General features: G+C 42.6%; 1 protein-coding gene across 7 annotated transcripts; it reads right to left on the bottom strand.

Annotated features, from left to right (window-relative positions):
* Positions 1 to 89,647: 89,647 nt before the first annotated feature.
* Positions 89,648 to 257,751, bottom strand: ZNF704 (zinc finger protein 704). Of its 7 annotated transcripts, none has more exons than XM_043507685.1 (12): positions 257,028 to 257,602; positions 206,102 to 206,349; positions 138,938 to 139,041; positions 133,441 to 133,673; positions 130,974 to 131,074; positions 129,441 to 129,705; positions 124,860 to 124,964; positions 109,639 to 109,736; positions 106,871 to 107,648; positions 102,217 to 102,815; positions 100,854 to 100,912; positions 89,648 to 91,074 (listed from the first exon to the last, which is right to left on the bottom strand). In XM_043507685.1, exons 1-9 carry the CDS (start codon positions 257,295 to 257,297, stop codon positions 107,537 to 107,539), a joined length of 1,536 nt encoding a protein of 511 aa, XP_043363620.1. In that variant the 5' UTR covers positions 257,298 to 257,602; the 3' UTR covers positions 89,648 to 91,074; positions 100,854 to 100,912; positions 102,217 to 102,815; positions 106,871 to 107,536. The 7 variants fall into 7 exon arrangements, with proteins under 7 accessions (XP_043363620.1, XP_043363619.1, XP_043363618.1 ...); XM_043507684.1 differs by having other exon boundaries at positions 100,854 to 100,899; positions 102,217 to 102,349; XM_043507683.1 differs by having other exon boundaries at positions 100,854 to 102,349; positions 257,028 to 257,751.
* Between the last annotated feature and the right edge of the window lie 4,609 nt (positions 257,752 to 262,360).

The following is a 262,360-nucleotide window of genomic DNA, read 5'->3' as shown; positions in this document are numbered from 1 at the left end:
GGAAGGAAGGTTTTATTAATCTTCGAGCTTCCAGTTACAAGAGGCAAACCATGAGGTTCTCCTGGGCCACTACGAATTCAATCTGTGGGGCTCCCTGCCCAAGTTTGAGGACTTCATCCAGGAGCATGATAGGAAGCAGTTCAAGGCACTAGTGGAGGAAGGGGCAGCGGCCACTAGGGTGTCCCTGCGGGCAGCCTCATATTCAGCAGACACGGCTCCATGATCAATGGCCTCCAAAGTATCCATGAGACGGGCGTCATGGCTCTTGCTCTCTGGGCTGTCCCAGTGAGGCGCAGTCTTCCATGCTGGATCTCCCGTTTGATGGGAAAGCTCCGTTTGTGGAGGAAACGGATACAAGGCTGCATGGTATGAAAGACTCCCACATGACCCTCCAGACTCTAGGCCTCTATGTCCCGGTTCCGGCAAAATCTAAGTTCAAGCCACAGCAGACTCCCACTTAGGCTGCTCTCCTGAAGTACGAAGATGCCCATAAGAAGCAATGGTACTATAAGAGACTCCCTCAGAGGCACTCTCAGCCTAACCCCCAGCCTGTGTCCTCTAAGGGCAAGCAGGCAGGAAAAAGGCACTTTCAACGGGACCCTCGGGGGCACCCCACCAGTCCTCATCAGAGATCCATCCCCAATAAATCTTCCCTTCTCCAACCGGTTGTGTGCTTTCCTCCCGGAATGGTCGCAGCTAACCTCGGATCGATGGGTCCTCAACACCATCTCCCACGGTTACACCTTCCAGTTTACTTCCTCCACATCCAACCACCTCCCGCCCATGTCCCTCTTGGCAGACCCCTCTCACGAAGCTCTGCTCAAGTAGGAGGTGGAGCAGCTCCTAGGACTAGGAGTGGTGGAGGCGGTGCCCGAGGAGTTCATGGGCAAGGGATATTACTCCCGTTATTTCCTTATCCTGAAGGCCAAGGGGAGACTCAGGCCCATCCTGGCCCTCTGAGGTCTGAACCAGTACATTGTGAAGCTCAAGTTCTGCATGGTCTCCCTGGCCTCCATTATCCTTTCCCTGGATCCCAGGGACTAGTATGCTGTCCTCGATCTACAGGATGCATACTTCCACATCCACATATTCGAGGGGCACAGGCGCTTCCTCCATTTCATGGTGGGACAGAATCATTACCAATTCACGGTCCTTCCATTTGGTTTCTCCACTGCCCCCAGGGTGTTTATAAATGTTGGTGGTAGCGACCTACCTCAGACGGCAGGGGGTCCAGATATTTCCCTATCTGGACGATTGGCTGGTCAAGGGCACCTCCTGGTCGCAGGTGAGGGATCATGTGATGCTCCTCCTGTCCACGTGCACTGCCTTGGGCCTGTTGGTAAACAACACCAAGTCCACGTTAGTCCTGGTCCAACGCATAGAGTTTATCGGGGCGCTCCTGGACGCAGTGTCGGCCAGGGCCTTTCTCTCGCCAGACAGATTCGAGACCCTGAAATGTCTCATCGACTCGGTCACAAGGTTCCTGATGACAACAGCCAGCATTTGCCTGCAACTCTTGGGTCACATGTCGGCATGCACGTACATGGTGGGTCACGCCAGACTCAGGATGAGGCCCCTCCAGCTCTGGTTGGCCTCAAAGCTCTCCCAGGCCACGGACAGGATGGACAAGGTCCTCACCGTGCCGGACTCTGTGATCACCTTCCTACGGTGGTGGTCTGCCCCAAGCAACATGCTCCAAGGACTCCCGTTCAGGGATAGGGCCCCGTCATTGGAGCTGGTGTCTGATGCGTCGGACCTGGCTTGGGGGTCCCATGTGGGGAACTTTCAGACCCAAGGCCAGTGGTAGGCTCAAGACCTGACCCTACATATAAACATCAAGGAGCTCAGGGCAGTGCGGCTGACGTGCATGGCCTTCCACTCACACCTGGAGGGCAAGGTAGTCAGGGTCCTCACGGACAACACTATCTTGATGTTCTATATCAACAGGCAAGGCGGGGCCTGATCCTCTGCCCTCTGCCACGAAGCCCTCAGGTTGTGGGACTTCTGCATAGCCCACGACATCCACCTGAAGGCCTTCCACCTATCGGGTGCCTGGAACGAGAGGGCAGATCGCTTGAGCAGGGACTTTTCCTCGCAACACGAGTGCTCCCTCCACCCGGAAGTGGCCCATTGGCTCTTCTGAAGGTGGGGAACTCCCCAGGTGGACCTATTCATGACTCGGCAGAACCAGCGATGCCCCCGGTTCTGCTCCAGGGGGGCCTAGAGAGGGGCGCTATCAGATGCCTTTCTCCTGTCCTGGTCAGACTGGCTTCTCTACGCCTTTCCCCTGTTCCCTCTAATCAGCAGGGTCTTGGAGAAGATAAAAACGGACAAGGTCTGGGTCCTTCTGATTGCCCCAGCGTGGGCCAGGCAGCATTGGTACGGGACCCTCACGGGCCTGGTGGTAGCTTCACCATGGCCGTTGCTGCTCCTCCCAGACCTGCTCTCTCTCAGGACCAGGGCCGCCGCCTCCATCCCAACCTAGCGGTGCTTCCTTTCACAGCATGGCTGCTCAGTGGTTAGGCAGAGAGGAAAGGACATGCTCAGAATCGGTTCAGCATGTTCTCCTCGAAAGTAGACGGCCCTCCACTCACCACGCTTATTTGGTGAAGTGATCCCGGTTCTCTAGGTGGGCAGTGGACCAGGGTGTCTTGATTATCCTTGATTACCTTCTCCAGGGCCTGGTGCCCTCATCAGTCAAGGTGCACCTGGCAGCCATATTGGCCTTCCATCCACCGGTACAAAGGCACACGGTATTTTCCCATGCTATGACTGGCCGGTTCCTTAAGGGTCTGGACAGTCTTTTTTCCATATTCTAGACCCCCTGGTCCCGCAGTGGGACCTAAACCTGATGTTGGCTCATCTCACGGGGCCCCCCATTTGAACCACTGGCCATGTGCTCCTGGTCTCGCCTCTCATGGAAGGTGGCCTTCTGGATTGCAATCACGTTGCTCAGGCGAGTCTTGGAGCTCAGGGCCTTGACCTCCGAGCCACCATACACTGTCTTTCATAAGGACACGGTCCAGCTCCGCCCACACCCCGTGTTCCTCCTGAAGGTGGTCTCCGCCTACCACATGTGTCAGGACACTTTTCTACTTGTCCTCTGCCCCAAGCCTCATGCGTCCAGTGAGGAGCGCTGTCTCCACACACTTGATGTGTGGTGGGCTCTGGCTTTCTACCTCGAGCGGACCAAGCCGTTCAGAAAGTCCTCGCAACTGTTTGTCGCCTTAGCTGAGCACGCGAGGGGTCTGCCGATTTCCACACAGTGGCTTTCCAATCAGATCACTTCGTGCATCCGCTCCAGTTATAAGCTGGCGGGTGTCCCCCCACCACCCATTGTGAAAGCACACTCGACTCGGGCGCAGGTCTCGGCAGCTGCCTTCGTGGCCCACATCCCCATCCAGGACATTTGTAGAGCCGCCACATGGTCTTGGGTTCACACGTTCACTTCGCACTATGCGATCATCTCCCTAATCAGGGATGATGCTGGGTTCGGCAGGGCTGTCCTCCGTCTTGGGAACTTGTGAACTCCTACCCACCTCCAACAGATATAGCTTGGAATCACCTGTTGTGGAATACATTTGAGCAATCATTTGAAGAAGAAGAAAAGACAGTTACCTTTTCCGTAAGTGGTGTTCTTCGAGATGTTGCTCATGTCTATTCCACATCCCGCCCCCCTTCTCCTCTGTCGGAGTTGGCTGGCAAGAAGGAACTGAGGGTGTGGGGAGCGTGCAGCTCCCCTTATACCGTGCCAGACAGGCGCCACTCCAGGAGTTGTGTGGGGAGCTCCCCCGCACGGGTACTGCTAGGGGAAAAATTTCCAGCACCGGTGCATGTGGCGAGCAAGCATACCTATTGTGGAATAGACATGAGCAACACATTTCGAAGAACCACCAATTACGGAAAAGGTAACTGTTTGTCTTTTTCTTAGGCTTTCAAGAAGGTTGCTACAATGAACTTCAGAAATTTAGTATAGTTTTATAGGTATTGATACATTTGTTTTTGGTAGAGAGTGTTTGTGTGTCAAGAACATTCATTTAAACAATTACTTTTTAAAACTCTCTCTTCATATAATTAAAAATTAAATGGAAAATCCATTACTGTTTAAATTCAGGAAGCATGTTTGTCTCTTCAAATGATATGTGAAATGTGATAAATGAAGGATGGGGGGGAGCTCCCTTTTATGGACACCCAGCTAGCCAGTTAGCTATAAAGTCCCTCTTGGTAGCTGTTCTCTACTTGCTTTACCTGTAAAGGGTTAAAGTGCAGGTAAAAGGAAGGGAGTGGGCACCTGACCAAAAGAGCCAATGGGAAGGCTAGAACGTATTAAAATTCGGGGGGGTGGGGAAGCTTTCCTTTTGTGTCCTGCTGTTGTTCTTCAGGAAAGAGGGGAACAGGGTGCAGTTATGCTGTGAGAAGCTGAAGGCCAGATATGAAAATCATTACATCATATCTAGAACTACTTACTTAATAACCCCAATATGTAAGTAGATCAGGAATCTTTTTAGAAAGACACGATTAGGTTTATTTCTGTTTGTTTGTTATTGGATTGTGGACTCCTCTGTGCTAATCCCAAATGCTTTTTGTTTTGCGTGTAACCTTTAAGCTGGACCTCAAGAAGGTTATTCTTTATATTTACATTTTGTAAATGGGTTTTTTTAAATCTAGCAAAAGCCTAAGTACCAGATGTATTTTCTTTCTTTTTGTTTTTAATAAAATTTACCTTTTTTAAGAACAGGATTGGATTTTTGGAGTCCTAAGAAGTTTGTGCATATGTTTAGCTGTTACCCCCAGCTAATTAATTTCCTTTGTTTTCTTTCTCCATTCTACCCCAGAGGGGGGTAAAAGGGCTTGAGGGCACCCCACAGGAAGGAATTCCCAAGTGTGGCTTTCTGGGTTCCTAGGGGTTTTGCATTTGGGTGGTGGCAGCATCTACTCATCCAAGGTCAGAGAGAAGCTGTAACCTTGGGAGTTTAATCCAAGCCTGGAGTGGCTAGTATTAATTTTTAGAATCCTTGCGGGCCCCCACCTTCTGCACTCGGAGTGCCAGAGTGGGGAATCAGCCTTGACTGCTCATGACAGAGCCTGCCATCTTGGTTAGGACAGGAGTGATGACTGCATGGGACTACCTTTGCAATTGCACAAATGCCACTCCTTGAAGTGGCCAAATGGGTTGCTTTTTAATTAATTTGAAGTCAGCTTCACAAGGGCTGAGCATGCTGCCTCCACTCAGTGTTCTTAGCCCATCTCCCCAGGTTCCAAGTGATTCTGATAGGATCTAGTTTCATTTGTTAAGTAGAAATGCAGAATACTGTTCTTGAAGAGCAGTATGCTTTATTTAGGTGCATCAGGACATGCTCTTTTTTACAATGGGAATTTAAGAAACTAATTGTTAGTGTCAGTTTCATTTTTAAAATTATTAGGTTAGCTCACTTTCAGTAACTGCTTCCCTAAATAGAGCTCATTTAGCAGGTGACTTGTACGCTGTTAGAATATTGGAGAACTCTTTCCCTCTTTCTCTCTGCAAGCTATGTTCTGTTTCCACTTGAGATTTCAGACTATTCAGGTCATAGGACATAGTACTAACATGTCCATGCATGCGACGGATTTCATCTTCTTTTTCAGAAATCTAGGTAATTTGAAAAGAAAGACATTAGCATTTAATTCTGTATAATACAATTTAAGGCCTAGTAAGGCACCTTGCCCTAAAACTTTATTCTCAGATGAAATTTGATTTACAACAATACATAAACTGAACTAGTGTAAATGTTACTGGTTCCTAAAGTTACCTCAATTAAGCCATAACATTTAACCCTACTTGTGTCAAACTTTGAGTACTCTTTCCTTTAAAGCTGCTGAAAAGGACACATCTATAATAGATCCCTTATTTTGTATATTGGCCTTTTGGTTTACATGCTTATGTAAATAGGATATAGAGTAAGACAACACTCCAATGGCAAGTAGAAGAGAACAACACAATAAAAGGTATGCACAGAACTAGACAATAAAAGGTATCACTGCCCAGATTCTTCCTTGAATTTGATCTTTTTATTGAATGAGGTAAAAGGGCATGGAATGTATGTGAGATGTGAAAACTAGAGCCTTACATATCAATAAATCTGTGAACCATAAATCCCGTTAGAAGCAGACTTTCTTCCTTGGATTTCTTGCACTTTTTCCTAAGTATCTCAAAGCTGGAGAAAAAAGACTGGACTAGACTAACCATTGGTCTGATTTGATAATGGCAATTACTGTTGGTACGCTGCATAGTATACGTGTTGTGGCAGACTGACAACCCAGCAACCATAAGGGCTAATGTTACCTTTATAAATCTGATTTTTGGCTTTGGTTAGTGGCTTGGTTCAAACAAAAACAGGTGTCCTGTTATCACAAGGAACAACTAACCTTATTTAAACTTTATAGACAGTCTTCAAAACATTTCAGGTACATCCCTGATAAGTGTGACACACTGCCCTTGCCAGGTTGCATGTCTCTACTGCAAAGCATGGAGGCACTAGAGCTTCTCAACTAAACAATTGTTTTCCCCATGTTAAATTTTTCAGCAGTGTTTCCCCAACCTCATTCAGAAAAGCATTTGGGCTGGTTTGGCTGAAATTTTCCCCAAAAAATTCAGCTTCAGTAGACACCATCGGAAAACCTACAATGTTAGTTTGGTGAAATTATGAGCAACGGAAAACAGGGTCTTATGCATCTGATGAAATGGGCTGTAGCTCATGAAAGCTTATGCTCAAATAAATTTGTTAATCTCAAAGGTGCCACAAGTACTCCTTTTCTTTTTGCAAATACAGACTAACACGGCTGCTACTCTGAAAAGGGTCTTATGGAAAGTTCTGGGCTATCTTGTAACTACAGGTGTTGCTACCTGCATTGCTTACAATAAGAGGCCATGGACTCAATAGTCCAGATTTACACCAGCGTAAATAAAAAATGCTTCACGGTTATTTCACTAACCTTGACGTAAGCCTGGAAAAGAGAATTTGGGCTGTCTGTAACTAAGCGTGGTTTTAAATTGCCACTTTATATTTTTCTATAGCATCATTATGAAGAAGGGTGACCCACTTGTAGGGTAATATTCCTACCACTTCTTTTTTTTAAGAAGCATGAATTTATTTACCTGTTTATGTAACTGAGAAATATGTTCTACTAAATGAATTTTTTCTGTTTGCAGTTTCGAATTTTCCAGTTGAGCTCTTGACCATCTCATTTCTAAATCTTTTTGCTGGCTCTGAAGTGACTGTCCATTTAGATTTACAGATTTCCTTTCTTGCTGGAGACGTAGTACCTATTGGTACAATAAATGGACTTACTTTGCATTTAAATTTCCAAAGCATTGTAGAAGCACTAACAAACTGATATTTAATTTCCTGTGGCTTCAGATTGCTCAGCAATCTAATTTAAAGATGGCAGTCACCCTCTTTCTGTAGGAGGGTAGAGGCAATCTTAATATTTTTCATTCAGAATAATATAATGACCAGTTACAATCAATGCAAGAATTTACAACTTATGTGGTAGAAAGTCAACAGCCAGTAAAAATGCATTACCCACTCGTTATTGCCATATACCAAAAACTTTCCCTGAAAGAATCTTCTCGAGGTCTTCCAGGGAATTTTTGCCTGTCTTAAAGTGTAAATGCAGTGGGGCAATGTTCATTTGTTTTTACAGGCCTAAGAACATTGTCTATGTCAGGGGGTCTCAACCTTTTTCTTTCTGAGGCCCCCCCAACATGCTATTAAAAACTCCGTGGCCCACCTGTGCCACAACTAATTTTCTGCATATAAAAGCTAGGCATTAGGGGGTAGTAAGCAGGGCAATTGCCTGGGGCCTCATGCCACAGGAAGCTAAGTTTCTCAGACTTTGTCTTCAGTCCCAGGTGGAAGGGCTCAGGGCCATGGGCTTCAGCCCCATGCGGTGGGACTTCAGCTTTCTGCCCTGGGCCCTAGCAAGTCTAACACTGGCCCTGCTTGGTGGCCCCCCTGAAACCTGCTCCCAGCCCCCCAGGGGTCCCCTGACCCCTGGTTGAGAACCACTGGTCGATGCTCAACAAATACGCTTCCTTTTTTAGGGAGATGGGAGAGCTATCTTGTACTGTCCAGTCACCTTTGCATTACCTAGGGGTTTTTTTAATTCAGATTTATAAAATAAGTTATTTGAAAGTGCTGGATAGACAACAGAATTGTCAGAAGTTAGACATAGTGCCTTATTTAATTTCCCCACAAAAATTGAGAGTTTTATATGATGTCTTCGTGTTTCTGTGCTGTTTTGTGAATGTCTTTTTTTATTTATTTTATTTTTTTTCCATGTGTGGGAGAAATTATACCTTTGACTTTACCTGCAATTCAAATGATTTTCAAAATGACTGTCTTAGAATTGTACACAAATGTCTAATTCCTACATTAGTATGATTACATGTGCAAATAAAGATGTTTGCATGTACCGTGAGTTCTGATTTGTATCCAATTGCAGTGACTGAAGACAACAGCATACTAATTTGTGCAGGCGCAATTATGAAAATCAACTCCATAATACTCAAACTGAGCTGATCGTGGAAATATTTATATTAATGAGCATGCACATATGATTAGATTAATCTAGAGTTAGTCAAATAACTGAAGACAGACTTGTAAATATTTTTGAGTATATATTGCTCTTATTTGACTTAACTTGAGAATGTTGCTGCTATTCATGAAAATATTTGTCTTGGTTTCTCATTTGTATCAAGATTGTTACAATCACTCATAGCAAATACTAGTGAATAGCTCAAGAGACAGTTTTTGGGTTAAACTTTCAGGGGACAAGTAGCAGGTTGTTTTGCAAATTATTCAATGAATACTTTTGAGTGCCAAATTAATTCACAGAGCTCAGAATGGCAAACCAAAAAATACCTGACTTGATGAAATTTTTGGTTTGAATACTGTTTTGGAACAGTTCTCTGAAACAGTTGGGCTGTAGTATTTTTCGTAGTCCATATGGTCATATATTTTTTTCTTAGTACAGTTGCACTAATTTCATATGCTATAATTGCAAATTAAATTTTGTATTTCTTTAACTTGTACAACTTCCTTTCATACCAAAGGATCCCAAAGTATTTACAGAATGTGCATGTAGATTATCTATTTTGGAAGACTAAGGGACTGAGTCAGCTTTGTTGGAATTTTAACTTTTGTGCTTGGGAGTCTAGATATTTCCAATGTGAGCTCTATACAACTCCACCATCCATTCTAACATTATACAAGAGCTATTTTAATGCAACGTAACCTTAAACTGGCAACCTGTTACCAATTACATAGGTCAGGTTTTGATTTTTTTTTTAGTTCAGAATTTTCGTTGAAAATATTAATCAGAAATCTAACAAGGTAGGAAATCTTTTACTTGAACTCCAGCTCTTTAAAGGTGTTCAGATGCCATTGGATTAGGATTGTATTTAGTGCAATTAATTTGAAAAACTCAAAACAAATATGTAATACCTGCTCTTGTGCAGTAAGAACCTTCTGTCTTTCATCCTACAATAGTCTCTTCAGGTAACTGAGCTCCATCTCAAGTTCTCGTTCTTTCTCCTTTTCACAGGCTAACTCAGAAATCCTCCTTGTATGGCAGGTGCTTTCGTCCTCTCTCAGCTGCTTCTCCTGTAGCAAATCATGCACAAGTCTTTTATACCTAGTCTATCTTGGAGGACTTTTGCAGAAGTTAGAACTTACTCTCACAAAACCTATTTTTACAGATCTGCTTGCAGATGATGATGCTTGAAAACGCCATGAAAATATTTTGCATGAACACAAATGGAGGACATTTCTGGAGAGTTTGGCCTTTTTACATTCAAGATAGTATGAGTAACATCTTATTAACATTTGTTAATGTTGAGGACACTTTGCTTTGAAGCAGAGCTGAATCTTGAAAGGGGCCAAATGTAGGCCTACCTGAACATAAGTAACTGGCCTCATTTCTTAGTGGGCATGATTGGGAAGGTGCATGGAAGATTAAGTTGTAAATAGCGATGTAACAAGCAGTATGCTGGAGTCAGGATGCTGTGCTAGCTCAGATTGCCAGAAACACCCAGTGCTTGAAACAAGAAAAGGAGTACTTGTGGCACCTTAGAGACTAACAAATTTATTAGAGCATAAGCTTTCGTGAGCTACAGCGAGCTGTAGCTCACGAAAGCTTATGCTCTAATAAATTTGTTAGTCTCTAAGGTGCCACAAGTACTCCTTTTCTTTTTGCGAATACAGACTAACACGGCTGCTACTCTGAAACCTGTCATTATGCTTGAAACAATGGACAAGAGAAACCTGCCATGTAAAGATCAGGTTATATATGAACAGAGCATGCTGTACAGGGATTGGTTCACACAAAGTAACCAAGCCAATCCCAAAATGTGTGGTGCAATTTACAATAAATGCAATGTGTAAATGTATATAAAGGAAGAGGTTTTCTGTGTAAGTTTCGATGTGTGATACACCCTATATCTACCCTGTACGCTTGAGTCTGATTAACTCAGCATAGCTTTGCTGTATGCCAAATTAAAATAGCTGAGTGAGGAGATCTGGAGTTGAACTGAGTTGTGGTTTTTTGTTTTTTGTTTTTTGTTTGTTTTTTTTTTTTTTTTTTTGGGAAGCCAAGTGGAAAGCGGTCTTGGGGGGAATCTCAACGTAGCAGTACTGTGACTCAGATTCATTTGTCTGGAGCGTACAGGTACGCTCGTACGTCAGGTAACGTATAGCTGATTATATGTGTAACTTTATTATCAAGGATTGTAGCCCACCAGTTTAGCAATGGTGTTGGAAGGGTTTAAATTTGAGGAGGTTTCCAGGGCACTGGAAATTAGATCTAAAGGAGGATCCTTTGGACTCCATAGGGAAGTGATAGGGGGAGATTAGAACCAGATGGAAAAGAGACTCCAGTAAATAGTATTAGACAAAAAATGTAAGAAAGAGACATAAACCATATTGTTCTCGACTAAAGAGAAATTCAAGGGAATAGAGGGACATACTGTGAGTACCTATGTAACAATGCTTGGTACAGTACTGAAAAGGTCTGTTTGAATGCCACTGAAATTTTAAAGAATAAAACCCCTGGAGAGAACAGTAATTGTAGCTAAAGAATGAGTGCAAAAAACAAAGGTAAGATCAGAGCTGCGGAGAAAAATCTGCTGAGAAATGTCACTCTGGGAGATAAATGAATTAAGGAAAGAGAGTTAGGAGTTAAATGGTTCACTTATGCAGAATGTTAAAAACTTTACAGAGTTCTGAAGGGATTAAGTAGGTTGGTGTAATAAAAGGATGTAATATTAAATGAGGAGGAAAAAATACTTGTTTGATAAAGCCTGGTTATGGCAGTACAACTTAGTGCAGTCTTGCTTGGTGGAACCCTGGTAGTCAAACAAATGAGGTAAACCTTATGAGAGGAGACACAAGGAGCTTGGCTTGTTTAGCCTGACAAAAAGAAGGCTGAGAGAAGATATGACTGCTCTCTAGACATACATCAAAGGGATAAATACCAGGGAAGGAGAATAATTATTTAAGTTATATGCCAATGTTACCACAAGAATAAATGGATATAAACTGGCCATCAACAAGTTTAGGCTTGAAATTAAATGAATGTTTCTTACCATCAGAGGAATGAAGTCCTAGAACAGTCTTCCAAGGGGTCCAGTGAGAGCAAAAATATCTAACTGGCTTCAAGACTGAGCTTTATAAGTTTATGGAGGGGGTGATATGATGAGATTGCCTACAGTGGCCCATCTTCGATTACTAGTAGCAAATATCCCCAGTGGATGGAGATGGGGCATTATATAGGGAGGGCTCTGAGTTACTACAGAGAATTATCTCCCAGCTGTCTGGCTGGTGAGTTTTGCAACATGTTCAAAGGTCTAAAGAATTTTCCCACAGGTCAGATTGGCAGAGACCATGGAGGAGAGGTTGCTTTCCTCTGCACCATGGGGCACAGGTCATTTTCTGGTTTAAACTAGAGTAATTGGCAGATTCTCTGTAACTTTAAGGTCTTTAAATCATAATATGAGGACTTCAATAATTCAGTCAGAGGTTATAGGTCTATTACAGGAGGAAGTGGGTGAAGTTCTGGAAAGAGAATCCAAGATGTTTTTAGTAACATATGTATAGCAATGTGTTCATTGCAACACACAAATTTTTAAGTTGAGTGTGTCAGAAAGTCAGGGACTACAAAAAAAGGTAGATCTCATTAAGGAAATGCCCAATTCAGCTCTCAATAAAAGTCCAGCTTTCTGCCCAGTTCAGAGATATGAACCTTGGCAATAACCTTGGTATGATGGGATAACATGATTTTGTTAATTGATCTTTAAATATTCATGGTAAATAGGCCTAATGGACTGTGATGGGATGTTAGATGGAGCGGGATCTGAGTTCTGTTTAACTGCAGTGTAATGTAAATGTTAGGAAAAACCTATGTGATGTGTTGTAAATGGAGGAAGAATAATTAAATAGAATAAAGAATATATTAAAACTAATCAATTATATAAAAGATTGAAATGCCCTAGATTTGAAACAAATTCAGCTAACAGCTTAGCATTAAATCTATTAAAGAAATGTTGTTCAATGATCAGTTTATGAATGTGCCAAGTGTTGTTGAATTTCACCAATCTGCAGTCACTGGGGTTTGGTCAAAATTATTTAAAAACTATTGAAAGGACATTATGGACCAAAAGTAAACTTTTAAAATGCATAAGCCTGCCAAGGTGGGGCAACAATGAAACTAGAGGGAGTTTGACATGGAAGCTGGTCTGATTGGGATTGGTATGTTGCTCTGAAACCAAGCTGGCAGAGATGATGTGGGAACCAAACAGTTCAACAGAAGCCACCAACAGATGTACTACAGCCATTACATGAGCAAGTGTTTCAGCCAGAATTAGCATCTGAAGTATTGTATTTTGAAAATCAACAAAGCAAAGAATTTATTGATAAGTTTTACAACATGGTATATATTAAATAGTTAAAATGTTTTTTAATATACAAGATAGGAAATTATCATGAAAGGTAAAAATCAAAACCAATTACATGCTGTATATGGGTTACGCTATGTGAAGTAGTAAAGACCTTAAGTGACAAGAGGCAACCTTCTTTGTTCTATATCACCACAGAAAAGTTAAAAATTTCATACAAGAGAAGTACAGGTTAAGAAAACTAGCAAGAGCCCAATACCATGAAGTTTGGGGGTGGATGAAACATTGGTCACAGCATTTCCAGTGAAAGTATTTTGGAAAGCACTACAACTATGGTGTGTAAGAAGTTTTTCCCTTCTCAAGTACTGCGGCAAGACAATGCAAGGTCTGGATGGTCCCAGAATTGTACTGCTGTTTGCACATGGGGGACACTTTTATATGTGCAGGTGCAACATCTTACAGACATAGTTGCTGCCATGTGGGTTCACTTTGGAAGAAACAGCCTCCAAATTGTACAGTATGGCTGACACACAGGGATGTTGGTAAAGTAAAAACTGCCTATGCTGGTGATGACCAGTATTGTGTGATGGCTGAAGAAGCTCCCCACCTGGTATGGACCCAGAGAATGTTATTTTAATTGGTCTATACTCTGTTTCACATCTAAATTTCCTGTGGTGATAAATGGAAAGATTTTGTATATATTGTACCAGTTTTTTATAATGTAATTAAAATAAAAGCAATGTTAAAATTACCAAAGAATACTTTAAAGACAGAGAAAGTTTATTATGTGGGATTACACCCTGGAGAGTCTGCTGGAGAATGTGGGATTGCACCCCTGGTTTGTACTTTGAGCCTAATATTAATGGTGGGTCAAATGATCACTACGACTGTGGTCTTGCAGATGTGTTGCTGGTTGGTAAACTTGAAAAAGCAAAAAGATTGGAATAAGTTATGAATGAAACAAATACTAACATAAAAACCAAGAAAATAAAAGGAGTGGAAAGGTAGGCCTGGTTTGACATAAGTAACTGGCCTCATTTCTTAGTGGGCATGATTGGGAAGGTGAATGGAAGGTTACATAGTAAATAGGGGCTTGACAGGGTGTATGCTGGAGTCAGAATGTCTGTGCTAGCTAAGATAAGGAGGAAGCACCCTGGTGCTTGGGACAATGGATGAGATAAACCCAAATGTGAAGATCAGGTTATACATGAAGAGTGCATGGATAGAGCATGCTATACAGCACGTGGTTCTCAATCTATTTACCATTTACCAAAAAAAATACTATTTACCGGAGGTGCCCGGAGCATCATAAGTGCTCAGTCTCTGTGCGGTCAACACCACTGAGAGCGATCTAGCAGGTGACCATGGTTTTTTGTTTTTGGTTGTTTGGTTTTTTTTGGTCTGCTCTCATTGAGGTGATGAAGCTGGCAGTTTTTTAACTGGCTTCTTAGATTTTGGAGACCTCAGTGATGAAGGGACTGGGGACCTTTGTTAGGAAAGTCTTCTTGTCTCGGGTTGGAGGCTGGTCTCAACGATTTTTCCAATAATATAAGTTTCAGCCTCCAGTCCCTATCTCTTCGTGCCCTAGCTTTTAATTAAGAACAATGGGCACATTTTGGGGGAACATGAGATTCTCCTGAACACACTGTGTGTGTCCATCAGACTGGGATCGCCTCTCTACAGGTCGAACATCTTTTTAAAACCCAGCAAATCAGGCATTCTGAAATAAACTTACTATGGGGAAAGCTAAGGAAAAAAGGTGTTTTGTTTTTTTTTAAACAGGCAAAGCTAAACTGAAGCCTTAATTATCTAAGAACACTAAACTTTCTAACTATCTAAGACTTATCTAACCAATGAAAGGTTTTCAGCGGGACTACTGAGCTCCGTCTCAGGCCGGGGGTGGTTGAGAAGGAACTGAGGGCTCCCAGTTGCGCATGCTATACTTCAAGTGCCAACAGCTGCAAAACTCTGAGCGAAGGTGCAGGGATGCACCATCACCTGGAGTGGAGCACCCACAGGGGGCCACATCTCATAGAACCTCAGTTACTGCACAAGCTGAGTAACTTTCCCTTCTCAATCTATTTACCATTTTGGGCTGCATCCAATACTACCTATATGGCCCTGAGGATTTCACATGGGCCGCAGCTCTGTGCTGATTGGGCTGCAGGTTGAGAACCACTGCTGTACACGGATTGGTTCCTACAAAGGAACCAAGCCAATCCCAAAACTTGTGATGCAATGTAATGTGTAAATGTATACAAAGGAAGAGGTTTTCTGAGTAACTTTAGATGTGTGGTATGCACTATATCCACCCCCTACACTTCAGTCTGATCAATTCTGTAGTTTTGCTGTATGCCACCTAAAGATTCCTAAGTAAGGAAATCTGGAGTCAAACTGAGTTTTGGGGAATCCTAGCGGAAAGAGGTCTTGCAGGGATTCCCAATACCCTGTCCCAAGTGAGGCTGCTATGCACAACTTTAGTACTAGTGAGCATAGTACAGAGTAGCACAATGTGTAGTTGTAGTGGGAAAATCCATCTGCAGTGTAGCAACTCCAGGAAGGACCGTTTGTTAATTAGGTCCAGCAGATTTAAAAGCCACAAGATGTACAAAGATTTTTTTTTTAAATTTTTTTTAAAAACCGTTCTTAAAACTGTAAGGATAGTCATTGTCTTCTACTTACTGTTGAATAGCTTTCTTCTAGTGTATGTGTAATGTGCCTCAGGTAGCATGTGACCAGGATGCATCACGAATTTGGTGCACTGGTTGGATCTTTAGTTTCCCCGGCTTGGGCCAGGTACTGACATGGAGTGCAATATGAATGCTGATCCATGCCCCCGTGGCCTTATTTAAAACAAACTATAAAATAAAAAACAACAACAACTTACTCTATCCAGCTGCCTGGTGGCTTCCAAAACTTGAGACTGTAAGAGGCCATTTTTACTTTTGTCAGATATCCCCAGTCTTCTGCCATTTTGTTACGTAAATATTTATCCTCATCAACAGAAAGTTCTTTTTCTTTGAGCTGCTGTCATCGTTTTTCAGCTTCCTCACTAAATAAAAATAGTTCCAACTTTAGCCCCAAATCCAATATTGCTGATGCCATTTTATAAGAAGCAATCTTCCTGTAGTATTTTTAGTGACTTTAAAGTTGGATCTAGATGGCAGTGATCCCATTTTCTGTGGGAAAGGATAGGCAGTTTGCGGTTCATAGACTTTTCCTCTGTTTGTAGGACTACGATTTTTGTAAGACTAACTTGTGCCTCATGGGTTGATTCGATGCTTTGGTAATGTTTGTAAAAAGCCCAGCTTGTTTTTCTAATCCATTTATACTGATTCCTGAGCTGCCCTGCCTCTTGTGCTGCTGTTCTCAGACCTGCTGGGTCCAATTCTAAGCTTGATTAAAAGATTAGATTTAAAAAAAAACCCAAACCACCAGCTTTTACTTTCTCAATTTGAACTAGTCTGATGGTGGTCAAGAATTGCCATGATGGAATGTCTCTGGCCGTTTAATAAGATAATATACCATCCGAAATAAATAAATTATATCGGCGCACCACCCTCATGAATCCCTCTAGCCAAAGCATAGATTGATAGATTCATAGATACTAAGGTCAGAAGGGACCATTCAGATCATCTAGTCCGACCTCCTGCACAGCGCAGGCCACAGAATCTCACCCACCCACTCCTATGAAAAACCTCACCCATGTCTAAGCTATTGAAGTCCTTAAATCATGGTTCAAAGACTTCAAGGAGCAGAGAAGCCTCCCTCAAGTCAACCATGCCCCATGCTTCAGAGGAAGGCGAAAAACCTCCAGGGCCTCTCCAATCTGCCCTGGAGGAAAATTCAGGAAAATATGGCAATCAGCTAAACCCTGAGCATATGGGCAAGATTCACCAGCCAGATACCCAGGAAAGAATTTTCTATAGTAACTCAGATCCCATCCATCTAATATCCCATCTCAGGGGATTTGGCCTATTTACCCTGAATATTTAAAGATCAATTACTTACCAAAATCCCATTATCCCATAATACCATCTCCTCCATAAACTTATCAAGTAGAATCTTAAAGCCAGATAGATCTTTTGCCCCCACTGCTTCCCTTGGAAGGCTATTCCAAAACTTCACTCCTCTGATGGTTAAAAACCTTCATCTGATTTCAAGTCTAAACTTCCTGCTGGCCAGTTTATACCCATTTGTTCTTGTGTCCACATTGGTGCTGAGCTGAAATAATTCCTCTCCCTCTCCTGTATTTATTCCTCTGATATATTTATAGAGAGCAATCATATCTCCCCTCAACCTTCTTTTAGTTAGGCTAAACAAGCCAAGCTCCTTAAGTCTCCTTTCATAAGACAAGTTTTCCATTCCTCGGATCATCCTAGTAGCCCTTCTCTGTACCTGCTCCAGTTTGGATTCATCCTTTTTAAACACGGGAGACCAGAACTGCACACAGTATTCTAGGTGAGGTCTCACCAGTGCCTTGTATAACGCTACTAAAACCTCCTTATCCCTACTGGAAATGCCTCTCCTGATGCATCCCAAAACTGCATTAGCTTTTTTCACAGCCATATCACATTGGCAGCTCAGTCATCCTATGATCAACCAATACTCCAAGGTCCTTCTCCTCTTCCGTTACTTCTAATAGATGCGTCACCAACTTATAACTAAAATTCTTGTTATTAATCCCTAAATGCATAACCTTACACTTCTCACTATTAAATTTCATCCTATTACTATTACTCCAGTTTACAAGGTAATCCAGATCCTCCTGTATAATATCCCGATCCTTCTCTGAATTGGCAATACCTCCCAGCTTTGTATCATCTGCAAACTTTATTAGCACACTCCCACTTTTTGTGCCAAGGTCAGTAATAAAAAGATTAAATAAGACTGGTCCCAAAACCGATCCCTGAGGAACTCCACTGGTAACCTCCCTCCAACCTGACAGTTCGCCTTTCAGTAGGACCCGTTGCAGTCTCCCCTTTAACCAATTCCTTATCCACCTTTTGATGTTCATATTGATCCCCATCTTCTCCAATATAACTAATAATTCCCCATGTGCCACGGTATCAAATGCCTTACTGAAATCTAGGTAAATTAGATCCACTGCATTTCCTTTATCTAAAAAGTCTGTTACTTTTTCAAAAAAGGAGATTAGGTTGGTTTGGCACGATCTACCTTTTGTAAAACCATGTTGTATTTTGTCCCATTTACCATTGACTTCAATGTCCTTAACTACTTTCTCCTTCAAAATTTTTTTCAGGACCTTGCATACTACAGATGTCAAACTAACTGGCCTGTAGTTACCCGGATCACTTTTTTTTCCTTTCTTAAAAATAGGAACTATATTAACAATTCTCCAATCATTCGGTACTATTCCTGAGTTTACAGATTCATTAAAAATTCTTGCTAATGGGCTTGCAATTTCAGGTGCCAATTCCTTTAATATTCTTGGATGAAGATTATCTGGGCCCCCCGATTTAGTCCCATTAAGCTGTTTCAGTTTCGCTTCTACCTCAGATACGGTAATATCTACCTCCATATCCTCCTTCCCATTTGTCATGCTACCATTATCCCCAAGATCCTCTTTAGCCTTATTAAAGACTGAGGCAAAGTATTTGTTTAGATATTGGGCCATGCCTAGATTATCTTTAACCTCCACTCCATCCTCAGTGTTAAGCAGCCCCACTTCTCCTTCTTAGTTTTCTTCTTATTTATATGGCTATAGAACCTTTTACTATTGGGTTTTAATTCCCTTTGCAAGGTCCAACTCTACTCGACTTTTAGCCTGTCTCACTTTATCCCTACATGTTCTGACCTCAATAAGGTAGCTTTCCTTGCTGATCCCTCCCATCTTCCACTCCCTGTATGCTTTCTGCTTCTTCTTAATCACCTCTCTAAGATGCTTGCTCATCCAGCTTGGTCTACAACTCCTTCCTATGAATTTTTTCCCCTTTCTTGGGATACAGGCTTCCGATAGCTTCAGCAGTTTTGATTTAAAGTAATCCCAGGCCTCCTCTACCTTTAGATCCATAAGTTCTTCAGTCCAATCCACTTCCCTAACTAATTTCCTTAATTTTTGAAAGTCAGCCCTTTTGAAATCAAAAACCCTAGTTGCAGATTTATTTTTGTTAATCCTTCCGTTCAGTTTGAACTGAATTAGCTCATGATCACTTGAGCCAAGATTGTCCCCTACAACCATTTCTTCTATGAGGTCCTCGCTACTCACCAAAATTAAATCTAAAATGGCATCCCCTCTAGTCGGTTCAGCAACTACTTGATGAAGGAATCCATCAGTTATCGCATCTAGGAAAATCTGAGCCCTATTATTGTTACTAGCACTGGTCCTCCAGTCTATATCTGGGAAGTTAAAGTCTCCCATGATCATGCAGTTTCCATTAGTATTTACTTTATTAAAGACATTAAAAAGGGCTCTATCCATATCCAAATTAGATCCCAGAGGTCTATAGCACACCCCAAGCACTATCGTAGGAGAGGCTTTACTAGTTTTCTTCCCCAATGTAATTTTTGCCCAGACGGACTCTGTCTTATCCATTGCATCGCTTCTTATTTCTTTACATTCTACCTCATCATTGATATACAATGCTACTCCACCCCCTTTACCTTTGTTTCTGTCTTTCCTAAAGAGCACATACCCTTCAATACCTGTAGTCCAGTCATGACTACTATTCCACCATGTTTCTGTTATCCCTATAATATCTGGTTTCACTTCCTGCACTAGTAGCTCTAGTTCCTCCATTTTGTTACCTAGACTCCTCGCATTGGCATCTTGGAGTTGTACAACAGAATAAGAGCAAGTGACACCAAGATTCTTAATCGGATTCACTCCAAACAAGCCAACACATGAGGACACAATAGAGAAGAGTGAGCTTCCACCAACTTCTTTGTATCTCCTAAGGGTGAAATTGAGAAGAAGCACTAACAGATTTCTGTGCTCTCCAGTAGACAAACCTCAGTCTTCCCAGGGTTGAAGACAACAAACAGGGCCCGTATTCTCTGGATATGGCCACTATACAGACGGTCATAACATAAGCCCCATGTATCAGGCAGTTAATCTCTGTGTGGTGGAAGCCTAGCTCTTCTGGGACTAGGCCAGGGAGACACATGGATAGTCTCTATCTCACGCCTCAGATATACCTCATGTGCCCATATTGCCCAAACCACCACCATAATTCACAACTCCATCATTGTCTCAATGTAAAGAATAGGCAACTTTCCTCACATTCCTATGAAGTCAATGTGGGGAAGCTTAAATTGTTCTGGCTGATGCTATGCCTGGATAAACGCAGGTTTTTATTGACACTATTATAAAATTGTCTTGAATGCCAAATTCACTTTTATTTAAAATGCCCCCAAATATAACATGCTCTCCATATGTTCCATTATGTCAGTTTTACTGGCACCAAGGGTCCTGTTGCCACTGGAAATTGCAGATGCTCAGCACCTCCAAAGAATGTCCCCCTTCCCCTCCAAATTAGCTACTGAAATAAGTAAATCACAAGCTCTGATGTAGAATTGCAGATGTCCCTACCGAAGTTCTTTAGCAAAATGCTGCTGCATGGACTGGGAACTAGTAAAGTATTTCTCCTCAAGCTGGTGGAGCAACGCCTGCACTCTTACACTTTCTGATCTATTTTCCACAAGCTTTGCTTCTGTATTCTGGTGTTGCTGAATCTGCTGGTGGAGCTGAACATAACAATGTAGAGATTAAAGACACCATGAGCATCTAAAACTGCCTTTTCCAATTTTTTTCCCTTTAACGTAATGTTGGAAGCACAGGCACTATTTCTGGGAAGCAAAAGGGGCTCTCTGAATAATTCTGTTAGCTCCAGCTGTGAGCATCCTGTAGGCCACAGATTCTGTGGATCATGGACAGATCATCCTTTTCTTTTAATCATTACATGCAAGAGGATTACAAAACACTTTTCTATACTAACATGGGGGTCATGGTATGGTGAAGGCAGAGAACCACTGCTCTAGGGTTTACTAGACAATTTTCATTTCTCCAATGGGGATAATACTTAACTGTTCTAGTTCACAGGGTATTGTGAGGCTTGTATTCATCAAAGTACTTTGAGATACCCTTATGGAAATCACACTAAGTGCAAAAGCAGTATTCCCTACTTGAGACGTGTTCTAGATAGGGTACCGAATGCCCGACAGAAATGGGGCCTCTGCTAGCGTAAATGTTTGCTCTCCACTGCTGTGTGCTGACCGTGAGCTCTCTGTTGTAGTTGTAAAGTCTGAGCATCTTGAAGAACCATGATATCTCCTCCTTATCTTAGTATTGGGATAGAGAACAGTTTAGGTTTCCCATTCTTCCTCTTCCTCCTGCTCTACAGAAGCTTCCAGTGGAGATTTTCAGAGGCCTAAGGGAGTTGGGGTACCCAAATCCCATTTTCTCTGTTTCATTTGAACCAGGCGGTATATTTACCTGTGTTTTTTCCTAAGCTAAATTCATCTCCAGAGAAGCAGCGTCTCCATACCTTAAATGTCAGGCAAAGGCTAGCCTTTTATCTGGACAGGACTAAACCATTTTGTGTTTGTGTTTGTCATATGTGGACCATATGAAGGGTCAAATGGTCTCTTCACAGATGATCTCCAAATGGATAACATCCTGCATCAAGACAGTATATGAAATAGCCTCAGCTATGCCCCCTCTGCAGGTGCAAGCTCATTTAAGAGTTTTGATAAATCTGTGTACCTAAAGGAGTGTCTCTGTATTTCACATGGTGTTCAGAAGCAACATATTATCCAATTTTTTCTCAAACATATATTTAAATTGAGTGCTGTTTTAGAACCACCAACTTCTTTGTATCTCCTAAGGGTGAAACTGAGAAGAAGCACTGACAGATTTCTGTGCTCTCTAGACAGACAGACGGTCAATTTTAACTCTCTGGCATAAGCTTTATACGGGTAGGTATCTATGGACTTCAGTAAGGCTGCAGGTATTTACAACAAAACTGAATTTGATGAAATAACTCATTTTTAATCTCTCTTTTCCTATTTATCTGGTTGCTAGGATTGTGGCTGAGAAAGGATTGTATATTCCCAGACCCACACTTCCCCTGTATAAGAATAGTATTCAGTCAAAAACTAGAGCCATCTGTATGTGTGGGGTGGGTTGTTACATTTTGTGTGTTCTCTGCTACTGAGAAGCCAGAAATAATAGTTTAGTTTCCTCCCACACTTGAATATAGACTAAATATTATCCTGAGTTTAAATTGATGCTGATCAGAACTTCTTGAACTTTGACAGAATAGGTAAAAAATTCAAAAACATTTCTCTCAGCTCTTGTCTAACTATATGAAAAACTTTTTTTGCAGCAGAAAACCAAAATAAGTAATATGGGGAATTGTGCCACAATGGATTTTTCCCAAACAATATTCCCTAAAAATGTAATGACACATATACTCATGTAATTCCTTAGTAACAGCATTTTGTGTCATGTCCTATGAAATGAAATGCAGTATTGTGATATTCCAAACTGCAGGTAGCAATCCATAAGTGAACTGTGGCAAAGTGAAGCCAACAGCCAGCTTGCATGGGACAGCCAAAATGAGGTGTTCTAAAGTGCTTTCAGTTCACTAATAAACAATGTTTGAAAAAAGTGTGGCAGGACACTTAAGTTTGCAATACAAAAAATGTTCAAAAAATCTTTTCAATAAGAATTGGAATAATCCTTTTGCAAAGACTTTTGTTAATTGTTTTTCCTTTTCTCCCCCATCCTGGCTCCCAACCATCTCTATCCTTCATGGTTGGTGGTTGGCAGCAGCTAACAGACCACTTTCCCCATTTAGCTATTCACCTGAAGTCTAGCTAAATTACAGCAAGTCATTGGATTTTGTGTTCTGGACTGTCAATGACAGACCTGCAATTCAGCAGGAAGAGAGTAGAGGCCTGTTTTAATTTGGCAGACAAAGACATAACAAGATCCAATGGCTGAAAGCTGAAGCTTAAATTCAGACTAGAAACAAGGCGTAATCTTTTACAAGGAGGGTAATTAGCCACTGGAACAACCTAGCGATGTAGTGGATTCTCCATCACATGAAGACATAAATCAAGGTTGGATATCTTTCTAAAAGGTATGGTCTAGCTGAATCAGAAATTATATGGAAAACCCTTGGTGAAATTCTATCACCTGAATTATGCAAGAGGCCAGACTAGAATCTGACTTGAAAATCTATGAATTTCTGAATGTTGGTGTAGTGTATGTGGCTATTCGTTTCCCATGACTTCACTTGAAGGGTGAATAGTATTATTTTTTTAAATGTAAACTGACCCAATTTCAAAGGGTTGAGAGAAATGTCTTTCAGGGAATTGTCAATAAATATTCTGGATTGTTACTCCATGTTGTGACTTTTATATTGGCAGATCTGTATAGTGTGGGAGTAGAGGTAGCGACTCATTTTCTACAGCTGCAGAATCTGATGCAGAAGTATGCTTCAAAATCTAAACATTTTAACAAAAAAAATGAACAGATCCTCCACATGAACCACTGCAGGAGTCTGCAAACAGGCAGCATAAAAGCGGTGAGCTGTCTCACTTGTATTAATGTGATGTTAACACTTAAGCCTAACAATGACCATTTAAAACTCCCATATAAATTAGCCCTAACTTAAATAATCAAGGTAATCTAGACTAAGTGACTAATCCATTTCTAATGTGGCTCTTTAGCGAGCTATTGTGTCTATGTGGCCAAACTTTCCTTTATTTTGTTTGTTTGTGTATTAGTACAGAGTCCCTGCTCTCATGGGTTACTCTCTGCATCCAAAGATTCCTAAATAACTGCTAGATAAAGGAGACCTTATTTCATTCGAGATTCTTCACTCTAATTTTTAGAATTCTTGAATAAAATCCAGTCTGTCTGACCTGAATCCTGATTAACCAGAAGCAGACCTATACTGTGAAGTTTGTTGACTTCAGCATATGGACCCTGATTCAAATCCCTTATACGCATACTTAAAATTAAGCATGTGGTTTAAGGGCTTTGCTGAATCGTGGCCATAAAGACTAAAAATCAGGGGAGCTGATGGACCCAGTCTGCACATCTTGGATTATGCTAAATTGTTGACTAGCTCAGCAGGATTTAGTGCACAGAGACTTAGACTTAGATGCTGAAATTCTGATTGTCTGTCTATTATCTGGAGAACTGTCCAGCAGGCTTTGAAGTCCTCCTGAGATGATGCTTATGATAATCTCAACTCCCGATTGTCAAAGGTTTGGGTGTTCCTTGACACTTTCAAGTGTACACTAAGACTTTGATATTTGGGAGAAATATTCTGATAGTGAGAAATTTAGATCTAATTATAGTGTGTGGATATCTTCGAAAGAGAATGGTGAAAGCTTGCCCTCCTACAAGTACTTTCAAACTAGGCCAGATGGGGTGGGGGGACCGTCCTGCAGGAGTGGATTGGATGATTTAACAGATATTCCCCATTTCTAATGTCTAAATATCTGAGAGTCTGATGTATAAATTTAATTATGAAAAGGGGTATTTAGCTAGGATTACTTACTTGGTTTTCCAAATGATGGAGATTATGCTCTTTTTCTTTCATGGAATTCATGGCCCTGTGTAGCTCTTGCTGGACTCCTAGTAGTTCTGCTCCTTTGTGTGAAATGTCCTGAATGACAATCTCAGCAAGTTTCTTCAGCTTTATAACACCCTACAATAATAATATCTTTTCTCTAGTATTTGCATCTGTGTGAAATCGCCAGTCTTTCAGATGCTAGTTCCATAAACTAAAATCAGTATCCTTTCAGTCTGCACACTGAGTTCTGAAACTGCTTAGTAGGATGCTCAAGTGACTAGTGGTTAAAAAAACAGAAGATTACCTAACGTTTCGATCTAGAATGGGCCTGTTTTACTTTGACATACTATAGACCAGGGGTTCTCAAACTGGGGGTTGGGACCCCTTGGGGGGGTCACGAGGTTATTACATGGGGGGTCATGAGTTGTCAGCCCCCACCCAAAACCCTGCTTTGCCTCCAGAATTTATAATGGTGTTAAATGTATTAAAAAGTGTTTTTTTTTTATAAGGGGGGTTGCACTCAGAGGCTTGCTATGTGTACAAAAGTTTGAGAACCACTGTTATAGCCTGTGTTAAATAATAATTTAACCAGCAACACCATTACTTTTTTTAAAAAACATAGTCACTATTAAGACTGTAATGAATTATTTCTCTTATGCATGGAATGAACTCTCAAACTGCCACTCTTCTTATTGAAATCCCTCCTAAAAATCCTCTTTCATATTACCTAAAAGAAGAGAGCAAAACTTAATCAGACTGGCCAGGAATGAATATGGAACCAACAAGATATGCATGTGCCAAAACCAAGTAACCATGAGATTCTATTCCTTATCCTTCACCCCTTTCTCCAAAGGGCTTGTCAGCAGTGAGAACATGTACCCATTGCAGACAACATATGTCCGCAAAGGGTTGATCTTAGCTGGTGCTCAACACACTTAACTGGAAGTAGTTAAAATCTCCAGTTACTAAATAAAAGTAATCAGCATGATGAAATGGAAATAGCTGCTGCTTTTAACTATGGTGTCTGAAAATGGTGCTAATCGTGGGCTAATTGTCGGTATCTGTGGTTACAACATTTTCCACACCAGTTCAATTGCACCTGTTACCAGCAACAGATAGATCTCCTGGTATAGCCAAAGCAATATTGTGTGTTATGCTCACTAGCTGTCATGTGTTTGATTAGATGCCTTGCCTTTTTCCTTCTGTACACATCTAGCACAATTTTGGTTTCTGTGAAAGCTTTTTCTATGACAGACTACTTTCAAATATCCCAAAATAACCCTCTGGTATTTCCACTTCATCCTATTTTACTATTTTATTTTATTTAATATACTTATACATAACTTGTCCAGGATAGGTATGTATTTTTCTCTAGGATGAGCTATTGGATAAGTACCACACATGGGAATCATCCTTTACTACCTGATAGAGTTTGCAGATGTTTATGTATGGCTTGATTTTCTGCATCAAAAAACTTGGTGCTGTTCTCTTTCTTTCCAAGTTCCAGCTGAGCAGTATTTATTTCTGACTGTAATTTCTACAAATAGGAATAATTAAGAATAAGAATTTTTATGTACTCATGTTTACTAATTTACTAATTTTGAGGGTGCTGAAAGGGTTCTGTATTTATACTAGGAAAAATAGGCAAGGGTTAAAAACTGAGAAACAAAGCAAGGAAAAAGGCCCTAGGCTGTGCAAAATAGGCAAGTATTAAATAAATAATTACAATTAAAGACTCCACCCTTATTGGATCCATTCTTTACTCCCACACTAACAAAGAACTCCTGTAGTGCAGGAGCGGGTAAACGTGTTGTGTTTGAGGGAAGTTTGTGTGTTCCCTGCTATTGGGTTTATTATACTCTATAGTATAAAAAACAGGGTCCCATTTAATTGCCCACAAACTCAACAAAACTGAAGCTAACAAGAAACTTAAATCACTTAACCACACACAGTCAGTAGCTGGCCACAATACCAATCAGCCTTCCTGTTTTGTAATGAAAACAAGTCTCTACAAATGCCAGCTTTCTTTCGGGAAAATATAGAAATACCTACGCTATATATGTAGCTGTATGTGTCCCTATACCTACTAATCTCTTGTCAAATCACTGATGTCACTTCTGCCTGTAAAATGCTTCATAAAGAAAAATCCATCCGTTCACATAAGGAAGTCCTTCAGTAAATTTCTTCCAGAAGCTGGGATAGACCATAACAGCGAGATCCTCCAGTGATGATGATTTCATTGCACCAGTCCATTATATTGTTAAAATTTGAAAAGAGTATCTGGTGCCTTTCATAGTGCACAACCTCTGCAAATTGAAGTTGCAGTCATTAGGGCCTCAGTCCCACAAAGAACCCGTGACTTCACTGGGACAATTCAGGGGCATTAGGAGCTGTCTGTGTGGCTCCCTTTGATGGAGTGGAGATTGAAACTTATGGTTACTGGGATGCTTTGTTCAATTTTCTCCAGGAACTTGATCTTAGTGTCAGATAATACTGCTTTGCAATTGGTAGGGAAAACAGAAGACAATGGTTATTGCTCCTTGGTTTTCATACAGTAAATCTGTAAGTGTAATTTGTCTTTCTTTTGGATTTGGTGGTAAACAGATGAATGTCTAATGACAAGCCAAAAGGCTTGTCATTAAAAAAAAGCCAAAGGCTATTGATGAGCCAGTGCATATTTTAAATGGTTTACATCTTGGATCGTGTGGAACAGAAGGACACATAACACAGACTTTAACCTAAGCATTTTAGTTCTGTTCTCAGTTGCACTTGAAAAGCAATGGAATTGCATGGGGGTATCGGAGGCCAGAACTTGGTTTTGTAGATAAATTCCCACTTGTCACTGTAAGGAAATGGGGATCAAAACAAGCCCTCTATAAATACTCATACTAAACCACTAAAATCTTTTTGCAGTCTTGTTTAAGGGCCCGATGCCCTGAATCCTGATCCTTTTCTCTCTCATTAGCTTCAATGGGAGCTGGAGTCCGCGTAGGTTGCCAGCACCTTGTAGGATCAAATTCTAAGTGGAATATAGAAGATGGGGGGGGGGGCAATGGGAGGCTTCTGCAACCATTATCCTCTATTGAAAATTGTATTTCTCACTAATAGCCAACAAACTAAATGGGAAAAATCCATGTGGCATTTGTAATATTTTTTTCTCTTCTGGTTAGAACCAGAAAGGTATCATAGCTGGTTAAGGAGAAATACCCGAATGATATTTTTTTTATACGTAGCTGGAAGCATGAAACGTTCCTTTAATATTATCTTCAAGTTGAACTGTTCTTCACACAGCTGTAGCAAGTTGCTTAGGGCAAGTCTAAGCTTAAAAAGCTGCAGCAGCATGGTTGCACTGGTGCAGCTGTGCCACTGCAGTGTTTCAGTGAAGACGCTGCTATGCCAATGGGAGAGCTTCTCCTGTCAGAGTAGTAATCCACCTTCTCAAGAGGCATGGATTGTTGACAGGAAAAGCCCTCCCATCAACACAGTGTTGTCTACACCAGGAATTAGGTTGGTATAACAAGTTGCTGCAGGGTGTGGGTTTTTCACACTCCTGAGTGATGTAGTTATACTAATATAAGTGTATACTATATATATACTAATATAAGTAGTGTAGACCTGGTCTTAGAATCATACAGCACCCAGGCCTTCCCCTCTAAGTATGTTAACTGACAAATCTTTGATTCCAAGGGTTTAATTATCTACTATGTCTCTTACTCTCTAGTAGTGAAAAACCAAGAATTGTTAAAGACTTGTTCACGGTTACTGATATAATCAGAACCTACTCAGTATGCGGCTGTTGACCTTCTCAAGCCTTGTGACAGTAAATTATATCCCAATGGAAAAATTACAAGGGAAAGAATGAATGATGCACATGTAGATTGCTTCACTTCGTGTTTCATGTGAGCAAGCAGATTCCTTCACCTAGAAAATCCTTCTGACAAGTAGATGAACGTTAAGGTACTTTGTGGGCTGGCACAGTTTTACTCCCTTTGTTTTTCTCATACTTTATTTATGAGCTGCCAAGCTCTTGCGAGGGAAAAACCAGTGGCTTTTTCTCTTAATATTAATGCCGTATTCATTATTGGAGGAAATCAGTTTGATTAACTAATTGGGGTACTCAGCAACTTCTAGTTATGATACTACACAATGCACTATAAACTTAAATATCACTGTCTCCCTTTTCCTGTTCAGGTTATAAAGAAGCATGTTTATCAATAAAGACAAAGGTCAACAGTGTTACTAAATTCAGACTGGGTCTCCATCCTGCAAATATTTATGCAGATGCAGTCCTATTGATTAATCCATGCATAAAGTTCAGCATATGAAGCAAAAGTGTACTTTTCATAGGGGAAAGGACTGATGATGTCAGTGCTACTGTGCTCTAAGAGCTCATGATAATGACAGTTCAAGTTTCAGTTCCAGTTTTTGTTGTAGTTAAATTCAGTAGGGTAAGTTAAATCTAAACCCATTGGTGCAGTAGAGTACTTGTGTCAGCTGGTATTTCCTGTTGAATGTCTTGCCCCAACCTCAAAGAAAAATGACAATGTTCATAAAATGAAACCGATGCATTTCAAAATAGGAGATTTAAAGGATTTTTGAAGCACTGTACTTTTTTTAATAAAACTTGTGATGTATCATTTTAGCAAAATGAAGAGATAACAGGAGTGGGGTCTTTGCTCCTCTGGAAGCAGTCCTTAAGGCTCAGCTCCCCAAAAGGCCTTTGGCATTGCAATGCTGAGGGTGGTGGAGCTAACTTTTAGGTGCCTAGAAAATCACAAGAATAGACTGCAATCCACAAAGCCTGGTTAGGCAGCTCACCTCCCCATGCAGTGAATGGGGTCCTTAGAATGAGATCAACAGCTCGCACACTGGCCGGGGAACTGCTCAAGCTAGCCAAAGGAAGACGGGGATGGATTAATCTTTTGTGGGCTCCATTGCCTGGATCATGCTCCACCCTGCTCCACCTGTGCCTTGCCCCAGGACCCTTCCCCCTAGGCTCCACCCTGAGGCCAGGGTCCCACTCAGCTCTTCTCCCACCCTATCCCCACCCCGACACAGCCTGCTACTCACACAGGAGGGAGGGGGTGAAGAGCAAGCAGGAGCCAAGCAATGGGCAGGGTCTTGGAGGGAAGAGGTGCCATTGTAAATCTGGTACTGAAAGGAGACACCGGCCACAGGGATATGTGCTAAGCTTGCCCCCTCTCTCAGACAGTGGCCCAAGTCCAAGGCCACACAGAGCTTTGTAGGGTCCCCCACCCTTTCCCAAGCATGCAAAAACACTGAGGGGAGGCCCTGGGGAGGGATAGAAGGGTTTCAGAGCAAGCCTGCCCTGCAGAGGCAGCTCCTGCTCCAGGTGTTATAATGCCACTCAGGTTTGGCCCAGACACCCCTTCATCATGATGGGGGGGGGGGGTGGCGGGGTGGCTGGGCCAAACTTGATTGGCACTACAACCCTGTACATCACGTCACAATGCCACTCACTTTGGGGCCTCTCTCAAATGTGGATCTTAGGGCAAACTGCTTTTTTGCGTGCCTTCTTCCCTGCCCTTCCCAGGTGATCCTAAGTCCAGGCTGCAGGCAGGCACCTCTCTCTGCTAGTGACTCATGAATTGAAACCCACTGCCTGGAGTTAGGTGCCTACACACCTAAGCAGTTTCTTGCGGGAATTAGTTCAGCATCTGCCTCACACCACAGAAAGTAGCAGTGGTGGTATCAGTAGGTGCTGTCACCCATTTTATCACTCTTAACCCAGTGATTAGCATACTCATCTGGGATGTGGGAGACCCAGGTTTGATTCCCCACTCTCTGCCAGAGGAGGAAGAAAGGATTTTAACAGGGTCTCCCTCCTCTCCCTCTAGCAAAGAGGTGGTAATTGCCTGGAATGTGAGAGACCCGGTTCAAGTGCCCTAACCACTAGGCTGCAAGTGACAAGGTAGGCAGTGTCCCTATCTCTTCCTCAGGTGACCATTTTGAATGAGACCTGATCTAGTAAACAGCCTCTGAGCGTTCCTACTGGATTGGGCCCTGCACACAAGTTAGGTGGCTGAAGCCTGTCTTCCCCGCTGTGTGAAAAGCTCTGGGGCTTAACTGAGGAGCTAGATACTTAGAACAAGGCAGCAACCAAGGGAACTGTTACGCCTGGTCTACACTACAGTGTTAGGTCAATGAAAGGCAGCTTATGTCAACCTAACTATGTAAGTGTCTACGCTAAAAGTTTGCTCCCGCCAACATAACTGCCCCGCTCCACTGAGTTAATAACTCCTCCTCCATGTGAGACATAGAATCAATGTTAGTTAGGTCAATGTAGTGTCAGTGTAGACACTTTGTTGCTTACATCGACTGTTACTGGCTTTCAGAAGCCATCCCACAATGTCGCCTGCTGACAGTACAATCGGTACAAGCGCTGCCCGTGAGGACACGCACCACTGACACAAAGAGCAAAGTGTAGACACTCACAAACGATTACTGTGGCAGCTGTATGCTGATGTAAGTTAGGTCGACTATATTTTGTAGTGTAGACATGCACTTAGACTGAACACTTAGGCACGGAGTGAGTTGAGGCACCTACAGGGTTTGGTGGGAGTTTTGTGGATGGCAGCAGAGCCAAAATTAGGCCTTAATTACTTAAGCCTGAGACTCAGGTGCCTAAATACCTTGGTGGATCCTGACCCAAGTGCTCACAGTAGGGAATCCATAAATTTGGCCAATTTGCACCTTTGATCTCCCTACCAGTTTTCTCAAATGTAGAATAGGCATAATACATACATTGACAGCTGTCTTGAGACTTAATTGATGTTTGTAAAGTGCTTTGAGACCGTGCAAAGGAAGGCTCTGTACATGGACCAAGTAGTATAATAAAAACTGCTACTGTAAAGACGTTAAATGATGCAGTGTGGTGGTGCCTGAGGTGATCCAAATCCTTTGGTGGGTTACAAGTGAAACAGTAGTAGTCTCCTGCTAGGTCCTCATTTATATTATAAATTCGTGTTCACCATACAGTTCGGCACAATTGGCAGAAATGATGGAGCAAGATGCAGGTCTGGAATATCAGGAGTGTAAGACAAGGTTAGAAGTCAGGAGCTCCCGAGTTCTAACCAGGTCTCTGGCATGGGCTCACTGTATGGCCCTCAGAAAGTCACTTAATCTCTTGTCATCTGTAAAGTGGGGCTAGTTATACTTACAATCATCTACCTCACTGGGTGGTTGTTGTGAAGATTAACTAGCATCTGCTACCTCTCTGTGAAGGTAAAGTGTTGTAGCACTGGCAAATAAGGAGCAGAGATGATGTCGTAGTCCTGCATGCGGAAGTTTGCACAGTACCTACCTGCACTATGCCTGGCTCAAATCTATTCTTTTCCATTTTTCACTTTCATGATATTCATTCACACATTTTAAAAACAGAAACAAAACAAAAGCCCTCTGTGTTTTGAAAACAAATCCCCAAAAGTCTCTAACACTTTGGCATCAAGTCCTTTATTTGTTTACTTTAGTGGTGGTTCCATGTTCTACTTCTCTCCATTCTTTTCCTAAGACCTCTAAACTGCCTTTTCTGTTTTCTTCAGACTCAATATTATTTTTCACATTACTTTTCAGTCTGAGAAAAATCTCATACCATTGCAACTTGTTGTTTCTATAGGTAATTACAACTACATCAGTACTGTAGTGGAAGCTATTCTAATCTCTCAGGATCTTTTTTCTAAATAGGCTTAAGTGAACATTGAAAGAGCCATCCATGACAGGTTCATGGAAGTTTCTTATTAAATATGGATTTTCCTACCTTCATGTAGTCTGATTATTTTTATAAGAAGCTGAAAGAGAGATTCTGCCATTGAAAGTTATGGACAGTTCTTGTCAATGTCAGCATCAGCAGTTTACTTTAAATTCGTATACTGTTCCCTGTTTATTTTCATACTCTCTTCATCTAATTTCCAGGGAAGATGAGCTGCATGCAAGTATGAAGTTGATGCTTCAGACTAAAAAGCAAACTAACTGATGCTGTTTTTCAAAGACAAAAGACAACTTGATGCCTCTAGCCAGGTGTCATCAACGCTGATGAGCCATCACCTATCAAGTGACCATTTTTGTAAAGGAAATGGGGGAGGAACAAACAGATCAGCATCTTAGCAAACAACAGCATAAAACCTTTCCCCCACCAGCCTCCATGTCTCCTTGCTCTCAGCTGGAAAATCTTTATCTAGGGGTCACTCTCAGGAAAATGCATTTCAAATGGTGACTTAACTATAAAAGTGAGGGGCAAAACAACCACAAGTTCTCTCTCCCTATCCATCTCTCTTTTTCCAGCTAAGATGACACACCAAAGAAAGAAAGAAAGAAAGAAAGAAAGAAAGAAAGAAAGAAAGAAAGAAAGAAAGAAAGAAAGAAAGAAAGAAAGAAAGAAGCAGCATATAGACTTTGGGAACGGATCCTGGCCTGAGGGTTTGGTTAGCAATGTACTGAAAATATGTGGTAAGGGACTTCACCTTGAACTAAGTCTAATTTATTAAGTTTAGAAAGTGTTTTATCTTTATTTTTCTTGTAACCATTTCTGAGTTTAATGCTTCATTACTTGCACTCTCTTAAAATCTGTATCTTTATTGTTAAATCACTCTGACTTAACCAGGAGATCTTCAATGATCTGAAACTCAAAAAAGGGTCCTACAAAAAGTGGAAACCAGGTCCAGTTACAACGGATGAATATAAACAAAATGCTTCACATGTGCAGGAACACAATGAGATCAAACTAGCTAGAGACATAAAAGGTAACAAGAAAACATTCTACAAATACATTAGAAGCAAGAATGGAAAATCTGTCTTATGAAAGGAGACTCAAAAAGCTTGGCTTATTTAGCCTAACCAAAAGAAGGCTGAGGGGAGATATGATTGCTCTCTATAAATATATCAGAGGCATAAATACCAGGGAGGGAGAGGAATTATTTAAGCTCAGGACCAATGTGGACACAAGAACAAATGGATATGGCCATCAGGAAGTTTAGACTTGAAATTAGACGAAGATTTCTAACTATCAGAGGAGTGAAGTTCTGGAACAGACTTCCAAGGGAAGCAGTGGGGGCAAAAGACATATCTGCCTTCAAGACTAAGCTTGATAAGTTTATTGAGGGGATGGTATGATGGGATAGCCTAATTTTGGCAATTGATTGATCTTTGACTTTTAGTGGTAAATATGCCCAATGGCCTGTGATGGGATATTAGATGGGGTGGGATCTGAGTTACTACAGATAATTCTTTCCTGGGTGTCTGGCTGGTCAGTCTTGCCCACATGCTCAGGGTTTAGCTGATCGCTATATTTGGGGTCAGGAAGGAATTTTCCTCCAGGGCAGATTGGCAGAGGCCCTGAGGGTTCTTCGCCTTCCTTTACAGCATGGAGCACGGGTCACTTGCTGGAAGATTCTCTGCACCTTGAAATCTTTAAACGATGATTTGAGGACTTCAATAGCTCAGACATAGATTAGGGGTTTCTTACAGGAGTGGATAGGCAAGATTCTGTGGCCTGAGTTGTGCAGGAGGTCAGACTAGACGACCATAATGGTCCCTTCTGACCTTAAAATCTATGATTCTATGAAAAGGAAGACCAAGGACAGGTAGGTCCATTACTCAATGAGGGGAGAAAAACAATAACAGAAAATGTGGAAATGATTTTTTTTTTCAGTTTTCACAAAAAAGGTTAGTAGCGATTGGACATCTTACAGAGTGAATGCCAGTGAAAATGAGGTAGGATCAGACCCTAAAATAGGGAAAGAACAAGTTTAAAAATTACTTAGACAAGTTAGAGGTCTTCAAGTCAGCAGGGCCTGATGAATACATCCTAGAATACTCATGGAGCTAACTGAGGAGATATCTGAGCCTTTAGCGATTATCTTTGAAAAGTCATGGAAGATGAGAGAGTGTGACTTTGCACTCCATATTTTTATAAAAATATGTTTATAAGTGTGAATATGATGTAACTGAAATATGCTTTATGCAAAAGGTCTCTTGTAAGGTATCATTACAAAACTTATAATATGAGTGTGGTCATCCTATTTGTCCGAATGTATCATTTTTGTATCTGAAACTAGGAATATGAAATATAACTCTGAGGTCCTATTGTAATTATGCAAAGTGTAGGCCATTAATGATGGTTTGGAATCTTGATGGTCCCCATTAACCAGGACAAATGGTTGTAAATGGCTCTGTTTACTTGTAAGATTTCCTGTATACGTGTGTGCCAGCAAGTGGGTAATGAAGTCTCAGAGGACATGTGATCATGTCACCTGAACTGGAATCTATCTTTAACCTGGTGCTTTTCCATTTGGGGGGAGGGACTCAGAGAGAGACAAAGGATTCCCACCTTGTGCCAAAGCTATTAAAGGGAGTGGAACAGAACAAAGGGGGCTGCAGTCATGAGAAATCCTCTAGTTACCACATGAGCTGAAACTAACAAGAACTGAAACAGGGGAAAGGATTGGGCCCAGACTAAGAAGGAGTCTCATCTGTGAAAGAAGCTTATTGGAACATCTCTGAGGATGAGATTTACCTGTATTCAGTTTCTTGATGTATTAGGCTTAGACTTGCATGTTTTTGCTTTATTTTACTTGGTGACTTACTTTGTTCTGTCTGTTATTACTTGAAACCACTTAAATCCTACGTTTTATACTTAATAAAATCACTTTTGTTTATAATTAACCCAGAGTAAGTGATTAATACCTGAGGGAGCAAACAGCTGCTCATATCTCTCTATCAGTGTTATAGGGAGCAGACAGTTTATGAGTTTACCCTGTATAAACTCTATACAGAGTAAAATAGATTTATTTGGGGTTTGGATCCCATTGGGAGCTGGGTGTCTGGGTGCTGGAGACAGGAATACCTGCTGAGTGGTTTTCAGTTAAAGCCTGCAGGTTTGGGGACATGGTTCAGACCCTGGATCTGTGTTGCAGCAGGCTTGCATGTCTGGCTCAACAAGACAGGGTTCTGGAGTCCCAAGCTGGCAGGGAAAACTGGCTCTGAGGTAGTTTCAGTACATCTGGTGACAGTCCCAAGAGGGTCTCTGTGACCGAACCCATCACAGAGAGATTCCAGAGAATTGGAATAGGGCAAATATAGTGCCCATCTTTAAAAACGGGCAAAAGGACAATCTGGGGAATTACAGACCAGTCAGCTTAATTTCAGTATCTGGAAAGATAATGGAGCAAATAATTAAGCAATCAATTTCCAAACACCTAGAAGATAATAAAATGATAAGTAGCAGTCAGAATGGATTCGTCAAGAACAAATCATGTCAAACCAACCTAATACTTTCTTTGACAGGGTAACAAGCCTTGTGGAGAGCGGGAAAGCAGTAGATGTGGTATATCTTGACTTTAGGAAGGCTTTTGATACTGTCTCATGTGACCTTCTCATAAACAAACTAGGGAAATACAATCTAGATGGAGCTACTATAAAATGGGTGCAAAACTGGTTGGAAAACTGTTCCCAGAGAGTAGTTATCTGTGGTTCACAATCAAGCTGGAAGGGTATATTGAGTGACATCCTGCAGGGATCAGTTCTGGGTCCGGGTCTGTTCAGTATCTTCATCAATGATTTAGATAATGGCATAGAGAGTTCACTTACAAAATTTGTGGCTGATATCAAGCTAGGAAGGTTTACAAATGCTTTGGAGGATAGTATTTAAATTCAAAAAGATCTGAATGACTGGAGAAATGATCTGAAGTAAATAGTAAATGAAGTAAATGAAATTCAATAAGGACAAATGCAAAGTACTCCACTTAGGAAGGAACAATCAGTTGCACACATACAAAATGGAAAATGATTGCCAGGAAGGAGTACTGTGGAAAGGAGTCTGGGGGTCAGAGTGGATCACAAGCTAAATATGAGTCAAAACGCTGCTGCAAAAAAAGCGAACATCATTCTGGGACATATCAGCAGGAGTATTTTAAGTGAGACACGAGAAGTAATTCTTCCACTCCACTCCGCGCTGATCAGGCCTCAATTGGAATATTGTGTCCAGTTCTGGGTGCCACATTTCAGGAAAGATTTGGACAAATTGGAGAAAGTCCAGAGAAGAGCAACAAAAATGATTAAAGGTCTAGAAAACATGAACTATGAGGGAAGATTGAAAAAATTGGGTTTGTTTAGTCTGAAGAAGAGAAGACTGAGAGGGGACATAAGTTTTCAAGTACATAAAAGGTTGTTACAACAGGGAAGGAGGTAAATTGCTCTTGTTAACCTCTGAGGATAGGACAAGAAGCAATTGGCTTCAATTGCAGCAAGGGCAGTTTAGGTTGTACATTAGGAGAAACTTCCTAATAGGGCAGTCAAGTGATTAAAAAAATTAATCTTGATTAATCGCTCTGTTAAACAATAATAGAATACCATTTATTTAAATATTTTTGGATGTTTTCTACATTTTCAAATATATTGATTTTAATTACAACACAGAATACAAAGTGTACAGTGCTCACTTTTCAGAGTAGCAGCCGTGTTAGTCTGTATTCGCAAAAAGACAAGGATGCAACCGATGAAGTGAGCTGTAGCTCACAAAAGCTTATGCTCAAATAAATTTGTTAGTCTCTAAGGTGCCACAAGTACTCCTTTTCTTTTAGTGCTCACTTTATATTTATTTTTGCTTACAAGTATTTGCACAGTAAAAATACAAAAGAAATAGTATTTTTCAACTCACTTAATGCAAGTACTGTAGTGCAATCTCGTTATCATGAAAGCTGAACTTACAAATATAGAATTATGTACAAAAAAACCAGTATTCAAAAATTGAACAATGTAAAATTTTAGAGCTTGCAGGTCCACTCAGTAATCCTCTTTGTTCAGCCAATGGCTCAGACAAACAGGTTTGTTTAGATTTGCAGGAGATAATGTTGCCCACTTCTTGTTTACAATGTCACCTGAAAGTGAGAACAGGTGTTCTCATGGCACTATTGTAGCCGGCATCGCAAGATATTTACATACCAGATGTGTTAAAGATTCATATGTCCCCTTCATGCTTCAACCACCTTTCCAGGGGACATGCATCCATGCTGATGATGAGTTCTGCTCGAAAACCATCCAAAGCAGTGCGGACCGACGCATGTTCATTTTCATCATCTGAGTCAGATGCCACCAGCGGAAGGTTGATTTTCTTTTTTGGTTTGGGTTCTGTAGTTTCTGCATCGGAGCGTTGCTCTTTTAAGACTTCTGAAAGCATGCTCCCTACCTTGTCCTTCTCAGATTTTGGAAGGCACTTCAGATTCTTAAATCTTGGGAGAGTGCTATAGTTATCTTTACAAATCTCATATTGTTACTTTCCTTGTGTTTTGTCAAATCTGCAGAGAAAGTGTTCTTAAAATGAACAACAACATGTGCTGGGTCATCTGAGACTGCCATAACATGAAATATATGGCAGAATGCAGATAAAACCAAGCACAGGATGTACAATTCTACCCCCAAAGAATTCAGTCACAAATTTAATTAATGCATTATTTTTTTAACAAGCCTCATCAGCATGGAAGCATGTGCTCTGGAATGGTGGCTGAAGCATAAAGGGGCATATGAATGTTTAGCATATCTGGCATGTAAATACTTTGCAATGCTGGCTACAAAAGTGCCATGCAAATGCCTGTTCTCACTTCCTGGTGACATTGTAAATAAAAAAAGGACAGCTTTATCTCCTGTAAATGTAAACAAACTTGTTTGTCTTAGCGATTGGCTGAACAAGAAGTAGGACTGAGTGGACTTGTAGGCTCTGAAGTTTAAATTGTTTTGTTTTTGAGTGCAGTTATGTAAACAAATAATAATCTACATTTGTAAGTTGCACTTTTAGGACAAAGATTTCACTACAGTACTTGTATGAGATGAGTTGAAAAATACTATTTCTTCTGTTTATCATTTTTATAGTGCAAATATTTGTAATCAAAATATATACTTTGATTTCAATTACAACACCGAATACAAGATATATATGAAAATGTAGAAAAACCTCCAAAATATTTAATATATTTCAATGGTTTGTTTAACCGTGTGATTAAAACAGCGATTAATCACGATTAATTTTTTTTGAGATAATTGCCTGAGTTAACTGCTATTAATCAACAGCCCTACTTCCTAACTGTCAGGGTGGTTCAGCACTGGAATAAATTGCCTAAGGAGGTTGTGGAATCTCCATCACTGGAGATTTTTAAGAGCAGGTTAGACTAACACCTGTCATGGATGGTCTAGATAATACTTAGTCCTACCATGAGTGCAAGGGACTGGACTAGGTGACATCTCAAGGTCCCTTCCAGTCATACAATTCTATGAAATAAACCTGTTTTATTCTTTAATTAAAACTAATCCAGTCTTGTCAATTGTTGGGGTAATTTAATTTAAGGTAGCAGTCCGTTGTATGTTAATCCCCTTAGAGGGACAATACACCTAATATAGCTAGACTATCTAGGAGTGGGCTGGACAGTGCAAACCACACATTTTTTGGGGGGAAATCCAGGACTTGGAGTGTGTTTTGGGGTCACCTTGCAGGTAGTAATCAAGGCTGCTGAAAGCCAGAGTGAGACTGGTGTTTGCTGACAGGTTGCTGGGGTCAGAGCTGTTGGATCAGGGCTCTGGCTATACACGGACACCCAGAGTATGACCTGCATGCTGGTAGGCTGTTTGTGAGGAACCCAGATTGGAAGCTACAGCAGCAAAGCATTGTGATGCACCTCAGGTTGCACGGCAGAGATGACACAGCTCCTCACTGGTCTGGATTGTACTCCAGAATGTCATAGATGGTATCAACTTTCAGATTCAGAGTGAACAGGGGCATGGTTAAAAAGCTCACTGGAAAGAGTTCACCGGCAGAGAGGACATTGTAGTAGAAAGAGAGAGCCTAAGACATAGGGCCTGGTATAAGAGGCCTGCTGTAAAGCCTAAGGCCTGAACTAAAGTCACAGCCCCTGCTGATATAAAACAAAGTTAGCAAGAGTCAGACTATGACAAAAAATCTGGCCCTGTTACAAAACATGCCTACTTGCAAATTCACCGAACTTGGCAAGAACAGGGCTGGTATTGCAACAACATAAACACTCCTAAGAAGTGCTAGGCTGTCATAAATATAAAGGGAAGGGTAAACACCTTTAAATCCCTCCTGGCCAGAGGAAAAACCCTTTCACCTGTAAAGGGTTAAGAAGCTAAAATAATCTCGCTGGCACCTGTCCAAAATGACCAATGAGGAGACAAGATACTTTCAAAGCTGGAGGAGGGGGAACAAATGGTTCTCTCTGTCTGTGTGATGTTTTTGCTGGGACCAGAGCAGGAATGCAGGTCAGAACTCCTGTAAAGAGTTAGTAAGCAATCTAGTTAGATATGCGTCAGATTCTGTTTTGTTTAAATGGCTGATAAAATAAGTTGTGCTGAATGGAATATAGATTCCTGTTTTTGTGTCTTTTTGTACTTAAGGTTTTGCCTACAGGGATTCTCTGTTTTGAATCTGTTTACCCTGTAAGCTATTTACCATCCTGATTTTTACAGAGGTGATTCTTTTACTTTTTCTTCAATTAAAATTCTCTTTTAAGAACCTGATTGCTTTTTCATTGTTCTTAAGATCCAAGGGTTTGGGTCTGTGTTCACCTATGCAAATTGGTGAGGATTTTTATCAAGCCTTCCCCAGGAAAGGGGGTGTAGTACTTGGGGGGATATTTTGGTAGGGGGGAGACATTGCCAAGTGGGCACTTTCTCTGTTCTTTGTGTAACACTTTGGTGGTGGCAGCATTTAACCTAAGCTGGTAAGAATAAGCTTAGAGGGTCTTTCATGCAGGTCCCCAAATCTGTACCCTAGAGTTCAGAGTGGGGAAGGCACAGGACATTTGTGTACACACATTGCAGGAGGATTGTTCCAGAACACCCCAATACCAAGTTATGGTATAAACACACTCCCAGAAGATGGTACAGGGACACACTGACCTGTCCTAAAGATAAGGTCAGGATGATAATATAATGGATAGTGATGTTTTGAGTGAACTAAAGTGTACAGGGTAAAGGGTGATAACTAATCACATCAGGGGCAATATGTAACTTGCTTGTATCAGTGTATAAAAGAGGGGTCAGAGGGGGTGTCTCTCTCTGGCCGAGGGGGAGCAGAAAGCCCATTCTCATGGGCATACATGTGTAAGCAATCAGGATGAGCTCTACCTTGACCTCTGGTGGTGAGTTGTGGTGGGTTGTGGAAAAGAACTTCAGGGGCTGATCTCATTTGCATAGGCACACCCACCCTGCCTAGGTGGTCACTTTGGCTGCTGTGGGATCCCCAGTTTCTCTCTTATTGGGGCAGGAAAAATAAAGTGATATTTTCCTGATTATGTGAATCAAGGACAGTGGAACTGTACTTGGCTTTTTGTTCTGATGGACGGACTTACCATCAACTAAGTAGCACTCACTAGGCAAGGGACATGGGTTCCAAAACTCAGTGAATAGAGAGAGGTTGGGGATGGGTGTTTGTACCTTGGGGTATGGGCCCTTTCTGAGGGCCTTAAATGCTAACTGTACCTTCTCCTTTCATAGAATATCAGGGTTGGAAGGGACCTCAGGAGGTCATCTAGTCCAACCCCCTGCTCAATCCCCAACTAAATCTTCCCCAGCCCAGACCCCTCTCCTGCATCCTAAGCCCCTCATCCCTGGCCTTATCCCAGAGCCCACACTCCCAGTTGGAGCCCTCATTGCCTCCTGCCCCAGCCTGGTGAAAGTGAGTGAAGATGACCAATTCCCAACTAAATCTTTCTTTACTGTGTAATAGCAGAGCTAATTTTGATTCTACTAGGATTCTGGTTACAGATTGCAGAGCTGAATTCACTTTGGGCCCATGGTGCACCAGCACTCGGGCTCCCCTACTGTGAGCTGAAATCACTGAGTACTATGTTAGGTAGTAGGGGGCCTGAAGATATACTGGTGAGCAGCTCACAGGCTGGCTACCGGAGAGGAGCAGCTGGCAGAGTGGAGCGGCTGGTGGTGAAGGCTGCAGCAGAAACCCATGGAGAGGCGAGGCAGTTAGCCATTGGAGTACGTAAGGTGCCCCTTTCCCCCCGCCCCATTTCCCCACAGGCTGTGGGTGGGGGTTTAAAACTCTGCAGATGAACTTTTGGACTCTGGACTCACCAAGGACAGAGACTTTTGGATTGCTGGACTTTTGGGTTGTTGGGACTTTGGGGGACTTTTGGGTTGCTGGACTTTGGGGTTGTTGGGACTTTGGGGGACTTTTGGGTTGCTGGACTCAAGAACCAAAGGGAAAGGACATGACCAAATTTGCGTGGGGTGGGTTTTGCTCATGGGTTGTGTTATGAATCCTGTTGGTGGTGTTTCCCCAACATAATGCCACATTGTTCCTCTCTGTTATTAAAAGGCTTTTGCTACACTAAGACTCTGTGCTTGCGAGAGGGGAAGTATTGCGTCTTAGAGGCACCCCAGGGGTGGTGGTATATATTTGTCCCAGGTCACTGGGTTGGGGCTCGAGCCGATTTTGCATTGTGTTATTGGAACAGAACCCCCAGATACTGAACCCGGCCCTTGTTGCTGCCAACTCTGACCGGCAGAAGTGTTACACATGTATTGAATGTACCTGTAGCATTTAAAGGGCACTAATACTGTCCTTTGTAGGTAATAAACCTAGCCAAGTGCCTTTGCCACTGACCCCACTCTGTGGTCTTCTTGGGCAATTCCATCAAAGTCTGCTGTATGGGCTATCTGGCCAGAGCTAATGCAGCACGCAGAGAGAAAACACACACACAGCCAACAGCTGACAAAAGACGCTAGGCTGTTGAGCGGGAACATAGCGGTTGCCAACTTTCTGATCTCACAACATCAAACACCCCTGCCCCGAGGCCCTGCTCCTTTCTGAGGCCCCGCCCCCGCTCACTCCATTCCTCCTCTGTCTGTCGTTCGCTCTCCCTCACCCTCACACACTTGCAGGGGGTTGGGGTGCAGGGGGAGATGAGGGCTCCGGCTGGGAGTGTGGGCTCTGGGATAAGGCCAGGGATGAGGGGCTTGGGATGCACGAGAGGGCTCTGGGTTGGGGCTGAGGGTTGGGTGCGGGGGTGGGGGTTATGGGCTCTGGCCTGGAGGTGTGAGCTACATGTGGGGCCAGAAATGAGGGGCTCAGGGTGTAGGAGAGGGGTAGGGGATGGGGATTTGGACTCTGGCTGGGGGTATGGTTTCTGGGGTGGGGCTGGGGCTGCGAGGTTTGGGGTGCAGGAGGGGGCTCTGGGCTGGGGATGAGAGGTTTGCAGTGCGGGAGGGATGTGGGCTCCAGCTTGGGGTGTGGGCTCTGGTGTGGGGCTGGGGATGAGTGGCTTAGGGTGCAAGAGCAGCCCCAGATTGGGGCTGAGGGGTTCAGAGTGTGGGAGGGGGTCTGGGGTGGGGCCGGGGATGGGGTGCAGGAGGGAGCTCTGGGCTGGGGCTGAGGGGTTTGGAGTGCAGGCTCTGGCTGGGGGTATGGGCTCTGGGGTGGGGTCAGCAATGAGGGCTTTGGGGTGCAGGTGGGAGCTCTGGGCTGGGGCAGGGCATTGGGGTGCAGGAGGGGATGAGAGTTCTGGCTGTGGCGGTGGGTTGGGGATGAGGGACTTGGGGTGCAGGAGGGGGCTTAGGGCTGGGGCAAGGTGTTATGGTATGTGGGGGGTGCAGGCTCCAGGAGGGAGTTTGGGTGTGGAAAGGGACTCTGGGTTGGGGCAGGGGTGGAGGTGCGGAGTCCTGGCATTCCCACGGCTCCCAGGGAGTGGCCATCAGGTCCCTGCACCCCTAGGCGTATGGGCGGCCAGGGAGGCTCCGCATGCTGCCATTGCTCATGCAGGTGCTGCCCCTGCAGTTCCCATTGGTCACTGTTCCCAGCCAATGGGAGCTGCAGAGTTGTCACTGGGGTGGAGGAAGTGCGCAGAGCTTCCCTGGCCGCCCATGCACCTAGGGGCCACAGGGACCCAGCAGCCGCTTCTGGGAGCCGCATGAAGCCAGGACAGGCAGGGAGTCTGCTTTAGCCCCTCCCCTCGCTGCGCTGCCTACTGGAGCAGCCAGGGTGCCTTTTCGACCTGGTGTTCCGGTCAAAAACCAGACGCCTGGCAACCCTAGCTCAGGTACCACAATAACAGAGGATCTGGGCTTAGGTATTTTTCAGCAAGTTCCTGAATCCTGCACTGGTCCTTTATATATCTGCATATGAAGACAAGGACAAAAGCCACTCCTTAGGTGCTCAAGAAATGTCTGCCCCTATTTAAATGCCACTGATGAAGGTATGGGAACTAATGTACCCAAGTTACAGCTGTTTAGGTGCTAGGTGATTCTAAGTTTTTAGCTGTAGTTGATACAGCTCTTGTGTGAGTAGCACATGTAGGCCATACTCATCATTATATGGCTTCTGATTCCTCCCCCTTTTCTGTTCTCTGTGGATGTCCTATACAGCATCTTGAATATTACAGACTTCAGAGTCAATATACAAGATTGTCCCCTGACTGGTAACAACACGCTTACATTTTGAAGTATAAACAAGACCTCTCTGTTCCATTCCTAAATCATGCCAAAGCATTACACAAGTCAGAGCCATTGTCAAAACATAGTTAGGGGCCCATTTGCACTGCAAAATGGAACCATGCTGTAACAAGGTTTCTTAATGGAGTGAGTTGCTATAAGGGCTGTCCATGAATTATGTAACGTGTAAGGAGGCAGTTGAGCCCTTAATTCTGCATGTTTGTTTCAGTTTTACGAAGTATTCCAAGGGGTGGATTGGTCTTGAAAAATCACCAAAAAATGTGGTACATAATTTATGGACAATCCCTAAATTTTTCCCCTTTGCACTTCAGAGGCACGGATGGAGTGAATTTTCCTAGTGTTTGGTGTAAGGGAGAGGATATTCAGGGTGTGCGCACTAGTGAGTATCTTTATTTTCAAATTCTTTAAAGACTAGAACTTTTGTAACCAGAACTGTAGGAGCAATAACTACAAACAGTTCCAGAGTAAATAAGGCCTGTTAAGCTGGAGAGATGCAAAATGTGTGACTTGAGGTGACTCTACTGCCTGGTCAAACTGGTTGTGTGTGTGGGAGCTAGCTAGGGAATGTACATTTAAAAGGAAATGGGGGGAGAGCTTGAGAGAGCAAGAGGCCAGCAGGAATGAAGAAGCAGATTAGTGTGCTGCATTTGGGTTGTATTTAAAAAGGAGATTTACTCTGAGTGAGAATTAAAGAAATCTAGACAACATAAGAAAACGACCTTCATCTTCTGCAACACTTTTTCTGCTTGCATGCTAATTTTTGGTTGAATACTCGTAGCCTTTTTAGCCTGCTCTCTTGTTTACAATGTATGGTTAAGGAACAATTTGCTCAGATGGGCAAAAGATCAGACTAGTACAGTTTTATTATTTGCAACATTCATTTGGTAACTGGGAGCATATTAGTGGAGGTTTCTCATTTGTTGCTAAAATTACTACATTCAGAATAAAGAAAAGGAGTACTTGTGGCACCTTAGAGACTAACAAATTTATTTGAGCATAAGCTTTTGTGAGCTACAGCTCACTTCATCGGATGCATGCAGATCAGATGAAGTGAGCTGTAGCTCACGAAAGCTTATGTTCAAATAAATTTGTTAGTCTCTAAGATGCCACAAGTACTCCTTTTCTTTTTGTGGATACAGACTAACACGGCTGCTACTCTGAAACCTACATTCAGAATATGTATTGTAATTCTAGTGTGCCAGCCACTGGCCTAGTACTACAAAAACACACACAGAGACAGTCCCTGCCCCCGAGAGCTCACAAGCTAGATTTTAGATAACATACAACAAAAGTGTGGCCAACTCCCAGGAGTTTTATTGCAGGTCTCGTTATAGCTGGTATTTTTTTTTCTTCTTAAAGCTGCAGCTGCTAGAATCAACCGATTTCATGAGACTCTCACCTTTCATTAAAAAAACAAACAAAAAAATTCTAGCTCTCACAATTTCAGACAAAGCTTGAAAATATGACCTGAGGTCACCCTGAAGGCTCACAGCAGAAGGCAAATTAAAAAGAACCCAATCCTGTGGCCTAAAAATCATGAGGTTTTTTTTTTTTAAAAAGTCGTTTGGGGTTGGCCATACTGCAAGAAGTGAATAAACAAATGGGTGTGGAGGGAGGGAGTCATGGAGGACAAGCTAATGCGGAGACAGGTTGTTTATATAAATTAGTAGTCATAGTGATCTTGGTCGCAGGTGGTTGCTTGTTTGACTAGTGCCAGATGATAGTGACTTGAAAGCATTATTTTTCATGGTTACTGGAACTCCTGTTTGAGAATGTTTATCCCAACATTTTATACATTCGGCATTAGCTACTCTGATAAATTCTTGAACGTAAAAATATAAAAACTGCAGATTGTGTTTTAAAGTTCTACTTGCAAACTTCTTTTCCTTTTTTGTGTGTCACATCTTCTGCCATTTAGTGTGTGTCCACTCCTGTGCCATCTACAGTATTGCTAACCAGAAGCATTCAAAATGAGTCAAGCTCTTGAAAATTATGAGAATATTTTTTTAAATCTCATGATTTTTTTAGCCAAACTTTTTATTGAGCCTTTGAGACACATTTTCAGCTTTCCTCCAAAAAAATGAGCACTAGAAACTTTCTTTAAAACAAACAAGCAAACAAACAAAACCCACCTGAGATTCTGTGAGTTGCTAACACTAGTAAATTCTCTGATCCTAAATATTTTTCACCATCTTAAGAAACTTTGAAAGCAGACTTTGTCAAAGCTAGTCACAGTATTCCTTTATATGTATTTCTTACTTTAGCATTATATGTACCATTTCAAATAAATTCACAATGCTAAGTTAGGCCAGACAATATTGTCACACAACTGAGGAAAGTATTAAACAGATATCTAATTTACTGACTTGCTTCTATTAACCTATAAGGACATACGTAACTGTGCACACATTTAAGTCAATTGATTAAGTACACACGTGGCTTTACTTAAGGTTTGCCAGGATCGGGGCAAAAAAATTACTAAAAAATTACTCTGATATGGGGATGTATCTGAAATGATGCTAAAGGCAGGTCTACATTTAAAATGCTGCATTGGCACAGCTGTAGCGCTTAAGTGACAACGCCCCCATCTGCCTAGTTAATCTACCTCCCTGAGAGGCGGTAGCTATGTTGATGGAAGAAGGTCTCCCGTCGACATAGCGCTGTCTACATGGGATTTAGGTTGATACAACTATGTCACCCAGGGGGTGTTGATTTTTCACAACCCAGACCGACATCATTACATCATACAGATTGTAGATCTGTAGTATAGAGTTGGCCTCGGAAATTGAGAGTGTTAATGGGACAATGACAGGATGTTATTCCTCATAATTCATCCACCTTAATAGTTATCCCAAGTGTCTCGCCTCAAGGATTACAATAATTGATTTTTTAAAACTGATTTTTGGTGAAGTGCTAAACCTAAAAAGCAAATCTCCCACTTCACTGCCCATTCAGTGAGAGATGCAGACCATCTGTGCACACATTGGTTTGTTCACAACATGATGGATTTGTTCTTTGAAATGTGCAGTTGCAGCAAAGATTTTTTTTTTAAAAGTCGCTGGAATTTAAGGTAGGAGCTGCTGCATGAGATAACAAAGTGGATTTATTTGATGGCTGAGCAATCTTGACAAAGATAGAACAGAACCTCTAAATAGTGTGGATAGCAAATCTGAATTTAGAATCCAGGCAAGTGTTGTATCAAGGACTAGAAAACTATTTGACCTCTGCTAAATGATCTCTGCTAAGTCACCACTACTGTCAAACCCAAGTGTTTAAAAATCCTGAGAATGGCTTCACCATGAGATTTTTTTTTTAAAAATGGGTGTGGGGAGAAGAGATTATTTGACTTCTGGGTTCTGAGCCTTTATGGTGCACTCAGGTCAGATTTTCAATCTCGTCTCCACAACCATGAAGCTAGAAAGTTGCCTTTGTTTATGAAAGCTGAGATTCTGATGTAATCACTTCTCTCCTTGAATGGAAGCTTCAAGTAAAACATCTAGTATTGTGAGAGATGGCAACATTGTCATATAAATCTGTTCCAGCTGAGGTGTTCTTATCTCCAGAGCTAAACTTGGTCCTCTTATTTTTCTTGGAGGGGCTGGGTCAGAGGGAACTAATCTTGGCTTGGAGGCCTTGGCTACATTGTGCTATTACCCCAGTTTCAGCTTTTAGTAGCATGCCTACCCATAATGGTTCACTCTGAACCACCTATTCAGCACTGGGGCCTACTTTTGTGGCACGCATGTAAGGACTACAGAGGCACAGCCTGTTCCCCATATCCCACAAAGGGAAATGAGATTGTGGGAGGCCTTGACAGACCCTCTGCACCTGGGTTTCTTTCACACTTGTGCAAAATGTCCAGGTTGAAAAGTAAAGGGAGGGAAAATACATTTTAAAATGGTTTGCCTTCCCTCATCTGCCACACGTACCCTGTCTGAGATTCCTAATTTCCCTTAAATCATTGCTAGGAGCTAAAGCTCTACAACGGAGCACAGAGTACAGTGCCCTGTTTTAAACCATTGCAGACATACACTTTATTTGCAAGGAGGAAATTCACCCCTATGGAGAAGGGCCAGCAAAAGATCTATGCACCTCCTGAGTCCTTCAGAGACTGTGTTTTGAGGCTTAAAGTGGCACTCAGGAGGTGCATTAGAGCTCTGGTATATAGAGGTGTATTTTCCCTCTTCATGTGATCTTAAATAGTGTGTTTTAAAAAGAGCCTTGTAGGTGCATCAGCACTTCCTGTGGTATAGCCCCCCCTCTAATTTTAACAAATACTTTATTCAGAATGTGTATGGCCTCCCTTGTGTAGGTAAAAAGGTGCAGGAAGGAGGACCTGCTAAAACAGCTGCATGGCTTTTGTTCTGCCACATCGATTCTGCAGATCCAGGAGTGGGAGTGGTTGGGGATCATTGCATTAGCAGGGGAAAACCCTGCAGCAATCTGCACCCATCCCCACCCCCATATCTGCCCTCCTCCCACTGGCTGGCCTCCTGGGCATGCAGATCCCCTCGAGGGTGTAGCAAAGCCAAAAAAAGGGAAGCTTCTGGTGCCCAGAGCAAATAACATGCCAGTTTTCAAGGGAAATGTGCCAAGTAGAACAGCTGTTTCCTGACTTCTCCTCCCTCTCTGGTGAGCAATCAGGTGCAGCTGCCAACTCTGTGGGTGCTCCAGGTCTGGAGCACCCACAGAAAAAAAAATAGTGAGTGCTCAGCACCACCAGCCACCCGCCAGACAGCTGTTTGGTGGGCTCCACCAATCAGCTCTTCCCCCTCCCTCCTAGTGGCATCTGTCCACCATAGATCAGCTGTTCAGCGGTGGGCAGGAAGCGCTGGGAGGGAAGGGGAGAAGCGGGGTGGGAAGAGGTGGAGCGAAGGCGGGACGCTTGTGGGGAAGGGGTGGGCTGGGGGCAGAGCCTTGGGGCCTGGGGTGGAGCAGGGTGTGGTCTTAGGGCGGAGCAGGGGTAGAGCACCCCCAGAAAAAGCTGAAAGTCTGCTCCTGTAGTGGAGGCAAACACTTCAGGCTTTTGCTCTCTGTATGGTTCTCTTTGATTTTTTTTTCTCCCCTCTCAATATGCAGCAAAAGGGAGCAAATGAGCCTCCAGAAACTATTTTTCCTGCAAGACTCCAATTACAATAAATTCCAGACAAGAGCGCATTTTTCTTTAAAAACAAGGACCTTAACAAGTGTACAGTAACACTATTCCCTTCTTACAATAAGGACCTTGTGTCTAAGCTGACTGCTATTTCTTCTGCTAGTCTAATTAAATGTTCAGCCAAATACAAACCCCAAGAAATAATTTTATTTTTCAGCCATTTTTTGATAATTTCTCTTTAGTTATCGCATGTAAACACCTGATTCCTTAGTCTAGATTCTTAGGCAAGGACTGATCCTTGTAACCTTTATGCATCTAAAACACCCATTGAAATCAATTGGGTGAACATGGAATGCAAGATCAGGTCCATGCTCTTGATTTAAACCAGCTTAATTATTCTTCATTTGTGGTTCTGTGTTATTTTGCCCAATCAAACCTTGGCTATGTCTACACTTAAAACGTTACAATTGCACTGATGTAGTGCTTCATTGCAGACACTACCTACACTGATGGGAGGGGTTCTCTCATAGATTCATAGATACTAAGGTCAGAAGGGACCATTCTGATCATCTAGTCTGACCTCCTGCACAGTGCAGGCCACAGAATCTCACCCACCCACTCCTATGAAAAACCTCACCCATGTCTGAGCTATTGAAGTCCTTAAATCATGGTTTAAAGACTTCAAGGAGCAGAGAAGCCTCCCTCAAGTCAACCATGCCCCATGCTACAGAGGAAGGTGAAAAACCTCCAGGGCCTCTTCAATCTGCCCTGGAGGAAAATTCCTTCCCGACCCCAAATATGGCAATCAGCTAAACCCTGAGCATATGGGCAAGATTCACCAGCCACATACTACAGAAAATTCTTTCCTGGGTAACTCAGATCCCATCCATCTAATATCCCATCTCAGGGGATTTGGCCTATTTACCCTGAATATTTAAAGATCAATTACTTACCAAGATCCCATTATCCCATCATACCATCTCCTCCATAAACTTATCAAGTAGAATCTTAAAACCAGATAGATCTTTTGCCCCCACTGCTTCCCTTGGAAGGCTATTCCAAAACTTCACTCCTCTGATGGTTAAAAACCTTTGTCTGATTTAAAGTCTAAACTTCCTGGTGGCCAGTTTATACCCATTTGTTCTTGTGTCCACATTGGTGCTGAGCTGAAATAATTCCTCTCCCTCTCCTGTATTTATCCCTCTGATATATTTATAGAGAGCAATCATATCTCCCCTCAACCTTCTTTTAGTTAGGCTAAACAAGCCAAGCTCCTTAAGTCTCCTTTCATAAGACAAGTTTTCCATTCCTCGGATCATCCTAGTAGCCCTTCTCTGTACCTGCTCCAGTTTGAATTCATCCTTTTTAAACATGGGAGACCAGAACTGCACACAGTATTCTAGGTGAGGTCTCACCAGTGCCTTGTATAACGGTACTAAAACCTCCTTATCCCTATTGGAAATGCCTCTCCTGATGCATCCCAAAACCGCATTAGCTTTTTTCACAGCCATATCACTTTGGCAGCTCATAGTCATCCTATGATCAACCAATACTCCAAGGTCTCATCACTAGGTAATTCATCACCTTGAAGAGGTGGTAAGTAGATCAACAGAAGAATTCTTCTGTTAACCTAGCACTGTCTACAGCAATGTTATGTTGGCTTAACTCTGTCTCTAAGGGGTGTGAATTTTTATGTCAATGTAACTTTTCAGTGTAGACCAGCCCCTCATATTGTGTAAGATGAATAGATAGTTTTCTTAGATCCCTGGTTCATTTGATTTCAGAATCCTGTTAGGGAGTAGGGAGAAGTGATATGGTCATTCATTTCATATTATAGGTTGTGTCTACACTACAAACATATGTCAACTCAAGTTACGTTGGCATGCAGCCACCGCAGTTAGCATGTTGCTTGTGCGCATGTATACTTGGCTCCTTGTGTTGAGGAACTCCAGGAGTACTTGGATTGATGCAGAGTGTGGTGCACCATGTGTAGGCATCCCACTGTGCAACTCACCACTGTCCCCAGTGCACAGTCCTTTGGGAAGTTTTGGCAATGCATGATGGGTACAAGCAAGGACTTTCTTTCACAATTGGCAGATTACCATTGGGAATGTGGAAATGCCAGGGGTGAAAGTAGGCCGGTATGGCATACCGGTAAGAAGCCAGTACCGGTCTGTACGCAGCCAACATTAAAGCGTCGTCCCTTTTGCTCCTCTCTGGGCCGCTGATGCCGGGGGGAAAGAGGGGAGGCACCCTGGGCCCTTTAAATCGCTACTGGAGCCCTGGGTGGCATGGGCCAGGCAGAATGGATGCCCTCCCCTTCTGACTGAGGTACTGCCCCTTCTGGGGGCCTAGAGCTGTGCCCCTATACCGGTAAGTGTTTAATATTCCTTTCACCCCTGGGAAATGCTAATAGTAAGCTCAACAGCACTACATTCTTACTTCTTCTTGGGATTGCTTGTGCATGGTGCCAAAGCACCTGCCATGATGAGCGTAGCCATTCTGAGGTTGGGGAAACGAAGAGGGAAGTTCTCAGTTGCATGATTCTAGTAGTATAGGGCAATTGGACTGAATAGTGGCACCCTTTTCCACAGGAAGTGGGGATTTTAGCTGACATCTCACACCCGAGGGTAACAGAAGCAGAGGGAGCACAGCTGCTGTTGGTGTCCTGAGCCGCCCAGGCCTATATGCATGGGCAGCCGGTATAATAGGCCAGGGCGTTGCCGCTGACCTGCCAGCAGACAACTGGGGCCCACCCCTTCCCCGACGCAGAGAGCCAGCAGCCGGCTGACTGAGGAGGCTTGGCCGGGGGCTGGGGCCGGCGGCTTGAAGGGGGGGAGGTGGGAGGAACCGGTGCTCCAGGAGGCTGCGAGCTCGGCCTGGCGCTGGGGCCGGCCCGACTCTGGCGGTGCTGGGGCTGGCCTGGCGCTCGAGTAGGACCAGCTGTTTGGCCCACTGCTGGGGCCAGCCCTGCGCTTGGGGGGTGGGAGAGGGTGGTGACTTGGCCTGGCACTCGGGGGGGGGGGGCAGCTGGCTTGGCCCGGCGCTGGGGCTGGTCCGGGGCTCAGGAGGGGGGGGGCAATAGCTCGGCCCAGTGCTGGGGCTGGCCTGGCGCTGGGGCCAGCAGGTGCGGGCTCCTCCGGTCGGAGGGGGGGCCTTCAGGGCTTTTTGTTTTGGGGGGAGTTCGGGGCTCCAGGGTGTGGGGGGCAGAGTCTTGGGTGGAAGGGGCGGGGCTGGCAGGCTAGCCTCCCCAAAGCAGGGGTTCACCAGCCACCCATGCCCATATGCTGCTCATCTGTGTACTGCAATGGTGCCTGCTGAAGTAACTGCTGAGTGGTGTGGGAAAGTGTCGTACTGTGGAGGAATAAATAAGGCAGCCCTCCCTAGAAACTTTTGGCACAGGATTGCAGACTACCTGACATGCAGCTCTTTGTAAAAGTGGCACATCTATGGCTCAGCAGTGGATCGACTGTTGGTATCCCTGGCCTTCGAGTATGCCTGCCGCAGGTCCTCAGCTTTCATTTGGCACTGCTGCTGGTCCCTTTCATACCCTTTCTCCTGCATCCCCTGAGCAATCTGCTCATACATGTCTTGTCAACATTTCTACAGCTGGTTCGTAGCTGTGCCAGCACAGCCTCTTCTCCCCATAAGCACAGGAGATCCAATATCTCCTGTTTACCTCATGCAGGAGTGTGTCTGGAGCGTGTTGCTGACATGATCAGCTGGCAAGTTGCACTCAACAATGGAGAGCTGCTAGATGTGCTCACCCTGCCAGGCAACCAGGAAAAGGAATTTAAAAAGTTTGCAGGGCTTTAAAACTGGGGGTGGGAAGGGCCTCCACTCTCTGTGACCCCTGGGCAGTGGAGTTCACTATGGTGACCAGAACAGGAGCATTGTGGGACAGCTGCTGGAGGACAGTGACGGTTGACATAAGTAATGCAGTGTCTACAGAGGCACTGTATTCACCTAAGTGCATCGACTTTGGCTCTACGCTGCTTGGGATGGTGGTGTTACTATGTTGGCATAACCGGGAGCTTCCAGCAGTGGGAGACCAATTTAAGTGTAGAGACATGCATAGCTAGGTCAATGTAAGCTGCCTTGCATCAACCTAACTTTGTAGTGTAGACCAAGCCGTAGTTTCCAAACAGGCAACTGAACTTTGTATCCAAGACAAAAATTCAATCTGACACAGAGGTTGTCATGGACTCTGCTGTACTCCATCCCCAGTGGTGAGAAAGTCCTTTCCCTATAGAATCTAGTCTCTTCTCAAACTAAGATAAGAACATACCCGTGAGATCTGCAGGAGTCAAATGTATCCTCTCAAATAAGGGGACTCACACACACATTCCAAACAAGGAAGAATCATCCATGGAGCATGACACAAAAGGAATCCTCTTCGTGTCCTACAGTAAATGAAATGAGTCAACTATGTTTTTTTTCTAGCAGGAGAATTAAGTACAGTTCCCCCAAGTGAATGCTGCAACATTCTGTAATTCTTTATCAGGTGCAATATGGTATTCTGTCAGGGAAAATAAATAGCTTTTTAAATAATAAAAATTGTTTTTTAAAGGATATAGAAATGATGTCTCGAGTTCCAGTAGGTAGACTTCTTTCTGTAGATTCTTTATGTACTCTGCCTCAATTGAACTCAGCGTGTCCATTGCTCTGCAGAGAGAGAAAGAAAAGCAAAAGTGAGGGTTTTTTTACCAACAGGAGGGCATATTCCAATATACTCTAGAGCAGGGATAGGCAACCTGCGGTCCACACGCGGCCAGTCAGGGTAATCTGCTGGCGGGCTGCGAGACGGTTTGTTTACATTGACCATCTGCAGGCATGGCCCCCCGCAGCTCCCAGTGGCTGCGGTTCGCCGTTTTCGGCCAATGGGAGCTGCGGGAAGTGGCCGCCGCTGGTGGGCCACAAGTTGCCCACCACTGCTCTAGAGGCTATACCCACAGTGGCATCTGTTTGTCACTGCTCCTTTGAAAATCAACCTTATCCCCTATGAAAGTAACTATCTCATTTATGGAAGCTGGCAAATAAACCTGTTACAAAAAACAGGAGGAAGATGAGGTGTCTAATCTTCTGCTTTTATGCTACTGGTTCCTCTTACCAAGTAATGGGCCTTCAGATGGCAATACAATCAACATCAAAAACTCCTTTGTGCCTATGTTTTGTTGTGGTTTAGTTTTTTAATAATTCTTGAGCACTAGATGGAACAGATCTTACCTTTTAGTTTCAGCAAATCCATAGTCTATTTTATCTTATCCTTAATACACAAGTTTGCAGTGGTTGGGACAGAAAAACTTGTGATGGGATCTGTATGAAAGTCCATATTTTCTGTCTTTAGTTCTGACTTTAATATATATAATATATAGCAGAGCTTCTATACTGACTGCAACTTCCAGCCTTAGTTAACTTTTTTATGACACTTCAATATTTATAGCATAAATCAAACATGTACTTCTGAGATCCATCTTTACTGATTTATTTTCAAATAAACATTTTCCCACCTTAGATTTAAAAAAAAAATTAAAACTCCCACTTCCTCCACTATTCAAATTCAAGAGCTGATTGGAACCAGCATGCAGGCTGAGGATGGTGTTTCCTCTTAGGATATGTCTAATTAAAAACTTGTGGCTAGCCTTTGCCAACTGATTGGGCTCTCACCTCGGCAGGGACTAGAGCCTGGGACATCTTCACCACAATTAAACAGCTCCGAGAGCTCAAGCCCTGTGAGCCTGAGTCAGCAGGCATGGGCCAGTCAAGGGTGTCTAATTGCAGTGTAGACATAAGGGCCAATTCAAGTTTATCTCCATCCTTCAGCAACGTGGAGTTCTCACACTTCTCAGATGGCAGTTTGCAGACAGCAGGAGCTCAACCAATCGATGACATAGATGGGAGGGAGGAGGGATTGGTTTGAAGAAAATAAAATCCATGATATATGTTAAGCTGCTTCCTCTGCTTGGTTTTTGTAGGTTTCTTATTTCATGCCTTTCAAAAGCTATGACAGAGTCATGTGCCACATCTGGCGTTAATAGTTTGAATACTGTGCTAAGTATTCAATGCTATTTGCAAGTTGTGACCTCCAGGACAGGGTGCTCTCAGCTGTGCTCATTCTTCTGAATTACTCCACTCTGGTCTCATCTTCTTGCCCTCCTCCTCTTCCTCCCCCCGCCCACAAGGGTTGTTCTGGCAGCTGTCTCTCAACCTCTTGGGACTTCTCTGCCTACCATTTCACACTATTGATGGCCCCTGTGTCTATCCAGCCACCACATCTGCAGCTTGAACAACGAGCCTCCACTTTACAGCTGCACGATAGCACTACAAGTACAGCCTGGGGGTGGGACTGGGGGAAGGTGACTTAATGTATCTTTTCTGCCCTCCTTCCTCTTGGATTCTGGGCTGCTGTGGGGGCCAGGATAGGTACGAGCATGTGTTTTAGCAGCCCCTGAGCTACTCTTATTTACAGCAGGGCTGCAAAGCTGCCCAGAAATCCCTGTAACATTCAGCACTATGCACACACACCCCTGCATACTCCTTACACTGCAACAGGAGGGCATTTATGACAGCCCTGCATAGCTGCCAACATAGGGAAATTCTCCATAAGACAGTTGTGGCCCCTTTATGGCCCTGAAGCCTCCATAATCTGGCCCTAAAACTTTATTTGCTAAATAGCTGAGGGCCCTAGACTCCAGTCCTCTTGAGTGAAAGGGGATACAAACATGCAGCTGCAGGTATGGAAGAGTGTAAAAGTTCCTAGCAGAGTCAGGCAAGCAAGGAATGGAAGAGACTGGAGTGCTGCAGAGTAGTGGGAAGGCTTTGTGTACATGGCTCCCCCACACTTCACAGGGCCTAAACTCCTTCCTTGTGAGGGGATATTCAACAGGAGCTTCTGCCAGAGCTTCTCAGGCCCCCTCTTGCATGTTTCTCCAGGGGAGAGAGTGAAGTAGTCCAATAGAGCATTAAAAATATTCTGGGCTCATTTTGTTAAATCCACTGTATTATTAAAAATGAAAGAATATTAAAAACTATTTGGCATTATGCTTATGTTAGACACTGAAAAGGAACGAATCCATCTCTATTGTTTCTAGCCAGTTTTAGTATTTATACACTATCACAATGTTCTGATGGCTGGGCTGCAAACACCGCAGAGAATGGATTAGCTTAAAGAAACACTATATCCCTTGGATTTTAAATCACGGAAACATTTCTACTGCTCTGAAGTATTGTAAAGTGATACAAAAGTGAAATCTGAGGTCTTTAAATAAAGCTCTTCTCTTTTATCCCCCTTTTAAGGCATGGAAAGGTGTTAGCAATGTTAACTGTAATAATCCAAGTTATCCAGAAACAGTGAATTTCAAGTTTCAGAGTAGCAGCCGTGTTAGTCTGTATTCGCAAAAAAATGCATCTGATGAAGTGAGCTGTAGCTCACGAAAGCTTATGCTCTAATAAATTTGTTAGTCTCTAAGGTGCCACAAGTACTCCTTTTCTTTTTAGTGAATTTCAAGCTTCCTTAAAAAGAAAAATTCTAGTTTTGTGATCATAGGCTATGGGGAGAAGTGATTCATTTAAAAAACATAAACGCCTCACAACCCTGGGTACCCCTGCGGAGTCTCTCACACATCTGTAGACAAACACATCATCAGTGCTCACAATGCAATATCATTTTCCTTATGATTCTGCTGCATGACATATGATTTCCTCTCCTACGCTTTCTTCTACTGGATTTCCTATGGCTGGAAATTAAAGATACCAGATGGGTGAGGCAATATCTTTTATTTCAGTGGTTTTCAAACTAGGGTACGCGTACCCCTAGGGGTACACAAGCTCTCATCAGGGGCTACGTGAGAAAAATCCTGTAATGACGGACAATGCACTTTATTTAGTAAGACTTGGCAATCTAATCATAGGTATATTATGACTCTATCTCAGCTGGGCGTATGTGGTAGACTACATTATTTGGAAAGTGGTATGCAGCCTAAAACATTTGAAAACTACTGTTTTATTGGACCAACTTCTGTTGGTAAGAGAGACAAACTTTCTAGCTTGCACAGAGCTCTTGTTCAGGTCTGGGAAACGTACTCAGAGCATCACAGCTAAATACAAGGTAAAACCGATTGTTTAGCATACGGAGTTAACACATATTCATATCAAGGGACCATCCAAGGTGAAATGGCCCATTAAGACCTTTCCAGTCATAGGGCGGAAAGGGGGAAAAAATGGCTGGAAATCTCATTCTGAGCAAAGATGGAGTTTATCAAAAGAGTCTAAGGGTATGTCTTCACTACCAATGTTAAAGTGCTGCCAGGCTGTGTAGTCATGGCACCAGCACTGGGATCACTGTAAAACAGTGCTAGGCAGCATTGTGAAAAAAAATAAAAAAGCACTGTAAAAAAAACACCCCCACGAGGGGAGTAGCTAACAGCACTGGGAGCACAGCTACCAGCGCTGGTGCACTGTCTACACTGCCACTTTACAGGGCTGAAACTTTCTCACTCATGGTGTGAAAAAACACACACCTGAGCAAGAAAGTTTCAGCGCTGTAAAGTGGCAGTGTAAACAAGGCCTAAGAGAGTTAGGACACGTCTACACTTGCCATTTCAAGTGGAAAAAGTCCTTTTTTTGCACAAAAACCATGGGAGCATCTACATTTACCAATGACTTTTTGCGGTGAAATTCAGAAGTTTCACTGCAAAAAGAAAACCACATCCATAAGAGGCGTACAGCTCTTATTGGTGATTCTTCTGTGGTGATGTGCAAGTGAAGACACGTTCTTTGTGTTTATACAGCTTTTAGCCTCCTGAGGATATCCCATAGTGTCTAGGTATATAGCATATAGTTCTGTGGTGACCTAAAATCCTATTTTCAATGTCTCCGACTCAAGAAATATTCCAACACACCTCTCAACAGCATACTAACCCACAGAGACCTTCCTACCAACACTACAAAAAGAAGGATTCTGGGTGGACTCCTCCTGAAGGTCAAAACAACAGACTGGACTTCTACATAGAGTGCTTCCGCCGACGTGCACTGACTGAAATTGTGGAAAAGCAGCATCGCTTGCCCCATAACCTCAGCCATGCAGAACACAATGCCATCCACAGCCTCAGAAACAACTCTGACATCTCAATCAAAAGGGCTGACAAAGGAGGTGTTGTCATCATAAATAGGTTGGAATATGAACAAGAGACTGCTAGGCAGCTCTCCAATACCACATTCTACAAGTCATTACCCTCTGATCCCACTGAGGGTTACCCAAAGAAACTACACCATCTGCTCAAGAAACTCCCTGAAAAAGCTCAAGAACAAATCTGCATAGACACACACCAAGAACCGCGAGCAGGGGTATTCTATCTGCTACCCAAGATCCATAAACCTGGAAATCCTGGATGCCCCATCATCTCAGGCATTGGCACCCTGACAGCAGGATTGTCTGGCTATGTAGACTCCCTCCTCTGGCCCTGGGCAAACATTGGAGTGACTCAGCCAGGTCATTACCCTTTTAAGTTTCATCTCTTGTTACAGTGTGTATGGTAACACCCATTGTTTCATGTTCTCAGTGTATATAAAATCTCCCCACTGTATTTTCCACTACATGCATCCGATGAAGTGAGCTGTAGCTCACGAAAGCTTATGCTCAAATAAATTTGTTAGTCTCTAAGGTGCCACAGGTACTCCTTTTCTTAGTGCCTAGGTGAGCACTCTAGCCAGCAGCTCTGCTGCTCTGATGCCAGATAAACAGACATCCATCCCTCCCCCTGTAAAGCCCTGGGAACTTTGAAACTCCCCTTCCTGTTTTCTTGGCAAGTGCTCACTTATCTGGCCAGGTGACAATTCCTGCTCCCGATCCGCTGCTTGGAGCAATGCTGAGCTACTGGAGCTGATCAGTGTCTGGGGAGAGGAGGCTGTGCAGGCACCCAAGATGCCCCGCGATCACCCCCCTCCCTTCCAAAAAGACTCATCTTCAAACTGGAGGGAGCTGAACTGTGGGATAGCTGCCCTAGAGCCCTGCGAAGTGCTGCTAATGTAAACACTCTCTGACGCATAAGGAATTAATTGAGTACACAAACCAATGCTTTACTTTCACCGGTTCCCTATCACAGGTGAAACTTATAGTGCAAAAACTCTGCAAGTGTAGACATACCCTTAAGAACCAAACTCCCACTGACTTTTCCTTCAGCATATTTAAAAGTCTTACCCCCACTCTCATCTTAAAAAACCCCAAAACATTTCTTCCATGAGCCTAATCTCACCTATTCTCTTCCATCAAGGAGGGTTAGGCCAGGCAGGTCTACAAAAACACTGCAGAGGCACCCTGTAACACTTCAGTGAAGATGCTACTACGCCAATGGGAGGAGCTCTTCCTGTCGGCATAGTTAATCCACTTCCATGAGAGGCAGTAGCTATTGCATGGAAGAAGCTCTCCTGCCAGCATAGTGCTGTCTACATTGGGGGTTAGGTTGGTATAACTGCATTGTTCAGGGGGGATGTGAGTGACATAATTATACCAATGTTAGTTTATAGTGTAGACCTGGCCTTAGAAAAATAAGTAGGGAGGGAAAAAAAGCTTAACATCCTTCCTTTGGCTCTGATCCAGCAAAGCACTTAAGCAAGTGAATAGTCCTACTGAATCAACTGGAATTAATCATATTTAAAATTAAGCATATGCTTAAATGCCTTGTTAAATCAGGGCCAGAGTGTTCAGCGTGTTGCAAAAATCAAACTGTTAGTCTGTAACTTGTTTCCTAATTTGTATACCACCTCCTTCTCCTATACATTGTCTTAGACTGTAAGTTCTTTGAGACAAAGACTCTGTGACATTTGTCTACACTACAAGGCACTTAGCACACTTTTGAGACTATACAAATAACTTTTCTGTTAAACAAGGAACACCAAGAGGATTCTAATCTTCACATATACCAGGAAAGCAATTTTAAAAGGTAGTTTAATTTGGGGGGAAGAGTTGCTAGTAGCTTTATAGTAAGCAAATGATCTGACAAATCTATACAAGTAAAGAGCCAATTGGGCTCCAGCAGTAGTAATGTGCATATATAGTCAGACTATAATACAGTGCTCAATATCTTTTTGAAACAAAGTCACAGAAATCCATAAGGGATGTTATACTGCTGTTTTACTCACTTGAAACTAGATGCCAGGTTATGTGTGTGAGTCATTTTTGAAGCAGAGAATTTCTTTGACTTTTCTGGAATTAGAAATGACACAGTACACTCAGTTATGCACACACTAGGAATATATCATTGATGTGGATAATTAATTGACATGATCTTTAAAATTCAAAGGTCTGATGCACACTTTCAATTTTCCTAATGTTTAGATACATCTTGAAGTGTTAAATTCAGCTCACCTTGTTTATGGGTCTAATTCTACTGATTTCAATATCGTGATAGGATTATGCACATGAACAAAGTGAGCAGAATTGGGCTAACATTGTCTCTCCTCCCCCTGTGGGGTTTTTTGGTCTTATATTTGACTATGCTGTGTTATATTAAAAGAATATGCATCTTTAAGTTTCTAAACTCTTTTTTTTACTTTGATGACAGTTTTGACTCACTCTGTTGACTCTCTGTCACAGATGTTCAGAAATAAGATTATCTTTAATTGTGATTAATACCAAGCACTAAATGTTTTGCATGAAATTCACATATTTTATTAAAAAAAGAGACACAGTTTGAGGTGGCTTTGTATACCAATTCGCATTTAGAGATTAAAATATCCTAAAAATCAAGCAGCCTAAATATTTCTAATGCACACTCCAATTCACATACATAGTAAAGTGAAACGTTAAGTAGTCATGCTTGAGTTTCCACTTTTGGAAGTTTGTCCAATGAAGTAAAATCCTGCCACTCAATGGGGTGACATGGATTTTGTTTTAGCACATCACAACCCAATTTTCCCACAGGATTATGTTTTTCAAGCTTCAGAACTGATTCCAGAGCTGGTCCCACAAACACTGCTGGTGATGCATGGAATCTCCCTGAGGAAATCAATATAATGTTGGAAATAACAAGACAGATGGCAGCCTTAGGTTGAGTGATCCACGTCTTGAAGTTAATGAATTTAAGGGCAAGTTACGGCTGTCCTTAGTCCTTACTGGGTCAAAACTCCCTGCGTGGGGAAGGATTTCAGGATTTGATCCTCAGGGCTGAATTTGGATTGTGCAGGATGAATGTCTCTGATGAATTGGGCCATCAGTCAATAAAGTGCTTTGAGATCCTTCCAGATGAAAGGTGCAATATAAATATAGGTAATTATTGTCATTCCTCCTTCCTCCCTTCCCCCACACTCTGTCCTGCTTCTTTCCTAACAACATAGATTCTAGCTGTCTGGGGATTCAGGTCTGATTCAGTTGGAGGCATTTTTATTCTATGCCACAGCTCATTTTTGTCTCAAAATAAAGTAAAATGACCCTCTGGTCTCCTTTAAAACTTGTCTCCATCAGAGTAGGATCTTCATTACAATCTAGTCCCAAGGGCAATCCTCTCCCAGATCCCCCCCAGCACTGACAGCACACTGGTCATTCACACACAGCAGACAGCATTTGCTGGGCTTCAGGACTTACCAGGCTGCATCTCCTACATGTATTGTTCAGAAGAAGGAACAGCGCAGAAGGGTAACAGCCTAAATGCCTTGGGAGGTTGGAAACTCTTGCTGTCTCTGCCCAGCCCTGTTTGCCAGCCTTGCTGCTGCTATAGAAACCATTTACCAGCGCAAACTCCTTTCTGCAGAGAGGGCTGGTGCTGCACTACACTGGCCACTGGGGGCTCAGTTTACTCGATCTAAAGGGCCCTAGGATTTTTGAAGGGTGTAGGAGGCTGCTGTGATGGATTGGGGCAGAAAAAATATTATTGTTCCCCTTTAACTGGGAATGCAATTGATCAGATGGGACAGTAAAATAGAATTACTAAGAAAATTAAAAATAGGAAGATTGTGGAGAAAATCAGCCACCAAAGGAGTATCCAAACTCCTACATCATACAGTTTTATGCTTTTCCATCTGTGGGTGTCTTTGAGTGGGGAAGCTACGTGGTAAACTAGCTAAAGCTTGGCAGACTGATGAGGCTACTGCAGTATTGCCAGCCCCAAGTATTCAAAAATAATCAGAAACCCCAAAATCACAGATTTGGCTTTAAACTCATGACAGTTTAAAAACCTGTTGGGGGTCTTTTCATTTGCCTCCTGGTTTTTGAGTCTTTAGGGTTGTCTGCAGCCATGAAATCCCTTTAGCATGGGTCCAGCACTTCCCCCAGTCGTTGTTCCTCAGGTGTTTCCCGGAGTCCTCTTATGTGAGGAGTGAAGAACAACAGATGATGTCACTCCCTGCCTTATATAGCTTTAACATATGGTGGGAACCCTTTGTTTCAAAACTTGGTACCCAGACTGGTTTGAGGAAAAATACTGACATTCCAAGCTGGAGTCCAGCATCATGTGACCTGATCACATGTCCTTGTAGAGTCATAGCAGCCATTACTTATAAGCTGTCTGTAGGGTTCTCAGGAAGGCTCAGCAGTTGGGAGATAAGCTTCTCCTAAGGCCTATTGTTTTCCCTAATGGCTCATTGCCCTGAATAGGCCCTTCACCACCAGCTGTCTAGGCTGGAAGCATCTTGTCAAGTGGGCATTACCCAGTTGCAACTACATTTGAAGTACAGATGCATAGTCAGTGTTTATAACGTCAGATAAAAAATGATACATGCATACAAATAGGATAATCATATTCAGCAAATCATAACTTTTCCAATGACGCCTTACATGACCCGTCTTGCATAAAATACATCATAATTATGCTATAATATCATAATAATATCACTATGAAGAATATGGGGTGTAGTATCACATACAGGACTCCAGTGTCTGGGGCTTTTAAGAAAAAACACCAAATATTGCAATCATGAGAGCTGGCAACATGGTTACTGATACTGTCACGTTTATTTAGCTCTCCCACTGTATTATAGGCAGAGCTGATAGTGTTGCCTGTTCTTAAGGTTGCCTATCACTTCCCATGATGAGACTCTCTTTTCACAGCTGCTTAGAACTTTGCCAGATTTAACCATTCAGACTGAAATTTCCTGTACTGTATGTCTGACTGGACTTTTGGGGAAAGTTTTAGCAAAAATGGTTCTGCTATTTCTGAGCATGAGATTAGGGAAAAATAATTTTTTTTCTCCTTCATGTTAAAAGAAGTTACACAACCATTTCACTGGGGAGAAACTCTGGTGCCTCCATGGTTTGGCATGTGCTTGAGATGGGATGACATTTGTGCCAAGGATGTGCCTTTTGCTGTTCCCAGGGAAAAAACTATTGAAATTTGACCAATTTATAAATTTCTGAAAAATCTCGGTTTTCACATGCTCAGCAAAAACTTGTTATAGAATTTGGCAGATAAATTCTCTGAAGATTCCATCTGCACTGAGCATGCTCCATCCCAGAGCTGTAGGGGCTAAGCAGGACTTTCTCTGCAGTATCTACTCCTGGCTGTTGTGGCACCAAACACAGGAATTGAGAGCAGGGAGACTGTCTCCTCTGTACTCTCAATGTTCCCCTTGCTGGTGCCCAGGAAGCAAGGAGTGAGGGTGCCTTCTAACTCAAATGCGAAGGTGAAGAAGCAGATTTGAAGGAGTGTTGTAGAGTATAATGGGCCAAGGAACCTGGAGGAGGGTGGGAACTGGGACTGGGGGGGGAGAATAGGACAGGAGATTGAGGGGTAGAGGAAAGACTGGAACTGGTAGGCAAGAAGACTGGGAATTAGGAGTCAGTGAAGAGGGGGAAAGCTAGGAGCCAGAGGGGAAGACAGATTGGACAATAAACCCGGGGGTGGGAGTGGGACTGAGATTGGCTGGGCCAGGAGAGTGGGACAGGAGCCTGGAGGGATTCGATTGAGATAGGATGAGGAGCCTGGCAGGCCGGGAGGCTGGGACATGGACAGGCCACCTAGAGGGGGAGACTAGGACAGGGATGCAAAGCCAGAGGGGTGGAAACTAAAAGAGACAGGAAGTGGGAGGAGGTGTTCCGGAATGGCTAGGGAGCTGAACTGAAAGGCAGGAGACCTGCTGTGTAATATTGGGCAAGTTGCTAGAAGAGATAGGAAGAGGACAGGTTGGAAGGGTTGGGGCAGAAGGATTCAGGTCATGGGGAAAGAGAGGCAGGTAGGTCTATGACCACTGCATCAAAGTCATCTGACCTCTGGAATAGATCCCAAGATTCCTGAGTCTCACCAGTCCTTTGGCATCAGCAAACAGCTGTTAAAACCACTAGGAAAAGTGTGTGTCCCACCCCCCACCCCCCAATGCTGTTCTACATAGAGAATAATAACCCACTACTGCTGTCTGTTACACTGTGAGTGCAAATAGTAGAGATCTGTGTTGTGGAACTAAAGGGTTGTGTCCAACCCTGTTGATGAACCATGTGGGTGTCAATATGATTTCACATGGTGGAATTTCTGTTTCCTCAGTCTGCTTTTAATAAAACCTAAGAAATTACATTAAAAAAATCCTATGTTAAAAGAACACTTAAGATTGCAACATCAAGCACGCAAAATTTAGAAAAGGTCAAAATTAAGGTTGCCTATATTACCTTCATTTGGCTCCCTTGTGCATATGCATTATGTTATGTTACAGTCTTTAATTACATGATCACATACTATTTCTTCCACAAGACCCCTGCCTCACTCAGTACACTGAATGGATGGTGGTCAGGGGATGAATCACAGCTGTACAGTGAAGGAGACTCTTGTATGTAGGACCCTTGCCTTATTTGTTGTAGAAGCTAAGTGTGGATTATGAATGAGGCAGGGATTACAGGAAGAAAAAGGATGATCTCATGGTTAGGGCACTTGAATGGTGCCCTGGTGAATTGGATTCTACCCCTATCTCTGCCACAGAGTTTCTGTATGATGCTGGGCCAGGCCCCTGCCAGTAATTAGCAGGGGCACAGAACCCCTGTGGGACCTGGGCAGGGGGAACTGAGAGCTCCTCCAGCCTTGGGGACGGGGTGGGGAGTGCACGAGAGTTCCTCCGGCCCTGGGGCTGCGGCAGGAGGAACATAATGTGCCCCTCTAACAGCAGTCAAATTCTTATTCCTGTGCATACCCCAGTACTGGGCAAGTCACCGACACAAAACTTTTCATAAGTGATCACTAACTGTGTGTTCCTCACTTTCTGAGTGCCCAAATTGAGACCCCGGGGTCTGATTTGCAGAAGCGCTGAGCACTCACAGCTGCAACTGCAGTCAATGGGAGCTTTGAACATATAAAATGTTATATAATGCTAAGTATGCTGAAAAATCAGGTTGGAGGTATCTCAAATTGGCTCCCAAAATTAATGGATACTTTTAACCTTACATCTCTTTGTGTATCCCATCTGTAAAATAGGGATAATAGTACCCCCTCATCTCACAAGGATGTTATAAAGATAAACTCACTGTTTGTGACACTCTTGGTTGCTATAGTGAGGAGCACTGTAGAAAAGCCCAGGAAGGAATTAATAATTCTGTATTCAGAGCAGGGGTTGAATGGTGTGCAGTAAATAAGGCAATGAGAATAATACCAAATAGTTGCTTATTAAGTGTGCACTATCCATCCTGTGAACTGAATTTCCAAGGGTCCTGTGGAAAAAATAGTATGTGCTCATGTAATTAAAGATGATCATAATGCACAAGTGGGTTGAGTTAAAGTTGCACCAGCACCCTTAACTCTGGCATTTACTAACTTTGCTCCATTTTGCAACCTGAACATTCTTTTTTCATCACATCTTTTTGACAAGGTGTGGCTATTTTGATTGAAATGAAGTTGCAGCACCCCTCTGCCCCTGCCCCACCATCTCTTTGCAGTTTGGCTCTGGTGAGAGTCAGGAGTGCTGGGAGCAGCTGTTCCATCTCTTGCCTGACTGCAGCATCTCGTCTGCTGTATTGCAGTGAAATGGGAGAAAGAGCGGCTCTAAGTGGACTCTCTCTCTCCCTTTCTCTCTGCAGCAAGGTGCTCCGCTGCCCCTGCCTGCACCTGGGGGGAAGCCTAGCACGGGGGGGAGGGCTCTCTCCACTCAGCAGCAAAGCTTTTTGTTGGAGTTCTTCTCCCCCTGGAAAGAAGCCTCCAAGTGAGTTGAGGGAAGCTGCTTGTTATGGGGGGGGGCGGTGGAGACACAGTGTGAGTTTTCTGGGGAGAAGGGGCTTGGGGATCACAGTATCAGTTGGCTGGAGGAGGCACAGGCTGAGTTTTCTGCGCATGGTGGAAGGTAGCATCAGTTCAGATGGCTCATGAGTGGGTGGAGTGGGCAAAGGATCAATCGAATGGGACCATGTGCTCAGAGGTGACACATCTTTAAAAAATGCTTTACTGTTATGTTTGTGTATCTAGGGCAAACATGACTGTGGGCGGGGCTTAGAGTTTCCAGTGCATGTTGGCTGGGTGTCTTTCAGTGGGAAGTCGGGGTAATTTCAGGTGTCCGTGTGTTCCCTGGCTAGTTTCCGTGGTTCTACAATGGCACTTCTCTGTTGTTACGTGGAGACCCACTAAAATAACAGGGGAAATGGTATGCAAAATGCTGTCAAATGCACAAAGCAAAACTGAAAAAAGGGAACTTTAAACTCTAATGCCTTTCAGTTGTGGTCTTTGTAACAATAGTGGGTAAACAGGTTTTAGAAATGTGGGTTTTTTTCTTTAACTTTGACAGTGACTCTTTAATAAGCATGATTTTTCACTGAAAGTTTATTTGAAAATTACTAGTAAATAGGAAGTAGGGTGTGGGGTTTTGTTCTGATTTTCTTTGGTTCCTAAAATTCATGGTCTACAATTTTTCTAAAATGCAGGATATTGTAATTGGTATTCCAAAGTTTGATATAGGAGATCCCACGGTTTCCCCCACCTTAGTTTTTTCTTGCTTCCCCCCACTCTGCCTAGTTTCGGTCTTCTCTTCATGAGCCTACATGTAAAAAGAATCATCTCTCAGAACTTCTTTATACATCCTAAAGAAGCAAAATGGGGACAATCCCACCCCCTTTAAATCTATAATGATGATAATAATTAATTATATAGCCCTTCATCAGTAGATCTAAAAATGCTTTGTAAAGGAGCTCAGTATCATTACCCCCATTTTACAGTTGGGGGAACTGAGGCACGTGAAGGTGCAATGACTTGCTCACAGTCACCTAGCTGGCCACTGGTAAGCCAGGAATAGACCCAACATTTCCTGAGTCTCATTCTAGTGGTCCTTCCACTAGGCCAGCTCTGGTGCTTGTTTCAGTTAGCCCTATTATCATGTTCTTTTGAGATGACCAAACAGACTTGTGAACTGCTGCCCATATCCCAGATGTCACCAAGAAATTTGGTGCTTCATCCCCAAATGCTCCAGAATTTGTGACATCAGGGTTCTGTTCTATGCCTCCTTCTATAATTAATAATTATGGCCCATATCCTGCAAAGAGAACCATGTGGGAGAACCCCCAATGAAGCTCACGGGGCTCTGTGTGAGTGTGTGGATTTGCTGGCTTTGGATCGTTGCAGGATTGAGTCCATTCTAGAAACACAAAGCAGATTTGAATCACAAGTTCAATTAAACTGAGTATATTTGAGCACTTTTCTTTTACTTAGGTTTTTTTTTAAAGTGAAATTAGGGCTTGTGCAAAGTGGCAGATTGTGAAAGATGCCTTGGAAGGTGAAATCTTCAGTCTGCCAATAGGACAGATGCAGCAAAAGCAGTGGCAGTGTGAGCTTGCCACCATAACCCTGCATTAGTCTTTCACCCTGAACCGGAGGGTGAAAGGGTAGTTCAGTTTCCGTGTTCAAGCAACAATCCCTGGATTCCTTGCTGAGCTAGTGGAGGTTATCTATGTAGAAATTGGACTTTTGAGATCTTTCTCCTGGACTGAGACCCACCACCAATTTATCTCACGCAAGCCTGCAAACAACCCCTGTCTTTCAGTTGCTACTGACTTGAGACAAATTGGAACCAGTGAGCAACAGTTGAAATCTTACTTTACATGCCATGATGATATAAGCTCTTTGGGCATCAAGCTTCCACTATGTAATTACTCTACTCAGGGGTTGTGTGTTTAAAAAAAACCCTAAATTTCTAATTTGAAGATTTTCACAAGGTTTTAAAAAAATAGTTCCACGCACTGTGTAAAATCAAGGTTTCTCCTTTAGGCGTGTGTCTAGAATTACATGGATTTTAAAGCTTTGAGATTTTAATGCAACACCTATAGATAGGCTTTGATTATAGTAACTGCTAGCTATGTAGAGTGGATGTATTGTAAACATGTTTCTCAGTGCAATGTGTTCTCTCTGTGTAATATCTGTGATCCTCTATTTAAGTTGTATGTCAATTTTTCCACTTACCATAGTCATTTTGTAATAACAAATGTCTTCCACTAGCAAATTACATAATTTGGAGTTGTGACTACAGGCGCTGACTCCATGGGGAAAAAAATAGTGGGTGCTCAGCACCCACCAGCCACAGCTGTTTGATGGCGCCACCAATCAACTGTTTGGCAGTTGGGGGAGGGTGGAGAGCAGTGAGTGGGGGGGAGGGCGGCTGGGTGAGGGCCTGGGGGAAGGGGTTGGAGCGGGGTTGGGAAGAGGCGGAGCAAGGATGGGGCCTTGGCAGGGAGTGGAGCATGGCAGGAAGGGACAAAGTGAGGGCTGGGCCTTGGGAGGGGGGTGGATTGGGGGTGGAGCATCCCCTGGGAAAAATGAAAGTATGCGTGGAGTAACATGAGTGGTGACTCGGGGAGAAGTCCAGAGGAAAGCAGAGTTCTCATCTAACTGGGTCCTTTTCTGAAATATCCTAAATAGGAACTGTGATATTTTTGAAAGAATTCTCATGGTACTTCATCCTGAGCTATTCTATGAGATAAGGCTGAAAGCAATTATTGACAGTTTCACAGGGTTAAGGTTGAGGTTAGGGCTAGGTCAAATTTGCTCAGCCAGGAGCAAGAATTGATAAGAGGGTTGTCAGCTAGGGTAATACTTCCAAGCACTTTCAGTATGTCTGCTTCAAAGCATGGCATGTTAGAATTAACAAAGTAAATGTGGGCATGGTGATAGAACAAAGGGCGGAAGAATGCTTTAGACTCAGTGCCTTAAATGGAATGTCTGAAAAACAAGAAAATGAATGCAACTGTAACATTTTATAGTCCTGAGTGAGCAGTCCCATTGACTCCAATGCTTAAATATAGGCATGTGCTTGAAGATGGGATTTGCAAAAGTGCCTGAGTGATTTAGGATCACAAGTGCTGTTGACTTTCATTGGGATTTATGCTCCTAAATCACTTAGGACAGGATTTTCAAAAGTAATCTTGCTGATTCAAGGAATAATCAGGGCATTAATTGCATCCCCCTTAACAGTTCACTTGTAGTACTTCAGAAATGGACAGCCACTGCAAGTGACAAGCCTTTAAAAATATATTGATTAACAGCATAATTAATTTTTATTTATTTTAATTTCAGAAAGATACAGATCCCTTTAAAGAAATAGGGACTTATATTTACTACAGGGAGCTGTTTTCAGCACAAAGTTTTCAGCTGAATGTTGTAATTAATTACTGTGACATGGTGCTAGTCCAGAAGTTTATAGATTGCACAGTTATATGCATTGATTTCATGATTTGATTTGTCATTTGTGTTTGGGATCTTCAAAGGAGCTTATGGGAGTTAGATACACAACTTCCAGTGGGATTTCGATGCCTACCTAATAACTACCTTAGGCTCTTTTGAAAATCCTAGTCTTCATACATTTTCTGAGTTATTCTTTAAGTGCTCTAGCAGTCCATGGTAGGTTTGGAGCAGGACTGATGTTCGCTGGCTCTTCGATCCAGTTGATTGTCTTACCGAGGGTATGATCCAAGTCCCTGGCCCAAATATGTTTGCAGAGGCAAATGAGCTAAGTCTCACTGCATTTGTCTCTCTTGCTGTATGGTATCTTTCTGACCAGCGTAAACCTGTAACGCTAGTGGAATAAAGCAGGTAACGTTTTAGTTCTATCTTCTCTGCATTAGCAAACTCAGAAGTGGGCAAATAATTTGTGTGTTACCCAATATGTACATTGTAGAGAATCTACAAGAGGAGTTAGAGGACATAGTTTAGAAACTTCAAACAGATGTTTATTACATCCACTTTTAAGTGCCTCAAAGTAGCTAAGAATTTAGCCTTTGGAGTCTTGCATCTATAAACTTCTGAGAGAAAATGGTCCCTATTGCAGGGTGGCCGGCTCCTTGCAATAAAGCAGGCCCAGCAGCACCCATATGCTAGAACAGGTGCTCTCACTTTGGCCTATTCAGAGAGGTCTGGGCAGCATCTGGGGCGATAAGGAGATAGGCTGTCAGTGAGGAAGGGGCATTGTGATCCCACATTGTGTAAGGATTGGATGCAGCTTCTCAGCCTAAAATGGAGAGGGGTTTCTAGGCACAGAAAGGAGACTCTTTCAGACAGCAGCTACATGGTCATGTGGTCATAGGTGCATGTATATATGCAGGCCCCCCAAAAAACACAGGGCCTCTCCAAGTGCAGGTGGTCACCCCTTACTGCCTCTGCCTAAGAGCAGGCCTGCAGAGGATCACACAAATGCCTGAACATCATACGTCCTGGAGGTATAAGTAATTGCCAGATGTGGAATGAAGGAGAAATACAAGCATACTCTGTAAAAAAGAAAAGGAGGACTTGTGGCACCTTAGAGACTAACACATTTATTTGAGCATAAGCTTTCGTGAGCTACAGCTCACTTCATCAGATGCACCTGTATCCGATGAAGTGAGCTGTAGCTCATGAAAGCTTATGCTCAAATAAATTTGTTAGTCTCTAAGGTGCCACAAGTCCTCCTTTTCTTTTTTGCGAATACAGACTAACACGGCTGCCTCTCTGAAGCATACTCTATGGGTACCCAACACAATAAGATGTCTCTGACCAATCTGCTTGATAGATCCTGAACCTCATTCTCCCATTGTCTTATTTAAAAAAAAAACCTTCTGCTAGATTTAATTTTTCAAATTGAATTATATTTTAAGATGGATGTGTCAGCTTCCTGGAGAAATTGTCTCAAGACTTCTTTGTCAGGTGTAAATACGTCTGTTTTCTCTATTACAAAACAAGGTGGCATAAAAAAAAAATCAGTGCTCTGTCTTGTTTGCTTCCTACTCAGCTCCTCGAGGGCAGATTACTGTGCAGGTTCAAGGGTGTCATGTGTTCCAAAATGGTTTCCATACCCTCAAGTATAGGTTCTGCATTTTGAATTAGGTCTGGCCCTTGTCACGTTGGCAGTCAAGCTAGTTCAGAGGGGATCCGACTCGTGTCTGTTTTCAGACTCTCTCTAGTGTGTTACTTTGTTAAATCCCACATGAGGGACATCCAGCAGGAGGAGAGTCCTTTAAAAATAAAGAGATTGGGAAGTCAGGGGGATCCTAGAAAGTGCTAGATGTACAAATGCTACAGGAGTGGAGAGAACAGCCTTTGGAAATGTTTAGAAAAGTAGCCAGGTGCCAACCGAGTGAGCTGCGAACAGAGGAGATGCAAACCAAGGGAATTTGCCTGGGGGGGAGTTCCCACAGAGTTTTTGCCTACAGGCTTCTGTGAGCAATAAATACAACATCTGAAGAAAGAAAAGGAGTACTTGTGGCACCTTAGAGACTAACAAATTTATTAGAGCATAAGCTTTCGTGAGCTACAGCTCACTTCAGCTGTAGCTCACGAAAGCTTATGCTCTAATAAATTTGTTAGTCTCTAAGTTGCCACAAGTACTCCTTTTCTTTTTGCGAATACAGACTAACACGGCTGCTACTCTAACATCTGAAGAGGCTCTTAGAAGGAAGACAATATGGACAGTGAGCAATCAGCTGTTGTGACCTGCACAGGATGTGCCATGTTTGTCTTTCTCCCAGAGGCTAGAAGTGACTTCGTCTGTAGGAAGTGAAAGCTGCTCTCCATATTGGAAGAGAAGGTTAAGGGAATAAAGACCCAAGTGTCAACCCTGTGTTGCATCAGAGAAAATGAAGATTTTCTGGATAGAAGTCAGAGTTTGGTACTGCAGGCACAGCATGCTGAAGAATCAGAGAGGGCAGTGCTGAATGGGGAAGAAAATTGGCAGCATGTGATCTCCAGAAGAAGAAAGAGGAAAGCCCGTGTACCCCCAATGCAGATAGAGGTAATAAATGGTTTTCAGGCTCTCTGCACAGGTACTACAACGGAGAACGGTTTGGAAGAGTCATCTGAGGGAAGGGATCAGAGTGAGACCCTATTGACCAGAAGGCATGGGATGCATTGCCCTAGGGATGGGGATTCCATGACCACCACTCCCAAGAGGAGGAGATGAGTGGTCAGGGACTCCCCCCTAAAGGGGGCGGAGTCATCCATGTGCCGTCCAGACTGGGAAACTCTAAGTGTGCTGCTTGCCTGGACCTAGAATTCAGGATGTGACAGAGTCTCTGCTGAGACTGATCAAGCCCTCTGACTGCTACCCCTTCCTACTTCTCCACGTGGGCACCAATGATACTGCCAAGAATGACCTTGAGCGGGTCACTGCAGACTATGTGGCTCTGGGAAGAAGGATAAAGGAGTTTGAGATGAAAGTTGTGTTCTCGTCCATCCTCCCTGTAGAAGGAAAAGGCCCAGGTAGGGACCATTGAATTGTGGAAGTAAAATGTGTGGTTACACAGGTGGTGTCAGAGAGAGGGCTTTGGATTCTTTGACATGGGATATTGTTCCAGGAAGAAGAATTGCTAGGAAGAGATGGGATCCACCTAATGAAGAGAGGGAAGAGCATCTTCGGAGGCAGGCTTGCTAACCTAGTGAGGAGGGCTTTAAACTAGATTCACGGGGGGGATGGAGACCTAAACCCTGAGGTAAGTGGGGAAGTGGGATACCAGTAGGGGTGGCTCTAACAATTTTGCCGCCTCAAGCAGTCGCTGCGGAGCTGCCGCCGAATTGCCGCTGCGGGACATGGACTGCCACCCCATTCGGAATGCTGCCCAGAGCACCTGCTTTGAAAGCTGGTGCCTGGAGCCGGTCCTGGATACCAGAGGAAACACAAGGAGGAGGGTGCAACAGCGGAGGCTCCTGAGTCATACTGAGAAAGCAGGGCTCTTAGGTGCTGTACACAAACACAAGAAGCCTGGGAAACCAGCATGAAGAACTGGAAGTTCTGGCACTGTCAAGGAACTATGATGTGATCAGAATAGCAGACTTGGGGTAACTCACATGACTGGAGCACTGTCATGGATGGGTAAAAACTGTTTAGGAAGGACAGGCGGGGGAGAAAAGGTGGAGAAGTTGCACTGTATGTAAGAGAGCAGTATGATTGCTCAGAGGTCCAGTATGAAACTGGAGAAAAGCCTGTAGAGAGTCTTTAGGTTAAGTTTAGAGGTGAGCTCAACAAGAATGGTGTCATGGTGGGCATCTGCTATAGACCACCAGACCAGGAGGATGAGGTAGACGAGGCTTTCTTCTGGCAACTAACAGAAGTTTCCAGATCACAGGCCCTGATTCTCATGGGGGACTTCAATCACCCTGACATCTGCTGGGAGAGCAATACAGCGGTGCACAGACAATCCAGGAAGTTTTTGGATAGTGTTGGGGACAACTTCCTGGTGTAAATGCTGGAGGAACCAACTAGGGGCCATGCTTCTCTTGACCTGCTGCTCAAAAGAAGAATTGGTAGGGGAAGTAGAAATGGGTGGCAACCTGGGTAGCAGTGACTATGAGGTGGTCAAGTTCAGGATCCTGACAAAAGGAAAAAAGGAGAGCAGCAGAATACGGACCCTAGATTTCAGAAAAGCAGACTTTGACTCCCTCAGGGAACTGATGGGCAGGATCCCCTGGGAGGCTACTACGATGGGGAAGGGAGTCCAGGAGAGCTGGCTGTATTTTAAAGAAGCCTTATTGAGGGTGCAGGGATCCCGATGTGGAGACAAACCATCCCGATGTACAAACCATCCCAAATATGACAGGTGACCAGCTTGGCTTAACAGAAATCTTCGGTGAGCTTAAACACAAAAAGGAAGCTTACAAGAAGTGGAAACTTGGACAGATGACTAGGGAGGAGTATAAAAATATTGCTCAAGCATGCAGGAGTGTAATCAGGAAGGCCAAAGCACAATTGGAGTTGCAACTAGCAAGGGATGTGAAGGGTAACAAGAACGGTTTCTACAGGTATGTTAGCAACAAGAAGGTGGTTAGGGAAAATGTGGGTCCCTTACTGAATGAGGGAGACAACCTAGTGACAGATGATGTGGAAAAAGCTGAAGTAGTCAGTGCTTTTTTTGCCTTGGTCTTCAGACAAAGTCAGCTCCCAGACTGCTGCACTGGGCAACACAGCGTGGGAAGGAGGAGGTGAGCAGTCCTTAGTAGTGAAATAACAGGTTAAGAACTATTTAGAAAAACAGGACATGCCCAAGTCCGTGGGGCCAGATGCAATGCATCTGAGCATGCTGAGGGAGTTGGCAGATGTGATTGCAGAGCCATTGGCCATTATCTTTGAAAACTTGTGGCAATCGAGGGAGGTCCAGGCTGATTGGAAAAAGGCAAATATAGTGCCCATCTTTTAAAAAGGGAAGAAGGAGAATCCAGGGAACTACAGACTGGTCAGCCTCACCTCAGTTCCCGGAGCAATGATGGAGCAGGTCCTCAAGGAATCCATTTTGAAGCACTTGGCAGAGAGGAAGGTGATCAGGAACAGTCAACATGGATTCACCAAGGGCAAGTCATGCCTGACCAACCCAATTGCCTTCTATGAGGAGATAACTGGCTCTGTGGATATGGAGAAAGTGGTGGATGTGATATACCTTGACTTCAGCAAAGCTTTGGATATGGTCTCCCACAGTATTCTTGCCAGAAAGTTAAAGTAATATGGATTCGATGAATGAACTATAAGGCGGATAGAAAGCTGGCTAGATCATCGGGCTCAATGGGTAGTGATCAACGGCTTGATGTATAGTTGGTAGCCAGTGTCAGCGGAGTGTCCCTGGGGCCAGTTTTGTTCAACATCTTCATTAATGAGCTGGATGATGGGATAGATTGCACCCTCAACAAGTTTGCGGATGACAGTAAGCCAGAGAGAGAGGTAGATACGCTGGAGTGTAGGGATAGGGTCCAGAGTGACCTAGACAAATGGGAGGATTGGGTCAAAAGAAATCTGATGAGGTTCAGCAAGGACAAGTGCAGAGTCCTGCACTTAGGACAGAAGAATCCCATGCACTGCTACAGGCTGGGGACCGACTGACTAAGCAGCAGTTCTGCAGAAAAGGATCTGGGGATTACAGTGGACGAGAAGCTAGATATGAGACAACAGTGTGCCCTTGTTGTCAAGAAGGCTAACAGCATATTGGGCTGCATTAGTAGGAGCAGTGCCAGCAGATTGAGTAACGTGATTATTCCCCTCTGTTCGGCACTGGTGAGGCCACATCTGGAGTACTGAGTCCAGTTTTGGGCCCCCAACTACAGAAAGGATGTGGACAAATTGGACAGAGTCCAGCAAAGGGCAAGGAAAATGATTAGAGGGCTGGGGCACATGACTTACGAGGAGAGGCTAAGGGAACTGGTCTTATTTAATCTGCAGAAGAGAAGAGTGAGGGGGGATTTGATAGCAGCCTTCAACTAGCTGAAGGGAGGTTCCAAAGAGAATGGAGCGAGGCTGTTCTCAGTGGTGGCAGATGACAGAACAAGGAGCAATGGTCTCAAATTGCAGTGGGGGAGGTCTAGGTTGGATATTAGGAAAAACTATTTCATTAGGAGGCTGGTGAAGTACTGGAATGGTTTACCTAGGGAGGTAATGAAATCTCCATCCTTAATGGTTTTTAAGGTTCGGCTTGACAAAGCCCTGGCTGGGATGATTTAGTTGGTATTGGCCCTGCTTTGAACAGGTTGTTGGACTAGATGACCTCCTGAGATCTCTTCCAAACCTAATCATCTATGATTCTATGACATTCAAAAACCCAGGGTCAGATTGCCTGTTGCGCCCAGGGGAGCCCCCAGGGAGCTGAATTCAACTCTCTGATTCTCTGCATGGCCATCACCTTGAATGCAGGTTAGAACAGCCTAGGACCTACTCTAGCATGTGCCGGCTGGCAGCAATCCCCTTGGGACTATTCACCAGCTGAGGATAGTGGGGAGCACAGACATGCCTTTCTTCACCCTCAACACGATCCTCCCTGCAGAGCAGGGGATGTAAGAGCTGCTATGCCAGCTCTGTACTCATTGGGGACTGTCTCATGAAGGAAGAATTCCTACCTAAGGGGTTGTGAACAGTCTCCATTTCATTATTGCCTGAGCAGTTCAAAAGGGAGTTAATGGTGTTTGTGTAAATGGAGATCACATCGTTTGTTCAAGGAAGGATGCATGCTAAGGAAAAATCAACATGAATATTACATGAGATTGCCTCTTTGTGTACCACATGGGTATTGTTGAGAGACAGCATTTTTCAGCATAACTCTGAGTTGTGATACAAGTTATATGGTTAGGAGGTGACTTTTCAGAAGTGCTGAGATCAGCTGAAGTCAATGGGACCTGGAGATGTTTAGAAGAACTGATTGAAAATCAGAATTTCCATCCCACAAGAAATGCTGATATTTTGACATTTGTTTTTATCCAAATCAGGACACACAGTTCCAAAATGCTCCCAAATTATAACATTTAGTTTTGACATGTTTAGAAGCTAATTTGGGTCCCCCTGAGTTACCATGGTGCCTCACTGGAAGTGTACATTTCAAGTGCCACATGCCCCACATTCTTCTTTCCATCGCCCATGATGGTCACATGACTCCTGTGCTGTGCTGCATTAGTTCAACCAGAGAGGAGATAGTGGTGCATCATGGGAGATGTAGTCCAGCCAGGGAGCCTCACCCATAAATGAAAATGGGGACAAGAGGATCCTGAACTGCAATTCTCCTGAGGTGTTGTCACAGCTCAGGTGAACGTAGATTAATGCTGAATTGACCCAAAATGTTTTGATTTGGGTTGATTAGACCTGGAACTAAGTATTTCATTTCAGTTTTCCAGAAAACTTTGATTTCGTGAAATCTGCATTTTCTATCCAAAAAAGACTTGAAATATGAATATATATGTGAACATTTCTGAGATGCTCAAGGGCTGAGCACTTGTGAAAATCAGGCCAGTTATTTAAAGCCTTAATATGGATTTGGGAGCGTGAATTTAGGCTACTATTTTTGAATATGTGAATCAGTGCAGGAATGTTTTCCTAACAGGGCTATAATGGCTTGGATTAATTTTTGCTGTAATAATATCCATGAGACTAATGTCACTTAAAACTTGATTCTCCTCTTTTTCATTAATACCCATTTATTTCCCATCTCCAGTAAAAGAGACGTGAAAATAAGAAGCAAAATGAGTATGAAAATCAGATTTTAAAAGCACATTAAGAATAAAACTGAAATTTCATGAAATGGGGTGAGATTGAAGGTATGTCATTTGGAAGTCCTGAGGAGCCTACTTTCAGAGTAGCAGCCGTGTTAGTCTGTATCCGCAAAAAGAAAAGGAGTACTTGTGGCACCTTAGAAAAGGAGTACTTGTGGCACCTTAGAGACTAACAAATTAATTTGAGCATAAGCTTTCGTGAGCTACATCTCACTTCATCGGATGTGTTCCACCGAATGCATCCAATGAAGTGAGCTGTAGCTCACAAAAGTTTATGCTCAAATAAATTTGTTAGTCTCTAAGGTGCCACAAGTACTCCTTTTCTTTTTTGCGAATACAGACTAACACGGCTGCTACTCTGAAACTTGTGGCACCTTAGAGACTAACAAATGCATCCGATGAAGTGAGCTGTAGCTCATGAAAGTTTATGCTCAAATAAATTTGTTAGTCTCTAAGGTGCCACAAGTACTCCTTTTCTTTTTGAGGAGCCTATGTGGTTTTAAATAGATCAAAGAGAAGACAATAGTAAGAGGGGAAAATATCACAGTAAAACTGAAGCAAAAGTCTTCATGTCTATCATTATATAAAACGACATGTCCTGTTCTACTGTCCCATGTTATTAATGGTTTATATTCATGTTCAGGTTACCTAACTCCTGAACCTGACCTCAGGGGGATTGACTAATCTTCTTTATTTTACTGTCTTTATCTGTGTCTTAAGACAGCTGCACTGAATTTCCCATTGACACCTACAGTTGTGACCCCTGCAGTGAGACTCTACTAATTCTTTCCAGCTGTCTGGATCAACAGCTACAGCAGCCATACAGTGTTTCCTGGGCTTAGAATCTCTTCTGCAGTGCATGCTTCATCATCCCCCCCCCCCCCACCCATCATATCTGTGCAGTAAGGCTGTTTATGTGATCATTAGATATAAACAACTGTATTAGTTACTCTCGTGTGCAAGGGTGAAAGACCACCTGGGGCATCGTCTTTGAAGTTGGGATTGTTGTATATAGTCATAAATGGGCCATCCCATTCCAGAGGGGGATTAGAGTCAGAGGGAGAGGGGGGAGTATGTGTATTCCATGTCCTGGCCAAATTCCATCTGGATTACATTCTACCTGTCTATATCCCTGCTTGTTAGCTGGATGCAATATTCTCTTCACTTCCCCATGTAAACTGCTATGTATAAGGTTGTGATGTGATAAACTCTGGCTGGATTTTACCCTGTATGTTGGCAGTGGTGAAAATAATCCTATATATAGTTTATGAAACATTTTGAAATCCTTCTACATGAAATATATAGGTTCAGTCTGTCTCTGTGTCTGTGTGTGTGTACGTACGTATGTACATATACACACATTCCCAAATGCTTTTTAAATTGCCTTGGTTTTGGCCTCTTGGCTGGAAAAACTTCAAACTTTACAATGGGCCAGACTATCCCAGCTCCTATGAAGCAAAGGGGTTTTCTGATGGGCTTAGGTTGTGACCATTGGTATGAGGCCAAAAGAAGAAACCCTGAAGCATGACATAGGCTGCAACCTGTCTATCTCTGAGCACATCTGTGTGTGTGTGTGTGTGTGTGAGAGAGAGAGAGATTCTGCTGTAATCTCACAGAGTCCAAAATGGCCTGAATGGATCTGGCCACCAGAAGATTGTCCTGCATATGAGGACTGCCCCAGTGGTATAAAGCAACTACATTGACTCTATGCCTCTTGGCAACCAGCAGAGGAGGGCCTGGCTGTGGAATCCCTCTGCCCCAGCAATCCTCAGCTGCTGCAACGGCCTCGGGGGCTCTTCAAGTTTATACAAGTGACTGGTCTGATGTCACACGTGATTGAACTGGAGACCTCCAGCTCTAAAAGCATGCATCGCTACAGCTTGAGCTAGAGATCCAGACTCCGTAACCAACCATTGTAACCATCTCCTGTTTCCTCTGTGGCTTGAGAACAGGGTGAGGTGGGGGCCACAACCTTCCCAGTCCCAGGATGAGGCTAATTCCTAAGTGACTAAAAGCCACCTTGGCGGACACATGCTTGATTTGCGCTGAGCACACCTCATCTGCAGTTCACGATCTTGGCCACAGTTTTTAGCTGCTGCTAATGTGAGAGAAGGTAGTGAAAGCCTTTAGTTGGGTTGACACCTCCTCCCCTCATCCAATACCCTTCAGACTTGCAGCCATTTGTTGGCTTGCTAACATTAATGATCTGTAACAGGAATATTTTCATTACTGTTTTTGTAAACAGAAAGGGAAAGCAGGGGATCACTTGTAGAATATCTGGAGCCTCTGTGGGATAGTATTTGAAGCTGTGTGGTGGACGTCCCTTCCAAGGAGTTATTCTAAACTAAGAGTACTAGAAAATGGGCTGGATTCTCTGCTCATCTGCCCCAGTTTTAAACCAGTGTAACTCCCATTGCTTTCAGTGGATTTATTCCGAGTTACACCTGTATAAATGAGAACAAAATTTGACCCAGTATATTTCTTTAACTATCACCTAGGGCAGCAAATTTTTAGGGACAATAAAGTATGGGATTGTGACATGATTTTGTGAGTAACTGTGGGTGTGGGAGGAGTGAACTTCCTTGTAAAATAATTAGAGCCCATGTACCTAGCTGTGAAATGTTTGGGGAAATCCCTGTAAGAACTATCAATCTGCGATTAATTAGGAGACTGGGGAGTCCACATTGGAAACTGTTGAAGAATAATGTGGGCAAGAATCTGGCAGAAGACTTACCTCAGGGGGACATCGACAGGTACTTAGCCGCCAAGAAGAAGGAAAAGCATAAGCGTTATGCAAGATTTATGGAGGCTAGGGCCAGAGTTTAAATTTGAGTACTGCTAGCAAGTGCATCCCAGCTGATTTCAGCTGTCAAAGAGGAAATATATGTTTCGATTTAATATTTTTCTAACTTAGCAACTTGCAGATTTACTGTAGGTGTTCAGTAGGAATTTAGTCAAAATTAATAAGTTAAAGAACCTGTTCATTTTCCATCAGGCTCTGCCCCTTCAACTGTAGGGACTAGTTACAATTATTTCCCACAAAACAACTTGCATTTCATTTCAGTTTTAATCTTTATGTTAGAATCTATGTAATACTGAGGAATATGTTGCTGGACTGTATTAAAAACAACAAAAAGAAACATTACCTTTGCAATATTCCCTCTGAAGAAAGAGAGGAAACAATGACTTCTTGCTATTTTCAGAAGAATAACAAGGATAAGAATTCTTTGTATGTTTTGTAACTTTAAATTGGGGAGAGAAGGCAGATGTCGCTGGGCTGGGCTGGATTGGCTGGACAGAATTATCTAGAAGAGGGATTTGTAGTATGCAAAGTAATCCCTATGACAGAGGGTTTCAAACTGGGGCACAACCCCTTGGGGGGCATGGAAGAATATTCAGAGGGGGCAAATAGTGATGCCAAGTGGCTCATGCCCAGTGGTGCTGAAACTGGGGGTGCTGCAGCACTCCCTGGCTTGATGTAATAATAACAAACACCAAATATATGGTTTCCATAGTTTCCATCATCAGCACCTCCACTATAAAAATTGTTCCAGCACCCCTGCTCATGCCAGCCCTGTGCGGTGGGGCCTGGAGGGAGTGCTACCTCCACCCCCGACTCACCTCAGTGGGCAACCCAGCCTGTGGGTCAGTGTCAATATCCACCGCAGCTGCGCCAGTTTCTGCTCCTGGCAACTTCCGTGCCCAGTGCTGGCTCCGCCCTCACAGACCATCGCACACACCTCCCCCCAACCTGAAAACCCGAGGGGGATGGGCAGTGGGGCAGGTAATGGCCCTGCCCTAGCGGTGCAGCCTGGCTGTAAGGTAGAAACAGCTGGCTGTGGAGGAAGTCTTGGCTGGGCCATTGGTAAGTATTTGTCTATCTGAAATTTACAGGTGTAGGTAATGTAATCAAAGTTGTGTTAAGGTCTCTGTTAGGTTTCTGCGTAGGCTATCTAGCATACTTTTGCATGTGTCTATATTTGTCTGGGTTGGGGGGGGCACAACCAAAAATTGTAACTCAAGGGGGGGGGGGGCTCAGCTCAAAAAGTTTAAAAATAGCTGCTCTAGGATGTTAGGGTTGTGCCTTTAAGAACTGACTGATTCTCAGAGTGTTCCACCTGGTTTTGAGGTTCTGTTGTTCCTGCTGGGCTAGGTTATGCTTTATGCACCTAGCCCTCAGCAAGCCCCCAGAGACTTGACTCCTTGCTTGAGATGGGGTGAACGTTACTTCATTCCTCATATGGAGCAGCTTTACTCCTCCACCCCAGTCCCTCAGGTGCCCAACCAGCTATTCTAGCCAGAAAGCTGAGGTGCGGCAGAGCCAAAATTCCCACCCTTCCATCTCTTCCTTTCCCATTTACTCCTTGGGGAGCATTGAACGAGCTGCCGCTGCATCAGGAATCTTAATCTGTGCAGCCCTTACTCAGGCAGGGGTGAAGTAAGAGGGGCTGTCAGCTCAGGTAAGAGTTGTGACAATCTACCTCATATCATAGGCTGACCCGTATGGATTGCAAAGGCTTTAAGATATAGCAGCCCAGAATCCAGCTCTTGCTGTGGTCCCTTTGCACTTTCCCTAGTGACACAAAGGGGCTGGCATAGCTGGTTCTGCCCCAACTCGTCTGGTCTAATGGTGTGGGGTCATGCTGTGGGCAGGGCCAGAGCAAAAAGATGTGGCTGGCTTACTGCTACATTCTGGTGATCCCTGGCTGGCATAACAGCCCCTTGGCTATTGCTGCTCACTGTCAGATACAGCAGCCCTGAGGCCACTCTAATTACACTGTGGGCAAAAACAACCCTTGACTTCCTCAGGTGAAAGGGGCGTCTATAGCCTGCATAAAGCCACCTTTCCCCAGGTCTTGCATCAAACACAACTGGGCAAGACCAGAGGATCAGGGTCAATGTATTACTGGAATTCACTGTATTGGTTTCACATATAATCTTGTGTGTGAATTGCTGTGTTGATCCTTGGGGCAATACATTATTATTATTTTTTTAATGAAGGGGAAGAATTGAGTGGATAAATGAACCGCCAATCCTATGTTCTTATCCCTTCACATAAGTGCTGCATATTAATTTCCCTTGGTCTTGTGTTCTATTAAAACTAACATAAGGAAGTATTTCTTCACGCAACACACAGTCAGTCTGTGAAACTCATTGCCAGGGGCTGTTGTCAAGGCCAAAGGTAAAATTGGGTTCAAAGAAGAATTAGATAAGTGCATGGAGGATAGGGCCATCAATGGCTATTAGCCAAGAGAGTCAGGGATGCCACCCAGGCTTTGGGTGTCCCTTACCCAGACATCTAAATGCCAGAAGCTGGTACTGGATGACAGGGGATGGATCACTTGACAATTGCCCTGTTCTGTTCATTCCCTCTGAAGCACTGGCACTGGCCACTATCAGAGACAAGATAATGGACTAGATGGACTATTGGTCTGACCCAGTATGGCCATTCTTACGTTCCCATTGAAGTCTATAGCAGAACTTCCATTGGTTTCATTGGGAGCAGGACTGGAGCCCAAACAAAAGGCATGACTGAATCTACATCTCTAGTTTATGCTCGTCATATAATATGAAATCATTATTATAATGTTCATGCTAAAAATAGCCTTTTCAGCCTTATAATCTAAGCAGAGCCCAGTCTAACTTTCACTGAAGTCAAAGGGAGTTACCTTTTTCCTTCAGTGGGAGTTGGATCAGCCCAATATTGAGGTAAGAAAAAAAAATAGGTTGTCTAAAGGACGTAGAAACTTTATAAAGAGGAAACCTAAACTGGAGAGAATGGACACAGGGCGAGAAATATTAGGTGGGAAAATATCTGATTTTCTGTCTGTGCAGAGATAGCACGAGGCATCATATGATGAGAAGGCATGTACAGCACTGGATCAAAGGGCAAAAGCCTGGCACTAGATTAAGAGGGTGATAATTGCAGATAGGCAGAGTTTTATAATAGAGGTGATAATGTACAGCAGAGGAAGGAAACTGCAAGGAACAGAAATGAGGCTAAAGTGGAAATAAATGAGATCCTTTGATCTCTCTGGCTCTCTCTGTATATAACAGCATTAGTTTATCACCCACTTACTCCAATTCCCCTCTCCTTTCATCTCTCTGTCCTCTGCTAGTTTCCAAGTCTCTCTACCCTGAAACCATACCAGGTTCCCCACCTTACATGCATCTTATAGAAATGGTGGTATATACAGTGGTATATCTTCATCAAGTGTAGTTTCTAAATATGACCCATCCTAAGTGTGAGATTAGACATGGACTTTGGGAGGCAACAGTTGAAGAGTTGGCGAAGGGAAGGGCATTGTAAATCGGGGACCCAGCAACGAATCTGGTCTTAGAGAGCATGACCCTGATTTTTCATATGTGCATGGTCATGATCACTGTGTCCATTGAGGGAGCGAAGAGGAGGAATCGATGCGTTATTCCCTCTTCAACCCATTGTTTGTTTTTCAAGTAGCATGAGTGGTGCACATGCCTACGCTATTTTCATGGCTGTGACGCATCTGTTCTGGAATCCTCATTTCTGGTCCCAGGCCATTTGACCCATGAAAGTAAAGATGATATAGATTACACGATATGGGAGGGATGTAATACCTTGACTCTTTAACCTCAGTGAAATCTGTTCTTACCCTTTGAGTTGTCTAATAAAATCACAATCTTATGACAGAGCAGAAGGCCTGATATGATGATAGTCAAATGCTCAGGTCCGTGCAGCTGGAGTTAAATCTACTGTAAGTTTTAGAATGTCTTGGAAAAATGACCCTCTTACACCCTGTCATTTTAAGAGCTCCTTCTCCCCGGTGTGTGTGCACCCGATTCTGGGGGAGGGGGGCTGGCAATGTTGGGGCTCCCCTGTCTCAGTACCGAGACCTGCTGGAGGCACAAACCCTGGCCGCACTCACTGGGGCCTTCCTGAACCTGGTCCTGGCACAGCTGGGCAGCCACGGCAGGGAAGTCCTCAAGGTCTCACAAGAGGTTGCTGCTGTCGTGATGGAGAGGTGGCCAGGCCAAATTTGAGTTAGTGGCATTGTGAAAAGTTGCAGACAGTGTTGAAAGTTGCGCTTCTGCAACAGAATTGTGGCCCATGATTTTCTTACAGCCTTTTACGTAGGGCCGGTTCCTGGCGGAGGGGTGGAGAAGAGGCCTGGCCACATTGTTTTCCTCCCATTTTTGAGTTTTCCAACCAAACCTAGTCTCAGACTTAAGCCCTTTCTCTGTACCAAACTCCAGAAAGGACCAGTTGTGCTGGTGGTCCAATGCTGTTTGGCTGGATAGGATTTTTAGGAAAGCCTTGATCTACATTACCTTTGTGAAGGGTATGAGTCTTAGAAGTGTGGCTAGAAGTTCTCTTAGTGTGATGACTTATTTATCTTTCCAGTTGTGGGGAAAGTTGTGAGCATGTACAAATTCTATCATGGAGTATATCTGGGACCAGGATTTTGGAGGAGTGCTCTTCTTCTGAAATGATTGTTCTATAAATAGCCTCTCTTTTTGGTAGATTAAAAACAAGACTTTAATGTTTTGTAGTTATATCTATTGGAGTGGGATTCAGTCTTAAATGAGAGCATCAGCAATCCCATTCTCCGCATTATGGTCCATTACCTTTTACTAGTCCAGGGGCCCATTATTCCCTGATAAGGTTGGCAGCTGCTTCCAAAAAGCTGAGGAGACCCACAGGAAATTTTCCATGCTGCTAGGTGCAAGGGAGTCCCTGGCAGACGTGGGGATGGAACATCTGGGTCTTTTACGAGTTTGTCTGGTTGAGGGACTAAATAGGAGTTGATATCAATATTTTCATTAACAGAGGACATCAGACTTTGGTTGGCCCACATTAGGGTGGTTACAGTTGCTATTGTAGTTTTTTGCCATGTTACTTGGCTCACTGCCTTCTAAAGAAAGGGAGGGCAAGACTGAAGAAAAACATCCATTGTTAGCTTCTGAGTCACGAGGAGTATTTTTATTAATGTTATGTAAGTAGTGGTACGGTCCCAATTTATATACCTATAGCTCCTGAAGGCCTGGTGAAATACACTTTTGTACACATGTCTCCACAAACGCTTAGCATTATCTCTATTTACATAGAGATAAAAATTACGTCTTTAATTTTTAGAGACTGTAAATCCGCTACATACCACAAGAGGTCAGCATGTGATAAAGGTTTGCTCAGATAAACGAACTGCCTGATTTTCACAAAGGCCGAGCACCTGCTGCTCCCATTGATATCAGTGGGTTGGTGGGTGCTCACACCTCTAAAAATCAAGCCATGTGTACATAGCACTGATACATCACAAATACCTGCAAACTCTGACTCGTTTGGAACCCCCCCCAGAAGTTCATAGTTTTTTTGTTGTTGTTTTTGTTTCCTTCTCACATTTTCTGCCATTTTGCCATCTCTAAAATACCACATTTAGAGGCCAAAGTCATTTTAAAACAAAAATAAACATGATGGTGTTCGGTGCATTTTGGAACAAAGCTGCAAAGCTCTATGGCTGGGAACACAAGGCATATATCGGTTTTAATAGAGAAAATGTGGTTTACATCTTTGTGAATTAATCACAGGCAGTAACATTCAGTGGATTAATGCTCTGGATCTTCAGAGTCATGCTATAGATTTTATTGATCTACATTTTCCTATATCCTTAAAACACATTACACACTGGCCAAGTTCAGCATGGCTGAATCTCAGCTCAGAACAGGCTACTGTAGCAGGGTAACTATAGTACAGGACTGAGCTAGGAGGCTACTAAGCAGGATAGGGCTGATATGTAGAGATATAAGGGAAACTTGCACAGTACCTGTCCACTGTTATAATTAATGCGTTTAAAGTCTTTCAGTCAGTTCCCTCCCCAACAAATATAAAGAAAACCTTCCACGTATCACTAACAGTATCAGGATGGTTTCAGAGTAGCAGTCGTGTTAGTCTGTATTCGCAAAAAGAAAAGGAGTACTTGTGGCACCTTAGAGACTAACAAATTTATTAGAGCATAAGCTTTCGTGAGCTACAGCTCACTTCATCGGATGCATTTGGTGGAAAAAACAGAGGAGAGATTTATATACACGCACACAGAGAACATGAAACAATGGGTTTATCATACACACTGTAAGGAAAGTGATCACTTAAGATAAGCCATCACCAACAGCAGGGGGGGGAAAGGAGGAAAACCTTCCATGGTGACAAGCAGGTAGGCTAATTCCAGCAGTTAACAAGAATATCAGAGGAACAGTGGGGGGTGGGGTGGGGGGGAGAAATACCATGGGGAAATAGTTTTACTTTGTGTAATGACTCATCCATTCCCAGTCTCTATTCAAGCCTAAGTTAATTGTATCCAGTTTGCAAATTAATTCCACACAACAGAACCACTAACCCAGGAACCTATCCTTGCAACAAAGCCCGTTGCCAACTCTGTCCACATATCTATTCAGGCGATACCATCATAGGGCCTAATCACATCAGCCACACTATCAGAGGCTCGTTCACTTGCGCATCTACCAATGTGATATATGCCATCATGTGCCAGCAATGCCCCTCTGCCATGTACATTGGCCAAACTGGACAGTCTCTACGTAAAAGAATGAATGGACACAAATCAGACGTCAAGAATTATAACATTCAAAAACCAGTTGGAGAACACTTCAATCTCTCTGGTCACTCGATCACAGACCTAAGAGTGGCTATACTTCAACAAAAAAGCTTCAAAAACAGACTCCAACGAGAGACTGCTGAATTGGAATTAATTTGCAAAGTGGATACAATTAACTTAGGCTTGAATAGAGACTGGGAATGGATGAGTCATTACACAAAGTAAAACTATTTCCCCATGGTATTTCTCCCCCCCACCCCACCCCCCACTGTTCCTCTGATATTCTTGTTAACTGCTGGAATTAGCCTACCTGCTTGTCACCATGGAAGGTTTTCCTCCTTTCCCCCCCCTGCTGTTGGTGATGGCTTATCTTAAGTGATCACTCTCCTTACAGTGTGTATGATAAACCCATTGTTTCATGTTCTCTGTGTGTGTGTATATAAATCTCTCCTCTGTTTTTTCCACCAAATGCATCCGATGAAGTGAGCTGTAGCTCACGAAAGCTTATGCTCTAATAAATTTGTTAGTCTCTAAGGTGCCACAAGTACTCCTTTTCTTTTTTAGTATCAGGATGAGGAATGATATGAAACTTCAGGAAGGTGCAAATGTGTTCTCTGTCATTCATCTCTAGAGCTAGATTTTAAAATGGTAGCAGAATGTTTTCCTGTTTGACTACATTTTTTTTGCATTGCTACAAATCTTCAAACCAACAGTGCAATTTTATAACCACAAGGATTTTAATTTGGTTCCAAACTATCCAGACTGAGCACTGCTTGAAATCTTGGCAGATGGTTGTCAAAGTTAATGAACTGAAAAAAAACAAACAACCCAAGTTAGAGGCCTCAAAATAATGTTACTATTAAGTAAAATTATTTCACATATCTTGTGACTTGCCGGGCAGCAGGTTTCTACTGTGAAATTTACTAGAAAACAGGATTGTATTACAATAACTTCATAGCATTAATCTTGGGGAGCAGAGTATGAATTTACGGCTTTATAATGTATTGCTAACTCATTATATTCACTGACCTTTTCCTGGTTGACTGTCATAGATGTGTTTCATAGGCCTTGGTACTGCTAGATGTAGTGGAGTTCTCCTTTGGCATAAGTGGTAAGTCCAAAGCTGTTTTTCTTTTTGTGAGCAGAACGACCCGAGTTCTATCCTAGGTGATGCTATACATTATCCAGATGACCATAGTGACAAAAGTGCCATGTAGCTAGAGAAAGCTCATCCCTTGAGTTTATCCAATAAATGGAGCAAAAAGTCTCAGGGCTGAATCCTGGCTCTTTCTTGATGAGAGAACATAAAAGTGTACCAAAAAGCACACAGCTAGGAAGAATTAAGAAAGCCCCCCAGCTTCGTGACAGAGGCTGATCTAACTACTGAAGTACAATTTCACTCAGTGAACATGATGTACAATCATGATACATTTTTAAATACTGTATGTTAAGATTATTTTATTGTAGTTGAATTTAATTAGAAACATTTGCTTTAGAGCATTTGCAGTCCAAGATATATCATTTCAAATCATTTCTCCCTCATTGCACAGCTGCTGTACCTCACCCCTGCTCTGGAGGAACTAGCTCTAGGAGTGATGAGGTCGTTTGCCCTCTCCCCTGAGACTGTCAGCTACAGGACCACGTGGCTGTGGATAACTGTCCTGCAGGACTGGGATTTTTCCTCTAAAATAGATCACCAAATAGCCATCTTTCATTCCTAGTAATCGCTGACCGCTCCTGGTTTCAAAATAAATATTTGAGGAGCAAAACAGCACTTATAAGAATGGGAGCTATTTGGAAAATGAAAAGAAATCTTGTCAGATGCATGTTGGTGGAAGCCAGCAATGTACTGGATGGTTGTAGGGATGGAAAGAGTGGGTCTTCCTCACCTAAACCTTTCTGGAGATTGGTTCCGAGAAAGGGCTGAGGTTTGAGGCAATCCTTTACTAGATCTGGTTGGAAAACTGTCGAAACGGGAGGGGAAAAAATGTGAATAGGGGAAGTCTGTGGCCTGGCTGCCAGCCCACACTTTATCCTGGGATTGAGTTCTCAGCAAGGTATTTGAATGACTGAGAGCATTCAGGTTAGTTTTCGTGTTTCTTAGGCTACACATTCACAACCGTGGTTCAAAAGGGGAATCTAATGCTGCTGCTTCTATGTATATATTTCATGGATCATCACTAGGTACCCCTACCGGAATGCACCGCAGATCTCTTCTGGTGTATGGCAATCCTGGTTTTTGGCAAGCTAAGGAACCTGCTCCTGTAACTTACCAGGTTAAATGGTGCATTTTGGGAGCTTTCATTGGAACTCAGGCGCTGGGAGGCCTGTTCATGTATACAGCAGCTAACATGCTTCAGCTCAGCAGGTAGAGGTCAATATTTTTGAGGGCACAAATCTGAAACAGGGGAACCGAGGAAGAGGCAAAGTGACTTCTCTGAGCCAAAATTCAAACTCTGGGTCCAAATTTCCAGTCCCAAGGTAGACCATGAGATCCCCTGTAAATATCTGACTTATGACCAGGCTGATGATGAGCCCAGTCCCACTTCTGGTGACTGGTTTGGGCTCAGTATGCTTACAGTCATGTGCTGTAAAAGAATTAAACTTTGCACAAATAAACAACCTACAAGTAGAAGTTATACACAAAGCCTTTTTATTACATGAAATAGTTGAACATACTCCATAGTAGTTAATCAATTACAAGTGCATTTATTTAATATTTTGTGGACATCGTAACAGTCTGAATATTTTGGCTGGATGGCCAGCATTCTGACTGAATTCAAGCCAGTGCAAATCATGGCATAACCATAAACAGTAAATTACAGGTCTACAATGATGTTAGACTAGCTAAGCAAGAGCATATTTATTTGACACATTGAAGCATCACAAAGTATGAGAGCCCAAATGTTAGAAAACGATCACTAAAATGGTATTTGTACAAATTCTTTATTTTATCTAACTGTAATGATCCTTTCTTGGATCCTGGTATATCGGTCATGCATGAGATCTTTCTCTAGTTTCAGGGAAGCCATTTCAATGTTTGAAACTATAATAGGCAACAAAAAAAATGTAAACATTTAATGGTCCTGTGAAAACCCAATGAGAGAGCGAGTACACTGTGCCACGGGAAAAGTGCGTTTTAACTGGTGTGCCCATTACGGCCAGTTTTAATTTTACATTTTCAATCAGAAATTAATGTCCTGATACACATAGCAACAGTTATTCACCCATTTCTGGTGCAAAAAATTAGAAAACTTTTTTCATCCAACTCCTAAAAGATAAAACAAGTAGAATAAAAGAAAAGTTTCTTTCCTTAGAGGAACAGCAATAAAAAACACCCAACATTTAAACACGCTACCTTTTCTACATATAGATATATACACAATATACCAACAGCTAGCAAAACGCATAGCTGATGCACGGTCATTTTTTCCCTCCAGGTTTATGTACCTGAACATTATAAAGATTATTTACAGTCGGATAGATATCCACATAAGTAGTAATCAGAATACTTGTATTTGGCTAAAAGTTGAAATATAAAAAAGACAGACAATTTATTTTTCAAATACTTTCCAAATATATATTAAAAGTTTCCAATATTTCAATTAGCGCCAGAGTTGGAAGCTCTTTTTCTCATATTTAAAAAGTGTATTTTGTGATATTAACTGATGACAGAGGGCCTGACCTGCTCCCACTGCAATCATTGGAAGGGCTCACGTTGACTGCAGTGGGCTCTGGGTCAGACCCAAAGGGCAATCAAAGATTGCAGAGAAATGTAATAGCCTTTTTATTTTTGCCATAGGCCCTGCTCTGGCAGTGATATGTTTAGTTAGACCTTGGGTCTCCACAGATCCCCTTTGACTGCATCGAGGGTCTATGCAGATGGACTTATGTGCCCTTGCTGGGGATAGACTGTCAGCTGGTACAAATGGTCATACTTCCAATAGCTATGACAGTTTACACCATCTGAAGATGTTGGCCCACATCCTTACTGAAATCAATGGACTCAGTGTTGGCGCAGAGCCAGCATGCATCACGCTGCAGGGTCAGGGCCACAGTAGTGCTAGGAAAAATGATTTTCATATCAGAGAACAGACATAAGCTTTGCTAAAAAACAAAACTATAGTGGCTAACATTACAAAAAAGCTTTAGAAGGGATGGGAATATTACACATACAACACAGTAAATTTCAGGAAATATGTATGTAACTTGAAAAATATGTTTTCATGCTACCTTTATAAAAACTACAAAATTAGTAAGTGAGCTGATCCATAAAATAAAAACATTTCTGTATGTTTTTGAAATTGTAACTGAATATCCCCCAGAAGCATATACTTTTCTGGATAAATAAAAAAAATATCGCCACTGCTGTCTTTATATTGGTATCCTGTGTTTGAGTAGATTGTGTGTAAGCAAAAATCATCTTAGACTTGTAGTCCAGGGTTACTGTACTGTACCTTTAAAACTACAATGTTCTTAGCACATCTGATTCTTACAAGGTAAAATATAAGAAACATATGTTACCCATTCACCAGAATGGTTTGACATGTATTACAGAAGAAGCAACTGCCTGTAGTATAACGTTCTATGTAATATCTTTTTTTATTTTCCCATGTCTTCCTGCCATCTTCTAATCATTTCTCCAGTGAAGCATGCATTGAAAACAATAGGGCCTGATCCTTCATTTCTTGGACTCTCAAAACTCCCTTTGAAGTCAAGAGGAATGCAGGGTGTGTTAAGAATGCAGGCTGGGGCCCTCATGAGGAATATGATATCTAGAAATTTTTTTTGGCTTTGAATCAATACAAAATACAATAAATGACTGTATGAAAATGCATAGTTTGTAGTTGCATACATTCATTCACTAAGATCAAAGGAAGCTTCTTCTGCTAGGCAAGTTCATCACCATCTATTTGCAACAGAACTGCATTTTGACAAACTTACATGAGATCAGTGACCAACATATATCTTGCAAATTAATGGTCACTGAACAGTGTTATTTAAGAGTTGGCTACTTTTTTCTCCTAACTGTCTCTGTGAGATACTTTAAGCATTTTATCACCTTGTAGGCTACTAGATAAACTAGAACAGCAGTTCTTAAACTTTTTAGTAACCTGAGGACCCCCATTTTGATTTTAAAATTTTTCGGGGACCCACAAACCTCTTGCTCAGCCCCAGGTCCTGCCTCGATTCCATTTCTGCCGCCCCTGCTCCATCCCTGCCCTCCAATTCCCCCCTCCCCTGAGCACACCATGTTCCTGCTCCTCCCCCTCCCTCCAGCACCTCCTGCATGCTGAATAGCTGTTTCCCAGCATACTGGAGGCACTGGGAGGGAGGGGAGGAGTTGATCAGTGGGGGCTGCGGACCCCCTGGAGTGGACTCCAGTTTGTGAGATGCTGAACTAGAACATACAATCTCCAAACCCATTATAGCGGATTCTTGCTGAACTTCAGGTATGCCAACATGTACGCGTTTAGCCTGGTTTGTCTGGGGTTTAGACCAATGCTGCCCTTATTAATACAATGGAGACATAAGTCTTAGGAAAACTTGGTCTTAAATATGGTGTTATGACCTAGCTAAAAATTGGCTTCATTTCAAACACGGAAATTTTAGTCCTCAGCACAGACTAGTGCTTCTTATTTTTTATTTGTTTTTGGCAATGGCTGAGTATTTGAAAATGCTACCAGTGTGCTTACTACTTACATTTCATTAACCCTTTGGAATCTAGCCTTTTCTAGCATTCTGAGCAACTCAGAGCCTTCACTAGCACTGTCTGCAGAGCTAGCTTTCCAACATCTGCACCATCATTTGTGCTTAGAGTTGTTACCTTACACATAATAAGACTCCGTGAAAGTGTATTGAAAGATTTGAATTCAGCATGCAAAAATATGCATATGTGGGCACAAAGAATCATAAGTGCATTAGAAAATTTTATACAAAGCAATGGCAGACTTCACAAAGGAATTTCGGGTAGCCTCAATCTCTACATTCTTGGCCTAGCCCTAAAACCTTTCCATTCTGGCAGCAAAATGCACAGAAGCATGTCTAATAATTACAGGCCTGATCCTGTGAACTGCAGTGTGTCCTGAAGTGTACGGAGCTATGTAGGTTGCATGGATACAGAAGTGGGTTCGCAGATGCATTTCAGGGTTAAGTCTAAATTAAATTCAATTGTAACTGGGTCCTCAAACTTAGCTGCACTGTATATAGGCCCAAAGAGTCTCTCCTAAGTCAAAAGGAGTTTTGCTTGAATAAAGACATCTTGGAGGTGCACCCAGCATTCCAATAGTTTAAGGCCTTCTAAGCAAGTAGATTGACAATAAATACAATTGTTTGCAGTGTTGTAACCATATTAGTCTCAGCATATGAGACAGACAAGGTGGGTGAAGTAATATCTTTTACTGGACCAACTTCTATTGGTGAAATTGACAAGCGTTCGAGTTCTCCGACACTCAAAAGCTTCTCTCTTTCACCAACAGAAGTTGATCCAATAAACACTAGTACCTCACCTACCTTGTGTGCCTCATAAATATTATTTTCTGCTTAGCGCATGCTGTCTGAACAAGGTTGGTGACTGGAATCGCAAGGAGGGTGAGGATTGTGATTTTTTTTTTTTTTAAAAAGATGCTCTCCCCCCACCCTTCCAAATTTCAGTAGCACCTTAGGGAAATTTGTTACCAGTGTGTATGGTGTATTAGTCACAAAATTACCCCTTGCTGCCAACAGGAGTTGCACATCTAAATCCTTGGTACATGGCATTGAAGACTTTCCCCTTAGCATGGGAGTTATTCATCTGCACTGATCAGATACATAAAGGAGTCTTTTTTTCTTCCCTCAGTTTTTGTGTAAACAAATGAAAATGCATAAACTAGCTCAGTGGCAAAGCTGTTCTGTGTGCTGCCATGAAGGGACTCCAGTTCAGAGTAAGTTTCACCACCCTTGGGCAAGTGGAAGTTGGGTTTCACAGATACATCTTTAGCCTTTGCAGGGAGAGAAGACAGCAATCTCATACTGGGTAGGGACCGATCCTGCTTTTACTACTCAGGCAAAATTATCAAAACAGTTTCAGAGTTTGTCAGTAACAGCTGAAGAATTGTGCCGTTACAGATCAACTGACACTGGCGAGTTAACAGAGCATCATCTTCAGAGGAAGCTAGGTGTTGTACCATCATCTACCTATTCATATGGTACTGGTGAGGAAGGCACACGTGTGTGTGTGTCTTTTGGATAGAATTAGGGGTTCAGATTCCTTCTGCTTCCATGCTGTAATCTCAAAACCTTCATATCATAGGGTGATCCCACAGTACCTCAGCCAGTTGTATTTATGTTATGGGAGGGTAACCTAGAAAAGATCTGCCCTTGGCAGGAAAGGGAGGAGGCAAAATAAAGAGTTTTTTTTCTTTTTAGCCAGCCAGTTTGCTCTGGCTTCCAGTCACTGTAGATTCTAGTGCTCTGAAGTACAAGGGATGATTTGGAAATTTGAAATAAACAATTTGGGTGAGGTAAACAATTAGACATAGTGTTTATTTTCAGTGTGTTCTACAACACCTACAGAAGGCTCTGATGGTCTTTGCTTGCTTTTTAAAGCAACAGATGCTCATCTTGAAAGACAAAAAAAGGGGGGGACCTTAAATCCATCTGGATGTAGTTTTAGGGACAGATTTTTTTTTTAATGCAAAGAGCATTCCATGTGGGAAGTGATGGAGGATATAGCCTTTAGAGGCTGATCCTGCAAACATTTACTCACATGAGTAGTCAGTGGCTTCTGTGATCTTACTCATACTCGCATGAGTAAAGATTTGCAGTTTCCCTTTAATATTCAGGGCCGAGTCTATGCAGAGACTTGCACCAGTTTACCTAAGGATGTGTTTTTAAATCAATTCAGCTAAACTGGTGTCAACTCCAGAGTGGACAGTTTTATAAAACCAGGTTTAAATGGATTTAAAGACTGATCACAAAGGAGTTCAACCAAACCAATTAAAAATACAGTTTACTTAACCAGTGTAAGTTCTGTATATGTACAACTTCCAGGGCTACACCTTTTCCACCTGCTAGGAGATTTGCTTTTTTAAAGCTGTAATATCCCATTTGTGTACTGAATCTACCAAGTGACAATTAATTTCAGAAGCTACAGTATTTATGTGTATATACCATTAAAAAGCAACTCTTCTGATCCAGAGAGTATACATTTTTACTAATTTAATAAAAATTTCTTAGTATCAGATTTCTCCATATTTCAGGATCAATTTCTAAAAATTATAGGTCAAAGCTCTGCAAGATGCTGGTAGTAATAATAAAGATTTTTTAAAAAACCATTGCTCTTAATTATTTAATATAAAAAAATACATGGTGTAACAAGTAGGAAAAATATATACAAAAGTGCAATGCTGAGTAACTCTAATTAAAGATCACTTCTTTTGCACAGAGTGGAAGAGAAAATAATTTTTAAAAATATAGTTAAAAAAAAAGACTGAATTGCTTCTTGAAATGTTTTTAAATTTCAAAATTACTTTATTGTCTCCAAAGCAGCATTTGGCAGGAAATAGATGAGAAACACTGAACAGAGATTGAATTTCCCTATTGTAGGAAAACAATCATAAGGACACAGGACCTGAATCCTGCAGTCCCAATGCAAGCAAAATACTGACCGATTTTATTAGGCACTTTGCCTACATATGGTGGCAAGATTGGGCCAATTCTGACTAATATTTGGCCTTTTGTGTTACACTAAAGCCATACACAGTCTATAATATTGATATTCTCTTTCTGTGCATTAAAATGACTTCTTTATTACAGGAAAAGGTCAAAATTGTTTAAGTGCTTCTTCATATTTGTGGGATGTTATGAAATTTAGTGCAATTTGACATTGGTTAGGACAGATTTGTTTCTTAATGACATTATGGACTAGATCCAAGATACCCTTTTGCCCCTTTTCATGCCGTTCTAATGGTGCAAAGGGGCTAGAATGCTGCACTAACAAACCAGCTGAGGATTCCCCTCAGCATAGGAAATCCCAGATGGGCACAGTCAGTGTAGCTAGCTCTGTGCCACCTCCACCAGCCCCAGTGGCCATAGCTTGCTCCATTCCCGTAATCCCCCACCAACATAAATGGACTCAGGGGCTGTTACAAACTGGCAAAATTTAGAGGAACCTCAGACTTCCCTGCATTATACCATGTGCCAAAAACTGACTCCTGGCAGCCCCTGCAGTCAGGGGAGTACAAAGGTAGTTCAAAGCTACCCTTGAAGCTCATCAAAGCCATGACAAATAGAACCCTGGCACAGCTGAGGCTGTGGTCCTATGTCTCATTTTACGTAAGATTATTTGGCTAACCACTGACCTGTCCCCACTTCTCTCCCCCCACACATGCCCCCAAATCAAATTAACTACTACTAGTAGAAGGATTAAAGATTAGGCCCCATTGTGCTAAATGTTGTACAAACACAGATAAGAGTCAGGCCCTGTCCTAAAGTGGTTACAGTCTAAATAGCCAGGACAGACAAATGGTAAGAGACGACGTATTGTCATCCCCACCCGGCGGCAAAAAGCGATTAAGTGACTTGCCCAAAGTCACAAAAGATATCAAAATTGAGCCAAGATATCTTAAATCCCCAGTCCAGCACCTGTTCTCAAGACCATCCTTCCTCTCATAAATACTGATAGCAAAATCCTGTTTTCTAGAGTAATGGGGAAGAGACTCCACAGTTCTACCTAGCCAGCTTTTTGGCATAAGCTTGTTTTTTGTTGCAATCCTTTTTTTTTAAACTTCTGGAGGAATGTGTGAACATAAGAACAGCCATACTGGGTCAGATCACATTTAGCCCAGTATCCTTTTTTCTGATGCCAGGTGCCCCAGAGGGAATTAACAGAACAGGTAATCATCAAGTGATCCATCCCCTGTCGCCCATTCCCAGCTTCTGGCAAACAGATGGCAAACACCATCTCTGCCCATCCTGGCTAATAGCCATTGATGTCAAGTGAAAACTAAGGGCCCTCATCTTGCAACCCTTACTCTAATAGTCCTTACTTGCATGAGTAGTTCTATTGTCTTCAATGAGGCTGTTCATACAAGTAGGAACTATTCTCTTGAGAAGAGACTGCGTGATTGGACCTCAGCTAGCTACAACGCATAATGATACTGATGTAAAGCCCTGTAATGTAATATAATAGTGTTTTGTAAAAATATGAATTGTACAGTTGACAACCATAATATGCTACAGTTGTGTACTGAAGATAGACATTAGTGTCGAATCTCTTGGCTCTAGAGAAAATTCCCTGTTTAATATGGACTTGAGAATGTGCAATATGTGCTGCTCTCCCTACATCCCCAAGAAATGCTAGCACTAATTATTGCTATATTAATCTTATTTTAAAATAATAACCAGCAGTAGGTGTTTTGACTGACCTATTCTATAGAAAGAATCAACTTAAAGGTGTCCAGGAAAGGCTCATTTTCATGAATTAATTTACAACAGTTACTTAAAAATGTACATGTATACAAATAAGTAATGCAGTTTAATAAATATGCAAATCACATTTGCTTTAAGGTACTTTAGAGGGGGAAAAATGACCTAAGCTAATGAATAATCTCTTCTGGCAAGTTTCTTGACTATTATGTGATAAAAACAGTAAATACAAGTGGTGTTGATCACTGACACAATCTTTTACTTAAAAGCGATTTGAGAATAGCACAATATTTTGGCAGCAGAAAAGAACCTGTACTCAGTTTACAGTGAGGAGGCCACAAGTATCTGGATAGAGAAGTGTTATCCAGATGTATCCAAACTAGATTGTCATGCTGCATACTGTAAGGTACAAAGTGCATAAGATCTACTATACCAGCAGTTCTCAACCAGGGGTCTGGTGCCTCCTGGGAGGCCATGAGCAGGTTTCAGGAGGTTCACCAAGCTGTGCTGGCCTTAGACTCACTGGGTCCCAGGGCAGAAAGCCAAAGCCATGTCGTGCAGGACTGAAGCCCGGGGTCCTGAACCTTGCCACCTGATGCCTGAGCAACTTATCTTCGTGAGGCCCCACTTGCCAACCCTCACACTGGCCCTGGCTTTTATGTGCTGAAAAACAGTTGTTGTGGCACAGATGGGGTGTGGAGTTTTTATAGCATATGGGGGTGGGGGAGCTCAGAAAGAAAAAGGTTGAGAACCCCTGTACTATATCCTCTCCAAGGCGTTGGTCACAGCTTTTGTTCAGTAACAAGTAGAGATGGGCCCAAACATAACACTTAAATCCTACTATGCTCCAGTTCTGAGGATATTTGGATTAAGATCTTAACTTCTTGGCTCAAGCCTCCCTCAAGTAGTACCTACGTAACTGAGTCTGCCCATTATCTTGGTTTTCTTCTAGGGGAAAGTTAATCATGTTTCTTCAAATGTGAAGTAAGGAAACATCCTGTTTAAGAGATTGCTGCTTGTCTTAATATTCAGTTAACTCTGGGATTCTCAGAGTGAGGCAAATATATTAATTGGAGGATGGGAGAATTTGTCTTTTTTGCTGTTAAGAAAATGTGATAGATGATGGCACTCAGTAAGACAAGGGCTATTCTCCTGCACATCCATATGAGGAGTCTGTACGTGATGATTTGAGGCTATTACTTTGTCCACCCTGAATTCTACTTTCTCTTGGAGTGATGCTGCCACTGACTTTGGATGAAGCTGCTCACTAGGACTCCTAGATCAATTAATAGTGCCAGGCCCAGAACTTTGTTGAGGGAGCAGAGAGACTTTGAAGCAGACAAAATGACAATTCCCCAGCACTTTTAAGTGGGGGTTAGATGTGGCTTTATAATAAAATATGCTCACATGCCGATGGTGGTACCACACTTAAGGAATACTTTCAGTGTGGGAAGACAGGAATTTCCCATGAATTACTTCAGTACTTGAATGGTTTTTGGCATAACTGGGAAAAGCTGGAAGAATACTATTTGGTAAGTGGATAGATGATTGTGTGGTGTTAGCAGCACCGCTAATATCATTTGGACCCACTAGGCAATATCGGATGCTTGAGGCCATCATAGGGTTTTTTGTCTGGCAGGAGCTTGTGAAGGCTATAAACACCATCCAAGATAAAGGCTGCACAGTTTTTGGTAAAGTGGCAGTCCTTAGGCAGGGAGAACACTTCTCCAGTATGGTTGAATTTCATTAGTTTTCAGGCCAAACATTTTCAGGTGCATTTGTTTTTGGTCCTCAACAAAAAGCACAAAATCTTGTTGTAACTCCTGCTCATTGAACTCATGCGGATAGTCTCTGATGCCAGTGGCACTATGTATGTGAGGGATTCAGTCAGCCAGGGTTTGATGGGGATGTAGGAAAACCTGGCCATGACATCCCTCCCTTGGCTGAATCCCTTCTATACCAGGAAGCAGATGGAGGGCGGGGGAGGAGGGTTGGCACAGGAACTGCTGTGGTGGCTCTATGGCCCTCAAAGATTCCCTGGCCAGAGAGAATTCACAGGATCCAGATCCACTGGCTTTATGGTTGCTCTATACTGCAAGAGCAGCCCGCAGCATCTGGCTCCAGAGCTGTTCTTTTTTTAAACAATTAACATTCCCTCCGTAACTGCTACCTCCAATTATTAAATCAGTAAAATTAGATTTTAAAAGTTCAATTTTTTACTTTCATATATTTCATTATTTAAACAGTGAAATACAGAATCAGTTTGACTTTCCAGCACTCAGTGCTGCAATGTATGAGTTGCTAGTCTGTTATGTTAATGTAATGTTAATTTCAGATTAAATTATCTCTATGCTACCAAAGGCAACATTCTTCCTTTCAGAAAGACTTGATAGTCGCTATTTCTAATTTCCTCCCAGGTGTTCTGCATTATTTCTTCTTTGTTACAGTGTGTGCACTGTTGGTGTATAAAGCAGCAACCCTTTAGGTTCATTCATGGAATCTGAGTTTTGTTTCACAGTTTTTAGTAAATTGATGCCAGCATTGTTACAGCTCTGAAGTTTTGCCTGTACTAACTTATTGTTATTGATGGTAAGTTAGTTTTCAAGAGCATGCTTTGGAGCACTTGTTTCTGTAGTTTAGCCCTTTGTTTAGTAAGGAAGTATTGCATCGTATAGAGAAGGCTGCTGTCTGTTTCCTTTCCAGTATCTTTTTAGAAACACTAAAACTTACACAGAACAACATCAATCATGATGATACAAAATATTTGCATTTTGAAAGTTTTTAGGTTAACTGACAAATTAAGAACTATGGGCCCAATCCTTTGTTTCCTGTGCACCCAGAATTCCTATTGAAGTCAATGGGTGTGTTGAGCGCATAGGCAATGCGGAGATCAAAATGTATGTCATAATGTAAGTGACCTGTATGTGTCATGTGTTTGTTCTGACAGGCTTTCTTTGAGTTTGATAGTGACAGGGCAACTTTGGAATTCTAAACAATGTCTTAAAAAAAAAGTGCCAGTTCTCTGCATGAGACTTTTCTTAGTGTAAAAGTATTCTGAATCTATAACAAACAGCACAAAATTACAAATGGCCAGGTTGTCTTGCAATATATTTCAAAAGAAGACTATATACTGTCATACTGTCTCTATGGTCCTGAGTCAGCAAAGCATGCAAACAAATTTAAACTTTAAGCATATGAGTAATCCCGTTGGTGAGACTCTCATGTGCTTTGCATAAGTGCTTTTCTGCTACTGAAATACATCTCTTCAATCTCTAGTAAACTTTGACTGTGCCCGGCTTTGCAGATTTACCGTATCTACACTCAGAGAGAAAGATCAGTCACTATCATTAACAGTGTGTCAGCATGACAATTACTTAAAACTAAAAACTTTATTAAAATGTTCCGATATTTATGCACATGCATGATCTTACTCACTTGAGTATATGTCTGCCCAGTTGGATCCCTGGTCATGATGTTAATTCTGTAAAGAGATTCTGATAAGGAAATATTACAACAGAACTAAAAAAAAGGGTCATTTCTTCATGTAGAAATTGAGAAGTTTGAGAACTGTGTGCATTTCAATACAATGCATTTTCTTATTTGCATGCATGATCTTGAGTTTCATTTAAGTTTGTACTCTAGTAGATATGAAAAGTATCTAGTTAAAAACATCTTGTGCACCATAAGGAAATTAGCACCTTACAAACCAGAGTACTTAGTAGTTGCAGGATAGCATGCTACAAAGTATACATTTTTGTTGTGAGCCACTTAAAGAAACAGTAACCCAGTTATAGATAATGCATGTTTAACTGGGTGATTGTACAGCGACAAGACTTCATGTTTACATTACATTCTAGAAAGCTTTATACAAATATGTAGACCACCTATTGTATCAGGTCATGCTTCAAACTCCATTTCCATAACTTTACATCCGCTAAAACCCCTTTCCTTTTACTATTTGAAGCATACACAGGCTTAAATACTCTGTGTTAGCAAGAAAAGGTCATGTTCACAAAAACACTCATTTCTGATTTTAATAATTCAAATGGTAATATAGTCCTTATTTCATTAAATAATTCTGTCCAGAAAAATAAAATAAAATACATATTAAAATTCTTAGTAATTGTAGGTTCAAACAGACCTATTTTTTTTGCATCTACTGCCCTTTTATTTTCCCTGATGAAATCCACATTATTTCCATCATTTCGTTATTTTTCTCACATTATTTCTCTATGTACGCTTTTAGTAACTTCTGTTTATCTGAATATTACATACCAAATGCTGCACTACTATTTGCTATTGAAATAACTAATTGGCAAGGAGAACTCTTCCTTAACTTGACTGGATACAGATTCAGAATCAGGGATATCTCTATCTTCTACAGTAGAGTAGTGTAAAATGAAAGATAAAATTCTGACATTTCCTAGAGGGGAAAGATGATGAACATTGAGAATTTACATGTAATGTAATTTAGGAGCTCCTTTGCAGCACTGGGTTAGATTTTAAGAATTCAGACAAAATCTTGCAATCCTGATTTATATGAGTAGTCCCATATAATAGAAAAGCTAAATTTATTTCTTCTGCTAATTTGTTTTTCATATTATAATTATTTCCTTATTTCTCTCAGGGAAACATACAATAGTCATCTCAAACTTGGATGCAAAGTTTTATCAGAATTTTTTTTCTTAAAATTGGTTAAGGTTAGAAAAGCAGTTCTATTTAACTGTGGCTTGTTACTGCATTTGTCTATTCCCTTATGTGTTATCTGACAAGTTTATTGACAAAAACAAGTTCTTACTACTGTCAGCAATGTGGAGTAAACAAGGGTATGGATGAGTGAGCTGTATTCTTCTTTAGCCTGTGCATCATCAAAAATAGTGCCAGCTACCTTCTGACTGTAGAATCTTTCTGGATTGGTTAGAGATGATATACTGTATGAAGCAGAAAGAACAAAGATTGATTTTCAGATAGTGAAAGAAATTGTCCTGTTGAATGTCACAGAAAAATCCTTGTATCTTGTATATGATGGAAATTTGATAAAGACGTCTATGTAAACAGTACTGTAGTATCAGATGGGGAATACTGGAAGCAGATGCCATCAACCACAATTCAAGACACCACTTTTTGCAACCTTGAAAAAGGTTTTTGAAGCACAAGGATCTTGACACCACAAGTGGCTTAATTTAGCATCTACCTTCCGCATCTAAACTGTCAACTTGACTAGTTGCTTGAAGGTGGTATAAAACATTATTGTAGTGGAGATTTTGTTGTTGTGGGATTCCAGAAGGGTTTTATAACTGCTTTTAGAATAGACAGTAACTATGTACAAGATAAGTCCTGGCAGTCTAGGATTAACTCCATTAGTTTCTTCAGATTTCAGTTCCAGCCGTGCTACCTCTAGGTGAGTTCAGTGAAGTGGAAATAGAAAACAAGATATCATTTTAGTAACCTCTTTCCAACCACCACTGTTTATAGTGAAGAGCAGTATAATTTGATTTTAGTGATGACTGCTGTGCAGTTTGGTCCAATCAAGAGTGGGGACAAGCCCTCATAACGTGTTAAGCCTTCCCAACTGGTCAGGAGACTTCTAATTTCACATCCCTCTCCCAGGCTCTTGAGCAGCTCTCTTAATGTACCTACGGGAGAGCAATGGACCTGCAGGGAAGCCCCCTAGGTTACATCTGTACATTTAATCCACCAGAACTCCAGGCAAGGTCTCTCTAGATCAGGGGTTCTCACACTTCTGTACTGGTGACCCCTTTCACACAGTCAACCTCTGAGTGCAACCCCCCCTTATAAATTAAAAACACATTTTTATATATTTAACTCCATTATAAATGCTGGAGGCAAAGCAGGGTTTGGGGTGGAGGCTGACAGCTCGTGATCCCCCATGTAATAACCTTGGACCCCCTGAGGGGTCACGACCCCCAGTTTGAGAGCCCCTGCTCTAGTTACCATATGTTCCATTCTATGCATCTGATGAAGTGGGCTCTAGCCCACAAAAGCTTATTCTCTAATACATTTGTTAGCTTCTAAGGTGTCACAAGTACTTCTGTTCTTTTTGCGGATACAGACTAATCCGGCTGCTACTCTGAAACCTGCTCTAGATAGTCCCTGACCAGAACACGGCAATGGAGATATGGCTAGAGTGACACCATACTGCTATGTAGGGTGTTGCTCTTGGGGAAAACTTGGGGGTGTAATATAAGTGAGTGGGACTGGAGAAAGAAACAGGCTCAGGTTTCAGGAGGAGATGCAGTTTGGAGTGATACCTGGAGCTCACATATGCAAGCTGGTAGCCAGGCTAATACTGGAAAAACACAGAGGTCTCAGCATGTAACATTGGCCTATATACATGTTCCATAAAGATCTCTGTCTTCTTGCTATATCATTGCTTATTGCTAACAAAACAGCTGAAAGGGGAGCAGGGAACTGATTGATCACTAGACAATCAGTATTCAGATATCCCAATTAGATGATTGCATTGCATAAAATCTCCAGCCCTCGAGTCAGACCAGGTATGAAGTCTGCTCACCTTATTCACACAGATAGACCCATTGGGCATGTTTGCACCAACTTGACACCTATGAAAAGTAGGTATAAATATGCAAATCAGAATGGAAGTTTTGCTTACTATGCACACCTGTAAAGGACTACACAAGGTGCAAGGCAGTGCAGAATCAGATCCATTGACCTGGATGGAAACAGCTGTGTGAATAAGATTATCCGAATGTTATGTATTTTCCATATTTGGCATTTTATGCAGGAATAGAGACAAGCTAATCATCTTTAAAATGCTTGTCTAAAATATTTCCCTTTTGCTTGAAATTTCATTTTTCAGGTTTTTTCCCAAAAAGACATTTGTTTTGCTGTAGCAAGAAAGTCACTTCAGCAAAAATTAGGACCCAGTGGTATATCTGTCAATATAAAAGTCTGATAAGATCATGCAGTACCAACTTCTGTCACCAGCATCATTTCTACTAAGTGATTAAAAGAATTTTATATATATCCTTCAATATTTCTATTTTAAGGGTCAAGTTCTGGCTGCTTGTGATGTGTGTGTATATACACACATACCAAAGAACCCATGGCCAACTGTGAGAATGCATGATGGAAACCGATCACCAGATTTTGACTCCTCTGAAAAATCAGGGGTCACCTGACAGACCTTCCAGAGAAGCAAGACTTGGTGTGGTTAAACAGTGTAGGGGAGCAGTCCATACAGACCCATATGTGCCATGTACTTTGGCCAGGCAGTGGCCAATTCATGGCACTTGATGTAAATAATCTTATTCTTATCAAGAACAGAATGAAAGTTTTCAGAGTAGCAGCCGTGTTAGTCTGTATTCGCAAAAAGAAAAGGAGTACTTGTGGCACCTTAGAGACTAACAAATGTATTTGAGCATAAGCTTTTGTGAGCTACAGCTCACTTCATCGGATGCATTTGGTGGAAAAGAATGAAAGTGTAACTCTGGCCAGAGATGGACAATAACACCGCTTTGGTGGTCTATTTGTGTGCCTATCTTTCTAAGAATAGATATAAAGTTAGCAGTATGGGAGTGGCTATGTGAATTACTTTATGGGAATGGCTTCGCTAACGTTTATGTTAAGCCTCTGAGCATGCCCAGTAGATCCTTCTACAAGCCAGAGCAGAGTGAGTGGAGTATGCATGCAATTCATAAGGTCTGTGCCTTCTCTCTAACACACTTTCCTCCAGTACTACAGCTGGGACGAGTGCTGTACCTGGTTCCTGGGGCCAACCAGAATTTGCCCCATGTTGTGGAAATTTGATGATCTAATTAATATGTTCATTTATAAAGTGCCCCCTGCAAGGTGCTCATGATGGTGTACAACATTTTAGAAACCAATTACAATAATATATTTTAAAATCCTCTTTAAAATTCAAGAGATCAGAGCAAATAAGGGAGAAGGGGAATACAAAGAAAAGGGAACAATGATGGGGATAAGTAATGAATATGGGGTCAACAGTGATCAAAATTGTTTTATAAGCATCTTGAGAGGCTTTTAGAAATAAGGAGGGATATCAGTGGAGCAAGCTCCACATTCTGTGTCCCACCATATTAAAGGCACTGACAACAATGTCAGCATTTAAAAGGAAGTAACTAGAAACCAGTTACAAATTGCTAAGAGGTATTTCCCTAAATAAATCTTTGGCCGGGGGGGGAGGGGGAAAGAAAAATCACAGAAGGAAAAGCCATGACCTATGACTTCACCAAAAGATAAGGAAGTGCAAACAATAGAGTGCAGATGGCGCTGTATATCTGCCAATCTTTACCTTCTATTGTGTTAATTTATTTCATGTTTTGTTTTATTATCCTTGCTGAATTTTAGGGTCTGATTTTTCTAAACAAGTTAGGTGCACAATTGTGCATAAAAATCAGGTAACTGTATGCATGCAAGTGACCTTCACTAGCCACTTGTGCATGAAAATGGCGCGATTTGTAAACACTGTCGCAGAAATAACATGCTCAAATTAGGCATGCAACAGAGCAAATTTGTTTAAAAAAAACACCAGGCTCTTACTATTCTTTTGTTCTTTCCATTCAAACACGTATTGCCTTTTCTTTAACACTACGCTCTATACTATGTTCAGAAGTGTGTGCTTTTGTTCTTTAAATGGGTATAGGCAGCAATGCAAGTTAAGTAAAGCTGTCATGAGAGCTATGTGATCAGGTTTATCAGACTCCATGAAAAACAAGCCCAACTGGTAGTGGGCCTGTATAGCCCTGTTAATATGATAGGTGCCTATACCCATGTTTTTTTGTTTTTTTTTAAACAGGCAGGAGTTGGTGATGCACATTCATATGGCATTTCCGCCTTACTTTATACATCAATAATTATTTTAGTGAGAAAATAAATAACCCCATCTATCTAGGGATAAAACATCAGCATTCTGCATTTATACCCTCTAACAGACTGAAGAATTAAATACAACAAAGCCCACACATCCATCAAAGTGCCGTCTGCATGGAAGTTGGCTATTTCTGACCTTAGTGACTTTTTTTTTTTAAAAATAAAAAAGGACTTTACTTAACATATACATGTGTTGCTGCACTGCTGTCACATTCCACTTGCTGGGATGATGCGGTGGGAGCACTTCTCAGGGGGTTTTGTTTTCTATACATTTTTTTGCATAAATAAAATTTGGCATTGCTAATGGAAAGAATGAGTGAACCATTAATTTAGTAAGCATCTTATATACACAAGAGAAAAGAAAGCAAGATCTGAACTGCTGGGCTGGCTCACATCCCTGAATAGATATTACATAGAATCCAAAAGGCTGCATTTACCAGTTCTTAACAGGGTTCATCAGCATAAGATGGTCATTCTTAGGAAAAGGGACAGGTAATAAGAAAGATACTGGAATCCAAATTATATTCCTGTATGTTTCAATTATCGTTGAAACGCTTTTCCTCAAATCTTGGACTTACTTGTGGCTGAGATTTGCTGGTATTTCCTCTTTTCATTTTTTCCTTCTCTGGAGTATTACAATCTAATTTAAAATTTATCACCACTCTTGTTCTGGTTTGTGACTGCTTTTAAAAAATCATCCAGGAGTGCTGTTGCTTGTCCTTCTGACATATCAAGATTTGAATTCCTCAAAAAAAACCCGAAAATGAGGAATCCAACCAAGATCATTCACATCAGCAGAATTATTTAACAGACTCCACTCTTGGTACAGCTGCTGTTTAGTGAACTGTAGCTTATGTGTTAAAGTGTTAATTTAAGCTTTAAAAAGAAATCTTCATTTCAGGGCAAGACGTGGTGCTTGATTCAACTGATACAGACTTTCACAGCATAGACATTGACACGGTTAAAGAACAGTCATGGGGAGCAAGTAGTTCACAGAGTTAGCAACAAGTTATTTAAGAAAAACATTAATAGCTGCTCTGGGTTCAATACTTGATAAGACATTTTTTTTTTTGCTCTATTGCTCCACACAGGTTTTGCTAAGTGATTCTCCTTGGCTACAAGTGCTTTGTTTTGAAATACAAGTCTGTTTAAAAGGCAGCACTGGAGGATAGGCAGGAGCAGCTCCAGGAACAGGGTCCTGCTATTGTACTCCCCATCCCCCAGGTCCTCCACGCTTCCAGTCTTTAGTCGATGAACCTTTGGCAGGCTTTCTTCCAACGGCAGGCAGTGCACCACATATCTCGGTTCTCCATCCCATACACTTTTCGGCATTTTTTCCCCTCCCCTCTAGGTTTCCTGCCCAAGAAAAAGGGACACCTAGTTAACAAGAGGTTTTTAACATCCCCATCACCACACACTTTTTGAAAGAGACAAAATCATGTAAATGCAGGATGACATTGAAAGAGCCTGATATTTTCAATGGGTCTCTTCCTATTTTCAGGTTACCAGGATTCTGCTGAAGTAGTCAGACTTGGAGTGAGGTGAAACCTACTATTGAGTGATCCACCCCTCTCCCCTCCCCCTCTGCTGTAGTCTTTAGAGCAGAGGTGGGCAAACTACGGTCCGCGGGACCCTCCTGCCAGGCCCCTGAGCTCCTGGCCCGGGAGGCTCGCCCCCTCCCACGCAGCCTCAACTCACTGCCCCGCCGGCGCAATGCTCTGGGCGGCGGGGCTGCAAGCTCTTGCCAGGGGCAGCGCAGCTGCAGAGCCTGGCCTGACCTGGTGCTCTGAGGTGCGCGGTGGTGTGGCTGGCTCCAGCCAGGCGGTGCGGCTGCCTGTCCTGGTGCTCTGGGCGGTGCGGCTGTATCACCGCCAGCCACCAGCGCTCCAGGCAGCGCAGTAAAGGAGCGGGGGAGGGGTTGGATAGAGGGCAGGGGAGTTCAGGGTGGTGGTCAGGGGATGGGGGTGTGAATAGGGGTCGGGGCGGTCAGAGGGTGGGGAACGGGAGGTTGAATAGGAGCAGGGGTCCCTGGGGGGCAGTCAGGAAGGAGGAGGGGGTTGGATGGGGCAGTCAAGAGTGGGGAGAGGCAGTCAGGAATGAGAGGAAGGGTTGGATGGGGTGGCAGGGGGCAGTCAGGGGCAGAGGATCGGGGGCAGTCAGGGGACAGGGAGGGGTGGATGGGGCAGGGGTCCCGGGGGGGCGGGGCATCAGGGGACAGGGAGCAGGGGGGGTTGGATGGGGCAGGGGTCCTGGGGGAGCCATCGGGGGCGAGAAGTGTGGGGAGGGCGGATAAGGGGCAGGGGCCAGGCCACGCCTGACTGTTTGGGGAGGCACAGCCTCCCCTACCTGGCCCTCCATACCACTTCGGAAACCCGATGTGGCCCTCAGGCCAAACAGTTTGCCTGCCCCGGATTAGAAAGTAGCTGGTGGGTTTGCTCCGCAGTGTTGCTTCAAGTAGGCCTCTAGCCCACCCAATTCTTTGTAAGGTGTGTGAGGGGACTATGCAATCTGCCCTCTTCTCCCTTCCCATTTGTAATAAACTCGATTAGAAAATGCTCCTCTGGTTCCACTGATGTATCTTTAAGAGAATCCCAAAAATTAGCAACCAGAAAGACTTATTAGATCCCATTGTCCATCTCTGCCAATCCAGGACTAGTCCCTATAATACATATAGTCCTGAAGTCAGATATACCACAGAGTGCCATGCAGTAATAGAAAATCACAGCTATTATTGCAGTGCTGTCTGGAGTACTGCAGGCAAGGGGTTTCCTTGGTTTAGGTTTGCAGTATAAAAATTTTGCACAGCTGTAGGCAAGCCTTGGTATTCTATGATAGTTGTCCCATATGGTAGCTATTCCATTTAGGGGAAAAGCCACTAAATTCAGAAGACAATCTACATGCTCGTACCTAGCCCTGGATTTACTTTGACTCTCACTGTAACCAGATTGGTACAGTATTCTACATGATAGAAGATAGTGAATGTTGGTTTTGTTTTAATGGTAGCTCTCTGTAAGTCGTTTGATATTCCAAAGCTAGCACTGCACAAAGATTCTTTGTTTGAGATGTTTGACTACAAACCCTAAAGCACAAGCTGCAATGTGGAATAAGTGTCTTTAGAAACTCTCAGTGAATCAATTCCCCAAAACCTTTACTTTCTGTAATAATGAGAGAGAGAGAAAAATGTGTGTCTATTGCTGTTGTGTTCTATTGAAAGGAAAGGCGCCATATAGACAGGCAATGCCAGTTCTGATTCTGGGCATTTGACTCTTCTGTACTCCTGCTGCCTACAGGCTCCCTCAAAATATTGAACCTACTGCTCTGTCAGTAGGAGCTAATGGTCTCATACCTTAAGCCAAATGATACTCTGGGAGGTGATGAGAGAACTGTGTGGGTCTGTTGTTTCGACTCTCCAGTCCCTGCAGGACGATTATGAGTTGGTGAGACCTGGCAACACACACAAAAATGCAGTTAATAAAGCACACATATATGTACATACAATATAAACACATTCTTTGGCACTGCAGCTGGCATGTCCACCACTGGCTGTTTCCTAGGAAATCCCGGTTCCTGGTTGTGTGGTGGAAAAGATAGTCAAGTAAGGTGAGTATGTGACATCTAACCCTCTAGAAGTTAGGGGGTCTGTTCTGAAAAGTGTCCTCATAGCTTTATCTGCACGTGATGAACTTCCTTCCCTCTTCCTGTGACTCTCCAGCAGCATGAATAGAACCAACTAGAACACAGAGCAACATGATTGTGTATTTTGGGAAATAAAGAAAATGGATGATTTTGAGTTTTTTTTGTTAAGAACTCTAAATAGTTCTCACTCTTTGAGATAGTTAATGAATAGTGAATGCTCATGATGAATAGTTAACGACTTGTCATTTGATCAGGGAAAAGTATGATTAACTCAGGGGTGGGGATGTAGCCTGGCTAAAATTAAAAACCGGTAACCTCCACAGCAATCAAGGGGTTTCACGTATTACTCCAGGGTGTAGTTTACACACCTGCATCCCTGGGGCAGCTGCATCAAAGGGGCATTCCCCCTGGAGGGAGCACTGTAAGTGTGACCAGAGCTTTCCCCTGGCGGTTCTGCCAGGGATGTCCATTCTAGTTTATGGCTCCCTAGGATCCCTGCTGGCAGAGGCTGTCAAGGAGATATATTAAATCATCATATTTCCCATGCCCTCAAAACCTCCTTAGGAGTCTTTTCCTATCTTTGGGTGGCTCTGGGCCCCTGGCAGAGCAGGATGGTAGATGGCTTTTGCCCACGCACCCCCTTTTGAATAAACTTACTACAAGGGCCTGGCCATGGGCAACTCAAATCAACTCTATACCAACTTTGGTGTCCCAAAACCTTTCCTGTGAACTCTGACCTCTCAGGAGGTGATTCTGCTCCTGTGTGGTGGAGATCAACACAAAAACCAACTACAAGAACCCTAGGAGGAGGAGTTAAATGTCCATGATATATCTGAATGCTCATTTTGGTGTACACAGAGAAATGCGTTTTCCTTAAGATGTTTCTGAATATGGAGATTTCTGTGCCCTTGAGTATCGATTCCAACAAATTGTTGCAGATCGTGCAAATAACAGTCCTTTGTAAATTATCATTTTCCACCACTGCCTTTTGAAATTCTCATACCATCCATTTTGAAGAATTAGAATGGATCTGACCCAGACAGGGAAACTACATATTTTTTGTTTCAGCCTGGCTAACTGCTTTCTAGCAATGCCATTGCTAAAAATACGTAGAGAATTTCTGTAATGCTGCTGGCATATGATTGGCACAGCTTCTACATTCCCGCTTATTTGTTGAGCAGAAAGCTCTTATCTAACTGCAGGCACAGCAGAGAACAGTTTAGTGAAGTAAAACTCTCATTTACAGTAATATAACGACTAATCATTTAATTGAATTACTTCTGACAAGATTCTGATCTCAGTTACACTGGTGGAAATCAGGAATGGCTCCAACCAGTTAGTGGTGTGGCTGATATTAAACATGGCATGTGACCATGTGCAGTATGGTAAATACTTGATTGGAAACTCTGCCTGCTAACCATATTTGTCCTTTCTGGAGTCCTAAGCTGGCACATGGCTGCCATTCTGTAACCAATTTGTTAAACTGTTGTTGTTCCATGTGGATGGAATCCCTTAATTGTGCTCGAACAACTAGCTTGGTCAGTCCATCTTCCTCCCAGCTTGCTGTGTGGCAGGACATCCAGAGTGCATTGCCCATGTCCTGCTGGTGATGGTTTGTTTGCATGTCCTGCTAAGGTATTAAGGGTAGTGGCTCAGACTTTACCAGAATGATCTGATACACACAGGCAGGCTGGAAGGTGTAGATACAGTCTTGGCTAACAAATGGTTGCATGGGGAGGTGATGAATTCTACTGAAACAACTGCTTCCCCCAACTGTGGTGTTATAAATGGATCAGAGGAGACTACTGATGTTTGGTTACAAAAACACTGTTTTACTTGTGTGGACAGGTAGCTGAAGTCTACCTGTGCAGTGGTTTGGGCAATTGTTGGCACCATGCTGAAATGTTCCAGTATGCTTCTATTGAATTGTAGCATACACTGAAAGCCAGATATTCTGCTGTGTCCAGCTTATGCTGGGTGCAGCAATGATGCAGCTGTCAGGGAGAGGATTATAGCCCCCTGTTTCTCTGTTCCAGCCTTGATGCAGTTTGGCAGTGATGCTAAACACCACCAGCTGTCTATGATCCTCTAGTTGGGGATTGCCACAGCATGGTGTTCCAGTCCCAAAATGCCCCCTATGCTGGCAGCTGTAAGGAGGGAGGCATCAGAACTGGTTCCTCTCCTGTGGGGGATGCCCCCCCGCCGATGAGTATTTGGAGCAGGGGACTTAGTGATCTCCACTCTGATTTTCTGTAAGTACAATTCCCAGTAGAATCAGGAGCTGACTCTAACTCTGAAATCCCATACTCACAGATCTCTGGTTCCACCTTTCTGAGTCTCTTAATGGCTGCCATGATTTATCTTCTTGGCACACAGCAGAGATGCACATGTGACGCTGGCAGACCAGGTGGCCAACTCCTGCCAAGGCCCCTGGGTCTCAATGAACACTGACAAACGCATAGCTGGAAACCAATCTGGCTCAGCGGTGTGTAAGTATTGTTAAAATAGATATTAACATTATAATAATGTGTTTAGATTTTATGAAATGCTAGTAGGACACTGCAAGTATTAATCACATTTATAATATCTGTATCTCCATGTTATAAGGTAATGTTTAAGTGTTTGCTGTGTAACTATAAAAGTGTTTGCTAAAACTGTGAAACTCCACAGTCAGTAGAGAAGCATTATGAAGTGTGAAATGCTAGTTTATCATGGTGTCATCTTCTCCCCAACAAAAGAAGGCCTTTAGACACCAGACAAGCCATTGTGGGACATCAATGCCCACAAACTTTGTTGATTGCTTCCCCAATACCCATGAAGAGGGTGTGTGAACAAGCCCTCATCCTATCACAGCTTGAACACTGGGGGAAGGCATAAAAAGCCCTATCAAGGAAGAATTGTTGTCACTATGCTGCTTGGAATTCAGAGGGCAATATTTCAGAGTAGCAGCCGTGTTAGTCTGTATTCGCAAAAAGAAAAGGAGTACTTGTGGCACCTTAGAGACTAACAAATTTATTAGAGCATAAGCTTTCATGAGCTACAGCTCACTTCATCGGATGCATTAGATATATTAGCCAGGGATCCCCAAGCATCTTGGCTTAGGTTAGCCCTAAAGAAACTCTAGAACTTGCATATTATAGCAGCTACTATTACCTTTTGGAAACTAAAACTGTATCTCATTTTTGTGTGTGTATGTTTACCGGCTTTAACTTTGTAAGTAACTCATTTCTTTTTCTTAGTTAATACATCTTTAGTTCATATTATAGGGTTGGCTATGAGCATGGTCTTTGGTTTGAGATCTGAGGTACGATTGACCTGGGGTGACTGGTCCTTTGGGACGGGGAGTAACCTGAATATTATTGTGATTTTTGGTGTAAGTGACCATCTATCACAAAGGCAGGCTTGGCTAGGTGGCAAGATAGACAGGATTGCCCAAAGGGAATGTCTGTGACTCCATGGTAAGGCTGTTATCAAGCTTTAGGAGTTCACACTTGGTAGGTGAAATCTAATTATTAGGGCTGTCGATTAATCATTAACTCAAAAATTGATTTATTAAAAAAATTGATCGTGATTAATCACAGTTTTAATCATACTGTTAAACAATAAACAAGGGGGAGGGATAGCTCAGTGGTTTGAGCATTGGCCTGCAAAACCCAGGGTTGTGAGTTCAATCCTTGAGGGGGCCATTTAGGGATCTGGGGCAAAAATTGGGGATTGTGCCTGCTTTGAGCAGGGGGTTGGACTAGATGATCTCCTGAGGTCCCTTCCAACCCTGATATTCTATGATTAAGTACTCTATGATTAAGAAATTAAATTTCTACATTTTCAAATATATTGATTTCAATTACAACACAGAATACAAAGTATACAGTACTCACTTTAGAGACTAACAAATTTATTAGAGCATAAGCTTTCGTGAGCTACAGCTCACTTCATCGGATGCAGTGAGCTGTAGCTCACGAAAGCTTATGCTCTAATAAATTTGTTAGTCTCTAAGGTGCCACAAGTACTCCTTTTCTTTTTGCGAATACAGACTAACACGGCTGCTACTCTGAAAGTACTCACTTTATATTTTTTATTACAAATATTGGCACTGTAAAATGATAAACAAAAGAAATAGTTGCACTTTCATGATAAAGAGATTGCGCTACAATACCTGTATGAGGAGAATTGAAAATTACTTACAAATCTAGATTTTTTTTTCTTACATAACTGCACTCAAAAACAAAACAATACAAAACTTTAGAGCCAACAAGTCCACTCAGTCCTACTTCTTGTTCAACCAATCACTAAGACAAACAAGTTTGTTTACATTTGCGGGAGATAACGCTACCGCTTCTTGTTTACAATGTCACCTGAAAGTGAGAACAGGCATTCGCATGGCACTTTTGTAACTGGCACTGCAAGGTATTTACATGCCAGATATGCTAAATATTCGTATGCTCCTTCATGCTTTGGCTACCATTCCAGAGGACGTGCTTCCAGGCTGATGACACTCGTTAAAAAAAAGTGTTAATTAAATTTGTGACTTGGGGGAGAATTCTATGTGTCCTGCTCTGTTTTACCTGCATTCTCCTTATATTTCATGTTATAGCAGTCTCGGATGATGACCCAGCACATATTGTTCATTTTAAGAACACTTTCATTGCAGATTTGACAAAATGCAAAGAAGGTATCATTGTAAGATTTTCTAAAGATAACTACAGTACTCAACCCAAGATTTAAGAATCTGAAGTGCCTTCCACAATGTGAGAGGAACAAGGTGTGGAGCATGCTTTCAAAAGTCTTAAAAGAGCAATAACTCTGATGTGGAAACTACAGAACCCGAACCACCAAAAATGAAAATCAATTTTCTACTCGTGGCATCTGACTCACATGATGAAAGTGAATGTGCATTGGTCAGCACTGCTTTGGATTATTATAGAGCACAACCCATCATCAGCATGGATGCGTGTCCTCTGGAAAGGTGGTTGAAGCATGAAGGGACATATGAATCTTTGGCACGTAAATATCTTGCAACGTCAGCTACAACAGTGCCTTGCAAATGCCTGTTCTCACTTTCAGGTAACATTGTAAACAAGAAGCGGGCAGCACTGTCTCCTGAAAATGTAAACAAACTTGTTTGTTTGAGCAATTGGCTGAACAAGAAGTAGGACTGAGTGGACTTGTAGGCTCTACAGTTTTACATTGTTTTATTTGTGAATGCAATTATTTTTTGTACATAATTCTACATTTGTGAGTTCAACTTTCATGATAAAGAGATTGCATTACAGTACTTGTATGAGGTGAACTGAAAAATACTATTTCTTTTTGTTTTTTACAGTGCAAATATTTGTAATAAAAATATGAAGTGAGCACTGTACACTTTGTATTCGGTGTTGTAATTGAATTCAATATATTTGAAAATGTAGAAAACATTCAAAAATATTTAAAGGGTATTCTATTATTGTTTAACAGTGTGATTAATCACAATTAATTTTTTTAATCGCTTGACAGTGCAACTGTTTGTAGAACACAGCCAGTTAGGGGTTTGTGCCCTGGTTTGTAACAGTCTGCCCTGAGGCTGGCACTCACGCTCATGAGCTACTTTAAACAGCTTGACAGCACACTTGGGTGCCTGGGGAACTCAATCCTGCATTAATAAGAGTGCTGCATGGCCATCAAATTAGGCCCTCTGATACCAAGGTGCAAACTCCAATGTCATCCCTGCCCACTGGATTATCTGCATGTCAGTTGATCTCCTTACAAGTGCCCATACCTTTGCCCCTTTTTATTATGCACATGCCTCTTTTGAGTATGGGAACAGGTACACCATTGGTGTGAGATTTATTTATTTCTGTTCCACATGGAGAATCATACATAGCAGTTAACTTTACTCGTGCCAATGTATGGACTCCACTCAGACCAGACTCAAGGATTAAGGCCACGGAGTATGTAGAACTGACAGAGGAAGGCCTCCTCTCTCACACTGATCAGTTCTCTGTTAGATGTCCCTGTGATATCCTGGCACCCCAATATTCACCAGAGTCATGTAATTAGGATATGTTTTGCATAAAGTAGGCCTTGTGAGGTAGCATTCTAAAAGTCTTGATCTGTTAGACAGTAATATCTTGTTGGATTGTATGTGCTATCGTCGTATGGGAAGTTATGAAGTTTGGCTGCGTGTGTGTTACTGAAACATATTGTGAGGTTGAAAACACCCACAAGCAGCCTTTCAGGACACCAGTAAAAAAGCCAAAGAATGTTCATGGCTTATTGAGGAAACGCGCCCAAGCACAAGGAACTGTGTACAGTGGAAACCTCTCAGAGATAGCACTACACAATGGGAACTGTTTGACCCAGCTCAGAGCAAAAGAGCTTTCTAGCAAGTGGGAAGAAGATAGAAAAAGGGGATAATGACCTCATGATGGGACCTCTCTCTCCCTATAACAACACACCTGAAAACACCTGAGGAACAAGGACTAAACTGTCAGAAGTGATGGTCCCAGGCTAGAGGGATTTTTATCTTGTGTATGAAAACCTGGGAAAGCCAAGGCAACTTGTGCCTTAAGAATCTGCCAGCCTGTTTATCACTCAGGGTGAGAATTTGCTAGTTCATATCCTACCTATCTAGTGTGTTAAGCCCAGTTTGCAGTTTTGTTTATTAAGGTAATCAGCTTTGATCTGTTTGCTATCACTTAAAAAAATCTATCTTTTGTGGTTAATAAACTTGTTTTTGTTTTGTCTAAAAATTATAACTTGGAGCAGAAAGCTGTTGCACATCTCTCTCCACATTGAGGGAGGGAGCTAATTTTATGAGCTTACGCTGTACAGTTCCCTGTGCAGCACAAGGTGGTATAATTTTGGGTTTACACTCGGGGGGGTGTGTGCCTTAACAACTGAGAGGTACCTTAATTGAGCCTTCCCATGCAGAGCTAATCTCAGCATCAGATGCTACAGCTGGGTGTGTCATATCTGTGTGTATGCTGGTGAAGAGCAAGCTTGGAGATCTTGGCAACTTGTCACAGCACCACAGGGTGAAAGGGAGCCCAGGCTGGTGGGTCAGGCAGGCTCAGTGGTACCCCAGTTCCAAGTGGCACCCCAGGGGGAACCCTTCACACTCCCAACCTACTTTTAAGGATTAACACAATGCTGGGTGTTGTGATGATAAGTAGGGAGGAAGGCCCAGATCCTAAACATACATAGTTGTTGCTCTACTCAGCATGGGAGTGTCTAACCGTGAAGCAGCCTGCCACTCAATGGAATTCTCAGCCGAGTTAGGTGCCTAACTCTCCCATGCATTGTATGGGGTGCCTGGCAACCTAGTGTGACATTCTATACCTTGGGGGAGTGCCCTGTAACCCCCATATTCCTCATTTATATATAAATGAGGATCTTGCAGATAAAGCATGCCATGAAAGGTATCGAGAAAGGTTATGATTTGCTGAAAGTCACTGTTCTATCTAAATATGTATACCATCAGTGCATATGAAGTTATGAGATTGTGTTGCATCGTTGTCAGTAAAACATGCTGTAAATTGGAGAATCGGCCAGCTATTAGCTGCCCAGAGACAGCAGCAAGGAAAGTAAATGCTTGGATGAGTATCAAACAACCACCAACAGCCATTGTCCAGCAAGGAAGTTACAATTCAATGACTCACCTGCATAAGGCTACACCAGGGGAATTGCACACAGGTGACTCAGTGTGATGTTATGAATGTAATATAATATCTCATTGAAAGGTGACACAGGGCCAGAAAGAGTTAATTAACTCACAGACGGACATGACCCATGGCCGAACTTTAAAGACTTGTTAGGAAGATATGTAAATGAATAGAGCTTTGAAATGCAAGCCTGCATTGTTAGAGATAGAAGGGTAGCTGTTTGCTCAGGTCTTGTGATATAAGCAAACAAGTCTTGTCTATTACTATGGCTTTGATTCAAAGATCAAAAAAGGAGTATTAATATTTAGGAAGACATTTGACTGAAATAGTATTATGGTCTATATGTTGCTTTGAAGGCCTTATCTGAACTGGTTATGGATAAATTACCCTGTGCTAATTGCCACGATGTTTGGGAGAAGAAAAGTAAAGCTTATTGTTTTCTCAGGCCAAAAGGCTGCTGGAAATGTATTAAAAACCCTGGGACACGATCTTTCTTCATCATGCTCTAATAAATTTGTTAGTCTCTAAGGTGCCACAAGTACTCCTTTTCTTTTTGCGAATACAGACTAACACGGCTGCTACTCTGAAACCTGTGATTATGCAAGGCACTGAATTTAGCCGTATAGAGTGGCCGATGAAGTGAGCTGTAGCTCACGAAAGCTTATGCTCTAATAAATTTGTTAGTCTCTAAGGTGCCACAAGTACTCCTTTTCTTTTTGCGAATACAGACTAACACGGCTGCTACTCTGAAACCTGTGATTATGCAAGGCACTGAATTTAGCCGTATAGAGTGGCCGATGAAGTGAGCTGTAGCTCACGAAAGCTTATGCTCTAATAAATTTGTTAGTCTCTAAGGTGCCACAAGTACTCCTTTTCTTTTTGCGAATACAGACTAACACGGCTGTTACTCTGAAACCTTTCTTCATCTCAAATCTGCTTTGGGTTTCAAGAAGGGGAAACCCCAAGCTATAAGAATTGAGATCCCCAGTCACTAACATTGGACTATATAACCTGTGGACTATTTCTAAAATAACTTTTGGCAACTACAAACTCACCATCTCTGCTATGTATCTGGACCTCAAGAAATTAAACTCAAATCTGTATGTATATTGATCTTTCAACCAACCCTCTCTTTTCTTTTTTAATAAATTTTAGTTTAGTTAATAAGAATTGGCTATAAGCATGTATTTTGGGTAAGATCCTAGTTATCATTTGACCTGGGTCTGGGGCTTGGTCCTTTGGGAGAACCTTTTTCTTTTATATGATGAAATAAGATTTTCAGAATTCATCATCATATGTTTGACGTGTGTCTGGATGGAGGCCTGCAGCTGGGTACTTTAAGGGAACTGCATTGTTTGAACTTCTGAGTAACCAGTGAGGTAATACAGAGGCAGTTTTGGGCTGGCTTGGTAAATCTAAATATTGGAATATCCAGCAGCATTTGGAGGTTTATCTGCCCCATTTTGTTTGCAGTTCACCCTGATTGAGTGACTTTAGCTGGCTCCCATGGGCAGCATCGTTACACTCAGCAATGCCCACCAGACATGCCTGGACTTGTGTTCTCCAAACAAATGGACTAAGGATATAAAACAGAGTACAGGGGCCCACTGCTTGGCCTTTCTTTTTCCCCCACCTACGCTGCAGGCAACAAGGGCACTGAGAAGATTAAAGACTGGCCCAGGTTTCAAGGGTGAACCTTGTGTACTGTGAACTGCAATATCTAGTGGGGTGAGAGAACTGCTTAATCTAGATATTGCCCAATCTAATAGCATTGAGAGTTTAGACTGCATGTTTATATTTTATTTTGGTAACTTACTCTGACTTTTTGCTTATCACTTTAAATTTATCTTTCATGGTAAGTTTGCCTGAAGTGCTTGGTAAGGGTGTTTACTCAAGTTTACAAAGGCTGGTGTATATCCACTTTCCATTGATGAAGTGGCGAACCAATTAATAAATTTGTACTGCTCATCTTGAGCAGTGCAAGGCAGTGTATTCCTGAGATACAATGCTGGGAGCTGGGGCAGGATTTGGCTAGTACCTTTCTCTGTGTGAGTCATGAGTGGCTCTGGGTGCATTCATGCAATCTAGCTGGGTGTGGGGCTCCACGTGCTGTTGTGCTGAGTGATAACAGGGCTCGAAGAGGTTTGTTGCTTGTCACTAGCAAAGCAATGTAAGAGACAGCCCAAGCTGGAGAGTTAAGGAGGCACAGCGGTCCCATGATCCCAGGCTGCACTCCGGGGCTCCCATCACACCTAGAAATGACTTTCAGAAGCCACAGAGATGCCTAAGGTAGCCCGAAGTGAATTGCTGAAGAGAGAGGCTTAGGCACTGAAGTGGTTGACCTGGTGTGCCTGGCTGCTGAGCCAGATGTAGGTAGGAGTGTTCCTCAGACACTTAAGCAACCCATGTCCTAGCAACCGAAACCATCTCTCTCTCTCGCTCATATGCGATACCCCTTTCATGTTCATCCTACATTTCCCTGTGGTCCAATATGTGGGCACTGTTCTACCCCACCACCAATCGCTGGCCTGCCTCCAGCAGGTTCTGACAGGCATCAGGTCTTGGTGTGCTCAGAGCTTGTCTACAGGACCGGTGAGACAGAGATCCCCCTGACTAATCTGAGCATCCCATCTCTGGAGCTTCAGCATGAGGTAGGGTCAGAGCTGCACACTAACTATGGAACAGCATCAGGGTTCAGTCAACTTTGCATATGCTGACCCGTGGTCACCTCAGCAGAAGCTTTGAGAATGTCAGTGGTGCCTAAATGGTGGACTTAGGAGCCTAAAGAGCCTGACAGGTGCTTTGAGGATCTGGGCTGAACTCTCTAGTATTCATTAGTTTGGGCCTGGCCACAGCAATGTGTCCAAGTCCTTTGAGGATGTGAACTGCACTATCTGCTAAACGCTAGTAATTATTAACAATAAGACAAAGAATGATGGGCTATTTTTCACAACACCTGTTGTCTCTCTCAGATGGAAAAAGATGAAGAAAACAGCCTCCACATGCATCTTTAAAATATTAGTGTTCATTTCACCTAACCACATGTTTTAATGCCTGTTAAGAATTATAAAACAGAGAAATGTGTCCATGTAGTGGTGTTGTGTGGTTGACATGGTGGTTTATTTATTTTTGCACTGAGCAGCATTTGCAAGATTGTCAGGAGAAAGAGGAATAAAAATAGCCTACACGGGCCCCTGAATGGCCTATAATTGTGCTATCAACACTTACTTCTAGATCTTCACAGGAGATAGTTTTAAATTGTATTGTAAATCACTAGCATCTTATAATTTCCCCAGAAAATTATTATTTGTTTCTTAAATTCTGTTAGGAACACTCACTCTCTATAGCTGCAGGATCAATGTTATTGCTTGAAGTCAACTAAATACCTACATGTCTAATCCCTTCCCTTTTAGTGTCTGATTTACAATGTCACTAATTACATTCTTGGATTCCCAATACTACTGGCGCCAATTTCTGCTACTCCACAAAAGGAGCTAGTTTAATAATTACTCTATCAACTGTATTGTTGTGCAATCAAATTCCAAGAGTACTTTACGCATGGCATGCTCTGTCGAGGCACTCTTGTTCAAATTGCTGCCAGCATGACGGCTTTCACTGTTAGTTGTTTCTTGATGGAATTTAATAAATATTCATTGGCAGAGTGCAGTGTAATTGATTCAACCACTTTCATTTTTATCCGTTCCGCAAGAGCCCACAGCCTCTGAAGAAAATCTCCCAAGACTTACCAAAGGTTGAGAGTGAGAGGCTTTTGTGATTCACTTGGTGAAGAGAGGACAGGGAGGCTGTATCTGTTATCACTGTGCCTAATGTACATTGTTGGGGGGGGGAACCCTATGTGGCTCTCAGGATGACTAGTGTGCATTATGTGATAAACTGTGAAAATTCTGATTGTGTAATTTTTATGTTGGATATCAAAGCATTTCATTTCAGATGACTGCCAGCCGCTCAGAAGCCTGCTTAACATTTTTTAATAAAAAAAATTAAAACGAGAATATGCTGTACTCTATTTATTCACTAATAGATTTTCTGCATCTTAAAATTAATGATTTTAATTTAAATTTTTGATACACATTGAATTAGGTACCTATTATCTAGTTGCCTCTCTAGACCCTTATTTGATTTTACAGTAACTCCCCACTTAATGTCCTCTTGCTTAACATTGTTTCGATCTTACGTCTCTGCTCAATTACAGAATGTGCTCCATTTAAAGTTGTGCAATGCTTTGCTATAATGTCATTTGGCTGCCTGCTTTGCTTTGTCCACAGCTGTCAGCCCCCCTAACAGTTCCCCCAGCCCGCTGGCAGACCCCGCGGATCAGGGCCTTCCCCCTCTTCCCCCCGCCTCCTGTCCGTGGCCATCAGCTGGCTTACAGCATTCAGGAGGGAGAGGGGAGGAGCGAGGACTCGGCGCGCAGGCTCCCCCTCCCTCCCGAATGCCGCCAACCAGCTGATTGCCGCAGGCAGGGAAGGGGGGGGGAGGCTGCATGCTGAGTCCTCGCTCCTCCCCTCACCCTCCTGCCCCCTGAATATCACAAGCCAGCTGATTGCCATGGGCAGGGGAGGGAGTGAGGATGTGGCATGCGGAGGGAAAGGGTGGGGGCTTGAGGGAAAGTGTGGAGTGGGCGGGCCGAGGGTTGAGCTCCTCGCCCCTAGTGCTTGCAGGGTAGGGGAAGCTGCCACTGCTGCTGCACAACGTGCTTCTCCTAGCCTACAGCACCTTCAGCCTCCTTGCCTGCCTCATTGTCTCCAGTGCCAGTGGGCTGTGCCTGTGTGGGGTAAGGAGGGGGCACCTCCCAACTATTGTACTGTACTGCAAGAAAAATTTCCCTGGAACCTAACCCCCCATTTACATTCATTCTTATGGGGAAATTGGATTTGCTTAACGTCGTTTCACTTGAAGTCGCATGTTGCAGGAACATAACTACAACGTTAAGTGAGAGTCACTGTATTTTATTTGGATGGGATTGTGGAAAGTGGATGGGATTATGGAAAGTTTCTCTATAATTAAGCAAAAGGCCTGATTCAACAGTCCTTACTCAAGCAAAATTTCCATTTACTTTCACCACAAGTCCCTGTGAGTATCTTATAATCCTTGTCAAAGTTGATCTTGAAATCTAATACTCCACCATTAACAAATAATTTCAATACATACTAAGTACATATTTTCAATATAAAGGCAAAATTTTCCCTAGTGAAATCAACGGAAGTTACATGCATATATCTGAGGCTACAATCATGACTTAAAAATACATCAGTTTTGTTAGGCCAATTCTTTTCTTTCATTTGTTCAGGATTTGCAGTGCTCTATTTACTCCTGAGGACATTCTGTGCCAACACATTAAAAATTACATGCACAATATTTTAAAATTCTACAAGTTTTATTTATCAATAAATAAATGTGGAGGCTCCAATGTAGCAGTGGGGAGCACAGGCCACTGGCTGCACGAAGGTGGAGGTTCACCCTGCAGTCCTCCCCCCCGGACACGGACTCAGTGGTGAGGCTGCACCAGACGCTGGTACAGCACAAGGCCTGGCCCTGCCCCAGAAACACCCTGGGGCCATGCCCCTCTGCACCAGGAGCCGGGCAGATAGGCTCAACCAGACAGGATCTAAGTGTGGAGGGGCTCAGTGTGAGGGGATCCGGGTGTGGGGTGAGAGGATTCTGTGTGGGACAATATAGGTGCAGGCAGCTCAGTGGTGAGGGGGGGCGGGATCTGGATGCACAGAGGCTCATTGAGGGGCTTCCAGGTACAGGGGCAATGGGATTCTGCAGGAACTTCCAGGGTGTTGGGGCTCAGCGGAGGGGTCCGGGTGTGGGGGTCTCAGCCAGGTGTGTGTGCTGGAGGAGTGGGGCTTGGTTGGGGGGGTGGTCTGGGTGCAGCTAGTTGGCAATCAATGGTGTGGGAGTCTGGATTTGGGGGCTCAGGGTGGGGGTTTGAGTGCAGGTGCTCAGTGAAGGTGGTCTGGGTGCAGGGGTGGGGGTTGGTGCAGCGGTTGAAGTTCAGTGGGGGTGGGGTTCTGGATGTACCAGGTGAGGCTTGGCAGGGGTGTCTGTGTATGGGAGGTCCAGATGCACAGGGCTTGGGTGGATGGGGGAGCAGCTCCCCGTAGCGTGACACCTCCTCCCCACAGCTGAGGAGTGATGGGGCAGGAAGCTGAGTTTCCTGCAGCTGGGGGAGGTTTCTGGGGGTGGATCTGACACAGCCCCAGCCTCTCCTCCCAGCCAGGACTAGCAGCTGATCCTGGCTCAGGGTAGAAGCGACTGACTGGGGTGTCCCCAGCCCTGCAGTGATTTAACTCTCTGTGAGCTGCTCTGGCTGCCTGAAATGTTGTACCATGACTGCTCTTGCAGCTTCCCTTTGCTTCCCTGTCAGAAAGTCATTTTTTCTGCAGGGAAGCGAAGGAATCTGCGGGGGAATGAATTCTGTTCATGTGCAGTGGTACAGAATTCCCCCAAGAGTATCTTTTGGACATCAACACCTCTGCTAGATTCTTTAAAACATAAATACCTTTCTAATAAGCCTTCTAGGAGAATGATCAAATTTCTGATTTCCTCTAGTTTTATAATTAATCCTTTAGGAATATAAACAATGGACACATGCAATGGCAAATGTAGAAGATTTTACAGACTCTCTAGCTACCCAGTTCATTCTTTTGTAATCAGATAGTTTTAAAAATATACTACAGACCCAATTCTCTAATTATTTAGAGATTGTAAATTGACTTACATGTAGTTACTCCCAATGTAGTATATAACACTTGGGTTCTCAAACTTCATTGTACCACGATCCCCTTCTGACAACAAAAGTTACTACATGATCCCAGGAGGGGGGACCAAAGCCTGAGCCTGCTGGAGTCCTGCAGCCCCAGGTGGGAGGGCTAAAGCCAAAGCCCAAAAGCTTCAGTCCCAGGCAGAGGCCTGTAACCTGAGCCCTGCCACCCAGGGCTGAAGCCCTTGGGCTTTTGCCCCAGGTGGTGGGGCTCAGGCTTTGGTTTTGGCTCTGGGCGGTGGGGGCTCGGACTTTGGCCCCGGGCCCCAGCAAGTCTAATGCCAGCCCTGGAAACTCCATTAAAAAGGGATCACAAGCCACTTTGGGGTCCCAACCTATAGTTTGAGAACCGCTGGTGTAAGAGGAGAATCAGGACCTGTGGGAATTTATCTGTTTTTCTGTATCTCTGTCACATTTAATTTCAATCATAAGAGCATTACTGGTAAGTTTTAAAACTTTCCATTGGTTAGGTACCATCTTTGTTCATCGTCCACTTACCGGAATGCCCGTGAAGGTAACTGGAGGGGACTGCCAAGAGATGCTAAAGCTACGGCCATTTGGAGTGAATTTTGTTGACCCTGGAATGTTCACTGGAGGAGTAGCCTGTTTAAAAAGAAAATATTCCAATAAAAAGAAGTGCTCCTCTTCCAAAGCATTGCAACAAGATCTTTTGCTCTTTGAAACTGCAAATCAGCCAGGTTTTCAGCAGCTCAAAATAATTCCACAATGTTTGCTGTGACAAGCATTCTACCCTTGTTCTCTGTGGGGATAAACATGAATAGGGCAACAAAGAAAGAACAAAGTCTTTATATGCGATCATTATTTAATTGGGCAGAAAAAAGGCTATAGCTCTCCTGAGAAATGGCTTCTATAAGAAACCTTTAAAAGTTCAGGTCTTATATCAAACAATACTAGGTATGAACTCAGAAATCCATATATAATTTTTTTTCTTTTGAAACTTTTCATTAAGGCAAAGTTACAATAAAACGTTAATATACTTCATCAGGACCAGATTAATATTCAAAGAAACAGGCAAAAGATTCTCACTTACTCCGACATCATCTTCCTCTCCAAATGCAAACAGATGGACATCATTTTTTAAATTTGTTAGTCTCTAAGGTGCCACAAGCACTCCTTTTCTTTTCACTTACTCCGCCGAGTACACAAAAAAAGTGACCAAATTTCTAAATACTTATCCTCTTTTTGGCACTTTTCTCTTGTATGTACTTGGTGTAAAAACTTTTCCATTACAATACTCCAGGGGGAATTCATGTGCCCTGCAGAATTTTTTTTTTCTCCACAGAAAATACATTCTGCCAAAGAGGCTCTGCAGTTACACCTTTCACCCACCGGGGGCTGCTGTTATGCCAGAACAGAGGCAACCAGTTCACTGCTACCAGACGTAGCAGTCAGCAGCTGCTAGGGAGAGAGCAGAGGCTGCGTTCCTCACAGCGCCTTGCCTGGAGGGACAGACAGAGTGGGGACACACGGGGCTGCTTGGGGGTGGGGGGAGTACATAGACCAGAAGAGCTAATGGGGAGTCAGACTGGAGCAGGGCTGAGTAGGGGGTGAAGGGCCACATGGGACAGGGGATGGAGGGACATGTGGGGGTAGGGGGAAGGAAGGACACATGGGGACAGGGGCAGATGTGCTTGGGAGAGTCTAGAGATCAGCCAGGGCCTGCAGGGGGGAGGCTCGCCAACTCCCTAACAATCCCTTCCCCCCAGAACCCCCTGCAAAAAAACCCCATGTTCCATAGTCCCCCCAACCACTCCCAGGCTCCTTCCTAGCAATTACATCCTTCTCTCTCAGCTCCTCTATTACCCCTGACTCCCCAAAGCCTTTGCACTGCTTCTGAGGGGTGCGGCAAATACATTTCTATATTGTAGTTTAAATGAATTATTACTCAAAGTTCAGTATTAATATGCCTACTAAGGAATCGTCAAAAAACGTTTCCCGAATCTTTTATTGTTTTCTGTATTGTGACAGACATATTTGTTGACAGGTATTTTGAAATAAATTACTAACACAATTGAAACTGCCATGATTATATTGTATTATTTTGACAAATAAAATATGCAGAATTTTAAAATATTGTGCACAGAATTTTTAATTTTTTTGGCGTAGAAGTCGCCAGGGAGTAATTACAAAGACAATCCATATTTTACTATATCACAATTGCATAGCAGGAGGAGTCACACTTTTATGTGTAATACAAAGTCTTGCTGCTAACAAAAAAAAAAATAAGGGAAATACTTTGCCATTCTATTTACAACTGGAGAATTAAATAAGCATGTCTGGGGATCTCTAGGAAGCTGGATTTTCTCACAAAATGGATTTCTTTAAGAATTTCCTCCCAAAACTATCTAAATCCTCAGCGCAACTACCAGATGTGCAAGTATGTTCCCCCTTCCCCACCATATATATAAAGTTCTAAAAACCAGCATCTGGTCAATTCTAACAAAAACTTTAACTAGAATGATAGTACTTTAAAGTAATGTTACTTTCTGGTTGAAACTACTAAGGAGAGAAATTTCAGATACCAAAATGGTTAATGATCAACAACATGAGGTAGTTATTCTGCAATTATAAAATAAACATACTGAAAAACAGCTTTCCCTGTTTAAAACAGTGGGATGAAATCATTCTCAGCATAAAAGGGCAGTTATTGAAAAAATAAAGCTAAATTAAGATTTTGAAAAACACGATTGTCCTCTCAGCCCACTCCTTTTCCTTCCATCTAGGTTTTATAATGTGCTCATCACATTTGTAATGAGCATCTTTCTGTTGAGCTGCCTCCTCCTCTATGGGCTGTTGGAACCTGGCTAAAAGATGTGCTCTGCTGAGGTACTTGGGGTTTCCTTCAACACATCTTCTTAACTCCTTTCTTATTGTATAAAGTCAGTATTTCACAAGTTGTTCCTCTCTGCTTATCAGGGTGAATGAGTAGCTGCCTTTAGGACTGGCTTCCTATGCCTCTTGTGAATCAACCTTTATCATCACAAGGTTCTTGTTTTACATTTAGACCATTTAAAAGTGAGCTTTTCTTGCATTCTTTAGTTGTTTCAACCAGTCAATATCAATTTAAAATATCATGTTTGTTTGCAGCCACTCACCGTATCTGAGTGTCTCCCTCACTAGACTCACAGTCACGTTCAGCAGGAGAGATGACAAACTAGAATATTGCAGACTTCTGCACAAGATAGTTCTCAGGACACATAAGCACTGTCTAAAGCCAACCTCTGGTATTTCTCAAAGGGGAAAGGACCAGGACTGTCTGAACAACAATATCTAGGCAACTAAGGTCTGTATGTGACTAGCTGCTATTAGAATCTGCTGATGGATCTACACGAATCAACACCAACACACAATCTTATCTAGTGATAAGAGGGCATCAGCCAATGAGGTCAATAATGTCTCTGTGTCATATCCATAATGAAAGCCTGACTGAAAGTTATCAAGGAAATCTGGTAACTCTCAATGATACCGGAATTGCTTTATCACAATCTCTGCAATAATTTTCCTTAAAACAGGAATGTTTGAAACCCAAAGACAATTGGCAAGATTAGCAGCATCAAGTGGCTAACAACTATTTGTTTGAAGGGAAGATGGTGTATCCATTAGCACCATGCCGGAGCATTGGTTCAATGCTCACTCAGATAATGGTATCATCACTGCTATTTCCCAAAATACTTTAATGAGAGACCTCCAAGGAAAACCCAAAGCACTGACCAAACCTACCTCCAATTATCTTATACCTAGGACCCTACCAAATTCACGGCCATGAAAAACTCATCACAGACTGTGAAATCTGGACTCCCTCCGTGAAATCTGGTCTTTTGTGTGCTTTTACCCAATACTATACAGATTTCATGGGGGAGACCAGCATTTCTCAAATTGAGGGTCTTGACCCAAAAGGGAGTTGCGGGGGGGGGTCACAGTACTGCCACCCTTACTTCTGTGCTGCCTTCAGATCTGGGCGGCTGGAGAGCAGCGGCTGTTAGACAGGCACCTAGCTCTAAAGGCAGTGCCCCGCTAGTAGCAGCGCAAAAGTAGGGGTGGCAATACATACCACGCCACCCTTACTTCTGCACTGCTGCTAGCAGCAGCGCTGCCTTCAGAGCTGGGATCCCGGCCAGCAGCCATCGCTCTCCAGCTGCCCAGCTATGAAGGCAGCGCCACCACCAGCAGCAGCATAGAAGTAAGGGTAGTAGTGCCGCAACCCCCCTACAATAACCTTGCATCCTCCTCCCCCGCAACTCCTTTATGGGTCAGGACCCTTCAAATTACAGTACTGTGAAACTTCAGATTTAAATAGCTGGAATCATGACAATTATTATTTTAAAAACCCTGGGTGACTGTGAAATTGACCAAAATGGACCATGACTTTTGTAGAGCTCTACTTGTAGTTAACGTACAGCTGGAGGTGGTCTCACTAAAGACTAGATATCAGATCCAAGTGAGTATATTATATTGCTTTGGTGCTTGCAGATGCATAACAAAGGTTTTGAGTTTTGCAAAATACACACACAATATATGAAAAAAAGTATTAAATTTATTACATGTGGTAAGATTTCATTTCTCATGTCCATAAGCAGGCCATGGACCCCAATACTTCAAAGACCATATTTTTCTTAGAAATTATATGGTGTCCAGGAGATCAAAGCATGTTAAAAGCAAGAGTTTTCAAAATCATTTCTAGCCCATTTTTACATGCTGTTTGAATTAAGTTGGAAAGTTCTCTAGTAGAACTTGGAATCTGCTTGGGTTTTTCTGCCATTTGTAAAGAATTACCAGTCAGAGCGGTACATATTATAGTCTTCTTTTTATTTTTCCTGCTCAACCACTTGTATGCAAAGCTGCCCACCTCACAACAGACAAATCAGAAATGTTTTGGCAGCCACTAGGACGTGTGCAGAAAAATCCAATATGGGCCAGGCCGTACCAGTCTCTCCCAGTGTGTGTCTTATACAAAAAACATTATCCAGTTGATGTAAAGGGGCTTTGGTTGTTAAACTCAAGCAGGTGTGTGATCACTGAATTCTATTAAATAGGTTAGTTCACCGTCACTGACTTTACCTGGTAAGCATGATCTGTGTGTACGAGGTAGAGATTGGTAGGAGCTGAGCGGCTCAAAGGTGTCATCAATTTAGTCTCAGTTTTGGCACATGAAGTTTCAGGACGGTTTGCATCTTGGGTGGGAAAAGGAGCAGGAGGAGATCCTAGAGACGGAGAGACTGGAGAAAGGCTGCTTAAGCCATCCGCCACTGAGTCTGTGTTGAGCCTGATCTCTGTGTAGTAAAAATCTTCCTCTCCGTCACTGTAGTCAGACTCTCCTACACGTCTAATTCAAGAAAAGACAAAACACATATTACTATACTAAGGCAAGATTGTTGAATTTCAAGGTTAATTTTTAAAGTCCAAGATACATAGCAAATAAATTAAATATATGAACATTTAAGCTTCAGCTGTGCTTACTTTTATAAAGAGTGATGTGTGTATCATATAAACATTTTATTCATTTGCAGGGAAGGGGTTGGCAGAAGTCTTGTGTAGTATTTAGAGCAGGGGACTAGAAGTCAGTCTTCCGCGTGGCATTCTTGACCCTGTCATGACTCATTTTTTTGACCGTGGACCCATCACTTAACTTCTGTGCCTCAATTTACCCATCAATAAATTGAGATACTTGCCTCGCGGTAAATAGCTAATGTCGGTAAAGTGCTTCGTGAAGTATGGCTATGGAAAATACAGTGTATTTGTCGTACTAGTCGAAGTGATAGTAAAGGTGGGCAGTCATCAGTTTCATTAGTCGTATTTCCACTAGTAAAGAAAGCCACTTCCTCTAACTTGGAATGGGACTTTGACGCTAGAAGAAGAGGTGCCTTAGAAATCCCTAAAATGGATTGGGGAGGCATTAGTCATTCATCTGTAGTAAAGGTTCTGTTGAGATTTCAACTTAAAATGATTAAATCCCTTTGTTGCACATGGAATATACTGTGTCACTGCACCAAATTTACCTCACTTAGGCCTGGTCTACACTAGGGGGGATCGATCTAAGTTACGCAATTTCAGCTACATGAATAACGTAGCTGAAGTGACGTACTTAGACCTACTCACTGCAGTGTCTTCACTGTGGTGAGTCGACTGCTGCCTGCCCCATCGACTCTGCTTGCACCTCTCGCAGCGATGGAGTACAGGAGTCGACGGGAGACCGCTCGGGGGTCGATTTATTGCGTCTAGACTAGACATGATAAATCGACCCCCACTGGATCAATCGCTGCCCACCGATCCGGTGGGTAGTATAGACATATCCTTACTCTGAGTGTACAGACTGAGTTTTCAAAAATGTTGGAAGTGAGGAGTTTAGGACTTAGAAGTAGGTAAAATGACTCCTTTTTTAAACCACTGTGTTGTTACACTCATGCCACATTTCTGGAGTGAAGGGGCTTGTTAGTTTGTTTTTTAATGGCACCTTAAATTCTGATGTAATCACTTGACTCCAGAAGCTGATCCAGGGTGCCTATGCCTCCATCTGGCCCTGCTTGTGTGAGCATTGAAGAATCTGAAAATGGGTCAGTACCAAATCTCTTCAAAGAATGATTGTCCTCTTACCCAAGATGAATGGTCCGGATGTGTTTCTGAATCCCTGCAGCTGAGCTCAGTACCTTTCCACAGTTTTTCCATAGGCATTTGAACATTACCTTCATAGAGTTCTGAAAAGTTATAAGAAAAACAGGTTTAAAAAAATATGCTATTATTCATATGTTCACATGAAAGGTAATACACCATAACTATATGTTACTCCATCCTAAACCAGGCCATATTCTGCTGTCAGTTACACTGCTGTAATTCTGCTGAATACAATAGAGCTACTCTGGATTTACACTTGGTGTAACTACAGCAGAAATTGGGATCCCCCTGCAATACTTCCTGGATCATTTTGCAAGAAAACTTAGGGCCAGATTCTACCCCTAATTAAAGACCTTGCAGCCCATTGACTTCAGTCAAGCTATATGGGATGAAAAAACAGAATCTGGCTCTTGAACACGTGAAGGATAAGTGGCCTGATTTTCAAAGGAGCTTAATACCCACAGCTTCCAATGACTTCCATAGGAACGGTGGGTGTTCAGCATCTAAGAAAATAAGGCCACAAATACAAATAATGTTAAGTATAACAAAGAGCCACCTCCCACTAACTTTGTAGAATGATAAATCAAAACACTGGATAAAATTAAATTTAAATAGAGACACACCCACATCTCTACACACAGGGCAGTGTGTTAAAAAGGCAACAGTCAGCCTGAGACTGGATCTCATGAAACCTGCCAATTTTCAAGAATTTATTGCTTTCCCTGGCAATGGAATAGTCCATTTCTATAGAAACCGTTTTACTGTTATAGGCACTTTCGCTTCTCCAAATTAGTGAGTTCTGAATATTAAGATAGTCAAGCAATTGCCTGATCATTCTTTAGTGCTTTTAACTCCTCCCACTCAGAAATAAGTAAGTGATTTGGTGGGGAATGGGTTGAATTTATGGCAAAATGTAACATTCAACTTTCTTGAGGGGTGGAAGTGGAATACATGACATTGTCCAAGATGTGACTCCATGAAACAGAAGTAATTTGACACTAACTGATTAGGCATTCTGTTAGTCCTAATTGGTGAAGTTAACAATCACTCCATTTTCACATTTAGACTTTGTGGACTGACAGCACTAACAAACCAGTAGTTAGATCATAAATATTTTTCTCCAAAGTGCAAAGTCACAATCAGACAATTACTAGTCAGGGGCAGAATGAAAACATAGGAGAAAGTGAATTTGCTACAGGTGAACCCCATGTAATATCATTCATTCCTTATACAAATTTGATGTTTGTTGTACAGGCCAAAAACTGAAAACACCAAAACAGACCATCAAGTATAAAATGTTTGTGGAGGGTATGTAAAATATGAATAACAAAACAGTAAGAATGGCCGTTGTAAAAACATCTGCCTAATCATTGTTGAACAATCAGAACAATGACAAACACAGCTTTAACTGGGTAATAAAAAAAACCACAGCATTTCTTTTTCTCTCTCTGTCCTCCCACAACCGCAGTTATCTCTGGATTTATTTTAATAACTAACTTTTAATTTATCATAGCAAATGTGTTCTCCATACTGTTTTTTTATTTAGCAACAGGGAACAGTATTTTATATCACCCTCGCAAAAGACGTCTCAACAAGGCAAGAGTGATTGTGGGACAGCAAATGAGCAACTCCTGTAGCAAAAAGATAAATCTGATCGGGTTTAAAAACAATCATTAAAACTTCATCCTGCCAGCGGTGCGGCAATTATTGCTCTCGGTCTGATCAAGAGAAGAAGTCACCAAGAAAGGATAAATACCTTGTTTTCCTCTTTCTCACACAAAGCTCTTTTTCATCTTGCTATGTAAAATCTATCCTGCTGTGTTAGGAGTGAAGAAAGCTTGGACTAATGCCATCTCTTTGTTTTCTTCTACTAGAGAGGCACTTTGCTTGCTGGCATAGTGATGGGGGAAGGGGAGTTACATACCAAATTAAAGCATTTGGTTTAGTTTCATTTATTTAGTTGTGAGTGGCCACACGGATCCTTTCTTGGCAGAGTGAGGTTGATTTCAGTGAAGTTTCCCTAGGGATAAATTTGGCCTGATGACACTATAAAGATTCAGTTTGTCTCCCTGCTCTCCCCTCATGTTTGTTCTGAGTGCTTCACCTTATTAGGGCATCCGATAAGCTACCAGCATTTTCAGTGAACTAGAAATACAGGGCCAAATCCTGCCTTGTGATGGCAAAAAGGGAAAAGGGAGAGGCTGCCTGTTACATCCTGACCCAAAGGAATTTGCCAAAGCAGGGCAGAAATCTCCTGCGTGGCCAGGGGTCTCTTCAGGGAGCATCTTGCTGCTTCTTTGGGCAGGAGCTATGTGTGTCCCCAACATCTGCTAGCAAACACTAGATGCTGATCGCAGCATGTGCACTAGCCAGAGGGGTGGAGTTAGGGGGGACATGCTGCATGGGCTAGCACATGCACAGGGCTATGGAGAGTATCTGTGTAGCTAACCTTTCTCTTCCTAGGGATGGGCTCATCAAAAAGGAGATTGCTGGTTTCAGCTTCATCAATACTATCATCAGGCTGAGAGGGCATTCGAAAGGGTTTGAAGCTATCAGCAGACAGAGGTGGAGATGGGGTGGATGGATTGGACTGATCACTGGGTGCACTCCAGCTCCAGTATCCACTACTGCTGGTACTAGAAGGCACAAATCCTCCTTCTTTCCAAGATCCATTCAAGGATTCTGTAAGAACAGCAACAACAGGAGTTAACAGATGTCATGAGTTAAAGCTAAGGAGATCCATTTGCTTTTATCTGGTGCTCAGTTACCATGTTTACCTTAGGCAGAGAAAAGACAGATAACTCAGTTTGCAAAGAAGACAGATTGATCTTACTAAAATTTGTTTCAGTAAAAAACCCACCTGTGATAAATGAAGGGGGGGGGGAGCAGCTCCCTTTTATGGACACCCAGCCAGCCAGTTAGCTATAAAGTCCCTCTTGGTGGCAGGACTGGATTTTTGTGTCTCTAAAAGGTTTGTGCATATTTTGTTTAATTGACTGGTGACAACAGCTAATTTCCTTTTTTTTTTTTTCCTCAGCTCTTCCCAGGAAGGTGGGGTGAAAGGGCTTGAGGGTACCCCCACAGGTAGGAATTCCCAAGTCTTCCTTCCTGGGTTCTAAAAGGGGGGGGGGGGTTGCACTTGGGTGGTGGCAGCATCTACTCATCCAAGGTCAGAGAGAAGTTGTGACCTTGGGAGTTTAATACCAGCCTGGAGTGGCCAGTATTAATTTTTAAAATCCTTGTGGGCCCCCACCTTTTGCACTCTTGACACAACCTTTCTAGAAAAGAAAAAGCTGAAGCGGGGAGACAAAAAACTATTCTGGAATATAACTATATCTGGAGCAGTCATATAGCATGGTGATGAGTGCTTGATTCAGGAAAGCATTGAAGCACATGCTTAATTTTGAGCATTCCTAAGACCTACTGACTTCAGTGCGACTTAAGCATATGTTTCACTACAATCATGCATAGGAATGTTTTCCCTGAATAGGGCCCAAATTGATAGATAAAATAAATTAGATTAAAAAATCAAATCCCCTCCTTTTGACTGGCAGAAATGCTAAATGTGCTATATACATTCCCCAATCTTAAACTTCTGAGTATGCATAAATCCTTGGTTTGTAATTTCAGACACCCCCACCCCGAAAAGAGGCATACATAGCCCCAAAACACTAACTCATATCTGTAAAAATGTTGTCATCAGCCTACTGTTAAAACACCAAACAATCAAAACTGCTCCAACATCAACCTCATGGTCTGCCAGTGTGTTTATGTATCAGATCTTTGTTTATTTATTTAGAAATACCTGCCCTGGGGCAGGTACCCCTCCCCCCCCACACTCCTACAGTGCCAAGCACTCTGCTAGTGCTTAGCAAATAAATAATAAAATTCACTATTAAATGTGAGACTGGAATTTTTCTAAAGCTGACAGTACCTGCAGTTTCCTGCCCTTCACAAACTCTTCCTCACTTTTTCACACACAAGTCTCATTCTCGGTGGTAGTAGAGGCACAAGAATAATTTCCTTCACTCGTTACCAAAAGCCTCATCCAAAACCCACTGAAGTCAACAGAAATTTTTCACTGACTTCCATGGGTTTTGCATCAGGTCCTAAAGCATGAGAAATTATTAAAAATATCCATTGCTCACAACACAGGGCCCAATCCTGCAAACATTAAGCTCATGTTTAATTACACTCACTTATGTGCATAAGTGTTTGCAGGATCGGGGTCAGAGTGCAAAACATGGGCAAGTTAGTGAGTTCCACAATTCCTTTTGAAAATGTACAAATAATTAGCTCACCGCTGACAAAGCACAATACAATACATTAGAACATAATGCAAAACTATTTCAGTTTGAGGTTACAGCACTTAGGAATTCTTGTGTGTTTCTCCTTTTTTCTGTTTTTTGAATGAGTTGCACTTTAGTCCCATGACAAAGCTAAGCAGCACATCTTGTATCAACTTGTGAATTTAGCACCATTTAAAAATGCTGTTTGTTCAGAAAAACAAAGGAGGAAACATGCTTTCAAATGTAATTTTCTGACACATTTATGGCAGTGCTTTGTGTTCTCTGGTTTTACAGCTTCCCTTTACCTCAATGAGATGGAGATTTAATCAAAAACATTTTTGAAAAAAGTAATATACAAAAGAAAACGACTAAATGAGGTTGACAAGAAGAAAACAAATACAGTGGACCTGATTTGCATTTACACTAACACATCTGGCAGCATAAAGGAGGCTTAAAATAAGTATAATTGTAATTTACTTCCACTTTATGGCCCCTTTACATTGCCAGAGTGGTATAAATGGGGCTAACTGTAAATGAGAATCAGACCTAATATTACTGATTTGTGGGAAAAAGGGGCCATATTCTGATCTAGTTTACACAGAGATAAATCCAGAGCAACTCTACTATAGAGCAGAATCCAACCTAAATATGAATGCTAAAAATAATGTTGTTAACCTGCTAAGCAAAATGTAACAAATTTCCTTACAATGCTAGGTTTCAGAGTAGCAGCTGTGTTAGTTTGTATCTGCAAAAAGAAAAGGAGTACTTGTGGCACCTTAGAGACTAACAAATTTATTTGAGCATAAGTTTTCGTGAGTTACAGCTCACTTCTGATGAATCCGATGAAGTGAGCTGTAGCTCACGAAAGCTTATGCTCAAATAAATTCGTTAGTCTCTAAGGTGCCACAAGTACTCCTTTTTTTCTTACAGTGCTAGTTGCTTCCTATTTTGGAAAAACAATGCCCATGTACAATCAATAACTACTAAATTACATTACTGATGTCAAAATAATATTAGTATATTCCAGCAATACTAAAACAAATTTAAATTATTAAATCCTTACTCTTTTCTAAGGACTCACTCAGGCAAAACTCTCATTGAAGCAGTGATAAATTTTGCCTGAGTAAGGACTTCAGAATTTGGCCCACCATTCTTGCAAATGTTTTAATAAAAACTTTTAATTTTATCTTTCCAGTATTTAGCAAATATTCAAACAGTATATGTAGAAAGATCACAGAGCACTCAAAACCGCATCAGAATGAATATCAAACTCAGTTATCCATGATCTTGTACATATTAACAACAATTTAGTAGAACTTATCAACTGAGATAGCTGATCAATCAAAAGTTATTAGAGAGCATGCACTGATGCTCTCTTGTTATTTCTGTTTTTAAATGCTAGGGTGGGAGGGGGCTATCTAAGTACCTAGATACACAGATTCCCATGCCAGTGGGCATGTTATACTGAGTGAAGGAAATTAACATTTTTATGAAAGATGAAGAATTAGCTTTTCTTATGAAACCTCAAAAGCAAGGGTTTCTCGGACCTTTTCTAAGCGTGGACTCCATCTTAATAGAAAGAGTGCTTTGTGGCTCACTACAGCCTCCTCCACCGAATCATGACCAGTTAATATCCCTGCTGCAACTACTGCACTTGTTTACAGTAGGAGAGTATTTCATATATAGTTAGCAGCTGGAAGTCAGGAGGAAGAGCCAGCACACATGACAGGCTAGTTCTCCATGGACCTCCAACAAGTGAATCACAGCGTCAGGATCTCTGCCACATAATATTATAAATTTTTAAACCCTTACAAGCCCTCTCAAACTATCAATGACATTTTCTTATCAATTTCATTATCAGATGTTGAAAATACCAATTGCTTATCAGATTTATGAATTGTTTCATAATTGTTTGCGTTCATGTAATCAAGTGTCTTATTGGTAGGGCCCTACCAAATTCACAGCCATGAAAAACCTGTCACGGACCGTGAAATCTGGTCTTTTGTGTGCTTTTACCATATACTATACAGATTTCACGGTGGTGACCAGCATTTCTCAAATTGGGAGTCCTGACCCAAAAGGGATTTTCAGGGGGATTGCAAGGGTATTTTAGGGGAATTCTGGTATTGCCACTCTTACTTCTGTGCTGACTTCAGAGCTGGGTGGCTAGAGAGTGGCAGCGGTTGCCTGGGTACCCTGCTCTGCAGGCAGCAGCGCAGAAGTAAGGGTGATAATATCATACCAGGCCATCCTTACTTCTGTGTTGCTGCTGGCGGCGGCTCTGCCTTCAGAACTGGGCTCCCGGCCAGCAGCTGCCACTCTCTGGCCTCCCAGCTCTCAAGGCAGCACTACTGCCAGCAACAGCGTAGAAGTAACGGTAGCAGTTCTGCAACCCTCCCTACAATAACTTTGTGTCCCCCCCATCTCCTTTTTGGGTCAGAACCGTACAATTACAACACCATAAAATTTCAGATTTAAATATCTGAAATCATGAAATTTATGATTTTTAAACTCCTCTGACCATGAAATTGACCCAAATGGACCATGAATTTGGTAGGGCCCTATTTATGAGATTCATGAGTTTGGTTGCATGTTGTCTGAGAGAAATGATCCTGAAAACAGATGAACAGGATGAGAATGAAGTCCCCGATTGGGCAACTAGAACTGTGTCGGGGGGGACCTGTACTTATGCAGAACCTTCCTACATGGCTTTTCAGCCTTGAAGTTGCAATCAGGTCTCCTGGGGGTGAGGGGGGGGGGGGTCACAATTATCCTGCCTTCTCATATTGCTAAATGTGAATAGGTCCTGGCTATCTCTTGATTAGGGAGATGTGGGTGGGTGGGGATAGTATGGAAAAGGCTGAAAATCACTGCCATATTGACTTCATGTGTATGCATAAAATAATCTGATACTCTGGAGAACTAACGTTTCAGGGCAGTCAGAAGATCCACCACTGTATTGATCCTCCTCTGGTCTTTCCTCTCATGCAAGGGGTGAGCTAGGGCTACAGATGACAGAGCAGTTCCACTGCCACTCAGAAGCCACATTCTCATTTATGGGCTTTTCTCCAACAGCACCTAGAGACCTCTGCTAGGTTGAGACCCAACTGTCCTAGGCACAGTATAAACACAGAGTAAATCACAGTCCCCTCCAGAGGTGGATTCTGCTCCTCCTTACTTACCTGAATGCTCTAGTCCTCAAGCTTGCCTCTAGCTCCCCTAGTGGATAATTACAATGGGTACAACAGGACAACTGGGCAGCTATTTTTCTTTTCCAGTTGAATTACTACTATTGGGGCAGGTAGGATACGTTATCCCTACCATATTTATTCAGTACTTGTGGCACCTTAGAGACTAACAAATTTATTAGAGCATAAGCTTTCGTGAGCTACAGCTCACTTCATCGGATCCCCATCCGATGAAGTGAGCTGTAGCTCACGAAAGCTTATGCTCTAATAAATTTGTTAGTCTCTAAGGTGCCACAAGTACTCCTTTTCTTTTTGCGAATACAGACTAACACGGCTGCTACTCTGAAACCTATATTTATTCAGGTGTGCTATGTGCCTGCCACAAACGGAAAAGTAACTTTCAGATTCTCAGTATAATGTATTACTACCACTTCTTACAGTCCCCCAGAGTATTATGTTGTATGTTTACCATTGGGCCGTACAGGAGGGCTGTGAACCAAAGGGCTGGTGGATAAACTGGTTAGTACCATAGCTGCTGTCACTTTATCCATGTCCAGTTCTTCTGAAGATTTTCTGAAACACATTGAAAGGAAGGCAGAAAACATCTCAGTAAATGACTCTTTCAGCAGTTTCATGGTAGGCCTATGTTACACCAATAAAATAAAAACCAGCAGGATCTTATTAAAGGGGAAAAGGCAAAATGCCACATTTATTGTGAATACAGAAAGAATCATAGTAATCAGTGAGTTATAGCTATAACATTCATTCAATTTCATATTTATTCACACATTCATTCATACACACACACACAGGTTCAGCAAGGTTGTTATCATAGTTACCAGCCTTAGAGTTGCTCGTGCCAAGCCACTGGCCAGGTGGCCTGGACACAAGGAGGGAGCAGGGCCTTGTCAGATGCTCATCTGATGCTCCTGGAAGTTGGTTTGCAGAATCAGACCCCAAAATTCTCACTTTCTAGAGACCATTTTTATAGGAATTTATTCCTATGCCAGTCTATGGGAATTGCTTCATCATGCTGTTATTGAATCAATCAGCAGATGGCACATTCCTGACAGCTCAATGCTGCCAGATGTTATCTTGTTCTTCGGTTCTCCCACCCTTGAGGCTGTTGGGTGGATTCCAGTCTGCCCTCCGGAGGTCCTCTGGTTGTCTCCACTCTGCACATTCTTTGGCCAATCAATACTGAACTCCTAGGCTGGCACCTCCCTGATCATGGATTTATTATCCACACCAAGCATCCATCCACATACATCCTCTATCTCTATTTTAATCACAATTGTTAACAAAGAGAGATAAATACAACAAAAGGGCAGGGAGTCTCGGTGTGCTGTTTCTGTTGTTACAAAGTATCACTTTGAGTCTCTCTCTCTCTCTCTCTGTGAGTCGTAGTTGTTACAAAGTATTGCTTTGAGAACAGACTCTGTCTTAGGATGTACTAACACAATTAGCAGCTTGCAAGTTTCACACACAGAGGGAGAGAAATAGTAAAACCAAGAGACCTCTTAATTAGTAATACCCTGGAATTTAAACTATGGGGAATCAAACTCATTTGTGGTTTTAATACAGAACTTCTTTAATATGATCCAACACCTAGTCCTAGGGTTGCCAACTTTCCAATCGCACCCCAGTCACGCCCCTTCCTCAAGGCCCTCCCCACCCCTTCCCTGAGGCCTTGCCCCCCCGCCCCGCTCACTACATTCCCCCTTTCTCAGTGGCTTGCTCTTCCATACCTCACTCATTTTTACAAAGTTGGGGCAGGGGGTTGGGGTGTGGGAGGGGGTGAGGGCTCCGGCTGGGGGTGTAGGCTCTGGGGTAGGGCTGGGGGTGCAAGAAGGGGCTCCATAGATTCATAGATACTAAGGTCAGAAGGGACCATTCTGATCATCTAGTCTGACCTCCTGCACAGTGCAGGCCATAGAATCTCACCCACCCCCTCCTATGAAAACCTCACCCATGTCTGAGCTATTGAAGTCCTTAAATCATGGTTTAAAGACTTCAAGGAGCAGAGAAGCCTCCCTCAAGTCAGCCATGCCCCATGCTACAGAGGAAGGCGAAAAACCTCCAGGGCCTCTCCAATCTGCCCTGGAGGAAAATTCCTTCCCGACCCCAAATATGGCAATCAGCTAAACCCTGAGCATATGGGCAAGATTCACCAGCCACATACTACAGAAAATTCTTTCCTGGGTAACTCAGATCCCATCCATCTAATATCCCATCTCAGGGGATTTGGCCTATTTACCCTGAATATTTAAAGATCAATTACTTACCAAAATCCCATTATCCCATCATACCATCTCCTCCATAAACTTATAAAGTAGACTCTTAAAACCAGATAGATCTTTTGCCCCCACTGCTTCCCTTGGAAGGCTATTCCAAAACTTCACTCCTCTGATGGTTAAAAACCTTCATCTGATTTCAAGTCTAAACTTCCTGGTGGTCAGTTTATACCCATTTGTTCTTGTGTCCACATTGGTGCTGAGCTTAAATAATTCCTCTCCCTTTCCTGTATTTATTCCTCTGATATATTTATAGAGAGCAATCTTATCTCCCCTCAACCTTCTTTTAGTTAGGCTAAACAAGCCAAGCTCCTTAAGTCTCCTTTCATAAGACAAGTTTTCCATTCCTCGGATCATCCTAGTAGCCCTTCTCTGTACCTGCTCCAGTTTGAATTCATCCTTTTTAAACATGGGAGACCAGAACTGCACACAGTATTCTAGGTGAGGTCTCACCAGTGCCTTGTATAATGGTACTAAACCCTCCTTATCCCTACTGGAAATGCCTCTCCTGATGCATCCCAAAACCGCATTAGCTTTTTTCACAGCCATATCACATTGGCAGCTCATAGTCATCCTATGATCAACCAATACTCCAAGGTCCTTCTCCTTTGCTCCATGTTTCGGGGGGCTCAGGGCTGGGGCAGGGGCATGGGCTTGCCTTGGGTGGCTCCCGGTCAGTGGTGCAGCAGGGCTAAGGCAGGCTCCCTGCCTGTCCTGACTCCGCACTGTCCCCTGGAAGCGGCCAGCAGGTCTGGCTCCTAGGCGGGGAGGGCCAGGAGGCTCTGTGTGCTGCTCTCACCCGCAGGCACTGCCCCCCTCCCCCAGTTCCCACTGGCAGCAGTTCCCGACCAATGGGAGTGAGGAGCTGGTGCCCCCGCCCACCACCTAGGAGCCAACCTGCTGGCCGCTCCCAGGGCACAGTGCAGTGCCATGACAGGTAGGGGCTAGCCTGCGTTAAACCCGCAGTACTGTCAACCGGACTTTTAACGGCCTGGTCAGTGGTGCTGACTGGAGCCACCAGGGTCCCTTTTCAACCGGGCATTCCAGTCGAAAACTGGACACCTGGCAACCCTACCTAGTCCACAGGACACTAGAAGATGGCAACAAAACTACTCAAGCAGAGAATCAGAAAAGAACCAGATCATGTGTCAATCATCTACTGTATACTAAAGTTGACTACTTTTAGCAAATCAGCCCAAATCAAAGGGAAAAATACTGAAATGAAAATGGGTTTGCATGAAAGATGCGAATCTCTCTCTCTCTCTCTGTTACCCCAGTGATTTCAACTACTCATGTGCCTAAGTGCTTTTCTGGATTGAGGCCTAAAGAAGCAAAAGTAGGGCAGGTAAAATAAGCAGCACTCTCAGCTGAGTAACAGGATACCTGGAAGCACTCTTTAATTTCAAAGCTAAAATTGAGTGGGACAGATTTTATTTTAGTTACTTCTGCTTAATTCTATTAAGTCAACACACACACACACACACACACTATTTTCACTTTATCATCACTTGGCCATTAGCTTAAACGACTGGTTAGGTTACAGAACAGACTCACCAACCAACCAAGTAACCACCTGCTTTAAGATAAAAAAAAAAAACTTTGAAAATGTGGGGCTAGATTCAGCCCTAGAATGATCTGTAGCACAAGGGTTCACAGGGGATGGTAAGTTTACCAGGGCAGGGGTTGTGACAGCTAGCTAAGGGGCCTACTGTGTGCTTGCATCTTCCCAAAAGTGGGGAAAACCTGCTGTAGCAGGGAGAGTGAGGATAGCTGATTCTCAGCAGAATCCCAGGCAACTTCATTCAAAGAATGAATCTATTCAGGGAACACCATCATAGGGCCTAATCACATCAGCCAACCTATCAGAGGCTCGTTCACCTGCGCATCTACCAATGTGATATATGCCATCATGTGCCAGCAATGCCCCTCTTCCATGTACATTGGCCAAACTGGACAGTCTCTATGTAAAAGAATAAATGGACACAAATGAGATGTCAAGAATTATAACATTCAAAAACCAGTCGGAGAACACTTCAATCTCTCTGGTCACTTGATTACAGACCTAAGAGTGGCTATTCTTCAACAAAAAAACTTCAAAAACAGACTCCAACGAGAGACCTGCTGAATTGGAATTAATTTGCAAACTGGGTACAATTAACTTAGGCTTGAATAGAGACTGGGAGTGGATGGGTCATTACACAAAGTAGAACTATTTCCCCATGTTTATCCTCCCCCCCACCCACTGTTCCTCAGACGTTCTTGTCAACTGCTGGAAATGGCCCACCTTGATTATCACTACAAAAGGTCCCCACCCCCACTCTCCTGCAGGTGATAGCTCACCTTACCTGATCACTCTCTTTACAGTGTGTATGGTAACACCCATTGTTTCATGTTCTCTGTGTATATAAATCTCCCCACTGTATTTTCCACTGAATGCATCCGATGAAGTGAGCTGTAGCTCACAAAATCTTATGCTCAGATAAACTGGTTAGTCTCTAAGGTGCCACAAGTCCTCCTTTTCTTCATTCAGAGAGTTTCCTATATAGCCTGAATTTCAACTTAAAGCTACCCATCTGCCTGGCAGAACCTCTCAGTAAGCAGCAGTGCAAAAACTGCCTGGGCACAGTGTCCCCTGGTTGTTAAGACAGGCATGGTTTGCCTGCATTAGCAGGGATGAATCAGGCCTCTAGAATAGATATATATTCAGGGCAGAGCTCTTATTCCATTTTTGTGGCTGTAAAAGTAGCTATCTTTATATTACAGGATACTTCAAATAGCACTTCCATTTACATTCTGCCAAACTACTTCAGGAGACAGACAATCAGGAAAATTTAAATGGTATTGGAAACAAATTTCTGAAAACAGACTGCAGCAAAACAAAACTACTGAACATCACTAGCTGTGAATTCAGTTGTCACAGAGGAACTCTATCAAAAAGCAAAGAGAGAAAACTCACATCTAGGTGGGAGAACCCAAAAATTCACATTAGTGAACCAATGCCAATGACTGGACTTTGCAAATCAGTCAGCAAGTGCACACACAATAAATAAACAAGGTTCATGAATCACAAAATGCACTTTGATCATTGAATTTGACAACTATAATTCCTATTGTTTATTATACTTCATAGCCCATTAGTAAATTTACTGGCCATTAATTTTTAAAATAATGAATTCCTGGTAATTAATTTTTAAAATAATCAATTCAGTACAAGGCTTTGCTATTACATTTTTGCTGGGCATTTGGGAGAGATACTAATTTTTGGTGTGAATTTGAAAGTATGCAGCTCAGCGAGGTTCTACCGCATATGTAAAAAACAAAACAACTCTCTTGGTTTGGATTAGTCAGTCATTATAAAGTAATTCATACTGCATATGGCACTGTTTTATGAAAAACAGGATTTAACTCACTTCATTTGTATTCCCCTCTTCCCCCTACCCAGCCCCATGTGTGTTTGCTTTCTGTTGCTATTCTAGCAAATGAGTTTGTTGACAGGCATATTCATCTTAAGTGGATAGCTTATACTGGTGACTTTGCAGAAAGGGAATTGGAAAACATTTGGTTGGGTCATTCACTACAAGGCCCAAGATTTATTGTGCAATCTGTTTACTTCTGTGTCAACAGAGGAAGGGAGATGGGGGGAAATTCTAGCCCAACAAAGGAAATGCACCAGGAACAGGTGTCAGAGTAGCAGCCGTGTTAGTCTGTATTCGCAAAAAGAAAAGGAGTCCTTGTGGCACCTTAGAGACTAACAAATTTATTTGAGCATAAGCTTTCATCCAATGAAGTGAGCTGTAGCTCACAAAAGCTTATGCTCAAATAAATTTGTTAGTCTCTAAGGTGCCACAAGTCCTCCTTTTCTTTTTTCAGGAACAGGTGCAGGCCTTTGGGGAACGAGTTGGAGGGCAATGGATAGTAGGAAGGGAAAAATCTGTGATGTTCCCTGACCAAGGCTGTCATATTTAAAAAGGGTTAATGGGATGACCCAGGCAATATCAGTCTGACATTGATTGCAGGAAAGATAGTGGAACAGCTGACACAAGATTTGATTAATACAGAAATTAAAGGATGGTAATACAATTAATGCTAATCAGCATGGATTTATGGAAAATAGATCCTGTCAAACTAACTTGATATTTTTCTTTATTGAGATTACAAATTTAGCTGATAAAGGTAATAGTGTTGATGTAATATACTTAGACTTCCGTAAGGCGTTTGACTTGGTACCGCACAACATTTTGATTAAAAAATTAGAATGCTATTAAATTAACATGGCACACATTAAATGGATTAAAAACTAGCTGATAGGTAACAAAATAAAATTGTAAACAGGGAATCATCATCAAGCAGGTCTGCTTCTAGGGGGTCCTGCAGGGATTGGTTCTTGGCCCTACTCCATTTAAAATTTTTATCAACGACCTGGAAGAAAACATAAATTTATCACTGATAAAGTTTGCAGATGACACAAAAGTTGGCGGAGTGGTAAATAATGAAGAGTACACGTCACTGATATAGAATGATATAGAGTGATCTAGATTGCTTGGTAAGATGGATTCAAGCAAACAATGTTTTAATATGGATAAATCTAAATATTTATCTCTGTGAATAAAAAATGTAGATCATATTTAGCATAGGGAATTGTACCTGGGAAGCAGTGACTCTGAAAAAGATTTGGGGGTCATGCTGGATAATCAGCTGAACATAACTCTGAGTGTAATGCTGTGGCCAAAAGGGATGCATAAACAGGGGAATCTTGAGTAGGAACAGAGTTGGTACTTAACACTGGTGTGACCACTGCTGGAATACTATGTCCAGTTCTGGTGCCCACAATTCAAGAGGATGTTGATAAATTGGAAAGGGTTCAGAGAAGAGCCACGAGAATGATTAAAGGATAAGAAAACCTTATAGTGATAGACTCAAGGAACTCAATCTATTTATCTTAACAAAGAAAAGGTTAAGGGGTGATTTGTATTGTGATTTGTGATAAGTACCTACATGTGCGTAACCATAAACACCCCTATTCACCCCTACACACTATTGTAATAATCTTTGTACAAAATATACCTTGTAAGGTATCTTTTCAATACTAATAGCTCACTGATCAATAATATTCTTGTATGATGTATGTATGTAGTGTGTATTAAGAGAGTTATGGATATATGCTGGTGTTATGACTAAAATGTGTTTAAGCCAGGAATATCAGGGGGAACTGGTAAACAGGTCTCCCCTAGACAAAAGAATGTATTTGCTTCTCTGATCAGCCTGGTTATCAGGCAGCAAGAAAGAAGGTACATTTACATATAAGCAGTAAACAGGGCCCTCAAACTAACAAGAGGGGGAGATTGCAGGAAAAAAAAACAATCTGCAATTTAGCAACACCAGCAAGGGAAGAAAGAGTATCCAGACTCCACGTCACCTTCCTCACAGCTTGAATAAAGTTTACTTTGAGAGGTAACCCTCAGAAGAATCCACTTCACAGATTTACTGGTCTATAAGACAGAGGGGCTGAAATTCAAGGGTAAGCAATTGAATCAACATTGTATACAATATTACTATATTTTAGAAGTGTATAAAGTGAGGTCTTTTCTGAAAGCTACTGAGAGATTAATATAATTGTGAAATGTATGTATTAACACTATATGAGGAAATATGGATACTTAATGATATTATGCTTTAAAATCTGTGTCCAAACAGGGAGAAACAGGTACCCTGCCAGACGAGAAAGCACTATTTACCTCACTCCTATGAAAATGAAACATGATAGAATCAAAACAATGGAAACCCAATTTACATACAGAGGGATTGGAAACCCACAGGAAGGGAAGAACAGCATGAGGTCATCCTGCTTCTTGAAACAAAGACACTCTGGAATTTTGGAAGATAAGCAAGAACAGAAGCCATCTTTGGCATCCATCACTAGACAGCCCAAGAGAACAGAGCTCTTGCAAACAGAGAAAAATAGGTCCTTCAACCAAGCGGAGGCTGAAGTCCCTGGAAAATAAACACAAGAAAGAAACCTTTTTAGGCAAAGATCTTTCACTTAGGAAGACAAGGGAAGCAGCTTATTGTACGTCTGAGGAAGGTCTTGACTGAGGGAAAGTCAGCCATGACTGCAGAGAAAATTGGTGACAGGAACCATCTTGAACAAAGCCTGTACCTTGCAAGACTAAGTTTTAGACTTTTAGGTGTGTGTTTTCACTTATATTTGCTTGGAACCCTTTCTAACTTTATTCCTTTTACTTGGCACCACTATACCTATGACCTATTGTCAATGAATCTGTTTTATATTTTACTATAAACCAACTCTGCATTTGAGGGGAAGGTTATATTTACCCCTGTCAAGTTTATGAGCTGTGATGTGCTCTTGTGTCTTTAAATGAACAAAATAACCTTATTATTACAGGAGAGGCCTGGACATTGAAGAACACAGAGTTTGGGGAAAATTTGGGACTGGGAATGTGTTAGAGTCACCTTGCTGGTTGTAACCAAGGCTGGTGGAAGCCAGAGTGGGGCTGTAGACAGAGCTGCTGAACCAGGACTGTCTAGGACGCAGACACACAAGGTGTGACTTACATGCTGGTAGGCTGGTTGAGATCATCCCAGGTTGAAGCTATAGCAGCAAAGCATTGTACAGTACCCAGGCTTACAAAGCAAGTGGTGCCACAATCCCTTACTGGTCTACATTACACCCCAGAACTGGTACAATGGGGAACAAATTTTTGATAATAGGCTCTTCAATCTAGCAATAACATGATCAAATTACTGGAAGTTAAAGCTAGACAAATTCAGACTGAAAACAAGGTGTAAAATTTTAACAGCAAGAGTAAGTAACCATTGGGACAATTTCCAAGGGTCGTGGTTGTTTTCTCCATCACTACCAACTTTTAAATCAAGATTGAATGTTTTTCTAAAACACATGGTCTAGAAATTATACTGGGGAAGTTCTACGACCTGTATTATACAAGAGGTCAGACTAGATCAGGGGTCTCAAACTTGAATCACCAGGAGGGCCACATGAGGACTCGTCACCCCCCCGCTGTCTCTGCCCCCCATTCCACCCCCGCCCCTGCCTGCGGGGTACAGCAGGGGGCTCAGGGCAGGGTGTTGGGGTGCAGGAGGGAGTGCGGAGTTTGGGGTGCAGGCAGGGGCTCAGGGCAGGGAGTTGGGGTGCGGGAGGGGTTCGGGTTCCAACCCGGTGCTGCTTACCTTGAGTGGCTCTGGGATGGCAGGGGCACGCACTGGGGCCAGGGTAGGCTCCCTGCTTGCCCTGGCCCCGTGCAGTAGTGGGCACCCTATCCCCGTGGCCCCGGGGGAAGGGGGAGCAGAGAACTCCATGAGCTGTTCTTGCCTGTGGGTACCTCCCCCAAAGGTTACCCGTTCCCGGTCAATGGGAGCTTCAGGGGAGGTAACCACAGGCAAGAACAGTTCACGGAGTTCTCTGCTCCCCCTCCTCCCGGGGTCGCAGGGAAGCGGTGCCCACTGCTTCCCGGAGCGGTGCGGGGCCCTCAGCACCACGGGGTTGGCAAATCTGCAGGCTGGATCCAAAGCCCTGAGAAGCCAGATCCAGCCTGGGGCCGTAGTTTGCCTACCTCTGGTTTGGACGTAGGCTGTGGACGCGGTGTGCTGGGGAGGGGATGGGCCACGGGGAGCTTGGCGGACCACGTGGTTGAGACTCCTGGACTAGATGATCACAATGGTCCCTTCTGGCCTTGGAATCTATGAATTTATGAATAAAGAAGTCATCCTGCATCTTCAGAATGTATTATCTCTCCCTTGCTCCTAGTTAATGTGCAGCAGTTTGTTCAATAAAGAAGGAGCAGTATGAATATCACACTGCCTCAATATCCCTTCCATACGATGCTGTCGTTCAAAGTATTTTTCAGGAAATCTTCCTTGACCTTCCAGAATAATCCTTTTAGCAGTGACTAATCTAACAGAAATCCATCTTGATAATGCCTTAGCTTTTACAGAACTCTTTTCATCAGTATATCTCAAAGCACTTTACAAAGGAGGTCAGTATCATCATCCCCAGTTTTTTATAAGGATTCGTTTCTTTCCCAAAACATGAGACAAAATATAAACAGAAGGTTTCAAATCTATACAGTTTCTAATTTTTTCCCCAATTATAGCTGACACTTTGAACCAAATTAATTTTAGCATTCCCAAAACATGTCTTAAAGTATTGTATGTAGCCACTGAGATAACTTCTACACAGAACAACAGCATCTAACACTTAATTGTTAGTAAAATTTAAGCTATAGAAATTTGCTGTTATATAATTCCAAAATAATATTCAGTTGTTTTCTTCTCCCAAGATCCTTCAAATATTGAAAGTTTCAAAGAATAGTTAAAACCTTCTAATAAAATAGATACTGTTACAAAATATATTTTTTTAATGTTGCAAGTCTATAGTCCAGAAACTGCCAAGAAATCAAATGGCCAAGGGCCAGCTTCATGGGACTACACACATGAGCAAGAAGACTAGGACTGGGCCCTCAGAAATGATTTGGTCAGTTTCAAAACTGACCCCAATGGTTGTTGACTGTTTTTAGCATTTAAGTGTTTTATCAAGCTAAGCCAATACATAACCAATTTTTTTGAAGCTAAAAGAGTAGTATTTAAAATATGCCACAGTTTCTAGACATAGTAACTGTATGATAGCCAAGGTATTTGGGCTGGTCACCGATTATGGGTGAGATTTTGTCAACCGTATTCACATAATGTAGTATCTTACTCCTTAAATAGCCCAACTGAAATCAATGGGGTTATTTAAAAAAAATAGCAGTATTCATTTTAAGAAATGGGTGAATAGTATGTGGCCCTACAGACTTAATACAGTGGTTAATGGGCTGCAGATACTAGATACATAGGAACATAAGTATTGCCACATTGGATCAGACCTCTGGTCCATCTAGTCCAGAATCAAGTCTTATAGAGTGGCCATTACCAGATGCTTCAGAGGAAGATACCAGAATCCCCAATAGGTATAATCATAGGGTTAAAAGGGACCACAAGGGTCATCTATTCTAACCAGGACCAGCTCTAGGCACCAGCAAAGCAAGCACGTGCTTGGGGCGGCACATTTCCAGGGGCAGCATTCCGGCCATCCTTTTTTTTCAGGGCAGTTGTGCTCTCGGAGCTGCGCCACTTAGATGGGGCGAGGGTGCTGCGCCCCTGGCCGCAGCAGGAAGGGGAAGCCCCAGCCCTGGGATGCTGAGCTGCCAGGGCCCAGCCGCCACCTGGGGATGAGAGGGCGAGTCTTGCCGGGGAGCCGGGGATGAGTCACCTCATCTGCACACTGGCTGCTGTGCTGCCTTGTGCCACCCCTTATACCAGGGCTTCTCTGCGCAGCTTGGTGAGGGAGGGGGTAAAGCCCCTGCAGGTGTTGGGAGAAGGTGACATCATTCCTTCTGTTTCCAGCACCGCCTGCGAGCCCCAGTCCCACTTGAGCTTGGGGCAGCAAAAAACCTAGAGCCTGAGTCTAACCCCCAGTAGATGTAGGATAATAGGTGTGGAATAATCCCCCTCAATGACGATCTCATCCTAATCACTAATAGTTGGAGATTGGTTTAAACCCTGAAGAGATATATTTATATATAGGCTGCTAAGTAAGAGACTGAAGTCCAGGACCTCCATGGTAGCATTCTCTGAAATGCTTCCAGTTCCACATACAGGGCCAGTTAGACAGGCAGAACTGCAGGGTCTTAATGCATTGATGAGACGATACTGTAGGGAGGAGTGGTTTAGATTTATTAGGAAATAGGGAACCTTTTGGGAAAGGGAGCCTATACAGGAAGGATGAGTCGACCTAAACCAGTATGGAACCAGATTGCTGGCATTTAAAATTAAAAAGGCCATAGAGCAGTTTTTAAACTAAGAGCTGGGGGAAAGCTGATATCCCTGTGGTAGAGGAGCATGGTTCAGACACAGACATCCCTTAGGGGAGGATCTATTAATGGAGATTCTCTAAGTCCTAGTAAGGCAGAGCGGATAGAAGATAAAATACGGGTAGGATCGGATGAGAAACAGTCAAATGAAAAAGAGTCCCATTCAATTACATCATGAAATGGAAGACAGCTGAAAAGTGACAATTTTTAAAATTAAAGGAGTACTTGTGGCACCTTAGAGACTAACAAATTTGTTAGTCTCTAAGGTGCCACAAGTACTCCTTTTCTTTTTGCGAATACAGACTAACACGGCTGCTACTCTGAAACCAATTTTTAAAATTGATTATATACAAATGCTAGAAGTCTAAATAATAATATGAGTGAACTACAGTGCCTCATATTTAATGAGGATATTGATATAATAGGCATCACAGAAACTTGGGGAAATGAGGATAATCCATGGGACACAGTAATACCAAGGTACAAAATATGTTGGAAGCATAGAACATGTCGTGCTGGTGGGGGAGTGGCACTATATGTGAAAGAAAGCGTAGAGTCAAATGAAGTAAAAATCTTAAATGAACCAAACTGTACCATAGAACCTCTATGGATAGTAATTCCATGCTTGAACAATAAGAACATAGCAGTAGAGATATACTACCGACCACCTGACCAGGATGGTGATAGCAACTGTGAAATGCTCAGGGAAATTAGAGAGGCTATAAAAATAAAAAACTCAGTAATACTGGGGGATTTCAACTATTCCAATACTGACTGGGCACGTCACCTCATGACGGGATGCAGAGACAAAGTTTCTTGACACCTTAAATGACATCAGTACTATTCAACATATTCATAAATGATCTGGAAAAAGGGGTAAATAGTGAAGTGGTAAAATTTGCAGATGATACAAAACTACTTTAAGTCTAAAGCAGACTGCAAAGAGTTACAAAGGGACCTCACAAAACTGTGTGACTGGGCTGCAAAATGGCAGATGAAATTCAATATTGATAAATGTAAAGTAATGCACATTGGAAAACATAATCCCAACTATACAGATAAAATGATGGGGTCTAAATTACATGTTACCACTCAAGAAAGATCTTGAAGTCATTGTGGATAGTTCTCTGAAAACATCCACTCATTGTACAGCGGCAGTCAAAAGAGCTAACAGAATACTGGGAATCATTAGGAAAGGGACAGATAATAAGACAGAAAATATCATATTGCCTCTATATAAATCCATAGTATGCCCACATCTTAAATACTGCATGCAGATGTGAATCACCCCATCTCAAAAAAGATATTGGAAAAGAGTTGATAGAGGTCTATAAAATCATGACTGGTGTGGAGGAAATAAATAAGGAAGTGTTATATACTCCTCCTCATAACACAGGAACTAGGGGCCACCAAATGAAATTAACAAGCAGCACGTTTAAAATAAACAAAAGGAAGTATTTCTTTACACACACAGTCAACCTGTGGAATTCTGCCAAACGATGTTGTGAAGGCCAAGACTGTAACCGAGTTAAAAAAAACCTAGATAAATTAATGCAGGTTAGCTCCATCAATGGCTATTAGCCAAGATGGGCAGGGATGGTGTCCCTAGCCTCTGTTTGCCAGAAGCCAGGAATGGGGGACGGAATGGATCACTTAATGATTGCCTGTTCTGCTCATTCCCTCTGAAGCTCCTGGCATTGGCAATTGTTGGATGAAAGGATACTGGGCTAGCTGGATCTTTGGTCTGACCCAATATGACTCTTGGCCACAACCACACCCGTTTGCAATGTGTTCCACAGTCTAATTTTGTGTTGAGTGAATTGATATCTTTCAGTTTCACTGAATTTCCCATTGTGTTGAGATGAGGAAAACAGAAGTTCCCCATCTACCTGCTCTTTAAAACTCATTATTATACTTTTTGCATGTTTCCTCTTATTCATCTCCTTTCTAAGATAAACAATCCCAATCTTTCCAGTTTCTATTCACACAAGAGATTTTCCATGAATGAATGATCTAAATTTCGCGCTAAATCCTCAAGCTAGCGAGGGATATGTTCAGTGCCACTGAAGAGGCCTGGGGGTAAGGAGGTTCTAAATCACCTTTGGGTTCTCCTGATGATATGGCCGGATGGAGGACAGCTCAATAGCTGACTGTAACACACTGCTGGGAACACCCAGAGCTGTGAGCTACTGTGTTACTGCTCTGCCTCAGCGAGAGAGAGTTTTGCTAGCCATTAGACTGTGTGTCAGCTCCCTGCCAGATCAGTCCATCTTCCCCAACAGCAAACTTCTCAAGGCTCTCATGGCCCAAATCTCACCTCAAAGCATTCCAGCCTCCAAGCTCCTCAGCAATATTTTTCTGCAATGCACAAGTCTCTATTACTGTGCATTCACAGAAGATATTAAGTTCACTGATCTATTAAACAGTCAATACATCAGTTTATTAATTTAACTGGTGTAAATACACCCTCCCCTTCGAACACAGCACTGAATTGGTTTATGGCAAAAGTTTATTAATGGGAGAGCAGGGATTAAGTGATACCAAATAAGAGAGAGAAGGTAGAGATGATTACAAGCATTGAAATGTAAAATTACAGTTATAGCTCTACATTTACATCAGCCTACGAAGAAGAAAATTCCCACTATCAACTCTGTCTCCTCCAATACAGCCAACTAAACCATGGCTTGTCCTATCCTGACTGTGGCAAAGCAGAACTTTTGATCCTATCTAGCAGTACTCTATAGAGTCAAAAAGAAGGACCATTATGAGATCTTCCAGTCTGTTCCCATACATTTTACAGAGCTGTTCACTAGATTGTTCCAACTATTGTAGTGTCTATTCTGCTTTTTAATGACCCTGGTGATGGTGATTTACTGATAACCTGCATTCTGTTGCCCAGCTGGACTTAGAATTGTTCCCTAATGCATTTTAGTTTGAGATGATTAATCTTTGGTTTAGGTAAAATTTTACTATAATTAAAGATGGCAAAATAATTCCTTAATTTCATTTATATTAGCATCTCAAAATCTATTTGTTGTCAGGTTCCCTTTGGAGGCTTTTCTCTTCTATATGACATAAGTTAAATTTGCAAAACTGTGCCTTAAATTGCGCTTCCAAAACATTCCAAACAGGTATCTGTCTGTGCAAACTCCACATGCTTTATTTATAAGTCTGCATATGAAGAATTTAGCAGTGCTAGTTCTTGTTGGAGTGGTATAAAACTGAAATGCTCACAGACTAAAGAAGGGAAAATAGCATTGCGCCTCTGCTCAGGAAATAAAGAATGTAAGATGAAGTACTGATATCTGGTGGAGTTTTGGACTACACATACTCTTTTAGTGAACTTCGAGACACTATACGTAAGCATGTTACCCCATGATTGTTTTGCCAGAGGAGTGGAGAATGTGAATTGTGTTGTGTTAAATATTTTAAGAAGGTTATAATGACTCATCTCTATGATGTGACAGTCCTAAAACATTACTCTGTGGATGCCAGCTTTTCCAGGTTCATCTTCTATTAAATATCAATTCAGCCTTAGAAAAGTTATCAACCAACTTGTGGGGCAATCAGATTAAACACAGGTTTAGTCATTTACCTTTAGTCTTATATGTGGCTACTTGTACTAATTTAAAAAAAAAATAGCAGGACATTCGTTGTGACCCACTACAGGTAAGGTTTGTTGCGTGATCTTTAGATGATGTATTAATTATATTGATTTCTTAAGAATCCCCAGTTATGACTTTGAGTGTGGATAGGTTCTTGTCCCATGATTAGGCCTAGTATTATTTAAATTATTATATAGTTGGGAACCCTGATGTTCACAGTTGCAATATTCACTATAAGAACTGTTATATATTTATAAATATAGTTTATTAATACATTTTTCACAGTCACAAACACCCCCAACTTAGTCAGACAGGTAGAAATCCTACAGAATGTACATCTGCATACTCACACAATCTCTTGCAGAACAACCTGAAATGTTAGCCATCATCTTCCTCATCACCATAACCTTCCCCATCATCACCAGTGACCATCATTCTGGCACCTCCCAAGGACTATAACTCTCTTTCCTACCATCCCTAGGCTGGGATCCCACTTTTATGATATATTATGCTGACACCGTTATGTTCAATGCATATTCAGTAGGGCATTTCCCCCCTTTTCCTTTTTTGTATTTCCTCACCTTACTAATGTTGGAATGTCTTTTTCCTATAGATTAGTGTATCAGTGATCTCAACTTATTATCATATATGTCCATTCGTTACCATGGTCCTTTTGTGGTTAGGTATCACATTTGCTATTTCTGTCCTAATTGGTTATTTCGGTTCTTTCCAAGTTCCAAGCTGTGGTGTACCTGTTAAGTTTAAATGGGTATGAACTTAGGAAAGCCCCTATGCCAATCTGCTTTAACATATCCTCTATGTTAAAGGTCACCGCCATATATGAATCTTATGCTTTATCTCAACGTACAGGATGTGGCCTGCAGGTCCCTTGTGTTACAGCCAAAATATACTTTAATATGGACCTATAAAGCTATTATAATAAGACAAATAATCAAACCCATAAGAAAAGTTATATAGGCAAGCAAGCAGGCTAGCCTTAAATGTATCTCATGTACCTGTTATGTATGTCAGTTCATTGCCTGGTCCAGGGGGCTCTGCATTTTAAATTTAATTTTAAATGAAGCTTCTTAAACATTTAAAAAATCTTATTTACTTTACATACAACAATAGTTTACTTATATATTATAGACTTATAGACAGTGACCTTCTAAAAATCTTAAAATGTATTACTGGCATGTGAAACCTTAAATTAGAGTGAATAAATGAAGACTCGGCACACCACTTCTGAAAGGCTGCTGACCCCTGTCTTACAGGATATAGGCCTGTAGGTTTCTTGTATTACTGCTGAATATAATGCAAAGCAGAATATAAAGCAAAGCAGTAAACATAATAAAGGCAAACTAGCCCACTGCGCTACAAATTGCATAACAGTTTCCATTATAACCCATTGTTTTAAATTGCTCATAAAGTTATGAAACTTTTTAGTTAAATTTTCTACCCTTGGTATATTCCTGAGGTAATTTTTTTGAGTTTGAACAAAAATTGTATAGCCATTTTTTTAGTACAGAAGAGTGAAAAAATCTGTATTTTATATTATAAATAACCCCCCCCCAAAACAGCACTTACTCTCTTGAACAGTTCTGTAGCCAAGATTAATAGGATTTGAAAGCTGAAATTTGGCATGATAATATCCTCCATATGTTCCAGTGAAAACTGGTGCTGATTTATGTTAGAAGACTTTGAAAAAAATCACAGGCTGGGTGGAATGCAGGTGTATGATAATGGGGGTGAGTGGGTTCTTTTATATTATCTACAAAATATTTTATTTTAGTGCTCTATTTTTATATTTATTACAAAGTACATTATATGTAAGATTTTGTAATGTCGTTTGAGCTAAAGATAATTAGTGTATATATTTATATTTAAACAAAATAAATATACAATTTTAGAATTTGAAGATAGAACCCATAAAAATGATTATTAGAAAGCACAACAATGCAAAAACTTGTTTATTTCTGATAAATGTGCACTCTGTAAACTACTGTTGAACAGGTATAATGGTCAACCTAAGTGGATCAAAACACATAAAAGATACAAGGATTATTTACAGATACTCTCTATAAAACTGTTTTTCTGAGATGCTTTTAATTTTAAACATTCATACCAGTATGATGTGCTTGTTATATGAGCCTGTTTATTACCTGACTGCTTTGCATTTAAAACAATGGAGCCAGTGGTGTGATTTATACTGGCAGTAGAATGCATTTGGCTTAATTCTAATTCCTTGTTTACCACTACTGGCCTAAATTCATCTATTTCTCATTACAGGAAACAAGCTAAGTCATGGCCTACAGTTATCTAATCATATTAGCTTAGTCTTGACAGACGAAGTGTTTTCCTTGCTAACACTCCTATTTTCATCAGTGACTGCTTATAGATACAGTATTATAACACTTTTGTGTAGAAAAGACTACAGTTGTGAGAAAAAGTATTTTTGTTAAAACCATTTTTTCCTTTTGGATTGCAAGTTCTGCTGGGTAGAATGCATATCTTCATTCTTATCCATAAAGTAGCACTATCTCAACAAACATAATATCATTATTATAATAAAACAATCATAAAATAATACAATAGCCAATCATTTCTTTGCACTAGTTCTATACTCCATTGAAGTTACTCCTGATTACACTGGTGTGAGAGCACAACACCACCCCCACCTCCACAGTGTCATTTCTATGAGTGTCCTGTAGAAGTCTTATTCCATACAAAAACGTATATTAAGAGAATGTTAAAGTTACCCAGCCTAGTACTCAAGAATCAAAAAATGCCAAACTTATGGTTGGATGTGTAACCTTAACTCTGCTCACTTTTACACAGGTATTATGAGACAGACTTTAATTACAAGATAGTATGCTATTTCCCAAATAATATACTATATACATTCTTCTACCACCTCAGATATCATTGTAGATACCCATGTAGAACATCTTATATTTCCCCCCCTTGTTCTAAACTTATACCAACTTTATTGCCTTCGAAGTCCAGTTTATCTTTATTCACTTAGGACCAAATCCTAACAACTGCTGAGCGCCTACAATCTCCACTGATTCAGAGACAGTTAGTAGTATACAGCAGTGGTTCTCAAACTAGGGCCGCTGCTTGTTCAGAGAAAGCCCCTGGCGGGCCGGGCCGGTTTGTTTACCTGCCGCATCCGCAGGTTCAGCTGATCACGGCTCCCACTGGCCGCGGTTCGCCGCTCCAGGCCAATGGGGGCTGCAGGAAGCGGCGCGAGCCGAGGGATGTGCTGGACACCCTTCCTGCAGCCCCCATTGGCCTGGAGCGGTGAACCACGGCCAGTTGGAGTCACGATCGGCCAAACCTGTGGACACGGCAGATAAACAAACTAGCCTGGCCCGCCGGGGCTTTCCCTGAACAAGCGGCGATCCTAGTTTGAGAACCACTGGTATACAGGACCTCTCAGGATGTGGCCATTAGATTTTCTTCTGTCTAAAAACTGTATTTTAATAATTTTCTCAGCACCTATGTTCTATACATTTAGGAGAACATTTTTCTTTTGAAGGCAGGCTTTTGAAAAGTAATTTATTAGTTTAGTATATTTAAAGCATTCCTGTTAAAGCTGTAGATACAAAAATCTGGAGGGTTTATGCAAATTAGAGCACTGCACATCTCATTAATGTACATTACATAATTTGCATAAAACCACACTCTCTTCCCTAATCTTCCCTTCTGGATCCCCTGCCTTGACTTTTTCCTATACCCCTTTCTCCTTATTTCTCTTCTACACTGTACTTCTGCCCTTTGGCTGGCTCCCCGTCCTCATTATTACAATATAGTATTAAAAAAATCGTGCTAGAATTCATGAAAATTCCAAGTTAGGGTTATAAACAAAGCTTTTATAAAAATAAAATTATAACTTTAATAGTTTGAAAGTAATAGTTTTTCTCCATGATGCTGAGGGTCAACATGCTGTAGTTGCGAGATATCCACTTTGACCCAGTTCTCTCTACAATACCAGACAAACCCATCTCCTTCACTGGAAACTGACAAGACTGGTTAGGATTTTAGCTATTCCAGACAGAGAAGAGGTAAACTTTACAGGTAATGAATTACTTTTACATAAATAATGATTTGAAAAAGACATTCAAATGGCTGCAATACTCATGATGCAGAGGTGACCAATTCCAGGCCAGGTCACACTGCCATGCTGCACATATATTACATGGACTTTGTACAGAGTGGGAAGCTTTGTTTGGGGTAAATTAGCTGAGCATTTCTCACTTTTACATTTTTGATGAACCAGTAACTTGAATTTAGATCTTTCTTACTTTCTAACGTTTTCTTTTTTAAAAAAGAACAGTCTAGTAAGGTTATTTCCCCTGCTCTGAATTTATAGATACAGACTCAAATCCTCAATTACAGCTATAAATTTTATTTCTCTATTTTACCGAAATTACTAGCATAGGTTACCTGACTTCCTTTCTGCAGTATGCTTGTTTACTTTTCTAAAAAGGAGTACTGTATTTTCTTTCTTTTTTTTCCTTGCTCCTCCACACCCCACTATGGCCTTGATTCTCCACTCCATCCAAGCAGAGCTTAGGGGACGGCAGTGAGCCAGTTATGGATTCTGGGTTTAGGTTGTCTGGCCCAAAGTAATTTACAGTGGGATAAGGGCATCCTTAAATTACATCACTGGTGGTGGTGGTGCTCCACCAATGCTCACTCACCTCCTTGTCCCATCTCTACAATGCCCACTCCTTCCCCTTTTACCAGCAGTGGGGGATGGCTGGCGCAGGAGGCTATGAAAAGCTGTGCCTGTCAACTCTCCACTTGTGGAGAGTTCCACTGGGCAGTGGGAATTCTTCACCGGCTATCCCTGAACAGTTTAAAACATCTTTGCACTGTTTGCACAAAGTGGCCTTCACAGACTAGGTAATCTGATCTAATGTCTTTCTTTATAGCATGTTATAAGGAAGGAAGTATCAGTTTAATTTAACAGATTATGCTGGCTTGAATTTGTGAAATTATTCCTTAAGATAAATGACACTGCACCTGGTTATATAGCTCAAAAGCCATGTTCTCGTCCTAACTGGGACTACTACTTCTGGTTATTTGTGTGTGAACTGGGGTTCAGCTTCCAGACACCAAGTGTGACCCCAGAACAATATACAGTAGCTGTCTGCCTATTGTGGATGCCTTTTCACATTACATAATGATTCAAAAGCCTTCTCTTTCTATAGAGCAGGGATGTGCTATTCCCTCTGCCTGGATCTGGAGGAAAAGCACCTGGAATACTGCATTCAGTTTTGGGCATCATATTATCAGAAAGGTACTAACAAATTGGAGGGAGCTCAGAGAGAACCAACAAAAATAATCAGGAGCTGCAGACACTGACTTAATAGAAAAGAGAAAAACAGCTTGTATACCTTGGCTCAGCATTTGAAAAAACTTTCCTGACATCCACACACCTACCAACTAGAATGGATTAAAATAGAAGTTACAGCAGCTAAAGGTACCAGAACAAGAATGGATGTTATATACTTCAGCAGAGGCTGGGGTAATTTTGAAGAAATATGGGCTCCTAACAGAGCAGATCCCGCACGAACTGAAGTGAATGGGCATTTTGCCACAGATTTCAGAAAGTGCAGAACTGGAGCCTATGTTGCTTACTTAGGCAGAAGCAGAACAAAGCCATAAGGCTTTCATTTGCTTGAGAAACAAAATGTTACCTACAATGGCATTATTCTATGTTCATCTTCTATTTTTATTTATTAGTTTTGCTTTTGTCCTTTTCCCCCCCAGGAGTATAATCTTTTGACTATCTAGATAAATTTATGATATGCTACTATATGGTAGGTATTGTATAACAAACTGCTATTCTTTTCTTTCTCTATTAATTATTTTAAAGCTGTATTTTAAAAAGAAAGCATGCACTTACAATAACAGAACATTTCACAGAAGTCCATGAACAAGTCAGATATTTATGTCAGTACATGATCCTCTAATGAGATCTTTTTACTAAAAAGTAATAAACTTTTACTAAAAAGTAATACCTTTTCAGTTCTATGGCTAGACAACCACATGTTCAGTGCAAGTCAACTTGAATGTAGCCAATATATTGTCATAACCTCCACTGAAACTACTTCTCAAGCAAAATATTATTGAAAGGATAATTCATACTTTAGGACTGATTTTCCTGCCTTACAAAAAGGATTGTGTTTTCAAGAACTGAAAAACTCAAGGGCAGATTCAAATTGGGATTATTTTCATCTGTCTATTCTATTAACTGTACTTCATATTAAGTGCAACACTGAAGGAATATTCTGTCACAAACAATACATCAATGGCTGATCAGCAGGGCAGTTATGCAACATATCCATCTGTGGTTTGTCTGTTGGCTTTGACTGTTTGCCTAAGGGATAGCTAAGCAAGTCCAGTTCAAACACAACTTTAATCTCATATATATTTGTATTGTAAAAGGTCTTCCTTACTCTTTAAATAACTTCAGTTTGTGCTGTACCACTGCTTTAGTTGATGTAATGCATTGCAGGACAACAAATGGAGTCCAGGCATCATGCCACTTAGTCCATCTTTGAAACTAGAGCACCATGTACGGGAAATATCACACCATCCCACAGAATGGGAACTGAGTCCCAGGGTTCAACCTCACTGGCTTGCCTTTGCAGGATCCCTTTAAGGGGATGGAGTTTAGAGGAATATGGAGAGGGCAGGAAGCCTGGCCTCTGGACTCCATAGATCCATGCTCTAATACATGATGACTCATTCCTGCAACATCTCTGTTCTCAAACACAGATCCTCATCCAGGAGCAGGCCCTCTGAAAGGTCCAGAGAGGCCCAAGCCACTTCCAGCTTTTGAGGCCCCTAGTCATAATAAAAATAAAAAATGACAATACACGGTCTAATCTTGTGCTATCAGAACAGATATATATTTTATTAATATTTATGAACATTTTAATATGAAAAAAATCTATATCAGTTAACAAACAAATTATGTCTTTTACCAAATCACATCTCTTATTTGCTTAAATTTGCAGCTCTAAACTGAGAGTGTGTGTCACATTTTGGTCTGATAGGGATGCCCATAAAAACAATTTGCGAAACTTATCAAATGCCAAAAAATTAACAAGCGTCTAAATTTGAGGCCCCCCTTTGACCTTGAGGCCCAGGTCAAATGGCCCTCCTGGCCCCACCTCTGGTTGGCCCTGTCCAGAAAAAAGGGAGAGAATCCCAGTGCTCCTCCCCTTCTACCACCATCAGAGGCCTGATTATCTTGCACTTGTGCATGCAAAACTCCAATTGACTTAAATTGGAGTTGTCTGTGCACAACTGGTGGGACAGCTAAACCATGGGTTACTGCAAGGATTTGCTCCAATCTGCTTTTATTAGTTTAGAGGAGTATACCAGCCTAAATGACCGTACATCTTTGTAATATCCCTTATCTAATGCAGAGTATTCAAACATTTGGTTTATCTTCCTACACATAAACAAAAGCAAGGAAGCGTCAATCTCTCTCTCATTCTTAGGGTATATCTATACAGCTGCTGGAAGGTGTAATTCCCAACTCGGGGAGACAGACCACGTGCAGCTCAAGCTAGCCATCCCAGTACATGCCCAGGGAGTTGGGCAGGCTTACACTCAGATGGCCCAATAGCATGGCCATGCTGCTATTCTTAATGTAGTAGCTCAAGCAAAGCTAGTGTATGTCTGTCTACCATAAAAGTACTACCATTTAGCCAGTTATTCCCCATTTTGTATTTCATTTTTCTTTCCTACTTGTAGTGCCCTGTACTTGTCTTTACTGAATTTCTTCTTGTTGAAAAGAAACCAGTTCTCCAATTTGTCAAGGTCATTTTGAATTCTGAATGATGCAAATGACAAAAGGTAAATGCAAAACTGGATTAATATTTCCTAGGCCCACTCCAGCTGAATAATTATGAGGAAAGGGGTTGGGCAGCAGAGCTGGATGGCTATTTGGCCCCTTGAGGATGCTGACAAAAGGATTTGAGGACAGTGGGCCTATTACTAAGTTCCCCAGAGGAGCCAGCTGATTGCCCCAGAAGACATTAAGGGTATGTCTACCCTATGAAATTAGGTCAATTTTATAGAAGTTGATTTTTAGAAATCAATTTTATACAGTCGATTGTGTATGTCCCTACTAAGCACATTAAGTCGGCAGAGTGTGTCCGTAATACCATGGCTAACATCGACTTACAGAGCGGTGCACTATGGGTAGCTATCCCACAGTTCCCGCAGTCTCCGCTGCCCACTGGAATTCTGGGTTAAGCTCCCAATGCCTGATGGGGTAAACACATTGTCAAGGGTGGTTTGGGGTACATGTCATCAGTCGCCCCTCCCTCCCTCTATGAAAGCAACAACAGACAATTGTTTCACGCCTTTTTTCCTGGGTTACCCATGCAGACACCATACCATAGCAAGCATGGAGCGTGCTCAGCTCACCGCTGCTGTTGTAAGCATTGTAAACACCTCACGCATTATCTTGGAGTATGTGCAGAACCAGGCTAAGAGACGTCAGCACGAGGACGATTGTGATGAGGACATGGACACAAACGTTCCTGAAAGCACGGGCTGTGGCAGTTCGGACATCATGGCGGCAGTGGGGCAGGTTGATACAGTGGAACGCCAATTCTGGGCCCGGCAAACAAGCACAGACTGATGGGACTGCATAGTGTTGCAGGTATGGGATGATTCACAGTGTCCATGAAACTTTTGCATGCGTAAGGCCACTTTCCTTGAACTTTGTGAGTTGCTTTCCCCCGCCCTGAAGCACAGGAATACCAAGATGAGAGCTTCCCTGACAGTTGAGAAGCGAGTCGCGATAGCCCTGTGAAAGCTTGCAATGCCTGACTGCTACCAGTCAGTCGGGAATCAATTTGGAGTGGGCAAGTCTACTGTGGGGACTCCTGTGATGCAAGTAGCCAATGCAATGATGTTCTGCTATCAAGGGTAGTGACTCTGGGAAATGTGCAGGTCATACTGGATGGCTTTGCTGCAATGGGGTTCCCTAACTGTGGTGGGGTGATAGATGGAACACATATCCCTATCTTGGCACCTGACCACCTTGCCAACCAGTACGTAAACCACAAGGGGTACTTCTCAATGGTGCTGCAAGCACTGGTGGATCACAAGTGACGTTTCACCGACATCAACGTGGGATCCCTGGGAAAGGTGCATGACGCTCATATCTTTAGGAACTCAGGGCTCTTTGAGCAGTTGCAAGAAGGGACTCCCAGATCAGAAAATTACTATTAGGGATGTTGAAATGCCAATAGTTATCCTTGGGGATCCAGCCTACCCCTTGCTCCCATGACTCATGAAGCCATACCCAGGCAGCCTGGAGAGTAGTAAGGAGCAGTTCAACTATAGGCTGAGCAAGTGCAGAATGGTGGTAGAATGTGCCTTTGGACGTTTAAAAGCTTGCTGGCGCTGTTTGCTGACTCAGTTAGAACTCAGCGCAACCAACATTCCCATTGTTATTGCTGTTTGCTGTGTGCTCCATAACATTTGTGAGAGTAAAGGGGAGACATTTATGGAGGGGTGGGACATTGAGGCAAATCGCCTTATGGCCGATTTTGAGCACCCAGACACCAGGGCAATTAGAAGAGCACAGCTAGGCGCACTTTGCATCAGAGAGGCTTTGAAAACCAGTTTCATGACTGGCCAGGCTATGGTGTGACAGCTATGTGTGTTTCTTCTTGCTGCAAACCCGCCCCCTTTGTTGATTTTAATTCCCTGTACGCCAACCACCCTCCCCACTTTGATCACAGCTGGCAAAGGAAATAAAGTAACTATTGTTTTGAAACCATGCATTCTTTCTTTATTAATTAAAAAAAAGTGAGATAACTGACAAGGTAGCCCGGGTGGGGTGGGGTGAGGTGCGGGAGGAAGGAAGGACAAGGCCACATTGCTTATTGTAGCCACACTACAAATCAAAACTGTTTGAATGACGGCCTTCTGTTGCTTGGGCCATCCTCTGGAGTGGAGTGGCTGTGTGCCCAGAGCCTCCCGCCTCCCCCACCATGTTCTTGGGCGTCTGGGTGAGGTGGATATGGAACGTGGGGTGGAGGGCAGGCGGTTATACAATGGATGCAGTGGGGGTTTGTGCTCTTGTTGGCTTTCCTGCAGCTCCAACAGACGCTTCATCATATCCGTTTGCTCCCCCATTAGCTTCAGCATCGCCTCCTGCCTCTGCTCTTCGCGCTCACTTAATGCTTTCCTGGCCTCTGCCACTGAATGGCCTCCATGCATTAAGCTGTGTCCTACCAGTGCGGGAGGACAGCATGTGCTCAGAAAACATGTCATTGCGAGTACATTCTTTTCGCTTTTTAATCTGCGATAACCTCCGGGACAGAGATGATAGGGGGAGTGTAGAAACATTTGCACCTGGGGGGAGATAAAAAGGGAGAGTAAAATCTAAGATGATACATTTCTGAGAACAAAAGGGAGACTCTTTCACAGTGAATCAAGCAATTCACAGCAGACAGCACATGTGCTTTAGATAAAAGGTTGCATTTTGCCTTTTATATTGAGCGCCTGCCGGTATGGTGACACATCACACATGGCTGGACAACAGAATTTGGTTTCCAGGCAGCCATGGTGAGCCTTTTGGTACGTGGGGTTGGCTTCTTCCGCCTTCATAACATGTGGGAATGGTTTCAAACTGCAGCGCCATCCTTTCCCAAGCAATCAATGCCAGCTGGGTTTCACATTTAAAAGAAGGGGCTGCAGTTTATGGGTGGATGTGCAGCGCACACACCTCCTCCGACCCCACCACATGGCTATTCTCTGGGATGATCCCTTTTAGCTAAGCGCAAACAACCCAGCATGAATGTGGTCCTTTTACTGTTCCCTTACAAAAATTCCCCTCTTTCAAGCAGGTGACCATGAATATCACATCGTTCTCCTGAGGCTAACACAGAAAGATAAAGACCGAATGTTGCTTGAATGCGACCAAAACCCAGGACCATTCGCTGCCATGCTTTGTGCTGCAATGATTCCAGAATACTTGCTACTGGCTTGGCATGGTAAAGTGTCCTACTGTGGAGGACAAAATAAGGCTGCCTTCCCCAGAAACCTTCTGCAAAGGCTTTCAGTGTACTCCCAGGAGAGCTTCATGGAAATGTCCCTGGAGGATTCCCGTTCCATCCCCAGACACGTTAACAGACTTTTCCAGTAGCTGTACTGGCTGCGAATGCATCCCAATTCTTCAGGGAAAATCAAACATTAAACACTATTGCTTTTAAACCCTGTACTGTAGTTACAAATGTGCATTCACCAGAGGTGCCTTCTTCAGCTTCAGGGTCAGGGATCCCGCCTTGGGGGGTATTGGCTCCAGGGTGATGAAAAGGTCCTGGCTGCCGGGGAGAACGGATTCACCACTTGCCTGTTGCGCATGCTCCTCCTCCTCCTCCTCATCCACAAAATCCTCCTCCCTGTTGCGGGAGACTCCCCCCTTGCAGGTGTCCACAGACAGTAGTGGGATAGTGGTAGGGTCCCCCTCTAGGATGCCATGCAGCTGATCATAGAAGCAGCAAGTATGGGGCTCTGACCCGGAGCAACCGTTTGCCTCCTTTGTCTTTTGGTAGGCGTGCCTGAGCTGCTTAACTTTCATGCGGCACTGCTGTGTGTCCCTGTTGTAACCTCTCTCCAACATACCCTGTGCGATTTTGGCATATATATTACCATTTCTTCTTTTTGATGGGAGTATGGCCTGCATAGATTCTTCTCTCCATACAGCAATCAGATCCAGCGTCTCCCTTTCGGTCCATGCTGGAGTTTGTTTGCGATTCTGGGGGGACAGCATGGTCACCTGTGCTGCTGAGCTCACCACGCTGACCAAACAGGAAATGAAATTCAAAATTTCCCCGGGCTTTTTCTGTGTAACTGGCTAGGGCGTTGGAGTTCAAAGTGCTGTCCAGAGTGGTCACATAGGAGCACTCTCGGAGTGGTCCTGGAGGCCAATACCATTGAATTGCGTCTGCACTACCCCAAATTTGACACAGCAAGGTCGATTTTAGCGCTACTCCCCTCGCTGGGGAGGAGTACAGAAGTCAATTTTTAGAGTCCTTTAGGTCAACGGAACAGAGTTGGTTGTGTAGACACAGTCATTTTAAAATTGACCTAACGCAGCTAAATTCGACCTAACCCTGTAGTGTAGACCAGGGCTGAGTGGGAATGTTGAGCAGGTCCAGAGGATAGCTAAAGGTGTTAATGTGTTGCAGCCCATGAGAAGGAAAGGCTAAGCAGTGGGAAGAGGGTGAAGTTTGTGTTTACTTGGAATTTAGAAGTTCATAGGAAATTTTAGCCAAACCTCAGGAGTCAGAACCCTCTCATATTAAATACTCCACCTTGTGTTCACATAAGTACATGAAACAAAGTTATTGGATCTCACTGGGGAGTGCGGTGGAGTAGCTCTTTGCATACATTACATGCATTTTATTGCAAAATAAAGCCCACAATGGGAGAGGTTTAAAATATTCAGTACGCTTTGACTAAAAATATAGGATGTCATATCTACATTTCTTTAGTTTTTTAAAATATAATATATATCCTCTCCAGCTAGATTAATTTAGCTACCTGGGAACAAAAGGGATAAAGTCTAGCACACTGATGACTTTCCCACAAGCCACTTCTAACAATACTTCATTTGTAGTTTCCATATGCTTTATTAACTATTATAATTGAGGGATGCTTTCTGGTTGGTGTTCAGAAACCAATTTCATATCCTTATCAGTGCTGAAAGCATGAAAGCAGAATTAAATCGCCTCCCAAACTCAAATAAACCCCCCTATTGCTTTAGTCACAATCCCTGAAAATGTGTGATTGTCCACGAAGTGCAGAGTGCTCCTCTGTCTTGGAAGCCTTGCATGGGGATGACTTCCAGACAAGGTAAACGTTAGAAAGAGCTGGGGGTTTTAAAGAGTTGGGTATTTATATAAATACAGTTTTACAAATCATGACCACAAACATCAAATAGGCAATATTAACAATTACAAAAATGAACTAGTTACTCTTTGTTGGGGTACCTTGCTGAATGATATCCACAGAGCTTTTAAAAAAGGTCAGCCTAACCTCGATGCAATTTGTAGCTATTTTAAAATAAATCTCAGTTTTGTGGATCCAATCAATCATGGAACACATGAAATTCAGACAGTTTCCTGCTTCAAACTTTCTGAATAAGAAGAAATACAGTCTCCTGCATTTGGCCAACAACATGTGGAGAAGTACTCACTGCTGACTGACAAGGTTATGCATGTCCTATAACTAACACATAGATAATAATATTTAGCTCTTATATAGTGTTTATCAGTACATCTGAATGCATATAGCAAAAGATAGGTACCTATCATCGAGGCTGTCCCTAGTAGGCTTTGGGGCCCGGGACAAATCAGCCTGTATGTGCCCTCCTTAACATTGTTTATACAGGTGAAATCTGGTGTGGGGCGGGGACACCCGTGCTATGGGGCGAGGGATGATGAAGAGTCATGGGGTGGCACCTGTGCTAGGGGGTCCCGGAAAAAGGAGATGTCTGGGATGGAAGGGCAATGGATGTGGACAGCCTGGTGCTGGTGTGTTCTGGTGACACTAGGATGCTGGTTTCAAAGTAGCAGCCGTGTTAGTCTGTATTTGCAAAAAGAAAAGGAGTACTTGTGGCACCTTTGAGACTAACAAATTTACTAGAGCATAAGCTTTCGTGAGCTACAGCTCACTTCATCGGATGTATTTGGTGGAAAAAACAGAGGGGAGATTGATATACACACACAGAGAACATGAAACAATGGGTTTATCATACACACTGTAAGGAGAGTGATCACTTAAGATAAGCCATCACCAGCAGTGGGGGGGGAAAAGGAGGAAAACCTTTAATGGTGACAAGCAAGGTAGGCTATTTCCAGCAGTTAATAAGAATATCTGAGGAACAGTGGGGGGTAGGGTGGGGCGGAGAAATAACATGGGGAAATAGTTTTACTTTGTGTAATGACTCATCCATTCCCAGTCTCTATTCAAGCCTAAATTAATTGTATCCAGTTTGCAAATTAATTCGAATTCAGCAGTCTCTCGTTGGAGTCTGTTTTTGAAGTTTTTTTGTTGAAGGATAGCCACTCTTAGGTCTGTAATCGAGTGACCAGAGAGATTGAAGTGTTCTCCAACTGGTTTTTGAATGTTATAATTCTTGACGTCTGATTTGTGTCCATTTATTCTTTTACGTAGAGACTGTCCAGTTTGACCAATGTACATGGCAGAGGGGCATTGCTGGCACATGATGGCATATATCACATTGGTAGATGCGCAGGTGAACGAGCCTCTGATAGTGTGGCTGATGTGATTAGGCCCTATGATGGTGTCCCCTGAATAGATACGTGGACAGAGTTGGCAACGGGCTTTGTTGCAAGGATAGGTTCCTGGGTTAGTGGTTCTGTTGTGTGGTGTGTGGTTGCTGGTGAGTATTTGCTTCAGGTTGGGGGGCTGTCTGTAAGCAAGGACTGGCCTGTCTCCCAAGATCTGTGAGAGTGATGGGTCGTCCTTCAGGATACGTTGTAGATCCTTGATGATGCGTTGGAGAGGTTTTAGTTGGGGGCTGAAGGTGATGGCTAGTGGCGTTCTGTTATTTCCTTTGTCGGGCCTGTCCTGTAGTAGGTGACTTCTGGGTACTCTTCTGGCTCTGTCAATCTGTTTCTTCACTTCAGCAGGTGGGTATTGTAGTTGTAGGAATGCATGATAGAGATCTTGTAGGTGTTTGTCTCTGTCTGAGGGGTTGGAGCAAATGCGGTTATATCGTAGAGCTTGGCTGTAGACAATGGATCGTGTGGTATGATCTGGATGAAAGCTAGAGGCATGTAGGTAGGAATAGCGGTCAGTAGGTTTCTGATATAGGGTGGTGTTTATACGACCATCGCTTATTAGCACCGTAGTGTCCAGGAAGTGGATCTCTTGTGTGGACTGGTCCAGGCTGAGGTTGACGGTGGGATGGAAATTGTTGAAATCATGGTGGAATTCCTCAAGGGCTTCTTTTCCATGGGTCCAGATGATGAAGATGTCATCAATGTAGCGCAAGTAGAGTAGGGGCATTAGGAGACGAGAGCTGAGGAAGCGTTGTTCTAAGTCAGCCATAAAAATGTTGGCATACTGTGGGGCCATGTGGGTACCCATCGCAGTGCCGCTGATTTGAAGGTATACATTGTCCCCAAATGTGAAATAGTTATGGGTGAGGACAAAGTCACAAAGTTCAGCCACCAGGTTTGCCGTGACATTATCGGGGATACTGTTCCTGACGGCTTCTAGTCCATCTTTGTGTGGAATGTTGGTGTAGAGGGCTTCTACATCCATAATGGCTAGGATGGTGTTTCTAGGAAGATCACCAATGGATTGTAGTTTCCTCAGGAAGTCAGTGGTGTCTCGAAGATAGCTGGGAGTGCACCAGGAAAGGTTTTCCTCCTTCCCCCCCCCCCTGCTGCTGGTGATGGCTTATCTTAAGTGATCGCTCTCCTTACAGCGTGTATGATAAACCCATTGTTTCATGTTCTCTGTGTGTGTATATCAATGTCCCCTCTGTTTTTTCTACCAAATGCATCTGATGAAGTGAGCTGTAGCTCACGAAAGCTTATGCTCTAATAAATTTGTTAGTCTCTGAGGTGCCACAATTACTCCTTTTCTTTTTACTAGCATGCTGGCGGCGGTGGGCGATGCTGGGAGCTGTAGGGCGGGGCAGAGCAGGGCGGGCTGGAGTCACTGCTGCCACTGCCAGACTGTGCCCGAGCCCCGTGATGCTGAGCAAGAAAAAGAAATACAACACGTGCTTCCTGCCTGTGAGTGTGGACCCAACCCCTGCTAATGCCCCAGGCCAGTCTGGCCCCCTGATCTCCTAACCCCACCCGCTGGGCCGGCCTAGTGCCCCCTGCATGACACAAGAACACTGAAGAGCAGTGCCCAAAGCAGTCAGCCTGGTTCACCATACCCAAGGGATGGCTCTGCATATCACTGTCCTCATTTGACATATGGAGAAATTGAGACAGAAAGTTGAAGTGATCTTCCCAACATCACACAACTGGTCTGGTAGAACTGGAAACAGAACCCAGTTCCTCCTGACTCCCAGTGCAATGTCTTATCTACCACATTAGCTCCCAAATTAAAATTCTTGAGGAGACTTGTCAAAATAACTGAGGTTTACCTTGGAGATTATCGTAATGTTTTGTGAATGAGGGGCTTTGATTTGCAATTTCTGAAATTGCATCACAGACTTTTTGCTATTGAATGGAAACGCTCATTAAGTTAATCTTTAAATGTAACTGTGTATAAGCTGCTGTAATATATTGGAAACTAAACAGTATTTACTTAGCATTACGGGCTTTGTTCAGTAGGAAATACTGGGTTGATAATAATATACTTTCATTGCTGAAGGCATGTAGAATTCACCTCTGAATAAGTATAGTTTGGCATCCCTCCCATTCACAGTGTGAAATTCAGAGATAACTATTTTGAAAACACACATGCTAACATGGTAACCAATTTGTCTGTTAACTATAACACTGATTATAAGGAGCTGGGCTCTCATACGGAAATTCCATTTGCTGTACTCTAGACATTGCTAATGCACAATGTGGAGGAAAAGGACAGGGAAAGCTGACAGGCTTCCAACCTTAAGTACTTCATGGTCACTTAAGTGTTTCTAAATTCTGTCCAGGCTATCAGAATACTGTCATGGAAGATAAGCTCTCTCTTCATATGTTAGTTTTAGGGAGGCTATAGGAATTATACTAAGTCCCTTGAGTTCTCCAGTGGCAATTCTTACTCTGCCATTTTACAGAGGATCAAAGTGCAAATTCAATTTTTAATTTATCTTCTGTGGGGCTTGTTGTCTTCTTGTATACAGAGAATACTCTTTCCTTCCTTCTTCTGGACAGGAGAAATAGTATAGCATAACATATTCTAACCAGCCACTAATAAAGGAAATTAGGATTTTCTAATTGAGCAACTTTTTAATGAATGTACAAGTAAAAACAGCTTGGCCTTTGTATTAAATTACTTCATCTAAGAGTGTCCTCTTTCCAAATCCCAGATGAAATGCTTAATTGTTTTCTTTCATGTATTTAGCCAAGCTCCACTAACAGAATCATAAAGGAAAGGGGTAATGTTAAATACAAACCAGATATAAGCCCTCAAACTCTACTCCTTGTACGTTCTGACTTCATATTTAATTTTATCCCCACTGCTTTCTGTACCACAGCAAGTAACACCCCTCACCTGTCACCAGAAAGGAGCCATCCCCAATGATGAACAGAGGAATGTCAGGGACCTGGGTTATTTCACATCAGAAAAAACAAAGCTACTACAGATAATGTAGCAGACAACCATCAGAGCTCATGAAAGATGGCAGCTTGCCCTGTTTTCAGCCCAGGCGGTGGGTGTGTTTAGAAGGTACTGTTCTGAAGTAGGATAAAAGAGACATTGGAGGGTAACTACAATAATATCTAGCATTCCTTCATAAAACAGAGATCATGATCCCAAAGCATTTTACAAATGCTGGACAAATTTCTGTTCACACATTTGCATAGCAGTTCTCATCCGTGATGTTCTGTTCCTCCAAGAGGTCTGAGAACAAAATTTTGCCTCACATATATTAATCCCATCACCCATTACTAAAATGCAGCCAACTATGAAATGCCACATAGCAGCAAGAGCTCCCATTTAAACTATGTGATTTTAAATTGCTGTCATGTCCCACCTGTAAAGTGACATGAACGTTGTGGAAAAATCAAATTGGATCTCAAGTCAGAATTGAATATTTTAAGGGCAAAATCTGTTCAAAACTCCTCTGTGGAATTTTTAACCTCAACTTTATTTGTAAAGTGAAAAACTTACCCTACTTGTCTATCTTGAAGTCATATTTCTTCCATAACCATACAATAAAACTATGAAGTGCAAAACGAACTAACTAGCTCTCAAAAGAAACACAACAATGCTTCCTTGTGGCTTGTTTGGAAAAAACATACTCCAATGAGTATAGGTCTGTCTTTTAGGAATATAAGGATCTAGTTTTCTGGCAGTCCAAGCTTTAATAATTCCTGCTTCTCTTATAAATTCCTATTAAAGACAGGAGAGGTCAATTAAAGAATTGAACAAAATATCCACATAGACAGATTATACTAAATCTTCGTAAAAAAATAATAAAAAGACCCCTCTAGACACTACCCATGCACAACTCAATACACCATTTGTCCAATATAACGCAAGTCTCATGGATGTGAAAAACAAGTAGCCCAAAAATATTAGAAAAACGAAGTGTGAAAACAGTGCAATTATCTGTGTATCCCTTTGGGAACAGCAGTTATGCCATTGCTTACAATGCAGGACAAGCAAGAGACAGAGTTCATTCTTTTGTGTCTTCTGACTGGTGTTTGATTATATTTTGTACGAGCTCTCTTTGGGCTTTAAATAATTCATAACAGAGTGTCTGTTGTTTAGTTCAAGAGGGAAGCTTGGAGAATGTTAATCACAACAGTGATGAATTGGCACAACTGTAAATCTGCAAGGCCACTCCCCGATGAGCTCATCCTCTAGCAGTGCAAATTAGAATGACATCATGCTTGTAAAGCTCTCTACACATATAACTCATATCTGAAGCCTCAGCTGCTTTTCTTCACACAGTTTTTCTCCAAACAAGATAATTATGTACAGATACTCCTAGGCGAAAGGCAACATTGCCTTTCACTGAATACAGGGTTATTGTTTTTTCCCTCCTCTTAGGTCTGTTATAGCTCTGGCAGAGACACAAAAAGAGTTACTTCTTCTACCTATAAAAAATGACACTACATATTTATCAGCAGAGCTGGGCAAGTATTGAAAAAACTATTAAAATATGTATTTAAATAAAATCCACAAATATTTTTCAATGGAATTTTCAACCTCATCACTTGATTTTCCACAAATATTAATCTGTGTGACTTTTTGCTTGCAAGAATGTTCACAGAAATCAAATGTCTCACAAGCACTAGAACAAATGTGTTTGTACAAAAGGGTCTTGCCAGTAGTGCTCATTCAGCCATAATGAAATCTCTTTGATTTCTTTATTCTCCATTATAAATTTTGCAGTCATCTGTCACTTGAGAAAAAACAATTCTAGGCAACTGAAGTGAGCAGTCAGACTCTATTAGTAATGAATAGCTAATAGTCAAAAACTAACCAGTTAATGAAAAGCCCATAGGTAGAAACACATTTGAATGAAGTGTTCAGTGGACTATTTCAAATATCGCATACTAAACTGTATTAATCCAAGTCTATTTGCTGATAATTCACAAACAGGAAGAGCTACATTTGTCAAATACATTACTATGAATGTACTGCCCCGCTCTACTTATTTTTTATTATGCTTAGTTAAATACAGTTAAATACATTGCAGAATGTCAGTAAATCTATTTTACCTTCTTCAAGAACTGAATGTTGTTATATCACTGAATAGGGTCAATAAAAACACCAAGTAAATAGTATGGATCTGTGGCTAGATACAGTCAATGTGACCCAGAATGAAATAGAACAGGATACACATCTGACTCTTATATCATTTTCTGACCATGAATCAGTTCAGACAAAGATTAGGTTTCTTTCCTCCACTTGAATGAGACCTGTGCTATACTAGCTACTCCTGAGGGAATTCTGTGCCAAAAAAAAATAAAATTCTGTGCCAAAAATTAAAAATTATGCACATGATTTTATAATTCTGCAATTTTTGTCAATAAATAAATGTAGCTCCAGCATGGCAGTGGGGAGCAAATGCCAGTGACTGCACTGAGGTAGAAGATCACCCTGAAGCCTGCACTTCCCCTAGCACAGGGGCTCGGCAGTGAGACTGCACCTGACCCTGACACAGGGCAAGGGCTGGGCCTGCCCCAGAAACACCCCGGGGCCCTGTCCCTCTGCACCAGGTGTGGGTGGGCAGGCTCAGCCCAGCAGGACACAAGTGTGAACAGGGTTAGTGTAGGGGGGATCCAGGTGTGAAGTGAGAGGTTTCTGTGTGGGGCAATCTGGGTACAGACAGCTCAGTGGGAGATTTGGATGCACAGGGGCTCCTGCATGCACAGTAATTGGTGAAAAAGGCAGAGTTGATTTCTGAACACGAAAACTGCCTCCTGTTGTTAATTCCTCCTGTGTCTGGGGAAACATGATTTTGTGTACATTGTTTGTACACAAACAGGATTACACTAAAGAAATACCAGACTTGTACAATCAATTTCTCCTCCTAATGGAAACAACCTAGCAAGACCCTGAACAATCTAGCACAGTGACAGTCAGACTGAGGCTTGGGAGCGACAAGTGGCTCTTTAATGTGTCTATTGCAGCTCTTTGCAGCATGATATTAAAACACTGTGATTTAATTATTAACCCATCTAAGTTATTAACCAATTAGGATGCTTTTACTATGTTATTAACCAATTATAGTTAATAAAATAATAGTTGGTCACTCATTTTGCTGTGAGAATAAGAAAACCTGTGGCTCTTTTGGATAATGTTGACTGCTAATTTGGTTCCTGAACCACTGAAATCTGAAAAAAGAAAAGGAGGACTTGTGGCACCTTAGAGATTAACAAATTTATTTGAGCATAAGCTTCCGTGAGCTACAGCTCACTTCATCGGATGCAGTCAGTGGAAAATACAGTGGGGAGATTCATATACACACACAGAGAACACGAAACAATGTTTTTTTTCATACACACTGTAAGGAGAGTGATCACTTAAGATGAGCTATTACCAGCAGGTGGGGGGGGGGGGGAAGGAGGAAGAAAACCTTTGTTTTTTTGTTGAAGAATAGCCACTCTTAGGTCTGTAATCGAGTGACCAGAGAGATTGAAGTATTCTCCAACTGGTTTTTGAACGTTATAACTCTTGACGTCTGATTTGTGTCCATTTATTCTTTTACGTAGAGACTGTCCAGTTTGACCAATGTACATGGCAGAGGGGCATTGCTGACACGATGGCATATATCACATTGGTAGATGCGCAGGTGAACGAGCCTCTGATAGTGTGGCTGATGTGATTAGGCCCTATGATGGTGTCCCCTGAATAGATACATGGACAGAGTTGGCAACGGGCTTTGTTGCAAGGATAGGTTCCTGGGTTACTGGTTCTGTGGTGTGGTGTGTGGTTGCTGGTGAGTATTTGCTTCAGGTTGGGGGACTGTCTGTAAGCAAGGACTGGCCTGTCTCCCAAGATCTGTGAGAGTGATGAGTCGTCCTTCAGGATACGGTGTAGATCTGTGGCCTGCGCTGTGCAGAAGGTCGGACTAGATGATCAGAATGGTCCCTTCTGACCTTAGTATCTATGAATCTATGAATCTAGATCCTTGATGATGCGTTGGAGAGGTTTTAGTTGAGGGCTGAAGGTGATGGCTAGTGGCGTTCTGTTATATTCTTTCTTGGGCCTGTCTTGTAGTAGGTGACTTCTGGGTACTCTTCTGGCTCTGTCAATCTGTTTCTTCACTTCAGCAGGTGGGTATTGTAGTTATAAGAATGCTTGATAGAGATCTTGTAGGTGTTTGTCTCTGTCTGAGGGGTTGGAGCAAATGCAGTTGTATCGTAGAGCTTGGCTGTAGACAATGGATCGTGTGGTGTGATCTGGGTGAAAGCTGGAGGTATCTAGGTAGGAATAGCGGTCAGTAGGTTTCCGGTACATTCCCAGCACTCCCAGCTATCTTCGAGACACCACTGACTTCCTGAGGAATCCAGGAAATGCCTCCAACGAGAGACTGCTGAATTGGAATTAATTTGCAAACTGGATACAATTAACTTAGGCTTGAATAGAGACTGGGAGTGGATGGGTCATTACACAAAGTAAAATTATTTCCCCATGTTATTCCCCCCTCCACACCCACTGTTCCTCAGTCAACTTGTCGACTGCTGGAAATGGCCCACCTTGATTATCACCACAAAAGGTTTTTTTCCTCCCCCCCCACCCACCTGCTGGTAATAGCTCATCTTAAGTGATCACTCTCCTAACAGTAAGAAAAGGAGTACTTGTGGCACCTTAGAGACTAACAAATTTATTAGAGCATAAGCTTTCGTGAGCTACAGCTCACTTCATCGGATGCATTTGGTGGAAAAAACAGAGGGGAGATTGATATACACACACAGAGAACATGAAACAATGGGTTTATCATACACACTGTAAGGAGAGTGATCACTTAAGATAAGCCATCACCAGCAGTGGGGGGGGGGGAGGAGGAAAACCTTTCATGGTGACAAGCAAGGTAGGCTATTTCCAGCAGTTAACAAGAACATCTGAGGAACAGTGGGGGGTGGGTGGGGGGGAGAAATAACATGGGGAAATAGTTTTACTTTGTGTAATGACTCATCCATTCCCAGTCTCTATTCAAGCCTAAATTAATCGTATCCAGTTTGCAAATTAATTTCAATTCAGCAGTCTCTCGTTGGAGTCTGTTTTTGAAGCTTTTTTGTTGAAGGATAGCCACTCTTAGGTCTGTAATCGAGTGACCAGAGAGATTGAAGTGTTCTCCAACTGGTTTTTGAATGTTGTAACATTCCTAACAGTGTGTATGATAAAACCCATTGTTTCGTGTTCTCTCTGTGTGTATATAAATCTCGCCACTGTATTTTCCACTGAATGCATCCGATGAAGTGAGCTGTAGCTCACGAAAGCTTATGCTCAAATAAATTTGTTAGTCTCTAAGGTGCCACAAGTACTCCTTTTCTTTTTGCGAATACAGACTAACACGGCTGCTACTCTGAAAACTGAGAATGACTAATTTAGTGCTATTCACAAGCTGGTCCTGTGCAGGATTTGTGCTCCTGCTTCTTGCAACAGACACACAAAACAATTCTCAATTTGATTAGTCTATTACTTAGTATTCATAGTTTTGTAGCCTTATGGAAAATTCCTATAGAATTTAATAAAGATGAAAGCAATCATGCTCTATAGAAATATGCTAGTGAGTCAGTGATTCCTTGTGAATAAAGCACTGGACTGTGACTCAGGAGACTTAGGTTCTATTTCTAGCTCCACTGCTGGCCTTCTGAGTAACCTTGGACAAGTCACTTAACTACTCTGTGCCTCAGTTTCCCCACTTATAAAATAGAGATAATGATACAGTGGAGACTAACAGGCAAGGTACAGGAGTCATCAGGCTAGCACAGGATTTCAGAAACCCTTGAAGGGGAGAACAATATACATTCCCAGCAACTTCTTCACAGCTTTGTTTGTACAATTTCTCTCCTTGAGCCTGTGAGCTTGTTTTCTTGTAACAAAATATTTTGAGTAACACTACAGAACACTGTTTAATGGTATCTCACAGCTGGCCCACAACAATTAAAATATAGTGTGACAGACTGACAATAGCCTATAATATCCCAAATATACTTTATTGAATTAAGTTAAACCTTATCAAATCAGGTTTAACACCTTTCGGGTACACTGCATTAGAAATGCAAAGGTTTATAGACTATTGCGAGATTGTATGGAACTTCTTCAGCAGAAAGAAAAGATTAATGCAATCTCTGGAAGGCATTAACAAATTCAAAGGTCTTTTTGAAACCATTTATGTCTGAAGTAGCTTGCACAGTCACCAACTTTCCAATGTGCCAGGGGGTGCTCGACTCCCGGCTCTGCCCCAGGCCCCGCCCCCACCCCTAAGGCCCCACCCCTCTCTTCTCACCCCCACCCCACCCCTTCTCCAAAGCTTCTGACCCACCTCTTCCCGTTCTATCACCACCCCACCTCTTCCCACTCCATTCTGCCCCCCTTCCTGAGTGTACTGCACCCTCGCTCCTCTCCCCACCCCACAACCTCCTGCATGCTGCCAAACAGCTGATCCTGGTGGGCAGGAGGTGCGGGGAGGCACTGAACAGCAGGGCCTGCTGGTGGGGGGGAGATGCTGGAGGGGGCGGGGGAAGGGTGAGCTGATAGGCGGGCTGCCGGTGGGTGCTCACCCATTTTTTCCCCTGTGGGTCTCCAGCCCCGGAGTACCCATGGAGTTGGTGCCTATGGTGGATTTCCTAGGACACAGGTGAGAGCAATGCAAATTCTACCCTCAAAAGCCAATCTTTTGAAGGTACACCCTGGGGAGAGAGGCCCATTGTATGTTACCTTACCTACTTCTGGAAATTCCAGATCAAAGACCCCTAATCTGTATAAAAGGGTGGACTAAACTTCTGATTAACTGTTAACCACAAAGAAACCCTTAGGCTGGGGTGTTGAAAGACTTTACTTGCCAGAACACGTTAGAGTTGTGGTGAACTCTACTAAGCTTACTAGCATACATGTAGATTCCATTTCAATGGTTTTAATACGTTTTTACTGTAATGCTTTTTACCTTCAGAATAAAGTAGACTTGCTTAGAAAGAATCGTGGGATAATTTATACCTGTAGCAATCACTCTTATCAGTCTCTGAAGAAAAAGCAAGCAGGTCTGTTTAGACAAACTATCTTTGCTGGGAAAAACACAGTGAAGGCAGGGACCTGTGCAGCCTGGGAGTATCCTGGTCGGAAGGGAGAAAGACACAGGTTTCTATCCAAAAGAGGCAACCACTCGGGAGCTGGAGGCCTGAGATTGGGAGTCTTTGCTGGACCAAGAGGGGAAATAGAGGTGCAGTTGCCCTGAACTGTGACATACAGCAGCACCACAATCAAAATAATTCTAAATTTTCAAAGCTGCTCTCTCAAGTTTCTTCTATTTATTTTCAATATAGTTCCTTAGCCATAACAAGATAATGCTTCAGTTTATTTTTGGAAGTTCCGAACTTCTTTTAATGCTTTTAATGATTTTAGTTAAATATTAGTCAAAAATTACAGGATTATAGGAACATGTTACTCCACTTAGTTGCATAAATTATTAAATATAGTTCTTCCATTTGGCAAGCCACACCATTATATAATTATTTACAGTATGAAATAGAGTAGCTTCATTTCTTTTGACTAATACCAAAACTTCAAAATTACATTTAGGAGTTCTCTTCTGCATATTAAAGTGGCTTATGCACATTTCTTAAGGTTTTTACAGTGTAGTTAACATTTTTGAGAGATTTTCACAACATATTTATTTATTGATGAGACGCTGAATGTGGAGAACCTGAATAAAAAAATAAAAGTTTGCCCCTCAAAACACTGTTACAGTGATTCTCAAACTATGGTCATCAAATCAGTTGTGCCTGGAGCTACTTCTGTCACAATGGCAATGATGCCCCTAGGTGTAACCTATTTCAGCCTAAAGGCTCAATTCGACTCAACAAATTTTAATAAAAGTTAAATCAAGGAACTCTCTGTATCTTGACAAGCTGCTGCATGTCTCTGTTGGTGTTTACTTGGTATAAATTCAAACAGGATCAAATGAAGAGGAAATGTACATTTTTGTGTCAGCACTATTTCTCCGTTTCTTTAAAGAGAATTTGTTTTCACTTGTCTCTTTAATGCGTGATATTAAGATTGGATGGGAAGGTGGTCTACAAGAGGATCTCTATCTGAAGAAGCAGGCCATAGTGTGAAAACATTTGAGAACTACTGCGTTATAAAAAAGACAAAAATATTAAGCCATCTGGACACTCCTTTTTCACTCTATAATAATTTTTCACTTGTCCAAGAACATTTACAAGATTTTATTTTTACCCAGAGAATGCAAAACATACATCAAACTTCAAAAGAGAAGCAGCTGCAAGGTCATAAAAATGGCACTCTGAAAATGTTTGTGAAAAGTGCAAAAAATCTGTTGTTAGTAATAATGCAAAGTAATCACTGGGTTAGAAAATGTGTTTCGTATCAGCCTTTGCTTCTGAACTGAGAGAAGGGCTCTTTGTGGCAAGGGCTATTTAGAACTATCCATCTGTAATAGCTCTTTCATACCACAGTGCTAGGCTTTTGAGACAAGGTAGGGGCACTAACTTCTTGGCTACTATCAGATCAGGGTATTGTCTATAGGAATCTTCCTAAATATATTATGTGATATTGTGTAACCATAACTTCTAATGGGATTCAAAGGAATTATGAAATACTTGTTTTTTCAAACTGTTGTGCTTCGATTTTAAAAACACATCAGAGGTACCAAACTGTCATCTAGACAACCTCCTAACAGCTCAAACACCTTTCTGATATGTCTAGTCCATGAACCTACTGTACATCAGAGCTGTTGAAACACAGAGCAACAATTGCAGGGACATACCTGAGTGTACTGAAAACAGGCTTCCAAAGTATTAAAGTATAAGTCACAGAAACACGTTCTTCATCTGTATTCTTTCTGAGTCTTCTTTCAAAAATCCACATGGTTCTGTTATATTTAATGATGTGCAGTGAAAAAGACCAGTTTTATCTACTCTTTTGAGTGATTAGGACATGGAGGTTAAACATCACAGCTCACTCAAGGGTCCGCATCATGCGCTATATCCATCACCCCACTTGCCAGTGAAGCTAAAACTGCTATCTCACTTCTCCCATTAAATAACTAGTAACAGCTATTGTTACATTTTAAACAAATCTCTCATTATAAACACTCCCCACCTTTTCAGCTGCTCAAACTTCCTCAAACAAATTTATTTTGGCCTGAAATTTTGCATATTTGGTTTCAACCCAGAGGGGTGGGTGGGTTGTTTAGATTGAGTTTCAGCTAAATCTGTTCAGCAGTTTTTGAGTTCTGCAAGTACAAAAACAAACCACTTTCCCCGTATGTTATTTTCAAAATTTGTGCATGTATAAAATCCGCGACTAACTTAATTGGTTCACACTTTGCTGGTTTGTAGATCTCAGTGAAATATAAGTTTGAAGGAAACTAGTACAGAAGTTTTGTACTTCAAATATAGACCTTCCGGAAACACACACATGCACAAAACGATTTGCTGATGTGTTTTTTTTTATCCAACTCACAACTAAGAATATTGGGGATACCTAAGTGCAGTTGCGCCTGCTGTTAAGTTTTTCTGCTCGTCCTAAAACATACCTGACTGATGTGGTTGCTGTGAAGTGCTTTAGCTTAATTTAACCTTATAAAGAACGTTAGAAGTCCACCAAACCATACAAAGTCTGCAGGAAATCTGGGCCAGGACTGCTGCCATCAGGACTGAGGTGTACTTACAAGGCTAACAGGGGACTCCTACACAGTGATTATCCAAGCCATCAAGGAGAATCTAGCAGACAAAGGCATAACAAAATCCAGTGGCTGGAAGCTGAAGCTAGACAAATTCAGACTAGAAATAAGGTGATAATTTTTTAACTCCTGTAACTAACCACTAGAAGAGCTTACCAAAGGACTGAAGTTGAATTTTTCAAAAAGCACCTAAAGTGACTTAGGAGCCCAAGTCCCATTGCCTTTCCATGACACTTTAACTCTGAAGTGCAGGCAAACACTTTTGAAAATGAGACGTATGTGCTTTTTAAAATTTTATGTGGGTTGTCTTTCCAAAAGATATGCCCTAGTTCCACCACAAGTTATTGGAGCATGACACATGAATTACAGGGTGAAATTCTATGGCATGTGTTATGCAGGAGATCAGACTAGGTGATCATAATGGTCATAAGGGTATTAACATTTTGATGCTGAAAAAGATAAAAAAAAAATTAAGGCAGTCCCCGTCCCCCAGTAGCTTATAATAATTTACTAGGTGGCACAAGCCTCTGCGGGGAACCCACGAGTATCACGTTGACCCAAAACATAAAGCAAACAACAACAAAACAATGGGGCAAATATTTGACTGTGCCTAAGGAGCACAAAGCACAAGTGATGAGAATGAGCGCAAAGCTCACCTCTGCACTCCCCTAACACTGGGGTTGCCGTGTGCAGGGTCACTCCCCCTCACTAGCATGAAAACAGCCTTCAGGCTCTTCTAATTTATGCTTGCTGCCAACTGATCCAAGGGGTCAAAAGAGCAGGTGGGGAATGGTGAAGGATGGGGTCTTCTCAGCCACAACCTCTCGGCTGGCAACAGGGATGAGCAGACACCACGTATCTGTATCTGTATCTACCTATAGAGCCTCAGAAAATCACCCCGGCCTGGATTCTCTTTTGGCCAGTTATGCTAACTTTTCAGACAGTTGACTAGAAAGGTAGTGAGATGAGACCCCTGCTTATTGTCCCAATACAAAACTGTAACATTGTACTTTATTGTCTGTTTTACTGTTCCCACCCTTTGTTTGTCTCATCAATCCAATGCGTCTTGTCATAGATTGTAAACAATTTGGGACAGGGAATGTTTTTTTGGTTTTTTTTTTTTTTACTGTGCCCCTGTGTAGTGGTTTGATCCTTGGTTGGCATGCCTAGGTACTACTGTAATAAAGATGATGAATAATGGCCTGACCCAAAGCAGATGTACCACACTCTAAGATCTGGCCCAAGGTCCTGTTTTAAACAAAACTTAAGAGGGATGGATTTAATTAGGTCCCTCAACTCTTTATGCTCAGAGCATCATGTATCTGTACTCTAAATGCTCCATACCTTATCTTTATTTTCCAAAGGATTGGTTATGTAATGGCAACAACTGTTACAATTGTTTAAAATGGGACCGGGAGCCAGGACCTTCTGGATCTATTCCCAGCATTGGCAGATTCCTTCTGTAGCCTTAGACAACTCACTTAGGCTAACATTTTCAAAAAGTCACCTCTGGTCTTGAGTGCCCAATTTGAACACACTGCGTTCATTTTCAGATGTTCTAAGCAGCTGCAGCTCTTACTAATGTCAATGTAAGTTGTGTGCACTCAGCATCTTTATGAATCAGGTCCAAAATATCTCCAGTTGGACACCCAAAACCAATAGACATTTTTTATGTTTGGCCTTAACCTCTTTGGACCCTGGCCTCCCCGTATGGAAAAGGAGGAAACTTGAAGCAGATTCCAGACACAAGAATCTGGAACACTAGTGTATGTTTTATTGCAGTAAGCAATTAAGCATCTGTGAGAGGAATGAAGGTAACGGGTTTGAGAGAGAGAGAGAGAGAGAGAGAGAGAGAGAGAGAGAGGAGACAGAAGGGGGTTTAGGTGCAGTTTATTTTTTTTGTTATTTTCAACTTGAGTTATGGTGGGATTTCCAGGAAGGACCTCAGACAGACAGAGTCTAAACAGGGATGGACAGCTGTAGGGGCTGGAAGAGAGCAGAGGACTCATCAGTAAGAGATGATTGCTGGGAGACAGGAGAAGTCACCATTTTTAATCCTGGCTCTTCTACACTGTGTAATCACTTAACCTCTCTACCTCAGTTTCCCCAAATCTGTAAAAGGCTTATGCTTACTTAGGTGTGGTAAAATTAGTTCATTTTGTACAGCCCTTTATCTGCAAAATGCTGAACAACTTCTAGGCATCATTGTTAGCTGAGCTGTTACCCTAAACTCACTAACATGGACACTACAATTTTTAAAAATAATCACTACCTGAGATACAGCTTTCTTTTTGAGCGAATTACCATTTTCCTACCCCAAAATAAAGAGATTCAGGTATAAAATAGAGAACATTTTCTCAGCAAAATTCTATTGTCAGTTATTATTACATACTTCATACTCAGATACAACACAACACAACACACACATGCATGTTTTGGAATGCATAAGGGAGGTGATCCTCCTCTAACCTAATCACACAATTATCAACGAAGGCCATCCTCAAAGAGATTATTTTTCAGATGCTGTAAGTTTCAACTGGACAAAGCACTTGGAACTATTCAATAGGGAACATATTCAATATGGAAAAATCCTCCGGTAATAGATAGACAAATGAGGTCACCTATCAGACTTCCCCAAATCTAATTTCAATAAGTGTCTTTTATCTTCCTGGAGTGGATGGGAGGATAGAAGTCATCCTTATGATTCACCCAAGCTACCTCAAGGTATGGTCTTTTCAAAGTCAGATCTAGAAGGCTCTTATGATATCTTTTGATACTGTATTATTAAAAATGATTTAATTCTTCACCACCACCCTTTTGTATTCCACAGAGTCCACTATCAAAAGCTATACAATGCAGAAAAGCTACATCAGTGTTCAAATGAATGGTAATCAAATTTCAAAGCTGGACATGTGGACGATTGCCAACAAAATTCCTCTTTACTTCCTGGTGAGCCCAAAACAATGAATCTACTTTATACCTTTTGTAAACAACCAGTGCTCAAAGCACTGAATATACAAAACATTCTTCCCTGTGTCCAGCAGCAAACAGCGTGAGGAGTATAAATAACTCTCAGAGAAACACAGCAGATAAGGTAGCAAATGTTCAGTTCCCTTCTGTAATCAGTATCTATCGTTAAGATGGTTGTAACTGAAGTAAAAAAAGGTGTTAACCTTTTTCTAAACTGCAGCCACCTGACACACAGCAATGTAATAAATAAAAAGACTAATCCAATGTTTCAGTTTAAGTTGCAGAGCCAGCAGTGCTTACAGTACAAGAGTTGCTTTTTCAAGCGAATAATATTCATACCCATTCTAAAACTACTTGTAGTGCCAACCCTTGGTGGACAAAACTGGTATTTCTGGGCTTTCAGCCACTCAAACAACAACAAATTGGGTTAGATCCAGTACTGAGGCATACAACAAAGTATAAGACCAACAATCCACTTGTGAAAAATACCACTCTTCCTTTCCAAGTCAGTAAATGCTGGACTCTACTTTCAGAACCCATTACTACTTTTGCCACTTAAAAACATCCATATTCTCATCCATCTACCATACTTCTGTAACCAACAATTACAATAGTATCGGAATGCCCCACAATCTTTGATGCATTTTTCCTCACAACAAAGCACTGTTATCCCCATGTTACAGATGGGGTATAGAGAGATTAAGGCCTGGATCCACAAAGGACTTAAGCATTACAATGGTGAGCAACATGGTGCTTAGTTTTTAAGGGCCTAGAAAATCACACTTTACAATCCACAAAGCCTGAGTTAGGTACCTAGGCCCCCAATACAATGCAGAGGGAGAGACAAGTGCCTTAGAATGTGATCCACAAAAGCCAGCATGCTAGGTGGTAAAATGCCTCCGCTAGCCAATGGGAGATGTTGATGAGAGGGGTGTGCTAAACCCCTCCACTCTCATGGAGATAGGCTCCTAAATCAGGGCTGCAGGAAGGCACCCATCTCCATTTACTGATACATGAATGGGAACCCCTCTCCTGGAATCTTATGCATTTCTGGCAGGAATGAGTTAGGTTCCTACCTCACTCCAGACAAGAAGAAATGTTAGTGGCTCTGGCAGTAGACCTAACTTTTAGCCCAGCGGTTAGCACACTCACAGGTTCAATTCCCTTTCTCTGCCACAAAGGGAGAAAGGATTTGAACAGTGATCGGAGCAGGGGGACTGGACCGAACCTGGGTCTCTTGACTTCCAGGAGGCTGCCCTAACCATTGGGCTACAGAGTCACTTTTTCTCACTCTTACTCTTTCTGGCCTAATGATCGTTTAAGCATTTATCCATCCATGATCTTTAGCAGGGCATAGCTAGCAGTATAATATCTGTGAAATGCTGAATGATTTTTAAACTAAATTATTTTATATAAAACCTAAATCTACAGAGTACATCACTCCCTCTAAAATGTTAACTATATTTACCAAAACAAATAAAAGGAGGCATTTTCCTTGTTAGCTTTAGAACAATGAGAGATGGGCTGAACTTAAGTTCCAAATTTGATATTCAATGAATATCAGGGGGATTTGATCCGGGTGGATAAAAATCAATGATCTAAATAAATAAATAAATAATAAATCTGAATTTTTTATTTAAAATTGGATATTTTTTGATAAAATGCTTTTTGAGGAAAAAACTTATCTAAAGATAGTTTTAATTAAGATACATTATAGCTCAAAGATATCTCATCATGGAATACGGATTATAAATTCTAATTCTATAGTATGAGACAATATATTCATGTAATGTTTAAGAAAAGATTTGTAAATGAGTTCCAATAGTTCATGGATTAGGGACCCAATTTTATGGGGTTCCACAGGCTTCTGAATAGATTATTTAGGTTAATCTTTCTACCTACCCAGTGGGAATCAGTGTTCAGTCTGGAAGATACCATCAAAGATGCTTAGTTTGTTTTGCAGTTCTCAGACTGTGGGTTTGTGTCTCCAGAGGTAACATGCTTGTTAACAGCAAAAATGTTTTAAATAAATAAATAATATATAGAGTGAGAAATAACAGACTGCAACTCTATTGTCCCTCTGCAAATTTGTGTACACAGAGTCAATCCCTTACCTCTCTCTAAAAGAGCAAAGTTTCAAAAAGTTCAATGAATAGAAGATTGTTGGGGACGGAATACATCTGGACAAGGAGAAGAAGTCTGAAGATAAATGTGAGAAGCGAAGGACATATGCTTGTTTTGTTAAAATATTATGTTTGCTGTTGAAGCAAAACATCCAAAATACCTAATGTTGTTGTTTTTAGTTAAATAAAAAATGTAAACGTCTGTCTGGTGATGTTCTCCTCTAATACAGCATGGCAAGAAAATCCTCCAAGTATTAATGATTAACCTGTTGAATTGAAGACAGTTCACCTCCCAATGACTTCATAAATATCTGCTTCAATTACCTTCTGTAAATGAAATAACCAAACAATCATTCATTTTCTGATATAGCTGTAAAACTAATCTGAAAAGTTTTCAAAATAAATCACTTTAAAATTGTATAGTGTGTACCTTCCAAAAATGAAACCTACATCTATCTCTGAGTTGTGAAGAATATGTATTAAGGTTATAACAACCAATAAGAATGCACTTTTATGTAGAAAACTATGATTAAATTGAGTCTTCTTGACTAGTGATTTAAACAATGACTTAAATCAATTTGATTTAAATCAAATCCACCCTGAAAGTCTCATCCAATGAGGTGCTGAGCTCCCTCAGCTCCCATTGCGGGCACTCAGCCGCATGTAAGGTTGCAGCCTATGTTATGTAGTTTCCATGAAAGGTACCTATTTATGCTGGTACAGGGCCTAGCACAATGAGGTGTTGGTCCATGACCAGGACTCCTAGGTGCTTCCACAAACACAAATAATAAGTCCAGAGACAGCCTAGTACATTTTGGCACTACTGTAGCATAAATAATTTTTTTTAAAGTGTTAGATCTAGAAATTATAGAAACCTTCGTCAGACACATGGGTCAGTGACAGAAAAGTCCATCTTTAATTGAAGATCTGTTTTGCTCTGCATCTATTTTGTTAAAAGTTTCGGGGTGTTTTAAAAAGAAAAAAGCTACACTGGGGGTCAGGCAAAGCGTTTTATTTTTGGCTTGTAGAAAGAAACTTCAAATTGTCAGTGTTTACTTAAAGAAGATTTGTGTATGTTTTCAATCTGTCCTGTTTGTGGCTACACTGTACTGATTATTGAGTGAATTATTACCTGTTTGTATTTGTGATTTACTATTTTACTTGTTTTAAAAAAACAAGAGCCATAAAAATATACTCAAAGCTATACATGACCCTTCTAGATCTTCTGGCTTATGAAGAGAAATTTCATTTCTCTCTACTCTGGTTGAAGATCATCAAATCAGAGCTGCATGAAAAATTTCTTACATAGCAAAAAGCAAGCAAGCAAATAGGAACTTTGGACTTTTGTCAGTTTTAGAAAGAGCTGAAATAAAAATACTTCTCTTTGGGACAAATGGATACTTATTTTCAATAAACAAATGTTAGATTTCATCAGGATATACAAAGCTTTGATGATTTCATGAAAATGATGGTGAAAAATAAGGATTAAGTTCACAAGTTTGGCCAACTTTCCTATTCTTCCGACTATTCCCTTCCCTCTCCAAAGCTGCAATGCTTTTAGCAGCTTCCCTTTCAATTGCCTTATAGCAAAAAGAAGTTACTCGGATGTTTTCCATGCACATAAATACACTGAAGAGCATAGTAAAAGAACAAGAGGAACCTTTAAACAATACAACACTTTATTAGTACAACACAACTCTCTACAATTTATTTTCACAGAACGTCACTTATTCAATGTCTCAAAAAAAGCAAGAGGAGGAATACAAATAACACTTTAAAAGCAAGTTGGATACATCATCTCCTGTATGAACAACTGAAGGAGAAGATGAGAAAGATGGAATAGGGGAAACAAAAATCAAGGTGAGTTTTACAAATGGTAAAGATGCAAGTATGTATTTTTGTAAACTAGTCATAGTAAGGAGAGAATGGAAAGATTTATTAGTTAGGTGAATGGTGTGAAGGAAGGATTTTTTTTCTAAAGTTTTTAGCTGAAGTGGAAGGAAAAGGAAGGTTTGGAGACTAGACGTGAAAAGACTAAGCAATAATAGGCAGATATATGGGAAAATGTATAATGGAAGGAGTCAAGAGACAGTTTTGGCAAACTAGGAGGACAATTTTGGGCCGGACTGTCAGCTGATGTAAGTCAGCGTAGTTCCAGCTATAATGCAGCTATACTGATTTACACTTGGTGAGGATTTGGTCCTCTGAGTTTCATTCAGTGGAGAGATATACAGTGGCTGCTATTAGAAATGTCGTACTTTGCCAAAAGCTTCCACAATTAGATTATCAAAGTTTTCTCCCACAGAACACGAATACCTGTAGTCATTGGGTGGTAACAACAGGCTAATATTGACTTTTTAATGGCTTCCACTTTATTTTTGATTCCTGGAACAACCAAGTAGTTTGTCTATAACATTCTGGGACTTCTGAAATTTAGAGGCTATGGGTTACACTAATGATAATGGAGTTACTCTGGGTTTGTAACAGAGAACAGATCCTTGGCCTGTGAGATTTAGGAAATAGAGAATCACAATTGTGGTGATGGAAGTGATTAAATGCATGGATAAGGATTTTACTAGAGGCAGAGTCAAGTTAGGGATAAATTTTGACAATGTTCTGAGTTGAGACTATTTTTCCATTGACATCTGACTACATTTAAGGCTGAGGACCCCAAAATTGTATTCAAATATTGAGGGGGTTTTAATTAAAAAATATCACATTATAACTAAACAGTAAAAAACTAAAAGAACAAGAGGATCTACAGCAGCAATAAAGCAAAAGCATAAATTAATAAGCCTGTTTTGTTCCAAATATAAAACTTTTTTAGTTTTTCTTAATTACATTAGTTAAACTGTTGATGCAATTTTTCTTTTAAAAGTTGTATAAACCTTACTTCTATTTATAGCACTAGAGCTGGCAATTCTGAGGTAGAAAAATAAAAAAATGGTATAAATCAGCTGGGTACCGATTAGCTGAGAAAGCTATTCAGCAATATTTTATAAAATGCACCACAGGGAAAAGAGGGAGTAGAAAGTGGTTTGTTTCCAGTTTTGTAATTTGAGTTTGCCCGAAGAGTGCATCTCTTCAGAAGTATACAATCTGATTCTTATACGTGAAATGCTGATTTAAAACATAGCTTAATTTATGTTGGGTCTTGCCACGGCACAACCCCCAGCACCTCTTTTCATGCCAGGGCGCTGGCCCGGCACCTCTTCTGTCAGCGGCATGCCGTTATATTTTTAGTAAATCAAACAATTCTACACTTGCATGCAAGGCGTCCGGGACGTCACTCTGTGCAGAGGACACCATTTTGTTCTAGGAACAGTATCATCACTATTGCTCGAGCATCAGCATTTCTTTCTTTACAAATTAAGCACTGATTTAAAGTATACTTTGAGTATCACATACAGTAGAAAAGAATAACAGACCCAAAAGTGCATTATGAGACAGAAATTGTACTGAAGGATTCTGATGACACAAAGCTTCTCTTCTGTGGATTTTAATTTCACCAGATCCACACAATACAATTAATCTCATAGGGCCAATTTGCGTCCTCAGCGAGGTTTTGTGGATGAAAAAAAGAAAACAGAAAGTGTCACAAAATATATAGTTTGCCTGTACAAACTCCTGTATTACAATAATGGCAATCTGACTCTGCCACTTCATGATATTTTGTGTTTCTGTAAGACTGGGTTCTTGCAAAAATAAAAACCAGAAACCAACTAATAAAGACATGAGTTAAATTGCATTTACAAGCAATGCAATGGAATTCAAAGCTTCCTATATGCATAACAAATATAAATATACATAGTCATACCACATATCGTGGTTGAACTTAAAACAAAATATAAGAACTTACATGGGTTTGTACTTAATTTAGTGTTAATTTATTATTAGTTTAATACATATTTAGTTTGTTTTAATATTAATTATATTTTATTTATTTAATGTATGTTTTCTCAAATTTCTTGCTCTACTAAAAATTTAATAAAATCTTCAAGACATTTTGACATTCTGCACTACATTTTTCCTTTAATAAATAGTTATGGAAAAGTAATACTCTAAATGTGCCTTTTTTGTAATCTTGACATTTACAATAATAAAAATGTAAACTACAAAATGTAAAATCACATATAAATACAGTAAAGGCTGTTTTATCTGGCATAAATAGGGGGCATGGGGGTGCCAAAAAGTGAAAAAATGCAGGTTAATTAAAAGGGAGGGAGTTTGGTGAGGGAGAGGGCTTGGGGCAGTGGCTTGGGGCACGGGAAGAGATGCAGAGTGCCAGATCCGGGCACTCACCTCAAGCGGCTCCCCACAAGCGGCGACCTTTCCCCTGCTGCTCCTAAGTGGAGGTGTGGCAGGAGGCTCTGTGCACTACCTGAGCCTCTGCCTGCAGGCGCCACGCCCGCAGCTCCCATTGGCCACAGTTCCAGCCAATGGAAGCTGTGTTCTAGTGCTTAGGGCAGGGGCAGCGCACAGAGCCGCCTGCCATCCCTCCGCTAGCAGCAGCCGGGACAAGTCGCCTCTTGCGGGGAGCCGCCCGAGGTGAGTGGCCCCGGGATCCGGCACCCCACACTCCCTCCCGTACCCCAAGTCCCCTCCCACACTCAAACCCAGAGCCTATGCTCCACAGCCCCTTCCAACCCCTCGCTGGTCCCACGCCAACTGGACTATAAACCACAGTTTCAATAAAGATCAGAAATGGCAATTTCTAGAGCTTTCTGATTGGTGAAGTGCCAGATAAAACAGCTTTTACTGTAAATAAAATTATATGACTAAAAGTAAACCATCAGAAACACTCGAATGGTATTCTTCATCCTTAAAGTATTTTACAAATGTTTACTAATTAGCCCACACAGTACCTCTGTTAGGTACATATGTATTGTTGTTCCTGTTTACAGGTGGGGAAACTACAGTAAGTGATTTCTCAAGGTGACAGAGCCTAGCACATTACGTGTGTGTCAGAGAGAAAATGTGACTATGGTTCTTTAACAGTTATTCAGTACTACAGTGCTGCAATTTATGCTGATACCTGTTGGTACTGGGTCATTATAAATAGGGTCCTACCAAATTCACGGCCATGAAAAATGCATCATGGACCGTGAAATCTGGTCTACCCTCATGAAATCTGATCTTTTGTGTGCTTTTACCCTATTCTATACAGATTTAATGAGGGAGACCAGCATTTCTCAAATTGGGGGTCCTGACCAAAAAGGGATTTTCAGGGGGGTCGCAAGGTTATTGTAGTGAGGTCACGGTACTGTTACCCTTACTTCTGCACTGTTTTCAGAGCTTGGCGGCCAGAGAGCAATGGGTGTTAGCGGGCACCCAGCTCTCAAGGCTGCACCTGCCAGCAACAGCGCAGAAGTAAGGGTGGCAATGCCATACCAGGCAGCTCAGCACCACTCTTCAGCTGCCCAGCTCTCAAGGCAACTCCACTGCCAGCAGCAGCACAGAAGTAAGGGTAGCAATATTGCAACCCCCCCTACAATAATCTTGTGCCCCCTCGACAATTCCTTTTTGGGTCAGGACCCCTATAATTACAACACCATGAAATTTCAGATTTAAATAGCTAAAATCATGAAATTTACCATGACTGTGAAATTGACCAAAATGGACTGTGAATTTTGTATGGCCCCAATTATAAAGGGACCACCACATTTTTCTTAGAAAGGGATGTGAGGAAACAAGGGGTAATAATGAGAACATAATCCCTGGCTGAAACAGCATACTGATATCACCTATTCACCTGCCTGTTCTGCAGGTGCCCTGGCACACCAAGTTAAAGAAGTCTCCTCTCAACTAGTGAGAGTAAGCAATATCTACATGCAACACTCTCTTCCACGTCTTCATTTTTTAAGAGCAGGTTAGACAAGCACCGGTCAGGGATAGTCTAGATAATACTTAGTCCTGCCATCAGTGCAGAGGACTGGACTAGATGACCTCTCAAGTCTTACGATTCTATCCCACTGAACTATTTCAGTATTCTGCAGCAACAAATCAGTGGAAAAGGCAGCTGGAGAGAGATTTTTAAAAGAGGACTAATGACAGATACAAGACTTGTATGCAGTGTTGTAGCCGTGTCAGTCCCAGGATATTAGCGAGCATGTGGGTGAGGTAACATGTTTTATTGGACCAACTTCTGTTGGTGAGAGAGACAAGGGCTATGTCTACACTACACAGCTTTTAGTGACATGGCTGTCACTGCAGCCATGCCACTAAAAGTTACGCAGCATAGCCGCTGTTTGTAGGCTCTCCTGTCAACAAAATACTTCCACCCCCAACAACTGGCATTTACTTTGTCAGCAGGAGAGCATTCCTGCCAACAAAGTGCTGTTCACACTGGCTCTTGTCCCCGGCAAAACTTTTGTCTTTGGGCAGGGGGAGGAAGGGGAGGTTAACACCTCTGAAGGACAAAAGTTTTGTTGTTCAATTGCCAGTGGAGACAAAGCCAAACTTCTGAGCTCTTCCTCAGGTCTGGGAAAGGTAGTCAGAATGTCACAGCTAAATACAAGGTCAAACAGCATATTTTAACTACTTCTGGTAAAACAAGGGACCGTTCAAAGTGTAAGTGGCCCATTAAAACCCCTGTGGTCACAGGACAAAACAGGGGGATTAGTGGGTTACAAATTGTTGTAATAAGCCATAAATCCAGTGTCTTTATTAAGATAATAATTTTTAGTATCTAGCAAAGTTAGGGGAAAAAAATGTTAGCAAAGCACTTTGGTAGCCACTAAAAATCATGGTCTTAATAAAGACACTGGATTTATGGCTTATTACAACAATCTGTAATGCACTAACCGTCCTTTTTTGTCCTACAACTATAGGGGTGTTAACTGGCCACTTCATATTGAATGGTTCATTATAATATGTGTTAGCTGCTTATGGTAAACTATCTGTTTGACCTTGTATTTAGCTGTGACACTCTACCTTTCCCAGAACTGAGGAAGAGCTTGGTCCAGTAAAAGATTACCTCAGTAGGGTTGCCAATTTAGGTTGGACATATTCCTGGAGGTTCATCACATGACATAAACTTTAAAGACTAATCTCTAACTCCTGGTGACTCCAGGACAATCCTGGAGGGTTGGCAACCCTATGTGTCACCCACCTGGTGTCTCAGACACAAGAGAGGATGAGAAACCCAGACAAGGCTGTGGGAGAGAAAGAGATACTGAGAAGTTTTCAAAGATCCAGAAGAACTAATTCAAGGAACTGGAAGTAACAAGGACACGAAATCATGCTTCCCAAGATAAGATTAAAAATGAAACTGAAGGCAGACCTCTTCTCTTGGGAACAGAGCTCTACTCACTTCCTCATAGACCTGTTTTACACGTAAAGCTGGGGTTGACATAGATACCACACTCAGGCATAAAAAACTTCATACCCGGAGCACTATGCCAACCTAACTCCTGGTGTAGACGTAGCAAGGTCAACAGACGAATGCTTCTATCAACCTAGCTACCATCACTCAGGGAAGTGGAGTCCCTACTGCAAATGAAAAACCCTTTCCATGGTGTAGTATAGATGTGGCCTTAGCTATGCTGGTTCTGGAGTAAAATGGAGTAAAATGTTTGTCTTTTTTTTTTTTAAATCACCCAAGTAAGCAGATCTTGGAGTAAAGGGGGTCCCATTTTCAGACACTTATCCGCATAAATGCACATTAAGATTGGCCAAGCACAGCATCTCTATTATCCTCTCGTCCCTCCTGGAACTGACCAGAGGAGCAGTCATCCTCCGTTAAATCTGATGCAGTTCTTCCCTTCCTTCCCTGTAAGTGGCACTGTGCAGGGGAAAGGGTCAGTGTTGCCCTCCTTTCTTACTGTCCCTTCCTTGCCATGTACAGCAGTCTTAAAGGAAGAAAAACTCTGGAAACTAGGAGAGAAAACTGGGGGCAACAGAGATGAGGAACAGAAGGGAGAACCTGAGGCAGGATGGAGGCAGAGGAGAGAGAAAACAGAGTACCTGGGATGGGAAGAGGAAACAGAGGACATAGGGCAATATGCTGGTAACGTAAAGGAACAAATGGACCTGGAGGAAAAACCAACAAAACCAGAGAACTGAAGAGGAGACAGCCAGTAGCAAAGCAAACAAATGAAGGGAGAGACACAGGGAGAGAGTTCAGTTGAAGTAAAAATCAGAGAGAAAGAATGAATTTCAAAAGAAAAAAATGTCATTGGTGGGGGGGGAAAAGGTTGATTTAAATCAATGGGGTTTGACTAAGGGTCTGACTGCTTACAGCTTACAGAAAAAAACAGATTGGGGAGCCGGTGCTAGCCCCTGTCTTATATTCTCTGGGTCTGGTTTTAATAAACACCAACCTAAAAGAGCGGCTGAAGGTCAGTGTACACATATGCCTGTAAGTGAACCAGGTGCACACTCCAGTGGATATTTCAGAAACACTTGAACACATGCTCTCATGTTGTGCTTGCACTTGCACTATGTGTGTAGTCAGGTGTATGTACAAGATGTCCAATATGGAGATCATTACAGAAAGCTGTTAAATCTGTAAAATTATGGCCTGCCTCTTTTTCTTCATATACACCAAGAGGTTTTGAAACCTGAACTGATCAGATACCATCACCACCACCTGTGCTTCAGCTTCTGCTTGCTAGCCATCATCCTATTATTCACTATTTGCTATTACTTGTATGTGAGCCATGTTGAAATTAGGCAGGTAGTTCTTCCCCAGTAATAGTACTTCGACAAGATCACGCTGCAACAGTAGTTTCCTACAGACTGTCCATTCAAATGAATGGAACGTACATACTTCTCTAAGCACTGGAAATTAGAGTTTGATTAAAGTTACGTGGTATATATTTTCCACTGACTGGACCAATAACTGACACGCCTATGAGAGAATTCACTGAACTCGATATAAAAAGCCTATGCAAAGTGCTTAAGCAACGAGCTCAGCTAATATGTTTAAAACCAGAGTTGTTGCCCATTATATTCTCAAAAAAATATAGTAAATTAGCAGCCATTTGGCAGGTAAAGTGCATTAAAAGGATCTTGAACAAAACCGAACCGCCATTGCAAGCTGGTAAGAAATGGTTATGCATCCGTACAGAAAACGAATATGCATATCATACTGAAAAATAAAAAAAGCTTTTCACTAACTCCATTTGCACAATACATTAACCACCCAAGTGCTGTTATAAATATACAAGAGTATAATATTCTCAAAGATAACGCTAGCAGCTCAGCAGAAAGCATGCATCCCTTTAAACAAATCTAATTCATCTAACACAATACTCCTGCCTTGTATGTTACTGTAAAAAATATTTACTGCTATCAAGTGGACTATTATGACTAGGAGGATTTGTTATTAATCTTAAATTAGTGCCTACAATGTGTTAGCCACTTTTAAAACATAGAGGAAGATGTGGTACCTGCCTTAAATAAATATATCCTTTTATAGAATGCTTCTGAGAAGGAGAATTAGAGAAGAACATTAAAATAATAATATTCTACCTACCTATGTATCTTAAGTCACTTTGATATATGGATGTTCAGATTATTTTAAATGCCTGATTCATATGTCCCTCATCACTACGCATTTGAGTACCTAATAATCCTTAAGGGATGTTTAATGCATGTAAAAGGTCTTGTAACAATTGTAATTAGAAAATCCTTGAAAGGTGACCTTTCATCTATATAGACCCTTCATCAGATATAGACCACTTGTCAAATTTTACTCTATTCTCAGTGAAGGCAATAAGGTTGCAAGGTCATTTATTAGTGCGGAGTTTGGTCATACAGTTATAAATAAAATCTATGTAAAAATCTCAGATACAATATTAGGATAAATATGCAAAATTGTCACCTTTCCCACTTCCAGTTTGTAATAAAGTGAATCTTGCACAGAATACACCATAGTTGCTATTATATAATGAAACTCATTAACTTTTAAAATTTGGTTAAAAAGAAAGGATCATTGTTTGTAATTTTGGTATCATATAGAGAGTAACATCTTCTGTCTGAATACTAATCTTATCTTTTCTGACCACCTGATATAACATGAGAGACTACTGTCTAATCTAGGATGTAATTGTTTTTTTTTCCCATTTAAAAATGTTTTACAAAAATTCACTATAGACATGAACATACTAAACATACCCATATACATGGTAATGTTTTCTTCATAGAGCAAAAATTAAAACCCACACCCATTGGTTTTTTTCTTGCATGAGAAGCACAGATCTCTTGCACTCCAAGAGTGATTTTTTGAACAATGGTTAATGCAAACGCAAGGAAGCTACTTTTATTAAACATTGCCAGCTGTTTAGGAGTATTATGAAATTACACATCATTTTTTGAAGAATTAAAGTTTGAGAACAAGACATGGATTCACTCTGATGACTAACAGATAAAGCAGCAATGACTATTGTTTGCAACTCTTCAAGAGCCACTGCCTAATGTTCTTTGCCGATTAAGAGACATTTCTCCTCTGTGCACATTAGAAGAATTAATTGGAATATACTTGGTAATGAGATCACAGTCCTGCTGACAACTTTGTATAATCAAACAGTGAAAACAATTCAGCCTCTTGTCTTGACTCATGGTAGGATAAGGTGCTAACCACTTTTACAGATGGAGACAAGTGGATGTGAGCCATAGTAAACCATCTTCAGTGCTCAATAGCAAGATTTTTGGAAGAATGGTAAACCTATTACATAAATACAATACCATCTTCTAAGTCTGCTTCCAAAGCCTTATACATAGAAATATCTCAAACTGTATGTCGAACACATAGGAGACTTCATCATTATGATGTTTAACTTGATCATATTTATTTTATTTTGCCATTTTTACATTTTTCTCACTGGGATAATTTTGTGATAAGTCATTTTTGTGAGGGTCAGAACAGGACAGTCAGCCTACAAATGTTACTCCTGGGGGAATCCTGCGCTTCTGCATACACGCGAAATTCATGTGCCCTGAAGACTTTTTTTCGCTGCAAAAAATACATTCTGCTGGGGCGGTGCTGCAGTTACTTCTTTTGCCCACCAGGGGCTGCTTTGACGCCAAAACAGAAGCAGCCAATTCACCGCTCACTGGCTGCAGCAGTCAGCAACCAACAGGGAGAGAGCAGAGGCCGCGTTCCTCACAGAGCCCTGTTTGTGGGGCCAGATGAAGAAGCATGTGATATGAGGGGGCGGGGGGCAGAAGGGGACAGACAACACGGGCATACAGGTCTGCTGGGGGGGGGTGTCATTTAAACAGGGGTTCAGAAGGCCTACTGGGAGGGACAGATTGAAGCCAGGGCTGAATGAGAGGAGGAGTGCAGAGGCATATGGGGAAAGGGGCAGATGTGCCCGACCAATTGGGAGAATCAGGAGGCCAGTCAGGAGGCTCCCCAATTCACTAACAATCCCTCCCCTACGAGAAAAAACATTCTCTACTTCACCCACCGACCCCCAACAACCCTCCAGGTTCACTCCCAGGCTCCTTCCCAGCAATTACTTCCCTCTCCCTCAGCTTCTCCATTACCCCTGACTCCACCAACCCTTTGCACTGATTCTTAGGGGTGCAGGAAATATGTTTCTGTATTGTAGTTTTAATGAATTATTACTCAAGGTTCTGTATTAATATGCCTAGTAAGGAATCTATTAGTCAAAAAATATTTCCTGAATCTTTTTTGTTGTCTATATGGTTACTTGTTGACAGGTATTTTTAAATAAAATTACCAAAATAATTGAAACTGGTATAATTGTGTTATTTTGACAAATAAAATATGCAGAGTTTTGCAGAATTTTAAAATATTGCGCACAGAATTAAAAAAAAAATTGGCACAGAATTTCCCCAGGAGTACACTGTAAAACACAGGAACAAAACCAGGGGGATAAATTCAGAATAATGTGAGGTTCTAAAAATGTTATACTAATACTCAGACTCCCTTATACACTGGTGCAAGTTGCAAGAAGCAAGTTACAATAGTAGGCTGATTAAAGATAATGCTGAGGAAAAGATTACCCTACATGAATGAACCCCTAATTTCTTCCTGGTCCAACTGGAAAAGCTTGTACGTATTAGGCCCAAACTCTCCAAAACAATTATGTAACAAACACATATACAGAAGCAGAAGCAGACTGACTAAAATTGAAGTAAACACAAAGGCACTTACATGGAAGAAAAAGCTACCTTCAGGAAGGGATATTCAGCTGGCAGCTGACTGACAGTTCCCTCAAATTCTTTCTAATCCTGTTGTTGAACTAGAAAGATGTTAAAACTGCATTTCCCCTCTCCGTCAAATTGCACAGAAAACAACCTCCATATCACTTATGTCTAATTTATACAAACATTTAAAAAAGAAAGAAATATCCAGCTCAAATCATTGTATGTTAGCATGGCAGTATAAGTTATATAAGAAATGTAATAATCTTAAAAAGGAAATTTTCATGTTAATGTAAGCCCCACATTTACTTTTTGCAAAAATGAAATCTAAGGGCCTGTCTACATTTACCGGGGGATTGACACATGGTGATCGATGCATCAGCAGTTGATTTAGAGGGTCTAGTGAAGACCCGCTAAATTGACCACAGATCGCTTTCCCGTCGACATCATGTAGTGTGGACCCCATGGTAAGTAGATCTAAGCTATGACGACTTGAGTTACGCTATGCACGTACCTCAAATTGCGTAACTTAGATCGACTTTTCCCTGTCATGTAGACAAGGCCTCAGATCAACAGTAAAGCTTCTATGATTTTCTCTTATTTTAATCCCATTTGCAATTCAAACACTGCAGCATCATGATAATGCATTGAGAGCCAGAAAGCGTCCAGTCGGAGTCAAATGCAAAAAGTAAACAATCACCATTAATGCTGAAATGCAAGTAAGATTTCTAAATTCTTTCACAAGTAATAATCTAAAGGATCTTCAAAAACAAACAAATATATTTTAATCTATCTATTATTCCTTTAAACTCAGAGTTACATTGATAGCTGGTCAAGAATTGTGGCTAGGGTAACTCACCTGGGATGTGGGAGACCGACGTTCAAGTGCTGCCTGATCTTAAGCAGGGATTTGAACTTGGGTCTCCCATATCCTTGGTGAGTGCCCTAGCCACAAGACTACAGGCTATTCTGGAATTTGTTTGCCTCTCAAAATTTTTCATGGAAAAATAAGAGAAAAGTCTCTGTTCCACACTATAATAAAACAAATTTCAAAATCTCAATTTTTTTTACAAAACGGAATTCTTGTATTCTGGCCAGCCCTAGTTACATTTTTACAAAACCAAAGTGCTCTGTATTGCCATCTAGTGGAACTAAAGCATAACTCAGAACTAAGCTTCCAAACAGCTGTTGGATGGGATTTAAACTTTTCTACATTTCTAAAGTTTCATAATCCAAACAAAATAATCAAGTTGCAAGTCCAAAAGCAGATGCTCATCTGTGAAGTGATATTTATAAATGACTGCATTTGCAGAATGATTCTTTGTCATTACACATACACATCTCACTAAGACCTTCATTCTTATTCACTGAAAGAACTTGTGTGTCTTACCTACACCTTTATAACGGATATGTTATGGGAAAAATAAGATGTGGTTGGGTTTGGTTTGGTTTTTTGAAAAGGAAGGGATATTAGCTCACTTGAGTACACTGCTAATTCTGAAGAAGCCTATGTTAAAGAGCTACTTTTAAGATATTTGCATGCTGCGTTAAGGATTCTGTACTATTATCAGTGTGTCTCTGAAGCTCTGATCCCTTGTACTCCCCCCTTTGTTTGCAGAGCTATTATAAAGTTCCATTTTAATTGTTGACTTTGGCACCAGAAACAAAACACAAAGTTCCTCAGTTATATCCCCTTAAATAATCTCCACTACATTATTAAAACAAAAAATAAATAAGTTGTACTTCTGTAAGGTCTGTATCCTTATCTTCAGTCCTCATACACAGTTGCAGAAGTTTGTGTTTTTTCTTCAAAACTGTAAGCAGATCTTAAATAAACAAGATAATGCCTTCTATAAACAAAATTACTGCAATCCTTGCCTAGTTTCTTATTGCATCATTCAAACAAACAAGCCATTTAGTTTGCAACAACTTGTATACAGTAGATTCACTAAAATTTACTGAGGTGGAGAAGACAAGACCAAACAGATCCAGACAAGAGACTACTGGACAGAGAGTGCTGCTCTGAGAAATTACCCCCTTCCCCTACTTCCCCAAATGCAGCAAAGATTCCCAGAGGAGAGAGCTGATGGAGACCATGTGAAAAGGCACAGGGACTTCACAGAGCCCCCCACACTTGCAGCAATTTCAACCAATATATAGAATATGGGTTTGAACTCACAATCACTTTGCTGGAGGGGGTTGTAGGAAAAGACACTGGACATTCCTGGCAGAGCCTTAAAGACTTTCTTGTTCACTAGGGAGAAGTGGGACAATATGGCCCAAAGTGAAGAAAATAATGAGGTCCCAAATAATTAGAACTTTTACCAGAATTTGCCTCAAAATTGTAGCAATTGTCACCAAGGCATCCATCATTGTATTACTAGGTCTAAAATCTAGGTTAGTTTTCCTCTTCATTTACTAATTCTGCTAGAACACTGGCTTGACTGGAATGTATATAAGCAGAACAATCTAATTTACTTACTTACAGCATAAAATGAATCATCAAATTACTTTTTAGGACATTTTGGCAACCAGAACACTTTCCATTGCTATACAAAGGCTAATTCTAGCATACTTCACTCACACACGCAAAACCCCTCTTTGAGTTCACCGTTTCCTAAATGAATAGATGTATTTCCTCTAATGGCAATTAATTTTACTAAGATACTTTTAAACATTAAATTAATTCTCTCTTTTCCTTCTTCGTGGAAGCAATTGCTCAAGATGGCTCGAGGTTGCCTGGGCCCATATACAGCTGGCTTCTTCACAGTGATCATACCCCTGGAGCTCATTGCAGAGTGTCTTATTGTAGTGGGAGGATAAAACCCCCATCTCACTGAGGAAGTACAGTCTTGTGGTGGTGAAGAGTAAACTTCACTGGCACTTAGAAGACAGAGATTCTATGCCTTGCGCTAACAGACTTGCTATATGACAAGCAAGACTAAGGCACAAAATGAGTTACAACTAGCAAGGGATGTAAAAGACAGTAAGAAGAGGTTCTATAATATCTTAAGAGCAAGAGAAAGACTAAGGCCATGCCTACACTACAAAATTATGTTGGCATATAGCCACCACAGTTATTAAATTGTTTGTGTGCACGTGCACTTGGCTCCTTGTGTCTGAGGTGCCCATCCTTACCAGGAGCACTTGTATCAATTGTATTGTCAATGTGGGGCATTGTGGGATGGCTTTTGAAAGCCAGTAACAGTCGATATAAGCAATCCAGTTTCTACATTGACACTGTAGCAACCTAATTGTATCTACCATTACTCTATGTTGCTTGGGGAGGTGGTGTTACTAACTCGGCACAGAGCCGCATTTACGTTGGCGGGAGCCAAATTTAAGGGAAGACACTTCCACAGTTAAGTCAACGCAAGGCAGCTTATGTCAACCTAACCCTGTAGCATAAGAAAAGTATAGGTCCATTGCTTAGCAGTGAAGGAACGCTAATAACAGATGATGACATCGAGACAAATGAGGTCTTTAATGCCTATTTTGCTTCAGTCTTCACTAAAAATTTAAGTTGTGATCAGATACTTAACACAATTTAATATTAACAACAAGAGGGAGATAGCCAAAATATGAAAAAAACCTGGTTAAAAATATTTAGATAAATTAGATGTATACAAGTCGGCTGGACCTGGTGAAATTCATCCTATGGCACTTAAGCTGAAACAATTTCGGAACTGATAGTGATTATCTTTGAGCACTCATGGAGGATGGATGAGATCGCAGAGAAATGGGAAAGGGCAAACATAGTACCAACCATTAAAAAGAGGAACAAAGACGACCTGGAGAAATATAGACCAGTCAGCCTAACCTTGGTACCTGGAAAGACACTTGAACAAATGATTAAACAAACTTGTAAGCACCAGAGGATAACAGAGTTATAAGAAATAGCTTACATGGATTTGTCATCAAGAACAAATCATGCCAAACCAACCTAATTTCCTTCTTTGACAAGGTTACTGGCCTTGTGCATAAAGAGAAAGCTGTAGATGTCATCTATCTTGATTTTAGTAAGGCTTTTGACAGTCCCCCATGACATTCTCATACGCAACTAGGGAAATGTAATATACCTGAAATTACTATAAGGAGGATGCAAAACTGGTTTAAAGACTGTATTCAAAGAACGTTATCAATGGTTAACTGTCAAACAGGGGGGGGACGACACATATCTAGTGGAATTGTGGAGGACACTGTCCTGAGGTCAAGTACTATTCATTATTTTCATTAATGACTTCAATAATGGAGTGGAGAGTATACTTGTAAAATTTGTGGAGCACATGAAGCTGGGAGGCACTTTGGAGGACAGGATTAGAATTAAAAATGACCTTGATAAATTGGAGAGTTGGTCTGAAATCAACAAGATGAAATATTATAAAGACAAGTACAAAGCATTATTTTTGGCAGGAGAAAATATCAAATGCACAACTATAAAATGGGGAATAACCGGCTAGGCAGTAATACTACTGAAAAGGATCTGGAGGTTACAGTGGTTCACAAATTGAATAGGAGTCAACAATGTGATGCAGTTGCTAAAAAGGCTAATATTCTGGGGTATATAAACTGGAGTGTCACACATAAGACATGGTAGGTAATTGTTCTGCGCTGTTTAGCACTGATGAGCCCTCAGCTGGAGTACTCTGTCCAATCCTGGGCACTTCACTGTAGGAGAGTCCAGAGGAGAGCAACACAAACTATAAAAAGTTCAGAAAACATGGCCTATGAGGAAAAGTTAAAAATGGGCATTGTTAGTCTTGAGAAAAGAAGACTGAGGGAGGACCTGATAGCAGTCTTCAAATATGTTAAGGGCTGTTACAAGAGGACATTTTTCAATTGTTCTCCATGTCCACTGAAGACAGGACATGATGGAATGGGCTTAATCTGCAGCAAGGGAGATTTAGGTTAGATATTAGGAAAACCTTTCTAACTATAAGGGCAGTTAAGTTCTGAAATAAGCTTCCAAGTCAGGTTGTGGAATCCCACCATTGGAGATGTTTAAGAACAGGTTGGATAACCCCCTGTCAGGTATGGCCTATGTTTACTTGGTCCTGTCTCTTGAGCTCCCTTCCAACCCTACATTTCTATGATTGAACAAAAGGCCCGTACGCTCTGTGCCTCAGTTTCCTTAAATGGAGATACTAATACTGCCTTACTCACAGCAGTGTATTGAGATAAGTCCAGTCATGTTTGGGTGGCACTCATATAATACAGTGATGAGTATCATGAAAACACTGAAATACACTAAGGGCTTGTCTACATTACCCGCAGGATTGACAGGCAGTGATCGATCCAGCGGGGGTCAATTTATCGTGTCTAGTCTAGATGCAATCAATCAACTTCTGAGCGCTCTCCCGTTGACTCCAGTACTCCACCAGAGTGAGAGGCTCAGGCGGAGTTGTCTGGGGAGCATCAGCTGTTGACTTACCAAAGTGAAGACACCGCGGCGCGTAGATCTAAGTACGTCGACTTCAGCTAGATTATTCAAGTAGCTGAAGTTGTGTAACTTAGATCAATCCTCCCGCCCCTCGTGTAGACTAGGCCTTATGGTTGTCAAAGTTTAAACATTCATTTGTTTATTAGAGATGGAACTGAAACAGAATCCCACCTCTGAACATTTGTGAACTTCATGGGTTTCCACAGTTGGCTTCTATCTCTAGGGCAGAGCAAAACCAGTGGTACCACCCCCTTCAGACATTGGGGAAGCTCTGATCTAGTCTTGAACTTTGCAGCTTAATCGCATCATCCTTTTTCCACTCCCAGTACCACAATATACTTCAAAGGCAGAACTTGTAATAAACGAACTTGGACAACTAGTCATATTGGAAGGCATTCCACTGACTATTACATACAAATGAATTTACTATGCAGACATTTTACAAGGCCTTTGCTGAAACCTCAATGCCAAAATTAAAGAAGAAAAAAGAGTTAACCTGGACCCAGGACATTCACTACAACATTACCTATAGTGGTTTTAGCCATTACAGAGAGGAGAATCAGGAGAAGTTTGAACCATCACAGAAACTTTACAAATGCATGTATGTGTATGTGATGTTTTCTAGCATTCTAATTTTCAGAATTTTCTAGAGAAAGCATTCTCTTGCTCTCATCCTTAAACAATGTATTGACCTCACAAAGTTCCAGAAGATTCCAAACCATAGATTCCAAACCATCTATATTCCTCCATTTTTACAGACACATAGCATGAAATTCCGGTGCCACAAGTACTCCCTCTCTAGCTGCTACTTAAACTCCAGAAAAATACAAATAAACATAGTATCATCTCCTTCTCACCTCGGTATTTGTCAAGTTGGAGGACAGTTATTTATCCCCAAATACTCATCTTGAGCAGTTTAACCAAAAGTGGAATTGTCTAATAAAATTACCTATGTTTGTGTGCATTTACAGTAGTTTCACAATGGGCAGAAGTGTAACAAAATGTACAAAGTAAAAGTATGCGCAACTGTTTAGACCACAAAGAAATTTTTTTAGTTGAATTATTCACACCCCATCCCAATTCTTGGGAACACACAGATTTTTCTTTCCTTTGTTACCTTCCCCTTCCTCTCCAGGTTTATTTCCCTCAATTCATTCATTTACTTTCTCTCCCCTCTTCAGTAGGTCTCATGATGACTCAGCCCTCGGGGCGTAATAGAGAGTAAGACCCCACATGCTCCCTGGAGTATCGTCTCCATGTTGCAGGTGCAGGTATGGTGTGAGATAGAAACAGGGGTGCTGGAATGAGGGGACAGAGGACCATGGCCCTCTTACTTTTTACAGGCCGTAAGGGCAAGCAACGTGGGAAAGGGGTGGAGAGGAGTAAATGGAGGGCAGGGTCTTGGGGGGGGAAGAGGCAGCACAGGAAGGAGGCCTCAGAGGGAAGGGGCAGCTGGGGGGGAAGGGCCACAATTTGAGCACCAGTGGCTCCCCCACACATTTTTAGGGACCATCAGCCACTCCTGGAGAGCAAGCATGCAGGCAGATGGGATAGGTGTGGGAAGATCCTTCACTTTGCCTCAGTCATCAATCTCTTACTTGTCAGGGGCACAGATCCTTCTCCAGGTTTCTTCTAGGGTGCCTCAGTTATGCACTACACCATAATGGGTCTGGATGTAAAATGACAACCTCACACTGTATTTATGTCCATTTCTCTGTTAATACTATTCCATCTCTATTTTGCTCTCCCCCACCTCCCTTTATTGGCACTCAATATTTGTGTCTCTTTTAAAAAAAATCTTTTCCAGAGCACACTACTGGCAGTGCAGTGAAGTGGATTGAAACTCACTATACCCTGCACAACCATTCAGAGAGGAAGCAGAAGCAACACATGCTGGTAAGGTTCAAATGCTTTCATTTTCCGTTTTTTGTTATTGGGATGTTTAGTACTCCAGCAGACAGTTCAGAAGAATGGTTTAATGCTTTAGTATGACCTGCTGGAGAATGACGATTAGCCTCACTATGCCAACAGTACCAGTAATCAAACTTTCCTCCCCTCTTCCATTAAAAGAGGAAATAAAACATGCTTTTAAAAGTCTGCCCTTACCTTGTTGGAGGCACATCAATATTTGAAGAAACAACCTTACGTTTCTGTTCAAGAAGACAGACAGAACGAGTGTTTTCTTTTTCATGCTCATGAATTCTGTTTGTTTTTTTGGTGTCTGCAGTTTTTAAATCTTCCTCCCTCATGGCCAACAGGAGAAATTGTTGGTCTGGTAATTTTTGACTGATGTCACTTTTTAGGTCATCGTGTTGAAATGTAGTAAAGGTCGTTTCACGCTTAATGCTGCCTGCCTGCAAAATTAAAAGCAATTATTATTACATTTTCCTTTATTTATCTTAAAAGGGGAAGAAATTCAACACCCTTAAGGCAGCCATTTCAATTTAGCATCACTAAGTAGGCCACTACTTTTTTGCCCTTCATAAACTCTAAAATTGCTGTCATTTTTCTTCAAAAATTTACTAGTGACAAAGGCAGTCCAGACAATAATATCATTGTTTTGGGAAGCAATTCCTGACTACATTATAAAGTAAGCAGCTTCAGACAACTCATAATTCTTAACCTAAGAATAAATCAAATAACTAAATATTATGTATTTACACACACTCACACACACAGTCTTTATTTGGAAATAAACAGGAGAATTCACAATTTATATGGATATCTTTCTAAAATGAAACCAAGAAATCTAACCAGTATCAAAAAACTTCAGACAGCAGCTAACTGGGAAAAAATAGGATTTCTCCATGAACAGGTGCTATGATTCAAAATGGATAGCTCTCCAAAACTTTATATATTTACTACAATTATTACACAGCATAACTGTAAATATTATCATTTGGAAGGAATGTGAAGTGTGTTTTTATACCTCCAGGTATATATATTATTTAAAACAACTCCCAAGAAGCAATTTAATAATTTGTGTTTTACTTGAAAATAAAGATAACATATTTAAATCTGTCTCTCTCCCGCTTCCCCATAGAAAAGCCTGCTTCTTGGTTGTAAGAGCATGAATTACTGGCTAGGTCCTGTTTGACCATTAAGCGGAAACTGGCCATTCCAAAGAGGCTGTTTCATAGCAGCTATGATAATTTGCCACCACCTGCCTCTTCTACAGGGAGATTCAGACGCTCGCGCTGTAAAGGTGCAAACACACAGGAGGACTGTTAAGAGACCAGCTTTTATCTCCCAACCCCAGTCACACAACATGGGTCAGGGTTACAAAAAGTTGTGACCCTTAAATACATGATGGTGGTCAGTATTCACTCTGAGCCGCCCCCACTACAAAAGGAAGGGCTACCCGCTTTAGATGCTTCCACTTCTCCAGGTATAAGAGTACCCTCTGTGGCCGGGGAAAAAAGCCCAGAGGGTCATGCTAGCAGCTCCTGGGGTGGAGGAGCCTTCAACACTCTTACCAGCACAACATGTAACCCACATACCTCCAGGATGTGGTGTTCTGTCCCATCTAGTGGTACCAAGACCACTTAGAAAGAGAGTTAAATAAGTCTGCTCTACTGCTTTAGCTAACAGGCAGTTGGCTTTTAGCTCATGCTATAGAGGCTCACACACTAAGCTCCAGAGGCCCCAGGTTCGATCCCGCTCGCAGACGACCAGGGTCTATTGGCTTTACATACACATTAACTCTCTCAGGCCCAGTTACAAGTGTCCCCTGCCAGCCTTACATCATACCTCTGCTCAGGTCCTCCATTCTCTCAACTTCCCCACTCCTGGGCAATGGAGGAGCAGGGCTGGGCTGGCACAGGAAGTTAGTTAGAAGGGCCTGATCATGTTACTTCAGAGCATCCAAACTTTTGCTACTGAACCCTCAAACTGGTCACTTGTCAGAAGCCTAAGGAATGCATTAAAACTGCAAAAAAATAAACCAGAATGCAGCTGTTTAATGTGGACTTGCAGCCTGCAGAAACCACAGGACATCCTGATCTGAGTGGCTGCACTTCTGTAATAGAGAAGAAGATGCTAAGGCCACACTGTCGAAATCTGGGGGCTGACTTCTTGAATGCCTATGCATCACTTGAATTCTTATTGATCAGTAAAGCGGAGGACACAAAAAGTCCTGGCAGTAATCTCACATGTGACTCGTCTGGTTGAATCCTTGCTCTCTGCTGCCCAAGGTCACGGTGTCTGGAAGCCCATCCTCCCCATTCTCACATTTAAAACACTTGGAATGTTTTGGAAATATCGCTATTCCTGTTAGCCCATCTTGCAAGCTGACAGGTATGGTTCCACATAAAGCTACAACTAAATCTCCCACTACTGCTGTCTGGATGTTTATTTGGACATTGTAAAGAAGATGCAGAAGCTGGGGTATGACAGGGACAATGCCAAGACTGGGCAAAGGCAGGTGACAAACAATCCGGTGCAGGGTTGCCACCTGTCCGGTTTTCACCCGGAGAGTCCAGGTTTTGGCTTTTGTGTCCGAGTTTGACAAGCCACGTTGTCAGGTTTGTTTGTTTTTTTAATCTATGGCAACCCTAAGCAGAAGGAAAGAGACAGTGCAGCAGCAGCCGCTGCCACCACCTCTGGGGCCAGGCTCGCGGCAACAGCATGTGGTGTGCAGAGGCAGAGCCTAGGGGGAAGAGGCAGGGCAGGGGCTCAGGGCTCAGGTTACCAACCTTTGGAAATGTGTCAACCCTCGTCTGGCGCTGTCCCCCGAAATGCTTCTACTAGACAAGAGTTTAAACGTCATACTGAGCGGGGACCCCATCACCAACCTCTGACAGTGGACACCTCGCAACATCCAACAGAAGAAACCCCAGAAATGCACAGTGAGGAAGAGTTCATTGAGGAGGGGGATATGGACGATGCAGAGCCCACAGATAACCAGGAGCTATTTGAGATGCAGCTGGACCCAGAGACAGAACACATCAAGGAAGGGTATAGGAACTCAGATAGGCGTATATTACTGCCCCCATTAATGCATACTTTTTTAAAGCTCTCTTTATGATCCCCAACACTTCACTTCCCTTTATCTGGCCCCTATCTCCCTCTCAAAATGCTGCCAACTGCAAGTAGCAGAGAACAAAGGGATTCTGTTTTAACGTAAGTGGTTTATTTTAAGGGCAGCAATAGTCAAAAAAAAAACCCAGAAATTCTTTAAGATACCATTCCCAAACACGTGCTTTGGCAGAAGCCTTTCAAAGGAAAACATTTTTAAAATAAAAATAAAACCAGAAAAGACATATACACAAACCAATACCTGAGCATTTAAAATGAATACATAAAAAATACAAAACAATGCTTGCAAGCAATCTGGTACCTGAGCATTCACTACATGATGTTGCAGAAATATTCTTGTAAGTTTATGAGATGAAGGTTTTCTAGACCATAAACACAATATTTTGCCTTTCATGTCTGAAAATCCAAGTACAAAACAAAATATTTGCATGCTGTGTGTACATTCAGGAAAGAGGCAGAAACTGCTTCTGGCTCATGGGGTTTGGACTAGCTCACAGAAATAGCCAACTACCACAACTCTCCTCTGCTTGCAGAGTTTCTGGTTTACCTTGGCCCAGACATCCTTTTTGGTCCTCTGGCACAGTGCTGGGGAAACTTTCAGCAAGTATGCTGATCTTTGCCAGGGCATTTCTAGCAAGAGCAGCCTTGTTTCTCCCGCTCTGCAATAAGTCGCTCTGCAATGAGCTCCAGGAATATGATCACTGTGAAGAAGCCAACTGTGTACGGGCCCAGGCAACCTCGAGCCATCTTGAGCAATTAATTGCTTTCTCTGGGCCCTTTGTATCCTCGAAAGCGATATAGCTGCCAGGATCCCACTGCCAAAGTTCAACAGTGTTTACTGCATTATCCCTACATTTACCCTGGACCCCACATCTAGCCCTGCACCCATCACTCCTAAAGGGTTTCAAAAGTACCCCTATACACTCACCATGGCATGTGCTGGTGCCTGAGCCTGAAGAAAGCGGATGTGACTGTGATCCTGTTCATATTTTTTTTTTATACAGATCTATTTGTGAAATATTTTAAGGAGCTGTGGCATTCATTTTTTGATGTCTGCTAATCCCTTAAATCTAACAATGGCTGCCTTTCTGGTTGTTTATCAGTGACCTCTCGGCTGGGACATTCTTGAGGGCCACCCCAGCCATACCTGCTGAAAGACTGATCGAAGGGTGGGGGAGGGTGGAGACAGGAGAGGACCTGTTCTTGGAACTTCTCTAGAGGTCCAAGTTCGAAACCTGTGAAACCAGGGAACACATACAGGAGAAAGGCAGAAGGACAGAGAGGTGGACTGAGACATCGGTGCTGATTCCATGGGTGCTCTGGGGCTGGAGCAGGCACAGAAAAAAAAAATAGTGGGTGCTCAGCACCCACTTGCCACAGCTGTTTGGCAGCGCCCCCCGATCAGCTAATCCAAGGTGCTGCCAAACAGCTGATAGGCGACTGGGGAAGGGCTCAGGGGAGGGCAGAGAGCAGCGAGGGCCTCAGGGAGGAGGCAGAGTAGGGCAAGAGCAAGGTGTAGAGAGGGCAGGGCATTGGGGGAATGGGGTGGAGTGAGGGGGCAGGAAGAGGTGGAGTGAGGTTGAGGCCTTGGGGAAAGGTCAGAGTAGGGGCGGGGAGGAGTGGGGATGGACCACCCCCCAGGAAAAATAAAAGTCAGCAGCTATGCACTGAAATGTGCACCAAGACCTCATGAAGCTCTTTAGATAGGAAACACAGGTGCTCCAAAGTATTATGGAGCAAAACATCCCAAAGCCTACATCACAGCAGCCATTATATTGAATGGACAATTCCTTCTTCCCAGGGCCTGAACCACATACCCCCTGAAGGCATCAGCACGATTCCAATGAACAATAAGGAGAACTGCTATGAGTATACATACTCTGATGTGGGATGCAGCCCAGGGAAGCCAACACCTTGCACTTAATGTTTTAATACTGTAATTTGTTTGTTGTTTATTTCTGCATAATAGAGTTCTATTTTGTGAAAGCCATGATTGTCTTACTTTATCTTATAATACAGAGATAATGCAAATTCACAAAGTAAAACAAAATACCACACCAGGCAGCACACTATCTGGCTGCAGCCCCCTGTCAAAGTGTGCACTTAAAGATTCCCTCAGTGAGCATCATGATTGGCATGGCAACCCCACCAATGTGGATATGGCAGTCTGGCAACAATGTCCCTGCTTGCAGCTTCTTAAGAAATCCTGTATTCCTAAAGATGTATGCATCAAGAACCTTTCCTGACTAGTCAGTGTTAGTGTCAGTGAACCATCCATGGTGATCTACCCATGCTTGCACAACCACAGAAAAGTACCCCTTCTCTGTTTATGTACTCCAAAGTGGGTGGGGGGCGTGGAGGAAGAGAGGGAAGGAATGGACAGTTCAGGGTATGCATCCCATCTGCGGCCCCACCATAATTAGGGAAGCCCATTTTGTTGAATCCATTGTTTCCTGCACATTGTCTGGAGTTACATCCTGTGCCATAGAACATATTTAATGGCCTGGCACACCTGGATGATGAGCACCCCCACCATAGATTTTTCCAGCACTGAACTGATTGACCACCCTCTGGGGTTCCAAGCTTCTAGAATGATAGCCACCCATTTCTTCACAGTCAAAAAAAGCTCTCATTCTGGAGTGTCTGCACTGAAGAGCTTTGGCAAGCTCAGCACACAGCTCCAAAAACGTGGCCTTCCACAAATTCTGCAGCCATTGCTATGAGCCCATATTTGCATCATGATGCAATTCCACTTTTCCATGCTAGTTTTGTGAGCCCAGAACTGCCACTCTACCATGTGCAGTAGGTCAGTGAATGGCTGCAGCAACTAGCAAAGGCCACTCATTGCCTGCATCATCCAGACATCCTCAGTTATCTCCAATTCATTGCTGCACACCCAGCTGTCACAGAAATTGACTGAGTTCTGCAAACACAGAATAATCAGTTACTTGGTCTCTAAAACAGACACGATAGCTCTGCTGATCCGTTCAGCATCTATACTTTTCACAGTAAGATGGCAGAGATTGAAAACTGGCACAAGGAAGAGCAGGTTATGGGATGATACAGTGGCACTTGTGAGAATTTGACCCCAAAATCCCATAATACCCTGACAGGAGTACTGGTATCTCACAATGCATTACACTCTTTTCCCAGAGGGCAGTGTACGGGCCAGTGGTGCTGGGGACACTGGGATACCCACCCACATCTTCTGCCAATACAACCCATCACTGAGGATGGGCTCACTTGAAATGCAGATAAGTGAGATTGCACTCTAGTGAGATGGCCATGTTGGCTGCTGTATGTCAGTGGAAATTTTACAAGTAAAACTTCTAATGTAGACGTATCATAAGTAAACTACCTCTTTTCCCCTCCAAAAAAGGTCTCCTGACAAATTAATAACAGAGCAGAAAGATGTTTGTCTCTCCCAAACATCTCTATGTATAGTTTTTAAACATTGGCAGGTATGAGAATGGTATGTTATTTTCGGTTCACAGGATAGATAATTATGCCAATTTGTTCTGCTATGAAAAGCACATGTCATCACCGGCACATAAAGACTTAGGACAAATGATTTAATGTGAGTCTCATTCTAATGTTTCCATGGCAGGACTATTGGCAGTTTCAACAGAAAAGTGGAAGTTACTTTAAAAATGTAAATAGTAGAAAGCATTAGTCATTTTATACTTCTTGACACACAGTTGACATACTACTGAGAAAATTTGCCTCTCCACTGTCTTGGAAAGCAAAACACTCAACATGTAAACAACTAGAACTAAGAAATAAGTTACCGATAGTATAAATTTGGTTGTGGTAATGGTGATTATATTTAAAAAAAAAATTTAAAAATAGACTAGAAGTCCCTCTTCAAGGGCCTCAATAGTGCCCTCAATTTCCATCAATATTGCTGTAGGATCAGAATTTACACACACACACACCCTCCCCCCAAATGTCAGAGTTAATGCCTGTGCAACCTTAATTTGGTTCCTGTGTGTGCTACATTATGACAGTATTTAAGTACATGATCGCTATGACGCTCTATACCTACACCCCCATGTTCATCTTTATAAAATGATGGTGAGGTATCCAATGCAAAGTTTGTCATGTCGGGTGTCTTCAGAAGGCTCATGATGCGCTGAGCATAGTTGTTATAGTGATGTTATAGTAATTGTTACAGTAATGTTATAGTAAGGTTATAGGTTATAATTTCATGTACATATTTATGAGGCTGAAAATGTATCTTCATGGCTTAAAGCAAGCCCTTGCAATAACTCTCCAAAAACAGGGAGGCAGTTCACACCTCGTCAGGGCATGGATGGGACAAACCCAGCCCAGCCTCACAGGAACAATGGACACTGGCTTAGACAGCAACAAAAGAATCTGTTAGACCCGCAAGGGAGTCACCCCTTCCTCTGAGCAGTTTGGGACTGCGATGAGGCAATGCTCACCTGACTCTTAAGGGCGGGGGGGGGGCAAAGCAGGAGGAAAGAAAGGACATGATAAAAGGGAGAAACATTTTGCCATGCTCTCTCTCTTCCACCTACATCTAGACACCACCAAGCAACTGAAGAGCTGATCAAAGGAGAGAGCCTGGCTGAAAAGTAACCAGCCAGCTTGTGGTGAGAAGCATCTAAGTTTTTAAGGACACTGAAAGTGTTAAGATCAGCTTAGAATGCGTTTTTCTTTTATTTCATTTGACCAAATCTGATTGGTTATGCTTTAATTTATAATCACTTAAAATCTCTCTTTATAATTAATAAATCTGTTTGTTTATTCTACCTGAAACAGTGTGTTTGGTTTGAAGTGTGTCAGAGACTCCCTTTGGGGTAACAAGCCTGGTACACATCAATTCCTTTGTTAAATTGACGAACTTATATAAGCTTGCAGCGTCCAGCGGGCATTACTGGACACTGCAAGACAGAGGTTCCTAGGGTTGCCTCTAGGACTGGAGATATTGGCTAGTGTCATTCACTTGCAAATAGCTGGGAGCAGATTACATGTCCGAGGCTGTGCGTGAACAGCCGAGGAGTGGCGGTTCTCATAGCAGAGCTGGGTAAAGCTGGTACCCAGATCTGTGCCGGCTCCGTCCAAAGGACTCCACCACCTCCGATTGGGAGGACTAATTGTAGGAGGACCAGAAGGGAGCAGTGCTGGCAGATTGGGGACTGGTGCAGCTACCCTGCCAGTCTGCTGCCAGAAGGTACCAGTGACCGGTGCAAGGTGATGGTGACTGACTGGTACCATCGCTGGCTTGCCTCCGGATGACAACGGGGGTCTCAGGGATACCGTTGCTTTTGAGTTCAGTGCCGTCTTGCCTAGGTGGGGAAGGCGGTGCTGTGAAGGTGATGAGTTCTCACCACCTCAAAGGTCTCTGGGGTGGAGGGCAGCTCCAACACCTCTCTGCATCTCTCCCAGGGAGGGGAGTTCTGGGGAGCCGGACTCAACTGTCCCCCTCTCAGAACTGCGGTCAACAATGCCAGGCTAGGTGGGGCCGCACTTACGTGGCCCAACCTGGGTCTCACTGCGCCCAAGTCCTTCCATCCTAGTCTTATGTGAGTGAGAGCCCCCGTCTGGCTTCTTCTTGCAATGCACCAGGGACTGGGAAGGGTGCCGCGCCCTGCCATGCACGGAGCCCCTGCGCAAGGAGCCCTGTCGGTGCTGAGCATCTCTGAGTCCTTTCTCAGCGCCACAGTTTCCTGCGTCAACACCATAGCACTGCGGACCGATGCTGATGTGCTAGGCGTCGGTTCAGCCAAACTTGGCTCCGAGTGGGGACGGAGAGCTGCCTCCATCAGAAGGATCTTCAACTGTTGGTCCCTCTCTTTTTGAGTCCTGGGGCGGAATCCCCTACAGATCTTGCACCAGTCAGTGATGAGCTGCCAAAATCTTAACAACGGGTTCCCTCCTCACCCCACGAGGGGTTCGTTGCCCACCCCCGCTCCCCAGGACTCCTGCCCCATCCAACCCTCCCGCGTTCCTTGATGCCCCCCCGAGGACCCCTGCCCCATCCACCCCCCCTCCCCTGTCCCCTGACTGCCCCCAGAACCGGGCAGGAGGGTCTCATGGGCCACCGTAGTGGGTGCCCTGCCCACCCCACCCCTAAGAGTCAGAGACACCTGCCAAGGGGCAAGGTGGGGAGTCCCAGAGGTGCTTACCTGGGGCAGTTCCCAGGAAGCATCCAGCAGGTCCCTCTGGCTCCTAGGGGCAGGGGAGCGTAGCTAAGGGGGGAGCAGGAGGAGTGGCCGTTCCCCACCCTTCCGGGGCTGGAGCACCCACGAGGAAAATTTGGTGGGTGCAGAGCACCCACCCGTAGCTCCCCACCCCACGCCCGGTCCCAGATCACCTCACCTCCACTCCGCCTCCTCTGCTGAACGTGCTGCCCCGCTCTGCTTCTCCGCCCCTGCCCCAGCTTCCCGCAAATCAGTTGTTCGGAAGGAAGCCTGGTAGGGCTGAGAAGCAGGCAGCAACTTCGCACTCAGGCCAAGGGTGGCGGATGTGAGCTGGGGCAGCGAGCGGTTCCCCTGCGCGGGCCCCCCCCCATTTACCTGCTGAGGCATGGGCGGCCCTCCTTGCGCCCCCCCCCCCCCGCCCCAGCTCACCTCTGCCTCTCTGGGCCTGAGCGGGAAGCTGCAGCCTGCTTTTCAGTCTGCCCCAACTTCCCGCGCGAACAGCTGATTCGCGGGAAGCCTGGGAGGGCGGAGAAGCAGAGTGGGGCAGCGCATTCGGGGAGAAGACGGAGGCGGAGCGGAGATGAGCTGGGGCTGAGGTGCTCTGCACCCACCAAATTTTCCCCTTGGGTGCTCCAGGGCTGGAACACCCATGGAGTTGGTGCCTAAGGCGCCACTTTTGGCCGGTTAAATTTAGAAGCACTTTTAGAAACCTCGCAGAACAACCGGTTCTAAAAGGACTTCTAAATTTAACGACCGGTTCTAGCGAACCGGCTCCAGCTCACCACTGGCAACGGTCCTTCTGATTCGATTCTCCTTCAAGCACTTCAAGCAGGAAGTGGGAGGGTCACTCCTGGGCATAGACTTGTTACAAGCTGCGTAGGGTTTAAACCCAGGGGACCGAGGCATGCCCCAATACTGGGGGGTGGGGTGGGGTGGGAGAGAATACCCCCAGAACAATTCCCTACTGGAATTCTAGCTATATAATGATGAAACTAACTACAACTACTAACTGATGATCTAACTAACTATTTACAGAAAAAACTGTGTGCACATTACTAGGGAGAAGGCTTGCCGAAGGAAGAGAGAATGAGCGTAGGGGTCATGGGCAGTAAGAAGGAACTGAAATGGCAGTGGGTCGGCAGGGCCCTATATACGGTGCTACTAAGGTGCAATGCTAGGGGGTGCCTGAGCTGACTCTATGGGTACTGCTAGGGGAAAAACCTTCTGGCTACTGTGCATGCAGCACGTGCACAACTAATTGGAATCAACATGAGCAAGCACGCAAAGAAGAAACAGCCACGCAATCCAAGTCAGCTAGCACAGGCCAGCCATGGGTTTTTCTTTGCTGTGTAGACATACCCAGTATGTACACTGTATGGGACAGTGAATTTTATTCTTTAATTTTCTTGGTGAAGTCCTACGTATACTGATGGAGCCATGGAAATGATAAACAGCATATATGATAAAGTGTATCACTGCACCCATCATGTTATATTGTCAATTTTATAAGCAACATAAATAACCATAGACGAGGCCTTTATCTAGTGTAAACTAATGTAGTACCCAGTAGAGTTACACCATTTTACTTAAGCAGAGGACATGGCTGCATGTGTTACAGCATCCTGCTTGCAGAAGAAATGTGCATATATAAACCTGACAGAACACTGCTTATGTCATTCTGACAAGCAGCCGTTTGGCAATGTGAGGCCAATAGACTTCTCTGATCTCCAGGGGCAATTCAGCTCTCTCATTCTTACCCACAGATTTCTACTAGGACTCTGGCATGGCTAAATGAGGTCTGAAAAATCCCTAATTCTTCTCAGGGATGGAGTAAATTAGATAGCTTCAAGGCTATGACCATTCTTGCACTAATTTTGGGACTGGGGGAGTGTCACATCATACAAAGATAGAACATACCTCTAAAACTCATCAAAATTGTTATACTACATATCAGTTCCTCTACAGGGGAAAAAGTCTCTAGAGGAATGCCTCTATAGACAACCCCTGGTAGGGAAAATGCTTCAAGGGAACAACTGCCTAGAGAAACCTCTGCATGTGCATGTTCCCTCTGAGCCCCTAAGATGAGGCTTTTATCATTTTAGCCAGACCCAAACAGCCCATGGGTGAATTAAGCCATTCTATTACTCCACCCCTACTTAAGGCCAATGAGACCCCTCATAAACCAGACTCAGCTGCTCTTTGGGGTCCAACTCCACAAATGTATTTAGGCATCACTGTGGTCCACAAAACTTCTGCATGGCTGCTGCCTACCCTCGCTCAACCTAATTGTCCATTGTAAAAATTCCCTAGGTGCCTAAGTTCTTGTCTCAGAGTATGTGCAGTGCTGCCTCACTCTAGGCCAGGGGTTCTCAGGGGGTTGTAAGGTTATTACATGGGGGGGTCGCGAGCTGTCAGCCTTCACCCCAAACCCTGCTTTGCCTCCAGCATTTATAATGGTGTTAAATATATTCAAAAGTGTTTTTAATTTATAAGGGGGGGGGTTGCACTCAGAGGCTTGGTATATGAAAGAAGTCACCAGTACAAAAGTTTGAGAGCCACTGCTCTAGGCATCCAGATGCCCATTTCCTGCCTAAGCCCCAGAGCAATCTACAAACCGGGGAGGGAGACAGATGCTCATCCACCTATCTCACCCATGGGGCTTGATCCAGCAGGCATATATTTGGGGGTGGGGAGCAGATGACAATGTGGTGATTCCTACCTTATCACTTTTACCCAATGGTTAGAGCACTCATCTGGGATGTGGGAGATCCAGGTTCAATTCCCCCCTCTGCCTAAAGGGTAGAAAGGATTTAAACAGGGGTAGCCCACCTCTCAGGAGAGCGCTCTAACCACTGAGCTATGGGATAGTCCAGGGGTGGGCAAATTACGGCCCGGGGGCTGCATCCGGCCTTTCAGACATTTTAATCCAGACTTTGAGCTCCCAACAGGGAGAGGGATCTGGGGCTTGCCCTGCTCTGCATGTGCCATGGCTCCGCGCGGCTCCCGGAAGAAGCAGCATATCCCCCCTCCAGCTCCTACGCGTATGGGCAGCCAGGGGGTCCACATACTGCCCCTGCCTCAAGCGCCACCCCTGAAGCTTGCAGCCAATGGGAGCTGCGGGGTAGCGCCTGAGGACGGGGCAATGCGCCTAGCTGCACCTCCACGTAGGAGCCGGAGAAGGGACATGCCACTGCTTCTGCGATCTGCCTGAGGTAAGCGCCGCCTGCAGCCCTGACACCCTCTTGTGCTTCAATCCCCTGCCCCAGCCCTGATCCCCATCCCGCCCTCCAAACCCCTCAGTACCAGCCTGCAGTAGTGTCCTGCACGCCCAACCCCTCATCCCCAGCCCCACCCGAGAGCCCACACCCCAAACCCCAGCCCAGAGCCCACATCCCCAGCCGGAGCCCAACCCCCAATTTTGTGAACATTCATGGCCCGCCACACAATTTCCATATCGAGATGTGGCCCTCAGGCCAAAAAGTTTGCCCACCCCGGGACAGTCTCATGTGGGGATCCCTCCATTTGTCCTGTTGAAGCTCTTCCACTTTGGATAAAAAAAAATGAAAGAGGCATTGAGAGAGATTGACCCTCTAGCCTGGTGGTTAGGGCACCCACCTGGAAAATGGGAGACCTAGGTGCAGCTCTCTTGCTCCAATACCTCTTCAAAGTGGGCAAAACGTTATGTGGGCATCACCCCACTTTCTCCACCTCCAGCTATTTTGTGTGGAGTGAGGTAGGTACCTAACTCACTCTCATGGATTTAGGTGCCTAAGCCACCTGACTCCAGGAGAAGGGTTCCTGGTCGTGGATCACAAGCACAGACAGCTACCCCCCTTCAGATCAGCCTCAGGCACCTATTTCCATGGGAGACTCCTCTCTCATCAGCATCTCCCATTGGTTAGCTTAGACAGCTCCCCTCCTGGCATGCTGACTTCTGTGGACCACATTCTAAGGTGCCCATCTCTCCCCTGCATTGTATACAGAGCCTTGACTTGAGGCTTTGTGGATCGCTGTGTTGTTCCAGTGATTTCCCAGGGATCTAAAAGTTAGGTGCCAAAACACTGAGCATCACTACACCCAAGTCCCTTTGTGGATCTGGGCCTGAGTTCCTCTGGCTCACAAGTAACTACCTCTGCCACATTTTCCCTAGTTTGGATAGTTTAACATGGTCTCCTTGATCAATAATCAGCAACCTAATTCTGAGCCCCAGGTTTATGCACAACCTTAAAAAGATTTGAGTGTAAAGCAAGATGCTATTTAGTTTAACAGAGATTCTTAATTTTCATGCGTGTCACTATAAAGTCTATTGGTCTGATTCCATTCTAAACTTCCTTCCAATTAATAGTGAAAACACTAATAGCCACAGCATGGCTCCGTATTCTTCAGCCAGCTTTACTTAATACATCACTCTTGCTTTTGTTTGTAAGCGGTTTCCGTTCTTAGCCTCACTCTTTTTTCTTTCTTATAACTGATCATGGTGTCCGATTTCACACGTTGTCTTCAGAGTCTTTCCCTTTTTCCTTCTCTTCCCTCCATTCCCTTCTCTCTCTTTCCCACTCCAGTTGCCTATATAGCATTCTCTACCTCCTCCCATGTATTTTCTATCTCCTATTTTTCCTCCAAATTCTTTCCCCCATCCCAGATCTCCTTCTTGCTATATTATCCTTCTTTTTGAGTGGATTTTTCAAGCCCTAATAAGTTACCTGTCTTCTGCTTTGGTGTTCATCTGCTACAAACCTCTCTCCCTGTGTCCTTGGAAGTTCATTAAGTTCATACACTTACTATCTGGTTTACAAATTAGGAGGTCCCATTAGTATATTGCACATTTAAGAATGCAAGCCAGCGTTGAAATTTTAAGAAAAAATTGAGAGTGTTCTTTGCATTATAGGCTATTCACAAAAATCCACATGGTCTATAATAGGAAGAAGTGGGGCCACGCAATTTTTGCAAGTAACCCATAATACAGAAAATACTGACAAAAAAAACTTCACGCCAAGGTTGAACTTGTAAGCATTCTCATATACCTTAAAGGGACTAATATATTGTTGCCCCATTGTCCCAAGTGATTAGTCAATACTTGGGGCTTTGCTGGGTTGTTTCTGGTAGGAGGATAAATTGGTATGAGTTGTATACTTCATTGATGCAATCTTGTTCATTTACAAAGAATGCACAGGGAAACAAGGCTTTGTGAACACAGTAGGAACAAACAAGGAGCAGATATCCAAGCCTGTTTTCCAGCCAGTCCTGCACTCCAAGGAGCTCTGTCTCTGCTCCCTCTTGGTGCCATACTCACAACTGCTTCTCTCATGTCTGCTGGAGTCCTCTTTACTCCCTCATTCCTTTTTGTTGCCTTCAGCAAATTTCCGTGCCTCTGACACACAGAGCTGCAAACAATTAAAGCCCCCAGCTCCTGCATTTGCAGTAACTCCCAGGGAAACCCCTTTTATTTCCCCTGAATTAGTTGTTGCTCAGGTCTTCCCATGCGCCTAGTCCCTTGTGGGGTGACTTCTTATTCTCTCCAGTTATCTTACTCTATAAAGGAGCTTAACTGTTTCTTTCATTTAGCCTGAATGAAGAGTGGCTAGCATGGTCACCAGCTTTAAGGAGATCTATAATCACCTATAAATAAAATTGCTGGCAGCCACTAGCATCTTCTAGTATAATAATAATGGGACACATACACACACACACACACAAAGTTTAGCCAAAAAAGGGTGACAGATGGCTGCAAGACTATTTTAGGTCACAATCTGGTCTCCTGGCTTGTCTACACTTGAAACACTAGAGCAGCTCCGCTCTACTGCTTCAGTAGAGACACTACCTACACTGATGGCAGGGGTTCTCCCATCAGCACAGGTAATCCAACTCCCTGAGAGGCATTAGCTAGGTTGACAGAATTCTGCCATTCACTAAGGGCTGTCTACACTGGGGCTTAGGTCAGCTTAATTACGCCAGCTCAGGAGGTGTGGATTTTTCACATCCCTGAGAGACAGAAATGGGTCGACTTAACTTTTTGGTATAGACCAGGCCTAAGTCAACATAGCTGTGTTGTGGGGTCAGTAATAATCATCTCTCTTTTTCTATATAAGAAAAAAATAGAAGTACAGTCCATAGCAAAGGTTTCAGAGTAGCAGCCGTGTTAGTCTGTATTCGCAAAAAGAAAAGGAGTACTTGTGACACCTTAGAGACTAACAAATTTATTAGAGCATAAGCTTTCGTGAGCTAAAGTGAGCTGTAGCTCACGAAAGCTTATGCTCTAATAAATTTGTTAGTCTCTAAGGTGCCACAAGTACTCCTTTTCTTTTTGCGAGTCCATAGCAAAATATCACTAGCAGCAACAAGCAGCATAGGATAGGCACCTCTTGTTGCCAAGACAACATTAAACGAGTAACAGACTCTTTAAAAATGAATTCCTAGAAGAATAAGGGTTTCCAGTTACTTTTTAATGTATTTTCAGCTCAAGCTCTCTTAATGTTCATGTGAGGTGAAGTCTCATTTTTTGCCTCCCTGAGAATGCAGCAACATTGGAAGGAAAGAACTGCATTGTACTATCTGAATTTCTATTCAGCCAGAACTCTCTATTCACCCAAGAATACAATGAGGTAAGATAGATTCTAGTAATGATGTTTGGAAAAGCTCTGCCCTGAATGTTAATGTATTACTACGTTTTGGACTACACTTTGCATTTAATTATTTGTCTCACCAGTGGGTGCTCATGACACAGAAACCAAGTCAGTTTAGTCTAATCACTCTAAGCATTTGTAAATTCCAGCTTCCTAACAATACATGAGATAATGCATTATTAGGACCATTTTAAGTGTTTTCTTCATATATAAATGGGACTGGATTTTTTTTTAAAACATGGCTAAGACAAATCCATGTTCTAATTTTTTGATTGAATACCAACTAATAGTTATATGTATTTTTGAATACTAAATACATATCTGTTGGCTTCACAAGATAGTGCTATGGCACTGTAGGAGAGAAATATTAGTGCAGAACAGATATGCATAAAATTATTTGTCATTAAGCTTGCCTATGCCTTTACTGAAGCTTATGATATAGTTACTATTTTCATGCACAGGGTGCTTGGAGGAAAATACTTCATGCATATATTTTTGTTTATTTAAATTATGTGAAATATTCAAGCTAACCAAAAGAATCCCAGGAGGCTTCTTCCTTATCTCCCAAGAACCAGCAAATGTCAGGAAAGATAAACAGTTGTATGGCTAATGAGAGTTTATTACCTCTAAGGGCATTTACACAGATTCTGGAATGCAGCTTCATAACTTCTATTGCACTTAAACATTCTGTACTATTTTCTTTTATCCGGAGTTTTGAAAGATGTATAAATGTGCTATTGTGTTTCATATAGAATATTCGATAAGAGTCTAACAACAATATACTGCAAATGGCAGGTTGTAAATGTAGTAGCCATTTGCTCAAAAGCAAACAAGTGACCTATCAAAGAATACGACAACATCCCTCTTGTACAATATATCAGTTTGGTATAGATATGATCTTTATCTGAAGAACACAGATTTTGTAAGATAATTATGTTTGAGAAGAATGTCTGGTTGTGTAAAGAACAGGTGGATATTTTATTTGAAAAACTTTAAAAAGAAGTAATGCTTTGAATGTGTTATCAGAGCTATAAACCAAGCTATTAAAATGAGTCTTTTCAACCTCACCTTTGCAAAGAAAAACCTTAGTTTGAACCCACACAAGGAATTCTAGAGAAGTATCCTTATTGAAATCATTTTATTTTGCAAACACAATAAAATCTTCATTCTTTAAACCTGGAGAACATTTATAGTGGGAAAATGTTTTCCAGAAGATACTGATTCTTTCTACTTATAGATGAAAACCTTTGTTTGTATAACTATATCAAGGTCATCTGATACTAAACTAATTACTAATGTAAGAAGCCATTTAAGTATTCATATTTATATTAATGGTAAAATTAATTAATTACTGGTAGTCCTCAAGCATTTCTCATCTATCCAGGAAGACAAGAAAATTATGTTTCCAAAACCTGTTATATACAATCAACAATTTAAGATTAAATAATTCTTGGGAAGTCTTTATTTTAAAAGATTGTTTTGAGAACTAAATGCTTCTATATCAAGAATTGGAGTGTTTGGACTTTTTCAAAATAAAATTTTATTTTCTGTCAAATTTTAATAACATTGAAAGAATAGTTCAGAAAATGGACTGAATAAAAAAATTTTTTAAAAAAAGTTAAAACTAACTGTAAAAGTTAACTGGATACCTTCATACCACAAGAACAACAAAGGCAATTAAACAACTTTGCATATTCATTAGACAGACTGCATACTCAGGAGCCAAAGGGGATCACCTAAACCAAATCCAGAGGCATGTAGCCAGTGAGAGTGACAGCAACAAACTTTAAATGCAAACAAGCCTGAAGATGGTGTGTTTTCCTATAAATTTCCTGAAAATCAGAGACTATTAAAAATCTCTGAAGCAAGCACATGTGCGCGCACACACACACACACACACACACACACACACACACATCCTCTGCTACCTTGCTTGGAGAGCAAGCACTCTACAACTCATCCTGTCCATCTCTACAAGCAAGGTACCGCAAATATAAGAAAATAGACTGAAGAAGAAACCAACCTTAGGAAAACTCCCCCAAAACTTCAGAATTGATTGGAGAGAGGAAGTTAACTAAGATGTTGCCAGGGATTAGATTGTAATGGTTTCACTGGGACAAGAAATTGTTGTTGTTACTTAAAATACTAGCAGTTTCTCCTAGTAATTGCCAGATAATTAGACCATGTACTTCTGAAGAGGAAAAAGGGGCTCAACATTTATAAACAGAGAAACAGTGGGATTTAGTAGTATTCAAGATTCTTAATATTCAGATTTAAATATTTTCTTCTATTTCACAAGATGTAGATAAGATTGTTTACTTTACCCAACTATAAACTGGCTGGTTACAAATAACTAGGGTGACCAGATATCCCAATTTTATATAAGTACAGATATTCGCAGCTTTTTCTTATATAGGCACCTGTTACTCTTCCCCCCCCCCCCACGCACTCTGTTCCAATTTTTCATACTTGCTATTTGGTCACCTTGTAAATAACCAATAAGTCCACTTGCCCTGAAACAAAATTTTGCCCATGTATAAACACTTAGTTGTTAAAGGATGTACATCTAACGAAGGGACTCATGAGCATTTGTGGGTAACAATATACTTTGGTAATTTACCAAACAGAGTGCTCCCCCCCCCCCAAGATGGTTCACTCTGAAGGGTATAATCTCTGTTAAAAGCTCTCCATAGAGAGACATATAGAAGAAATTGCAATTGAAGTAACCAGTTCATCATTTGTGTACAGTCTTCTGTTTTGTCTAATGTTTTCTTTTCCTCTCTTTAATAAGATAAGCACAATTATTAATCACGGCTATTTTGCTTGGTCTTGACCCTGGTGTCCCCTAAAGATATCTAAAAGAACCCCTGTGACTAAAACAGTGGGAGCCACAATCTCTAAAATAGGAATTATTGATACAGGCTATTCAGAAGACTCTCTTTTGATTTGGTTGTCCCTGATTTGGCAGTAAGAGAAACAATTTAAAAACAGCCTATTATTCCTTGTTTCTCTAAACTAAGTATTTTTAGTAATTTTAAAAATAGAATAACCTGGCATCCAACAGTGTAATATTACCCCCTTCCAAACTATAGCATTAAGATTGGAATCAGCATTCACCTTTTTACTTTTTTGGGGGTATGTGTGTGTATATATATATGATACTATTATAGGCAAACTGGCTGTCGTGGATGGAGCAGGCACATACCCAAGTGAATGTGTACGTACACACACATACACGGATATGTTGTGACCTGGGTAAAACTTATGTTATGATTGGAGTTAAAATCTTATTGAGGTTGATGGGTGTGAATGTGCCCTTCAATTAGCATAACAGTAAGGAGAAGTTAATCACCAACCCTGTGATGCAAAACACCCCTGAATTAACACCCTATTGTAATAATATTTGTACAAAATATGCTTTCTGAAGTATCATTTAAAAACTAACAACTCGCTGGTCAATAATAATGAAATGTATATAGCAACATTATATGTAAAGTGATGAATTCCCCCATAATGTTATTAGCACATGTTCAAAAACAGACAGCCCTGCCTAGGCAAAGTTGTTAAACAGGTTTATTCTAAACAAAGGAATATGCTTTTACCTCAATTTACATATAAGTAGTAAATATGGTCATCAAGACAGCAGAGGGAGGAAATGACAGGAAACAGAACAATGTGCATTTCAGCAAATATGAGTGGAAGAAGAAAGAGCATGGAGCTTCCTTTGCTACCAGACCCCATGTCACCTTCCTCACAGTTTGAATAAACTTTAATTTGAGGAGTATCCTTCAGACTAATTAGAGTGACCAGATGTCCCGATATTTAGTTGTTTGTCTCACTTTCCGACCGATGTATGGTCCCATTTGTCCCAATATTTTGGCTTGGGCTGGAGGAGTACACTGGTGAGCAATCACCTGGGGTCCCAGTGGTGCTTATTTGGGGCGGCTCCCAGGAAACAGTGCGCACCAGGACCCTGCAGCCCCAAGGCAGAGGGGCGGCCAGGGGGTTGTCTCTGCGTGCTGCACCTACCACAAGCACTGGCTCCATCACAGCCAATGAAAGCTGCAGGCACGGACAGGGCTAGACCCCCCTGTGGCTGCCGGTGACCCTGGGGCGCTCTATGCTACTCGTGCCCCCCAGTAAGTCCCGCCCCCACAGCTTCCAGCCAATGGCAGCTGGAGCCAGTGCTTGTGGTAGGCATGGCACGTGGAGTGGAGACCCCACTGGCCACCGCTGACCCTAGGAGCCAGAGGAACCTGCCAGGTGCTTCCCAGTGGGTGGGAACCATCCCCCAGATAAGCGGCAGGGCTGTGGCTGGGGCCCTCCACCTACGGCTTGCAATGGGGCTGGGGGCGGGAGCCGGGGCCATGGGTTTGTGGTGGGGCTGGGGCCATGCGCCCCCAACCCGCAGCAGGGCTGGAGCAGGGGCCGTAAGCCATGCACCCACGACCTGCAGCTTCCTCAGGCTATGTATCCCCCTTCCTCCATGGCTCCAGTGGGGTTGGGGCTGTGAACCTGTGGCTGTCCCCCACGTGTCCCGATATTTTATGCTTGTCCTCTGGTCACCCTAAAACTAATCCACTGCAAAGGTTCAACGGAGTATAAAATAAAGGGGTAAAGAATCCCTAGTTCTCTCTTTCACCTAAGATGACAAAAGCACCAGCACCTTTGGGCCGCTGGAAGAGATCCTGACCAAGGAGACAGTCAGTCACCATCTTGCAGGAAGACTGTGGGTAAGAAAGACCATCTTGAAAAAAGCCTTGAACCAAAACTTGCTAGATTAAGTTTTAGATTTTAATATGCATGTTTTCACTTTCATTTGCTTGTAACCATTTCTAACTTTATCTCTTATACCTGAAATCACTTAAAATCCCATCTTCCTTTGTTCATGAACTTGTTTTACTGTTAATCTAAACCAACAGTGCTGCGTTTGTGCAAAAGTGAATGTCAGCTCAGTTCATGTGGTAAACAGATGTGTTTTGTCTCCTTCATGGAGCAAATGAATCATCATTATTTCTCTGAACTGTCCAGGAGAAGGCTGGATGCTGAGGACCAGAGCACACATTTTGGTGAAAAAGTGGGACTGGAAGTGTGTTTAGGGTTATCCTGTAAGTAGTAACCAAGGCTGGTGAAAACCAAAGTGGGGCTGTAGACAGGCAGGTGAACAAAAGGGTTATGTGAACCACTCCAATGGTTGGGGACGGGAGAGGGGAGGTCGAAGGAGAACACAGAGAGAGAACAGAATTAGATGGAAAAAGCAAGCAAGCCAAGCAGCAGCCTGTCAGCCTGGTGTACAGCTGCGGGGAAGGAGGTGGGGGGCTAGAGAAACAGTGCTTTTGTGTCTGCTGCCTACTAAAAAGGCTTGGCTGTAAGCTAAGAAATTATTTTTTTGTTTCTCATTCCTCCTGTGTCGAAGAAGCAGGACCTTGTACCTCCCTTGTAAATAAACAAGACGGCATCAAAGAAAAATAGCAGACTCCAGCATTACATTTCTACTCCCAGCTGGAACATCCCCAGGGCCCAAATGTTGACTAGACATTCAGGTCAAAAAGGGGCAGAGGCTTGACTCCATCATTCACCTGGGCACATGCCTGTCCCATGCAGGGAAGCCAGCAGCTGGAGATAACTGGAAATGCTGTTTTTTGCATGAAGTCTTTTGTGAGAACTGGCAGCAGAGAGGATAGATGATAATAGCCTGGATCCAAGAAAAACTTCAGGAAGCCACTAGAGCCCCTTTCTGCCATCTCCTTCTCCAACACATACAAACAAAAATGATTCACATACACCATTGGCCTTTTGTTTCCACCATTCCAGAGAGTTATACATGTGCTGTGGACAGAGGAGAAGAGATGTGAAAGGAAATATATTACAGATCCCTTTTCCCATATACATTATTATTTTAGTAGGCTCTTTACTAAAGTACATAATTATGTGTGCTGTAAATATGAAAGATAAGCAGGTATCAATGCAGGCACCCCACAACAACCCTATAGAATGGTTGGGGGGAGGTGAAATAATTCAGAATGGAAGCCTTCTGCCAACCCTTCTTGACTGGATACATCTGAATGCTGATTTATAATATATACAAAATTTGTATAGTATTAAGGAGACAAGGTAGGTGAGGTAATATCACTTATTGGACCAATTTCTGTTGGTGAGCAATAAAAGCTTTTGAGCGTACACAGATCTGCCTGAAGAAGAGATCTGTGTACGCTCGAAAGCTTCTCTCTCTCACACAGAAATTGGTCCAATAAACAATATTACCTCACTCACCTTGTGTGTCTAACATCCTGGGACCAACCCAGCTACAATAGTGCATACATATTATTGTAATTTGGGGAGGAGGATCCTTATCTTGGAAGCAGTTTCAAGTACAAGGGGCAATACAAAAGAAGGAAATGAGTGAAAGAGACAAAAAGGAGTAGTCAGGAGACAAATCTGAGCAAGGTATAGAGAGAGTGAAAGGGTTTGTAGGAGGAGATGAGCACAGATGTAAATTAGCAATGGCCAAGAAGATGACCGCCATAAACTCTTTAGGATGAATGGAAGCAGAAATAGTGGGATGCAGGGAAGCCAGAGAATAGGTCACAATAGTTGAAAATGACTAACAAATAATATTCAATATTTAGATCTTCAAAATGTGGGTGAAAAACCAGAAAGCAGCTTTTAAAGGTCTATAGTTTTGGCACCAGTTCTGGTACCTGAATTTATATTGATCTGAAGTGGATTAATGGATTACCTGCACCAAAATCCACAAAAGCCTCTTCTTATCAGAGTCCTGCAAATTCTGATACCTAGATCTATCTAAAGATTGGTCCTTGCAACTAGAAACTCCGGAAGGATCTAAATACATAGAGCCTGGATTTTCTTATTTTTTTTGAAAAAAGTCATTAGAGATCCTCTGAAGCACCAATAAGCCTGGCTTCCTAGCTAAACTTTTAAAGAAGGGATGTGACAGACCTTATTTACAGAAAACAAGCCTACTTGTCGTGTGTTATTTCTTTTATTTTATACCATGTTTATTGGCATACACAATTTCATAACCCCTTTCTTTCTGCCTCTACAGTGAGTGCCCAAGTCAGTTTTGCACAACAAACATTCCTGAATATATTGTCATTATTTAACTCTGGCTCATGTTTGACCACAACATAAGTTGGACGTGACTGAGGCCTGATCTACACCTAATACTACATCACTTAGGGCTGTGGAAAATGTCATGCCCTGAGCACTACAGTTATGAAGTTAGGTTGTGCTAATTACCCTTCTTCCTCTCCAGTTTCAAGCATTTCAAGACCACTCCTCTTTCCCCACAAGGAACAGGAAAACTGCTGTGTCTGTCTTTCTTATCACCTTTAGTGGTCTTGGGTCAGTGAAAATTGAGAGGTTGGTTCTGCTGTCTCTAAAATGGAATTGATAAAGTCGATCAAATCCTCAATAACTGCATGAAGGGAGAGGAAACAGAAGCCGTCACATTTAGAATGATCCCAAAAGGAGTGAGAAATTTCCCCTGCAGATGTGATTTTATCACCTAACTGACTCAGCAAGTAATGCTAGGTTATTCCATCTATTTTCTGGAGGCCTCCAGGTCAAGTTCCAAGGTGGGGAGAAAGGCTAAGAGGCTATGTCGTCAAGATCTGTTGAAGGCTTGGAGAGGGTCGGCTTTCTGGACAGGTCTGCAAAATCTGAGACCAGAAGATGCCACTTACTTGAATTTGCAAAGGGCCAGATGGGAGACAGAGGGTGGAGCTAGGACCTCTTAGGAGGATCTGAAATCTTAACCTCCTGGCCCACAGGGGGGAGAAGAAGTCTTCATCTGAATCAATGAGGCTGTTTACACAATGAGGTTCCAGTGCAAGGGGAGGGGCTGAGCTGGTTCTTAGTTGTGTCCCACTGTTGGAACAGCCTGATTATATAGGTACTGTCAATTAAAGGTACTGGGGTCAATACTGGGTACTGATCTCAGTGCCCTGCGACCCTTTTAGAGGGCACCATGGGGAGAATATTAGGGGATCCACATCACACATTTTTTCCTCTCTGATTTATCTCGTTTGATACAAGTGAAAGGCATGTTCTTTATGGAAGCTGAACAAGCAAGGAGACTGTCTGGCAAGAGAATTGAACAGCCAAAAGATGCTCCCCAAAGATCCATTTGCCCCAAAAGATTCATTCTGCTTTTTTAGGGGGGAAGACGGTCCCAGTACAAGAGTCTGAGAGCAAAAGGAGGAGGCCCTTCAATCTCACTTCTGGGCATGGCTGTTGTCACTTAGAAGCACTGCAGAAGCCACAACTAGAGCTAGGGGAGACCTCAGGCTTCTTCCCCTGTTCCAGAAAAGAGAGACTGTCTTCCTAATGACTGCTGGTAAACTGGAGGAAAGAAACAAACATTTTTACTGAAAAAGGGGCTTCAGAAAGCACACAGACAGCAACCTGCCTTCCCAGAGAAAGAGAACATTAGGGGTTCTGTCAAGTACATGGTGCTTCAATGCGTCTATTCAATATATAGAAAAGAAAAATACCCATATCTCTTTGCTCTAAATCAGTACATTTGAATAAGGATACTTATCTGGACAGAGAGCAGCAGGTACCCAAGCGAGAGTGTTTTCTTTAGGAGTATACTATCTCATATGGAGCAAAAATCTAATTTCAAATTTTTGGTTCATTTGATGGTCTTACATTAATTACAATTAACTCTGAAAAAGCTTGGCTTGCGAAGACAGCACTGCAATCACAAATATTTGCTATCCAGAAGATTAATCTTTTAAAAGTTATTTCCAAAGTGATATCCAGTATGTAAAATGATCAACTCAGGTCAAATATTTAGTTTATAACCTTTACAATGTATAATCATCATACAATTTGTGCACATGGAAACGTGATGCAGGCATAAACCACTATCTGCTAAAGCAGATAATTTCCTAATTAGCCATCCAATACCAAATTCAGTCTTCTGATTGCTTGTCATAATCATACTGCTTATCAAAAATCCAAGCAACCTTTCTGAAATTATGTTAAGAAAATATCAGTGAATGATTCTGAAATGATTGTCTATAAAGTTACACATTTCAGGATCTAATCACATAAAAGCATTTTACTTTTTTTCTTTAATCCTGTGCCTAATGATTATTTGGTACTGTCTACTGTAGTTTGAAGATATACTTAAAAACAGAAAATATTAAGGCTATTGTTAAAAAAAATTATGTGGTTACTGGATTGGTGTTATACATTCATGGGTGAAATTCTGGCCCCACTGAAGTCCATGGGAGTTTTGCCACTGACTTCATTGCAGTTGGGATTTTCACCCTTGGATTATTTCTTTATGAAAAATTAGTGACCATAAAAAAAGTTGTTGTTTTTTTGCTCTTCACAAAGTTCAAGCAACAGAAGTTGATCTACAGTATAGCAATTTCCTGCCCTCATTAGTTTTATTGTCAAACAATGTGTACCACCCAGCCATGTATTTTTAGTACTGTGAGACAAATGTCATCACAATCATTATTATTCCAAGTTAGAAAATTTGGCAAGTTGCCAAATGGTGAAAGCGATCAAATTACACACTGTTCATCAGTACTAAAAAAGCAAAACGCTTGAATGTTCTGCTCTGTAAGGAGCTACAGCCTACAGTGACAGTACAAGTCTGCGAGAGGTGAGCTGGATGAATATTCAATCACTTTTCATATTTAATCTATTGTTTTCTTTTTACATATAATTGCAAATATGAAATGTGAATGCCAGATTTTACCTTACTTTACCATCTTTCAGTATTCTTTTGGGTGACTTAAGCATTAGGAATGGCCCAACTGCTTACTGCTCTTTTAACAACAAAGCACTCCTTTGGAAATTTTACAAATATGGTATCCCTGGATTTTATTAGATACTCACAAGAATTTTATTTTAAACCAGCAGTACAACATATGTTCTCACTTGTGAAGAAAGTGTCTATTATTGTTCAATAGAATTATTACCATACAGTACCCATGTCTCGAAAGATAGTTCACCAACAATTTTAAAATGAGCTTGATAGTAAACAAACTAACAAACCAAGATCAAAAGAGTTAATCTCTCAATCTCACTCCATTCTATAACAATAACAGGATCCCATAAACACATGCAATGATGCACTCCCCTCTTGAATGCTTTCTAGTGGCTGGGTGTGGTACTACAGTCCTTTTCTTGCCCCATCATTCACCCCCCTTCTTCCCTCTCCCCCCACAGGCTTGGGAGGTGTTTTCAGTGACTTGGCCCCTCCAGCCATGTCACAAAGACCAAATGTCCCCCTTCCAGCGTATTAAAAATAAACCAGCAAATACAAGTCTCTTTGCCCTGGCTAACATCTTCAGCCCAGCTTTGTTTAAATGCAGCCCTTTGTTTCAGCTCCCAAATAAGCCCTGCTTCCTTTGGAGGTTTATGCCACTTTACCTGTGGCAGTGGGGGAACCAGGGCCTGCCCACTACTCCGCGCTCCAACCCAGGGACCCTAAACATAGCAGCCACAAACTGCACACTTCAATCTTCCACTGCTAGTTCCTTGAGCCTCTTCCTAACCAACCTTTTCTATTGCCAGTCCTATCTCAGGGCCAACATCCTTTGGGCCTTCTCCCTCTGCAATCTCAGTGTATATTCAGCCAGCCATAAACTTTGGCTACTTGTCAGGGTCCTCTGGCCAGAGAGGCACACTCTTTTTCACTCCTCTAGCTTCAGACACGAACGGACTTTCTTTCTTTGCCTCGGTCTTCACAGACAAGGTCAGCTCCCAGACTGCTACATTGGGCAGCACAGTATGGGGAGAAGGTGAGCAGCCCTCAGTGGTGAGAGAACAGATTCAGGACTGTTTAGAAAAGCTGGACATGCACAATCCAGGGGGCCAGATGCAATGCATCCGAGGATACTGAGAGTCAGCTGATGTGATTGCAGAGCCATTGGCCATGATCTTTGAAAACTCGTGGCAACTGTGGGAGATCCTGGACGACTGGAAAAAGGCAAATATAGTGCCCATATTTAAAAAAGGGAAGAAGGAGAATCCAGGGAACTACAGTCTCACCTCAGCCCCCAGAACAATCATGGAGCAGGTCCTCAAGAAATCCATTTTGAAGCACTTGGAGGAGAGGAAGGTGATCAGGAACAGTCAACATGGATTCACCAAGGGCAAGTCATGCCTGACCAACCTGACTGGCTCTGTAGATAGTGGGAAAGCGGAGGACATGATATACCTTGACTTTAGCAAAGCTTTTGATATGGTCTCCCCCAGTATTCTTGCCAGAAAGTTAAAGAAGTATGGATTGGATGAATGGACTGGATAGAAAGTTGCCTAGATTGTCGGGCTCAATGGATAATGATCAAAGGCTTGATGTCTAGTTGGCAGCCAGTATCAAACGGAGTGCCACATGAGTTGGTCCTGAGGCCGGTTTTGTTCAACATCTTCTTTAATGAGCTGGATGATGGGACGGATTGCACCCTCAGGAAGTTCGCAGATGACACTAAGCTGCAGGGAGAGGTAGATACACTGGAGTGTAGTGATAGGGACCAGAGGGACCTAGACAAATTGGAGATTTGGGCCAAAAGAAATCCGATGAGGTTCAACAAGGACAAGTGCAGAGTCCTGCACTTAGGAAGGAAGAATCCCATGCACTGCTACAGGCTGGGGACCGACTGGTTAAGCAGCAGTTCTACAGAAAAGGACCTGGGGATTACAGTGGACAAGAAGCTGGATATGAGTCAGCAGTGTGCCCTTGTTGCCAAGAAGGCTAACAGCATATTAGGCTGTATTAGAAGGAGCATTGCCAGCAGATCAAGAGAAGAGATTATTCCCCTCTGCTTGGCACGGTGAGGCCACACCTGCAGTATTGAATCCAGTTTTGGTCCCCCCACTACAGAAGGGATGTGGACAAATTAAAGAGAGTCCAGCAGAGGGCAATGGAAATGATTAGGGGGCTGGAGCACATGACTTATAAGGAAAGGCTGAGTGAACTGGGGTTATTTAATCTACAAAAGAGAAGAGTGAGGGGAGATTTGATAGCAGCCTTCAACTACCTGAATGGGGGTTCCAAAGAGGACTGAGCTCAGCTGTTCTCAGTGGTGGCCAGGGCCGACTCCAGGCACCAGCGAAGGAAGCAGGTGTCTGGGGCAGACAATAGAAAGGGGCAGCATTCAGTCAGCTACTGGGGCGGGACGTCCGAGTCTTCGGCAGCGAGTCCTTCATTCCCTCCCTTCCACTTTGGCGGCAGCTCAATCTGATTTTTTGGGGGTTTTTTTGCGACTTGGGGCAGCAAAAATGCTGGAGCTGGCCCTGGTGGTGGCAGATGATAGAACAAGGAGAAATGGTCTCAAGTTGCAGTGGGGGAGGTCTAGGATGGATAGTAGGAAAAACTATTTCATTAGAAGGCTGGTGAAGCACTGACATGGGTTACCTAGGGAGGAGGTGGAATCTCCATCCTTAGAGGTTTTTAAGGCCTGGCTTGACAAATCCTCCTGGCTAGGATGATTTAGTTGGGATTGATCCTGCTTTGAGCAGGGGGTTGGACTAGATGACCTTCTGAGGTCTCTTCCAACCCTAATCTTCTATGATTCTATGCTAAGCCCCTGCAGCTCCTTTTATCTGAGCCTACTGGGCTCTGTTTGGCTACTTCCATGAGGCCTCTCTAGGCAGGCCTCAAGGACCCACCTTTGTTGCTCCTTTCTTGTGGTGTGCTGTAGCAGTGCCACCTGTAGGGAGCGGCAAATGCCAGGTATACCCCATCACAGCACTGTATTTAAAGCTGCTATATTATTTCTCTTACAATCCTTTGTTTTCACACATTGTAGTTTTCCAAAACATTCTCTTCTGGCGCTGAAACTTTCATGCTTTGTCTGTAATCAAAGGGGTGGTTGTTTTTTAGAATCATAGAATCATAGAATATCAGGGTTGGAAGGGACCCCAGAAGGTCATCTAGTCCAACCCCCTGCTCAAAGCAGGACCAAGTCCCAGTTAAATCATCCCAGCCAGGGCTTTGTCAAGCCTGACCTTAAAAACCTCTAAGGAAGGAGATTCTACCACCTCCCTAGGTAACGCATTCCAGTGTTTCACCACCCTCTTAGTGAAAAAGTTTTTCCTAATATCCAATCTAAACCTCCCCCATTGCAACTTGAGACCATTACTCCTCGTTCTGTCATCTGCTACCATTGAGAACAGTCTAGAGCCATCCTCTTTGAAACCCCCTTTCAGGTAGTTGAAAACAGCTATCAAATCCCCCCTCATTCTTCTCTTCTGCAGACTAAACAATCCCAGCTCCCTCAGCCTCTCCTCATAAGTCATGTGCTCTAGACCCCTAATCATTTTCGTTGCCCTTCGTTGTACTCTTTCCAATTTATCCACATCCTTCCTGTAGTGTGGGGCCCAAAACTGGACCCAGTACTCCAGATGAGGCCTCACCAGTGTCGAATAGAGGGGAACGATCACGTCCCTCGATCTGCTCGCTATGCCCCTACTTATACATCCCAAAATGCCATTGGCCTTCTTGGCAACAAGGGCACACTGCTGACTCATATCCAGCTTCTCGTCCACTGTCACCCCTAGGTCCTTTTCCGCAGAACTGCTGCCGAGCTATTCGGTCCCTAGTCTGTAGCGGTGCATTGGATTCTTCCATCCTAAGTGCAGGACCCTGCACTTATCCTTATTGAACCTCATTAGATTTCTTTTGGCCCAATCCTCCAATTTGTCTAGGTCCTTCTGTATCCTATCCCTCCCCTCCAGCGTATCTACCACTCCTCCCAGTTTAGTATCATCCGCAAATTTGCTGAGAGTGCAATCCACACCATCCTCCAGATTATTTATGAAGATATTGAACAAAACGGGCCCCAGGACCGACCCCTGGGGCACTCCACTTGACACCGGCTGCCAACTAGACATGGAGCCATTGATCACTACCCGTTGAGCCCGACAATCTAGCCAGCTTTCTACCCACCTTATAGTGCATTCATCCAGCCCATACTTCCTTAACTTGCTGACAAGAATGCTGTGGGAGACCGTATCAAAAGCTTTGCTAAAGTCAAGAAACAATACATCCACTGCTTTCCCTTCATCCACAGAACCAGTAATCTCATCATAAAAGGCGATTAGATTAGTCAGGCATGACCTTCCCTTGGTGAATCCATGCTGACTGTTCCTGATCACTTTCCTCTCCTCTAAGTGCTTCAGGATTGATTCTTTGAGGACCTGCTCCATGATTTTTCCAGGGACTGAGGTGAGGCTGACTGGCCTGTAGTTCCCAGGATCCTCCTTCTTCCCTTTTTTAAAGATGGGCACTACATTAGCCTTTTTCCAGTCATCCGGGACTTCCCCCGTTCGCCACGAGTTTTCAAAGATAATGGCCAAGGGCTCTGCAATCACAGCCGCCAATTCCTTCAGCACTCTCGGATGCAATTCGTCCGGCCCCATGGACTTGTGCACGTCCAGCTTTTCTAAATAGTCCCTAACCACCTCTATCTCTACAGAGGGCTGGCCATCTCTTCCCCATTTTGTGTTGCCCAGCACAGCAGTCTGGGAGCTGACCTTGTTAGTGAAAACAGAAGCAAAAAAAGCATTGAGTACATTAGCTTTTTCCACATCCTCTGTCACTAGCTTGCCTCCCTCATTCAGTAAGGGGCCCACACTTTCCTTGGCTTTCTTCTTGTTGCCAACATACCTGAAGAAACCCTTCTTGTTACTCTTGACATCTCTTGCTAGCTGCAGCTCCAGGTGCGATTTGGCCCTCCTGATATCTTTCCTACATGCCCGAGCAATATTTTTATATTCTTCCCTGGTCATATGTCCAACCTTCCACTTCTTGTAAGCTTCTTTTTTATGTTTAAGATCCGCTAGGATTTCACCATTAAGCCAAGCTGGTCGCCTGCCATATTTACTTTTTTTGTGTGTGTGTGTGTGTTTTGTTTTGTTTGTTTTTTTAATGTCAGATAAATACTGTTCTTCTGAGTTATGGGAAAGTGGAGGGAAAACACACACCCTGCCATCACCTTCCTCTTCTGACCCCCACCCCTCCTTTGAAAAATATATAGAACATTAAAAAAGAAGTTAGTACCAAAGTCAATAAGAGTTTTGTCATTAACTCACATGGAGCCAGGATTTAACTCTAGGGTTAGCAAATGTAGCACAAATATACTAATTTCTCGTTGAGGACTAGAGTCTCTTCTTGTGTCTGGTAAAAGGATTTTTTTTTAACGTTACAAGCAATCAAAAAATAATTTCTGGACGTCCTCATCAGGCAACTACTAAGACTGTTAGCAGAAACTCATGAATTGCCCTGGTATAACATCTATTTATCAAAGGTACTTTTATGGCCCACCCTCGTAGCATCTTACTTCCTCATACTCTTTAATGTACTATCCACACAAAAACCCCATTAGGTAGGGCAGTATTGCAATCCCCAGATCGGGAACTCTGGCAGAGAGAAGCTACTCAACTTGCCAATGGCTACACAGGAAGTCTGCAGTGGAGCAGGGATTGGACCCCAACCTCCCAAGTCCTAGTCTAGTGTTCTAACCATTGCAACATCCTTCCTCTCCCTCTGCACCTGAATCCTCCCAGTCCTGACAGAGTGCCCTGTAGGTGTTGTTCATGTTCCTGGAGTAATTTTTACATGATGGAAAATTTAAGTATTTCAATAAAACACAAAGCAACATCCTCCAAAAACAAATGGGAAGAAAAACAATCTTATAAAAAACAAAAGTAAAACTGGGGTGGAAAAAATTGTGTATTCCATAATTTTAATATCGATCTGCAATTTTTATTACATTGTATAAAATGCTGCACATTCTAAATTTTAATATAAAGTTTCTATCTTTTCCATAACAAAGATACAGCTTTTATAACACAAATCACAAAAAAAAAAGTCTCCAGCTAGACAATAGGTGAAGCAAAGATGGGAACTTGCCCTTCCTCTCCCATTCACCATAATGTGCTGTGAACTTCAAAAGCGTAACTGGGACTATAGCTAGTTACAGAATTTAAGGACATGTCTACACTACAAGTCGACCTAACATAGTTTGGCTTGACTTACAGCCCCTGTAATTGCCTTGGTTTTTCATGTGGGATAGCTCAGTGGTTTGAGCATTGGCCTGCTAAACCCAAGGTTGTAAGTTCAATCTTTGAGGGCGCCATTTGGGATCTGGGGCAAAAGTTGGGGATTGGTCCTGCTTTGAGCAGGGGGTTGGACTAGATGACCTCCTGAGGTCCCTTCCAATCCTGATAGTCTATGATTCTATGTCCACACTGCCCTCCTGTTCCTGGTGCATGAACTCACCCAGAGCACTTGCACCAACTTAAGAGGAGCAATGTGGGGGGCTGAGAGCCCAAGAGCCTCCCCCGCCCTCGCGGCTCAACTCCCAGCTGGGGCCTGGGCTCCTGGCCAAGCTCTCAGCCCACCCCAGCTGTCATCCAGGCTCTCAGCTCACCAGCTCAGCTCCCAGCTGGGAACTCCATGTGGCACACGGAGCTGAGAGCCCAGGCTACATCCAGGCTCTACCTGGGAGCTCTGTGGGGAGCCCACAGCCCAGGCTCCCAGCACTGGGCAGCACGGCTCCAGCTGTCAGCACTACTGGGGCTCACAGCTGGACCATCCGCTGCCCTCAGTTTCAAAACAGAAACCCTATCAGCAGTGAAACTGACATTCCTGTCAATTTCGCAGCTTTGGCTGTCAGCTGCCCTGACAGGGAACAAGCGATGCAAGGAACAGTTGTGACAAAAGTTCCTCCTCTACCTTGGTGGGTCTTGCGCGTATTGGCGGATTTGCTCACCTTGGAGCTTCACAGCAGCCCTCAATTTGGCCGTTTTTGTGAACTCACAGTCCAGGTCAACTCCTCCTGTGTCTGACCAGGAGTTGGGAGGTTTGGGGGGAACCCGGGCCCACCCTCTACTCCGGGTTCCAGATTAGGGCCCTGTGGAATGCAGCTGTTTAGAGTGCCTCCTGGAACAGCTGTGCAACAGCTACAACTCCCTGGGCTACTTCCCCATGGCCTCCTCCCAACCCCTTCTTTATTCTCACCATAGGACCTTCCTCCTGGTGTCTGATAATGCTTGTACTCCTCAGTCCTTCAACAGTCCGCGTTCTCACTCTCAGCTCCTAGGACCTCTTGTTCCCAGCTCCTCACACGCGCACCACAAACTGAAGTGAGCTCTTTTTTAAACCCAGGTGCCCCGATTAGCCTGCCTTAATTGATTCTAGCAGCTTCTTGATTGGCTGCAGGTGTTCTAATCAGCCTGTCTGTCTTAATTGTCTCCAGAAGGTTCCTGATTGTTCTGGAACCTTCCCTGTTACCTTACCCAGGGAAAAGGGACCTACTTAACCTGGGGCTAATATATCTGCCTTCCATTACTCTCCTGTAGCCATCTGGTCCGACCCTGTCACATATCTCCCCCCCCCCAACACTACGGGGCTGGGCAACTTGGGACATCAGACAGTGTACTCGTGACAAGCCATCTGTATTGCCATGGTGGCTTCCATCCCGGTGTTGTATGGTAAATTGGAAAGGTTGTAGGGACAGGAACCATCTGGTCACCCTTGGGTTCTTCTCTTTATTTCGCTGCATCCACTGGAGGGGTGCATGGTCGGTAACAAGAGTAAACCATCGTCCCAGAAGGTAATAACGTAGTGTTTCCATGGCCCATTTCACAGCTAAGCACTCTCAATCACGGCATACTTCTGCTCTCTCGGGAGGAGTTTCCTGCAGAGCTAGAGGATTGGGTGTTCTTCATCTCCGACCATCTGCGATAGGACAGCTCCCAATCCTACTTCAGATGCATCTGTTTGTAAAATGAATTCTTTGTTGAAGTCTGGGGCTATAAGCACAGGGTTACTGCAGAGGGCTGTCCATAGATCCATGAATGCTTTCTCTGTGGCATCTGTCCACTTCACCATGTCTGGACTCTGGGCTTTTATCAGGTCTGTCAGGGGACTCGCTCTGGTAGCAAAATGGGGAATAAATCTTCGGTAGTACCCCACCACATCCAGGAATGACTGGACTTGCTTTTTCCAATTCGGCCAGGACCAATTTTGGATAGCCTCTAGTTTGTTTAGTTGGGGCTTGACCATGATTCCCCCCAGACCTTCCTACAATGTAGCCACGGTATTTAGCCTCAGCTAGCCCTATAGCACTCTTGGCTGGGTTGTCTGTGGGGCCAGCCTGTCTTAGCATGTCCAGAACCACTTCCACCTTTTCTAAGTGGATTTCCCAGTCAGAGGTGTGAATAATCACATCATCCAGGTATGCCGCTGCATAACTGGTATGGGGTCAGAGGAGCTTGTCCATAAGATGTTGGAAGGTGGCAGGTGCCCCATGCAATCCAAAAGGAAGAACAGTATATTGAAACAGACCCTCTGGTGTAGAGAATGCCGTCTTTTCTTTCACATCTTTTGCAAGGGGAATCTACCAGTATCCCTTTGTTAAATCAAGGGTGATCAAAAATCGGGCATTGCCCAGGGGTCAACTAACTCATCGATACGGGGTATGGGGTATGTATCGAATTTGGATATCTCATTCAGCCGGCGAAAGTCATTACAAAACCTAGTGGTGCCATCGGGTTTGGGCACCAACACAATCGGGCTTGATCACTGACTGTGGGACTCTTCAATGACTCCCAGTTCCAACATCCTTTTTACCTCTGACTTGATCTCCTCCCTTTTATGCTGCTGGGACCCGATAGGGCCTTAAAGTTACCTTTGCCCCAGGGTCTGTGATAATGTGGTGATATGCTTCAGTGGTCCGACCTGGTTTGGTTGAAAATACATCCTGGTATCAGTTGATCATCTCAGTTACCGCCTTCTTCTGGTTTGGTGTCAGATCAGTGAATATCCTGATCTGCTCCTGCATGTTATTTCCCTGGATCGGTGTGGGCCACTAAACTTGCCTCTCGTTGGTGCGAAGGCTTTAAGAGGCTAATGTGATAAATTTGTTTTCGTTTCCGGCGTCCTGGCTGCCACACCTTGTAGGTTACTTCCCTCAGGATTCAACCACCTCAACTACCTGCCATTGGGCCAAAAGCTTGCTTTCTGCCATGGGTACCAATACCATCACCTGATCACCAGGTTGGAACTGTCGAACTTTTGCCTGGCGATTGTAACGGTTCGCTGGGACTCCTGTGCCTTTTTCAAATGTTCCCATACAATAGGGGTGACCCGGGCTATCCCTTCTCGCATCTGCAACACATGGTCAATTATATTTCTGCCCTCATTGGGTTCCTCTTCCCAGATTTCTTTTTTGATATCTAGTATGCCATGGGGGTGGTGACCATATAATAATTCAAAGGGGGAAAACCCAGTTGAGGTCTGAGGTACCTCCCGGATTGCAAACATAAAGGTAGGACAGTAGGGTGTCCTAATCCTTCCCGTCCCAACTTACCACTTTCCTTATCATTGCCTTAAGGGCTCGCTTAAACCTTTCTACCAGCCCATCGGTCTGCGAATGATAGACTGAAGTTCTCAGGGTATGTATATGGAGCAGCATACAGAGATCCTTCATTAGCTTCAACATAAATGGGGTACCTTGGTCTATTAATATCTCCTTTGGTAGACCCACTCGGGCAAAGATCCCCACCAACTCTTTAGCTATCGTTTTAGAGGCGTGTTCTGCAGGGGGACGGCTTCTGGGTAGCAAGTAGCATAATCCAGAATGACAAGTATATATTGGTGGCTCTGGGCTGTCTTCTCCAGGGGTCCCACTAGATCCATGGCTATTTGCTCAAAGGGGACCTCTATGATGGGAAAGGGTACTTAAAGGTGTCCTCAAGTGGGGACGAGGACTGTGCAGCTGACGCTCCTGGCAGGGCGCACAGTACATCTGCACTTCATGTACTCCAGGCCAGAAGAATCATTGCAGGACCCGTGCCAGGGTCTTCTCTACCCCCAAATGCCCCCCAGAAAGATGACTATGGGCCAGACTTAATAAAGCATTCTGGTGTTTTTGAGGTACTAGGATCTGCTGTATCTTCTGCCCCTGAACTGGTGCAACCCAGCATAAGAGATTCTTCTTCATTATGAAATAGGGTTCTGGTCCCTGGGTTTTCCCTTCCAAGGGGACCCCATCTATTTCGGTCACCTCCTTCCTAATGTTATCGTACCTTGGGTCTTCAGCCTGGTTCTGTCCAAAATTTCCTCTCCCGGGGCTAATCTGCCCGAGATCTAGGGGGCCAGTCTCCGTTGCCTCTACTGGTTCAGAGGCATTAGGGTGTGGGTCAGACGCGGGCGCTTCTCCCTCCTGGGTGGCCTCCTTTTCAGCTGCTCAGGTCCGCCTACCTATGAGAACGACCCTCTAGCTTTGGGCCAATATTTGGGTTCCCAAGACCTTAGCTGCTCCTCTTTCCCTTTTAGTCTTTCTACCCTGTCTGGGAGCGGAGAACAAATCTGGGGATATTTCGGAGAAGATTGGGGGTTGACAGTCTTCTGTGGATGCCTCACTAATTCCAGGGCTTCTCCCTTTCTCCAATTCTCCTACCAGGAGTAAGTCTCCAAACTCTGGGAAGTCCCTCCCTATGAGCACTGGGTATGGGAGTTTAGGGACTACACCTGCTGCTACCTCAGTAGTGTTCCCCTGAATCTCAATTTTTACTGGGATAGTGGGGTAATACCCAACTGTCCCATGGACACATTATCCCCGTACACTCAGCCCACAACAGCTGACTGCGCTTCATGAGCTTCCCCGAAACAAGTGTGATAGCACTCCCCGAATCAACCACTGCTGTGGTCTCTACCCCATTTAGCTTCACTGGTCTCGTGTACATATGTGGGGTTAGTGAGACCCCCCCACAAGGTGGATTAGGGAGCATGGGTCTGCCCAATTCCCCAGGTTACACTGCATAGGCTCCTCATCATTGGGACATTGTGTAGCCATGCGTCCTCACTCCCCGCAGGCGTAAAATCTGTGTGGAGCCCTAGGCTCTTGGTTTAGGCAGTCTAACGTCATGATCCTCTTCCGCCTCAGTGCTCCGACTCTTTGTGGCTTCTAGTGGGCCTTCAAACCCTCTCTTTTTCCACCTGGGCTCTCCTGGTGGCCCAGTCACCCGAGCTCTAGGGCTTGGTGCTGCTAGTTTAACCCAGGGTGTTTGTTCCGTAATTGGTCGGATCAGCTCACTCGCCGTCCTTCACCTTTCTACCAGTGTGACAACCTCGTCATAGGTGGAAGGTTCGTTCTTACCCAGTTGCGAAGGACTGGCAGTAGTCCTCTCATGTACCGGTCGATCACAGAACCTCTAGTATCTCCTCCAAACTTGGGGACTCAGTTCATAACCACTTTTGTGCGAGATGGATGAAGTCATATAATGGGACCGCGGGGTTTTGTTTTTCTGGTACCTCCACTCATGATATCGCTGGGCCCGCACTGCGGTCATTACACCAGATCTGGCCAGGACCTTTGTTTTCAGCTGGGGGTAGTCTGCCGCAGCCTTTTCAGGCAAATCATAGTAGGCCTTCTGGGCCTCCCCACACAGGAATGGAGTGAGGATGCCAGACCACTGTTCTCAGGGCCAAGCCTCCCGCAGGGCTGTCCTCTCAAAGGCCAGGAGGTATGCCTCTACATCATCCTCCCGTGTCATTTTCTGCAGCCAATTGCTGGCCCGCATGATCTGCGTCCCATCATGGCCGCAGTTCAGCTCTGTAAGGGCCTTTACCTGGTTTACCAATTCCCGCAACATAGCCCGCTCTTGAGCAGCCTGGTCCATCAGCAGGCAATTAGTCTCTTGCTGCAGCCAGACTGCCTTCTGTTGGGCGGCTGCCAGGACACGGGTAGCCTCCTGCTGGGCAGCTGTGGCTTGTATCAGTGCCCACACTACCTCCTCCACTGTGGTGAAAAAATAAAAATAAACCCTCTCCACCACCACCACCCCCACCTTTTTTTTTTTTTTTTTAAACAAACACCCTCCTTCTACCGCAACGCTTGTGCACACCAGATCCCACTAACATCAGTTGTGACAAAGTTCCTCCTCTACTTTGGTGAGTCTTATGCTTATTGATGCATTTGATCACCTTGGAGCTTCATGGCAGCCCTCAGTTTGGCTGTTTTTGTGAACCCACAGTCCAGGTCAGCTCCTCCTGTGTCTGACCAGGAGTTGGGAGGAACTCAGGCCCGCCCTCTACTCCGGGTTCCAGATTAGGATCCTGTGGAATGCAGCTGTCTAGAGTGCCTCCTGGAACAGCTGTGCAACAGCTACAACTCCCTGGGCTACTTCCCCATGGCCTCCTCCCAACCCCTTCTTTATTCTCACCATAGGACCTTCCTCCTGGTGTCTGATAATGCTTGTACTCCTCAGTCCTTCAACAGTCCGCGTTCTCACTCTCAGCTCCTAGGACCTCTTGTTCCCAGCTCCTCACACGCGCACCACAAACTGAAGTAAGCTCTTTTTTAAACCCAGGTGCCCCGATTAGCCTGCCTTAATTGATTCTAGCAGCTTCTTGATTGGCTGCAGGTGTTCTAATCAGCCTGTCTTGTCTCCAGAAGGTTCCTGATTGTTCTGGAACATTCCCTGTTACCTTATTCAGGGAAAAGGGACCTACTTAACCTGGGGCTAATATATCTGCCTTCTATTACTCTTCTATAGCCATCTGGCCCAACCCTGTCACACATTGTATATACAGACAATGCGTTATCCAAAGCCTTACACTTTTCATCGAGGTGGATTTATTAGGTCAGCATAGAGTACGAGTTACAGCAGTGAAAGGAGCACTGTAGTTTACATACTTAGGTCAACATAAGCTGCGTTACATTGACTTAACTTTGTAGTGTAGACATGCCCTAACACACAGTTTCCTTCCTCCACTTTTTTTTTTTGGTATGTGTCCTATAGGGTGAAGGGAAATAGAAATAGGGTTTGTGACCAGTTTTGCTTTTTTTGGTGTACAGAGGCAGCCTGAAAATGAAAGTTTAGTTTCTGCTTGTTTGGGTTTTTCTCCTTAGAAATGTCAGATTTCCTTTTTTGTGTGGAGCATTTCTTAGCTGACCCAAATGCAGACTGGAAGTTCTCTCCAGGCTGGTCTATTCTGCACTTATTTAACTTGGGTTATGTCTTGACAGGCAAAAAGGTGTGTTTTTCAATCATATTAGTTTAACACAATTGAAAAGCTCCATTAAGATACAGGCTAAATCTGTTTAACTGAAGAAGTGAGGAGTTTAACTCATAACCAAAACAGCTGTTCCCTAATGTTTTAAATAGATATTAATAAAAGTAAACAAAAGTCAAGATTAGAACAGTCTGAATAGCTTTGTTTCTTTGACATCTCAGGTGTCATAACCCTAATTGCTCTCAGGACATCCATAAAGTCTTCAAGAGTAGGCAATGCCTGAATTTCTAATGGAAAAACATGAACAAGGAGGAAAAATACCTCCCAGCCCCAAATCTGCAAAATATACCAAACTTCATTCCCTTCCCCTAAAAGAAGGGCTTGTGTCACACTTTGTATTTGTAAAGTGCTATGTCAATTTACATTGATGCACAATTTATTTTAATTACTACTGCTAATTATTATACAGTCAACACGAATATACGTCAGTTTTCTCTGTCAGTTTAATTGCAGTGCACAATCCTAATTCACTATTCAGGCCTTCGTCTACCAGTTCCCATCACTGTTCATAACAGCCACATGGCTAAAATCCCACCCACTGAAATAAAGAATTTGGGTTTGTAGAAGTTTGCCTCTTGTAAGTTCCCCTTATATAAGTATATTGCAAAGTACACGTGAAAGCTGAATGAATGAGCACATGACTAATCAATAAGAACGCATTAACTCATTTTGCCCAAGTCTGAACCCATTCAAACACTGTGAGTTTAAAATCACAGGTTTCAGAGTAGCAGCCGTGTTAGTCTGTATTCGCAAAAAGAAAAGGAGTACTTGTGGCACCTTAGAGACTAACAAATTTATTAGAGCATAAGCTTTCGTGAGCTACAGCTCACTTCATCGGATGCATTTGCTAATGCATCCGATGAAGTGAGCTGTAGCTCACGAAAGCTTATGCTCTAATAAATTTGTTAGTCTCTAAGGTGCCACAAGTACTCCTTTTCTTTTTGTAAGTTTAAAAGTTTCAACTGAACTATAGCCATATCTACATTTTTTCAGAGTAGAAGCCATGTTAGTCTGTATTCGCAAAAGAGAAAAGGAGTACTTGTGGCACCTTAGAGACTATCATGTATAGCTGCTGAAGTCTGTAAATTGCCTGGGCGCATGCATATGTGCATCAGCACTGTGCATACTCACCAGGACTGGATGTGTCAATGCACAGTGTACCACAAGCAGCCATCTGGTACAATGCCTTTAGAATTTTTTGGCAATGTGTTGTGGGATAGAAATGACTCACCCAGGGATCTCTGGGAGCAAGCATGCAACTTCCTCCATCCCATAATGCCATCCATATCCCATAATTTTTGTGGCTTTTTAAATCCCATAAACCTGCTTAGTACTTTTCAGTGTCTGCCATCTCTGACAGAAGTATGGAGCCCACAAAGCTCTGTACCGTTCTCATGAACATTGCAAATACAGATGCAGATTTTAGCCTGTAGCTACAGACACAGGAAGTACGGCAACAATGGGGGAGGACATGACAATTTCTTCAAGAAGAATTTATTGAGGGACATAGCAAAAAACAGTTCAAGGTGGGTATTTGCATTCATGGAGCAGACGCAGATGGTGGAGCACCGCTTTTAGGCCCAAAAATTGAGCACTGATGGGACTGCATAGTAATGCCAGTTTGGGATGAAAAGCTGTAGCTGAAGAACTTTCAGATGCAAAAGGCCACATTTCTGGATCTGTGTGCCAAACTTGCCCCAGTCCACCACCACAGGGACACTAGAATGAGAACTGCATTGCCCTTAGAGGACTGAGTGGTGGCCACACTCTGGAATCTTGCAACACTGAATTGTTACAGGTCAGTGGGAAATCATTTTGGAGCTGGAAAATTCACAGCGGGGGCCATTGTTATGCAAGCATGTAGAACCATTAATCATATCCTGCTACACAGGACTGTGACTCTCAGCAACGTGAAGGACATAATGGATGGATCTGCAGAAACAGGGTTCCCAAACTGCAGTGGGGCAGTAAATAGCATGCACATTCCTAATTTGGCACCAGCTCACCTTGCCACGGAGTATATTGATAGAAAGGACTACTTTTCTACCGTTATGAAAGCACTGGTGGATCATTGGGGACATTTCATCAACATCAATGTTGCCCGATCAGAGGTGGTGCATAATGCTTGCACCTTTAAGAATACAGGACAGTTCAAAAAGCTGCAAGCTGTGGCATTTTTTCCCAACCAGTGGATTTCAATAGGTGATATGGAAATGCTGATAGTGATTCTGGGGCACCCAGCCTTCCCCTTGGCTCCCCAGACTCATGAAGCCATATTTTGGCCCTCTCAACTGCACCAAGGAAAGATTCAACTACTAACTCAGCGCCCATGGGCACTTACGAAGACAGAGGAGCAGCAACTATCACTGAGAGGGCAATGGAAAGAAGAATTCTGGGAATTTCAATCCGCGATCCAGTCCCCAGTGAAGCGCTCAGACAGCAGAATGGAGTGCAGGATGTCATCCTTGAGAGCAGGCATAGTAAAATACGATGGGCTGGGCATACAGCGAGGCTCACTGACAATGGACTACAGCTGTCGCCAAGTGGTACCCACGGGAACTGAAACAACCACTCAGCTGACCTCCAAAAAGGTGGGAAGATTTTATCGTGAAAAGACATGGCTGCACATGGAGAAGGAAGGCCAGGATACAAGAAGAATGGAAGACATGTTGTGATTGGCACAATCTATATGAAAGCTGAAGGACCAATTGATCAAGGTGACTAATTCAGCAGATGAAGAATGACAAATGAATGTGCTATTGGTAAATTGAAGGGAGGCTTGTGGTGTTTACTCACTTGATTGGATCTCAGCAAGAAAAATATCCCAAGGGTTATAGCTGCCTATTGTGTCCTGTATAGTTTCACAGCACTTTAACAGTCAGCCACAGTAGCATTCTGTACTAGACTGTTCTCCAGATCTGGAGCTTTGGGCACTGCTAAGAACTGTGTAGTGCTTGCAGTACATTTACAAATATGTGTGTTTTGAGTACCACTATGCATTCTGCAATATGTGTTGTGAACTAATAAAAATAATTTGATTCTCAAAAAACAGAACTTTATGAATGGGAAAAACGGTGCAGAAAAACAATGCAATACAAACTTTTAACATACATTAGCAGAGTGGAACTTTAAAATTGGAAGAGAAGTAAACATTTCTGCCCATTTTGGTGCACAGATGTAGTCCACTGTGGTTACATGTATGCCACTGGCAGTTCTCACAGGTGAGTGTATGTGAAGCTGTGGTTTTCCTTGCTGTCCCGTGTGGAGTGCTAAGAGTAAGGATGTGGCCCATGATGCTACATGGAATGTTGGGGGAGTAGGAAGTAGTGACCATGAAGTTCTGCAAAGGGAGGGGAGTCTGGGATTTTGGGGCCTGTAGGTCAACCAGGATGTGCAACATTTGGGTTTCCAGCCTCAGAAGAGCCATTATGTCCTGGTGCATTTCCCCCTTCCTTTTCCTGCTGGGATTTTCTCCTGTCCTATTTCCTTCTCCATGCTGTCAGTCATATTGGACCTCAAAGCCTCTGGATCATGGTCTGGTGGAACACTGGCTTGCAGGATCTCACAGAACATGTCCACCTTACTCCTCTTCTTTCTTCTCCTCCTCAGGGCCAGACATTCTGCATAGAGGGAGCACCACTCAAGGTTTTCATGCCAGAAACTGCTGATAAAGACAGAGAGATGTGCCACTGGATTCACAGTCACAATGGAAAGGGAAAGATAAGTTTCAAAACTCAGGTCCTTTGTTCCTATAAACACTTAATAAAAAATGCTTATTCTCATTTCGGCTTTGGAGTGCCTCGGCTCGCACTGCTCTCCAGCCCCAGCCATGGTGTGTGTGGCCTGCTCGGGAGATGCTTTTCTGTTGCATAAAACAATACAATTTCAGTCCCTATTCCACACGTATGAGTATTGGGCAATAGCACTGAGTACTGGTATTATTTTGCACAGGTGGTTGCAGCTTCAGCTGATATCTCACTTCTGAGGTTAACAAAGGCACAGAGATTACAGCTGCTGCTGGTATCCCGAAGACATCCAGACCCATATGCCGCTAACTTGTTTACTGCAATGGTGCCAGCCAAACTCAGAATGGCATGGGAAGATGTCCTACCATGGAGGAAGATATAAGGTAACCATCCATAGAAACCTTTAGGAGAAAATTGCAGGCTCTCTTTCAGGAGGATAAAAGGGCCCTATGTACATAAACAAAGTACTCCACAGGCTCTCCCACACTCCCCCTTACCAGGGAAAAGCAGAAACCAACTCTACCTCTGTTTGTTGTGCCTCCACCTCTTCTCATACGAGTAAAACAACGAAAACCTGTGTCTTATTAACTTGGGGATGAGCTCAGCACCATCTTTAAATTTAGACATTATAAGCAAAAATGCATATGTACACTTACTCGCGCTGCCTTCCCCCTTCAGCAGGCTCATCCGCGCTCCCTTGCAGGACTGGCTAGACTGTGGCAGAATCTCAAACAGCTTCTGGATCTCAGCATGGCTGGAATCCCCTACATCAGCTCCCCTCTGCTCACTGTGCATGGCAGGATTCTCTGGTTCCTTTGAGGTATCCACAATGACCTGCAGGGTGCTTGTGGGACCTCCGCCAAGCATGGCATGCAGCCGATTGTAAAAGCAGCAGGTTTGGCCTCTGTTGGCCTCCCAGGTCTTGTGGGACACCTAACCGAGTTCCTTTGCTTTCACATGGCAAGGCTGCTGATCCCTAACGTATCCCTTTGCCTGCATTCCCCATGCAGTCTGTTCGTGGATCGCCACGTTTCTACAGCTGGTCCATAGCGCCTGCACTGCCTCCTCTCCCCACAGGCCCAGGAGATCTAATACCACCTGTCTACTCCAAGCAGGAGCACATCTAGCGCATGGAGCCAGCACAGTCAGTCGGACAGTTGTTCATAAGAAGGGTGAGCAGCTAGGCTTGGCATTTCAAAAACAGGCTGAGGTTTGGAGGGAAACAGGTATGGTTTCCAGCCTCTGTGTTCCAGCCTCCAACCTTCCACTCCCTGGCCAGTGGAGTTTACAATTGTGACCAGAGCCGTCACGGTCGCATGGAATGGGACATTGTGGGACAGCTGTTGGAGGACCGTTAGGGTTGATGGAGGTCATGGAACATCTTCACTCACACAGTGTCGACCTCAGCAGGTTGATCATAGATCCATGCCATTTTGGGAGGTGGTTTTACTGCATTACTGTAACAGGGCGCTTATATTGGCTGGAGACAAATCTGAACATAGACACATGCACACACAGTTTGATGCAAGGGGACTTACATCAACCTATCTAGTTGATCTACTACACAAAGTATTGAATTCCTTGGTGCTTTAGAAAGACTGTGAAGGAAGGAACAGAGGGAGAGAGAGAGAAATGCTACTGAAAGAACAAAAACAACCCTCACACACACACCCCTCACACACACACACACCTCCAACAAAAATACAGGGTGCCAGCCTACGTTTGGGTGCTCTTCTATCTTCAATATATTAATATAGGCTTTTCTTTAGTTAAAAAAGTGTGCATTACTGTGACAGCTGAGGGCATTGTAAGTGCTCAGACTCACAGTCCGCTCCACGTACAACTGCAAGAAGCTGGCAGCAAAGCACTCTCAGGCAGGGGTCCTCAGTTTTGGATTCTGCATCCTTTCTTCTCTTCCTATCTTCCTCCAGAAGACAAATTTTAGCCTCAAGACCCACTGCAAGCCTCACCTGTTTTCCTAGGCCTTTCTTGGGGACAAATGGGGGTGGGGGGTGGCTGTGGGAGATGTTTGAGTTGGAAATGCTAATTTGGCTGGCGGAAGCAAGTGGGGGAGGACTTTTATATGTGAAAGGATTTCTGAATGTAACCCCTTGAAAGCACTGTCTTGTAAAATCAATATGAAATGAGTTTTATAGCTCATTATTTTATTTTGAATCTTCTAAATACACACATTCACACAGCATGAAATTATTGGGGAAAAGACCCAAAAACTAACTAGTTTTACAACCCTATAAAAATAAGGTGGAGATCTGTGACCCTTTGAATGCAACATGGTTTGCCCATCTCTACTAAACAAGAATGCCCATGATGTACAAATCATTCTAGCCAATCCATGCATAAGGCTTCTTTTCCAAACTGCTTGAGTTAATGTTTCCAAACTGCTCAATGTTCAACCCCTACCAGATAGTAGCTAAAATATTCAGTTACAAAACTAAGCAGAAAGTAGCAGTAAACTTCAGAGCTGACCTATGAGCCAGCCTATGCAAGCTAACCTGCTCATTAGCAAAATGAAATGAAATTGAGATCCATGAAATTCTGTTCTTTGATGAACATTTAGGACTAAACTCTAACCTTAGGCCCAGTGAACTACCATTAGCTTTATTGGCAAAGAGTCCTGTGGCACCTTATAAACTAACAGACGTATTGGATCCGACGAAGAGGGTATTCACTCACGAAAGCTTATGTTCCAATACGTCTGTTAGTCTATAAGGTGCCACAGGACTCTTTGCCGCTTTTACAGAGCCAGACTAACACGGCTACCCCTCTGATCATTGGCTTTATGTATGTACGAGAGTAATGTATATGTATCTGGAGGCCTGAAAATGCCCTTTAGTATTCCTACTCACCAAGGGAATTCTTGCCAGCCAGTCCTCCTTCCAATTCTCTGTTCATAAAAACATATGATAAGATGATATCAATATCATACAGAAGAGTGCAGCCTCAATAAACACACTCTATTGTTTATGATCCCGTGGGCTTTAATGTAGCCGGCAGAAGCCACAACACCACAGCCCCTAACAATTACTCTAACTTATTGTGGAATGCACAGGGATTCAAGAGAATTTCACATAGAAGATTAGATGAGCACAGTAAAAATTAGTCTGCCCTTCTAGATATTCAATACTAGCGACAACTCCAATATATTAATTTCAGACTAATTTCAAATGGCTGCTATTATAGCTGAAGATGAATTTTCAGCTGTGTCACAGAAGAACAGTTTCATAGGCAAACTAAAGTTATCCAATCAGCAACCTAGTATTTATTGTTCTCATATGCACATGGATAAACTAGTTTGGATAACACAAGATCCTGGAAACTTCACTAAACAAGATCTTTAAGGTTCTGAAAAGGTCACTTCACTATCCCCCTTTATTCCCTTAGTCTCCATCTCTCTCTTCCACCACATACAACCCCCATGCCTCTTCTAGGTTCCAGGTGGAATAAAGTGCCTCCCCCCCACCCCCAAGGTTTTCTTCCACCTCGAATTCTTTCCTCTTGGGCAAGACCTGGCCACAGTGACCCATGCATTTTTCACCTCCAGACTGGACTATTGCCATTCATTATATCTGGGGTTAAAGGTGCAAGTGACAAAGAGGCTTCAGTTTATGTAGGATGTTGTGGCGGAGTACTTCCTCACGAGGACACATCCTACCTGTACTTTGATTTGGCATTTAAAGGAGGTGGAGGATGCAAATCCTTATAGATTAAAACCAAGGCTATCATGAGGTCAGGTCCCAGCTAACTCAGCGACTCTCTCTATCTTGGACCTCTTCTGGGGAAAATGCAGCAGTGAGGCCTAGAATGAAGCTCATAAGAGCTGGAGATAAAGTGTCTGTGGTCAAGAGTGCCCTACACTGGAGTAAGTTACTGGAGGAGAAAAAGACTGAGCCAAAGCTTAGCCATCTTCAGAACATGCTGCAAGACCAACCTATTTGCCAAACACTTCCCACCATAACAGAAGACAAGAAAATACTATGCTGAGTCACATGCTGAAAAGAGATAAGGTAAAAGGGACTCATGAAAAAAAAAAAACTTCAGAAATATATATTTGATTAATTTCACTATACATCAACTCATATTTAACAAGGTCTTTAAACTATTCAGCAAATATATTTAGATGAGCATTAGTGAAAATCAAATGTAGTAAATTTTTTCCTTATTTTCCACCAGCCCTATTTACAATAGCTTCTTTGCTTGCATGTTCTATCTACTTTCTCTCCCTGATGTCACTCTACTTTTTCTTTCCTATAACACATTGTGGCATATGACTTCTTGACTTCTCTTTAGTGTCTCTGTCATACTCTTTCCCTCCACATTTTACAATATGTTAAATAGAAAGCTGACTGATGTTGTCACCATTAAATACAGTATACAACAGTTTTATTTCTTTATATTAGAGAGGGCATGGCTTTGGGGTATGGTGGCACAAACAGCTTCACTAATCAGTAATTAGATATCAAATAATTTTTTTCAAGCCCTAACTCCACTGCAGCCCCCATGCCAACAAACTGGACTACTGCAATTCACTCCACATAAACCATTCAATGAAGACCACTTGGAATCTTCAGCTAATGTAAAATTCTTTGATCCTTCAATATCAAGCTGATAAACACATTTTAGATACCTAGAAGAGACAATGAAAATGTTGCATCCCTCTTACCGAATGGTGTTCTCTGGAGACAGTACACATTGCACCCGCATTGCATAGAATGCGGTGAAAACCACTGTTTCCAGATTTTGAATTTTATTTATAAAGCCCATCATGATTTAGGTCCTGACTACATTTGAAACATCTATTATGCATCATCTCAATAGCTGACATCAACTGGGGTCAGTTTTGCTAAGAGTTCCCAGTTCTGAGTTCTGGGAACAGGAGGTAGAATGTTTTGGTCACAGACCCTTGGCTACGTATTTGCCAAGAATCTAAATGTTCTGACATTTAGTGCATGATTCAAGGCCTATTTTCTCCTATGGTTCTGAGGTCAGAGTGAGAGGGAGTTCTATTCTGAGTTCATTTTGTCTGTTTCGTTATTTTTAATGTGTTACGTTTTAAAATTATTGTATTTGAGCCCTGAGAATTGATTCATGGGGGCATACGTTTATCAGTCTATAAACAAGGGCATTCCCACTTATATACTTGTACATGTTAAATTATAACTCAATATTTTGTTTATAATACTTAGCCAAGAATAAAATACTGAAACAATGCACAACTATGCATACTCTCTTCTAATATACCAACACCTATGTTACTACTCAATGAAAACCATTATTTAGTGAAAGAGATAACATTTTAGACCAAGCAAACTACATTGAACAGTATCTGATCAAAAAACAAAATTACTACTGTGATCTGATCTATAAGACTCACGTGCTTGTCAGTGAACATTAGGCACATACATACAATCAGTGCAAGACAGAAACCCTCACATCTGAATACCTTCATATGTATTCACATAACACACTTTTCAAAAGAATGTTTTCTGTGTTGGCAAATAGCATATTCAGGAAATCCAAGCTGTATGCAATTTATAGCTATATAATCCAGATAATATTTAATTTTACCAGTATTCCACTTTAGACTTTCCCCATTAGCTTCTTTCTCCGATGTGATACAAGATGTAATTTGCCTCATATCATATGCTTTAAAAATATTCACTTTCCATGCCACATGCGAAGACTTTAATAATTGTAACTTCAGTGGAATGGGGTGATACACGGGATTAGTAATTGATCACAGAGCCCTTTATCTCTAGATTACCACTTCAAGCGTCACATAGATCTGTAGTGACTAAGTAGTTACAAGGTGTCAACTGCTTGGAAACCTGAATAATATGGATTGGTGGCCTCAGTCCAGATCACAGTGATGTGTCACAAAAACTATCACTCCAATTGACACCTTTGCGAAAGGCTCTGCAGACAGGCCAATGATTGAATTTGCTTGGATTTACCCTCACACTCCTATAACAATCTCTCCAAGTAAGGACTGAAACACTTTAATAGCGTAGAGGTATCTTGCATTGTTGCTGCTTTTGTTTTGCTTTTTTCTGATATGCAAAGGACTAATGTCAACCTGGCACCTTTCACAAGTTCTATAAGGTTTTCATATTTTTTCCTCTTTGTTAGAAAATCATTAAATAGAATTGTTAAAACTAAAAAAAACAGCGTATATAATTATCTGGCTTCAATATAAATGTCCCACAACATCTCCACCTATCTGTGTCCCAGATCCTGCAAAGACTTACTTTATGCAATATGCTTCACTTTACTACCATTACTATTATTATTTACCATGAATTGTCTCATTGAAATCAATAGAGCTACTCATGGTAGTAAAGTTAGGCAAGTGCATAAACCTTTGAAGATTCAGGGCCTACAGGCATTTCTAAAACGCTCAGACAAGTCTTGATCCAGAGCACACTGAACTCAATGGAGATAATCGCATTGACTTTGAATCAGGCCTCCACACAGAGTCTAGGCCAGCGGTTTTCAAACTTTTTGAGCCGAGTCCCCTCTTTGAGTTACAATTTTTGGGTAACTCCCTCAATACCTGTTCCTCTCCCCTTGGGTTTTCAGGGTGGGAGAAGGCGTGTGCAACAGTCTCTGGGGATGGAGCGTAAACTGGGCATGGAGGCATTCACACTGACCCACAGGCTGTGTGGCCTGCTGAGGTAAGTCAGGAAGTGGAGGTGGCACTCCCTCCCCAACGCCCCCCCACGCAGGGCTGTCATTGCCGCTCACCTCCCTGAACATTCCTCTGCGTGCCCAACGAAAACCTCTGGTGTAGACAGTGAGCAAATCTTAATATTCAATTAATATGGTAATTAAACATTTTTTTTTAAATCACCCATTTAATGCAGCTTACCAGAGCTACCTGTAACCCTCATATCCTAGCACTTCTTGGCAATGTGTCTCATGTGACACATGGGCACTTATATGTCCAGCTTTACTCCTGAAAAATCTAAAGTGATGGTCAAAATTAAGTTACAAATCCCTCAACATCATCTGACAATAAATCTTGAGACACACATTTAAGAAGGGGAATATTTGTTTGGGTTTTTTTAGTATTCTAAACCACCTAAAGTGTTAGAAAACATCACCACATCCATTTTAATTGTAAGACTCCCATGACTTTGATTGCTTTTCCCAAATCGCTGATAAAATGCTAATTCCTACTTCAGAAAAATGGCTGTATCCACTATTTCAGAAACCAACAATCCCCAGTAAAATTATAAGGTTAACAAAAAAACAAAAAACAACCCCACTTGTTTTTGCTGTTAACCACACTGAGCACTAGTAAAGTAAAGCTCACACTACTTTCAATACTTGTTGAGTATAGAATCAGATTTAAAAGGAAAGGAGTACTTGTGGCACCTTAGAGACTAACAAATGTATTTAGTCTCTAAGGTGCCACAAGTACTCCTTTTCTTTTTGCGAATACAGACTAACACGGTTACTACTCTGAAACCAGATTTAAAAGGGGATCACAGCTGTTAATGTTATAAACAGCAAAACAGCTTCTCATTTGCTACACCCATGACTTACCCCTCCTGTTTCAGAGAGCTAAGGAACAGCAGTGAGCCAACAATATAGCTCCTTGTAGCTAAACAATGGATTATTTTACACATTGAGATTCTCTAGTTTATATCTTTCCCACTGTGTATTACTGCAGTTTTCAATAGCATTTTTAAGCTAAAAGAGCACCTCTCGCCCAGAGGAAGGGGCAGCAGACACGATGCCCCACTCTGAGCCCAAGCCTGGAGAACAGGGTGGCATCCACAACACATACACCCACACCAGAGAATGGAGCAGCACCCACCACATCCCCCGCCCCCCCCCATGCCTCACCCTGGAGAAAGAGACAGGTTGGGGCACTGAGGGGGTGATGCACCCAGCCCTGAAGTGCACCCATAACCCTCAGCCCCAAACTCCCCTCTGCGAGCCTGAGAAGGGCAGCACCTCTGCCCCTCCCCTATCACCCAGGCCCAACCCCAGAGAAGAGGGTGGCACTCACAGCACGCTCCCCAGCTTCACCCCCCTCCCTCGGGAGGTGCGGTGGGGTCACGGGTGCCGCCCCCAGCACCCCAGTTCTCCCAAACCACGACCTGCTCCGCCACCCCACCACGGGCAGGGGGCAGCCCCGTCCCAGAGAGAGGGGCAGCCCGCCCCCGCCCCCACCCGCAGCTTCTCGCTCCGGACTAGGGAGCGGCCGCGCCGCCCCGCCCGCGGCGACACCCGGGAGCGGGAGCTGGAGCGGGAGCGGGACACCGCGCCAACGGGAGGCCAGGGCAGGGCTGGGCACTCAAGACCCGCCCTAACGGGGAGGGGGCCGGCGGGACTCCAGGCCCCCGGCCCGGGACGCACCTTCAGGCTTCCCTTGGCGGGGATGGGCAGCGGCGCGGGCGGGCTCCCCAAGCCGCCTTCGTCCTCCTCCTCCTCCTCCACCACCACGTCCTCGTCCTCCTCCTCCTCCTCCTCCTCCAGCGCCGCGGCAGAGCCCTCTCGGCGGGGCGGCCTCCAGCAGCCGCTCTCGGGCTTGGGGGCCCGGCCCCCGTCCGGGGCGGGCGCCGCCAGCGGCACGCTCCGCCGCCGGCTGCCCAGGCTGGATCGCTTGGCCAAGCGCCGCGCCTGCATGGTGCGGAGCCCGGGGCGCGCCTCAGCTCAGGGCGGCGGCCCCGCGCCGGCCGCTCATAGACACCCGGAGCTCGGGAGGCGGCGCTCACAGCGGGACCCAGCGGCCGGAGGGGGCAGCGGGGCGGCGCAATGGGCGCGCTGCAGCCATGGGGCAGGCGGGTGCAATCGGCTCCGGAGGGGCACTGACTCCCCAGTCCCGCGGCTTCCCCACCGCGCTCTGCCCCAGCTGCCGGCAGCGGTGCGTTCCTGCTTTACTCGCCTCTCCTTGCAGGCAGCCCCCTGGTCCCCTGCCCCAAAACCCGGACTGGATTCCTCCCGCTCACCGTGAGCTCGGCCGGGCGCTTCGCAGGAGAGCAATGGCCATGCTCCAGCGCTGTCACCACCACGCCTCTCCCGGGGCGGGAGGAAAGGCTCGCTGCTGCTTGAGCCAGGGCGAGCTGATGAGCCGGCCTTCACATTTGCCACATGACTGGCCCCGTGATGACACTTGAGGGATGCTGGCATTTAAATAAAAAGAACAGGAGGACTTGGGGCACCTTGGAGACTAACGCCTTTATTTGTAGCTCACGAGAGCTTAGGCTCAAATAAAGGCGTTAGTCTCTAAGGTGCCACAGTCCTCCTTTTCTTTTTGCGAATACAGACTAGCACGGCTGCTACTCTGAAACCTGGCATTTAAATAAGCTCTTATGAACACTCAGGACTCGTAGATTTCCACCATTAATCAAAACCAAACAGTCATTTTGAAAACGATCATTGTTCGGCAATTACACCTGCTCAACCTAACCTCATTGCGAGGGGCATCATTCATCTGAGTCCCAAAGTGTCCCATATGTTATTTACAACAGAAATAAGGAATTCCGAATCAGTTAACTATTATACAGCAACGTGTGTCTCCATGTATACAGGATCACAGGAGTTAGAGCTGGTGCTCCAATAAGTTGTGGGGTTTTTTTTTCAAATCCACCCCCCCCCCGTGCATAGAATATTGTCCTAGTAGATGATACAGCCTATATTACAGAGATATAGCACTTTCATTGATAAACTACAATCTTTCCAGAGCAGGATACTTTGTTATTTTAAAAAGGATACTCCCTGAATCAGTTTTAAAGGATAGCCCTGGGCTTTGGACACTTGTTCTAAAGAATTGGAGTTCTAACCAGTGTTACAGGTCTATGGCAGCTATTAGCATCCTCACCTCTGCTGTCGTTTGCCCCCCCCCCTTCATTTTTATGTGCTGTGCTGTTAATACAAGTAACTTTCCTTTCTCTCTCTACCTCCTGCTTCTGGGTAGGTGGGGATTTTACATCTTTCTCTAAAGCATTCTGTACTTGTGACAGGATCTGTGAATAGACTGACCATCACCAATTCTCCTATACCTAGTTCTTATTCAATATATTTTCCCAAGAGTCTTGAAGTAGGTACTGCAAGCACCTGAAAGACTCATTTTGCTGTAGCTTCACACTCTTTTACCAAGTATAATGCAATGCTGTTTTATTGCTTTACCACATGCTTAACAAAACACAGTAATAAGACTAAAAGAAAAGGAGTACTTGTGGCACCTTAGAGACTAACAAATTTACTAGAGTATAAGCTTTCATGAGCTACAGCTCACTTCATCGGATAAAGCTTATGCTCTAATAAATTTGTTAGTCTCTAAGGTGCCACAAGTACTCCTTTTCTTTTTGCGAATACAGACTAACATGGCTGCTACTCTGAAACCAGTAATAAGACTGTGATACTGCCAGATACACTGGCAAAAATTTGCTTGGTTGGGGATTGACAAGTTTGACAATAGTCGTCATTGATTAGATGTGCAGTTCTCTCATACCTTCTGACATACACATGATTATCTAGCTTCTTACCTCTGTTCTGTTTACTGGCTCAATCCTGATTTTGCGAAAAGAGACAAAAAATAAATCCCTCCTCTTTTCACTTCTAACCACATCAATTGGAAGGCAAAATGGACAGCATAAATGAAGTCCAAATGACAGGTTTAAGTTTTGCTTTAAATGTGGGTTCCATCATGCCTAAGGCCTAAAAGCCTTAAAAGGTTAAAGACTGAGTGAATCCATATATACAGTACATTCATGTATTTGAATTAGGGCTATCAATTAATCACAGTTAACTCAAGCAATTAACTCAAAACAAATTAGCTCGACTTAAATTAATCACACGCTGTTAAACAATAATAGAATATCAATTTAAATGTATTATAAATATTTTTGGATGTTTTCCTACAGTGCTCATGGGATGGTGGTCAAAACATGAAGGGGCACACAAATGTTTGGCAACGTAAATACTTTACAATGCTACAACAGTGCCATGCAAACACCTATTCTCACTTTCAGGTGACAATGTATATAAGAAGCAGGCAACATTATCTCCTCTAAATGTAAACAAACTTGTTTGTCTTAGCGATTGGCTGAATGGGACTTGTAGGCTCTAAAATTTTGCATTGTTTTGTTTTTGAATGTAGCTATGTAAAAAAATAAATCTGCATTTGTAAATTGTACTTTCATGATAAAAAGATTGCACTATGGTAATTGCATGAGGTAAATTGAAAAATACTATTTTTTTTACAGTGCAAATATTTGTGATAAAAATAATATAAAGTGATCAGTGTACACTTTGTATTCTGTGTTGTAATTGAAATGAATATATTTGAAAATGTAGAAAACATCTAAAATATTTAAATAAATGATATTCTATTATTGTTTAACAGTGTGATTAAAACTGCAATGAATCACAATTATTTATTTAATCTCATGCTTAATCACGATTAAATTTTTAATTGTTTGACAGCCCTGATTTGAATATCACAAATCTAATTTCTCATCTTCCATAATACCTTAAATCCACAGTATGGCTGTTTGTCATATCCAACAATGATTTCACAACATCTTTTGTGGCTCCATAGTCTAATCTGTGAGGAGCAAGGTTGCAAACAGATGTCACATAGGAATGTGTAGGCTCCTGCTGAAGGCTCAGCATTAAGTTTGACCCTTTTTTCCAATCAGTTTTACACATCTGTTTCTCTTAAAGTGTTGCTCTCCATTCAGGTCTGTCCTTAGTTATGTCTTCAAAGTTATCAATAGTTATGTTCCATGAGTTGAGATTTTGCTTGTGGGTGTCTTTGAAGCATTTACATTGATCACCATTCCTGTATTTTCTAAGTTTCTGCTAGACATAGAGGATACTTTCAGGAGTCTGTCATAATATGATCTGTCCATCTAAGCTGAGCTTTGATAGTCATCGCCTCAATGTTGGTTGTTTTTGCTCTTTCAAGGATGTTAATGTTTGACTCTTTGTCTTGCCAGTGGACCCTCAGAAGAGAGCAAAGACAGCCCATGTGAAAATTTTCAGGCTGCTTGATGTGGCTGCAGTAAACTCTTCATATTTCGTATTCCGTATGAAAGGGATGCTATCACTACTGCATTATATATCAGTTTTGTTGAGAGTTTGATGGTATGTTGGTTGAATGTCCTAAGCCTTCCTAAAGCCTGGCTTGCCTTTTGAATTCTGTTTGATATTTCTTGATCTGTAGAACCATCACTTGAGATGACACTGCCAAAGTTTGCAAATTGATTGTCATTCTTTAATTTTGGACCATCAATGATTATATTTGGCTCAGGGAGCTGATTGGAAGAGGACTTTGTTTTTTTCCAGGTTGACAGTGAGTCCAAACTGTTTAGTTGCTTCTGAGAACCTGTCAAGGATAAGCTGTAGGTGATTTTCATTATTATAGCCTTTTTTATTTAAATTGAATGTAGTAATTTTGTATTCAACTACCATGGGTTTAGCTCCTACTGCTACAGTTTCAAGCACTGATTATTTATTTAATCTCATGCTTAATCACGATTAATTTTTTAATTGTTTGAATGAAAATTACGTCCGGTGTTTTTCTCAAATTTGGATATTCTAGGAGCACTCAAAGTCCAAGGATAATGACCACAGACATAATCACAAGTACAAAGTTTTATCTGCACTACAAGTTTTTTTAAATCAATAAGTAAGGTTACAGTTACCCATGCATATAGAAATCCTACACAATAACTAAGACTGTAATCAAACTCATATCCTCAAAAATATTGTAGGGTCCAATGGACCTCTCAATAGACAATCATCAATAGAGGGATGGTTCCTGCTGGGGTTTTCTGTGAGGTCAATTCTTGGACTCATCCCTTGAGTCTTCCCACTTTTACCCAACCAGGGAATCTCTTATTTTGTTGTTCTGAGCATACATAACACCTTATTCATATGCATGAGGGGTTCAACCCTCTTTTCCTTATCTGTGCTTGTATATTCCATGGATATTGGAGTGCCTCAGTTTTCCAAGGTTGTTCTTAGTTCCTCTTATGCTCATTAGCACCTACGTACAACATGTACCCTGTGGTCAGGACAGGACATTCCATGATCTTACAATCAGGTGTCTCATGATCTTGGACATTACCTTATCATTTATTGCAATCTAGTTTTTTATAACGTTACCTATTGGCACATCTTTTGCAGTAACCTTGTGACTTTACTGGCATAGGGTTATTCATCATTCACCCACTCATGTCAAAAGAAAAGGAGTACCCGTGGCACCTTAGAGACTAACAAATTTATTAGAGCATAAGCTTTCGTGAGCTACAGCTCACTTCATCGGATGCATTTGGTGGAAAAAGCAGAGGAGAGATTTATATATACACACACACACACACAGAGAACATGAAACAATGGGTTTATCATACACACTGTAAGGAGAGGTTTCAGAGTAGCAGCCGTGTTAGTCTGTATTCGCAAAAAGAAAAGGAGTACTTGTGGCACCTTAGAGACTAACAAATTTATTAAAGCATAAGCTTTCGTGAGCATCCGATGAAGTGAGCTGTAGCTCACGAAAGCTTATGCTCTAATAAATTTGTTAGTCTCTAAGGTGCCACAAGTACTCCTTTACTGTAAGGAGAGTGATCACTTAAGATAAGCCATCACCAGCAGCAGGGGGGGGAAAGGAGGAAAACCTTTCATGGTGACAAGTAAGGTAGGCTAATTCCAGCAGTTAACAAGAATATCAGAGGAACAGT

Source organism: Dermochelys coriacea, chromosome 2 (genome assembly GCF_009764565.3).
Source record: "Dermochelys coriacea isolate rDerCor1 chromosome 2, rDerCor1.pri.v4, whole genome shotgun sequence".
Classification (NCBI taxonomy): Eukaryota; Metazoa; Chordata; order Testudines; family Dermochelyidae; genus Dermochelys; species Dermochelys coriacea.
This window is presented reverse-complemented; position numbering and strand designations above follow the sequence as displayed.

Bases quoted from the DNA above. Each gene is read 5' to 3' on its own strand.
- ZNF704 (XM_043507680.1), bottom strand. From the start codon at position 257,297: ATGCAGGCGCGGCGCTTGGCCAAGCGATCCAGCCTGGGCAGCCGGCGG. The intron at 139,042-206,101 runs GTAAGGGCAGAC...AATGTGTTTCAG, and splicing joins ATTGATGTGCCTCCAACAAG to AAAATCTTCAGAAGAACTGG. The intron at 124,965-129,440 runs GTAAAGTCAGTG...CTTTTTAAACAG, and splicing joins ACACAGATCATGCTTACCAG to GCTACTCCTCCAGTGAACAT.